General features: G+C 36.3%; 8 protein-coding genes and 1 long non-coding RNA gene across 16 annotated transcripts; 6 read left to right on the top strand and 3 right to left on the bottom strand.

Annotated features, from left to right (window-relative positions):
• The first annotated feature begins 5,192 nt into the window (after positions 1 to 5,192).
• On the top strand, positions 5,193 to 14,116 carry ccs (copper chaperone for superoxide dismutase). Its single transcript, XM_030162940.1, has 8 exons — positions 5,193 to 5,316; positions 5,544 to 5,616; positions 7,996 to 8,133; positions 8,977 to 9,151; positions 10,527 to 10,587; positions 10,908 to 10,985; positions 12,534 to 12,637; positions 13,818 to 14,116. The coding sequence occupies exons 1-8, from the start codon at positions 5,275 to 5,277 to the stop codon at positions 13,978 to 13,980; spliced, it is 834 nt and encodes a 277-aa protein (XP_030018800.1). The 5' UTR covers positions 5,193 to 5,274; the 3' UTR covers positions 13,981 to 14,116.
• Positions 14,117 to 18,713: 4,597 nt separating this feature from the next.
• Positions 18,714 to 35,187, top strand: rbm14b (RNA binding motif protein 14b). 8 transcript variants are annotated; one of them, XM_030161828.1, is made up of 7 exons: positions 18,714 to 18,787; positions 23,460 to 23,812; positions 24,308 to 25,376; positions 26,439 to 26,572; positions 30,517 to 30,564; positions 31,001 to 31,120; positions 34,193 to 35,187. In XM_030161828.1, exons 2-6 carry the CDS (start codon positions 23,464 to 23,466, stop codon positions 31,045 to 31,047), a joined length of 1,647 nt encoding a protein of 548 aa, XP_030017688.1. In that variant the 5' UTR covers positions 18,714 to 18,787; positions 23,460 to 23,463; the 3' UTR covers positions 31,048 to 31,120; positions 34,193 to 35,187. The 8 variants fall into 8 exon arrangements, with proteins under 8 accessions (XP_030017688.1, XP_030017682.1, XP_030017687.1 ...); XM_030161822.1 differs by having other exon boundaries at positions 30,517 to 31,120; XM_030161827.1 differs by having other exon boundaries at positions 31,001 to 35,187.
• A 4,877-nt stretch (positions 35,188 to 40,064) lies between these two features.
• actn3b (actinin alpha 3b) lies at positions 40,065 to 107,538 on the top strand. Its single transcript, XM_030161820.1, has 21 exons — positions 40,065 to 40,199; positions 73,810 to 73,924; positions 76,729 to 76,848; positions 80,354 to 80,440; positions 84,892 to 84,979; positions 85,261 to 85,339; positions 86,451 to 86,532; positions 90,181 to 90,266; positions 90,496 to 90,588; positions 91,589 to 91,819; positions 93,641 to 93,788; positions 95,312 to 95,462; positions 98,500 to 98,608; positions 98,698 to 98,838; positions 100,164 to 100,346; positions 101,657 to 101,791; positions 102,938 to 103,117; positions 103,221 to 103,367; positions 103,647 to 103,712; positions 104,015 to 104,173; positions 105,754 to 107,538. Exons 1-21 carry the CDS (start codon positions 40,065 to 40,067, stop codon positions 105,910 to 105,912), a joined length of 2,694 nt encoding a protein of 897 aa, XP_030017680.1. The 3' UTR covers positions 105,913 to 107,538.
• Positions 107,539 to 117,618: 10,080 nt separating this feature from the next.
• On the bottom strand, positions 117,619 to 126,350 carry LOC115438238 (uncharacterized). Its single transcript, XM_030161679.1, has 7 exons — positions 126,219 to 126,350; positions 125,892 to 126,012; positions 124,361 to 124,530; positions 124,053 to 124,228; positions 122,200 to 122,371; positions 119,398 to 119,522; positions 117,619 to 118,277 (listed from the first exon to the last, which is right to left on the bottom strand). Exons 1-7 carry the CDS (start codon positions 126,295 to 126,297, stop codon positions 117,981 to 117,983), a joined length of 1,140 nt encoding a protein of 379 aa, XP_030017539.1. The 5' UTR covers positions 126,298 to 126,350; the 3' UTR covers positions 117,619 to 117,980.
• A 1,774-nt stretch (positions 126,351 to 128,124) lies between these two features.
• Positions 128,125 to 184,504, bottom strand: tesk1b (testis associated actin remodelling kinase 1b). The gene is made up of 11 exons (XM_030162664.1): positions 184,231 to 184,504; positions 182,592 to 183,332; positions 154,874 to 154,995; positions 150,562 to 150,610; positions 148,446 to 148,592; positions 144,740 to 144,822; positions 138,484 to 138,574; positions 135,796 to 135,879; positions 130,772 to 130,858; positions 130,546 to 130,642; positions 128,125 to 129,978 (listed from the first exon to the last, which is right to left on the bottom strand). Exons 2-11 carry the CDS (start codon positions 182,802 to 182,804, stop codon positions 128,879 to 128,881), a joined length of 2,073 nt encoding a protein of 690 aa, XP_030018524.1. The 5' UTR covers positions 182,805 to 183,332; positions 184,231 to 184,504; the 3' UTR covers positions 128,125 to 128,878.
• Positions 184,505 to 204,611: 20,107 nt separating this feature from the next.
• On the top strand, positions 204,612 to 226,587 carry faah2b (fatty acid amide hydrolase 2b). The gene is made up of 11 exons (XM_030162803.1): positions 204,612 to 204,885; positions 208,400 to 208,482; positions 211,290 to 211,426; positions 214,216 to 214,425; positions 218,144 to 218,263; positions 218,346 to 218,481; positions 220,822 to 220,939; positions 222,010 to 222,129; positions 225,051 to 225,162; positions 225,258 to 225,446; positions 226,198 to 226,587. The coding sequence occupies exons 1-11, from the start codon at positions 204,700 to 204,702 to the stop codon at positions 226,371 to 226,373; spliced, it is 1,587 nt and encodes a 528-aa protein (XP_030018663.1). The 5' UTR covers positions 204,612 to 204,699; the 3' UTR covers positions 226,374 to 226,587.
• A 336-nt stretch (positions 226,588 to 226,923) lies between these two features.
• LOC115438788 (uncharacterized) lies at positions 226,924 to 240,336 on the top strand. The gene is made up of 3 exons (XR_003938159.1): positions 226,924 to 227,180; positions 231,056 to 231,057; positions 240,291 to 240,336. It is a non-coding gene; the product is annotated as an uncharacterized LOC115438788 (long non-coding RNA).
• On the bottom strand, positions 229,916 to 238,708 carry nelfa (negative elongation factor complex member A). Its single transcript, XM_030162625.1, has 11 exons — positions 238,332 to 238,708; positions 236,054 to 236,225; positions 234,880 to 235,041; positions 234,672 to 234,761; positions 234,390 to 234,517; positions 233,945 to 234,014; positions 233,743 to 233,831; positions 233,519 to 233,627; positions 232,149 to 232,471; positions 231,343 to 231,442; positions 229,916 to 230,539 (listed from the first exon to the last, which is right to left on the bottom strand). Exons 1-11 carry the CDS (start codon positions 238,539 to 238,541, stop codon positions 230,355 to 230,357), a joined length of 1,638 nt encoding a protein of 545 aa, XP_030018485.1. The 5' UTR covers positions 238,542 to 238,708; the 3' UTR covers positions 229,916 to 230,354.
• Positions 240,337 to 244,995: 4,659 nt separating the features above from the next.
• nicol1 (NELL2 interacting cell ontogeny regulator 1) lies at positions 244,996 to 250,877 on the top strand. The gene is made up of 4 exons (XM_030162720.1): positions 244,996 to 245,121; positions 245,346 to 245,479; positions 246,377 to 246,465; positions 249,789 to 250,877. Exons 2-4 carry the CDS (start codon positions 245,368 to 245,370, stop codon positions 249,858 to 249,860), a joined length of 273 nt encoding a protein of 90 aa, XP_030018580.1. The 5' UTR covers positions 244,996 to 245,121; positions 245,346 to 245,367; the 3' UTR covers positions 249,861 to 250,877.
• The last annotated feature ends 18,384 nt before the right edge of the window (positions 250,878 to 269,261 follow it).

Consider the following 269,261-nt stretch of genomic DNA (forward strand, 5'->3'; position numbering starts at 1 on the left):
CCCCCTCCTCTCCTCCCTCAGGCTCAGGTGTCAGCTCTGCTCTCTCCCTCCACTCGTCTGAACACAAAGCTCCGTGCTGAGGATCACCGTTGGGCCGTAGGTTTTCGACAGTTTCCTTTGCGCTGCATTAATTAGTCGTTCTCTCTGTGGGTGGTTCATGTGTGTGGAGGACTAAGAGGGTGAAGAAAGACGCTCTGCAAACACAGAAAAGCCGGCGCTCATGTGTTTTGAGCCTGGCGCACACTGGCTCAGCCCTCTCAAAGCCTGTGGTCATATTACTGAGCGGGGGGTCAGAGGTCAAAGCCAATGAGCCACTAAATACAGAAGGAGCTGTGTTGTAACTGAGCCACAATTGGGCTTTCATGTGTGTTAAACATCGGCCTCTTGGTGTTGTTATGACACTAGCACTGTTTCTGCTTTAACACACACTGAATGAACACACTTACACAGCGCTGAATGTGTCACTCATGGAGGCTTAAATTGGACGCTTTTGTAATTACCGCTTTTTTTAATTACACAGCGGACAACATTTTTTACGCCACATCACTATCGTCTATCTCCTGTCATTATTTCAAATGCTGTGGATGTTAAACACGATGTAATTAGCAGGTTTACAGACAGGACATATTTAATACTAAATGAGCTCTAATGCAGATGTTACATTTACAGATTTGGTGTCATACACTGTAAAAAAAATTGTTATTTAACAGAATTTTCGCTGTTTATTTTATAGATTTTTCCTGTATTTTTAAGATACAGGAAAATATCAATGAAATGACAAAAACAGACTGTGATTTTACATGTCAAATGTAAAATAACACAAAAAAAAACTGTGACTGTGAATAACCCAAAACTTTCAATTTTTTAAAAGAAATGTTTTCTTTTTTCACAGAAAAATACAGAAATGTATCATAATTTCACAAATATTTCTTTTCTATTTATGAGATTAAACTGTTAATTTAAAGTTTAATACTGTAAAAAAAAAAAAAAAAAAACGAGATAAAATTACTGACAATTAAGCATTAAAGAAGTATTTGTTCTGTAAGTTTGGAATGGAATGGAATGTACGCAGAGGACGGACAGAACACTCCATCTGTATCTTTTACGTTACTTGCAGTCAGTGTTGCTTTTGTCAGTGTCATTTATTTTGAAAAACCTCCACACTGCTGACATTACTCCTCCGCCGCGTAACTGCTGCATTTAACTGTGAAAGTCACGCTGCTGTAAGTGGTATCGGTGCAGTTGTACTGGAGTACTTTTACAGGTATGAGTACAAGTACACACGCTGAGCTGAGTATCGGAGCTGATACCTGATACTGTATTGGCATCGGTGCACCCCTGGTTCAAACCATCTGACAAGAAAACAAGAGTTCAATCAGTTTTCTTCTTTTTTTTCAGTGTAATTTCTACATTTCACACATTCATCCCATGGACCAGGTTAGACCCTTTGGTGGGCTGGTTTTGGTCCACGGGCCAAATGTTTGACACCTATGATCTACACCACCAGCACATCATCAATTCCATCAGTTCTCTCCTGGGACCAGATCCAGGTCCACCCATGTCAGAACCACCAGACCAGGTTACAGAATGACACCCCCCCACCACCACCACCACCTCCTCCATCACACACCTCAATCCACCACAGCAATAACTGTGAAATAACCTCTGGATGCTCTGACTCTCCTTTTTCTTTTTCTTTTTGCACACAGACAATGGGGCTTGAATATTGCACTGCTGCACTTTGTCTTTTTGTTTTATTTATTGACTGAGTGATGAATGAGAGCCCTATACCTGCTGACTGTTACTGCTCCGACATCTGCGCCTCTGAGGGCTATTGGGGTTTTTGGTGTTTTGTTCTGCTGTGATAAATACAAATAAAAACTCAGTACATATTTTTGATATTTAGGATTGTACTTTTGCACTTTTCATACTTTTTGCCATGTCATTTAATTTCTTCTATGATAGCTTGGTGTTATTCTTAACTGTGTTATGACTGTTGAATTGAATTGAATTGAACTGAACTGAATTGAATTGAATTGAATTGAATTGAATTGAATTGAATTGAACTGATTTGAACTGAATGGATTTGAACTGAATTGAATTGAACTGAACTGAACTGAATTTAATTTAATTGAACTGAACTGAATTGAAATGAACTAAACTGAATTGAATTGAACTGAATATAACTGATCTGAACTTAATTTAATTTAATTGAACTGAACTGAAGTGAATTGAACAAATCTGAAATGAAATTAATTGAACTAAATTGAATTGAACTGATCTGAAATGAACTGAACTGAACTGAACTGAATTGAACTGAATCAAACTGAACTGAATTGAACTGAACTAATCTGAACCGAACTGAATTGAATTGAAATAAACTGAATTGAACTGAATTGAATTGAATGGGAAGGTCATGGTGAGTGAAAGCCATCAAGCTAACACTACCGTTACTTTACTTCAAATCCAACTGCTCTGCACAGTTACACTGTTATTTAAACACCACCAGTCAAAATATTACATGTATTTACTGTCTGAGTTTCCACTGGGATCGTCTCGCTTTCAGATCCAGGTGGACATTTGAAGAACTGCAGGTTCTTCTCTTCACATTGACTTTATTTTTTAGTCCTAGAGGGTGTTTTATCTTGTCTCTGTGTCCAAGAATGATGGTGTGGATGTATATCTAACACATCCAAACACCAACACCCTGTGATCCCGTCAGCGGCAGTCATCAGCTTATCTGTCGTCTCTTCCATATTAAATGCAGAGCTTTAATCTGCAGATCAACCTTTTCCAATAATCTATACACATTATGAAATTGAACTGGTGGCCAGTACTTACTGCGATCATCATTACTGACTACAACCTTCATGGTGATTTAGTTTTTATCCATATGAAAAGATTTTCTGAGTGCTAGTCCCCCTCCTCCATGATGACCCTGATAAAACCTGTTGTCCCATTTATGTCCCTATGTATGTGGATGAAGTGTTGCATAGTGTTTCTGTGTGAGTTTGAGTTAGTCTGACCTTTTATTGTTATATTTGCACATTTTACCTTGTTAGTTGTGCATTTTGTATTCAGTTTATATATGTCCGTAAGAATTAGTGTAGTCAAAAATGATTGTTTTTCTGTCCACAACGTCTTAACTATCACTAATTTTAAAAAAAGTTGTGTCAAGTATTATAAAAGTTTGATGTGTGTGTGTGTGTGTGTGTGTGTGTGTGTGTGTGTGTGTGTGTGTGTGTGTGTGTGTGTGCATGCGTGCGTGTGTGCGTGTGTGTGATTTATCAGATAGATCTAAGCGCCTACTGGATCTCTACTGACCTGTCGATCTTTTCTAACACAGGCAGAAGGCCCAGCCATGAAGGAGGCACCACCCCCAGGTCACAATAGTTTTAGTCACTTTTTTTTTTTTTTTCATAAGTGATAGTTAACAAGACATTGTGGACAGAAAAAGAATAACAACAACACATAAACAAAGGGAAAATCAAATAAATAAACAAACAAACCAACCAACCAACAACAACAGAGTATTGACAAATAAGAACGACAACATCATATTACAATTAAAAAGATCACAATATACATAACAACTAAACAATATAGCTTGGTTGGGGGCGATAGGGAAAAGGGGAAGAGGGGGGTGTGAATGAAAGTGAGAGGGGGGGGGGGTGAGAGGGAAAATAATAATTGTTGTAATAATACAAAAATATATAATGATAATACCAGCAGCCTAATTTGCTAGTATTATAGTGGTGGTGGTAGAAGCGGAGGCAGTCACAATACAACAATGGGTGAAATAATTTAATATTTGTAATAATGTATTTGTATCAGTTACTATCTGTTTTAAATGTATATGAATCATTTTAAATTGATATGGCTATGAGTGGGGGGGGGGGGGGGGGGGTCAGCACACAGAGCCTGAGGAGGGGAGGACACCATCAACCCCCCATAGTTTTAGTCACTTGGTAAGTGTTAACACATATTTGATAACAGTTTATACTCAGTTAACCCTTTCATGCATGAATTATGAGAACCTTAGTCAATATTTTTTCTTGAGTGATTTTATTCCTCTTTAGGCATGAAAAAAACAATGCAAATTATTATTATTATTATTTTTTTATGAACGTTTTTTTCATGGAGTTACAAAAATGTACACTCAGCTGGACATCATATGTTTAACTTTTGAAGCAAAGGAACATGTATTTAAAACCCATCATCAGAAAGTAAGATAAGATTAGATAAGATAAGATAAGATAAGATATACTTTAATGATCCACCACGGGGGAAATTGAAGTGTGTACAGCAGTGCAAGACAGTATGCATCAATACAATAGAAAAATAAAGAGATAAAAATATAAACAATATGAACAAGTTTGTTAAAGTGGCTAAAATGACAAAAAAAGAGCAATAATAATAATCATAAAGTTATATACTGTGTGAAAACTATGATATAAAAAACATTTTTAATGCCGCTAATCTGATGTTTTCTCACATTTCAACATACTCTAGTACTAGTTCTTATTCACTTCATGGAGATAATATGCAAAAAAAAAAAAAAAAAGACTTTTAATTGATTTACACTCAAACCTGTTAGTGCAGATCAGGTTTATGAAGAACAGCAAAGTTACAGTAATGGTATGAATTACAGTGTTTGGGATGATGCATTAGATTCCACTGTGTTGGCTGATATGGAACTAAAACAACAAAACCCATGAATAAACAAGAGAACAGCTGGAGAACAGATGTCCACTGTAGTGACCAGTATGCATGAAAGGGTTAATGATAGATTTTATTGAAAAAGGCACTTTTTCTGCAGTTTTTTGTTTGTTGTTTGTTTTTGATAAAATGACCCACAACTTCACTCTGGTGCTTTAATGAATGAACATGATCAGTGAATTAAATACAGGAAAATATAGGATTTTCCCTGGAAAATAATAGAAAACACAGAAGATAATATTGTAATAAATGGTGATAAATCATTTAAGAAAGGTTAAATCTGAAGGAAAAAAAATCATTTGGGAACTGCCGTAAATTTCCCCCTGTGTGTTTGTGTTCATATGACTTAAATGACGCTCCTGTCTCCTTGGAGCGTCTCCCTCCGCGCGCATCCATTGCAGTGGCGGCTCGTGGACGGCGCGTGGCGGTAATGTGCCGGAAAGCCGCCGCGACCTCACAAACATGGCGGCGGCCGTTGGGACGTACAGTCGTTTCGCTTCCGCTTGTAGAAAAGTGGGAAGTTGCTTATTTAATTCACTTTTCGTCACGCAAGCGATGACGTCCCTACATGAAATGGACTCGCAAAGAGCTGCTAAGGTTTCACTTCTTTTTTTATCATATCCTAGAGTCAGTGTCATGACAGAATAGCATTATGAAGCTAACTTTGTAACATCACAGTATGCTAGTTACCTGACAGCCTTCTAGTGGTAGTGATAGATACTGAGGTGTTGTTGTTGTTGTTGTTATTGGTGTTACGTGTTGGACATAACGGTATTGTTCTCACTACTAGCTGCAGGTGTTTCATGTCTAGTTGTTCTTTCCAGCTGGAGTTTGCGGTGCAGATGACATGTGAAAGCTGTGCAGATAAAGTCAGAGCTGCCTTAGAGGGAAAACCAGGTAAGTCCAGTTCGAACACACACAGGGCTTCTGTCCTGTGATAACCCCATGTTTACGCAGAGATAACAATGGGCTGTTACTGACATGTGCATCTGCTCTAAAGTGGAGCACTTTATACAGGAAAAGAGCAGAGAATGGCAGTGTTTGGTGACTGGAATTCTTCACTCATCCCAGTTCAACGTTTAGTTTAATGTGCATTAATGGGTCAGTACCATTCTAATGTGCCTTTGGTGTCCCCTAGCACAATATAGATATAAATAATGAAATTCTGGTGTTTTATTATGAATGGGCAAACATTTATACATATATCAATACTATTTTAAACCGCTTGAAATGTGATTTTATTATTTTATATACTTCTCTTTGAGGTTCATGATTTGTGCATGTCCCTCACACTGCCCTTTGAACTTTAGTGAGTTAAATTGTTTGAATGAAAAAAGAAATTAAAACACTTTTTAGATGTCATCATACTCAATATGTTTTTCAATTGAACAAGTCATTTTGATCATTTATATTTTATTTTCATAATAGTAGTCATCAGTCTACACATGTCCTTGAAATTGCTGTCCACGCTGTCACTTAGGAGGAATTGCCCCGTTAATAATCTGGTTAAGGCAAAGCAAGTTTATTTGTATAGCACATTTCAGCTACAAGGCAATTCAAGGTGCTTCACACCGGACATTGAAATACAACGACAAGGGAAAAAGAAACACATTAAAACATTATAAAAGAAACATGGAAAAGGTGATTAAAAATAGCAAGTAAGAAAACAACTCATGAAACCTAAACATATAAAAACACTCACATATTAAAGTAAGAGTTGCAGTGCAGAGTTTCAAAGGAGAATATAAAATTTAAAAAGTAAAAAGCCTTTTAGTCAAAGGCAGCAGTGAACAGGTGAGTCTTTAACCTGGACTTAGAAGAACTCAGACTCTCAGCAGACCTGATATTTTCTGGTAGTTTGTTCCAGATATATGGAGCATAGAACCTGAACGCTGATTCTCCATGTTTAGTTAATGACATCACTGATTATTATATGACATTTATTCTGTCATTTGATTAATGTTAGCAGAACTAACTGGGTCTTTTTGCCTGCATTGGTATTCATTGTTTATTTATTGCTGATTATTTAATGTATCTATTTGTCATTGTCTTCCAGTGACCTATCTTGTATTTGTATACTAATTCATGTTTGACACATTGCACTTTGAATTTTGACTGATGTCTGTGGGAACTGGTGACTTGTCCTTCGCCTGTAAGTGGCTGGGATAGACTCCAGCGACCCCCACGACCCTAGTGAGGATAAAACGGGTTCAGATGATGAATGAATGAATGATGTCTGTGAAGACAGTGTTATGATCTGGGGTTGATCCAGTCAGTCAAGTCAGGGATCAGCAACACTATGTATCCAAAAGATGACACCAATGAATGTGTAAATAACTTGTTTCCAGCTGAATCATATTAATCACTGCAGTAATTATCAAGTAGAAGGATCTTACCTGCCTTACCTTAACAATTCTAAACATGACACCAGAATTTTTACTCCGCCCCCCCAAAGGGGAGGCAAGGGGTATTGTTTTTGGTTCGGTTTGTTTGTTTGTTTACTCTCTAGCAGCACAGCTATTGTTTGAATTCATACCAAATTGGGTTTATAGATTGCCAGTGACCCAAAATAGATTTGGTTATATTTTGGGAACAATAGGTCAAAGTTAAGATTTTTTTATGAATTTTTAAAATCATTATTCCCCATTTACTTATAATGGGTGAAATTTCAAATGTCTGTAGCAGCAAAACTATTGGCTGAATTCATACCAATTTGGTTTATAGAATGCCAGTGACCAAGAATAGATGTGATTACATTTTAGAAAAGTAGGTCAAAGTTAAATTTTTTAGTGAATTTTTTAAGTCTTCTTTTTCTCCCATTTACTTTTAATGGAAGAAATTTCACGTCTATAAAAACATAAATCTTGTTTCAATTTACTTCAAACTTGGCACATATACTGTATATAGAGGCAATTGATTTGCTGACATCAGCACACGTATAGACATGATGACATCAGCTGGATCGATGCCAAAATAAGCTACAATACATGCGAGGGGTGGGGTTTGTTGTGCCTGACACCACTTGTCCATTAAGTTTTAATGCAAGAAAATTTACAAATGACCCAAAGTGTTTAAAATACAGTCACTTTCAGTAGTTTAACAGAATATGTTACAAATAACATTGAAAGGCATGTATTCTAAACTGGAGTGAAATTCATGGTAAAAAAGAATCAGATCCAAACAAACCAATTAGAACCAAGTCACTCATTATAGTATTCTTTGAATGCTGTTGTATTGATGTGTGGATAATGTCTGTTGGTGTTCATGTGTTTTCAGGAGTGAAGTCCGTCAGTATCGATGTGAGTAAGGAGGAGGTTCTGGTGGAGTCTGCTCTGACCAGTGCAGAGGTCCAGGCACTAATAGAAAGTACCGGACGCAGAGCTGTGCTGAAGGGGATTGGAGGATCTGAACAAGGTCTAACACCTGCTGGAAAAGTATTAATGAGAATTTATGTATTGAAAACATACATATATTCGGTTATCAACACTATATCTGACAGCTTCTGCATGGACACAAGGAACTGTTGACTTTGCTCTAAATAGTGTAATAAGTGTCAGATCATTAAAACAGTTAGTATTTGATTTTGAGATGAAGATGAGGGACCATTCTAATCCTGCTCACACATATTCATAAAGGATGCCTTTGGTGAATCAACTACAAGTAGATGGTGGTAAATAGAACTGGTGTTTGAACATGTTTAGGCTGCATTGGATCCTTTCACTCAGGCTGCACTCTGAGGTGGTCAAGGACATACTCATAAAGTATGTGACATGATATCTGGAGCAGGTAAATTGCAGATAAATCCTTGACCACATTGCCCACCACATTAGCTATTCTCTCAGCACGTTTTTAAATTTTTCTTATTGAGCAAATGGATGAATTTTTATGAATCTTAAAAATAAATCATACATACAGAACCTGAGGCACAGATGCCTCAGGGGTTAAAGGGTTAATCTTGTTTTATTTGTGCAAACCACACTGTTTGTTATGTTTTGACAGGATTTAAGATTCATAGATTTCTCTGCTCAGCATATCTGAAAAGGATGTTCTATGTAATTATCTCTCTGGCTTTACAGCTTTTGTATTTTTCTGTTCAGCCTTCACTTTCCCACAGATTAAATTTTGTATGTGCAAGTAATCTTAAAGTGTCTTTGTTTCGCATTTTTTTGTCAATATGGCAAAAATAATCAGTCTGTGTCCAACCTCAGACCAGTTTGGACAGATGTAAGTGCTCATTGAAGTGTGTTTTCCTCACAGATCTGGGTGCAGCTGTGGCCATGCTGGCCGGTGTTGGGTCCATCCAGGGAGTGGTGCGATTCCTCCAGCTGTCTGAGGACCGCTGCTTGATTGACGGGACCATTGATGGGTTGGAGCCTGGACCCCATGGCCTCCATGTCCACACTCTGGGGGACCTGACGCTGGACTGTCTCAGGTAGGACCACCAGGAGGTCTGGCTGAACCTGATGAAATCATAGTTTAACACATAAAGACCCAAACATCCACCGTCAACCAAAACCATCTACTGATGTGCAGTCGTGGAAAAAATTATTAGACCACCCTTGTTTTCTTCAGTTTCATGTTCATTTTAATGCCTGGTACAACTAAAGGTACATTTGTTTGAATAAATATAATGATAACAACAAAAATACATATTATACATATTATATTATATACATAATAAAAATATGTGTAGTACATGTAAATAATTAATGTAAAATACAGTTTGTCATCTTTTCATGGTCATCAGGTATGACCCATTTGGATGTTCAGAGGCTCTGTAGTTACTGTGGAAACACTGTCATCTTCGACAACATTGTTTCACCAGTAAAACCCATGGAGTTGGATCAATGACAGTGGATGAAGATGCTTGTTTTTGCATTCAGTCATTGATATCTTTGCTGAAAAAGTCACTTTTTCTTCAGATTTCTCTTTGTAAAATAATGACCTTTGAATTTACTCTGGGTTTTAATTAATATCTACATGATCTGTGAGTTAAATATAGGGACAAATACATGATTTACAGTGAAAAATGCAAAATACAGACATTATTAATACATATTATTAAAGAAATGGTTGAGATTGAAAATTGAGAGAAAAATTCATTTGGGAGCTGCCACAAAAGTAGCACTGGGTCTTTATGGGATAACTTTAGATTACATTACACAACGTGCATGTATAGTTTAAAATGAAAAAAAAAAAAATCACACATTTTTTAAACCTCATGTTATGTTTTTTACTGTGAATGTACTTTTGTTGCACAAAAACTTTAAAACCTGATGCAATATTCTTTTGAACTTATTGTTGAGGATGTTTAACTTTTGAGATGAGCTTAATATGATCCTTGAAGAAAGTTAAGGAACTGAGTTTTATGACACTACTCTGTGTGTGTAAGAGAGTTTGAAAAACTTGTAAATAAATTAGTTTTCCTTCTCATCTTCCACAGATACAGATGATAACGTGAATATTTTATGGTTTTTTATCTCATTGTTAGCTTCATTTTTTACATGTGTCTCAATACCCGAACTATCAAAGTAAAGTATTTTAGATAACTGAACACACTGAGGGAATAAATAGTATATATTATTATTTACAGAAGTGAATACTTTTAACTAAAATGTAAATAACTTGCTGCATTACACAAATAATACATATGTTTTAATTAAGAGAGTTTATAGTATTGTGCAAAAAATACAATCCTGCCATTCTGCAACACAGTAGAAAGAGTTTAGCACTTTACCAGGAACAATATCTAACAATTTTATGTCTTTTTATTTAGAGTTTTTCATATTGTCTTTGTTTTTTAACAGTTGTGGAGAGCATTATAACCCTTTCAATAGACAACATGGTGGACCAGGGGACTCAGAACGGGTACAGTGCACTTTACTACCTCACCAAGTACTGCATATATGTTCAGTTTAACACATTTGAAGAGTCTGTGCTCTTTCTGTTGCTCACCAGTGCCAAAACAAAGTACATAATCAAGTCACATTAAAAATCTTCCTGAGATATGTTGTGATATCCCTCTCTAGTGCCAGTATTAGTCCTGATGGAGCACAATTAAATTAAACAGGTGTCACAGTTTCTGTCTGTCTCTGTGTTTTGTACATGTTAATTCTCACACTACTATGTCATTGTGTCAGTGTGTGTCATGTTGTGTTGTGGTAATTCTCCCATGCATTGTTGTACAGCATGTTGGTGATCTTGGAAATGTCCATGCCGGTCCAGATGGTAGAGCCTCATTTAGACTAGAGGACAATCAACTTAAGGTAAAACACACATAGTATATACATATACAGATGTTTGGTCACGGTTGTTACTTATGTATTCTCTGTATATTATGCTTAAAAGTACACTCGCAAATTCACACAGGTATTCTTCCTCAGGAATCGATATCCAGATGCGTTTGAAATATTGTAAAAATCGGCACCATTCTAGAGATGTTACTCTTTTGGCTCTGAGCTAACAGGTCAAGACAGTAGTGTAACAGCTTCTGTCTTGGGTGAGATAAAAGGACTGTTTTAGTCCAACGGCCTGAAGGGTCTGATGGATTATTAGTATCAGCTGGTGTCCGTCCATCGTCTGCCTTTAAAAAATTTTTCAAGAATCTTCTTCTCCTTAACTGTCAGTCAGAATGACTTGATATTTATTGTGGAACATCTTTGGGGTAGTGTCTACCAAACTTATTCAAAGAATTGAGAAATATTGGTTTTTGATTTTTTTATGAATTTTTTGAATTTTAAAAATTCCCATTGGTTTTTAATGGGACAAATTTCGAACTGCTATAACTTGAAAATAGGTGAAGATATTGATATAATTACTATTGGCAATAGATAGGAAGTCACATAGGGGCTTTTATTTGGTGCCATGACCTTTGACCTTGAATGACCTTGAAAGATCAAACAAATGCCAATTAATGTCTTAAATATGCTGTTGGACTACATGGTCCTATTTTTATTATTGTGAAGGTGCTGTGCCCAGTATTGTCTTCATTGTCGTCTTCATTAATAATTTCTTCAAACATCTTCACTGACAAAACTACTGGTCAGAATAATTTCAAATTTTATTTTATTTTATTTTATTTATTTATTTATTTTTCACATTTTAGACGTAGTTTCCTTGAGACAATGTCTGCAAAGTTTATTTACAGTTTTCAGATATTTACATTTTTTAAATTTTTGATGAATTTTTGGAGTGTTAAACATGTGCTTTTACTTATAATGGTCCATATTTTGATGGGTATTGCATGTAAATAATTACAAATATCAATATAGTTACTATTTATCACTGATAGAAGTCATATATGGACTTTCATTTAATTAGTTGAGTTCTCCTCCAGTGAAAGTACCACACACTTCTATTGGGAGATTGATCTCTTGCATCCAGACCACAGGACTCTAACATAGAACAGAACCTGACAACCTCACAAATTCAACTTGTTATTGATTCTTGATTGAACATGCTGGTGAGATACAAGGACATTGGCCTTATTTCTGTTGAAGGGGTCTGGTGGTTTTGAACAGTGCTCCAGGGCTTCAGTCCCTATCTGAAAGGTCTGTCTGACAGTAAGGCATGTAGTACATTTCAACTGATATTGAGTAGCCCTTGGAGTATTGTCAGGGTGACAGTGGATACCATCAACACAGCCTTCTGTTGAAATACTCTGCTTCTCTATCGATAGAGGGAGTTGACTTTTGAGTGTTCATCTTACAAATTGGACCTTTATCTAAGGCTCTGGATCCAAACATGTCATGCAAAAGTGTCTAAAGCTTAAAAGACAGCTCAAGAAAATGCCTGAAATGTGTCACTTGCTGCAGGTGTGGGATGTGATTGGCAGATCACTGGTAGTGGATGCAGGGGAGGACGATCTGGGTCGAAGCAGTCACCCTCTGTCCAAGCAGACTGGAAACTCTGGAGAAAGGTGGGTTAGCCGCAGTGTATGAAGTACAGGGACTAAACAGGACCCCAATACTGAAAAGGCCCTGGGAGCAAATCATTTAAGACTGGAAAATCGATAAGGTCTGATATTAATGCTTTTCATAACAGTACCAGTTCATAACAGAAAGAAAAATAGGTGTCCTGTGTATCACAGCAACATAAAAGTTATTTGGCACCTTTATCTCATAAACTCTGACTAAGATGTTTACCTGTAGTACATTTTTGTGATGTTCAGTCCACATGAGAGAGCTGGGTTCTGGACATCCTAAGCCCCTTTTCCACCAGATTCCAGGAACTTTTATAATGAGGAACTTGCATACCTGGGTAAAAGTGTTCCTGGTAATTTGCTTGCTTTGCATTTCCACCGTACCTCAAAGCTTCTGAAAATGTATTTAAACCATAAAGACCCAAACATCCAAAAGCATCGACTAATGTAAACTGTTTAATACCTGTTGATCCACTAATCCTATCAATACATGTAAATATTTGGTGTAAAATGCAGTTTGTCATCTTTTCATGGTCATCAGATATGACCCCTTTGGATGTTCAGAGGCTCCGTAGTTACCGTGGAAACACTGTTATCGTCTACAACATTGATTCACCAGTAAAACCCATGGAGTTGGATCAATGACAGTGAATGAACACACTGATAGTCACTTTTTCTTCAGTTTTCTCTGTTTCTAATATAAAAACCCTCAACTTTAATCTGAGCTTTTATAAATGTTCAGTAAATTAATTGTAGGAAAATAAATGATTTTCACTGAAAACACAAAATATAGAATGTAATATTACAATAAATGGTGATAAATCACTTAATAAAGGTTAAATACAGAGAAAAATTAATTTGGGAACAGCCACAAAAGTAGCACAGGGTCTTTATGGCGTATGGTGAACATGTAATTATGTTCCACCAATCAGCACACAGCCCCGCCCCCAAGAATTCTGCCGTCTGTTTGACTCCCTGCTGTAGACACATGGTAGGACATTATTTCCTTCTCCCTTTACAAATATAAACAATTCATTCTAAGATAATAAAAACATAATTCTTTTTGGTGGTTTATACACTAGTTTCCTTTCAAGTAGGCAACTGAAAAGGGATTTATGTCATTTTTACTACCTGTTCTATCCTTTTTTTTTTTTTTTTTTGCTTGTTTTCTTTTCAGACTGGCCTGTGGGATCATCGCTCGGTCAGCAGGTCTTTTCCAAAACCCCAAGCAGATCTGTGCCTGTGATGGGGTCACACTGTGGGAGGAGAGAGACAGGCCCATCGCCGGGAAAGGCCGAAGCAAAGCCAACGCTGACGGCACCCCGGCAGCACACCTCTGAACAGAACCACATCTGTGAGGGTCCCGCCAACGGACTGCACAGGATAAGAAAAGAAGAAGAGGATGTTTGTTGACCAAGGAACAGCGCTCAGATAGAGACATGGATGTGTTACCAGACAGCTGGACTAATGACCAAAGACAGCACTTCTGTGATTGTGTTGATTAATGAACCCTTTAACCCCTGACGTGTCTGTGGTGAACGTTCTGAATGTATGATTTATTTTGAATATTCATAAATATCAAACCTTTTGCTCAATAGGAAAGATTTCAAAACGTTCTGATAGAATAGACCAGGGGTGTCAAACTCATATTCGTTCAGGGGCCACATTCGTCCACTTTGATCTCAAGTGGGCCGGACCAGTAAAATAATAGCATAATAACCTATAAATAGTGACAACTCCAAACTTTTCTCTTTGTTTTAGTGCAGAAAAATAACAATAAATTATGAAAATATGTACTTTTACAAACTACCCAAACCAAAAAGACAAGAATAACCTGAAAAAACACTTTTTTTTTTTTTTTTTTTTTTTTAGAAAAATAAGTGCAATTTTAACAATGTTATGCCTCATTGTATCATTTATACATCTACAAAGGCACAAAACATTTAGTAAAAGGCAGAATATTGGCAAAATTGCACTTAATTTTCTTAAGAAATTTTAGTTTTTTCAGGTTATTCTCATCTTTTTTTGTTTGGGTAGTTTGTAAAAGTAAATATTTTCGTGATTTAATGTTTTCTTTTTTTTTTTTTCTCAATAAAACAAACAGAAATATTTGGCATAATATTTATAGGTATAATGTAATATTTTTGCTTTTCACATTAAACCAAGAAGGATATTTGGAGTCATAGGTTATGTTACTATTATTTTACTTGAGCTCACATTGGTCAGTATGTGGCCCCTGAACTACAAAGAGTTCAACATAATTGGTTGTTCATATCTTCAGTGAAATTTTTGCATTTTGCAAATTCATCCCTTTGGTGGGTTGATTTTGGCCCACGGGCCGCATGTTTGACACCCCTGGAATAGACCTTGTTCTTTCCATAGACATCTGAGCATGCTCCGTGCACCCCCTGCTGCCTGTGGAATGGGGGGTAAATTTCCACTGTAAAACTAGACAGTTGGGGCTTTTTTTTTTTTTTTAAACAGTGTTTTCATTGTGGTTTTTTGTTTTTACTATTTGCAGTGTTGTGGTGATTTCCCTTTATTTGATTTTTTTTTACTCTTTTTACTAGTTTTGACCATGTGACCACTTTTTGTAGTTCAACCAGGTGCCAAAAAGCGGCTTGACTGATTTAGAAAAAAAGCCCCAAAACAAAAACTACTGGACCACAATTCAAATCCTTGTTGTTCAGTGTGTTCCAGTTCACAGTTCATGTTCAACATCCTGAGTCTCTGACTGATATACATTCTGAGTGCCTTATGTAGTAAAAAAAAAAAAAAAAAAACTGTAAAACTTCAATTCCTCTTGCCCTGTTTTGACCCTAAAACACAGTAAAGCAAAACCACTGAAGAAAAGGAACACAAGCACATATTCACAGCAGAATGTTTACCTGGAATAACGTCTCAGGGGTTAAAGGGTTAACTGTAAAGCTTGGAGCTGCACTGAGTGTCCTTTTTGAGGACTTTTAAAAACACTGAAGCAGATTAAAATAGCCGACTACCTTATAAAGATTGCCTGTGATAATTTGGTCATTATTTTTATATTACTGTCTATTACCTATGATTACCACTGACTCTGTTAAATATTACTATAATCCGATGTCACTGACAAATATTTCATCACCATCAAAACTGAACTGAATTGAGCCAAGAACAATCCTTCCTTAAGTGTTTTAATCTGTGTCTTGGATAAATGCCCTTTTAGGTCTTGATTAAATGTCCAATTTATTATGCAAGCTACAAAAACATTAGTGGCTAAAAATACACCAGTAAAACCCTGATGTTGGGAAACACAGCGCATCCTTCTACTCTCAGATCAGCTCCTTTGACAAAACATGATTAAAGGGTCTGGAGCCAATTCCTGTCAAAAGCAATGTGATTCTCTGGCATAAAAAGAAAACAATATTAAGAAACTGCAAAGGGTTTGTTTCATTTAGCAGGACTAACCCTAACGCCAGTAGGATGAATTGGCAAAAATCCTCTTTTTTTTCTGCCTTTGGATGACATTTTTATACTTGTAAAAACATGATTCATGAATATACATACCGGTATATATCGTTGCTGTCAGGCGGAAACCTCTTATGTCCAAAACAGTTATTTTGCAGGAAACTGGAAAAAAATACAGTGCAGCAACAGCATTTGACATTTAAAAAAAATAGAATTCAAGAATAAAAAATATAACACAAGAGCAAACACACTATACATAATAAATTAGAAGTAAATGCAAACAGTACTGGATAAGAAATCTGGATTTTTTTGTTTAACTTTGTAGAACTTTTCAACATTTATAGAACTTTTCAATTAACAAATATAACATTTATAATTTTAAGTAATGCGTTCATAATACAGAGGTTGACACCAGACATAATAAACAAACAAAACCCATGGAGAAAAAAAAAAAAGGCAATACAAACAAAACACACGTAACATGACAGTGTATTCTGGTACGTTTAAGGAAAGAAGATAAATCAATAAAATGGTCAATAACAATATAAACAACTAAACTGTATTTACAGTTCCAGGCCAGGTAACATAGTCACGCAGTGTAAAAGAGACTCCCATATTTTGTTAAATCTGCTGACAGAGTTATTTAGGGTGCATCTAATTTTTCTAACTTCATGTTAAACATGAAAAATCTGGATAATTTAAACAGTAAGGTGCAATAATAAACTGTAATGTGCAAGTAAAATGTAACTTTCCAATAGGATGGAGGTGCATAAAGAACAGTACAGTGCATATAATGGAAATATGGTTTAAGACCGGGTTTAAACATCGATTGGTTTGCAGTGTTTTGCTCTTTTTTTGTGCAATTAAAAGTTTGATTAAAATATTAAACAAAAGTAAGAATATTTTTGTGACAGAACACACACACACACACAAAAAAAAAAAACAACCTTGAATTTCCTTAAGGATTCATAAAGTATCTATCTATCTATCTATCTATCTATCTATCTATCTATCTATCTATCTATCTGTCTGTCTGTCTGTCTGTCTGTCTGTCTGTCTATCTATGCACAAAATGAGGCAATTATGAGGCTTCTCTTTAAAACACTGAAGGCAAAAGGGTTTTTCAACACAAACTCTTCTTCAAATTTAAAGCTTCATAAAGTACGTACTAAGTTAAAAAGTTTCTGTATCACCATCTGTGGAGTAAAATTGTGGAACAAATTGTGTGTGGAGATAAAACAAATGTCAAACATAATTCAGATTAAAAAAAGATATACAAAAAATGATTCTTGAGAGGTACAGTATTTAATAATGACACTGAGGCCTGTTTGTTTATGGATGATGTTGCACTGATAAATTTGCTGTAATTACTGAAGAAAATGGTTAACTGTTGAGTCTGTTTGTATGACTACTGCCATGAACATATTGTTGTGTGTTATTCAGTCACTGCATTATGTATTTGTTGTGGTTCGATGCCAAAATTAAGAAAATACTATTGGTTGATTCCTGTATCAAGTTAGTGATAAAGGTGTAAAAGCAATGAGGGGTAGGATTAAACAAGTTTATACTACTTCCTACTTCCTACATAGTGGGGCTTTGACACATATGCACTGATAATATCTTGTTTAAATATGGATATATGAATATATGAATATATTATTACTATATGGGACAATATAGAATATTATATGCATTTATATTATGGATGTATATGTGTTTTTGTTTGGGGGGTTTTGTTTTGTTTTTGTTTTGTTTTTGTTCTTTTTAGTTTTTATTAATATCTGGTATTAATATCTGGTAGGAAAAGTTGTAAATGGGTATTATCATATTAGTGTACATAGGTAAAAGGATGTGTGATATTGTTATTACATTATTATTATTTTTTATATTATTATTATTATTCATTCAAAAATAGTAATTGCTATATAATGATCAGAAGGAATAGAAATTGGGGGTAGGAGTACATAAGTTTTTACTTCTTCCTACTCCTTTTCAAGCATGTATAATTTCATTTCATTTGTTTTATTATAATTATTATTATAATTATTATTATTATTATTATATTTTTTGTTTACTCTTATTAATTAATTAATTTATTTTGTTGTTTGTTTGCCTATCAATCATTTATGTACCAGTACTTATATTTTGTTTGTTGATTTTTGTTTTGATTTCACTGTCTACAAGTTCGAAATAATGATTTAATTCACTCATTCATTCATTCATACTCCTTTTCGACCATGCAAAATTCAGACTTGTATGTGCTTGAAGATAGATTCTATCCATTTAAATGTTTTATTTTATTTATTTTGTTTTATTTTGTTTCTTTGCATGTTCGAAATAAATGAATAAATCAAAAATCAAAATCAGTTCATATTTGCCACTTTAGGCAAAAATATGAGGCTGCAAATGATACTAAATTAGGAGCCATTTGGGAGTGGAACTTCCCATAGTTAGTGTTTTTGTGTGTTTTTGTGTGTTTTGTGTGTTTGTGTGTTTTTGTGTGTGTTTTTGTGTGTTTTGTGTGTTTTTGTGTGTTTTGTGTGTTTTTGTGTGGATTCAGCATCCTCCGTCCGCAGCAGCAGCAGCACCAGCAGCAGCAGCAGCAGCAGGCCCCTCCCCCTCCCTCTCCGCAGCCTCTCGCGCAGAATGCCCGACATTCAAACGGAAGCACGCGCTACCATTTTGAAAGCCAGCACCGCCTAGGTAAGATGGTAGATTCTCTTCATTTAACACTTTTTTTCTGATGGCTTAATCTCGTTTAATCTGCACGGGAGGGCTTTAATGCCAGTTTATCTCGTTAGTTAGACAGACGGTGTTTCGACGGGTACGTTTTAACCACAAAGAGAAGCCCGGCCCGCGTTGTGTCAAACGGTTTTCCGCTGGTTTCATTCCTCTGCGGGAAAATGGGATTGTTTGCTTTTTACACCGAATCCACAGCCGGTTCCACTGACACTGAAAAAGCACGTAGAGTCTTTACCACGGCTAACAAAGCTGTTCTAAGTGTGTGTTTAAATTCAGGCAGTTTTCGTCAGTTTTCGCCTCGGGGGTTTGTTTTGTTTTGGGGTGAAATGAACTAGCTTTCCGCCTCACCGTTCACATTTTTACAAGAAACGCGGACAAAGCGTTAGCTAACTCCGACATGTCCGGCTAAGTTAGCTTGTTTTTAACGGTGTTTTCCGCTTCAAATGGCTCGAGGAGAGAAAATGTGTTGACTCAGCTTCGTGCTGCGTCACCATAAAGCCTCTTTCCTGTGGTTATACCCCAGATGAACCCGGTGTTGTAAACCTCCGTACGGACCGACATGACTGTACATGCAGGACCAGTGGGACTGAGTGTGTGTGTGTGTGTGTGTGTGTGTGTGTGTGTGTGTGTGTGTGTGTGTATGTGTGGTGGAGGGGGGGGGGGGGTCACTTCTTAAGTCACTGGCAGCTGTCTGGAGCCCAAACCAAAAAATAGACGTGTCATTTTCTGGTGTCATGTTCGTCTTTGCCCTTTGATTCATAGCCAGCCATAAAGGTTGTTCAGGAGGAGACAAGGTGTTGGCCGACCTGCAGCACTTAGACACACACACACACACACACACAAGGAATGTTTGAAAGTTTAATTACAAGACCTTTCTTCTAAATTAATGCAGCTACTAAATTCAATACAAAACTTAACCCATAAAGATGCAGTGCTACTCATGCGTCAATTCCCAAATGAATTTTTCCCATATTTAACCTTACTTAGGCCTAAGTGATTTATAATCATGTATTATGGTATTATCCCTTTTATTTAGGGGGGGTGAAAATGTGGTATATTCCTATATATAATGTACTGGTCATGTAGATGTTCATAAAAGCTCAGATTAAAGTTGAGGGTTTATCAGAGACAGAGAAAACTGAAGAGAAAGTGACTTGGAACTCATTAATTGAACATAAACCCGGTGTGTCCATCCACTGTCATTGATCCAACTCCATGTGTTTTACTGGTGAATTAATGTTGTAGAAGATAAGTGTTTCCATGTTCACTACAGAGCCTCTGAATGTCCAAATGGGTCATATCTGATGACCATGAAAAGATGACAAACTGCATTTTACACCAATTATTTACATGTATTGGTAGGATTAGTGGATCACCAGGTATTAAACATTTACATCAGTAGATGGTTTTGGTCGCTGGTGGCTGTTTGGGTCTTTTATGGGTTACTTTCAAAAGATTTGAGTGATTAATAATGAAAACACACCCATGAAACTGCAGTCCATATTCGGAAGTTCGTAAAGTTGTAACTTTGAGTTCAGAAGAAGAAACTAGTAAGTCTTGGAAACTAATCTGCAGACATAACAAACACCAAGTGTTTCACTGATGCAGAAATAAATTGTTGAAATAATGATAATGTATATTATTTCTGTTAGTTTCACTCAATGTTATACAGGGCCCAATTGTCACAATTATTTCACATAATTGTGATCTAGCTATTATGTAAGTGCTGGGCAATCTTATGATTATATATTATGATTGATTAGTTTTTTATAGCGTCTCATTTTCCAACGGATTGTACCACTAAAAAGTGTTATTGCTTTACGTGTATTTTACAGAGGGTGATTCATTATCTTCAGGGTTTATAGCATTAATGTCACTATGACAATGAGTTTATTTCAGTCTGTTGTTTTGCTGCTGTTGAAATAATGACCTTAAGTCAAAGAGTTTTGGGGCCATCTTCTGAACTCTGACCTGCAGTAACTCTGAATTATACAGATGCTTGAGAGGCATCTTGGAGTGTAGAAATATTTTTGTCTCATAGAACTCCAGTGGGACAAATTACACTGCCACAGCCTGGTTAAATAATGGAAACACTGCACCTGTACAGGCAAATGTGGACTAGTGTGTGGTGGTTTTAAGCTAGATGCTGTAAATATTATGATAGTTTGTCCCAAATGAGGCAAAAATGCTGCGTTTGTAGTTAGGTATCAACAAAAATCAATCACACAGTACTTAAGCTTTTAAAAACTGCAGAAAAGGGAAAACCCACCTACGTTTTATAAGACTTGAGACCACTCTGATAGATCATGGGTCATAGTTTCACCTGAAAAGACTGTCCCATGATCTTTTGATTGCCAAGACTTCTGATCATGTAAGCCTCATGGATACTGTTGTTTAAAACAGTTTGGCAACTCATACTATTTTTTCTCTCTGTTACTTATTCTAGGCAGCAATAAAGCCAAAAATGATGTCATGATATAAATATACACTCCAATATGAATAGTTTTCACAATAAATATCAGATTTTTTTTTTATTAATGTAAAAGCAGATTTTTTGCTCCTGAGTGGAGATAAAAGAAAGAAAAAAAACCCCCCAGAAGGTTCTTAACTTTTCATCATTGTCAGAACACTTGTAGAATAAATTACAAATCTCTGAAACATTTGTGTTTGATTAGACAGCATATAAAAATAACTGAAATGTTTTGAAGTCTTTCAGACCACTTTGAATGATCAGTCTTACATATATATGAAACAGCCTTTAGGAGAACACAAAGACAAACACTGGCTGCTGCCGTCAGTGAAATAATATTGTATTTTGTAGTAGTTGTTTAAAAACTAGTCCAAAATACAATGTGGCTAACATTCTGTTACTGAGATTGGACAAGACTACATTTGAGAGCGAGTGCATAATATGCCATATATAATAGTATACTATATGTATGGCATTATATGGTAGAGCTGACTTTGACAGACTGCTTATAATGTCAGGTCATTTGTAACATTTGTAAATCATATTTTGTTGCCATTTTATGGTACTAATTTGCTGCTGAAACAGTCGGTACTCTTGTTTGATGGTCTCCCCAGGTTGTCTTTAGTCTACGACTATGTACTTGACAGCTGAATCTCATTCACAGCTTTTATGAGATCTCTGTCAAACTGGGGTTCCTGAGGGTTAAACAGTTCTTGGGTTTCTGTGGTTTCTGTCTTATCCATTTTATCTGAGATGGAGTGGTCATCTCAAAGGCAAATCTGTGGTCAGATTTGTGACATTTAAACGATCTGATCACGGCATTTATTCATACACATAGACCACGTTCATCACCCTTGTACTGTCTGTTTCACAGTGTAGAGCAGCTGTGTGTCAGTGCTGAAGAAAAGGGCAATTTGTTTTCATTTCATTTTCACTGAAAAAAATATAAAAATGAGGAATGACATGATTTTCTTTTTTTCTCCTGGTTTCTGTACCAAACAAGAATAGTCCCTTACATCTTTAAAATACAGTCTGTCCATGGTCAAGTCTCCATGTTTCCTACTGAATATCATTATGTACACTGTCGATTTTCTAATAATTGCATCAGCCGTCATCTAATGTGTCCTGACAGAATTTTGTAATGATTGAAAAAAGTTTTTAAGTTAATTTGAGTTGACTTGAACTAGTCAATCACAGATTTACATGTTTTACAAACTACAAAGTGAAATAAATAAAACTGAACAATTAAGTACATCACAGATGCTATAAAGACACTGAAATAAGGTCACTTGCGGAGTGACAGTAACGCTACACAGCTTGTTAGCTGAATATTAGATACATTTTTTTAAATACACAATCTGATCGTGAATGTTATTGCTTTACTAACAAGTTATTGTTAAATGTGTGTGTTTGTGTTTTAACAGTGTAACCTTGTAACAGTGTTTTGTGTTTGCTGTTGCCTATGTTGGCCAGGACTCCCTTATAAAAGAGGTTCTGAACCTCAATGGGATTTTTCTCCAGGTCTGTTAAAGGTTAATCATCATAATAATCTTTGAAAACTAGATTGCATGATAAACTAGAAAAGCACTCAGAGAGCGCAGACCTCTGCCAAGGCAGATCAGTGCCCCCCCCATCAACATTTCCTGAAATTTTCATCCAAATCTGTCCATAACTTTTTGAGTTATCTTGCACACGGACAGACAGACAGACAAACCAACGCCAGCAAAAACATAACCTCCTTGGCGGAGGTAATTAGGAACATATATCGTGGTTTTGCTCAGCCCTACTGTTTATACCACCTAAAAGAAACCCCAGTATTGTTGGTTTCAAGCCAGAGAAATGGTCGCACACAACTAGCTAATGTTGCAGAGTGACTTCATAAATGTAGAAAATACAACCGTCCTAGTTTAGACTCTGGTGCTTAATTACATTTGCTAATGTAGGACTGCACAGTGGGCTTCCTAGGGAGTCTTTAGTGGTCAGATGTTGAGCTGTACTTTGGTGTGCGGCCCATCTCTGTTTTCAGACAGTTGCACTGTCTTTCTCCCCTCCCCAGACTACCATAAAGTCAAAGGTGTGGTTTGCAGACATCACAGCTGTAGTAAATGACAGTTCATCCTCTGACTTATCTCTAACAGTCACCACTCTTCCGTTTTTCTACAGCGCCATGGACAAGAGCCACACAGTGAAGCTCTTTGTAGGTAATCTGGCGTTAGACACAAGCCAGGAGGAGCTGTCGGCCATCTTTGAACCCTATGGCCAGGTGGTGAGCTGCAGTGTGCTCCGACAGTTCGCCTTCGTTCATCTGCAGGGCGAGGGCGCTGCTGATCGCGCCATCCGGGAACTTAATGGACGAGAGTTTCGCGGACGGAATTTGGTGGTGGAGGAGTCAAGGGGCAGGCCACTGCACTCCACCAAGGTGTTTGTGGGTAATCTGAGTGGGATGTGCACAACTGAGGACCTCCAGCAGCTGTTCCAGACATTTGGGAAAGTTCTAGAGTGCGACAAAGTAAAAGGTGAGCAAAGGCTAATACTTAACATGTGCCCAAAAGTCCAGGTACTTAACTCGTCTGCCAATTGAAACGGACAAACTGCATGTTTGTAGAGTTTGGATTTGGGTTCGATTGTGTGAAAGTAGTGCAAGGGGAAAGAGTCAACCAAAATGTTTATTTATTTTTTATTTTTTTCCAGGGCCACATTTTGAAATATATACTAGATTAAAGAAAAATTCTATTAATAAGAATGCTTTGTATAGGATGTGATCCGTTGACTTCTAGTGCAGAGATCAACTTAATAAAAACTGATAAACCTCTATGTTCCAGTACCAAACCACACCAATTTATTCTGAGCTAGTAGATCTAAATGGATAATTAATTAATGAATTAATAATGTATTCACATTGTTTATGTTGAGTGAGACATTTCCACTGTGTGCTGATGAATGTTGTTGTGAAACATGTACTTCATGCCAGAGGTAAAAAGTAAGATGGTTGTCTCTGTGTTCAATGACAGTCAGGCATTCCTCCTCTGCAGGCTACGCCTTTGTGCACATGGAAAACAAGGAAGATGCACTCCAGGCCATCGAGGCTCTTCATGGCACATCTTTTAAGGGCCGCCCTCTGTCCGTAGAACTGTCAAAAGTTCAGCCCAGCAAGCAGGCTCCTACAGGAAAAATTCCATGTGTGAACTGTGGGAAGCAGGGACACTACGCTGGCGAATGTCCTGTAGGGAAACCTTCCCTGGAACAGTACCAGAGCCAGGCCGCGGTCCTGGCTGCCGCTGCCGCTGCAGCTGCTGGTCTGCCTCTGCAGGTCCAACAGAGTGTGCACAATTCAGTCTACAACACTTCCACATTTGATCCCACATATGCAGCTCTAACTGGCATCACCACAGGCACACGTACTGATGGAAACCCAGTGAATCCAGCTGTGTATGGTGCCCTGGCAAGCCAGGTCTATGGTGCCAATGTTGCTAGTCAGCTTTATGGAACTGTTGCCAACCAGGCAGCTCTGACATCAGGCGCCACACAAGTGTACAGCTCAATGACCCCTAACATCTATGGCCAGGTGGCTGCTACACCAGCAGCGGCAGCAGCTGCTGCTGCTGCTGCTGCAGCCTACACAACTCCAGTTTACACACCCAGTGTGGCCAACCCCCCTATGTACCTGGCTGCAGCTCCTGGAATAGAAATGCAGACTGCGGCAGCTGCAGTTAACCCAGCCTATACTGTAGCTCCAGCAATTTATGGAGCTGCCACACCAGCCTATGCTCACATCAGCGCCATGGGAGCAGCAGACCCGACCACAGCCATCTTTGAAGCAGCCAGGCAGGCTCATTACTTTGCCCAGGGTCAGCAGGTCGTGGCCGAGCAGCAGACAGTAGCCGCTGCCGCAGCAGCTGCAGCTGTGGTAAAATCTGAGAGAGACCGCAGTCCCTTACGGAGGACAGCGCCCCTGCTGCCAGACCCAGTGATGAAGCCGTTTATATATCAGAGAGCCAAGCCCCGCCGACCCCTTCTCCCCACACCTGCAGGCCGAGCTGCAGAAGAGGCAGTGGAGGCTGCAGAGGACCCCATGGCCAGGTACGTCAGCTCTGTAACATTCACATATTCAGAGTGTGTAAAATTTCCACCCCCTGTTATAGCACCTCTAGGCTTTTACTAATCTATTGTTTTCAACCTCGTAAAATGCTGTATCTGCCTAGAGTCAGCTATATAAGGTTTTGGCCATTGGTTACCCCACCCATCTGTGACAGTCAACCTCTTGCTTTTCATTCATGTGTCTGTGTTTTCATATGAGCTTAACGGTGAACATCATGATCTAGCGTTTGTGTTGTGAAGACTGTTTCACACTCAGCATGCGGTTTTACTCAAAGATGCATACAAAAAAGTTGTTTGATAGTCTTATTGATAAATGATGCACTAAACTGAATTGGAGTTTAACATTATCATAGTTTGTAACACAGGTTTTACATATAAATTCATATGCTGACAAGGGAATTTCCACAGTGAAACCGGAGCCTTTCTGTGTTGAGTTTACACTGTTCTCACTGTGCCATGTGGGGTTTCTCTGGGTTTTCTGGTTTACCCCACCATTAAAAACATATAGGTTAATTCTCCTGTCAGTGCCCCTCACCACAGTACTTATGGAAATCTGGAGTTGGTTCCTTACCACAGTCAATGGCAGTTCACTGCCCTAATGTTAATGCTGGTATATTTGGATGGGTAAAATACAGAGACCTAATTTCCTATGGGGATAAGCATGCAAGTTAACATTTAAACCTTTAAAATCCTGTTTTCCAATGTTCATCACACAGTACACAGTGTATTTTTGTACTTATGAAATTCATTCATTTTTGGGGTGAGGCACTAGCAGCTCCGTTGTACTGCAGGAATGCAGGCAGCGTGACAACACAACACGCACAGGTAATGTAAGCAGTGTGGCCCAGGTCTCTCAGATGATCCTTTTTCTTTGTGCTCATTCATCCTCAACCAGTCCTGAGCACACCTTTATGTTGGCTGAATAACTGTTACGTGCTTTTGTCGTTGTTTGTCTTTTCTATTTCACTCCTTCATCTCTCCCTCTGTAAATGCCCTGCTGTACATCTGTGTGTCTTAACTCCCCTCCGTCCTCCCTGTCCTCAGGTACTATGCTGAGTACTACCAGCAGCTGCAGCAGTACCCTCAGTTCCAGTATGCCTACCCACCTCCCAGCACAGTGACAGCCCTCCCTGGCATGCCGGGAGTCCAAGCTGTACCCACAGTCCCCACGATGCCAGGTCAGCCTGTGGCAACGCTGGACGCTCTCAGGCCAGTGGTCCCCACCGCTGCGGCAGTGGCAGCCGCCATGGCTGCACCCAGGGTGTATGAGCCGCCGTTGCCGCCGCCCACGCGCAAGGAGGCCATCCTCCGCCGCCCCGAACTCTCCCTTCACACGCCTGAGCCCCCTTTCCGATAGTCGCACACAAATCTCTGCCCCACCCCACCTCTCCTTCTTTCCCACAAACCCCCCCCATCCTGTCCTTGACCCATCTCCTCCTCCACCCAAACTTGACCACCTTACAGCAGCTGTATGTGTGTATATGAATGTGTGTAACTGTGGGGTGGGTTTCCCGGTTTAATAACCTGCTTTACGAGGGATGTGATCGACTCACTTCGGTTCTATTGGCATATGCTCAGTGCAACCATAGGAGGAGGGCTCTTATCTGTTTTATGGGCATTCTTTGTGCTTCTCAGTTTTTCTTTAATTGTGCCAGTCTCACACTTGTGCCAGTATTGGACTGACCTGCTCAGTCGTTTCACATGCCTTTATTTCTGCAATCCAGTTATGATTTTCTATGGCCAAATGTATGAGAAACCAGTTCAGGCATCCACCTTTAGGCCTAGAGGATCAGTTAGGGCAGCTAATTTGAAACCTTTTTTTGCCTTATGTGATGGTTAGATTTTTTAGATTTTTCTAATGTTTTCAGATGGGAGTCATTTTAATACATATTGTGGACTGGTTGCATTGTGTGGCGTCCAACAGAACCGAAGTGTCTGGGGAGGTTCTCTGTAATGAATGTTAATATGAATGTGTGAATGAGTGAAAGAGTATTGGATGTGCGAGCTCCTGACCTTGCAGTGCACAAATGCAGCAGCTAAGTCTGCGCCTTGCTGAAAAAACCATAAAGCACACGTTAAACGTACTGTAATGTATGTTTGGATTGCTCCTTCACCCTTTTTCCAAACCCCCCCCCCACCTGTAGTGTTTATTACAATGCTGAAAGACACTGCTTCACCTCTCATTCTCTTTTTACTACAGCTGCCTACCTCTGACAGTAGATTCTATTCTATTCTGCACTTTGACCCAGACAGCAATGCCACTACCTGATCTGTAAATTTTAAAAAGTATCAATGTAGGAATGTTACCTTTGGTTTCAGTAGTTATGAAATGTAAAATAGTCTTTTTTGTTTATCAAATACATATATTAAATCAGCTAATAACTAAAATCAGCTAACAATAGCTAGCAAGCAGCAGCCAAATAGAAGTACATTTTATCAAGGTACTCACAGCTTGACTGTTCAATGTGAATAAAAAGTACAAGGAAATTTAAGTTTTTTGAAATCAAAGAAGACTTAGGCCTTTGAGTAAACATTTACATTTGAAGCCTGAGTTCTTCTAATTAATAAATACTATTTAGCTATTTTTTTTATTTCAGTTGCAAAACCCATTAGACAATCTTAAAAAATTAAAACCTGTATTTATTTAATAAAAATGACCTTGATTCTTCTATTTCATCACTAGAAATAACAAAGATAACATTAATTAAATGCATTTTGTTTCAACACACCAGGGACAGGAAGTATTATTTTTACATAAATGTTGAACAAAAATAGGGTGTCTCATAGAGATCAGGTAGTGACATCAGTTTGTTTCCTGCTCCTCATTAAGTTAGAGTAAGGAGGAATGGGACTGACTTGTAGATATTCTGTGTTGAGTCCTCCTACATTTCCAGAGGCCTTTTTTTCCCCACACTGTACATGTTTTGTTTGTTTTAGAGTAGTTTCCAAGTCAACTTGGGGTGTAATGACTTAATATGGTTTGAAAAAAAAAAAAAAACCCATGTGTGACTACTGTTTGAGCTGTTTACAAAGGATCTTGACACTGCGTCCTATTTAGAGTTATAAATATGTGTGATAAGTTCAACTATGTGCCTATAAGCTTTGAGTGAAGTGCATTAAGCGGAGGGTTTCTCCCATTTTAAGTGCTTTTTACTTTTTAATCTTGTCAAGGGGTGGGGTTAACATGGCTTAGCTTTCTCATAGAGTTGCTCTCAGATTTATTTCAACTAAAAGAGGTTTTAAAAAGCCACAAACTGAGCCTCAGTGGTTCAGAATTAGCTTCTGGTGAAGCAGGAACAACAGTGATAGCACCAATGAGGTGAGAGATGGCAGTGTCTTTTAGTTGCCCCAACTATCCTCCTTTACCAGACCTGCTTTCAATTGTACTTGCAAAAAAACTGATAGGTGGGTTTTACTGTATTGAAACAAGATTTTTTTGCCCTCTATGGGGCCTATTTCCTGACAGAACTCTATGAAAATGAGACAAAAATGTGTTCTTGTACATTCCATTTCTTTTGTGTTGATGATTTTCTCACAGATGTCCTTAGTAGTTTGCCCTCCACAACAGCAGGTGGTGCTGTGGGTCAATTTAAAAGCACTGGTGTTTCGCTAACTTCTGCCCAAAGGCTGAGTAGAGGTGTGGACAAGCCAGTGTGACTTATATTTCTGATTTGTTATCAAATTACTGTTTGGCTCAAGCCTCGAGTTTTCATTTTGGTTGATGCTATCGTAGGCTTTTGGAGAAATTACTGATTTAGGTCGAAGGGATGAGCCGGGGAAGCAGGAGTGGTGACAAGTGAACTGATTAGAGCACTAGCCTGTTGATGCAGTAGCTAGTAGACCATCTGAAAGACTTTTAGCAGAACCAATTGACCCTGCTTGCTGAAAAACAAAAATACCCTGAACAATTCACCTCCACAACAGAATGTGGCAGTAAATGTATTATTTGTTTATTAGTAAATTTAAAAGCATTATGTTTTAAAAATCAGATGACGACCACTCACATTACGCTTTAGACAGTTACTATAGACTTGAATACAATCGTCGCTAGATTGTGTTTCAGCTTTTTCGACTGGAGTATAAACACACAGAAATCTATATTTGGGAATGTGGCTTTTCTGTATAAAAAGCACTGTAATGTTTCCCAGTGAGCCATTGTGTGTCTCCAATAAATGGTTTTCTTTTTACCCCAGATGATAAACTTTATACATTTGTGTATATTTACAGGCTGATGTAAACCAGTGTAAAGAGGCAGACACATCAAATATCACAGCTTTGTGCTATGTATGTGTCATTTAATGTTGTTTTCTCAAGACAAACAGCCTGAGTAATTCATCTGTCATAACTGCAGATGGTGCTTTGACTCAAAACACCAAATGATGTAATTTTATGCTGTTTTAGGTAAATTCATATATCCAACTCATCTTAAATAAATAATATTAACACAGATGTAAAACTCAGCAGCTGCATAATCAACTGCCGAACGATGCATCCTAAATCAAATGTAGTAAGAGGCGATAATAACAGTCTGAGCAGGAAATTAGCTCCATAGTCTTCCAAATACAGGTACTTCTGATCTCATTCTTGTTGGTAAACCTCACCCATCTTTTTCCCTGGACTTGCATTTTTGCAAACATGATTTGACAGCGGTCTGCTGCACACACAGCCATCCCCTCTGAAATCACCTTTACTGCCTCGCTGTCCCCCCTCTCCCCTCTCCCCCCTCCTTCCCCTCTCCCCCTGTGGTTTTTAGTGGTTAAGTGACTTTTTGCATCTCACAGTGTAATCTTTGTGTGTCGTATATACAAACACATGCATCCTTTGTAGAAATATGTGGTTTGCGAAATATCTTGTTTGCCATGTTTAAGACCGTATTTTTTAGAGAACTTTAATTTTGCCTTCTTTTTTAGGAAAAGACAAAAGAAGCGTAACAATCGGCATGCTTTTTACTGAGAATATGTATACTATAAACCTTATTATAATAAAGAATGTTGGGCTGACTAAAATGGTAAAAGAAAGCAAAGGGTTTGGACATTTCCCCTTCTTTTGTTTATGTTCTTCTCCACTATCTGTTTTTTTTTTCTTGTGTAAAATGACCACCACACCCATTTGGGGGATCCAGGGGGAGACAGGTGTAGATGCTGCCTCAGCTTTGCTCTCTGTGGTCAGGGTAAGTGTGGGTTGGTGCTCCTTTCTCTCTCCAGTCTCTTAAATTGTGCAGACCTCAACCCAACGGGAAAGATACAAGTGGCACTTGCACATGTTTTTCATTATTTAATTGTGGGATTGGTGTGGTCCTTTTTTTTCTTTAAAGTACATTTAGTGCACAAAGGACACACTGAAACGAGAGCTGGGGAGAGGCACACAGATAGAATGGCCTGTGAGCATTTTGATCTGTGGAGCAGTCTTGTTCCTGGGGCTTATGGGTGTGCGTCTGGTCTGGTTTCTCCCTGCTGCACCAAAATTCTCCCCCCTTCGTGTGTCTCTGTGTCCACTCTAAGACATGCATGTGTGATAATCTGTAACTCTGCCGCAAAAACAAACAAAAGCACAAAAAAAAAGCGCACACCAGTCCAAGATCTGACTAACTATCTCAACTGAATTAGGTGACCATGCCGCCTGGATCGGCCACCACGCAAGTGTGGCAGCGTGAGCCATGGGGATGACGACTTTTAGCGTGACGCCACCACCACAGTGGGAGCTTGTTCTCTCTCCTCACCACCAAGGTAAATCAAAAAATCAAGCAAAACAAACAAAAGCACTGACCTCACCTCTCCCCTCCTGCCGCCCCTCCTTTGACTGCCTTGACCAAACACCCCCTAACACTATCTGATCTGCACCAGAAACTCCATTTGGATTTGTTCTACGCATTTACCAAAATACTACTTCCTGTCATTACTATTTCAAAATGAAGTGTGTTGTAGCTTTAAATGAATTAAATTTAGATTTATAAGTGATGAAACACAATATTCAAATTGTTTAACTGTCAAACATCTCGTAAGACTTGCCCATGTAGTATTTGGTTTTAGTAGTTCTGAAATATATGATTAAATTTTTATCAATTTGTATGTTGAAATCAGCTGACATTAGCTAACAAGCTTGTTTTGTCTGACCTTAGCTAGTGAGCTAAATGCGGCTTGCCCCTTCAGATTGACTGGAGATTTTTTAAAAAAAATAATTATGACTTGCATTTTTTAAATTTTCTCTTTCCAAACATATTACATCATCACACAATCTAACATTAAAATTAGAACACTGGTGGACTTGGGAATTTTTAAAAAATCGATTCAGGTTTTGCTAAGCTAGCAAAAATGTCAGTGCATCAGGCACTTAAAATATATATATATTTTTTTTTTTCTAAAGGGTGTTGAAACAAAATATTGTATTTTCTTGAAAAGCATGCAGTTACACACTACATAGTTCTAATTCTATAATCATCACTGTTGACCCTCCTTCTGTGTGTGATGGTATATTTACCTGCAGAAGCCTCTGCCTGTTTATTCTATTTAGCTCCTAATCTTCTATGTTTGGATCATTTCTGGTCAAGAACATCACATAGTGTGCTTGGATGGAACACTGTAAAACCTGTCCATTCCAGTTGGACAGTTAAACCCACACAGAGGAAATCAACAAGCTTGTGCCTTGGCTGTACTGTATATTGACTTAAGAATATTACTGTAGCATTGACTACTCACCATCTTCCCATGTATTGTATTGCTCACCCAACCACTTCTCTCTCTCTCCCTTGTTTTCTAAGTGAAGAGGAGGAATATGAACACTCCGATTACAAACACATGCAAGAAATGTCACATCCTTTACCCTTAACAAATTACTAATGAAATGGAAGATTAGGTGTTTTCTGTGGAGCGGCTGTTATGAATATTCAAAACCCCAGAAACTTACGTTTGTAAAGTAATTTCAACTTTTAACTTATAATTTTCCTTAGACAAAACTGTGAGGTTAGCTTGCTTGCTAATGTTAGCTTAACAGCTGTTAGCATAGAAGTTAATGTTATAATCTTTTATTTCATCACCACTAAAACCAAAGGCTGAAACCTTAAAGTCCCAGGGACTGCGGTAAAATATTTAGAAATACTGGTGACAGGAAGTCGCATTTTTGCACATGCTTGGAACAAGGGGGCTTCAGGTGCAGATCCGTAGTAAAGACACCCTCCCCCACTTTTCCTCCACCATCAGCACCTCCCCTCCTCCTCCAGCTCTGTAACTCCTCCTCTGCTGCTATGGCAGTGCCACAGCCTTGGGCTTCTCCTGGTGGCGGGTGGGGTGAGGCAGGGACTAAGACCCACCCCCCTCACAAGACCAAGTCCTGTCTCGCATCCAAATACAAGACATCTGACTGTGACCCTCTGTGTCCCGCCGGTGTCTGAGCGCAGTCTGGTGAGCTGAATAAAGGGGGGTGTATGTGTGAGAGAGAGATTCACAAAGAGAGCATGTATGGAGCTAATTTTCTACCAAAACAACAAACAAAACACATTTTAAATGCATCCAGCTGTTCACTAACAAACTGTTTAGTTTGCAAATGCAAAAGGTACCAGTCAAAGAAATATGCTTAGTTCTTTACATCATGCCTCTGAAATAACTGCAGCACAAAAGCACAAACCACACATTTCCATTATACACACCTTAATTCGGTTTAGAAGCCATAACTACATTATTAGAGGTATGGAATGTTTGTTGTCAGGGTCATAATGGAACCTTTGTATTGAGGTACAAATATCATAAATTGTACATAACACCTGATTTAACTACACACATCTAAGTCCTCCTAGTCTCGGTGTAGTTTTTTGTGTACTTGTAAGATGTGCTGAAGTTGTTTCTGAAGTATGACTTTGGGAATATTTAAAAGGTGAATTTTTGTATTTGCAAAATAAATTGCGTCAGTTGGTTTAATGTGTTTTTGTATTTGCAAGTGTTTCTTAGTGAATCACAGGACATTGGAAAGCATTTTGTTTGTTTAGTTTCGGTAGGAAATTGGCTCCATAGCTTTGGTGGTGTTATTTTTTTGGTTGGTTGGTGTTTGAGGCTTGGCACATGCGGACAAAACCCCCCCACCCTCTCCCTGCCCGCTGGTCAACTCCTCGCCACCGCCGTATTCGCCGCCCTTACCACTTCCCTCCTCTTCCTCCTTCTTCTCCTCCTCTTCCTCCTCACCCCGCCCTACTGTCCCCCTGCGCCTCTCCTCTCCGCCGTTTACATACAGCGCTTTTTTTTTTTTCGCCGCAATCGCCGTTGCCACCTTGGATCTGGGTTCGTGGCTCTGGCTCGGACTCGACTTTCCCAGAACCATCCAACCTGACCCAAAATCCCCCACCTTCCTTTATTACCATAGAGGCCTTGGCGTGCCCATGGACAGTGTTTGTGTGGTGTCCTCCCGCCGGACTCAGTAACATGACACAGAGACTTCAGTGTTGGACACATTGCTTTGCTAAAACTGTTGGGTTTGCTGCGTTTGGCTGTGAAAGGGATCCTTAAAAAAATCTAGCTCTTCTGCATCTAAAATGAAAAGTCAGCCTTTTAATGTAACGTAGAGCTCTGGGTGTGCCAGTCAGAAACCTCCTATAAGATGGGCCTGTGTATGAGGCCAGTCTAACCTGTAGACTCATCAGTCTCAGGGTTCCTATAGGACTTTTCTGTTCGGGCGGCTCCATTTCTCTAATCCTGGGATCAGCTGCACTGGCTCTATATATGTGCTCTAAATGTCTGTCATTATCTGTTAAGGTTGTTATCATTGTGCACAGATAGAGAGCTTAACTCTCACACATGATTTAACACTAACAGGCATCAAGTGCTCAGAGTCGAGTTGTCCGCCGTTTGCTCCAAACAGCAACGAGATGGAGTTGAAACAAACAAAGGCTGATCTTTGCCTTTTGTCTGCCTAACAAACTAAGGAAACGCAAGAGGAAGAAAAAAGGAGAGGAAGGAATAGATGAATTGATATTAAGGTGAGTTAAAAGACCCAGTATTCTGTCCTAAACTGCTCCATAACTTAACCTTTTTGATCTCAAAGGACCATAATGGTAACAGAGTCCTAATTTAAAGGTACATTATGTAACACTGTTTTACATATGAACTTCACAGTCTGTATTCTGTCATTAGGCATCCCTTAATCCAAAGAATAATATGACAGAAATTGTTGTTCACACATATTTCACGACAAGGTATCTCAATAAAATAGCTTAATTTCATCAATGTGTATTGACATGGTCATTAGCTGAAAATTATTAAATGTTTGTAACTCAATATATACAATGCAGGCCTAGTTGATGCTAATTATAATTTTATGCTATTGTGTCTTTAATCCCCTTTTATCTCATATGTTCAAATAAAAATTAAAATCCATGAACCCCATCTACACTAATTTCTAGAATGAACATAACGGAGTGCATTAATGGGCCACATTCTGCCACTGCACAGCTCCAGCAGTGTGCCAAATTACCTATCATCAACAAACAACTCCAACACAGACTTTACATTAGCACATTACCACACCTGAACATGACATATTGTACCTTTAAAAATGATCTGCTGACGTCATCTAACCTTTATAGTAAAAACCTATGATGCATCAGATTGTAGCTTCTTAGTAAAACCAATGCAACAACAAAACAAACTTCTTACTTGGTGTCATTTAAAGATACAGTATGCATATGCCAATACATTTCCATGCATTGATCACATTTACAATGTGTGAGTTGATCATAAAATATTATTTTCCCCACGTGCCTTGGTTGCCTTTAGTACGATGGCATATTAGGGCCACATAAAATAAAAACGCTTGTCACTATGAGAATAAAGTCGTAGTATTTCGAGAATAAAGTCATAGTTTAAGAAATAACTCATTTAATGAAAATAAAGACATACTTTTATGAGATTAAGTTGTAATATTTTGAAAATTCGACAGTTTCCGGTTTTACAGCAAACACAACAAGCGAAGCAGCAACTTTCACTTCTGTTGGACTCCAAAACTCTGAGTAGAATCCTCACAGTTTCTTGAGAAACAACAAACCCTACAGCTCTGGTGTAACCACAGATAGCCCTGCAGCTGACCATTGTCAGTTTCTCCTCCACAAAAGAGGCAATTTGCTCCAAATCAGTTTGGTTTTTACGATGAAACAAACCCAAATATGTGCAAACTCACTTCAGAGTCCTTAGACTAATGATAATGTGTTGATGGGGTGGGGGGGTGGGGGGTGGGCTCAGTATTTGGCTGTGCGTAAACCCCAAATGAAAGTAGAACTTCACAAAATATTCCAAGTTCAATATTCGATGAGTGGGTACAATTTTTTTCTCATTATATTATGGATTTATTCTTGAAATATTACGACTTTATTCATGTTAAATAATAATTTTTAAAAAAACTACGACTTTATTCTTGAAATATTACGACTTATTCTCGTAGTGACAAGTGTTTTTATTTTTTTCTTACATGGCCCTAATGCGCCGTCATACTTTAGACTTATTTTTATGCAGATGACTTATTTGTGCGAGTCTTTATCCTGACAGTTTGCGTTGAAAACACCAACAAAATGGTCTCCTTTTTCTACTTTATTACCATGTGGAATGTGGCCTGCAGCACCACCTTCTGAGGACAAAATTAGCTTTAAATTGACTTGACAGTTCTAGATCCACGGTGGATCTCTTTCATCTGACACTAGCTGTTGCCAGTTCGAACTGGAGGTATCTGTAGTCGACATGTAACCCCCGTCAGCACAAAACAGGTCAAAGCACTTCAAATTCACATGAGCACACCTACAAATTGTACCTTTACTTGCACTTACAAATATGTAGATTCAGGACTGGGGTCTACCTGGGCCTCTGTGATGAGGGTCTGCAGGGCTCAGATTTGTCATTAAAGGGTTGCAGGTGCTTGTAAGTCTTGTGCTTGGGTGAATGCAGCCACACATCTCTAAACCTCCACCCCTTCTGCTCTGATTTTATAAATGCACATCCTACTGAAAGGCACAGCTCAGTGCACCCCCCACCCCCACTCCTCACTCACAATCCCCCCCCCCCCCCCCCCCCCCCCCCCCCCCCCCCCCCCCCCCCCACCCGTTACCTTTTGCGGCTCGGAGCTGCAGTTCAGGTTCATCCTTAAGTGTTTGTGATCTGTATTTACACAGCAGGTACCGTGTCTTCTGGAGAGCAATGAGTTCAACCCATAATCACATGACTTTGAGTTTAATGTGTAAGTTTTCTAGCACATGAATATTCTACGCTCTTCTACTCCAAATATTAAAAAAAAACAAACAGTGGAGCTTTAGCATATTTACCATGTTCAGATTACAATGCATTTCACTTCATTACTCTTGTACTGGTTCGACAAAGGCTAGAGTTGGAGTTTTGTTTGAGATTTGAAATTGTAGATGCTGCGGTATGTGTGTGTGTGTTTTAAAAGGATTAAGTTTGTTTTTATGCCTGAATTTTTTTTTTTTTTTAAAGCTCAGTGAGAAGCAGAGTCAGCTCATTCAATCCCCTCTGAACAACTTCCACACAGCAAGTAGGTTAATGGACCAAGCAGACTGTAGTTACATTAAAGGCCTGTTTTAATTACGATACGCATTATTCTAGTTTCCAAAGACACACCAGGAGTATCTGTTCTGTCGAATTCTGTGAGAATCTGATCATTTCAAGGGAGTTTGTGCCACCACAAAGTGAAACTAGTTAATGAATGTAAGATGAAATGTTTAGCCCCCTTTTCCACTGCTTGAACTTTTCCAGGAACTTTTACTTTACCAGGAACTTTGCAAAACCTGGTCATGCTTCCACCAAAATTGTGCTGAAGAACTGATCGGCGGAACACACTTGCAGCGTTCTGCACTTTCGTTAATTTCTTGTTTCCGTTTCTTCAAGCTTCACTTTGTTGTGATCGTTTAGAAAATGGAGCAAAAGAAGAGAAGTGGACGGACGCCAAGGTCCATTTGCCAAATACGTTTTTCAGCTCAAGCTGGGCGTCTTCAGCGCCTACCAGTGCATAGCAATAATGTGTCTGTCCACCTGAATACACTCTGGATAATAAACCTGGTTCTCATTAAATGAATTTGCTGAATACACTGTTTTTTTAGCTCCATTTTCTGGAGTCGAGCCTAACCTAGCGTATTCGTCTGACTGATTCGTCTGACTACAAGTGCATTGCGATAATCGTCTGTCCACGCGAATACGTTAGAGCATATTCAGCAAAAATGCTCAAAACAAACCAAAGAAGTTCCTGGTAATAATAGTTCCTGGGAATCTGGTGGAAAAGGGGCTTTTGTGTCAACATATTTACTGTGAATGATCGATCTGATACAAATGGTATTGTAGTACTGCGTATGCATATACATACATATACATGACTTCTAACATTTATCTCAAAATATTCTGAGATATCTAGAGTCTGCATGCGAATCTTGAAATAAATAAATACATTTTTTTTGTCATATAAAAGTGCCTGAATTTGTCTTTTTTCCTACTGGATGTGTTGTATTGGCCTGTGCGGTGTTATTTACTGCTAAAACCCATTTAAAAAAAAGAAAGAAAAGAAAAAAAGGTTTTGGTAGAAGTTAATTATTTTAATATATATGTAACTATTTAGACAGAAAAGAGATTTAAGAAGCATATATTTAGTCATGAATTGAAAAAAACAAGTAACTGGAGATGATTTACTTCCAAAACTTAAGTGATTTACAATAAATGTGGTGATTCACTGAAAATACAGTGTAATATGTAAGAATTTAATGCATTTTTTTTTCTATGATCAAAAGAATTTATTCTAGTATGAGACTGATGTACCAAATATGAATCCTAAACTTGACAGAAAAATGGAATGTAATCCTTTTTAGAAGATTTTTGGATTCTTTTGTAATGAATACAAATAAGAGACTCCATGTAGCTGAACTGTTACAGAAGAGGACTAGGGCCATTGGGAAAAAAAAACCCCAAAAAACTCCAATATATGCATATTTTTATTATTCTGAGAAAAAAAGTCATGAAATTAAAATCAATTCTGAGAGTAACGTCAGAATTCTACCTTTTTTTTTTTTTTTTTTCAGAATAATAAAATATATATATATATATTGGACCTTAATTCCGTGGAAGTAGAGTACTAATACTCTCTTCTAAATCTAAAACTGATAAAAATCCCTATTTTTACACAAAAGTCATCACTTTTTTTTTTTTTTTTCCCAAAAGATCCAACGTGACAGTGAGTAGTAATTAGGCTGGCAGCTACCTTTTCTCAGATTTTTATGTAAGTGAAAACACAATCCTGTCATTTTTCTTTAAATTACACGGTGTGCTTCATAGTGAACCATATTTTGTGTTTGTAAATTACAGTATTTAATGAATTTTATGGTATACATAAAACATGTTTTGTTTATTGGATTTTGTTGCAAATTAGTTCCATAGATTCATGATCGGTAGTTGGTGGGTTCAACTGTATTTATTCTCAGCAGCTGAATGAGAATATGACTAGAATTAGAGCTGAAACAATTAATCGACTTGAAACAACTCAAACAAATATTAGATGACAAGTTTCCTAAATCGAAGCTTCTGTTCCTTAATTTTTTTTTTTTTGGCACTAAACATTGGTTCCATGGTTGTGTTTCACACGGACGCTTATTGTGATGCACATGACTTCAGGATCAACCGTTGTATAGTTCCATGTTCAGTTAAAGTTGGATACAAATGTGTTGAAGACTGAAGTGCACATATTGTTTGTAAATGTCCATAGACTTATATTGTTGATTATATCTATACTTTTTAAAAATATACTTTAATATTTTTGTTGTTATTTGTATATATACAAATTTTTATTTATACTTGTGTGTCATTGTTATTTCTATATAGATTATTATTATTTCTTTTTTTTTTACTTTTTGTGTTTTTTTTTTCAACTGGTTCTGGAATGAAGGACAAGTTGACATTTTCAGACTTCTTTTTCACTTTTTTTTTTTGCGTATTCAAATAATCGTTTGATCGACTTGACCCGAAGAACATAATTAGTCGATTGCAAAAATAATACATAGCTGTAGCTCTCATTAGGATAAAGATCTGACCCCACTACCAGCACAAGTGTTAGATAATCCAATCACATGGAACCACATACCAAAGGTTACTGGTTTTGGAAAATAAATAAATGTCTAAATGGGAGTTTGAGTTGGGTTCTGGTGGTGTGGACCTCCTGAGGCCTGGCTTTGCCATTGCGGGTCACTAACAGCAACAGGTGCATGGATGGCACAGTCCATAAAAACCACTGCGGGGCTAGGGGGCGTAATGGACGTGTGTTTACGCCACTCACAGGCCCGTTAACCCTGGCCCCCGGAACAGTAGCCCGCCTTTTCCACCTTTTTAGGGTCAGAACCTGATACCCAAGCTGTCGGTTCCCATACTTATTGGGGTGCGGTCACGTGTTCCACTTTTGACCAGGAAAGGAGCACCGGCCAGCAGGGTCTTCTGCTAGTGGGAGCACACCACCTCCGCACAGGCACCTCGCACCAGTGGAGTCTGGCTCTCTGTAGCCCCTAACTGTCTCTCCCCCTCCCCGAAAGCGAGACTCCCTCGTCTCTTAGGAGGTTCCTGCCCCCACGGCGCTTCCCGTCGTTTCCACCGCTGATTTAACTTTTCTGAACTAGAAGCTGAGGGGGACGCGAGCGGTCCTGACAGAGGCGGCACGATGACAGCTGTCGAAACCCAAATGGCATACAGCAACTCCTACACGATCCACCATGAAGAGACGTACATGACCCAGGAGGAGGACTGGGACAGGGACCTGCTGCTGGACCCAGCCTGGGAGAAGCAGCAGAGGAAGGTAGGTCTGGAGCGGAAGGCTCTGGAGCTGCGGCGCGACCTGCGTGCCATGTGCCGCCGTGCGTAATTACGCACGCACTAATCCGTGCCTTTACTGAGCAGTTACTCAGTTTTGGTGCATTTCAACATATTCAGATGACATGTGTGACGGGTTGTGGGTTCGGTAGGCTCATCCTGAACTGACTGAGTCTAAAACAGTCACCTATGAAAGCAGGGCCCATGCCTTTAGCTGTCCGCGCACCTGGCACTTCAGTCCTGCTGGAAGCTGTGTGGGCAGATATTTTAGGCCGTGGAACTTTCTCAGTGTTGTCTTTCAGTTACCCCCGATTGCCTTGCGAAGACTGTCTAAATATAAAACCCACCCTGCTCAGTCTTCAGTCTACACTTAAATCACAACGGATAAAGTGCCGCAGTTGATTCTGGTGACAACTTTAAGCAAAGCTGTTGGGACAACATTGTTTTTAATTTGGTTTTACTCTTATAAAGATAAAATAAATAGATTAAAATACAATTACTTTTCGTTGGAAATAATATTTCGAAAATAATTGGATAACTCATAATATTAAAGAAAAAAATCAGAACTGTGAGGGAAAAAGTCAGTTGGGATGGGACTGACTGTTATCAACCATTGATTTGTGGAGTTACATAATATATCTAGAAAAAGTCAAGTTAATTCATTTATAGTTAAAAATTCAAACTGATAAGATATATTTTTGTAATATTATGACTTTTAAATCAAATATACAATTTTCCCTAAAAACTACATTGGATCTGATTTTATCCTCTAAACATAACGAATTGATCTTATTTTATTCTTGAAATTAAAAAAAAAAAAAAAAAAAAAATGGAATTAAAACCGTGTAAGCTAGTGTAACGTAGGCTAGTCTTTAGCGTGGTATTATCAGCGCCTCTAAAATACCCGGATGGACAGGTCGGCCGTTGCCTAGGTAACCGCCAGGTGCGTTTAATGAGCTGCAAAACAAAGACAAAACCTGTAAAACTTTGACAAAACACCGGAATTATTTATCTGTGGAAATGTTAACGTCTGTTCGGCAAAAAACAACTGGAAAGCTGCCCTGGTCTGTCAGGTAAATGGAACTGGTTCTACTGGTGATGGTTTTAGAAGGAAAGACCACAGTAAATATGTGTTACTGAGCAGCTAGCTGGTTGAAACACAAGTAGTGTTAGCAGTACAGTTGGTAGTTAGTAGTACTTATTAACAGTAACTGTGTAAAATACTGTTTGAAGTAAATCCCCACAGAATTAATTATGTAAAGTACAAATGTATTCACAGTAGGCTACCAAAAGTAAAAGTAGTGTTGAATGACTAGCTAACTCCAGAAAAATATCTGTATTATAATTATTGATAGAAGAATGTGTTAATTAAATGAAATGAATGTAGGATAGGTAAAAGTATGATAAAGTAAGCTTCTAAAGTAGCTGAAAATGAAACAGTACTTGAGTAAATGTTAAAACGTCAGAATATAGCTATATTGACAACTAGCTAGCATTCAGGTCACAGACCAGGCTAACGAAGCTAACATTAGCATCCTACAGTGCTAAAGGAACAATATATACTTATTTATTTATTATAATATGAGAAGATTGATGAAAATATGACCCCATTAGAGCAAAAGTCTGATGAAATGAGGATCATACTAGGCTGTGTCATAAATAACACCAGCATACTTTTCTACTGTACAGACATTCACCTCACTTTGTCTGTTCGTGTACAGTTTTTCAGTGTTTTTGTTGTTTTTGAACATTTTATGTAGTTTATTCTTTGCTGTAGTGTTTATAGGTGCTGCAACATAGTCTAGCTAAAAAAGAAAAAAAGAAAAACATGGAACACTGTTTTAAGAAAACATTATTTGACACTAGCTGCAATGAATCTGCAGAAGTCTGTTCTTGCAAAATGTCCCCCTCCTATAGAGTCAGAGCCCTCCTTCTGAATGTGACAGGCTGAGAGAACTCAACAGATGGTAACGCATACAGAGAGAGAGCGCAGGACTGGTAGATATACACCCCGGGTTGGTTTCACAGACCTACAAATAAACATCTTCCTAAAAATACTTTTGCTCTGCTGGAACTTTTCTCTGTCTCTGCGTTCTTTTCTCTCTTTCTGAGACCCTGTATTTCCTCTTGCTCTCCGTTTTTAAATTACCTTCATGTCCTTTCTTTTTGTTATAATACTCCTACCCTGTCGCTGCATTTCTGTGACTTTTAGGTTTTTTTCTGTTTAACATGATATAACAGGGCTTGGTTATGTAGCCGAACCAGTCCTGCTCCTCAGTCTTCATCTCCTATCCTCTCAGGGGAGCAGGTCATCGTACTCCATTGCTCCTCTAGGCATGTCAAATCTAGCTTAAGGAGCTGATATCAGCCCATAAATATAGACAGAGCATCATTTTGCAGTGTAATGAATATGAAAGGAAATCTCCCCAACACCTGTTCTCCCCTCTGTCCTTGAAATTTCATTGGAAAAAGCTGCTCAACACTTGACACGACAGTAAAGTGTTTGTCAACACACCGTGATGCTGAATCTGATACCAGACATTAGGAATAGTGTTGTGTTTGTTGTGTCCTTGCATGTGTCTGAATGCTGCATCTTGACACTGGTTTATATTTATCGTGGAGCAGCTATTGCAGATTTCTGCTTAAATGATTCATGTCTTGTTTTGGAGAAGAAGTTTTATTTAATAGGAGCTGGCAACAGTCACTTTAGATACTGTATTTCATCTGGTGAGGATAGTCAGACAGAATGAGATATGACAGACCAGAGTTGTGGCTGCATCTTGGCAATGCTTTGATCACAAAGCAGCTGTACACTGGAAAAAATCTAAATCTTACCAAGTGTATTTTCCTCATTTCTAGTCAAAATAAGTCATTACACCTAAAATAAGACATAATCACCTAAAGAGTAACTTTTCAGTGAGATATAAGAACTTATTTTTAGACTATAGTAATCTTTCAAGAAATCTTTAATTTTCACTTGTTCCATTGGCAGATTTTTTTTGGCTAAATTCAAGCAAAAATATCTTCTATTAATTTTTTAAAAACTTGTTTTTAGAGGGGCATTTTTTCCAGTGTAATGCTAGAAATCAGAACTCCCTTATCAGTTGGTATTTTTTTCCGTGCTCTTGCTGTGGAAGATTTGAGTGAAGGAGGGTTAGGGTGAGTGGATGTTTCCACTTCATCTCAAAGCCTATTGATATCAGCTTCACCCAGATTCTGCACCGACAGCATAAAGGTCTTACTCCATGAACAAAAAGTAGTGAAGAGGACTGAAGAAGCAGGGTCGGTAGCTTGTAAAGATTAGCTCTCACTGCAGACAAGTGCATGACGTGGGACTATTAGAGCATGTAGAACAGGGTTTCTGTCAGCTGATGGTTTGTGTGGTGAATATTCAATAGGGCTTTATGAAAATATGAAAAAACATTCATTCATAATTCTGAACTGAGACCCGTTTGCATTTGTTCAAGGTGGCAGGGTTGTTCTATTTAACAAAAAGTAAAATACAAAGACTAAATCTACAAGTAGAAGAGGAAAAATACTACTGTTGATGGACCTAAAAATCCAAAGTGCTGATCATGTTTATAAATACAAAATAAACCTGATTTATAGGAGTAAAAATTAGACTCTAATTATGTCAGGTATACAACAACAGAACCTTGATTTCTGTATGAAGCCTGTAAAAGTAGTAGGTTCTGAATGTCACTGCAGTTCTGATGACCAAGCTGATAAACAATGACGATTCTTCAAAATAAAAATGAAAACTGTATATGCGTTCATAAAACTAAACTGAAAGGACGAATAAAAAACAAACTGAATGATCAAACAAAGACTAAAAAAACTAGCTGAAAAACAAAAAAAAAATGTAAAAGACAGACTCAAAAAACTAATTTAATGAAAAACAAATACAGTTTTCTGAACTATTCTAAAGTCTGCAAGGTACGAAAAGAAACAACAAAGTTGAGCGGTATGAGTAAAGTCATCTTGGATTTCACATAGTTTAAACGTGCAGCTGCTAAGTGACTCAGTGAGTGAGCGTCTGCTTAGGGCAGCTAATGCTAGCGATAACCTATAAATACCCATTACATAAGGTTATCAAAGTGTCATTAACCCTGTAAACCCTGTAAAGCCTGAACCATTAAATGATTGACAGAAAATTCCAGTTCTTTGAACCTGGAGCCTTTATTGGTCCTTCTGAACAACCCCAAGAATTATATCAGTTTCCAGGTATGAGTTTCAATTTTGTATCATATTTGATACATCAGGTCTCAATGCTCAAATATTATTTTTGAACAAACAAAACATAAAATAACCCAAACATGTCTAACTAATTGGTAATTTCTTTTCAAAATTGTCAAAGTTCTGCCTCCTTCCTCATTAATGACAGTCTTGTAGTGTCACTGGAAAGGCCTCTGGTGAATGAATTCCTCCCCCCTGGTGGATTATCTGTGTATTGCATGTACCTATTTGTATACATCAGGTTTTTTAAGACAAAAAATATCACATTGATCATGTAGAGGGCTTCAAAACTCATGTATCAAATATGATACGTTCAGCATTACGATACGATACATACATACATACGATAATTTCCAATATGTGTCACATTTATATGCATGTAGCATTTAAATTATGTATGCATCAATTTTTTAGAAAAAGTTGAAGGGTCTTTGTATAATTCTTTATTCTCAGTTAATAATAATAATAATAGTCCTCATGCTTTCTAATGCTGCACAAACTGTCGCTTTAAATGCTTTTCTAATGACAGGTAAAGAAATCTAAGACTTGAACTTGCCGAATGAACCTGTGGTCTCCTTTATACTTTTGGGTGTAAAATTAATGAAGCAGCCAAAGAGTGATGATCATCAGATTGAAATGTTATAAAGTCATACTCAGTAATGTAATATTTATCTACTCAGCCTAATGTAATGTCCCTGTGTGTGGGTGAGGAGAGATCTTTGGATGCTGCATAATCAAATCTATTCTTGTCTAATCTCATTTTGCACTTTAACAACTTCGTGTGGCAGCCAGATGGGTCATTGATCTCAGACTTAGTGCTACCCTCACTCTCAAGATATTTATTTTTTTCTGTTTTTTCAGTTTGATATATGTTGGTCAGGCATGTGTATATAGAAATTAAGTATAAAAGGACAGAAACAGGGACAGTTTAGCAGATAATTCAGATCAAAGTCCTATAAGTTCATGTTTTGCTCATGACCTTTACTGAGGTCAGTTCAACTGTTGGTGCCAGTTTTAGGGGTTGTAGACTGCACATAACAGGTGGATAATACCTCTGTGTCATCAACCACTGCAGATGGGCACTTTGACCATCACCTTGGTTGTTTTGGAACCAAGTGACCATATTTGGACATAAGGAAGAGCATGGGTTGAAAGTTTAAAAAGTAATAATAAACCACTGAAAAACTTAAGTTCAGCTACTTGATAATGTTGACCTGTTTGATGGCATCGAGGTCAACTTATAAAGTGAAAAGGGACTAATTAATATTAGGTGACCAGGTTCACTATATACTATAAGGCATGGATGGATGGATGGATGGATGGATGGATGGATGGATGGATGGATGGATGGATGGATGGAAGGGTGGGAAGATAGTTGGACGGACGGACGGATGGATGGATGGAATGATGGAAAGGTGGGCAGATGGATGGATGGAAGGGTGGGTGGGCGGGCGGGCAGATGGATGGATGGATGGATGAATGGACGGATGGATAGATTAGCTAATACAGTTGTTACGCTAACAGACTAAGTATTGTAGTAAAATACCAGTTGATGTTTTGACAGAATCCTCTGACCATCTTGTTAGTGTAACTTCTCACTTTTCAACCATGACTAAGGTGGAGCTGTTGATCAGTTAAAAATATGTACTTAATAAGTCCTGGAAACTCGGAGTGTTCTGCACATGTGCAATGATGCACACGAATCGTACTGAATCATTTTGGGTTTTTTTTATTTTATCTTCAGCTTTTTATCTAATTTGATCCCTGGCTGGACTAGAAAGCTACAGGTAGTTCTACAGCTAACATTATCTATGGTTACCTTGACTGTCTGATCTGTTAGAAAAATATTTGATTATTTATTTTTTTATTTAATTTAGCTGAATCCTTAAAACTGCTGTAAATTGCTGTTTCCGGTACAGGTCAGACAGTGACTCTATCCAGGGCACATTATCTAATCCCAAGATCCTGCTGGATACGATGCCCCTCACATCCCACCATTCTACGATTCACTCTGTCAGGATCATGTGATCTCTAAAACACGACTGCCAGTGCTCTTTATTGATTAATTATTTTAGTATTGCTTTATTTTGATTGTATTGTATTTGTTTACTTATTCTGTTTTAATTGTAATCTTGACATAAGAAAAAATTAGGTCATGCCCTCAACGTTCTCCAGTGTATAAAAAAAGGAAAGGAAGTTGGGGGAAAGGAAATGAAAATGATTCCGGTCACCTTTAATATTTAATATGCATAAAAAATAATCTAATCTAGCAGATGAACAAATGGAAGTTTTCAGTCATTAAAATACATTCTGTCATTTCTACCAGTGTAACATTAAGGAAATCAGGAAGACAGACCTGCCATGTCAGATTTTAAATGTTGACTTTGAGGAATTGCCTTAAAATACACAGATTGTTTAGTGCAAAGCAACTGTATTAGTGTTGTGTGATATGTGTTAAGAGTATGTGCATAAGGGTTAAATGTAAGGGGAGAGGAAAGAGAGCTTGCAGTCAGATCGAATAGCAGTTGCTATTCCAGAAGCTGTGTCCATATAGGGAGGCTTCTATAAACTGCTTTAGTGCAGCCACAGGAGCCCTGTGAGGCCATAAGACAGGCTCAGGAGTGTGTGTGTATGCTCGACTCATACAATGTGTTTTAGTGGAATAAAATGTGTTTGTGCTGATTTTCAGCTTTGTTGAGGTTTGGGACTCATTTTGCCGAAAGAGGAGCGCTTAATGATGAAACCAGAGCAGCTGCACTGTCGAAAAGTAGCAGGTGATTGATGGTATATGAGTGCAACCATCATGATCTGGTCACAGCTGGTCTGCAAATATAATTAAAGTTGGCTTTAGTGAGAGAAAATCACATTTTCGTCCATTCTTCTCTTACCTTATCACAGCCCCTTTGTTACAGTTTTGTTTTTTTGTGTGCAGAAATAGCGGTGTTACTCTTCACATCATGTTGAAAATGGAGATTTGTGTTCAGGAGGTGGCAGGACAGGACAGTAGGACATGGTGCCAATCTGGGACCTAAGTGACAAATCACACAAAATCTAAACCCAGGCAATGGAGTTAAACTCAAATGCTACAAAACACTGAAACTGTCTTTATAAGAAACCCATAAAGACGATAAGGTTGAGATTGGAACCTCGCTGCCGGCAGTAGATATTTATAGGCAGGTGGGAGCAGAAGTTACAGTCGTCAGTTCGTCAGTCTGCTGAGATGATGGGTCTCTTATAATAGGTCTGAGGTCATCAAGATATCATTATATCCTTTATAATGGCTTAAAAAGCTGCAGCCGCACAGCACTTTGACATGAACTAACCTGACTTTACTATTTGTAAGGAATATTTAAATAGCACTTTTCAGGCCTGTCAATGCTTGAAAGAATCCACTTGTAGTAGCATTAAAAATATGGATGTTTTAATAGTGTCCAGTAGTACGAGTGTCAAGAGTGACCAGCCCTTCTCAGTAAATGACTACAGTTGTGGAAAAAATTATTAAACCACCCCTTGTTTCCTTCAATTTTTTGTTCATTTTAATGCCTGGTCCAACTAAAGGTACATTTGTTTGGACAAATATAATGATAACAACAAAAATAGCTCATAGTAGTTTAATTTCAGAGCTGACATCTATCCATTTTCCATGGTTTTCTTGATAATAACCAAAATCACTTCAGTTCTTCCATCAATATCTATGGAACTGTACTGACAAAAACAGTGCTTTTAGGCATTCCATGTTTTCTTTTCTGTCTCTTTTGGTCACATGATACACATAGGAGTTAGTTCTTGATTGCATTTGTTTTTGATGACTTTTGATGGTCTAATAATTTTTTCCGCAGCTATATGTGGTTATAGCTTGGTTTGATGTGGTTTGATGTTAGACTATATCATTGAAGTGGTAGCAGTCACTTCTGTTGACTACCTTTTGATGTGTTGAGTTTGACAAATACACTGTTGACACCTGAGCTTAGAAGTGATTATATCAGGTTAAGGGAGAACTTGACAGAAAATTCAGACAACACATCAATGACTTGAGTAATTTAAGCTAAATGTTAACATACGCAGCTCTTTGCTTCCGCTAATTTCTGTCCATATTTGGACAAAAAGATCTGCGGGAAAGGGGTGAAACTCACAAAGATAACACTACTAACTGTGTTTAACACACCCAAGTCATTTCAGATGTGTAAATGTTAACTCACAGAGTTGTGTTTGGTAACAGTTATGTCATTTTCATACACGTATACACTTGTGACCACTAGCCGACAGACCACATGACCCTATACTGAACTAATGCTACAATTAACTCAATGTATGCTAATAGCTAATGTATGCTAACTGGCTCAGTATGTTATTGAACTTTGTGTAAACATTGTTGAACTGTTGACCATTTTCCATTTTTACCAGAGTCCAGTGTTGTTGGTGTAACTAACAGCAGTGATCTCCTAATTCAAGCCTTGATAAAATATAAAACTATGAGTTATGTAAAGGTTCATTGGCTGCACTGCGGGTTGGTTGTGTCTTGACTTTCCGGAGGTTGCTGCTTGGTCACTATAGATAGCCTTAAATTACCTTCTACATAGGATGTCGTGGTCAAGGTTCCTGTTTAGATAGAATTGGCCGGGACAATTTAGCTTCTTATTTCAGTAAAAGAACTTGTTCAGGTTAGACACAACCCACATCTCCTCGCTCTTTTCCTCAGTTATAATGTCATAAATCCTCCACAGACACTTACACCAGTGTATCTCTGTCACCGTAAGTCTCTGAATCTAAAGGTCATTAAATGAGAAAAGACTTAGTATGCTGCTGCCAGCAGTATGGGCCAATAAAATCACCTTTATTCTTGGCAGACATCACAGTCAATTTGTCTCTGAACTTTTATAAGAAGAACAAGGGGGGTGGGGGCGGGGGCGGGGGCGGGGGTTAGTATTAGAGTTACCACATAAAGACAAAAAATATGGAGTTTATTATAAAACCAGAGTATTTTATGCAGAGCTACTGACTCACCGTTAGTATATTATAAATGACTTTTTCTGCTTGTTGGCCAGTTTTTCATGACAAGCTTCCCTTTGATATAGTTATTGTGTGTTTTTATATCCTCTACGGAAGCTTATTGTTAAGATGGCATAGTTACTTTGCAGTTACCTTTGCATAAAAATGTGAACTGCCTTTTTACTTTGAAAATCCCAGTATGATGATGATCGTAATGGAGCCAATATTCTATTTTAACTTTAAATCGACAGTTTTTCTGCCATAGGGTAGCATCTACTCTATTAATCAAACACCTAATGGACAGAAAGAAATGAAAGTAGTGAATTTAGACACCTCCGTCACATAACAATCAGCAAACATCGTCTTTATGATGAAGTTATGTCAGGAACTTGATACATGTTCACACATACAGGTATGTTTGCTAACAACAATCTCAACTTCATGTAATATATAAAAGACTTTGTAGTAATAGTTAGCTTAATTATCAGGTTAGCTGAATGGGCGGAGATCAGCTAATGTAGTGAGTCATGCTAACAGGTTAGGTTCTTAAGTACCGTACAGTTGAACTGTCTGTTAAGAAAAATATGTTTTCATTCATTAATAGAAACTACCAGATCAGTTAAGTGGATTGTGTTTGTTCTTCAGACTGAAATAAAACAATAATAAAATAAAGTTAAGATAACGAGTGAGGACGGGTAAAGCTGATGTAACATTTATATAACAATCATTGTATGTCATGCCAGTTCTTATGGCATTTGGTGTGCTATATGTATGCATTTTCATCCTTTCGCGTGTTATTCAATGCCATTTGATCGCGTGCCAATTTTTGCCAAGATCTCCAGTTCACATAACTCTAACCCTCAGTGCGTGGTATTTGACGCGGTGTAAACATACATGCAGAAAGCTTATAATGCGTACGGATAACATGCCAATTAACGCCAGTTAAAAGTGGCGTGTATATTTACGCAAGTCATGATATCACGTTGAGTTTTTAATTTTTAAAATTTGTAGTGCTTGGCAGTTTTTTGGGGATTATGGAGCACAACTTTCATAATTACTTTACAGATCAGCTGAAGTGGTCAGATATCAAAAATTCTACCCACACTTTGGCTAATAATGGATGTTTTCAAACAGGTAGTAAGATAAGATAAAAGATGAGATGAGATAAGATAAGATAAGAAAAAATAAAAATAAAGATAAGACAAAATAAAGATAAGATAAGAACAAATAAGATGAGATAAGATAAGAAAAAAATAAAGATAACATAAGAAAAAAATAAAGATAAGATAAGAACAAATAAGATGAGATAAGACAAAATAAAGATAAGAACAAATAAGATCAGATAAGACCAAATAAAGATAAGATAAGAACAAATAAATGTAAGATAAGAACAAATAAAGGTAAGATAAGATGAGATGAGATAAGATAAAATAAAATAAAGATAACATAAGAACAAATAAAGATAAGGCACAAACAAATAATATAAGATAAGAAAAAAATAAAGAGAAGATTAAAAAATAAAAAATAAAGATAACATAAGAAACAATAAAGATAAGATAAGAAAAAATAAAGATAAGATAAAAAGTAAGGATAAGAATAACATAAGATAGTATGTTAAATTCGTGATTGACAGCTGTAATGACCAGTCACTGTTCAGATGTCCTGCCGCTCTATTCTGTGGTTCAATGCTGAAGCTTTGGAAAAGTGTCTTGTGTTTTGCTCAGAGGTACACCATCAGCTTCATACATGTAGTCTGTGGACATGAATGGAAGGATAACTGCACAAGGACAGTGTGTGTCTTCAAACTCTGGCCTTTTCCTCCTGGTTTTGGTTCCAGCAGTTTTTTTTAAATGAGCTGCAGAAGTCGGAGTTATGCAAGTTGTGTGTTAGTTTTTTAAACCCAGTGTTAAACAGGTTATAATTTCGTACAACTGGGTTTATTGAATTATTTGTATTATTATATTTTTTACCATCACTTACTTTCCTATTTTCCTGATTTTTATTTTTGATAGTGTGTACGATGCATCTGTGCCAGCTGGTGTTCTGGATAGCGTTTGCGGCCGGTATCATTATTCAGGCAGTACACCAACCTGGAACCGTGTGGCAGCGGAACTCAATATAAGGCAGTATGATTGAACAGAGGGGAACTCAGTGTTTCCCTGCACTCAGTCAAAGCAATTGCACAACAAGCGATGGTCGTGTCAGAACAGATGATTGACTGGAGTACGTTAGCCATCCATTTTCACTAACCCCGCCTGGACAGGAGATAAATGGAGTATCTTGGTAGCAGCATTGATGTAACATTTCTCACGTAATGTGGTGAACAAACTAGGGATAGACCGATATATTGATTTTTTTTTTTTTTTTTTGTAAATATCAGCCTTTTTTTCTTTCTTTTTTTTTTTTTTTGAAAGACAATATTTGATCCGTACTAAAAACGTTGTAAGATATTTGATCAGGCACCTGTGTAGGCAGCATTTGAAGTTCAATAAATGTTAAAGGAGTATTAATAATTTCATTTATATTGCTGCATAAAAATCTTAATTATCTGAAAAAAAAAAAAATCAACTTCAAAAATCGGCTGTAGATATCGGCCATCAGCTGACCAAATTTTGAAGCATCTGCATCTGCCTTAGAAAAAAACATATATCGGTCGACCTCTACTATAAATATTAATCAGGTTTTTTACCCTCAAAAGCTGTGTGTGAAATTATTTAACCCATGAAGACCCAAACTTCCACCGTTAACCAAAAGCATCTACTGATCTAAACTGTTTAATACCTGTTGATCCACTAATCCTGTCAATTCATGTAAATAATTAGTGTAAAATACAGTTTGTCGTCTTTTCGTGGTCATCAGATACGACACATTTGGATGTTCAGAGGCCTCGTAGTTGCTATGGAAACACCGTCATCTTGATTCACCAGTAAAACCCATGGAGTTTGACAGATGACAGTGGATGGAGACACATAGTTTATATTCAGTTTACTATGTCTTTGCTACAAAACTCACTTTTTGTTCAGTTTTTTCTGTTTTGATATAATAACTTTTGAATTAACTCTGAGTTTTATGACTATCTAAATCAACAATAGGAAATTAAATATAGGAAAATACATGATTTACAGTGAAAAATGCAAAATACAGAGAATAATATAGAAATGAATGGTGATAAATCACTCAAGAAAGGTTAAATAGAGGAAAATTCTTCTGGGAACTGCCACATAAGTAGTACTGGGTCTTTATGAGTTAAGCCAGTGGTTCTCAAATTTTTTAGTACCCCCAACTCTCGCGTCAGCATTTTTGATTGAAAAAATTTAGGTAAAATTTGTTCCTGTGCCAAAGGTGTCTATATTACACAAAGGTGTTTATATTTTCAAAACTTTAGAAACAAATAACATATATTTAACTGTCATATATATTAAAAAAAAGTAAAGTAAATTTTGTGGGCAAAATATAAACTGAAAAGTGCCGTCTTTAATTGATTAGAAAAAAAAATAAATTGGTCATTAATTAATAAACGAACTTTTCATCAACAAAAAATAATTACTTAGCTTCTCAAAAAAACTCATTTTCAATAATGTAAAATAGAAATGTCCTTAAAATGTTACCAAAGCTTAAACAAGATGATTGACAATAATTGTATTATGTGAATGTATTTATTGCGTTTTATATTTCAGCATTAATTCTCATTATTTATTTTGTATTCGGTACAGGATGACTTATTTAATGTATTTTCCCCAAAAATTTCAAGTACCCCCTGGGCTTCTTCCAAGTACCCCTGGGGGTACAGGTACCCCACTTTGGGAACCCTTAGGTTAAGCTAATATTGTGAGTATAGAACTCTAGACCGTTGAGTCTGTCATACTAGTGTTAGTGTGTTTGTGTGTAAGAATGTCAGCTTTAAGGACTTCATCCTCTGAATCGCCTCATTCCTTCTGTGTTTGTCTTATGTCCCACCAGCAACTGGCAGACGTTTGACTGACATACGTTTACATTTTGATCAGCAGAGGTGTCCCAGGTCTTTTATCGTCTAAACTCAGATATGAATCCATGGAAGCTTTGGCCTTTGTGACCCAGTTGTCAACAGGGTCTCTGGGGTATTGGCCTCATAATCCAAACCCAGAGCAGGTCCTGTATATAGAAGACAGTTCAATGTCAACGAGTGATTCACTTATAGATTTACTAAGGGTTTAGGTCATTTTTTCCCCTCATTAAATCACATTACAGCGTTTGTTGAATCAAAAACAGCTCAGAACCATTCACATGTAGCAGGAGATGTTTGGCAGTGTTCCTCTTTATTTGCACTTCCCACTTTTTTTTTTTTTTTTAATTTAATCTCAAGGTGACCAAAAATAGAAACACGTCTGTCATTTTGAATGGTTGGATTTATGTACGGTGGTTCAGTGTTGCATTTATGCTTGATTAAGTCCTGTGATTTTAAGATCCTGTGAATTTAAGTTTTGGTAAAATTTCCATTAATGGTATATGTGTAAATGTAATTAACATTAACTGTTTATTAGCCTTTTACTAATGATATATATGTTAAGCACAGTATTTATACAGTATTATTCATTAAGAAACAAGTAATGCACTAATAAACATTAAGTAACAATCAAGTTAATTTGTCTAAACTCTTAATTAATGCATTATTTAAAAGGTTTTATAAATGCTATGAATTTTATTTGGCATGTATAAATTAAAATGTTAATTAATGTGGAGACATTTTTACATGATTACTAGAAATAGTAGTTATTGATAGTTAATTATTCTTACATTAAATGATATTAACCATAAGCGAGGGCTTTTTTTTTTCAGTCAAAACATGCAATAAATGCAGAGGACAATACAAACAAATACTGATATATGATTGTTTTATGTTTGTATATTTATTTGTTGTATTGAAAAAAACTTGCACATAGACTGGAAGGGACATAGTTTTTCTTGCAGACATTACCTGTATGATTTTATAATATACTGACTAGAGGTAGGCTGATATATTGGGCCGATATATTGATTTTTTTTTTTTTTTTTTTTTTTTTTTTTTTAAATATCGTCTATCAGCCTTAATTTTTTTTTTTTTGAAAGCTGATATTTGATCAGTATTAAAAATATTATAAGACATTTGAACAGGCACCTGTATGGACAGCACTTGAAGTTCAATAAATGTTAAAAGAGTACTATGTGTACGTGTATTACTAATTTAAGTTTTAGCGTTGCATAAAAATTTTAATTATCTGAGTGTTTCAATTGTATTTTATGGTCAATGAGTTAAAAAAAAAATAAAAAATTGGCCTCAAGTATTGGCCTCAAAAATCGGCTGTAGATATTGGCCATTGGCTGACCAAATTTTTAAAAATCGGCATCGGCCTTAGAAAAACCCATATTGGTCGACCTCTAATACTGGCTTATTAAATTTCCTCAGATCGCAGTTTAAAAACAATACATTAGTACGATCACAGTAATCCACCTTATTAATAATATGTTTTGTTTTGCAGTATTGAATTATTTGTTGATTTACCATATGTAGTTTATGTGAACAGTGACTTGTATGCGGTGGTTTATGATTAATATATATGCAGAATTATATTGATTTTTTTGTTTAATATAAGTAAGACGTATCCATGTTAATATATGACAAGGAATTTTGCATGAAAACCTCCTTCACTTTCAGCACGTTTCCAAACTCTGTTATTGAGGACAATTTTTAAGCATTTTTTTTTTACTATGTATACTTGTATATAGTCGCAGAAAAAATTATTTGACCATCAAAAGTCATCAAAAACAATGGTTATGCAATCCTGTACTAACTCCTGTGTGTATCATGTGACTAAAACAGACAGAAAAGAAAACATGGAATGCCTAAAAGCACTGTTTTTGTCAGTACAATGCCATAGATATTGATGGAAGAACTGAAGTGATTTTGGTTATTATCAAGAAAAGCATGGAAAATGGATAGATATCAGCTCTGAAATTAAACTACTATGAGCTATTTTTGTTGTTATCATTATATTTGTCCAAACAAATGTACCTTTAGTTGTACCAGGCATTAAAATGACCAAGAAATTGAAGAAAACAAGGGTGGTCTAATAATTGTATGTATGTTTAATTTTGTTTTTTTTTTTTTTTTTTTTGCTTTATGACGTTACTCCTTACTGTACTTCTGCTGCTATTTTTTTTTATTATTTTTTTTTACTTGAGATCTATTTGTTTCTTCATCTGTCCTAAATAGAGGCGTCTCCAAACAGTTGACTGACTAGTGTGTGTATAGTAGATGTGTAGGTGTCATGGGGGCGTGAAGGTGATGTTTGTGAACAAGTAGAGGTCAGGTTGGTCTGGTGGATGTGTGTTTTTTGGGGGGGGGTGGGGTGGGGGGCTCCTATGTCCTATGTCATTGTGCCAAAGCGTCCCTGTGGCACCCAAGTTCAGGGCTTCAGGTCTCGGAGGGGGATATTTAAAGCCCACAAGTGGAGGAAAGGAAAGAGGAGTTGGGGGAGGGGGAGGGGGGGTGCTAGTAGTGCTGAGGGAGGGGGCGATGGCTGCACCTGTTGTGTGTTGTAACTCCTCTGCTCTCCCAACATCACGCTTGGCTCCTCATCAAATGTTGAAAGTGTAGAACAGGGGTGTCAAACTTACGGCCCGCGGGCCAAAAGCGGCCCGCCAAAGGGTCCGATCCGACCCGTGGGATGAATTTGTAAAATGCACAAATTCCACTGAAGATTTTAACGATCAGTGGCGTCAAAATGAGTTTAGTTCAGGTTCCACATACAGAAGAATATAATCTAAAATGAGTAAAAAAATAAAAAATAAAAAGCATAATAACCGATAATCCTGTCCACTTAATGTTACTAGTATTTAATTTTCTTTTTTTTTTCTTTTTACTTATTTTTTATTTAATTTCTTGGGTTGTATAAAAATGTTATATAATTGTGCTGGTTACCTTATTGCCCCCTGGAAACAAATAAAGTGAATTGAATTGAAACGAATAACGACTCCAACTCCAAATTCCGAACTCTAAAATTTTAATGACATGATGATTTTTACTAAATGTTTTATGTATTTGTAATGCACATATGTAGCTAAATAATAAGCTTAGGCATAATATTGTTAAAGTGCACTTTTTTTTTCTTTTTTTTTTTTTAATGTCAGGTTTTTGTGTTTTTTCATTGTTTGTGAGAGGATAGTTTGTAAATGTAAATATTTTCATAATTAAATGTGAACTTTTTTGCACTAAAACAAAGAGAATTTTTTGAAATATATATTTTACCATTATTTAGAGGCTGTTATGCTAATATTTTACTGGTCCGGCCCACTTCAGATCTAATTGGGCTAAATGTGGAACCTGAACTAAAATGAGTTTAACCCCCTTGGTGTCAAATATGGACACCTGACCAAAACATGTTAAATTTGAGGTTCTATTTCCACTTTGTTCCACTTTATGTGCCATTTCTGTGTTGATAGTGTGCTTGTTACTACATGGTTGTAACTAAATAATAATTTAACATTTGTAAAAATTATTTAGATGTTTGTAACATCCAAGTGCTGCATATTCAAACTAATAGTTTTATGTTTATAATAAAGCATCAATTGAAAGTTTTACATTAGTTTAACTTTTGTGAAGTGTGAACTGAACATTTTTAAAGCACTAGTTATTGTTTAGAAAGTGTGCAAAATTTGTGGACTACTCATTTCAATCAATCAGTAAATTTATTACGAAATTTTTACAAACAATTAAAATCGACAAGTCATTTACAGGATACATTTTGTAATAGGACACACCGGAAGCAGTCCTCAGCTTATAAACGGGGACCTTTAAACATGTGATAAGAGACGCAATTTACATTATAATCTTTAATAAATTCAGATGTTCAAACTACAGACAAATTTTAAAATATTTGCCTATTTATCTAACGATGATTCATTTCCTTTTCCTGAGTCCTATTGTCGTCGGCATATTCCAATATTCTCAGATAATTGAATTAACATTTTTTATTATTATTTATTTATTTATTTAACATTTATAAAGCTTTAGTTTCATGTTTATAAAGCATTTTGTTAAACTTTAGAAGGTGTTAGTGTAGTGTTTCTGAAGTTCGTGCAAGTTAAACACCATTTATTAACAGATGATTGATAACAATACTTATAAACTTGGTTCTAACTTTTTTAGTTAAAGAGAACCTATTATTTAGATGATGGAATATCCATATCCTATATGTCACCGTCCCAAAATCTGTGAATGTCTATTACTTTGAATGTGTCATAAATAGGAGGTTTAGGTCTGATGGGACACATTCTTGACTGTTTACACATGTCCATGTCAGCTTTTAGGTTGAGTTGAGTCTGGAATCATAAAAAAAGTCAGTTATGCAGCAAGACATCGTTTTGTTTTTTTTTACTACTGACACAAGCTTTAAGCATCAAGTGTTGATGGCTCTGCTGCTCATTTAGAATCACATGACTCCAGGGCAGCAGCTGGAATCTGTCAGAAGTGTTGTAGCTGAGGGTGTGTGTGTGTACGTCTCTTATGTAGAACACACTGTGTCTTCTTGTAGCTGAAATGATTGACATCTCCTTTTCACTGATGTTTCAGATGCCATTCATTCTAATATTTGACTTTTTAAATGTGAAACTCAAGAGCGGTGAAGGCGTTTTCTCCATGAGCCGAGGCAGATGAACTAATACTGTTATTTTTCTTCCTCCATCTGTTGACATACTCTACAAACTGAAGCAATAATTATTGTGTGGAAGCCACTGATTCTAACAATATTGAAAAAAAGGATTTCCAAACGTGCCTGGGCTGTGTAAATAGGGCTGTGTATTGACAAAAATGTTGCAATACATTTCTTGGACAGGACAATGATTCAGTATATTGCAGTAAAATAGATTTTTATTGTCACAGGAACAATAAAGATCAGTTTAGCAGCTCACTTCAATTTAGCAGCAAATGGGACTGTATAAGAAAAAATAAAAAAATATCACAGAGTATTAAGAGAAGTAGGCTTCAGAATAAAATATTAATACACATGCGCTACTAAAGTACTACTAGAACTTCTGAAATGAACAAAATATACAAAAAGAAATATACAAAAGCTAACGCTATTCTACAGATGAGAGGCATGTACAACAAATAGGATACATAAGGTAGTAGTAAGGTGCAATACTGTCAAATATTGTCCTCTACATTTTTTGTGACGTAAATAAAATCAGATTTAAAAAAAATAGAGCAGAATGCCTGGAAATTGATAAAGCAGTAAGTTTTTAAACACAGCTATGAAGTGTGCGATTGTAAACGACAGTATTTTTGAGAGTCCATACGGTATCAATACTGTATTGTTTTTGATAATCAATACTAGAGGTCAGCCAGTAGTGGGTTTTTAAAGGTCGTTGTGATGATTATGTCTGTCCCTCAACCCCTTTTGTTTGACTTTGAAATGACAGAACTAAACGTCTGTATAAAACTAATATGTGTCAAAGCAATTCACTATTTAATTAGCTTATTTGAATTATCCTAAGTTCACCACACAGAAACTAAAGGAGTTAGCATTTGCTTCGTTGATTGGCCGTAGATGTATCCTCCTTCTTTGGAAGTTGCCTGAACCTCCAGCAGAGCACACCTGAATAACAGACGTAATGTCTTTCTTGAAACTGGAAAAGATCCAGTTTTCTCTCAGAGGATCAACTGAGGAATTTTACATGACATGGAAGCCTTTCCTCTGTTACTTTGATAAAACATCTATAGAAAATATAACAGAATAGAATAACTGTAACACTCATAATTAAGGGAATGTGAACCAATGGGGGTGGGGGGTGGGGGGACTACTTTTCCCCCTTTTTTGTTTTTTTTTTAGTTTAAGTTTTTGTTTATTGTTAGTTTTTGGAAAACTGGACATGCTTATACCTGTGCTGCTGAGAGGATATATACTGAAAATGTGACCTAATAAAACATCAATTATTATTATTTTTTTAATAGTTTATCCAAATCTCATTTCTGTTCTATGTGTGATCTTTATTTTCTAAGCTACTATTTTCCCTCAAAGTCAGTTTTTCCACTGAAGGAGCTGGATTTACTAAAGCTAGAGTTCTGGATACTGGTCCAGCTGGTGCCGCTCATGAAAACAACCATGTTTAAGCTTTGTCAAACACACAAATTTCACTTTGCGTGTTGATTTTTGGAATGAATAATACAGAACTGCATTAAATCAAAAAGCTGAAAACTTAACAGACAACACTACTATCCTTTGACAAACCTGGTGGATTAAAGGAGTGATATTTTGCTTTTTTAAATAGACTCATGCATTTTCCAACATTTCCCTGTGGTCTACATAAACTGTAAATGTTCTGCTTGGGTCTGAATTCTTCATTAATTCAACTCCACAGGTCCATCTTCAACCCTATTTCTGAGTAATGACACCAGAAAGGTCGTTTTGAGCGCTGGCCCTTTAAATGCACATGAGCCACTTAACGCCCCACCCCCTCCAGGTTGTTGACCGTGCTTTCTGTCCCATTCAACCAACAACTGAACATTTTAGGTAATCGACTCGAAGTTTGGACATATTTTCAGTTTTTACTACAACTGCTGCTGCTGATAAACAATTACGTCGTTCTCGGAGAAATGTTCGTGTGAAATCGTGACCTTGTATGTGCAAATGTCGTGACGCAACTAGTTATAAAATGCAACAAATTAAGCAGGAATTAAAACAGGTTGTAGAAATCCACTCGATTTTTGTCAAAATGAATATAAAGATAGCTTTGCAGCACCTGGAGGGTTCAAATTCAAACTTTACGAACTATTAGGGTCCAAATACACAAATAAATGAACCAAAGACTAATAAAAAGTGGGTTTAGCAAAATATGACCCCCTTAAGGCAATAACAACCCATGATGTGTGTTTGCTCAAGGCTTTATATTTTAGGTCAGGATCAATACCAGTGTGTTTAGAAGTGTAATTGTACAGTAGTCATATTAAGCTTTTTTTTTTTTTTTTTTTTAATATAATAATAATGTTTTTATCAGGACACATTTATTAGGACACATTTTCAGTATATATATTCTCTCAGCACAGGTATAAGCATGTTCAGTTTTCCATTTTTCCAAAAATTGAGAAACAACAAACAAAAACTTAAACTAAAAAAAAAAAGAAAAAGAAAGGGAAAAAAAAGGGGAAAGTACCCCCCCACCCCACCCCACCCCCACACACACACACACACTGGCCCACATTCACTTAATTACGAGTGTTCCAGCTATTCTATTCTGTTCACATTGAGCTTTTAACGTGCCATACAAACATTGCAGAAATCCTTGAAATTCTCTTCTGTCATCTTATTTTACTAATGCATTCATGTCCGTACGCCTCAGCCGTGATCTTATAAACAACAGTATTTGAATGTGCTGCTGCTGCTATTATTATTATTATTATTGTGGCCACTGTGCGTGTGTAAATGTGAGTGGGCTGTGATTTGTTTTAGGTGGAATGTGTGAGTGGGCTGCAGACTGGAACATGATGTGACTGCGTAACAGATGTGTGTGACAAAGGTAGCTCAGATGGACAGGTGTGGACAGAATGAACCACGTCAACTATTTTTACACCCACAGCCAAACACAAATGACCCTGTTAAATGACGACAGAGCACATTTACATCTACGTATACGTTTATTTACAGCCTGCTTTTTTGCATTTAGGGATTCCAGGTCAAATAGATATGGAAGAGGATTAGGGCCACGGTGAAAAACAAATTAAGGTCCAATATATATTTTTTATTATTATTCTGAGAAAAAAAGTCAGAATTCAGACTTTAAATTCAGAAATCTCACTTTTTTTTCCTCAGCAATCTGACTTTAAACTCAGGAATCTGTCTTTAATCTCAGAATCCTGACTTTTTTTCTCATAATAATAATTTAAAAAATATATTGGGGACCTTAATTTTTTTTTCAAGTGGCCCTAATCCTCTTCCATAAATAGAAGATAACGGGGCTAAATAAATGTTTTGTTATCCACAATGGTGCACTACAGTAAAAAAAAAAAAATGAAGATCCAAAATATATATATTGTCATTATTATTCTGAGAAAAAAGTCAGAATTCTGACTTTTTTTTTCTCAGAATTCTGACTTTAAACTCAAAAATCTGACGAAACTTAGAATTCTAACTTTAAACTCAGAAATTTCCTTTTTTCTCAGAATTCTGACTTTAAACTCAGAAATCCTGCTTTAATCTCCGAATTCTGACTTTTTTCTCATAATAATAATAATTAAAAAAAATACACTGGACCTTAATTTTTGTAAAAAAAAAATTTTCCACTGGCCCTAATCCTCTTCCATAAATAGAAGATAACAAAGCAAAATAAATGTTATGTTATCCACAATTGTGCACTAGAATAAATATGAATGCATTTTGATTTTTAAATTGATTAGTTCCTCATAAACAAGCAGCTCCATATAACATATTAGACATTTTACATCCACAGGCTTCTTGTATGGACCTATGTACCTGTTTTTCATTCAGATGATTCTTTGAAGCTTCATTGTAGTATTACCATGTGCATTTTCAGTTCCTAGTTTTTCGTACCTTTTAGCAAAACAACTTTCAGTGTTCTTTAAGTAGATACATACATTACTTTTTAACCTTTATCAATGCAGTATAATACGAGGAGAGTAAAATGATCAAATCAGATACAAATAACACTTTGATTATCCTTAAAAAATTGAATGAATGAGGGCTTTAATACAAGTTCTCAACTGTAGAGAGCAAAATATTTTATCTTTCATTACATTTTTAGTCCTACATCGTGACTTTTATTAAACTAAATGCACTTGACAGAATGGGGTTATAGGTTTAGTATTCAAAGCTACAGTGAAATGTCCTTTCTTTGTAACAGTAAAAGAGTCTCTAAAATGAATTACAATAGATTTTTTTTCCAAGTGCATTTGTGCTTGCGAATACATCATTTTAAAAGCTCTTATTGTGTCTGTATTAGATGCTCGCTGTCACTACAGTAGCTTTTTTGCACTGAGTTTCTGTGTAGCTGTAATTTGATTAATGCAAATGAGTCACTTAAAGCTGCGTCAGTGTGGATAGATTTTGTCTAAAACTCAACACCAGCATATTGCACTGATTAGACAGGCGTCTGTGATAGAATAGAATAGAATAGAATAGAATAGAATAGAATAGAATAGAATAGAATAGAATAGAATAGAATAGAATAGAATAGAATAGCCTTTATCATTGTGTGTACAATGAAATTAGGAGTGCTACTTCAGTCAGTGCGACAATATTAATAAAACACCAGTATTTCAGAAAACAAGAATAGAGCGAAATTACAAAAACTAAAAATAAGATAAGAAAATAGAATATGAAATTTTACAAAAGTAAGAAAAGAACAGAGCTAAGTGGAATAAAAAAAGACATAAAATATGAATAGACATAATATGTACAATATTGATAGTATGTGACAGTATATATATATCTCTGAATATATTAACAGTATGTGTTACTTATGAAAACAGGATGTATATCTATGAACTCAAGTCTATATAAAAATAGTGCATTTATATTTTGATAATACTGAATAATTATTGGATTGTTATTGGAGAACAGAAGATTATTGTATGACTCATTGCACAAATATGATTGAAAGTGTCAATCAGTCAAATCAGCTGTTTGATCATCAGACCTGCTCACACTGGTCTGTATTCACAGATACCTGTGTAGGAAATGTTAAAGGTAGCAAACACTTTGACATAACTGTGCAGTTACCATTCATCAAATCCTTGTCATCATCGCTGAAGTGTGTGTTTACAACATGTGTGAGGCGTTTTCAGAAGAGGAAAGATGATGGATGTGGATTAAAAGCTTGACAGAGCTCACTCACACTTGAATCCAGTGAATTTACTTATTATAGAGACTTGGGGAGAATGTTTCAGATTCATTACTGACCCTCTTTAAACAAGGTAGTTGTGTGCACATCCCATAATATGACCACATGCTGCATACTGGTTACAACACTCCAGTTTCATTCCTGACCCTGGACACATATAAACAGACTAATGAATACAATGTCATGTTGGTTTTAATTCAAGGATATCTGAGAACTTATAATGGGAGGTTCCATCATCATATGACATTATAGTCACTGAATCATCCAACAGAAAAACATATTCTAAAGGGAACAGGAGCAAAGTCTGGTTTTATTAGCTGTGCAATGTGGACAAGGATTAAACAGAAAGGAGCACAGTATGTATGTTAGAGTTAATTCACAATGTCACTTCTGTTTGTTTATTATCACTCAACTCTGTACTGCAACTCTTTACTTTTCAAGAACATTATTAATATTATTGGTAATAATAATAAATAAGTATAAGTTAGTAATAACTTCAAGTACTGTAATTATTTGAACTTGATTGCTGACAAATTTTATTGATCACTCTGATACTGTATTGTGAATGTAGCTCTCACATGCATATCATAGTCCTTTTTGTCAACTTCTCCATGATATTTTAGAACTGTCATTATAAAAATATTTAAAAAATATATTTATTTATTTTTTCACCACCTCAGAGCCGGGTTGTGACAATATGTTTCACTGTTATCTTTGAAAACACTATAAAGCACTTTTGGACAGAGACATTCTAAGAACACGGTTCTAAGAACTGTCCACCTCGAATTTCCTTCTAGGAACTCCTCTCCCCTAGGGGAACTGTTTGGTTTTGCATCCACGCAGGCAGTAAAGGACCATGGTAGGGACCAGCGTGATGCAAACGTCTGCGACAGTGACAGGCCCCACCACCTGGCCCAGCTGAAACAATGAAATGTATTACAGTTTTGAAAGATATACAAAATGTAAAATGACATGTAAATACTAGTACAAGTATATTGAAATCAAATTGAGCGACATTGTGGTGATTTATGGAAAATAAGTAAGGAAGCAGACAGTGGAAATACACCAGAGACAGGGATGAATGTACAGCCGCCCTTAGGAAATAGACTGATATAGAATGAGCAAACGCTTGACAGTTGGACCAAAACCACATAGTTATGTCATTGGTAAATACAAGCCAGATTATGACAAATAGAAAAACAGCAACAGTTTTATAAAGTGCAGTTATTCAAATATACTGTATCATTTGTACAGTATAGTATATAAATCATGTAAGTACTGGTTTCATTCTAAACAGTCCAGTGCTGGAGTCTGGGTTGCTGATTTGGAGTAGGTTTGTCCAGCCCATTGCTTCCCCTCTGAGGCCATTAGTTGGAACTTCAGTCTCTGCTGCAGTTGCATCAGCTCTTCCACAAACACTCGAGCTGTCTGACAATATCGATGGCTCTGAGCCCGAGAGAACAGGGAGACTGATGAGTGGAACTGTGCCACAGTACGGTGTCTATATGAGCATCAACTGCACTGAGGGGTCCGCAGCCCTGGTTCCCCCCAGGGGCCGTAGTTATGGCAGGCATTCAGCTGGGCTACTGTGACCTCATTTTACAAGAAGGACCTGTTAAAAAGAAAAAAATATACCATACTGAAGCTAGGCCAGACCGACAGGTGCAGGAAAGAGGAGGGGGGTGGGGGTGGGGGTGACTTCATGGTACTAGACCACCACAGGCATTAACACAAACCCAAGGGATGAGATAATTGAGCATTACAACCACACAGGACCTGGGAGAACAGCTAAGTTATCACACGTGACAGTTCATGACTGTCCTGTTAACCATTTTAGATTAAATCATTGAATATACAATTATGTTAAACTAGCACAAACATATAAAAGTCATTAGTCTTATCTTATCTTTAGTTAAGGGTATATTAACCCTGTAAAGCCTGAACCATTAAATCATTGAGAGAAAATTCAATTTATTAAATTCTGAACAACCCAAAAATTTTTTTTAGAATATCAGTTTCCATGTATGAGTTTTAATTTTGTATCATATTTGATATATCAGGTCTCAATGCTCAAATATTATTATTTTTGAACAAACAAAATCATAATATAACACAAGCATGTCTAACAAATTGGTAATTCCTTTTCAAAATTGCCAAAGTTCTTCCTCCTTCCTCATTAATTGAATCTTGTAGTGTCACTGGAAAGGCCTCTGGTGAATGAATTCCTCCCCCTGGTGGATTATATGTGTATTGCATGTGTTTAATTGTATACATCAGGTTTTTCAAGACAAAAAATATCACACTGATCATGTAGAGGGCTTCAACACTCATATATCAAATATGATACGTTTGGTGTTATAGGGTTAAGTCTCGTCTGTGCATATGTGAAGTGATGGTGATGGTACCTTATTGCTGGAAAGGAGGTCCATCACTCTGCCACTAGATAAAAATAACTCATTCCAAGGTAAAGGAAACATAATAATATCCTCTGTATATTAATGAAAATCTAATTGTGACGTATTCACTCGTTCTAATTGGACCGTGCCCTCTGGACCTGTCTGCGGCTCCTTGCTGTCAGCTGTGCTTTTATGTTGTCACACCTCATGTCTCCCTCACTTTCTCTGGTTTATTATTTTCTGGTTTATTATTATCTGCTCATACTCTTCAATCCATTCCTTCCTCCTCCTCCTCTTCTCTCTCACCATCTTGGACTCTTACCGTTTACCTCAGGAATCCTGCCTTCTCAGCTGTCCGCCGGTGTCCCATAGCAACCCGATTTAGCCTCCGCCGCCGCCACCTCCTCTTCTTAACCTTCCCCTCATCTACCTAATTTAGACCCCTACCCCAACCCCACCCCCCACCGTCGCTCCTCCTCCCCCTTCCTCGCTAATCATTCCCCCTCCTCCACCTCCTCCTCCCCCTCCCTCCCCCTCTTCCTCCTCCTCCTCCCGTCCATGACATACACCTTCTCGTCTCTTGGCCCAGTGGCCCTGTGTGCTGGATTAGGAGCCTGTCTAAATTTGGTCATGCATGGCAGAGGAGACCAACACCTGCTGGGACCCCTGGCCTCTTCTCCTCTCCAGACCCTTACATCAAATTACACCGGGGCCTGAGCATTCCTGTCACTCCTCTCACTTCTCCACTTCTCCGAGCACAAGTCTAAAGGTCTTTGCACTTCACGGTCCGTAATGCACTTTGAACTGAAGAGTACTCGACACACTGTAGTTATGGAGCGGCACAAAATAGAACGTACAAGTGCCTCAGAACCGGACTGCTATATAGCACTTCATCATCCCTACCTATGATGTCCGTGCTGCAGCTCCTCTAATGAGCAGCAACAGTCTGATTACATAATCTGGAAGGCACCTGCAAGTCTGTGTGGGTCCTCACATCGGTAGCACATTACAGCCTTGGAATAGTTTACGGCTAAAATTTCCTTAGGGGGTCAAATGAGTGGCCATTTTTGTCAAAAAAAAAAGTTGTAAGAAATGCATAGAACTGTGTTGAAATAATGCTAATCCATTTGTGCACAGACTACTGATATTATTTGACAGTGGAAGCTCTATTTTCAGAAATATTGGATTTTGAATAGCACGTGTATGTGAAAACTTTTGCTGGTGGACGGACGTGACATTACCCATGATGATCTGGTCAGTACCAGTACTTTATTAGTGATAAACTTATAGTCTTACTATTACTAATTCTCCTCTTATTCATAAATGTTAGTATTGTGGATCTAAAACAATAACAGCTGACACAAAAACACAAAATGTGGCAGTGGACGGATGTGACATGGTTGTTGTGGATCCCATCATACTGATGCTCTGCAGCCATGTCACTGTTTACACTAATGATCCCTGTGCAAAAACTAGGATCAGAATTATTTATTGTATAGTTTATCATCATACTAAAGAGTAAATAACAATATAGAATTGTTATTTCTTTATAGAAATGCTTATTATTAGAAAACTGTTGATTTAAAAAGTGATGTGTGACATTCTTCATGTATGTATTGGCGTAACATAAGCAGGATGGATCAGCACCATACTCCATATTGAACCTGTAAAAATAAAACGTGATATGGAGTATATAATCTTGTAAGAAAAATTAGGGAATCTAAAAGAATAGAATATTTGTTTTTCAGGTAAATTCAGTTCAAATATAACTTGGCCATTTGTGACATGAAAATATAGCATTAATTGTGATGAAATTGGACATTTTTGAGCTGAAAACATAGTTCATATGACCATCAACATATTGCAACAGAAGTGAAATCCTGTAAATTTGCAGAACTTGCATTTACCAACACAAAGTTCCTTGATTTCTTATGCACAAAGACATAAATAAGACCTCTAAGCAAATTTTAGCCATTTATTACTTATTAATTAATCTTGGGTTCTGGCTTATTTTAACGTGGTCTTAACTAATTTATCATTTATTTATCTATTGTCCCTTGTAAGGATGCAACGATATGAAAATTTCATATGACATGGTTATCATTATTATCGTGGTATTGTTGAACTTGTGCTCAAAATGTTCAAAAAGTACTAATACACACTGAAATAATTTAACCAAGTTGTATTTTGAAAAAAAAAACAACAACAAAAAAACAAATAAAATAACTGGCACAATGCACTTTCTCTTGGCAGAAACATTCAAATATTAACCCTTAGTGGTCTGAGTCTATTTTGTCCGTTTTTCAGTACTTTTGATTTTGCCTTTATATACTATATACAGAAATGTTTACTATACCCATGTTTGGTATCTTTTTTTCAGCACAAATTCATTTATATCAACTGCCTATTATTTTTTTCACTTTAACCTACTATATCAACACAAAAGACCAGAAAAAACACACACACAAAAAAAAATCCGATTTGAAACATGTATATAATTTATTGCATAAATAACACACTGATGCTTAACGAACCTTTTCACAAACTTTAAAAGTGAATATATTGGTTCCAAATATTAGGTATATACAATTAAAATTGTAATAAATTAAAACTATACTCAAATATTTGACATAAAAGCAGATCCTTACATAGGCGTTTTCTCCGTAAAAGTGCGGTAATCAAACATGGTTTTCATGATAATTAGAATTTAAACGGTAATACTAACCATTGCCAATTTTACCACGCTTTATCGTTATACCGTTAATAGTTACATTGCTAGTCCATGGTATTATATTATATCATGATGTTTTTATCATGCTTTGTACAGGTTTTATATTGGCATTTTTACTGATATCTGATGACTTTTATTTATTTTAGTCTGTTTTTTTATCTATTTATTTCTCATCTGTTTTAACCATGATCAGCAGACTGCTAGGAGTACCTGTCCATGTCTTTTGTCTGTGCTGTTTTTAATCTGTCCGCTGTCTGTGTCCTGTGGTTTTAATGTTTTTAGTGTTTGAGATGCCCTCTCCAGACTACGGGTATTAATAAAATCTCCTTGAACCCTGAACTTTAATTATATAAACACTGAAGTTGGTGGTTTTACATTTTGCATCCATTATTTTTAGTTATTACACAGAAATTAGTGTAAGTAAATAAATTTCAAAGTAACAGTTCACAGCGTTTTACTATGTTTTGGTGTTACTCTTTTTTTTTCAGCATTCTTTTTATTGGAATCAAGGTTTTATTTTTTATTTAATTAACCTTTATTTACCCAGGCAAGCAATTAAGAACATATTCTTATTTACAAATGCAGCCTGATCAAGGTAAAAAAAAATATATATTTTTGGATTTTTCACATAACATATATACAATACCCACCCCATCCCTCCCTCCACCCTACAAAGTCCCATGTAGCACATCCCAATCTGAGATTAAATAAATAAAAGCAATAATATTAGTAGGTATGACACTGATCAAGCACAAATAATTAAACAAAAAGAAAACGAGAGTGGAGTTGGTCTACGAGCCAGATTAGAGAGCAAACGAGGTTGTGTTGGACACATGTCGTCCCTCATGATCCAGCGTAAAATTTATGAGTTTATCAGGGAGAGTTTTTAGGATGTTAATGAAGGACATTACTGGGTTCCAGGTGGACTAGAAGAGGTTTTTGGACCCCGAGCGTGTATTTAACCTTTTCAAGACTGTGTTACTCACTTTTAATGTATAACACTGGTCTACAAGGAAAATACTTCCAGAATAAAAGTAATGAAATTTTACCACATGAGAGTCACTGATAAAGAAAAATCCAGTCAAAAATGCTGGTTGGCTGAACTTTCCAAGATACAGCCTTGGGTCAAAATGTGAAACTCAAGAATTAACGAGAGAATGGGTTTGACTCAAAAGGAGTATTTGTCTCAGAGCTACAAGATCTACTTCAAAACACTGTCTGCACATTAGAATACATTCACTTTACAGGTTCTATTTAGTGGAAGATTTCTAAAACTATTATATAAATGTACATAAACCAATATATATGTGTAATAACACGTAATCATATACCCTGAAAACATCAGCAAACCGGCACTTTTGTCATTTATTTTCCAATTAATCTTATTGAAATACGTAACATTTACCACATTTAATGTCTGAAGCAAATCATTTGTAAAAAATTGTAGACCAGTGTAATTCATAGTTTGAGTTCTTGTTTGTTCAGTATTAATTGTCAGCTTTATAAATCCAAGCTGGACTGACTGTACATATCCTGACCAAGGAAAATCAAATTCTAACTTTGTGCAGTAATCTACACCTGGATTTGCTGCCTCCGTCCATAATAATATACATTATATAGACTAAATGTCCTCTAAAATTAACGTTTATTTGCAACATAGTATAGCAAACTATTACATGATTAAAAACAAAAAAAAAAAGTCTCAGTTTACACTTTACAGGTTCTATTTAGTGGAAGATTTCTAAAACTATTACATAAATGTACATAAACCAATATATATGTGTAATAACACTTAATCACATACCTTGAAAACATCAGCAAACCGGCACTTTTGTCATTTATTTTCCAATTAATCTTATTAAAATACGTAACATTTAGTACATTTAATGTCTGAAGCAAATCATATCTAAAAAATTGTAGACCAGTGTAATTAATGGGGTTAAAATCCCACTGATGCCACCATTTTATCATTTACAATCTAAATTTTTGGTCGCAAATTGCCAATGTGCTCAAAACTAATGGGTGAGTGGGCACGGAAGTGGCAAAAACAGCTCAGCACAGCTCAGCACCCCCTGTGAAATTTCAGAAATGGCTTGACGTGAGGTTGTTATTCAGCCCGGGCTATAATTTTATGCTCATTTTATTGTTGCCATTTCCCTTGTATTTGAGACTCACCCTGAGCAACCTTGGTGAGTGACATTTAAACACTGTGATGAAAATGTAAGAAAACAGTCATCTTTTCTGGTTGAGTGGTGTTACCATAGTGACAGTCCAGTGAAAAATACATCAGTAGACAGAGCTTCCTACAAAAGTTCTAAAATGAAACCCCTGATTTCACTGTCATGTAAACATACCAAATTGGGTACATGGAACACGTTAAAAAAAAAAAAAAAATGTCTGAAAGCTCTTGTTTTAATTTCTCCCAATATTAATGGGTCATGAGGAACAAAATGCACAATAATGACTAGTTTTCCAGTTTCTCTAAATCAAGGCTTTCTTTGTAATACCTAAAAAAAAAAAAAAAAAGCTCAAACTAATACTAAAACTAAATAAAAACCCACTTTCCAAACTCCCCTGTAAAACTAAATTCTGAGTCCTATTACTCTCTGTATATTATGTTTAATTTCAGCTTTTTCTACGTCTCTGTCCGCCTCCTTCACTAACTCTTGTAGTATCTTCCATCTTTCTGTCAAACGCATCATTTCCTTTCCCTTCCTTTCTCTGCCACCGCTCCGTCTGCCTCCAGTGCTTTGCTTCTCTGTCCATCCATGTAGATCCGCAGTCATCCTCTAGTGTATACGAGTCCGCAGACATAAATGCAAACACTCCCACGCACTCTTACCTGAGATCGACGTATATGTATATTTTAATTTCAGAGTTTGCTAATGCACTTTTCTGTAATGGAAAATATATGCTCTCACCTACTGAGCACAGCCCAGTGTCACTGCTAATTTTCACCTCTCTGTTCCTCTGTGTTTCTGCTCAGTCATTCTCTCTCCACTCCACCCACACTATCATCTGTAGTTAGTTATTCAGCTCATGTCCTTACTCTGCCTCGACACCCACACATCCTCCAAACCCAGCAAAAACTTTTGAATCTACAGTAACGAGCCCCAAACGCACGCGCACACACACACGCACCAACACAGTGTCGTTTTAACACATGTATGCCGTTTTCACATATGAGTCTAAATGCTAAAAATGCCTCTCAAAATACCGTTCATTGAGTTTATTGAATTGTCCCTGATGTGCAAAGCCGACACCATTAGGCAATTTTCCAGACGGAGTGAAAGCAAGCGCTCAGCACCTCAAAGCCATTTACATTACCGTCTGCATTGTGCCCATTATGCACATCGCCTTCACCTAATGAACAGTTTCAGTTTCTAAAATGAGATATTTGCCTATCGAAACACGTAGCCCACTAAACGAAATGTTCCGTACAGACAGCGTGAACACCTAATGTGGGGCCTTGAAGAGTTCTAAAGCTATCAGACTTGGGTTCTTAAATATTAGGCTATGTAGCACAGCACTCCAGACAACAAGTAATCCTTGTAACAATAAAGTTTTACTTTTAAGCCATGCATAAAAGTAAAGAAAAAAAATGATTTTGAGATATGGAAATATTTGTTCATTTTCCTGAAATTAAACTTTAAAAGTGGTGAAATAAGTGAAAGTAGTTTCTGTGATATTAATCTTGGTTTGTGGACTACAGTTTTGGCACTCGGCTACCTTCATTTCAGTAAATAAATTTAGTTTTATCTTCTGGTTGTATTTTTTTTGTATTACAGATACAGTTTATCCTATTATTGTGTATCTGTTTTATCTGTTTTCATATATCTTATCTTCTATATCTATATATTTTTATTAGTTTTATTATATTTGGAATTTGTACCTAAGATAAGATAAGATATTCCTTTATTGATCCCACAATGGGGAAATTCACAGTGTTATTAGCAGCAAACACATACGATACATACATGCATACACATACGCGTAAAACAGTCGGATAAATTTGAATTTAAAAAAAATTGTTTAAAAGGGGAGTGTAAATACGGTTTGATATGAGTGTAGTGCAAATGGTTGTAAATATAAAAAAATATATAAATACGGATTTGAATATATACAGATTTGGACAGGTGCGGTATCTATATCCTTTGTTACGACTGTGCAGGATTTTGGGCATTTTGTGTTGTTGTAAATGTGCCAGGCTATATAAATAACTTGACCTTGACCTTGACCTAGATAATGGGGGGGGGGGTAACTCCTGACCTACTGACAGCACTGACCAAAGCTGCAAACTAGCATGATTATGCTAAATGCTAATCAGCCCATAAATTAGCACTGACCGTCCTAATTAGCAGGATAGTTGACAGACCATAGATGCCAATCCTGAGCTGATGCATTAAAGACTAGTACAGATCAAATATGGACTAAAGGTCAAAAAGCACTAGAATTTGACCTAGTATGGCTGCTGTTGATTTTCTAATGTTGCAACAGAACAGACAAATACTTTTCATTTCTTGTATATCATCTCTGTTTAACATTAGTTATTGTTGCTAGGTAGTCTAATTAAACACCACTAAATGTCATAAATCATTTTAATCAACACAACTACATTAGAAGTGTCTTTTTTTTTGTATTATTCAGCGAACAGAAGCTCTAATATTAAGGTCTATACAGAGCCAGAGTCCTTCCCCTTACGGTTATGCCCCATGGGACTTAATTTTAGAAGAGGAAAAAAACTGTACTGCTGTAAATGGTGAGAGATAGTCAAGTCAATTTTTTGTAAATTTGTAAAAAGTAAAGTAAAAAGCATCAGACTGTGAAATTACAAAAATGATGACTACACATCTAAAAGTCTTCCTAACAGTCTGTCTGAATAACTGAAAATGACTCTGCAGCTTCCACAGGACCAGACTTGTAGTGATTTTCCTCTTGTTTTTTTAACACTTATTCCACCTCGCTCTCAAAGGAGGAGGTGAAATACGGCGAGGTAACAACCATTTTTGGCTTTGGCGACATGTAGCACTTGCCACCTGAATATGATCCGAACCAGCAGTTAGTTCGAAGCAGTTGCGAACATCTGAGTCAGCAGTGCCTCTTAGACTGACATAAGTGTTAGTGCAGGCTGTCAGGCATGGGCAGACACAGTCATAACAAGGTCACAGACCGAAATGAGCGGTACCGTCCAGGCCCCAGTCAGCTGATTGGACCTGCACTCACCAGGGGAACGTCACGATGTGTATATTTATGTGTTTGTTTGTCAGAGGGACAGGTTATGTGTGCAGCAGGTAAAGCTCTGACCTGTTAGAATAAGTGAATGCGTTGTGTCATTTGGATTCCTGACTTTGTAAACTTGTCTCTGTCTCCCTCAGACCTTCACAGCTTGGTGTAACTCCCACTTAAGGAAAGCCGGGACACAGATTGAGAACATTGAAGAGGATTTCAGAAATGGCCTCAAACTCATGCTGCTGCTGGAGGTCATATCAGGTGGATCACATCAATCAATCAATTAATCTGGATGGATGGATGGATGGATGGATAGAAAAACAAATATATACAATTGAGTTCTTTATCATTGTGATTGTATTTCAGGAATGTTTTTTTTTTTTTTATAAGGGTGACGAATGTTCTCCATAACAGTTTCTACTGTAATAGTCTGAACTTGGTGTTTAACTATTTTAATCTTCTGTACATTTAATATGGGTGCTTCTATGAAACTGGTCCTAAAAACAGGTCATGGGGGCTAAAAATTCAAAATTCAAACCAAATGTAGACTAATGTTATGAAGCAAGTTTGGAAGCCCTTTGGGTCTATTTTAAAAATGAATACTTACTGAGAATAAAAGAGAAACCATTTTTCAGATAAAACACCTTTTTATATTATTTTACATTATATTTAATACAGAAATCTGCATGTAACACGGTCAAAAGGACACGAAAATTATGCACTGTTTTTTTTTATATATCTTTATTTTCTCACAGGTACATTTTGGGCATTGAACTAATTATTCAAGGCAGAGTGTTTCACAAAAATGACCGCTTTTGCAAAATAATTCATGATTTCTTTGTGTTTAAATGGGCAGGTTCTGCATGTAACACACATGGACACAATGGGTTACATACAAAACCTGGAATGAGACTGAGATGAAAAATCCACATGTCTGGATTAGACAAACCACTAGGATTGTCAAATTTAACACAGTGTCTTTATTTATAGCAGTATATAAGACCATTTACAGCCATGTTTTCAGATCTAATGCACTGACACCTAGGTAGTTTTAACTGTCCCAATTTTGGTCCTATTTTTGGCCCCAGTATTTTATTAAAAAGTCATTAATTTTGGGATGGCTCAGAGCAAGGGTATAATTTTTTTTTTAAATTTATCTGAGGTCATCATTAGGTAAATTTACCTTTTATTATTGGGTGTAAAAAGCTGGCAAAGTTTTGGGTACCAAAGTGTACCCAGTTTCATAGAAGCATCCATAAAAGAAGACCAAAATGTTTTCCATTAATTCCTACCCCTTCATAATTTGATTCCAGTGCTTACATTACTTATTTTTAGTCTTCATGTCACTTTTTTTTTTTAAGTCAAAGACCATCTGTGTCTCCTCATTGTTGCTATTTTAAAAATATCTTTAATCACATGCCACATAATTATTTTATAATTGAGTTCTTTATCATTTTTGTTGTTGTTGCTGAGTTAAGTTTTATTTATCCATAGTGTCTAAGAATGCAAATAAAAATGTGGCCTGAGGATAGAGCCTGAGGAACACCACAAGGGAGAGGCACTAAGGAGGGTACATACTTAACAAAGCTGAGAGAAAAACATCAACCATATGAGTAAAATCTGAGCTAAATGACCAGTTTAACTTTAGTTTTCATCAGTTTTGGTGTCTGTTTTTCAGGTTTTATGAGGACAGTCTTAGTTTATAGAAGCTGAAAAAGGTGTGAAAGAATACATAATATCATAATTAGTTCAATGATTTACAAACCACTGTTTATTAAATGTCCCAAATTGTGCAAAGCCTTTTTATTCTTCTTCACCATAAAGCATTAGTGTTTGAAAAACCAAAACAGAGCTGCCTTAACCTAATATTCGATTTTGTTTGTACATTGCAACTATTATGTAATTTTTGTGGCATCACGACTAGTTTTAGTTTTAATCTTAGTGCTTGTTAGTTATTATAGATAGATAGATAGATAGATAGATAGATAGATAGATAGATAGATAGATAGATAGATAGATAGATAGATAGATAGATAGATAATTGGCAAAACGGAATAAAAATAAGGAAAAAACTTACAAAATGGAAAAAAACATCAGCATCAGAATGAGTAAAGACCAAATATAAGCAGCAGAATTAATGAAAAATTAGAGAAAATTGATAAAAACTGAACAAAATACACAAGAAAATGGACAAAAAAATAAGTAGCAAAATGGATAGAAAGAAAGAAAGAAAAAAAGAAAGAAAGAAAGAAAGAACATTAGCATCAAAATGAGTAAAGACCAAAAATAAGCAGCAAAATTTATAAAAAAAAGAGTGAAAATTATTCAAAATAGACAAGAAAATGGGCAAAATAAACATAAATAAGTAGCAAAAGGAACAGAAAGAAAGAAAAAAGAAAGAAAGAAAGATGGATCATTACCAAAATGGTATAAAAATGAGTCAAAAAATGTTCAAAACAAGAAAAAATGGATGAACATAAGCGTCAAAATAAGTAAAGACCAAAAATAACCAGCAAAATTGATGAAAAATTTGAGACAATAAAAAATTAACAAAACAGATAAGAAAATGGACCAAATAAACATAAATGAGTAGCAAAATGAAAAGAAAAAAAGAAAGAAAGATTGATAGATGGATAATAACCAAAACTGAATTTAAAAAATGAACAAAACAAAAGAAAAAATGGATGAACACAAGCATCAAAATGAGTAAAGACCAAAATAGGCATCAAAATTCATGAAAAATGAACAAAATAGGCAAGAAAATAGACAATAGAAAAGAAACAAGTAGCAGAATGAACAAAAAGAAAAGACTATAGATGGATGGATGGATGGATGGATGGATGGATAGACAGATAGATAGATAGATAGATAGATAGATAGATAGATAGATAGATAGATAGATAGATAGATAGATAGATAGATAGATAGATAGATAGATAAAAACTACTATATACAATTGAGTTCTTTATAAGTTTGTTGTATTGATGCTGAGTTAAGTTTTATTCAGCCACAGTGACAGACGTTCTACAATAGATGGATCATTTCAATTCTAACTCTTCGTGCAGGTGAGAGGCTGCCCAAACCCGACAAAGGCAAGATGCGTTTCCATAAGATCGCCAACGTGAACAAAGCCCTGGACTTCATCTGCAGCAAGGGAGTCAAGCTGGTGTCTATCGGTGCTGAGGGTAAGACTGACGTCTGAACTAACAGCCTCTCCTCACATTAATACACCAGGGGAAAGTAATATTAACTTTACTCCAGACTTTTATTGAGCACCAGATGGCCGCAACTCTCAACGCCAGTAGAATTCAGATGAGTCTGTAGTGACAAGAAATGCGTCATCCAAAAGAGAGAAAACCTGAGAAATGATCTGCAAATACCCAAGAGTTTGGTTTTGTTAAAACTATCCTGGCATTAATCAGAGCACTTTAACCCATAAAGACCCAGTGTGACTTTGGCGGCACTTCCACAATGAATTTTTCTCCCTGTTTAACCTTTCTTAAGTGATTTATAACCATTTATTATAATATTATCCTCTGTACTTTGCATTTGTACAATAAAAATCTGGTATTTTCCCATTTTTAATTTACTGGTCATGTCGATGTTCATAAAAGCTCATATTAAAGTTAATTGTCATAATATCAGAAACAGAGAAACATGAAGAAAATGTGACTTTTTCAACAAAATTTATCATTAACTGAACATAAACCTAGTGTCCATCCCTTTGAAAAAAAAGCTAACAGAGATGCTTTTTTGTTTAACCCATAAAGACCCAGTGCTACTTTTATGCCAGTTCCAAAGTCAAATTTTCTCTCTATTTAACCTTTCTGAAGTGATTTATCACCGTTTATTGTAATATTACCCTCTTTATGTTGCATTTTTTTCAGTGTAAATCAGGTATTTTCCTACACTTAATTCACTAATCATGTAGATGTTCACAAAAGCTCAGTTTAAAGTTGAGGGTTATTATATCAGAAACAGAGAAAACTGAAGAAAAAGTGACTTCTTAAGCAAAATATATCATTAGCTGAACATAAACCAAGTGCCTCCATGTGGTGTCATTTATCAAATCTCTGTACTTTGCTTTTGTACAATAAAAATCTGGTATTTTCCCGTTTTTAATTTACTGGTCATGTCAGTGTTCATAAAAGCTCATATTAAAGTTAATTGTCATAATATCAGAAACGGAGAAAAATGAAGAAAATGTGACTTTTTCAACAAAATTTATCATTAACTGAACATAAACCCAGTGTGTCCATCCACTGTCATTGATCCAACTCCATGGGTTTTACTGGTGAATCAATGTTGTAGAAGATGACAGGGTTTCCACGGTAACTACGGAGCCTCTGAACGTCTAAATGGTCATATCTGATGACCGTGAAAAGATGACAAACTGCATTTTAAACCAATTATTTACATGTATTGACAGGATTAGTGGATCAGAAGTTATTAAATCTTTTATATTGGTGGATGATTTTGGTTGCCAGTGGTTGTTTGGGTCTTTATGGGTTAATCTTTTGCCACCGAACTGACTGAATGGTGTCATATGTAAGATTATTATTATTATTATATAACTGTACTATAAACAGAGGGGGCAGCATTTCAACAGAAACCTGTCAAAGTCAGAGAAACTTTGACTGAATGGTTTATGTTCTACGTTGCTGATCTGAACCCTGGAGCTTTCATCAAAACCAGCCGACCTCCTGATAAAACAGGATTATCTCTCACTGAGTCTGTTTACATGACCATAGAAGTCAGATAACAGAGTTTTCAGATAATCGTAATAGTCAGATCAAACGCATTTACAGACAATGGCTGATCCAAGATGGCGCCGCCAGTTGCAGCAGCTCTCCTTTGGGATTTCCTTTCTTTTGTATTTTTTAGTGTTTATCTGTACTTTTCTAGTCCTATCTTCATTTTCACTAAATCCCCTAGGAGTTGCACACTTAGGGGTATATGTTTGGCAACTTTTGCACTACTTTTTCTTCAGTTTTGCTGCTGTTAACTATGAAACTTCCCCCAGTGGGATAAATAAAGTCTTCTCTTCTCTTCTTTTTTTCTCTCTTTTCTTTTCTTCTCCTCTTCTCTTCTCTTCTCTTTTCTTTTTTTCTCTCTTTTCTTTTCTTCTCCTCTTTTCTTTTCTTCTCTTCTCTTCTCTTTTCTTCTCTCTTATCTTTTCTTTTCTTCTCTTAAAGGCAAGAATAATTTAAAAAAAAAAAAAAAATCCTGCTTTAGATGCTTCAGTCCATTATCAGATTTCTTTTGGAGTACACATGTACATAGTGATGGTAGACTTAAACTTCCTGTGGTTTTCCACTTGTGTTTGACTACATAACATTCATTCTCTACCAGAGGTAGACTGATATATCGGCCGGCTGATATATTGGGCCGATATATTGATTATTAATTTTTTTAATTAATTCTTTCAATTTTTTTTCAGTCAGAACATACAGTAAATACAGTGGACCATATAAACAAATACTGATAAATGATTGCTTTATGTTTGTATTTTCTTTGTTGTATTGAAAAAAAACTTGTACATAGACTGGAAGGGACATAGTGTTTCTTGTAGACATTAGCTGTATCATTTTATAATATACTGACTAGAGATGAGCCGATATATTAGGCAGCGGAAATATTGGGCCAATATATTGATTTTTTTTTCAATATCAGCCATTGGCTTTGATTTTTTTTTAAAGCCGATATTTGATCAGTAGTAAAAGTGTTCTGAGATATTTGATCAGGCACCTGTGTGGGCAGCACTTGAAGTTCAATAAATGTTAAAACAGTACTATGTGTATGTGTATTAATATTTTTATTTATATTTTTGCATAAAAATCTTAATTGTCTGAGTGTTTCAATTGTATTTTACGGTCAATATGCTTAAAAAAAAAAAAAATCAGCCTTAAAAATCGGTTGTAGATATCGGCCATTGGTTGATCAAGTTTTTAAAAATCGGCATTGGCCTTAGAAAAACCTATATCAGTTGACCTCTATTCTCTAGAGTTCTAATTGTGTTTTCACATGCAGATGTAAAAGAACACAATAAGCTAGCTTATTAATAGCTTATAATAGCTTTTTCCATTCACAAATTCTTCACACTCTCTTGTGATGTTTTATCATAGCAATATTACAAATGATGGTTTTAAAAAGTACAGTCGAGTACAATAGATGGTCTAGTAATACTTTCTTAGTATAATTTTATTACTTTAAACATTTTATATTAATTAAGCATAAGAGAATAGGTTGGAGTTCATAAGAAGGATTACTATTTAAAAAAAAAAAAAAATATATATATATATATATATATATATGTGTGTGTATACTATTAAAAAAAAACAACAAACACAATCATGACCAATAGTTTGAACAGTGGAACATTTTCACATTGATATTTGAATTATATGTTGATGCAAAAACTGTTTATTAAACTTCTCAGTGAGTTTGTGTCATGCCCAGGAGGGTAAAACCTGAAACCTGAGCGGTCATGAAAGCATGTTGAACCACACTAGTGCGCCTTTTAAACCTTCACTCTGTGGGTAATTCAGCTGGTCTCCACAATAGTTTCAAACAGTTGAAAACCAAATTACTGAAACCTCAAGAGAGACCTTAGTGAAAGATGTTACTGTTTTGTAGGTGTATTTTTATTTCGGATTTCTAACACACCTTTGTATGTCTGTGACTTTGCAGAAATTGTTGACGGAAATGTGAAGATGACCCTTGGTATGATCTGGACCATCATCCTTCGCTTCGCCATCCAGGATATCTCTGTGGAAGGCGTGTGTCTGAGTGTCACATGTAACATTTTAGCCACAACACAGAAAAAGAATATGTTTAAATCATTCAAAACTATGTGTGTGTGATGAAATTAAGATGAATCATCAGTGTCCAAGCACTAACCAATGCAAAAGCCCTAAAGCATGGGTCAGTAAGCTTTTCTGTCTACACTGGAAAAAATCTAAATCTTACCGTGTGTATTTTTCTCATTTGTAGTCAAAATATCTCATCACACTTAAAATAAGATATAATCACCTAAAGAGTAACTTTTCAGTGAGATATAAGAACATATTTTTAGACAATAGATCTGGAAAATCTTATTTCAAGGAATCTTACCAAAATAATTTTCACCTTATCCATTGGCAGATTATTTTTTGCTTAATTCGTGCAAAAATATCTTGTGTTAATTTTTTTTAAACTTGTTTTTAGAGGGGCATTTTTTCCAGTGTAATGAGCCATTTTTGGGCAGAAATGTAAAAAACGAAATCTGTCTGGAGCCCAAAAAAAAAATCCCTTCATATGTTTTACGTCAAAGTGGTGACTCTGTGAGGAGCTGTCATTTGTTATTACTTTGTTGTGCAACAAAAATTGACAGGCAGTACACAGATGAATGCCCTCAGTGTCATAAATGAAAAATTAGTCAACTTCCAATCCTTTGGTCTGAGCCCTCAGGAAATTGAGTTGCCAACAGCAGCAGAACAACAAATATACACAAGAAATACCACCAGAAAATAGAAAAACAATAACTATTAAAAAAAAAAAAACAGTAGTGGAAGAGGTAAAAATGCACAATGGAAAGTACTAGTAGAAACAAGTAGCAAAGTGGCAATAATATAGTAGTAGTAATAATAATAAATAATCATAAATAGGTTATTATGTTATATTATTATAATATGGACAGTATAGTTTAATAATCACAGGATGAAAGTTTCAATAAAGCAATAACAGTAATAGTAATGATAACAATGATATATAAGTAATAATAATAATAATAATACTATCAATCAAAGTTTATTTATATAGCACTTTACAACAACATAAAGAAGACCAAAGTGCTTTACATCTTAAAGAATGATTAAATTATAAGATAGAAACAGTTTAGTCAAATACCATAAATATGCATAAAACAACAAGACACAACACACAGTGATACTAATAATAATAATAATAATAATAATAATAATAATAATGTACACAGAGGTGTGAAGCCTTAATCGTTGCTGCTTGGAGCTTTAATTATAATTCTTGTAAATAGCCGTTTCTGTAGCTGACAGACCCTGTAATCACAGTCTGTCATCAGATCTAATTTTGAATATGTCTGTGTTGTGTCAATCGCAGCTTTAAAGTAGAACAAAGTAACGCTTTGACTTGACATTTTTACTCTGAGTCACCGAATATGTGTTTCTTGAAGTGGTGTAAAAGTTGGACAATTCCACACTTTAGGGAACCAACAGCACCAGTTTTACAGATTACTGAGTCCACCAAAAATCTAGTAGTTTATCCTTTCGTTAATTACTTTAAACAACAAACAAAACCAACATATCCATTGTTCCATATTCAATGTGACCGAAAGGGTTTATGCTGAAGTACAGACTTATTTTGCCTAACCCTATTTACAATTAACACAATGTTTCCACAAGAAAACAAACAACGAATTTGTTTTTTTTTTTTTTTTTTCATTGTAATCATTGCTAAATATACAGCAGAAGAGAATACATATTTAATTTGAATTCAGGTAAATCATGTCCTTATCTCAACTACATATATTGATCCTAGTCTTAACTTATACTTGACCCACTTTTCTCCACACAGGCCTTCACATCCATCTGTCACTCATCAACTCTGTCTGGGGTCTTTGCATCCTCTCAGAGCTTTTTGGCGTAGTCGTCTAGACCAGTGTGATCTGTTGCATACTTCAGTGCAGTAGATCATACTGTAGATTTGATTCTATAGAACAGACCACCAGCCTCATGCTATTTTATTCCCCTGTCATGCTGACATGAAGGGTCACCAGGCAATAATTGTTGTTTGTACAGACTCAGACCCTGCTCCCCCTGCCCTTCAACCTTCCACCTCAGTCATCCTCTTACCTTTAATTTTCTCTAATATCTTATATCTTCTATCATAAGAAGCCCTTTGACAATGACCTCTCCATAACCTCATATATCTGTCTTACACAAGAGGAGAAAACGAAATCTTCAGATCCACAGCCGCACTAGTTTGACTCCTACTGTAATATTGAATGTAGACGTTTACTGTCAGCTGCTTGGTCCCTAAAAACAGGACATGAGGCTAAAAATTCAAACCAGATGTAGACTAAATGTTATGAAGCAAGTTTGGAAGCACTTTGGGTCTTATTTAAAAACAAATATTTACTGAGATAAAAGAGAAATTTTTATATTATTTTTATACAAAAGTCCGCATGTAACACAGTAAGAAGGACACGAAAATTACGCGCTACTATTTTTTTGAATATCTTTATTCTTTCACAGGTACATTTTGGGAATCGAACTAATTATACAAGGCAGAGTGTTTCACAAAAATTACTACTGGTGCAAAATCACTCGCCATTTATTTGTGTTTAACTGGGCAGGTTCCGTATGTAACACCAGTGGACATGATGGGTTACACACAAAACTTGGAATGAGGCTGAGATTCATGAAAAACCCACATGTCTGGATTAGAAAAACCACTAGGATTGACACATTTAACACAGTGTCTTTATTGATAGTCCATATAAGACCATTTACAGCCATGTTTTCCAGATAAAATGCACTGACACTTAGGTAGTTTTTCCTGTCCCAATTTGAGTCCTATTTTTGGCCCCAATATTTGATTAAAAATTCAATAATTTTGGGATGGCTCAGAGCAAGAGTATAATTTTTTTTGCATTTATCTGAAGTCATCATTCGTTACATCCTGGGGGGAAATATGTCTAAATTTACCTTTTATTATTGGGTCTAAAAAGCTGCCAAAGTACCAGGTACCAAAATGAACCCAGTTTCATGGAAGCATTCAGCTGTGAAACAACTCACAGGAGCTATTATTTAACAAAAATGAAGCCATAATAATCTAAAACTGAACCTTTTTTTTTTTTAATTAAAAAGCTAAAAATGTCACTAGTTCCACACAAGGGGTACAAAATTCTGGGAGCTGCCATTTAGCATGTCTACCACTGGAAAAAATGTAAATCTTACCAAGTGTATTTTTCTCATTTCTAGTCAGAATATCTCATTACACTTAAAATAAGACATAATCACCTAAAGAGTAACTTTTCAGTGAGATATAAGAACGTTTATATATAAGATTGTTTTTAGATCCGGAAACTCTTATTTCAAGAAATCTTACCAAGAATTAAACAAAAAAATCTTGAATTAAGCAAAAAAATCTGCCAATGGAATGAGTGAAAATTGTCGTTGTATGACTCCAAATCTAATTCTTGGTTCAATGTAAAAAATAAAAAAATAATAATAATAACAATAATAATTATTATTATTGTTATTATCAATTATGCCTATAAAGAAAGACAACTCAAAAATGTTCTTTGGTTTAGCGCAAAAAAACCCTATTAAATTATGAAAATATTTACATTAACAAATTAAAATGTGAATAACCTGAATAAATATGAACAAAATGAAGTGTTAAGAAAATTAAGTGCAATTTTAAGAATAGTCTGCCTGTTATTAAATGTTTTGTGCCTTTGTAAATCTGATCCATAATGCACATATATGAATGATAAGTTGACGTATAATATTGTTAAAACTGCACTTATTTATCTTGAAAAAAAATCATTTTTTTCCAGGTTATTCACATCTTTTTTGTTTGAATAGTTTGTAAATGTACATATTTTCATAATTGAATGTTTTTGGGGTTTTTTTTGCTCTGAAACAAAAAAAAAACATTTGAAGTTGTCATTATTTTTAGGTTATTGTGCTATTATTTTACTGGTCTGGTCCACTTGAAACCATCTTAGGCTGAATGTGGCCCCTGAACTATTTATTTAGTTAATTTTATTCATTTACTTGTTTTGTGCAGAAGAAAATGGCAGAGCAAATACATTAATAATAAACAAAGGTGATCAAGAAAAAAACTGCCATGTACACTAGCAATAACAAAATAAATTCAATATGTACTGCTAAAAGGAGTGGGAAGAAGAAAACTTATTAAATGCCACCCCCATCTCACATTTACACAACATAACACATTACTTTTGCTTCCTTAACGATATAATGACATCAGTTTAGAGTCCTAATAATGTAAATAACAGATAGAAAACAGATTAGACTAAAATGACCCTGATGTAAACCTTCATCACACATGTCACAGTCTTCTTTCTTCACCCCCGTCATCCTCCTTTTCCACCTGAACATTATTCTGATTGGATTCTTTCTCTTTTCTAACTCTTTTGGATCAGTGTATTGTTCTTATCCTCCTTCTCCTTTTCTCAACAGAGACATCTGCTAAGGAGGGTCTGCTGCTGTGGTGCCAGAGGAAGACTGCCCCCTACAGGAACGTCAATGTGCAGAACTTCCACATCAGGTGGGACTCCGATGCCGAACTGTGGAATTCACAGGGAACTGCAATCAGTCCTTTAGTCATGTTACATCGGTTCTATACCATACTCTCTTCGTAGCCTTTATCTTCATATTTAAAAACCTCCTCCCTTCTCCTCACCCTGTTTTTCATTTCTCTTTTCCTAAACTTCCTCTGCTGCTGTCCTGTCTTCTTCTGCTGTTGTCCTGTCTTCCTCCTCTGACTCCTGTGCTTTCTCGGCTCCTTCGCCTCCTCATCCTGGTCCTTGTCGTGGCTTCATGGCTCAGTTGGAAGGATGGCCTGGCTCTGTGTGCCCTCATCCACAGACACAGACCTGACCTCATTGACTACTCCAAACTGAGAAAGGTGCCCTGTCCTTCCTGTCTTCTTTCTGTCATTACTCTGCTGAGCTCTTTCATGTTCTATCTTATTATTTAGGCTTCTTATTGACATTGGTTTTCTTACACCCATTATAGAGTCATTATGGTTCAGTCATGTATGTAATATAGTTTAGTGTTTTTATTATCTATATCTGTATTAGTATAGCTACGTACCCATATCTATATATCTATGTCTATTTCTATATATCCATATCTATATATCTACATGTCTATATTTATGTCTATATCTATATATCCATATCTTTACATCTATATCCATGACTATATCTATATATATCTATGTCTATATTTTTTTATCAATATATCCATATCTACATCTGTATCTATATATCTCTATATTCATATCTTTATATCTATATATCTATGTCTGTATCTATATGTATATATCTTTGTCTAGATAGATATAAGATATAGAGATATAAGAACTTCTTTTTAGACAGTAGATCTTGAAAACCTTATTTGAAGAAATCTCACCAAGATCATTTTCACTTGTTCCATGGGCAGATTTTTTTTGCTTGAAATAAGCAAAAAAAATCTTGAATTAAGCAAAATAAAAATAAAAATCTGCCAATGGAACAAGTGAAAATTATCTTTGTGAGATTTCTTGAAATAAGATTTTCAAGATCCATTTTCCAAAAATAAGTTCTTATATCTCACTGAAAAGTTACTCTGTAGGTGATTATGTCTTACTCTTAGTGTGATGAGATATTTTGACTAGAAATGAGAAAAACACACTTGGTAAGATTTTGATTTTTTTCCAGTGTACATAAATAGACAGATTTTATTTTGAACATAAGTAGGCAAAAGAATCTTCAGATTCAAAAGGACACTCCAACATATGGAAACAAATGTGTAATGTGTTCAGAAAACACAAAAATAAATGTTGCAATAGTGCAAAAATGTATTAAATCATGTCCAAGTGAACGCTGCTATAATCAAAGCTAAAGGCTATACAAGGCTAATGCTAAATATTAGAGCATGGGACTCTTTTTTTTTTTTGGTCCACACAGTGTAGAAGTGTTTTCATAGCAGTTGTAGTGCAGTCATCAGTGTGCAGTGACTGTTTGTGCCCACAGGATGACCCTATTGGTAACCTGAACACTGCCTTCGATGTGGCTGAGAAGTTCCTGGACATCCCCAAGATGCTTGATGCCGAAGGTGAGACTGTGACATCTGTGTCCCCCGTTTCCTTATTTGTACTCACAAAACCCTGAGAAGTACCACCAGAGTGACAGTCTGCTGCAGGGACCAGGCTCCAAGGTGTTAGCGCTGACACTCTGACAACCTCCACTGCAGCACAATACACCGAGGCAGATGGTACGAGGAGGAGATCTGCTTATTACTCTGAATTCAACCATCTGTGGTACAAGTGGACGCATATTTAACTTAAAAGATGTCTATCATAAAAATATGCCTGTAAATGAAATTACAGGATTGATCGGTATATTTACTTTTTTCCGTCATAATTCTACACGAGTTAGTTTATTTTCTCATCTTATTATCTTTCTGAACATATTTTGAAGTGAGTAATATGAAGTGATATCTTTACCCTTTGAAAAAAAAGCTAACAGTGATGCTTTTAGGTTTAACCCATAAAGACCCAGTGCTACTTTTATGCCAGTTCCAAAATCAAATATTCTCTCTATTTAACCTTTCTGAAGTGATTTATCACCGTTTATTGTAATATTACCCTCTTTATGCTGCATTTTTTTCAGTGTAAATCAGGTATTTTCCTACACTTAATTCACTAATCATGTAGATGTTCACAAAAGCTCAGTTTAAAGTTGAGGGTTATTATATCAGAAACAGAGAAAACTGAAGAAAAAAATGACTTTTTAAGCAAAATATATCATTAACTGAACATAAACCAAGTGCCTCCATGTGGTGTCATTTATCAAATCTCTGTACTTTGCTTTTGTACAATAAAAATCTGGTATTTTCCCGTGTTTAATTTGCTGGTCATGTAGATGTTCATAAAAGCTCACATTAAAGTTAATTGTCATAATAGGAAAATGTGACTTTATCAACAAAATTTATCATTAACTGAACGTAAACCCAGTGTGTCCATCCACTGTCATTGATCCAACTCCATGGGTTTAACTGGTGAATCAATGTTGTAGAAGATGAAGGTGTTTCCATGGTAACTACAGAGCCTCTGAACGTCCAAATGGGTCATATCTGATGACCGTGAAAAGATGATAAACTGTATTTTACCTGAATTATTTCCAAGTATTGATATATTTAGTAGGTCAGAAGTTACTAAACATTTTAGATCAGTAGATGGTTTGGGTCTTTATGGGTTAATACACCCAGCTTTAAAATTAAAGTTTAATCTGTACTGGGATCCTCGGTTGACCAAACTAAAATTAATTCATGAATAAATAGACCTTGCCTCACTTTACTACTTTGCAAGATTTACTAGATCCTGACAAAAGCAATCCGTCCAGTTTCTCCTTTTAGGTTGGGTGGCCTGTAATGGCTCAAATGTGTTTTCCTTTGAGAAAACTTGTTGGCAAAATGACTGGATTCATTGTAGACACAAGATGTGTAATACATGCAGTGTATATGGTACTATGTTGTATTCATGGGCTATTTTATTCCTATTGTATTATCATGTTATGTTTTTCTTTATACATATATTTATTGTTTTCATTCATACAGAACTATCAAACACCGTGAACATCTTGAACATGGCAGAGAAGAAATAGATATAATAATAATATATGTAAAATAAAAAGGCTAAATAAATAAATACATAAAATGAAAACATAAAATAAACCTCAAAAAGATGTCACAGATATTGTGCTGAGAGTATCGAATAGAAACAACAAATTAAGTTACATAATAAATAAAAGTACTTTCATGTTTTGTTTTGGGGGGTTTTTAGTCAGGACAGAGAAGCCTTCAGATCCACTTTAGTAAAAGTGCAACTACAGCGACGTAAAAATGATATTAACCCTTTCATGCACAGTGGTCACTCCAGTGGACAGTTCTTCTCCAGCTGTTCTCTTGTTTATTCATGGGTTTAGTTGTTTTAGTTTCATATCAGCCAACACAGTGGACACTTATGCACCATCCCATAATACACTGACATTCATACCATTACTGTAACTTTGCTGTTTGTGATAAACCTGATCTGCAGTAACATGTTAAATCAATTGCTAATTGGTATTTGACTGTAATTAAGTTTTCTTAATCAAAAATGTTTTTTTTTGCATATTGTCTGCATGAAGTTACTAATAACTAGTATTAGAGTATGTTAAAATGTGAGAAAACATCAGATTATCTGCATGAAAAATGTTTTTATTTCATAGTTTTCACACAGTTCATCACTTTCTGATGATGGGTTTTAAATATATGTTTTGTTTTGTTTTTTAGCGTCAAAAATTAAACACATGGTGTCCAGCTGAGTGGACATTTTTGTAACTGCATGAAAAATAGGTTGATAAAAAACATTTCAATCGCCTTTTTTTAAATGCCTAAACAGGAATAAAAACACTCAGGAAAAAAAACTCAATTAAGGTTCTCATAATTCATACATGAAAGGGTTAAAGTAATGCTTGAAAAATCCTACTTCAAGAATTAAAAGCAGAATGTTGTTAAAATATTTTCAGTATTATTAGAAATATCTGTTTGGTCCAGGGCTCATCACATGAGTAAAAGGGGGAAAGAAGAAAAAACACAGTTCCAATGTGCATATTTGTGTTCATTTTCTCTCTAGTTGACAGATGTTTGATGCATATTTGGTGATTTGGATTCAATGACCCTTTAGACAAATAGACATATGAAATACGAGTTTACTACACACTGCTTTTTGTGCTTTTTGTAAGATGTCAGAGTACAGTCATGGAGGAAATTATTAGACCATCCAAAGTCATCAGAAACAGTGGTTATGCAATCAAATACTAACTCCTGTGTGTATCATGTGACTAAAACAGACAGAAAAGAAAACATGGAATGCCTAAAAGCACTGTTTTTGTCAGTACAATGCCATAGATACTGATGGAAGAACTGAAGGGATTTTGGTTATTATCAAGAAAACCATGGAAAATGGATAGATATCAGCTCTGAAATTAAACTACTATGAGCTATTTTTGTTGTTATCATTATATTCGTCCAAACAAATGTACCTTTAGTTGTACCAGGCATTAAAATGAACAAGAAACTGAAGAAAACAAGGGGTGGTCTAATAATTTTTTCTGCGACTGTATATGTAAGCAAAATGCATAACATAAACCCTGTAGGCCAGGGATGTCAAAGTCATTTAAGGTCAGGTTCCACATTCAGCCCAATATGATCCCAAGTGGGCCGAACCAGTAAAATAATAAGATAATAACCTGTAAATAATAACTAAAAATTTTTTGTTTTTGTCCAGAAAAGTGTAATTTTTCAATATTATGTCTCAGTTTATCATTTACACGTGTGCATTACAACTTACAGGCAGAATATTAGTAAAAATTACACCTATTTCTCTTGAAACTTCAGGTTGTTTAAGGTTTACTTAGATGATTCACACATTTTAATTTGGATAGTTTGTAGATGTAGACGGTTTCATTGTGTAATTTTACCATTTTCACACTAAAACAAAGCGAAGCATTTGTAGTTGTCATTATTTATAGGTTACTATGTTGTTATTATTATATTGACTGGATGCAATTAAGGGTGGTCTAATAATTTTTTCCACGACTATATGTGTTGGATTGTAAAAATAAATGTTGTCAAATCTGAAGGGAAGTATGCAGAAATGTAAATACAGTCCAACAGAATACTTTCATGTATCCCGCCATTGTTTTATTTAACCCACAGATATTGTGAACACACCTAAACCTGATGAGAAGGCCATCATGACCTACGTGTCCTGCTTCTACCATGCCTTTGCTGGCGCTGAACAGGTCAGATATTTGATATTTCTACTAAAATAAATGTGTTTTTCAAATATCTAACATGTCAGTGTCACTTCAAGCCCCTGAGACCAAGGTGCTTGTTTGTGTATTAAAGCAGGTGATATAAACACACCAACATGATACTGCCATCTTCATGAATTAATGTGAGATATGTATGAACTCTGCCTGTGTAGCGTACCGCCTTCAGAAATATATGATTGCTGTCACTTGTTCTCAGGCTGAGACTGCTGCCAACCGTATCTGCAAGGTGTTGGCCGTCAACCAAGAGAATGAGAAACTGATGGAGGAATACGAGAAGCTGGCCAGCGAGGTGTGAAACAACTCCCTCCCACTCTCAGTCCTACACATCCTCCACTGCTGACTTTCCATTATTTTTATTATATAATTTATTATACAATTATTAGACAGTTATATAAGGTGTATACACTCTTCAGCTGTTCTGTAACATTGCAGTGTTTTACAAGAAAGCACAGAGATCACTGCAGGAAGGATGTACAATGGGAAAAGGGAAACAGAAATTAAACTGGATATTCAGCTGAGAGGACAACCACACACACACACACACACACACACACACACACACACACACACACACACACGTACCTGTGTCTGTGTGGATAAAGATGAAAACTGTTTCTATATTATATGTTTCTATATGATGATTTAGATATTTATGTTAAGATAAGATGTGACTTTATTTATCCCACTGTGGGGAAATTTCACAGTTAACAGCAGCAACATACAACAAGCAAGTGCAGAGAAAAAGACAGGTAGAAAAAAAACTAATGAGTGGAAAAATGAAATATAAAGAGAAAAGTAAAAAAGATTTAGATAAATATTTATATAATAAAAAATATGAATTAAAAATGTATTTACATGCAGTCATGGAAGAAATTATTAGACCATCCAAAGTCATCAGAAACAGCAGTTATGCAATCCAGTGCCAACTCCTGTGTGTATCATGTGACTAAAACAGACAGAAAAGAAAACATGGAATGCCTAAGAGCACTGTTTTTGTCAGTACAATGTCATAGATACTGATGTAAGAACTGAAGGGATTTTGGTTATTATCAAGAAAACATGGAAAATGGATAGATATCAGCTCTGAAATTAAACTACTATGAGCTATTTTTGTTGTTATCATTATATTTGTCCAAACAAATGTACCTTTAGCTGTACCAGGCATTAAAATGAACAACAAACTGAAGAAAACAAGGGTGGTCTAATCATTTTTTCCGCGACCGTACCTCAGTGGTGCCCATGTGTTTTGTCCTGTCTTGTGTAATTCTTCTTTCCCTCTGGTTGTGTAGCTGTTGGAGTGGATCCGCCGCACCATTCCCTGGCTGGAGAATCGTGTGGCCGAGCAGACAATGCGCGCCATGCAGCAGAAACTGGAGGATTTCCGAGACTACCGCCGCATTCACAAGCCACCCCGCGTCCAGGAGAAATGCCAGCTGGAGATCAACTTCAATACCCTGCAGACTAAACTGAGGCTCAGCAACAGGCCTGCCTTCATGCCCTCCGAGGGCAAGATGGTGTCTGTGAGTACAGAGGGCTTCTGTCCTGGGTTACAGTGTCAGGGTGGATTTAGGAAGGATTACTGTTCCCCTGTGAAATGTATGAATGAAAATGTCAGTTCAGTTCAATACGTCATATTGTCATTGAATAAAAAAAACACAATGAGATAGAAGTTCAAGCATCTTTCAGGCGAACATAGCAAGACAAATACAAACTAATAAATTTATGTAAAAATGGAAATGTCCTGCCATAGAATTCATTTAAAATAAAGCTCTTAAAGCCTGTGAAATTTGGTGATTTGGGTCAAAATTCAAAGATAGATAGATAGATAGATAGATAGATAGATAGATAGATAGATAGATAGATAGATAGATAGATAGATAGATAGATAGATAGATAGATAGATAGATAGATAGATAGATAGATAGATAGATAGATAGATAGATAGATAGATAGATAGATAGATAGATAGATAGATAGATAGATAGATACTTTATTAATCCTGTGGTAAATTCAAGTATTCAGCAGCTCTGCATACAGCACAATAAGCCAAAAAAAAACAGGCAGAATAAAACAGGTGGGTTAGTAATCAGGTAGACATTAAGGTTAGTATATACTCTAAAAAAAAAAAAAAAAAAAAACTTGCTAAAGAACGAACTCTAAAAAACTTCCTGTACAATACTGTAAACAAAAGACTTCTAATTTAAAAAATCTGTAGAAAAACTACATGTATTGTCAGTGTACAGTATTTACACATCGACACATTTCAGGGTACGACTCAAAGTGAAACAGTGTGTTAAAGTGATTTGACAAGTATGATATCAAAGTATAAGAATATGTTCAGAACTCTTCCAAAAGTGAATGCAGAAAAAGTTGATCATGTAGATGGTTTTGATTGACACGTCATTAGTTTATAATGTTAGCTACACCACCACCAAGGCTAAACCTGTATATTCAGCAGGTAAAGCAAAACCAGAACACCATAAGTGCACATTAATACAACATAACTACAGCGAAATAATCTTCTGATTTTTCACATTTATGTTGTATAAAATGTGGATTTCCATCCAGGAAAATGTAGGACAGGGGTATTGAATAGATAGATACGAAGGGTTAGAGGTAGTGACTAGAACGTAAATTAGATTTGTATGACTCATGCAGCTCCTTCCTGTGAAGTTGTGAGCTCAGATGAATTCTTCTCAAATAAATACACATTTTCCCCAAGGTTAGCAAACTCAAATCTTTTAGTTTTTTAAATTAACTTAAACTTGGCATGATTTTGTCTCAGTTTCTGTGATTGGAATCACAAGCTGAAAGAACATTTCTGACAGACGTTTGCCCAGTGATGTCACAGGAGAAAAAAAAAAAACAAGCACTGTAAAATTAAAAAATTAAACCACACCCAATTTACTGCCAATATCAGAGAAAACTTAACTGAATTTATTTACTTATTTCTAACATATGTGGATAACAGCAAAGATTAAAAAAGACCCTAAACAATGCAATGGTATTGTGCATTTAGATCTCCAGAGTTTTGAATTCATTTAAGGATCATAAATGTACATAATCTTTACTCACAAAAGGTGTGAAATTATATAAAACATGAAAAAAGGGCAAAGCTAATGAGAAGAGAACAAACACAAGGATTGGAAAGTTCATTTTTTAGGACTTTTTTTGTTTTTTGATAAACATATGAAAATGTTATCTACGCTTGGACTTGAAAACCTAGTTCTTGACTTATTTTGCACCAAGAATGAATCAGTCACAAACGCACTCGATTCCCTCAAAAGTAAAAGGCAGACACTTCCACAGCAGAATCCTAATAAGAGCTATTCTTCCTGCAGGATATCGCCAACGCCTGGAAGGGTCTGGAGCAGGTGGAGAAGGGCTACGAGGAGTGGCTGCTGACCGAGATCCGCCGTCTGGAGAGACTCGACCACCTGGCGGAGAAGTTCAAGCAGAAGTGCGCCATGCACGAGTCCTGGACCGGAGGTAAAGGAGCAAACAGACACAGCACCATGAAGATGGTCTGAGGCGTCTGTGGAGCTGGTATGGAAACAGAGGGAGGAAACGGGAAGGACGAGAGGAATGACAGAAGCACAAACACTGATTATTATCATTTTATGTCTCAACCCGTCCGTCCGTCCACATAGAATTCCATCTGTCCGTCCAAGATTTGTGTCCATCCCATTTCTCTGACTCTATTCACTCCATTCTTTTCAAATTTCACACACATGTTCTTTACCACTAGGAGAGTTGGATGGCTGAATGAAATTTCATTATTTCATTCAACTTAAACAATTTGTCCAACCTATTTGTTGGACATTATTCAACCAGTTATTTTCACATTTCACACACATGTTCAAAAATGTATCCCTTTTTTTTTTTTAATTTTGTAAAAAACATTGAAAGTTAAAACTATATTAATCCCTGGGTCGTCAGTGAGCAGGAAGGGTAAAGTGTTTATTAGTAATTTCAATGATGTTTTCCTGTAGTCTCAAACATTGAAAGTTTACCATGTTTTAGGTAACATTGTTTAGATCAGCTGAAATTTAAAACAATTACAACCCAAACTTCTCTACATGCACCTATGAAAGAGAAGGACACAGGGTTCAGTACCTACATGAACTTGAACAAATGATCTTTTAGAAATATTCACTACTATCTTAAATGTCTAAATGTTGAAGTCAAACATCTCAGACTGACAGGAGAATCGTGTATGTTTAACCCTTTAACCCCTGAGACATTATTTCTGCTGTGAATTGTCGTCTGTGAGTATGTGCTTGTGTTCCTTTTCTTCAGTGGTTTTGTTTTACTGTGTGTTTTAAGGTCTAAACAGGTGGAATAACAGAAAAAGACAAAGAGAGGAATTGAAGTTTGACAGGTTTTTACTAAATAAGGCACTCAGAATGTACATCAGTAAGAGATTTAGGATGTTGAACATGAACTGAGAACTGGAACACACTGAACAACAACAAGGATTTGAGTTTTGACCCAGTAGCTTTTGTTTTGGGCTCTTTTTTTTAATAAATCAGTCCATTTGCTTTTTGACACCTGGCTGAACTCCAAAAAGCAGTTACACGGTGAAAACTCCATAAAAACACAGTCAGTAAAAAAAAAGGAAAATCACCACAACACTGTGAACAGAAAAACAAAAAACAAGGAAAAGTTTAAAAAAAACCAACAAAAAAACCCAAAGCATCTATTTTTATAGTGAGTCGGTGTCACTCACTGCTCTGTGTTTCACCCCCCATTTCACAGGTGGTGGTGGTGGGGGGGAGTGCACTGAGCATGCTCAGAAGTCTATGGAAAGAACAAGGTCTATTGTATGAGCACCTTTGGAAATTTTAACTATTGAGCAAATGGTTGGACTTTTATGAATATTTAAAATAAATCATAGATTCAGAACGCTCACCAGACATGTCAGGGGTTAAAGGGTTAAAAACTGGTGGTCTTGACTTTCCCTCGAAGATCAGCCAATTAGAAAGACCTCTAATCAAACCTGCGTCTTTCAGGTAAGGAGGACCTGCTTTCCCAGAAGGATTACGAATCAGCTTCTCTTATGGAGATCAGAGCTTTGATGAGAAAGCATGAGGCCTTTGAGAGCGACCTTGCTGCTCACCAGGACAGAGTGGAGCAGATTGCTGCTATTGCCCAAGAGCTCAAGTAAGTAACGGCTGGGATTTTTTTACTTTTTTTCTTTTTTTAATTTTCTATTTATTGAAAAAGGTGACAGAATATCTCCACCATTACCATTCATACCGATTTGATCTATTAGAGCCCTTTTCATATTTCTTATTTTATACATACAAAAGTGTAAAAACCAAACTAACATATGAACCGGGTGCTTAGTTTCAGTATTTCTCACTTAAAAACAATCATAGCATCACAATACCTCTGGGTTCTTTAAACATTACACACGTTTATGCAGAAAAACATAAAACGAAGAATAAATACAGGGAGAATATAAAAAGGAGGACATTTTTAGAGGAGTGATACAAATTCTGGGTGGATAGAGGATACTAACTTGATCCATTTGTCCCAAATATGATGAAATGTATAAAGATTTCTTTTTCTTTTTTTTTTTTTATTTATTGCCCTGGATTCTGATATAGCAAGTCAATTTTTTCATTTTGAATATTTACAGCTGGGAATTTCATAACGCCAAATGCTTCGGAACCTTCCAAATGGCTCATTTTTCTTTTTTTTTTTACTCTCCTCTTGGCCAGGGTTCCATATATGAACCCTGTAAGGCCTGAACCATTAAACCATTGCCAGAAAATTCCAGTTCTTTGAAACTGGAGCCTTTATTGGTCCGTCTGAACAATTCCAAATTTTTTTTTCAAATATCAATTTCCATGTATGAGTTTCAATTTTGTATCATATTTGCTACATCAGGTCTCAATGCTCAAATGTTATTTTTGAACAAACAAAAACATAATATAACAAACATGTTTAACAAATTGGTAATTCCTTTTCAAAATGGCCAAAGTTCTCCCTCCTTCCTCATTAATGACAGTCTTGTAGTGTCACTGGAAAGGCCTCTGATGAATGAATCCCTCCCCCCTAGTGGATTATTCATGTATTGCATGTATCTAATTATATACATCAGGATTTTCAAGAAAAAAAATCACATTGATCATGTAGAGGGCTTCAAAACTCATGTATCAAATATGATACGTTTGGCGCTGTAGGGTTAAAGGTGCTGTATTAGTCTTGTGGTGCCGTTACATCTATCGGGTTTGTTAGACTGAAGTCATGAAATGAATGAGGACGGAGAAAAAGTATCATAGACTTTTAATGGGAACCAGAAGAGTAGATAGGAATACAAAGAAGAACAGAAGACGCACCAGATGAGTTAAAAGCATATTAATGAGAATGTTCTGAGGATAAAAGGATGGTCCATGAAACAGCTGAATCCTCTGATCTCACCATTCTCCTACTGCTCACTAACCCTCTGGGCTGTTTTGATAGAAAGTTTGGAATTGATCTGTTATGTTATATCCAGTTATATGAACCATAATGCTGAATATGTATGTGTGCTGCCCATAATGTATCAGTCAGTACTTCAAAAGAGGACATTTTCTCTCATATGTAATTGGAAAATGTACAAGAAACCTGACATTTTGATCCTCAGCCCATATATTCTGAAGCATTAGACCTTTCCTTGATGCTGTTTTGGTACCGAATCAGATTTAAATGACACAATTCACAACATAGTTTGACGAGCAGGAATGAAGGTACAGTATTTTTCCATTCAAATGAATTTTTAAAATATTTTTGCCTATTAGGATTATTATAATTAACAAGCACTAAGATTTTTCAAACTAAAACTGGTCGTGACGTCAGGAAAATTATGTAACAGCTGTTAAGTACAAACAAAATAGAGTATTAGGTTAAGTCAGCGTGGCTTTGGTTTTTCAGATGCTAATGCTTTATGGTGAAGAATAAAAGGTCTTTGCACAAATTGGGACATTTAATAAACCGTGGTTTCTAAATCATTGATCAAATCATGATATTATACATTCTTTAACAACGCCTTTTTCAGCTTCAATAAATTAAGACTGTCCTTGTAACACCTGAAAAACAGACACTAAAACTAATGAAAAACTAAAGTAAAACTGGTCAGTTTTTTTGCTCTGTGGGCACATTCTTCTCATTTGTATTTATTTATTTATTTTTTGTCTTTTTGTTTTATTGCTATAGTTGTTATTCATAAAACTTAATAAAAATTTAAGTGACAAAAACACCTAGTCGTTTAGCTCAGATTTAACTCATATGGTTGATGTTTTTCCCTCGGTAACTATGTACACTTATTAGTGCTTCTCCTTTGTGGTGTTCCTCAGGGTTTATCCTCAGGCCACATAGTTTTATTTACATTCTTAGACACTATGGATGAATAAAACGTAACTCAGCAGCAATACAACCAAAATGATAAAGAAGTCAATTATAAAATAATTCTGTAGCATGTGATGAAAGATACTTTAAAAAGAGGATGAAAAATAGCAACACTAGTCACATTCCATTGGACATCTGCACAAAACTTCAACGATATTTACTAAATGTCGAAAAAACAGAAGTGCGTAATGTTGGTTTTTCCATTAAATCACAAATGCGATGATTTGTTTATTTATTATCGCAAGATGACACGAGCAGTCATTACATAAACATGGTGACGAACATAAACATCGTGTAGATTTACAGATATTTATTATTATTATTATTATATATTACCCCTCTATCCTGTACTAAATTCAAAAATGATTCCGTTTCCTGGTGTGTATGACAGTGCAGTGTGACAGAGAAGACTTCCATTCTTTCATTTTTTTCCTTCCCACAATCCCACCCAACCCAAAAAAAAGACAATTCTTGATGTAATTCCAATATTGACATGTGAACAGTACAACATACATACAACAAATACATCAATAAGAGAAAATATTGAAATTAAAAAAATTAAATAGAATTTAAAATTAAGAGAGAAGAAAAAGGGAGGGAAATCTAAGTTTTTCAAGTCTAAAGGACAGATACTCTAGTTTTATTGTATATGTGTCATGCTGCTGCTACACTGTAATTTCAGAGTTTGGGATAAATAAAGAATAAATATACACGGTGGTATAACGGTGTGATATACATGGTCATTTAGTTGTTTTGAGTGTAGTTTCGTGTTAGTGATTCCATGGTTGTGCATGTCTTCCTCCAGTGAGCTGGACTACCATGATGCTGCTACTGTGAACGCCCGCTGCCAGGGCATCTGCGACCAGTGGGATAACCTGGGCACCCTGACCCAGAAGAGGAGGGACTCACTGGAGGTACAGACGGACACACATACCACTATTAAAAAAAACACACACCTTCAGACACCTTCATTTTTGCTTCATAACTGTGTCTTGTCTCTTAGCGTGTGGAGAAGCTGTGGGAGACTATCGATCAGTTGTACCTAGAGTTCGCCAAGAGGGCAGCGCCGTTCAACAACTGGATGGATGGAGCCATGGAGGACCTGCAGGACATGTTCATTGTCCACAGCATCGAGGAGATTCAGGTGCATACCTTAACTTAAGTTCTTTTGATGATTGTCCAGTAAATTAGACTGAGACAAACTTTATCGATCCACAAGGGAAATTACTTGGACACAATACAGTCACGGAAAAAATTATTAGACCACCCTTGTTTTCTTCAGTTTCTTGTTCATTTTAATGCCTGGTTCAATTAACGGTACATTTGTTTGGACAAATATAATGATAAGAACAAAAATAGCTCATAGTAGTTTAATTTCAGAGCTGATATCTATCCATTTTCCATGTTTTCTTGATAATAACCAAAATCACTTCAGTTCTTCCATCAGGATCTATGGCATTGTACTGACAAAAACAGTGCTTTTAGGCATTCCATGTTTTCTTTTCTGTCTGTTTTAGTCACATGATACACACAGGAGTTAGTATTTGATTGCATAACCATTGTTTTTGATGATCTAATAATTTTTTCCATGTCAACTCTGATATCTTACAGAAAGCACAAATTTAAGATTTAAAATTTAATTTAAGAGCTGATATCTAGCCATTTTCCATGGTGGTCTATAGGGCTGTGTATTGGCAAGAATCTGGCGATACGATACAAATCACAATACTAGGATCACGATACGATATATCACGATATATCATGATACTGTTAAAAAGGCAATTTTTTGTTTGTTTCTTTTTTTAAATGATTATTTCCTGGAAGAATTGAATAACACCAGAAATCTGCACAAATACTAAACACATTTTTATTTGATCACAACAGGATCTAATGTTATATCACAAAATGTTCCTGTGTTCAAACTGAAATTCTGTTTTACAGACATTACAGTTTAAGATCCTGTTCAAATGTTCATATTCTATTAGTTCAGAACTAACATCAGAACAGTATTTTTTGTGCAATCCCAACAAAGGAACTAAAGTCTGCCTCTCAGACAGTAAAAAGTGCTTTTAGCATGCTTCAAATAACCATTATTTAATAAAAGTGTTAAATAATAATACGATATAAATACAGAAAACCAAAAAAAAACAAAAATGAACCTCCGCTATACCTGCATTTGAATAAATACCTAAAAATATCGATACAGTACTTTTTAATATCGATACAGTATTGTGAAATCAAATATCATGATATATTGCAGAACCGATATTTTCTAACACCCCTAGTTGTCTAATCATTTTTTCCGTGACTGTAGATGTCCAGTTTGTACCAAAGTAATGCACATGTATGTACTGTTTAGTTCACAATCGACTGATACGACTAAACTGAAACAGAAAAGTGTGAAACAGTGAAAAGTGCACGTCAGCGTTCGACATTTGCTAATGTTCTGCCGCTGTGTCTCGTGTGCAGAGCTTGATCACAGCTCATGACCAGTTCAAGGCCACTCTGCCCGAGGCCGACAAGGAGCGCATGGCCACTCTGGGAATCCATAATGAGATCCTGAAGATCGCCCAGACCTACGGCATCAAGCTGTCTGGAATCAACCCCTACACCAACCTCTCGCCCCAGGACATCAGCACTAAGTGGGACACTGTGAGTGCAGTCGAACACACAGCAGTCATCACGTGTGATTTAGAAGGAACACAAGTATTGAACAGAAGATTTAACAGTGAGAGGAACCACCTGTTGGATTCCCCTTTAATCCTGGTTTGAATAAACAGATGTTACGTAAACAGATAAATGTCAGCCTAAGTGAAACACTGCGCTGTATTTGGTCTAATAAGTACAGTGCATCCACAGTGACAGGGCAGAAATAGTACAGTACATCTGCGCTGACACTGGATCCTGCAGCCTGCAAACTCTCAGGGGAAATCAAAATAAATGCAGAAGACAGTCTGTCAATGCTGCATCAGTGTGACACACATCTGAGCACCGGGGTTAAAAATAGAACGGTTTCTGTGGGAATGGGTGAACAGCTAGTTAGTAAAACGCTGAACACACTGAAAACAGGAAAAATTCTTGGACTTTAACTTCCATTTCCAGAACTGTTTTCTCTTTTTATTCAAGCTAAATGACTGGAAAGTTTCTTTAACCCATAAAGACCCAAACATCCACCAGCGACCAAAACCACTTCTCTGAAAAACTGTTTACATCAGAACTCACTAGTAAAAAAGTTCACGTAAAACATTTTTTTTTGTGTGTGTTAAAATTCCGATGTTGCAAATGTTGGCCTTTCTATAAACGTTTTCTAATGTGATAGATCAAAGTGTGCATAATTCTACATAACATTAGAAAATACTGGAAATACAATTATTGAGGCAGTTGGGACCAAGTGAGAATCCTCTATACAGGAATCAGAGACATCAGGAAAGGTGCTTTTTGGAAAGTTGTTTTTTTTTTATTTATTTTATTTTTTTATTAGGTTTATTATGATCTGTTAATTGAAAATAATAAGGCAGTTATAATGTGGAGTTTTTCTCATATTCTCTATATTACAAACTTGAAGTTTTATAATTTAAGTTACAAATTATAGGTATATTCGCATTTGGCCCCAAAAACCTGCTCATTTTATCTTTAAGAAATGATACAGAACAGTAACACTAATTAATCTTTGTTCACAGATGTGTAAGAAATCTAATTCAATTTATCAAATCACAAAACAAGCAACGTTACTTCCAGTTATAGCATCACTTTTGGACTCTCTGAAGAGTCCAAAAGTGATGCTATAACTGTTGACTCTTTATTCAAATGACTGCAAATATTTATTTTTTTGCAGACTACAGAATCAGATCAGTGCAATAATAATAACTTTCATAGACATGCACACTTACATAGTGGTTGCTTGGATCAAATTAAGTCCCATTTCCAGTCTGCACTCTACAGTGAACTCATGTTGTTTGCAGGTGAAGCACCTTGTGCCCCTCAGAGACCAAATGCTCCAGGAGGAGGTGGCCAGACAGCAGGCCAACGAGAGGCTGAGGCGCCAGTTTGCTGCCCAGGCCAACATCATCGGACCCTGGATTCAAACTAAGATGGAGGTACAGTCCTACCAGAGCGGTGTTTTAGAAGAACCTCATTCAATTTGATTATTCAAAACATGACAATGCTGTAAGAATATGGTAGTTTTTTTTTAAATTTGTGGCCTTTTAATACAAACTCTCATGCTGGAGTTGAAAAGTCAAGTGGCTAAAGATAGACTCCAGCTGGGTTATCTAGGGATCAGGAGGTTCATTAGATTAATACTATTGTTTAAAATCAGGTATCGCAACACCAAAACTGTTTCTTTTTAATACTTAATTTTTCATAGATTTTACATTTTTTAACAGACAATAAAATGAAAATGCAAAGACATAAGAAGCAACAGACGTCAACAAGCACAGACAGGGCAGTACCAAAACTTAAAGTACAACGGTACAGACGTGGGTCAGTAACAGTAGTATCCCATCATAAGAGGGTTGAGTTAGCGTGGGTATTGTCCTGTTTCAGTCCATGTCAGATCATTCAGATATGTTCTCATGTTGCATCAGATCATGTCCAGGTGTGCAGAATGGTACATCTGCGACATCACTTTGTATTCATTAAGGAGTTTCATACAATTTGCGATTACATGTAATTGAGGACATACGTCCACCCACAAGAAGATGGTTAGAACAATTTAAACTGAAACGTTATTTTCCCTCAGCATCAATAATTCACAGTGTAGATGTAGATAGTTAACCTACAGTCGCCAAAAAAATTATTAGACCACTGTTGTTTTTTTTTAATTTCTTGTTCATTTTAATGCCTGGTACAACTAAAGGTGCATTAGTTTGGACAAATATAATGATAACAATAAAAATAGTTCATAGTAGTTTAATTTCAGAGCTGATATCTATCCATTTTCCATGTTTTCTTGATAATAACCAAAATCACTTCAGTTCTTCCATCAATATCTATGGCATTGTACTGACAAAAACAGTGCTTTTACACATTCCATGTTTTCTTTTCTGTCTGTTTTAGTCACATGATACACACAGGAGTTAGTACTGGATTACATAACCATTGTTTCTGATGACTTTTGATGGTCTAGTCATTTTTTCCGCGGCTGTAGAGCGCTCCCATAATCAGATTGTGCTGAATATTGAATTGGCAGTGATGAATCTGTCTTTGATGGAACTTCTGTTTGTCTGTGTTCACACCTCCAGGAGATTAGCCATGTGTCCGTGGACATCGCCGGATCCCTGGAGGAACAGATGAACAGCCTAAAGCAATATGAACAGAACATCATTAACTACAAATCCAACATTGACAAGCTGGAGGGAGACCACCAGCTCAGCCAGGAGTCCCTCATCTTTGACAATAAGCACACCAACTACACCATGGAGGTGCAGAGCAGAGGACCGTCACATCTGTCTGGAGTTCCCTTTAACATGTTCAGTAGTGATTATGTTTTTCTTACTTCTGACTTGTCGTTTCTTTTCCTCCCAGCACATCCGTGTGGGCTGGGAGCAGTTGCTCACCACCATTGCCAGAACCATCAACGAGGTTGAGAACCAGATCCTGACCCGCGACGCCAAGGGCATCAGCCAGGAACAGCTCAATGAGTTCAGAGCTTCCTTCAACCACTTCGACAGGGTGAGGCGTTCACCAAACAAAAAACATTTTACAGATATTCTGTGACCCAATACTTAGTGCATTCAAGGACAAAAACATCCATCCTACATGACAGAAGTTAGACTTTTCTCCACAACAGCAGGTGGTGCTAGGGGTCATGCTGAGGTCTCCCATTCACAATCTGAAATGTTTAACAGTTTACTGACATGTCTTTTTAGATTACACTAAGTTATAATATTGAAAACAGTCTGTTGGATATTATCTAATTCTACTCTAAATCTGATCTGTTTTCCTTTGCAGAAGAGAAACGGCATGATGGACCCAGACGACTTCCGTGCCTGCCTTATCTCCATGGGTTACGATCTGGTCAGTGCAAAGAAGCTTTTTATCTGCATGAGCAAAAAGAAATTGTTTTAGCTTTAAATAGTCAGTATTTATAAATGGTACAAGAAGCATTAAGTAGCATTTTCCTGTGTCTAGTAATTATTTACTAATAGTTTTCATGATAATTAAGATAGAATTATTTATCTTAAATTAGCATCAGCTAATGCACTAACCAATGTTAACTAACAGTAACCTGAAATATCTGTACATTAATGTTTATTAATCAATGTTAATCCCTCTTTTGTGATGATTTTATAATGATGCCCTCGTTTCCTGTGGGGCAGGGTGAGGTGGAGTTTGCACGCATCATGACTCTGGTGGACCCCAACAATACAGGAGTTGTGACCTTCCAGGCCTTCATTGACTTCATGACCCGTGAGACCGCTGAGACTGACACCGCAGAACAGGTCATGGCATCCTTCAAGATTCTGGCTTCAGACAAGGTCAGTTCACATGACAGCTGATACATTATGGCCCCATTCACCCATAACACATGTTCCATATATGTTCAAATATCTGCTGCTGTTTCCATCCAGTATTCACCTCATAACTGTTACTGTATTACACCACCACTGTAAATACATTTTATATTCTATCGTAGTTTATTCTTTATTCCTCTTATTTATTATTCTTGTTCTATTTTATTTTTTCTACCTCTTTTTAATTACAAGGTGAGAGAAACAGCATCTCAAATCGCTGTATGTCCTGTGCATCTAGTGAATTGACAACAAAAAATCTTTGAATCTCTGAATTGAATCAATTGTCCATTGATGTTTGGTTTATTACAGAAACTAACCTCTGACAAACAAAAGTTTATACTTTTTTATAAATGTATAAATTTTTAAGTGTAATTGCCATCGCCAAAATGAAAACCATAATGCTAAAGACAACCTTACCACCACTAAGCTGAAGCGGAAACTTGTTTTTTCAGTTCCTTTTACAAAAAAAATCATCTCACCATGATTTGATCCTAGAACAGAATGTGAGTTAGTCACACAACTTATTTTACCAAAAACCTAGTCCTAAAATTCTGAGCCAATGCTTATACAATGCAATAAAGATAACAACTTGACCAATGAATGATGCAGATACTGATCATTTTTATTTGTTTACCTTTTTTTTTGTCCCAAACTCCTAACATGCTAACTGTTAGCAGGCTTCACTCACAGTTTACATCCATGAACCTGAACTGTTTAGTGTCCGTACTTAATTAACACAGAGACCAGTTAAGAGTCAGATAAGACATAAGTTACTTAGTATAGTCTAGTTCATGGGTGTCAGACTAATTTACATTCAGGTTCCACATTCAGCCCAATTTGATCTCATGTAGGCGGGACAAATAAAATAGTAGCCTGGTAACTTATAAATAATGACTACATTTTTTTCCTTTTTGTTTTAGTGGGAAAAAAAATGAAAATTACATTGTGAATAGCATGAACATCCATGAACAACCTGAAATTTCCTAAAAAAGATATGCAAGTTTTTAACAATATTATGCATTTGCTTATAATATACACAGATCACAGTGGATCTACAAAGACACAAAACATTTCTAAACTGTTGCATTGTGTGGTTTCCAATCACGACAATTATTTAATGTAAAAATGCCAAAATTTTTACTTTCCTGAATCTCAGGAGGATTTAGCGTTTAACTTTATGGTCGACATAACTTATAAAGACTCGGTGACTCTCGACTGTCAAAGTGTTCTGTGTAACTTCTGTACTTTGCAAATGTATCTGGGCCAGATTGAACCCTTTGGAGGGCCGGTTTTGACACCCCTGGTCTTGCTGCTCTCAGATTCCTGTTATCACTCATGAAACCATGTCATTAGAGACGGAACATTTTGTACGACAACAGGTAAACATCAGCCGCTGCCACTAGCAAATGTCATTTTAATTACAGACAAGAGGACGGCAACCCAAAAGGCCACCAGATTAGAGTGTTCCTACGCAGTTCAGACTCTGCAGACACCTCCTGCCTTTCTACTGTAAACCCCATGTTACCTCCTCCTGTTTTCTGCAGAGTTATATCACAGTGGAGGAGCTGCGCAGGGAGCTGCCGCCAGAACAGGCCGAATACTGCATCAGCCGCATGACCAGGTACATCGGACCCGAGAGCCCCCCCGGCGCCCTGGACTACATCTCCTTCTCCAGCGCCCTCTATGGAGAGAGCGACTTATAAGCCCAGCCGCTTCTGATCTCCACCTCTCGTCCCTTCCTCCCAGCTTCCCCCCCTATTTCTCCTGTGTGGAGAGATCCATTTAAACCCTTCCACTGTCCTTCTACATGCTTTGTTCTTATCATTTTTTCCTCTTTCAAATCTTATCTTTCTTTCCCATCTCCCTTCTCTTCCTATCCCTACTTAAGCCCACAAACACTGCCTGAGAGGGGAGAGTAGAAGGCTTTGCTCAAATCTTAGAGGTTTAGTTTGGACTGGACAGCTCTCTCTTGTTCCTGTTAACGCCTTAAAACCAAGAAGATACCAGGTATTGCCTTGAACTTATGTAAGTAACGTACATATGCCTGCCTAAGGGGTGATCAGACGAAAGGAGGTCACGAAGGAAAACAAAGGAGCTCTTACTAGAAGTTCTTTTGAGCAAAGCCTCCTGCTCTCCAATCCTCTATCGGATAACATACTTTTTGTAGAAGGGTAATTAAAGAAGAAAACGTGATAAAAAAAGCTGGTTGGTCAGTTGGCTTGGTTGTGTATTTGTGTAGATGCATGCAGTATTGAAGTTTAGGAATGCTGTCTTTGTGAGTCTTACGTGACTCTTCCTTAAAAATACAAAAACCCATCCAAACCGTGCAGTAAGCAGAGTCAGGTGCTATAATGTTATAAAGACAGACTACCAGAAAATTCAAGTGTACGAAAGGAGGAACGTCAGCGCACTGTAAACACTTAAGTTCAGCACTATGCAGATTTAAACCTGGAGATCTTAAAGCCTTCTGAAGCTCAGGTTCAAATGGAGGATGAATGAGAGAGCGCTGAATATTAACACAAACAGAGAGAGCAGTACAGAGCAAAGGATTCTGGGTAAATGAAGAAAACAAGAGGGCCATGGCTGTTGGAGTTGATGCTAGAATGGGTCGCCCACGGGGGGATCCAGACGCTCAAATATGAGCATTGAAGGCAAACTCTGATTAGCGTCTCTGTTTAACACTAGTATATGTTTATAAAGCAGCACAACACACATTATAGTGAAGAATTTACTCTGTACTGTCTTAGTATTTAGTCAAATACAGCCACAGAGCTAACCCAATTAGCCGTAGTAGTAGCTGTTTGTCTTAGCTTTAGCCGTAGCAGCTAACAGAACAGTGTAAGTCTGCTCCTGTGGTCGACCCATTCTAGCATCGACCAGCAGGTTCGGGACTCAGGAAGGAAGACAGAAAGACGAACTGTTAAGGCCAGACAGAACGATCCCACACACTTCTCTCCTCACTCTCCAAACACTTTTTTTTTTGATTTTAAAACAAAAACAAAAAACAAAAACTCAAATGTTTCGGGACATGAACAGAGAGAGGTGTTGAGCAGTGAGAAACCACAGGGCATCAGGAAAGTTATGACGATAAGAATTGAAAACTGTACGTGGGACCATAGCAGGCCTATGTCAGGTAAAGAAGGAAATAGGGTTCTGGTCCCATTTATTAAAAAAAAAAAAAAAGAAAAAAAGAAAAGGAAACTAAGTCCCCATTCTCCTCCTCCCCTCATCTTCAACTCACTCTGCCCATCATCACCCATGCCAACTCTCTTTCACAACAAAATTTTACAAACCACAACTTGGAATAAAAAAGGGAAATTATATTACTATACAGCAGTTGTTTGTGTTGTTTTTTTATTTCTGTAAGTGCTATACAAACAGGTGGTAAGTCAAAGGAAAAGGATAAAGCTTCAGTGTCTACTGCCGTGTTTCCACTACATGGTACTGGCTCAACTCGACTCGGCCTTTTTGCGTTTCCATTACGTAAAAGAACCTGGATTCTGGTACCCGGTACTAGTTTTTTAGTAATTGCTTTGCTGAGGTTGAAGAGATACTAAAATGTGACCTGCAAACACTGCAGACCACTGATTGGTCAGAGTTGTCTCTGTCATCAATGCATGACACGCCTTTTTTTTTTTATACTTTATTTTTGACAGATTTTACATTTTTTAACAAAAAACAAAACAAAAATGCAAAGCCTGAAGAAGCAACAAATGTCAACAAGTACAGACAGGGCAGTATCAAAGTACAACAGTAACGAAGTGGGTCAGTGAGTCACAATATTATCCCATCATGATAAAAGGGATGCGATAGCTTGAGTTTCAACACGACATTTAAAAAAAAAAACAGGTTTGGAAGTTAACAGTAAATATACCGGTAGATTAATCCATGGTAACGGCCCGCAAAATGACAATGTAGTCGGTCGAGGAGGTTCAAACACTTCTGTCCTTGGCTAATGAAAAGATTCAGTGTGAGCTTGACGGGACAACACGCAACGAGCGAGTTTATCAGCAACTCTGAGTAGATGTCAAGAAGAAGTTACGCTATGACGTCCAGGTACTCTAAAGCGGGTAGTATCCTGTAATGGAAACGGTCTCCAGGAATAGTACCTGGTACCTGAGTCGAGTCGAGTCGGTACCACGTAGTAAAAACGTGGCATAAGTACGGTACTGGTTGACCACATGGTTCCAGATCTAATTCAGTGTTCTATGATATTAATTGTAAAAGTCTATGCTGTTCCCCACCTTTAGAGCAGACAAACAGTTTACACTTTTGTACAGATGAAGTTTAGTGCTATGGTCACACTAATAAAGATATTTTTCTAAATGGGTATTCTCCACACTCAGAAAAACTTTAAACTGTAGACACCACTGACCTCAGACAATGAAACTGGATGTAGTGGACACACACCTGGACTGTGGGAGGTCACATGTCAGGGTCCACGCAAATCCAGCGCTCCTCGTCTCCTCAGTGGGTCCGACACCGACAGCCCATCCTCAGGTTGAGGTCAGGTCACAGTGGGAGGTCCTGCACAAGGAAGGCATGGGATTGTGGGTAAATGAAGATCAGAAGGTGCTCAGGAAATAAAAGGAGCATCACAGAAAATCTGGAGCAACTGTCTAAGTCACAGGTGTCAAACATACAAAACCGGCCCACCAAAGGGTCCGGTCCGGTCTGTGGGATGAATCTGAAATGCAAAAATTACACTGAAGATATTAATCAGTGGTGTCAAAATCATTTTAGTTCAGGTTCCACATCCAGACCAATTCAATCTGAAATGGGTCAAACTTGTAAAATACTATCATAATAACCTATAAATAATGACGACTCCAAATGTTTCTCTTTAGTGTAAAAAAAATTACATGAAATTGTTTACATTTACAAACTATTCTTTCAAAAAAAAAAAAGTGAATAACTTGAACAAATATGAACCTGAAATATCTACAGAGAAGTCAGTGTAATTTGACCAATATTCTGTCTGCTCTTAAATGTTTTGTGTCATTGTAGATCCTCTGTGATCTGTAAGTTCTGATGCACATTTGGGAACGATAAACTGACATAACATTGTTAAAATTGCACTTATTTTTCTTAAGACATTTAAAGTTGTTTATGTTAATCAGATGTTTAAAGAAACTTTGTAGATGTAAACATTTTCATGATGTAATTATACTTTTTTTACTGTTATTATTTTACCAGTCTGACCCACATGAGATCAAATTGGGCTGAATGTAGAACCTGAACTATGAGTTTGACAGCCCAGCCCTTTGTGTTTCTCTGCTTTCATTTGTCTTTTAACATCTTTATGTAAAGTTTTTGTTATCTGGTTTTAATTCATTCATTCATTCATTCACATACTGAACCTCTCAGTCCTGTAGGGGTTCGCATCTGCCTCATTTTGAGCCAGAAAAAAAAAAAAAATCTGTTGACAGATATGTAATGCATCCATATGACCAACAGGGTGCATCATTTCCCCTTTCAGAAATTAAACTTCTCAATGCTACCAATCTATTATTTTTATTATTATTTTTAACTCTACCAAAATTACTCTTTTAGGAATAAAAGAGAACATCATTGATATTTTCAGTTCTCTGTGCCAAAAAAAATGTCTTATTTACAATCAGCTTGGACCACATTTCCATATGAGGAAAATAAATGTTGTCCATCTTCACTCATTTTCAGAATCTCTTAACTCCTGAAAGCGTCACAGGGTGCTGTTGTCTATGCTGGCCACCTATGGGTGGAAGCTGGGTATATCCTGGACGTGTAGTTCATTTCAGAGCTGACACATATGGATGAACACCCATTAACTGTCATGTTCACACCTGTGGGTGATTTCGTTTGACCTATAAACCTGGACTGAACCCACGCAGACACAGGGAGAACATACAAACTCCACAAAGAACACTCTTGTACCGCTTTAACTGCACATTTTCATTTATAAACCGGATTCAAAAGCAGGGAAAGTCATCATCCCTCACCCTGTCAGGACTGCAGGTAAGTCAGTTACAACATCTTTGGCATGACCTCTGTTTTTTTTTAAACCCATAAAGACCCAAACAGCCACTGGTGACGGACCCCCCCCCCCCCCCGTATTAACAATGATGCAGTCCAGGATATCATCAGTACCAGTTGTAATCTATTACATCAATTATCATATGTAAAATAATAAATGCCATGATTTACCAAGTAATTTTTATGTCAGTAACAAACAAACTCCAGCATCATAAAACTTCTTAAGAAAAATAAGTGCAATTTTCACAACATTATTTCTCAGTTTATCATTTACACATGCACATTAAAACTTCCAGATCACAGTGGATCTACAAATACACAAACATTTAAAGGTGCAGGAGACTTTTGTCACCAATTTTTCATCAGATCTGTAAAATCTCAGTCATATCCTCAGTATCATGAATCTGTAAGTCTTTCTGTGATTACTCACCTGAATCTCTTTCAACACGGTGAACAATTTCGAAGTGTACTCCACCATAAACAAGCCACGTGTTTACAATCAGAGCCAGTAGGTAACTCAGGCATCTTTGGAATTTTGTCACGACATGCACTGTGGGAAGCAGAGGTTCGCGCAGCCGCCTGGCAGCGGTAGCGGCAACAAACACAACACGGAAACGGCTGGAGCTCAGCTTCCCTTCAGCCGTTTCCGCGTTTCAGCCGTTTCCACGTCATGTTTGTTGCATCATATGAAATCATATGGTTGTACTGCCTCTACCACTGCCAGGAGGCTGCGCGAACCTCCGCTTCCCACAATGCACGTCACGGCAAAATTCCGAAGATGCCCGAGTTACCTCCCGGCCCTGATTGTAAACACATGGTTTGTTTATGGTGGATGGCACTTCAAAATTGTTCACCATGATGCAAGAGATTCAGGTGAGTAATCACAGAAAGACTTAAGGATTCGTGATACTGAGGATATGACTGAGGTTTTACAGATCTGATGAAAAATTTGTGACGAAAGTCTCCCGCAGCTTTAATAACAGGCAGATTATTAGTATTTAAATCTCCTCCTTTATCCTTAAAGTTAAAGCTGCTTTATTCTTGGTTTAAAGGGGTCACATGGTTAAAATTCCAGTTTGGTACCTTATAGCAATGTGGAGATGTGAACAAGTGATTTAAAGAAATGTAAAGCCCCTCCCATCCACTCCAGCTTGAAACTGTTTAAATTGTATGATTAAACCGGGTAATAGGGTTAAAATTCCAGCCTTTGTAGCTGAAGAATTGTAGCTGAAACGGCCTTAAAACCACAGACTAAAGTATGTGTTAGTATGCAAGTCTGCTGAATGTTTGTAGTACAACGGGATGAAGTAGAATGTGAGGAGTTGTCCTTGTTAAAGATTTTCTAAAACACTAAATAATAACTTTCATGGTTGTTGGGCTCAGGTGCCGCTCTGTGTTCCAGCATTTTCCTTACATTAAGCTGAGGCACACAAGTGAGGCAAAAACAGCTTTTTTAATAAAAATTTCATCTAAACTTGGAAAATTATTACTATTATTGTCATATTAAATCCAACTGTAGTTTGAAAAAATTTTAAAATGTCATAGGCAAAAGTCATTTAAGATACCAAACTACAACCCTTAGAAACAGAAAAGACATTGTCACTTTTAATACATTCTTTTCAATTAATATGGCTAATTTTGACATCCCCAAAATGGTTCAGATGTTGTAATCTATACCTTAGAAGAAAAACCCTGAAGTCACTTCATGTATTATGAATAACTATAAATGAAAAAAAAAACAAAAACAGAACGAAATTAAATAATTAGAAGCTGTTTTATAAAATAGGAAACTTTTTTCTGCATTAGTCAGCTAAATAGATCTAAGATAGGCCTGTATTGGCTGTCATCTAAATAGTCTAATCACTAAAGTATTGATGAGAAACAGGAAAAAAAACCCTGATCTGCCTCCATGAGAGAGGACTATGAATATACTGAACACATGCCTGTTTTCCTCAACATATCTACTTCATAAAGGTGCTCCAGATTTTGCTTTTTGCATTAGCTTTTGTGCTTTGTAATTCAAGTGTTTGAAGGAACCAGTACTGGTGAATGAAAGGATGCAGTTAACAGTACTTCATTTCCTATTTGGTTCAAAACTGATAGTAAATGAGTCATAAATAAAACGTCTGTCATATTTTTGCTTAGAGAACTGAAAATGTGAAGGATGTACATGTTCTATGAATCACACTCAGACTGTTTTTGTCTGGAAGTGTTATTTTGGTGACGTTAGAAAGTAGAGTAATGGCACTGAGGAGTTTAATGTTTGAGAAGGAAAATGCTGCACCCTACTGGGCATATGGGTACACTGCACATCTATCAACAAGTGACTGGGTTTTTCCTGGTTCAAAATGATGCAGATGTGTTACCATCCAGACCTTGACCTGGTTTGAAGGTAACATTTATACAAGCAATCTACTTTATTATCATTATTCATTATTATTCTATTTATTGGTAAAGTTTATACTGATCAGCTCTAATAATGACACAATTGAATAAAATAACTATTATACAAATTTTAAATTTTTTACTATTAACTACTTATACATTATTTTATTTATTATTTTTAAATCAGTATTGTAAATCATCTGTTTAACTCTTTAAGTGCCAGACAGTTAAGGGGCTAATAAGCCTTAAAAGTGCCACAGAATTTGGCCATTTTTCAGTATTTCGCGTCGTTTTTATATTTGAAGAATCCTGCAGTAAACCGCTCGGTAACATCCGACCGATTGCTAATTAGATTCAAAATGCACCGGACGCAGCCGATTCATTATTGATCGTAATTTGCATAATTCATAATAATAATAATAATAATAATCTTTATTTATATAGCACTTTTCATACATTAAAAACTGTAGCACAAAGTGCTTTACATATCAGTTTAAAAATCAGTACCGCCCCCCACCCACACCCACCCACTCACCCGCGCACACACACACACACACACACACACACACACACACACACACACACATATACATGCAAACCCACAAGCTCACACATACTTAAGAAGACTGACTGAGCACGGGTAGACCAGAACAAAAATGTACAAGTAAAAGTAAAAGATCAATTTAGGAGGCGCTGTCTCAGGGAGCCATCCGCACCAGGAGGCAGCCGCCGACCCCGGCGACCAGGCACCAGCAACACAGCCCCGCATCCCAACTAGTGGGAGAGGGCCAACTGGGACCCCCACCCACCGGAAAGGAGCGGACCCCAGTGAGAGAAGGCGCCACAGCCCCCGGAGTCCACAGCCGCCCCCCGGCATGGAGGGCTCCCTCTGATGAAACACCGGAGAATAAGAAACATTAAAAAGATATAAAAATATTATTCGGTCACGTGACCTCAAATTCCCATCTGCTTGGTCTCAAAAGGGGGACGCAGAAAGAACGTCATCGAAATGTGAGAAAGAAATGGGGGTGGATGGTTTGTTTGTACACAAATATGGCGTGTTCTCCAAAGCCGATCTGATCGGCCCGTGGCACTTTACAGGTTGTTTTCGTAAAGCCGATTTAATCGGCCCATGGCACTGAAAGTGTTAATAACCTACAAGCATATGCAAAACTGCTTTTTATCTAGACAAAATCCACATGTAGAGAATAGTAAATAAACACTAGAATGTGGTCTTCACACTGGAATCAGAATTAAAAGATAAACCTTTTTTTGGGGGGGGGGGGGTGAAGCAAAAATTGTTTAGTTTCCCTCAAATGTATTTCCTTATCTCCACTTTATTTTTAAATCTTTTTTTTTTTATTTTGCATATGACTTACTGACAGCACAGAATTCAGAGTTAACAGCTTTTTTTTCTTTCCTTGCTTTTTTTCATTGAATTCTCACAAGTCCTGAACACTGATTCCAACACAGGTGTCAAACATGCGGCCCGGCGGCCAAATCTGGCCCGCCAAAGGTTCCATTCCAGCCCACAGGATGAAAGTGCAAAAATTAACCTGAATAGTCCAGGTTGTCAAAATCATTTTGGTTCAGGTTCCACATACAGACCAATGTGATCTCACGTGAAAATAACACCACAATAACCCATAAATAATGACAGCTACAAATTTTCTTTGTGAAAAATTATGTGGAAAAAATTTAAGTGAAAAAAATAACATTACACTGTGAAAATATTTATATTTACAAAACTATTCTTTCACAATAAATACATAAATAAAAACAACCCGAAATGGGCAATTTTATTTAACAATATTCTGCCTGTTACTAAATCTTTTGTGCATTTATGGATCCACTGTGATCTGGAGTTGTGTTAATCCTTAATAGGTAACCATGGTGCCCCCCACAGCTACAGGTAACCTGGGGTCCAGCTAGACCCCAGGTTACCTACGGTGATAAAAACATCTAAAAATGTTATTTTTTAGTCAGTTACAATATTTTATTGCTTATAGTATGAAAGGATAGCAATGAAACAAAAAAAATAACAAAATTGTGCTTTATTTTCCAAATAAATTCTCCTTTACTGCGTGAAGTATTTCCTTCACTAAAGTTAACAGAAATTTTCAAAAAAGTTTTACATGTTACAAATAAACACACTACATTGCTAAAACACATTTGCAATACAGTTTCAATAAAGTTTCTCTAAAAACTAAACTATAACTAAAAACTAAACTAACTACACAATTGGGTAGTATGAATAGGTGCTCACAAACAGTCTTCACAGAAGGAAAACTGACGTCATAAACACTATCAATCGATAAATGGTCATCATCTGATTCAGATTCTACTTCTAAATCTGCAAGCTCTATCCTAATATCTTCATCACTTAGAGTTTTCCTCTTAGCCATGGCCTCACACGATGTTAAAATTACTCAAAAAAGATTAAAGCACTGAAGGTTAGCGTTATTAGAAATTTATAATATCAATTATTGATCATATTCTGAAATACCTGGAATGGAAAAACAATAAATCAATATACGTTAAAGGTAACCTGGGGTCACGGGCGACCCCAAAATGTCTGTATTGCCTATATTATTCTACGAGTTAATTTTTTGGTTCCATTTTACTTTTCAGATCCCTATACTAGGACAGTAAATGAAGTAACACGCACGAGCTTCAAATAAAAACATAGAAAACATAAAAAATTAAAAACGTGGGGTCTGCTGGGACCCCTGGTTACCTATTAAGGGTTAATAATAAGAGATGTAATATTGTAGAAATTGTTAAAATTTTAGCTCCAAACTCCAAAATTTTAACAATATTCTGCCTGTTACCAAATGTTTATGTAACATTGTGAGTAAATGTACATGTATAAATAATAAGTCAAGGTATAACATTGTTCAAATTGCACTAATTTTTCAAAAGAAATTTCTGTTTTTTCAGGTTGTTTACATCTTTTTTGTAAAATGTAAATATTTTCATAATTTAATTGGGTTTTTTGTACTAAAACAAAAGGGAAAAACTTGGATTAGTCATTATTTTACTGGTCTGGCCTGCTTGAGATCAAATTGGGCTAAATATGGCCCCTGAACCAAAATGAGTTTGACACCCCTGCTGTATTATCTACATACATTCCTTCCACCATAAGCTGGTCTTTAAACAGAAACTACTTACATTTACATGTGAAGTCTCCACATCCCACTGAAACCACTACAACAGCAGACACCGGCCTGTTTTTAAGCATTTACCTGTAAATGGACCAACATTTAAGATTTTGATTAAATTATAGACACTAAATTAAAGAAATTTTAAGAGACCACAATGAATGTTTTTAACTGTGCTTTTATTTGATCAGTGATCCAAACTAAAACATTACTCACAGCTCAGTGGCTCCAGGTGTTGGTGTTAGCTTTAGCCTCTTTAGCTTCCGGACCCGCGGTGTGCTGCTCCTGAACACACACGGACACTGTTCGGACTAAACTGGACTAACTGTAGCTCTTCTGTTTTAACTCTCATTATTTACATGAAAACTACCCGTATCTTCAGGTTCAAACATGGACTAATTCCGTTTTGGAAATGTTCTTTCAAACTTTTCGCGGTTCGCTTGTAGCTTCTGCCCAGTTACCTAATGCTGTCCTTGGCGAGTCACTGCGCCTGCGCATTAGTGAAGTCTTCCTCTTGCATTAGCTGGACGAGACGTTACGTGGCGCATGGCTGCCATCTACTGGTTACTATTGGTAACGTCAAATATGAGACCGTTTGTCTTTATCATATTAAATAATTATTTAGAGAGAATAGATGGATGATAAAACTACAGTCACAGCTTTATTTTCTACCAGAAAATAATTAAGTTCATCCGTTTATCTTCAAATCTTTTCTTCCACATAAAACTTGAAGAAAAGCTTTAATCCATGAATAGTGTAGTTTGTTAGGTTGTCCACCAGAGGACAAACTTCTCAATTTGTGCAGTAAAAGCAGACAACTTGACTGACATTTTCGGTTATTCCTACAAAATAAGACAATAATGTAATAATAATAATAATAATAATAATAATAATAATAATAATAATAATAATAATAATAATTAATCACTATTATTATTACTATTATTATACAGAATATGTGTTGACTTCTGTTTGTCTTGCAACCACAAAACAAGCAGGCCCATTCACGTTTTCTCTCACCAATCACATCTTTTTTATATATGTAAAAAACAAGTGGTGTCAGGCACAACAAACCCCACCCCTCACATATATTGTATCTTATTTTGGCATTGATCCAGCTGATGTCATCATGTCTATGTGTGTGCTGATGTCAGCATATCAATTGTGTGTATATATGTGAGAAGTTTGAAGGAAATTTAAACTAAAATGTATGTTTTTATTGACATTTGAAATCTCACCCATTATAAGTAAATAGGGGAAAAAAAGATGTAAAAAATTTGTACAAAATTTTAACATTGACCTACTGTTGCCAAAATGTAATGACATATATTCTGGGTCACTGGCAATCTACAAACTAAATTTGGTATGAATTCAACCAATAGTTTTGTTGCTACACACATTTGAAATTTTGGCCATTATAAGTAAATGGGCAAAAAAAAAAAAAAGATTTTAAAAATTCATAAAAAATTTGAACTTTCACCTATTGTTCCTAAAATATAACCACATCTATTCTGGGTCACTGACAATCTATAAACCCAATTTAGTATGAATTCAACCAACAGTTGTGCTGCTAGAGTGTTAACAACCAAATAAACAAACCGAACCAAAAACAACACCCCTTAGCTCCCCTTTGGGGGGTGTGGGGTAAAAGTAAAAAAGAACGGTATAAATCTAATTTCCAACTGTTAACTGTTAACTAATAGATAACTCTGTGGTCTAAACCTGGTATAGAACTCGCTCCATACCCAGAGATTATAGGTTCAAACCTGTATTGTAGACTGTAGTACCTCTGTCTGAGATTATATTTGGAATGTCTGAATACTCAGGGGAAAAAAGATCCCATCATAACTGAAATCACACACGTTCTTTTATTTATTAGTTTGTTTCTAGGATGCGCGTCCACAGCCGGTAAGGTTACACATACACCAACAGTCCTGCTGTGAAAATACCAGACTGTGCCAAATCCAGACTTAAGATAAATACTCTGTTGACTTGTACAGCTTTTCCTTTTAACACCAGCTGACACAAAACCTCATTTTCTGGAATATGACACTAGATATGTCATTTCTCATATAATTTATAAAACAAATCAAGTACCAAATGGAGTTGTTTACAGAATCCATTTGCTTCTCAGACAGGTGTCAGGGTCATTTTCATGTCAACACAGGGCAGACCCCCACCCAAACCCACCATTCCACCCACGAGTCTTTTCTTCAGTCTCCATTAGTCCTACATGTGTCCTCAGAGGAGTGGGACGCAGTGATGATGCTGATTCCAGAGTCCACACACTGCCCCAGCTCCGCCCCTCCACTGTCCCAGCATGCTTCACCTGGACGGGGGTCCTGGTCACATGGGTACACGGTTCCAAAGGCTGAGCTCTGGTCCACAGTGGAAGAGGCACTGGAGGAGGACTGGACGGAGACGTGGTCCGAGAGTTCAAGGTGGATGTCACAGAGGTCGACAGGAACCAGAGCCAGAGGAACCAGAGAAACTGGGTCATGAACTGATGGCTTTAGAAAAGAAACAGAGGACAGACTTAAGTTTACAACATCTGGACTTTGTGTGGTTAAAGTACAGAATGTGGACAAAAGTATGTGGACATGTTGGATTCAGGTGTTTCTTTTCTAACAGGGGTCTGGGATACAAAACAATAATGATTAATGTTATAATATAGTTTTATATCAGGATAAATATCATTGCATTGGTTAGTTTTGGTTAAATTGTTCAAAAATGTCTCAGAAATGGATTTTACTTAATTTCTCTCAACATTTTTTTTTTTATCCATGACTATGATTTTACATGTTCCAAAATATTTTTCCTGCTCTGACTGTAAATAATCATTTTCTAGCACAACTAACCATCTACTTTCTACACATCTCACTGAGAAAGAAAAATCTCCCATTAAACTTTAAGGAAATATTGATGTTTATAAACTATATGGACAAAAATATTGGGACACATCATGTCTACAGCTGTAAGATGACCTGTTCATGCTGATTTGAGATGAAAACATCAATATTTCCTTAAAGTTTAATGGGAGATTTTTCTTCCTCAGTGAGATGTGAAGAAAGTAGACGGTTAATTGTACCAGAAAATTATTATTTACAGTCAGAGCAGGAAAAATATTTTAGAATTTTAGAGGTGGAACATTTAAAAATCAGTCATGAATTAAAAACAGAAAAAAAGAAAAAAAGAAAAAAAAGAAAAAAAGAAAAACTAACCAAACTAACCAATGCAATGATATTCATCACAATATAAAACTATATTATAACATTTGTCATTATTGTTTTGTATCCCAGACCCCTGTTAGAAAGGAAACACCTGAGTTCATCATGTCCACATACTTTTGTCTATATCTTCCGGAGACCCAGAAAAGTGAAAGTTTTGCCTTTTTTACATTAAACAGTTGTCTTGATTGGACACTGCATAATGCAACAGTTTTTTCAGATACATTTTTAAAAATTATTTTTATTGATTTTATTAATTTTTTAATGGATTGTCCTTTACAATGGACAACATTTTTTTGAAGTAAAACTGTGAAACTTTTGTCCCCTACAGAGGACAAAATGCATTGCTGGGTCTCAGGAGGATATAGTGTCCATCTTCAGCAGAAGATCATATGAACTGTACCAGACTCTTGGGTTGATTTTCACTGACTGGTCTCACTGGTCTTGGTTGGTACAGGAACACTAAAACGAATAGTACAAACAGCAGCGTGCTCAGGCCGATCACCAAACACAACACCGGCAGCAGGTCTGTGGACAAAAACACAACCCAGGTCAGACCAAACACCAGCGGGGGTGGGGGTGGGGGGGGGAATCACAGGGACAGAGACCAACAGGAAGTAAGTGAAACAGCAGAATGAGCTGAGTCACAGCACCAGCAGGTCAAACAGCAGGACATTCACTGGACCTTTGGACACGGAGTCAGTCCTGGAAGTCACACTTTAAACTCCACTGAGTCTTTTAAAAAGCAACTGAAGACCTTTTATTTTAGACAGGCTTTTATTTTGGGGGTGGGTTTTATGACCATTTGGCTTTATATTTTTATGTCTGTGTATGTGTACAGTATGTAACTTCGTTTTGGTTTTTTTTGCCTATGTATTTTAGTTCTGATGTTATTGTAAAGTACTTTGTGAAATGTTTCTGCAAAAAGCGCTGTATAAATAAACTTTTTATTATTATAATTATTATAACTTTTTTTTTTTTTTTTTTTTTTTTTTATTATTCATCTGTTACTGTCAAACCTGGCAGTGGATGGGGCATCAAGTCAAGTCATATGTCAAGATCCATTTATTAAAACAATTTCAAATAGGTTTTCATTAATTGTAATGTTTTGTTTTTTTGTTTTTTTTTTATAGCATTTTGTTTTTTCATCATTACAAACTTTACCTAAAGGGGGAGAAACAAACATTAAGAACCACAGCTCCAGAGTGAGTATCTGAGGTGTCATTTTCCTCTCAGTTGCTTTATTTGGACCCTCTAAGAAGAATTTTGGTGAATCCATAGACCACAGGTGTCAAAACTGGGCCACCAGAGGGTCCAATGTGGCGCCTGGGATGAATTTGTGAAATGTAAAAAAAGTACACTGAAGAGATTAATGATTAACCAATAAAGACCCACTGCTACTTTTGTGTCAGTTCCCAAATGAATTTTTCTCTCTATTTAACCTTTTTTAAGTGATTTATCACAATTAATTGTCATTTGTATTTTGTGGTGGGGTTTTTTTTTTCAATGAAAATCAGGTCTTTTCTCATATTTAATTCACTGATCATGTAGATTTTCATACAAGATCAGATTAAAGCTGATTGTCATAATATCTGAAAGAGAGAAAGACATGACTTTCTCAGTCAAATCTATCATGAACTGAACATAAACCCAGTGTGTCCATCCACTGTCATTGATCCAACTCCATGGGTTTTACTGGTGAATCAATGTTGTAGAAGATGACGGTGTTTCCACGGTAACTACAGAGCCTCTGAACGTCTAAATGGGTCATATCTGATGACCATGAAAAGATGACAAACTATTTTACACCAATTATTTACATGGATTGATAGAATTAAAGGATCACCATGTATTTACCAGTTTAGATCAGTAGATTGTACTGGTCACTGGTGGCTGTTTGGGTCTTTATGGGTTAATGATGTCAAAATCATATTAGTTCAGGTTTAACATACAGAACAATGGGATCTCAAGTGGGTCAGACCAGTTCAATACTATCATAATAGTCTATACAGGGTGGGGAAACAAAATTTACAAAGAACATTTAGTTGTTTTTTCTCAGCAGGCACTACGTCAGTTGTTTTGAAACCAAACATATATTGATGTCATAATCATACCTAACACTATTATCCATACCTTTTCAGAAACTTTTGCCCATATGAGTAATCAGGAAAGCAAACGTCAAAGAGTGTGTGATTTGCTGAATGCACTCGTCACACCAAAGGAGATTTCAAAAATAGTTGGAGTGTCCATAAAGACTGTTTAGAATGGAAAGAAGAGAATGACTATGAGCAAAACTATTACGAGAAAGTCTGGAAGATACTATTAAAGAAGAATGGGAGAAGTTGTCACCCCAATATTTGAGGAACACTTGCGTAAGTTTCAGGAAGTGTGTGAAGGCAGTTATTGAGAAAGAAGGAGGACACATAGAATAAAAACATTTTCTATTATGTCAGTTTTCTTGTGGCAAATAAATTCTCATGACTTTCAATAAACTAATTGGTCATACACTGCCTTTCAATCCCTGCCTCAAAATATTGTAAATTTTGCTTCCCCACCCTGTATATCTCTTTGTTTTAGTGTAAAAACTAAAATTACATGACAATTTTTACATTTACAAACTATCCTAGGGGCGGCTGTGGCTCAGTTGGTTGAGCAGGTTGTCCAGTGACCAAAGGGTTGGCGGTTCAAATCCTGGCTCCGACTGTCCACGTGTCGAAGTGTCCTTGGGCAAGACACTGAACCCTAAATTGCTCCCAGTAGGACCAGGCAGCAGTCGCCCGCTGGTGTATGAGTGTGTGTGTGAATGTGAGGAATTGTAAAGCACTTTAGGCACCATGAAAGTGTAGAAAATGCGCTATATAAGTTCAGTCCGTTTACCATATCCTTCACAAAAAATGTGAATAACCTGAACAAATATGAACAACCTGAAATATCTTAATAGAAGTGCATTTGACCAATATCCTGCCTCTTATTAAATGTATTAGTAGATTCACTGTGATCTGTAACTTGTAATAAACATGTGTAAATGATAAACTGAGCCATAATATTTTAAATATTTGTAATAAATATTGCTCTATTGTTATTTATTTGGTCATTTATCACTTAATTTGCTGTAATTTTCATTATTTTATTATGTAACATTTATTGTCCGTTTGTTTGAACAGTGTTTTTTTTTTTTTTAAATCATTAAAAACATTTCCCTGACCTCTTTCATCAGACAGAGACACAGTCTGGACACACTGAGGGCTGGACTTTGGCGAAGCGGCCATGGCGAAGGTTGGGAATGAGAAGTTGGCCACAGCACAGTAGTTCTGACCTGGAACCAGACCAGAAAACTCTACATAACACATGGCCTCCTGGGTCCAGATGGTACGACTCTGTACAACAAACAACAAACACACAAAACCTGGAATGAGCTGTTTGTTTTCTGTTCAACTATTCAACTTTTCTAATTGAGAATCTGTTGTTATTTTGAGGGAAACTATCATTTTAGTTTTTTCTAGATGTGTTCAGATCTGTTTTGTAATTGATAGACATTTGAGTTATTTTTGTGATGACATAATAGAGTGTACTGTGGTGGGTTTATTAGACCCATCCACAGGGGGTTTCACAGCCTTGGGTCATAGTTCTGAGCACTGCTAAACATAATTATTATTTTTTATTTCATTTATTTATTTTTCATTTCAAATATTAAAAAAAACAGCAAAATAGTGAGAAAAAAAAAAAACATTCAAAAAGGAGCAGGATGAGGTACAACTTATATACCCCCCACACAACCACCCTACCTTTTTCTACTGATCACAAATTCCCATATCAGTTCCTCAAAGTACCTTAACAAATCGTACACATGTCAAAATAAATTCTAAACAATCCTACACAAAACGCAAAAAATATTATACATATAAAAAATAAACTATGTACCTGTTATTATTCTTATTCTTATTTATTATTTGTAGTAGTATCTTCTGAAATCATTTTTGTATCCAACATTTGTAAAAATCCAAAGAGATGAATATTTTCCACAAACAGCAAATTTCACTCTGAAAAACACACAAAGCTATTTTTTGTTGTAAATTAAAGAATATTTATAAAACACTAATATAAAACATTAATGCAACATTGATATTGCATTAATGTGTGAGATACCTACAGGGCAGCCGTAGCCTGATGGAAGACTGGAGTCTGCTTGTGATCTAAGGGTCGTCGGTTCAATTCCCCGGACTGGCAAAGACTTGTTGGCTGATGTGCCCCTGAGCAAGGCACTCAACTGCCCATTTGCTCCCCAGGCACCTCATATAGTGAGCCCTCTGCTGCTAGTCTACAGCATGTGGTGTGTTTCTGCATGTTCTAGTGATGGGTTACATTCAGTTTCAGTGTGTGGGGCATGTGTGAACTAAACACTGACAAAATTAAAATTCTTTTTCATTTATTGTTATCGTGTGAACAACCATTTGGATTCAGTCGTAGTTAATCTGGATCTTTCACCTCTAATAACGGTTATAGGGGGTCTTAAACTATTGTGTATGCTAATGGTGCCGTCACATGCTATCGGGAAGATGATCCTTTCCACTTGTAAAATTCAAAATGACGAGTGCGTTGTATTCAAGTGCTTTGGTTGTTGTAGTGACATGAAAAATGACTGACACACAGTTTATCCTAACCTGCTATTTGGGTAAAAGAGTTTTGGATGTGCTAATTCATCCACTACAGCATTTTTTTTCGCACACTGTGCATGCTGTAAATGTGTAAAATCATCCACTAACAGCAGCAGAACGTTAATTAAAGCAGTGTTTATCATTTGCGATTAATCCGTTGTTGCTCTCCACCATGTTGAAAAGGTCAGAGGTTATTCATCTCTGCAGCTCGTGTATTAAAATCACGGAAAGTATGACTTGAGGAGGTGTTTATGTGTAATTTTTGAGTTCATAGCTAGTATTTACCATAATTCCCATAGCATGTGAAGGCAGCATTAATGCCTGATGAGGAGCCAGTTTGTTCATACTTTCTTTGATTTCTGCTGTTTTCCTGTAACAGGAACATAAAGATAAAACATTCAACCTGGTGTTCAGAGTTGAGGGTGTTGTACAGGGTCACGGTGGTCCAGGGGTCAATGAGTTCAGTGATGGGACAGCAGCGCTCCATAGAGCACCTCCTGTTGGCAGCACAGGGGAACTGCACCTTCACCACCAGCTGCTGCCCTTGGACCGAGACGGACACAGACGGAGGACTGAAGGCTGGATGGACATGAGGGGGAGGAGACGGTCAGTGAAGTACACACCGGTCAGTGAAGTAGACACCAGTCAGTGAAGTACACACTGGTCAGTGAAGTAGACAGCAGCGTTAACAGCAGCAGAGGGGACACTTACTGAAGTCAGTGTAGTCAAACTTGTGTGGTTTGATCCACACGGTGGAGCTGGTGCTGAGGTGGACGCCCAAGCGGATCATGTTGTAAAGTTCAAAATTTGAGAAGGCCGGAGAGACATCACAGCTATGGGAGGACACCCAAACGCACCACGAGACATCCTGCCATGGGTCCCTGAAGTACACACATCCACAATACAAGACAACATACTGGGTACAGGTCAAAAACAGACAGAATTAAAGTTATTTTTTACATTTTGGCTCTCGGTGACAGTTTTCTTCTTGGGTTCAAACTCCAAGCCTTAACAGTTGTTTACTTCTTAATGGTTTGTGTCGAAATTGGCACTGAGTAAGAACCTAAGGATCATTTTCAACATGGCAGAAGTCAACGATTTAGTTTTCTTTTTTACCAGACAGATAAAAAAAAGGTAATTTTTTTTACCTTCACATGTTTCAGCTACACCTGTAGCCTTCCTCAGGTGTGGGATCAGGTGTCAGATTCTTCATCCCAGGATCTTAAACCTTGATGAACAGGGATGAGGAATCTGACACCTGATCCCACACCTGGGACGCTGTCCTCCATAGGATCCCAGACAACAGGGACATAGTCGTCCCTGTTGTCTGGCATTCCTGAATAAAACAGCTGACGAGTCAGTAAATCATGTGACCCTTCTGAGGAAGACTACAGGTGTAGCCCAAACATGGAAAGGTAAAAATGTACTTTTTTTTTCCTACTTGTCATGTCTGTCACATGTTTACCTTATGTTTTTGCCAGGGTTTGTTTGTTTGTGTGTTGGTTAGTTAGCTACATAACTGAAAAAGTTATGGACAGATTTTGATGAAATTTTCAGGAAATGTTGATATTGGCACAAGGAACAAATGACTAAATTTTGGTGGTGACTGGGGGGGGGGGGGGGGGGGGGGGGCAGTTATGTTTTCAACAACAACCCCTTAGCTGGCTTGTCCCACTGTCTTGTCTCGTCCTGTCCCTGTACACTGTCGTCTATATGAGTCCTCCCTCCATGCGTATGTTTATATAAAATGTGAATATAAAGTTTCAGATTGTTGCTTAAACACAAGCTGTAATTAAAAATAAAGTTGTCCTCCAAAGGGGGGGTGGGGTGGGGTGGCAGGTTAAAAACATACATTCCTTTTTTTTATATGACAAAAAGAAAAGGAAATCTATATTTTCAGTAGACAGTATGAACCCAATCGCTGCTGAAATCAGTACATATGAAATTAATATTAACATAAACTATATTTTTAACTACACAAATATATTTAGTTTTGTAATTATTATATAATTCTCTTTTCTTTATGAAACTGTATCTCCCTGCATATTATTGTTGCATTTTATTTTATTTGTGTACACCCCCTTTAAGTATTCTTATCTTTTCTGTGCAAAATCTTCTTGAAAAATTAAATAATATTAAAAAACACACCTCTTTTATCTACTACTTCTATTAATCATATTTTGCTCTTAAAGGGACTAAATACCACAAAGCTCCTTGTCCAGCCGTTGTGTGCAGGACTTACCCGTGTGTCTTTGTCTGTACGGTGTAGGTGGTATTAGGGCTGGCGTGGGGACAATCCCACCGCAGGAGGCAGCCTAAGTCCAGCGATTCCACGGCCGTGTAGCAGACTAACCCAGTCGACCCTGAAGGTTCACACGAAACGAGTACACCGAAATAGCACAGTCACACAGATGCCCATTGATCTTTTAAGTCTGACTGTCACAACTTTGTTAACACTATGAACTGATAACGACTTCCTGTAGCGACGAGAAGAGAATAAACAGGTAGAGGAAGAAAAAAAAGAAACAGTTAGTGGAGAAATCAGTCTTAAAATTAAGTCTGTACTCACCAGTAATGAGCAGGATGGCTGTGACACACGACCCCCGCAGGGCTCTTAACCAGGATGTGCATAGACCTGGTGTTACCATGGCAACCTTCTGACCTCAGGATCAACAGAGCAGCACTTTTATGGCCTTTTTCCTCTCTTATTAAACAAAGTAAAATAAATAAACCCACAAAACCTGATTTTAAACCCCACAGAGAGCAGCACCTGTGTGGATCCACTGAGGACGTGGACTAAAGTGGAGGCCAGAGGGGTAGAGCGGAGCCAGCAGGAGGGTGGAAGGGGTGGAGAGATAAGGATTTAATTGAAGGGCAGAGATTTTGTAAGAGAGAGGAAACACTGTAATCTACTTGGGAGACTAAGAGAGTTACAGACACATGATATATTAGTTGCTGGGTTGAAAAGAACTAAAAAGGTGATCTATAACTGCTCCAGTTCTTGGAAAATTTCACCGTTTTGTTCAGATTCTTACCAGTGGATAATCTAAAATGTATTAAGCTGTGGGATCAAAGGAAAAGGAGGAGCGGCCATTTATTATGTTCATGTTATTATTCTACGTTCAACATACTGGATACAGATCAAAAACAGACAGATTCATACTAACCCTCTACTCTAAATTATTATTATTTTTTACATTTTTGGTTTTCACTTTACTTCTTAATAGTTGAGTTGAAATTTGCACTGAATAAGAACCTGAGGATCATTTTCAACACTGACTCATGGAATAACTTGCTGAAGAAATCAATTAATATTAATATGTTAAAAAATATTTAGCTTCGAAATACTAATATCTAACTTTCGCCGTGTTGCAGCCAAAAGTCGACTGTATAGTTTTAATGAATTTTTACCAGATCAACCAGTTTAAATTTCTGAGTGATGGCACAGTTGTATGAATAAAAGCATAAAAATACATTAAAAAAACATTATCGTTACATTTTCGAGTGATTATGTGAAAATAGAAACGACTAGACTTATAGTTATAACTAGGGGTGTGTATTGGCAAAAATCTGGCGATACAAATCAAAACACTAAGATCACAATACGATATATCATAAAACTATTAAAAAAGCAATTGTTTCTTTTTTTTTAAGATTATTTCCTGGAAGAATTGAATTACACCAGAAATATGTACAAACACTAAACACATTTTTATTTGATCAGAACAGGATCTAATGCTATATCACAGAATTTTTCTAATTCTCCTAGTTTCCAAAGGAACTTACATCAGCCTCTCCGACAGTAAAAAGTGATTTTAGGATGTTTCAAATTACCATTATTTAATAAAACGGTGTTAAATAAGAAATAGATTATAAACAAAAAAGAAAAAACAAAAATGAACCTCTGCCATATCTGCATTTGAATAAATACCTAAAAATATCAGTGCAGTACTTTTGAATATCAATGCAGTATTGTGAAATGAAATATCGCGATATATTGCAGAACCAATATTTTCCTCCACCCCTAGTTAGAACTATGTTTATATTTAAGTTTATGTCTATTTTTAAGTCATGTATGTGACATATGGTTCATCAGTTATTCAATAAAACATACAGATTTACTCTCCTGCCTCATCTGCTGGTTCCAAACACTCTTTTCATTGATCAAAATATTTGAGCTCCTTTAACTTTTGTTTGTCTCTGTTTAGCCCCCACAACCACTTGACAGTTGGAATAATTATACATTAGAATAAAAGCAAAGACAAACGGGAATAAAAGGAACCGTAGCTGATCCAAAACTGACATGCTTCCAAAATAAAGCGCATCATATAAAAATACTCTTTTTACCCCACATTTATCAGTGACCAGCCAGACATGTGCCAACACACACTGTTTTTTTTTTTGTATATTCTCCAGTTTAAAGCTGTGAACTGATGTGTTAAATAAACATAAAAACTATAACTGACAAAACTTCATCACTGCATTCTATCTTTTTATTCAATACCATCTTTAAATAATAAGAATCTGTACATCTCATAAGCAGGTCTTTGACCATTCATTCCCGAAAATATTGATATCAATAGTTTCCTTTTTAACAACAGTAATACATTTTGAAGTGCTTAACCAGGCAACTAGGAGGGCTGAGAAGGATCATACAGCAACACAAATGGTCATAAAAACGGTGTACACACACACACACACACTTTTCTACACTCCCTCTCTCATATACATACCCTTATGCAGCCTCTCACACCGACACACACACACACACACACACACACACACTACACCTTATGATAATTAAAGACATTAAAGCAAACCTGCCGTTCAGTCAAACAGCACCAAACATCAAAAATCATTGCAACAGTAATACTAATCTGAACATTCCTCATTTCAGCATCATCATCATCATCATCATCAGTCAAAAGAATCTTTACATCTGCAAATATACAGGATTGAACCGACTGGGCCCCAAACCAGAGTGTGTACATGCCAAACAGATACAGTCACAGCAAGCAGGCACAGCTGACATCTGATGTAGTGACGCCCTCAGCCCAGCAGAGGGCGCCACACAACAAGTCTCCAGCAAAAATGACAGCTCTGAACACAAGAAGAGCAGGTTTGGAAACTAAGTAGGGTATTGCTGCAATAAAATCTGTGCAAATTTTAAAGAGACCCACTTAATTTCCAGGGAAGAACTTTGGTGCGAGTGTGCACAAAAGGCAGAGTTTATGTCTGCACCCCCGGCAAGGCCAGTCCAGGCTCCAGGCTGCTGGTGGTGGTGGGGGTGGGAGTGGGCGAGGACTGCAGGCCTTTGGGTCCGGGACAAAGCAGTCCGTGTGAGGCTGCGTGGTCCACGTTCAGGTTTTTGTAGGGGTTTCTGCGTGGCGGCGCTCGCAGACACACCGAGGGGAAGCGAAGGCCGGCCAGGCAACACCCGGGACAGGAGATGACCTCCTCCTGGTCCAGGGAGTGACCGCTGCCGGAGCCGAACGGGGAGGAGTCGGCGGGGTCGCTGGGAGGGGAGTGGTACCCGTTGTTGTTGGTAGGCGGGGTGGCGTCCGTGGAGGCGGAGCCCCAGCCGAGGGGTCTGCTCATGATCACATTGTTTTTGTCCAAGTTGGAGAGGGGGGGCAGGCAGGGAGGCCCGTTGGAGATGGCGGACCCCCACCCATTGGACAGAGGGGGGGTGCTGGGCTGGAGTGGCGTCGAGAACTGGGACGGAGGAGGGGACAGTTTGGAGCAAGGAGAGGAGGTGCTGTCCTGTGTGTCTGGGGAGCTGGTGCAGTCCATAGGCTCCTCCCCCTCCTCCTCCTCCTCCTGCTCCTCCTCCTTCTCCGTGTCCATCAGGTCCAGTGACAGCGGGACGCCAGAGTCTCCTCCGAGGGACGTCCCCGTCGTCTCTGCCGTGTCCTTTTCCTGTCCTAACAGTCTGTCCTCCTCATTGGCGTCCCCCTCCTCTTCGGTCAGAGCCGTGTTGGGTGCAGAGGTCAGATGTGGGGGGGGCGTGCAGGGCAGTGAGTGGCAGCGGCGGTGCCTCCTGGGCATTTCGCCGCCGCCCTCAGCCTCGCCGTCGCAGGAGTCTGGGGGCGGAGGCAGTGTGAAGGTCAGGGAGATGACTGATTTGCTGGGGGTGTCGAACAGCTTGATCTTGCCGCCCTTCAGGTCCTCTCTCTGGGAGAACGGGTTCACGCGAGTGGAAGGGGTCAGAGACACGCAGGGGGGCGTGTCCGGTGGGTGGAGCATGTCGGATTTGCTGCGGGAGAGGCGGGGATCTGACGGGAGGCAGAGGGAGCGCCGCCGCACAGAGCCGGATGTTGGTGAAACAGCTGAAAAACACAAATATAAACAGTCAGTGTTTAAGGGAGAAACTAAAGTCATGAGTCGATACTTTTACACAAATATTCCTTTTATAAATTAAGCTTTTAACTTTTATGTAAAAGAAGCAGAAAAGGGGCGGGAACTTTGAATGGAAGATGGGCCAAATGGACCACATTAAAGGAGACCACTACTTGTTGGAAAAGCAGATGAGTGCAGATGGAACAGCATCCCCTCTTGTTTTGTGCTCTGGTAATGTTGTCACTATGTAACGGTTTTAAAAATGTTAAAAGAAAAAGTAAAAAAAAATTAAAAAGAAGCAGAAAAGTGCATTAACACTAGGAAAAGTCATTAAAATTCTAGATTCATGATGGACTTATGTAAGTCTGGGTTTTGGAAAAATATCAACTTTTGAATCTCAAACTGAAACACTTTGTGCATCTTTGGCATACGCTGGAGGTCGACCAGTGATCCCAGATGTCCCAGATGCTCCCTGATTGGCTTCCATCAGTCCCAGCGTCTCCATGTGTTGCCTTCAGATGTCGACCTCCTCTACTACGCAGCGTTTGAGGACTCACCTTTAAGCGTCGGCTCCTCCTTCTGTTTCCTCTCAGCCTGACTCCTCTCTAGTTCTGCAACAATCAGGGAAAAGGAAGGACGGATCTTTGGATTCATCTGTTAGGAGACAGAGAAGATAGAGACAAGGGGTTAATAATAATATTTAAACAGATACAAGAGGTGAATGAAGTATGTGACAGTGCAGCAGACTGATAAATAAAAAGTCATGAATTCAGTGTGTCTTACATTGCAGCAGGAAAATGCCAGTTCCAGGAAGTCACGAGGACAATCACCAACCATGTGCTGAAAGGTCTCGACATCCAGACCAAAATCCTGCACAATCAGAACAATACTTTATTTATCCCATGAGGAAATTACTGGGTGTTACAGTCACTCCATTCAAGTACAAGAAAAACTAGGAAAGAACAACAAAAAAAATAAAAATAAAAAAAATCGGTCCATGGGATGAATTTGTGAAATGCAAAGAAACTAACAATCATTTTAATTCAGGATCCACATTCACAACAATATGATCAGTAAAATACTATCATAATAACCTATAAATAATAACAACTACAAATGTTTCTCTTTGTTTTCATGCAAAAAATTTACATATCCATCAAAATGCTTACATTTACAAACTATCCTTTCACAAAAAATTTGAACAACATGAACTAAATATGAACAACCTGAACTGTCGTAAGAGCAGTAAGTGTAACTTTTATTTTATTTTTCACTTAAGTTTTTTTTAATTTTATTTTATAAAACACATAGTCACCAAAAACAAAAAAGCAAATAAAAAAACCTTGCTTGGGTAAACTACATTCATATTATTCAGTCCGTCCACCATTCTGGGTTCTGTAATCAGTCCATTTATTCCATTTTTTGTCCATTTGTGCTTCTTGTAGTCACAGTTTGTGAGTTATTTTTTCCATTGTATATCTTCCTTCAGTAATATTAAGTGGTTCTGTCCTTCCCCAGTTCCTTGTAATACCTTTTTTGCAGGCCAAGTAAGTGTAATTTTAACAATTTTCTGCCCGTTACTAAATGTTTTGTGTATTTTTAAATCCACTGTGATCTGTAAGCTGTAATGCACATGTGTAAATAATAAACATATGAAAATTGCAGTTATTTTTCTTAAGACATTTCACGTTGTTCACATTTTTATTCACATTTTTAAGGAAACTTTGCAGATGTAAACATTTTCATAATGTAATTTGACTTCTTTCACTGTTATTATTTAACTGGTCTAGCCAACTGAGTGAGGCCCCTGAACTAAACCCCTGATCTATTCAGTTCAGTTCAGTTTATTCTGAATATGCAACAAAACAAAGAAAATAATCCCACTTTAGTTCCAAGAAATAAAACGGATCGTAAGAAAACTTATACATGAAAACAAAATAAATATGACATCATTTGCATATTTGAAAGGAGGTGGGAGAAAGTACAATATAGTAGATAATATATTATCAATATGATAATTAAAGAAATACATATAATTAAGTGCAAAAATACAAAAATTGAGGAGTTTTCACAGATGAATAATGTTTTCCCCTTTAGTGCAACAGAAATGTAAACTTCTACATTGTGGTTCTGACAGATTTATAAACCAATGCTTTCAGATTAGGTTATATTTAATTGTATAGAAAAGGGAGGGGATCATTTTTTTTTGCCGTTTTCACAAATAACCACAAGGGGGAGTAATGCTCTTTAGCTTCAAAGGGCATCAGTGAGGCCTTTGAAGATGCTGTGTCCTAAATCCATAATTCACCTGTGTGTCGTTTGTTCCAGTTAGTAATGAAGGGCTCCAGTTTCTGCTTTTAGTATGACAGTAAATATACACCTCTGCAGTACCACTTATAAATAATCTAAATCTTGTCTCATGTCCACAGTAAATAATGCAGTCTTGTACTTGTGCCACCATCTAGAACTGATTTAGTCGTTTCCATATATGTGTTTTTTTTCCACCGACTCTGCGCATTATGTTAAATGCAATCCTGTTCATTTAAAGCATTTCCCTGCGGTGGCCCGGAGGTGCAACAGACCAAAAAATTATCCACTATAAGAAAAAAAAAAAGAACAGCTCAGGAAATTAGCCACTATAAGAAAAAAAAAGAACAGCTCAGGAAATTAGCCACTATAAGAAAAAAAAAAGAACAGCCCAAAAAATTATCCACTGTAACAAAAAAAAGAGAACAGCCCAAGAAATTATCCACTGTAAGAAAAAAAAAGAGAACAGCCCAAGAAATTATCCACTATAAGAAAAAAAAAAAGAACAGTCCAAAAAAATTATCCACTATAAAAAAAAAGAGAACAGCCCAAAAAATTATCCACTATAAGAAAAAAAAAAAAAAAAAAAAATCATCCACCTTTTCAGTTAGGGGGGCACTGTTTACCTGAAAGGTCTCTTGCTTTAAAATCAAGGCCACCAGAAAAAATAAAAGCATAGGTTGAAAATTTTTAAGGCCTTCAGCTAATGTGGCTAATGCTAATGAAGTAACCCACCGGAAGTGGGTGCACTAAAAATAAAGTTATTCTAAAAATATATAATGGATAATTTTTGGGGCCGTTGTCTTTTTTTTTTTTCTTATAGTGGATAATTTTCAGGCTTTTCTTTTTTTTTCTTATAGTGGATAACTTTTTGGGCTGTTGCACCTCTGGGCCACCGTAATTTCCACTGTATAAACCAAACTATAACTATCCAGAATGACTAGATCAGCTATTCCCCATTTGTCCATTAAAAACCTCTGACATGTTAAGTCTTACAGTGAGTCTACTCTAGAGGAACAGTTCGTACTCTGATACGCTTGTTGTTGATATTTTGAGAACTTGAGTAATTTGCATTTTGAGACACGTATGTTACTGTTGTGGTAAGAAACTCAGCTTCCTGTTTGTCCACAGTCATTACAAGGCGTTAGACTCTGAAGTCCCATATTCACTGTGTGTTGTTAGTGATGGTCTCCAAAATGAACATTTACTGTAGAATGGTCAGCGTTTTGAAGGTATTAAGTCATGTAGTGACAATAGTCAAACACCTCCTGATAATGCTTAGGAAGTATACAAATCTTCAAGAATTAAACATAAACACAATTGTGTCCCCAAACACAAACCCTTTGTTTTTTTATTTTATTCTTGTCATCTTTGTTGGTTTGAAATATGATGAAAAAAATAAAACATGGGCATGCATACATGCATACATACAAAAATAAATAAATTTTAAAAAACTGTATAACGTTATGACATTCTGTGCTAGGAAAAATATTCAGCAGTGTTGGATTTTGGATAAATCTCCTTCAGTTGCAGGATGGCATATGATATTAATAGAATATAAACCTCTGGACCTTCTGACCTGCCTCATGCACTATAAAACCAATGCCTTCGAAAGAACATGGAAACCATTCCCTGACTACATTAATGTGAACATATAATGAAAAGAACATTTGTAGAAAAATGGTCCTTTTCTTATTTTTACTGAGCTCCCATTGTATTATATTGTACAAGACATAATGCATATTATATACATGTCATATGTAGAACTGACCCCTCAAGCTTGTTTTTGTTCTATTCTGTTTTATGTCAATCAAACAAATTTTATTTATATAGAGTCACATCACAAAACTGATCTCATGACACTTTACAATTAGAGCTGGTCTAAACCGGACCCTAAAAAAAATAAAATAAAAAATGACACTCACATTTCTTTCTTTTTTTTGTATTGTACTTCTGGAGATGTAAATGAAAATAAATAAAAATTGATCAGAAAAAAAACAAACAAACTAGGAAAGCACTCATAGAGCCCCAACCTCTGCCAAGGCAGCTCAGTCTCCCATGCTGTGATCTACTAAAAATAATACCTGGACTTTGGACTTAGACCCTTAGCATTGATATTATCGTCTTTTTGCTATATTTGGGTGTTTGTTGCATGTCAATACCATAATTTGTTCCCTTGCTGGGATGAAAATTCCAAAACTTCACTATTTTTTCCTGTTCTGGATCATGGTATCCAGAATTTTGTGAGGATCCAGATCAATCTTCAATATCTTGTAGAACCTGTTGGGAACTTTTTTTTTTTTTTTTTTTTTTTTTTTTAAACAAGCACTCTGACCGTTCATTGTGGAGTTACACATGCATGTTGGAAATATCCCTATCTCCCAATGATAAAGAATCCTTTTAACCCTTTCATGCATAGTGGTCACTCCAGTGGGCAGTTATTCTCCAGCTGTTTTCTTGTATATTCATTGGTTTAGTTCCATATCAGCCACAGTGGACGCTCATGCACCATCCCATACACTGACATTCAGACCATTACTGTAACTTTCCTGTTCTTAATAAAACTGATCTGCACTAACATGTTTGAGTGTAAACTACTTGTTTTTTGTTAGACACAAAGGTTTTTTTTTTTGCATGTTATCTCCATGAAATGAGTAATAACTAGCATTAGAATATGTTAAAATGTGAGAAAACATCAGATTAGCAGCATTAAAAATGTTTTTATTTCATTGTTTTCATATCACTTTCTTACGGAAGAGGGTTAGGGCCACTGGAAAATAAAAAAAGGTGTAATATATATATATATATATATTTTAAATTATTATTCTGAGAAAAGTCAGAATTCTGACTTTAATTTCAGAATTCTGACTTTTTTTCCGAAGAAGAAGAAGAAGAAATAATACATACTGGACCTCAGTTTATTGTATTTTTTTCCAGTAGCCCTAATTCTCTTCTGTACTTTCTAATATTGGGTTTTAAACACACATTTCTTTACTTCAAAAATTAAATGCATGGACATTTTTGTATCTCCATGAAAAAAAAAAAAAATGGGGGAAAAAAACACTCAAGAAAAAAATCTTGCCTGAGGTTCTCATAAGTCATGCATGAAAGGGTTAAAAATCCCTGGATCCAGACAGTGATCCGGATCATTCCCAAAATCTAATCATTTGTTACTCATCCCATTTCAGACATTTCCTGAAAATTTCATCAAAATCCATCCATAACTTTTTCAGTTATGTTGCTAAATAACCAACAAACAAACAAACAAAAACAAACCCTGGCAAAAACATGACCTCCTTGGCTATGCACACTTCAGTGAGTTGAACTGGGTTACAATGCTCTTTCATAATGATACATCTTGTTCATATGACCTCCCTTTGTACACACGTCATGGAACTATATATATAATAAAGCCTCCGTGTAATGAGACATGCTTGACATGAGGATGTGATGATAAGGGAGAACAAATTGACAAGTGATGAAACCGTTGTCAACAGTACCTCAGTGCGTGGCAGGATGTCGGGGTCGGCCTGGATCCTCGCGATGATCTCACAAAGGATGATTCCATACGCAAACACGTCCACCTGCAGACAGGAAGGCGGAGAACGTCCACGCATGCAGAGTTTAGATCAATGTCCGATAAGGTGGTTAGGTGATTAACTGGATGTTTGTCGGCAAGATTATGCAAAAATCAAACTGGTTTTCATGAAAATTGAAAAAGTGGGATTAGAGCCAAGGATGAACCAGGACAGTTTGGAGCAGATCCAGAAAAGGGGCACTTCCTTTTAGAGCTCAGACTGTAATTCAATTATCTGATGTCATAATGTTGGAGGAGGCACGGCCTTTTCTGTATCTGGAAAACCAGTGCAGTGAGTCCTTACATAATCCTGCAGACAGACAAACCTACAAAAACACTGGAGGCTTGTGGGATTTTGGCAGCGGTAGACACTGTGCCATCTAGGGAATAATATATGCACTATAGAACTGTCTGGAATAACTCATTATATAAACCATGAGACTTTAAATGATACTAATGAAAGTTAAAAGAAAAAAAGAAAATGACTAAGTGCTGGATCTGGTGTATGTTCAATTGCAGTTTTTATGACCATATATAGACCACCTTAACCCATAAGGACCCAGTGTGAGTTTTGTGGCAGTTTCCGAATGAATTTTTCTCTCTATATTTAACCTTTCCTAAGTGATTTATCACCATTTGTTATAATATAATCCTCTGAATTTTGCAGTCTTTCCAGTGGATATTGTGTATTTTCCTATGTTTAACTGACAGATCATGTAAATGTTCATCAAAGCTCACAGTGAAGTCAAAGGTTATGATATCAATATAGAAAAAAACTGAAGAAATAGTGACTTTTTCGGTAAAATCAATCATTAACTGAACATAAACCCAGTGTCTCCATCCACTGTCATTGATCCAACTCCATGGGTTTTACTGGTGAATCAATGTTGTCAAAGATGACAGTGTTTCCACGGTAACTACGGAGATAGTATATAATATTATAATAAATGGCGATAAATCACTTGAGAAAGGTAAAAAAAAAAAAAAAAAGACAAAAATTCATTTGGGAGCCGTTACAAAAAATGAAAACATCTACTGATCTAAACTGTTTAATACCTGTTGATCCATTAATCTTATCAATACATGTCAATAATTGGTGTAAAATGCAGTTTCTTGTCTTTTCGTGGTCATCAGATATGACCCATTTGGACGTTCAGAGGCACCGTAGTTACCATGGAAACACCGTCATCTTCTACAACATTGATTCACCCGTAAAACCCATGGAGTTAGATCAATATTTTTTATGAAAAAGTCTTTTTCTTCAGTTTTCTGTTTCTCATAGAATAACTCAACTTTAATGTGAGCTTTTATGAACATCTATGTAATCAGTGAATTAAATATAGAAAAATCCATGATTTTCACTTAAAAATGCAAAATACAGAGGATAATATTTTAATAAATGGTGATAAATCATTTGAGAACGGTTGAAAAAAAAAAAGAAAAAGCAAAATTCATGTGGGAGCCACTACCAAAAAATGATACTGGTCTTAATGGTTTAAAACAGGGGTGTCAAACTCATTTTAGTTCAGGGGCCATTTTCAGCCCAATATGATCTCAAGTGGGCCAGACCAGTAAAATAACAGCAGTGAGAAAAGTAAAATTACATAATGATAATGTTTACATCTACAACATTTCCTTAAAAATCTGAATAACATGAACAACTTTAAATGTCTTAAGTGCAATTTTAACAATAATCTGCCTCAGTTTGCATTATAATTACAAATATACAAAACATTTAATAACAGGCAGAATATTAGTAAAACTGCATTTACTTCTCTTAAGGCATTTCGGGTTGTTCATATTTGTTCAGGTTATTCACATTTTTTGTAAGAGGATAGTTTGTTGATACGAACATTGTCATGTAATTGTACTTTTTTTTTTACACTAAAACAAAGATAAAAATCTGCAATTTTCATTATTTATAGGTTATTATGATAATATTTTACTGGTCTGACCCAACTGAGATGTAATTATTCTGTGTGTGGAACCTGAATTAAATGATTTTTACACTATTGCTCGTTAATATCTTCAGTGTAATTTTTGCATTTCACAAATTCATCCTACGGGCCGGACTGGACCCTTTGGCTGGCCGGATTTGGCCCCCGGGCCACATGTTTGACACCTGTGGTTTAAAACATATTTTAACTGCATGCACAGAGCACTTTTATATATTTGCAATTTGATATTTATTATATTGTGTTTTTGAGAATCAGTGCAACAAAATTTCATCCTAATACACAGTTTCTTTAACATCCATCTATAACACTCCACCAGTTGGAGAGCCCTGGTGTAGAATAAACTAAGACTTAAAAAGGTCATTCAATCTGGTATAAAGTGAATTCCAGTTGGTGCAACAGCCTTAACAGGGTGTCTGCATTTCCACCGAGCTGCACAGAAAACACTCCAAACCCAGAAAGAACACCATTACATAACTACATTCCTCTGCTGTGTTTGTCATGGACATTGTAACTCATGTATCAGATATTTATTGCTGTATTTCAGGGCCTCATTCCTTGGCTTATTTGAGCGTCTTATATCACACCCACTGTGGATCTTGAACTCTCCCAGTAATCTGCAGTCAGAGCTGATGAAGAAAGCTATCTGTCAGTACCTTCTCATTATAGACCTCCCCTCTGAGCACTTCTGGAGCCATCCAGTAGGGGGAGCCCACCACGGCCAGGGGCTCCTGGTCTTCATCTTCACTAAAGGGAGAAAGAGGGAAAGGAACAAAAATAAAACAAAAAGAGGAAGGGAATTAAACCTCACATAGATTTAACGGTTTATTGGAGTGTTTTTATTTGGTGAAATGCTGCTTCAGTTACAGAAAGGAGCATGAAATTATGAGAATTATAAGTAAATGGAGGTGAATGAAAACATTTTATTATTAAGCATTCCAGTGTTTTAACCCAGAAAAATAAAGATGTGCCATTTCTGGTTCTTAAATGTTGTGACAGTGTATGGAAAGTTGAAGATGAGGTTTTATATATATATATATATATATATATATATATATATATATATTTTATTTATTTATTTATTTTATTTTATTTTAATTTAATTTATTTATTTATTTTTAAAGAACAAAGAAAAAAATCAGAGGATAAAAACGGAATTTTGAATGTGACGGACATTTTGACTATTTAGAGCAGGGGGATCTAAGGCTACGTTCAGACTAAAGGGGTAAATGTGGCCCAAATCTGATTTTTCGGCCCATATGTGACCTGTATCCGATCTGTTAAAGACAGTTTGAACAGCACAAATCTGATATTTTTCAAATCCAATCAAAGCCACTTTCATATCCTCCTGAAACCCAAGGAAGTGAAAGTTTTAGCTTTTTTTTTTTTTTTACATTAAACAATTGTCTTGATTGGAAACTGCATAATGCAACCGTTTTTTCGACACACATTTTTTTCAATTATTTATTTATTTATTTTTCACAATATTTTTATTAATTTTTTAACAGCATAAAATCAGGCATTTACAATCAATATATGCTGTCAGTTTGCTTCATTAAACTCAAAAACAACAAATACAAAAATAAATAAATAAGACGGCTGCAGTCTAAGTCCAAATATTGTCCAATAATCCTGCTGATTATCTTCTTAATCCCCAATCAGGTGAACCGTCCATTAGATGTCAGAAAACACTGAAAAGTTTTCAGTGTATACCAAGGTCCAAGATGGTGCCCTCAGTTGTCTCCCCCTGTTCACAACCAAGATCCAGCACTGATCTTTTGAAGGATAGTATTCAAACTGATCAATTGATCACACAAAAAAAAAACCCAGTAACTATCAATTCGACAGTTAACAGCCTATCCAGAAAACTGTTTTAGCTCTAAAAGCAACAAAAACAAACAAAAAACCGACAAATGAACACAGATTCAACAATAATTTGCTTCTCTTATATTAATGAATGGTAATCTATACTAAGTGGATTTTAAATTGTAGTAAATACAAAATGTAGTGCATACTTCAGAAAAAAGTAAAACTTGTAAAAATGTAGGAACTGTACTGCCTACAGCAATCAGTCAACTTGAACATCTGTTAAATCAAGATTCTTGGCATAATTAATAAAAGGTCTCCATATATTCTCAAATCTGTGCTGTTTAGCCTTCAATATGTAGGTGATCCTTTCTAATGGAAGGTCTGATAGCATTTGTCTCATCCAGTGAGCTGTATTTGGTCTGTGAACACTTTTCCATAACTGTGCAATACATTTTTTGGCATACAGTAAGCTGAGGTCTATAAAGGTTCGTTCATTTTTACTATAATTCTGTGTCTCTGAATATAAGCCCAGCAGAAAAAGCTTAGGGTCCAGCGAAATCTGTTTTGAAATTATCTTCTCAATTATAGCTCTTACCTCTTCCCAAAACTTTTGAATCTTTGTACATTGCCAAATACAGTGAAACAATGTCCCTCTATGCTCCAAACATTTTGTGCATGTGTCTAGTATATTTTCTCTGTATCGATTTAGTTCCACCGGTGTCACATATGTATGCATTAACCATTTATATTGTATTAGTTTTACGCGTGTATTAATACTTTTGGATTGGGCATCAGCACACGCTTTTTTCCAGTCTTCATCTGAAATTTCACTTTGCAAGTCAATTATTTATTTTTAATGGAATGTCCTTTGCAATGGACAGCATTTTTTGGAGTAAAACTGTAGTCCCCTATAGAGGACTAAAATGCATTGCTGGGTCTCAGGAGGATATGTGTTCCTAAATCCGATACAAATCTAATATTTTGCAATGCCACTTCAGGCTGAACGGCTAGGTCGCATTTATCTGAACTTTACGTCATTGAAATGCGACAAACGTCACAATTCTGCGTCCCTCCATATTTACTGTAAAAACAGTGCGTGCCTTCGTGGTCATGTATTACATCAGGACCTCTTTTGTGCATGTGGGTCACTTCAGGGTCGCATTCAGTTCATACTCAAAACTGACAGAAGTCACATTTAATGTGCAATATGAACAAGCACACACACACACACACAAAAATCGGATTTCACCAAAAAAATCCGAATTGTGCATTAAGACCTGCTGTCTGAACGAGTCCAACTCATTTTCTTAACAGGGCCACTTTCAGTCCAATCTGATCTGAAGTGGCTCATACCAGTAAAACTAGAACATATAAATAATGACAACTCCAAATGTTTCTGCTTTACTGCAAAAATATTAAATATGAAAAGACAGTATTTATATCCACAAACTATCCTTTCAAAAAAAGATGCAAATAACCTGGAAAAAAAAAAAGAAATTTATGAAGAAATACAAGTGCAATTTTAGCTTATTTATACATGTGCGTTACAGATCTACAAAGGCACAAAACATTTAGTAACAGGCAGAATATTGCTAAAATTGCACTTAATTTTGTTTAGACATTCCAGTTTGTTCATATTTGTTCAAGTTATTCACATTTTATTGTTCAAGGATAGTTTGTCAAAGTAAATAATTTCATGACAATATTTTTTTTACATTAAACCAAGAAGAAAATTTAGAGTTGCCATTATTTATAGGTTATTTTGCTGAACTAAACAGAGTTCAACCCCCTTGACTGTTAATATCTTCAGTGTAATTTTTGCACTTTGACGCCCCTGATTTAGAGTCACTATTGTTGTATTTATTTTAAGTGGTTTATTGATTTAAAATGGTGTATCTGGGCAGAATGTCAGAACATTTGGAAGGAAAAAGTTCCTTGGATGCAAGGACGAAATCCAAGACTTTGAAGGTCAAAAGATCAAAGTCCCTGCGATTTCATCCATCCATCCATCCTACTATTTCCCCCAAAATCTCACACAATGAACTTTTAAAAGTCAATTTTATGTGCAATTCATCCACATTAAGGTTCAGTGGACAGTACAAATACACCTTGGAGGGTTTTCTTTAAAATAATAGTGTGTTAAATGGTTTAGGTCACACCAGCGGCAACAGATATAAGGTGCATGCCTTAAAATAAAAACACACTGATGTTTATAGATACAGTGGTGCAAACATTGCACTAACTTGCATGATAAATTATGAACCAATTCAGGAAAACCACAATTTGAGCGATGCAAAGTACGATGACAGATAACAAACAGACAGACGAGTCAAGCAAGCAGGCATCACGCTCCATTTCATTAACACAGAACCTAATCTTAGAGGGTTATATGGGGTGAAATCAGACCCATTGCAAGTATGACGGTGTGTGTGTGTGTGTGTGTGTGTGTGTGTGTGTACTTCCTCTGTATCTAAGAAACCACCATGTTTTCAGTTAAATGTTGATATCGTTGCACAATTTCTAACTGAATTAAAAGGAAGGACGATGGATTTGCACACATGCCTGCCTTTGCACACGTGTACACACACACACACGTACACACACGTACACCCTGCTGGCAGATACTTCCTCTGTGCTATTTTCATCTGCTACTGTGGGCTATGATATTGCAGAGAATACAAGGAGGGAAGCGATGGAAGAGGGAGAAATGAAGAGCTCAGACAGAGAAGGACTGGAATAGTTTGACCTTATTTGGAGTGCTTTCCCTAAACCACCCCCCACCCCACCCCACCCCCAGACACACCACCCCCACCCCCACCCCCTTTCCTCCCTCCCTTCTTCCATGCCACAAGCACACAGTGGTAGCACTCCAACACAAACACACACTGGAGAAGGGTTGTCATCATCGGCCATTCTGTTAGCGCTCTGCGACAGGATACGATGGTGTTTGACAGAAAGAAAAAGCAAACACGGCCTTGAATTTGACCAAAACTACAACACAGCCACTGCAACAAGACACTTACATTTAATATTTTAAGCCTTTTGCAGCATCATTTTTGAACATAATTATTTTTCTTACATTACAGTCGTATATATATGTGGTCAATATTCACTGGTCCTATGCAAATGCTGGTTAGTTACTCGGTTACTTAGTTACTTGTAAGATCTCCAACATCAGAAATGTTGACAAATGTGGACCTTGACACAGAAGAGCCTGACTCTAGCAAAAAGAAATTAAAAGATGGATAAATTAAATGAAAGGTCAAATATTTGCAGAAAATAAGACCTCATAAATTCAAAACCCCTTATTTCTATTTAACTCTTTAATAACTGCAATCTCTCCAGTGCTGCAGTTTGCACTTTACAACATTCAAATTACTGTAACTACTGAACTGTTTGTGCAATCCACAAAATTCAAATGGCATCAGATAGCTGAGATCCTGAGCTTTTCAACATTATGTAACACTTTATGGCAGCAATGTGGGACTTCATTACAAGTAGAAAAGAATACTTCCACACAGGCTGAAAAACACCTGGAAATAAAAAATATGAAGCCATAATATAAACACACAATGTTCGAGACCAAAAAGCATGTTTGCAGAAAAACTTTAAGTAAATAAGTAAAGTAAATTTTATTTATAGAGCACTTTTCACAGACAGAGTCACAAAGTGCTTTATCAATCACTTTATCACTTTCAACTATTATCTCAAAAAAGTTTCATTACGGACATTTACCGTTTTTTTTTTTTTTCTTTTCTACTAAAACACAGTGTTTTTAGCATTCATTATTTAGAATAATGATAATTAATGGCCAGATATTATAAGTTAAGTTCTTCTTGAAAACAAAGATGCAAAACCACTGGCAAAAAAAAAGACATTTTGTGACACTTTTATTGCAAAGAAAACATGGCCTGTTATAATGGCAGTCTTAAAAGGGTTAATGGGGAAAAAATGGAAAGCCGTCAAATTTATCACCCAGTTTTCATCATTAAAAATATAAATATTACATTGTAGTCCTGCAGTAAGTACTCCACTACAAGTAAAAGTCCAGCATACCCAATTTTAATAGTTCCATTGGCAGATTTTTTGGCTTGAATTTAGCAAAAAAATCAAGCAAAAAAAAAATCTGCCAATGGAACAAGTGAAATTGATCTTGGTAAAATTTCTTCAAATAAGATTTTCCAGATCTACTCTCTAAAAATAAGTTCTTATATCTCACTGAAAAATTACTCTTTAGGTGATTATGTTTTATTTTAAGTGTGATGAGATATTTTGACTAGAAATGACAAAAATACACTTGGTAAGATTTAGATTTTTGCAGTGGTTCCATGCTTTACTAAGACTTCCACACAAAATTCCAGACTTTTCAAGGTCTGGAAAAGAGCGGTTCAGACTTTTTAAAAGACTTTCAAGACCTGCACAGGCACCCTGGGCAGCACCGTACAAATATATATGTTTTTGGACTCAGATGACATAACTGCAATCCAAAACCAGTTCATCATAACCAAAGATACGTGGGATTAAACATCAAAGAGTCCAATGTGTCAGTTCAACTGTTGGTGAAAACATAATAACTAACCTGAGGCTAATTAGCTGAAGGTCACATGTACAACCGTTATCAGGTCCAATTCATTTACAGTACGCAATGAACTGATGGCAGCCAATGACAACTCAGTTAAAATGTCAGCTAGAACAGAAAACATGGGACTCAAAACTATGAGGAACAGGTCAGTTTAAATATTGACACTGTCTTTGTGAGTCAAGCTGCTGTGTTCTCATCTCCCCCTTTACTGAAATGAGGCTTCATATTAATAATAGTTCCACAGAAAGAGAGGGAGGGGGTGAGGGGCTGAGGAGGGGGTCAAACCACAACATTTAAAGCATGTGTCTGCATACTTTGGAAAAAAAAACCACTGTGGTGTGATTGTGTCTCATTTAAGTGTCTCCAAGAATAAAACTGCAGGAGACATTAGCACATACAGATATGGCAGCGGAGATAAATATGAGGAAGTGAAGCTCAGGAATGTCATTTATGGAGCATGACTTATCTAATCAGAGTGTGTTGATAGAAGGTTTGATGAATGGACTATTATATAGACTGACCTGTAATCTGGGATTTTCTCTGCTAGACCAAAGTCTCCCACGATGGCCGAGCACACGTTGCCCTCCCAGCGAACCAAGCAGTTCTGCACACAGTAACACACACACACACACACACACACACACACACACACACACACACACATATAAACACATGGAGCAGTTATAGGGTCTACTTCCACTTCTATGGACTACGGATGTAACAATATGAAAATTTCATATCACATGGTTATTGTGACCAAAATTATCACGGTTATCATTATTATCGCGGTATTGTTGAAATTGTGCTCAAAATGTTCAAAAAGTACTAATACACACACTGAAATAATTTAACCAAGTTGTATTTAAAAAATAAAAAAACAAATAAAATAATAGGCACAATGTACCTTCTGTTGGCAAAAACATTCAAATATTAACCCTTAGTGGTCTGAGCCTATTTTGTCTGTTTTTCAGTACTTTTGATTTTGCCTTTATATACTATTAGGGATGTAACGATATGAAAATTTCATATCACATGGTTATTGTGACCAAAATTATCATGGTTATCATTATGATCGCGGTATTGTTGAAATTATGCTCAAAATGTTCAAAAAGTATTAATATACACACTGAAATAATTTAACCAAGTGTTATTTTGGGAAAAAAAAACAAACAACAAGTAAAATAATTGGCACAATGTACCTTCTGTTGGAGAAACATTCAAATATTAACCCTTAGTGGTCTGAGCCTATTTTGTCCATTTTTCAGTACTTTTGATTTTGCCTTTATATACACTATATAAACAAATGTTTACTATACCCATGTTTGGTATCTTTTTTTCTATATCATCTGCCTATTACTTTTTTCACTTTAACCTACTATATCAGCACAAAAGGACAAAAAAAAACAAAACAAAAACCACAAAATATATAAAATCCAATTTGAAAAATGTATATAATTTATCGCATAAATAACACACAGATGCTTAACGAACCTTTTCAAAGACTATAAAAGTGAATATTGGTTCTAAATATTAGGTATAGAAAAATAAAATTGTAATAAATTAAAACTAGGCTCAAATATTTGACATAAAAGCAGATCTTTACATAAGCATTTTCTCCAGAAAATTGCGGTAATCAAACATGGTTATCATGATAATTAGAATTTAAACGGTAATACTAACCGTCTGCAATTTTACCGCGGTTTATCATTATACCGGTAATCGTTACATCTCTATATACTATATAAACAAATGTTTACTACACCCATGTTTGATATCTTTTTTTTTTCAGCACAACTTCATCTATATCATCTGCCTATTATTTTTTCCACTTTATCCTACTATAAAAACATTAAAGGACAGAAATCACAAAAAGAATATAAAATGCGATTTGAAAAATTTATGTAATTCATTGCATAAATAACACAAAGATGCTTAACGAACCTTTTCAAAGACTTTAAAAGTGAATATTGGTTCCAAATATTAGGTATAGAAAATCAAAAAGGTAATAAATTAAAACTATACTCAAATATTTGACATAAAAGCAGATCTTCACATAGGCGGTTTTTCCCCTAAAAGTGCGGTAATCAAACACGGTTATCATGATAATTAGAATTTAAACAGTAATACTAACCGTCGGCAATTTTACCGCGGTTTATCGTTATACCAGTAATAGTTACATCCCTAATATGGACATTTAAAGTTCCAAAACAAAAAACAGCCTGGTACTGTTAAAAAAACCCAGATACATGTATGTAATTCTGTGTGGATGTAGGGAGGGCATTAAAAGAACATCTGTTACTTCATGTTGTCACACTAAATATATTAGAGAACATCTGGATTGTTTAATCTGTAGAGCCAGATGACCCATAATAGGCTGAAATCCTGTGCAGTTACTGTATTTATCTGCTATTCATATACTGTACGGTATATGGGTGCTTCTATGAAACTGGGTTTATTTTGGTACCTGGCACTTTTCCAGCTTTTTAGACCCAATAATAAAAGACAAATGTAGATGCATTTCCCCCCCAGCATGTACCTAATGATGACCTCAGATAAATGCAGAAAAAATGATACTCTTGCTCTGAGCCATCCCAAAATTAATGAGTTTTTAATAAAATATTGGAGCCAAAAATAGGACCAAAATTAAGACAGTAAAAACTACCTAGGTGTCAGTGCATTAGATCTGAAAACATGTCTGTAAATGGTCTTATATACCACTATAAATAAAGGCACTGTGTTAAATTTGATGATCCTAGTGTTTTTTCTAATCTAGACATGCAGGTTTTTCATGAATCTCAATCTCATTCCAGGTTTTGTTTGTAACCCATTGTGTCCACTGGCGTTACACGTGGAACCTGCCCATTTAAACACATATAAATCGCAAATGATATTACAAAAGCGGTCATTTTTGTGACACATTCTCCCTTGCATAATTAGTTTAATTCCCAAAATGTACATCTCAGAGAATAAAAAGATATTTAAAAAAATTGTCACACGTAATTTTTGTGTCCTTTTTACGTGTTACATACAGATTTTTGTATTAAATATAATGTAAAATAATAGAAAAATTTGTTTTATCTGAAAAGTAGTTTCTCTTTTATCTCAGTAAGTGTTTATTTTTAAAATAGACCCAAAATGCTTCAAAATTTGCTTCATAACATTGGTCTACATCTGGTTTGAATTTTTAGCCCCATGTCCTGTTTTTAGGGACCAGTTTCAAGCACCCACATATCGTTTTACTTTTCTTTTAATACATATTCTTGTAGTGTGTTTTATATTTATATATAATTTGAGTATTTAAATTGTGACACTCCACAGTCCAGATGTTTTCTAATATATTTAAACTGCAGAGCCATCCCAAACGTTCCTATTTCAGTAATATTCACTTATAATAAGATGAATTCTTGTGCAGTTACTGTATTTATCTGCAATTCATATACTGTTTTTACAACTGTACATACTCTTATAGTGTTTTATATTTATACACAGTATAATCTGAGTATTTAAATTGTGACACCCCATAATCCAGATGTTTTCTAATACATTTAAACTGCAGAACCATCCCAAACATTTCTATTTCAGTAATAGTAATAACATTTCAGTAATTCTGCTAGTCATATACTGTACACACCGTTTTTACAACTGTACATACTCTTATAGTGTGTTTTATATTTATTTACAGTATAATCTGAGTATTTAAATTGTGACACACCAAAATCCAGATGTTTTCGAATATATTTAAACTGCGGAGCCATCCAAAATTTTCCTATTTCAGTAATATTCACTCATAATAGGCTGAATTCCTGCACAGTTACTGTATTCATATACTATACATACTGTTTTATATGTCCTTTTGTATACGTGTACATATTCTTATAGCATGTTATCTGCGTATTTAAGTTTGCACCTTCTTGGCTGAGAACTTCCTGCCTAAATGTCATTATGCGTACATGTAATGACAGTAAACACTCTTGATTTTCAATGTTGGGAGAAACAAACTACATGTAACAGACTTCCATGTATATAAATTATAAAACTATATGGTCAGTCGAAGCCCGTTGTCCATTCTACTTCCATTCCTCTTCTACCATCAAACCCTTTGGCCCTACCCCCGTCTGTTTTCCCTCCTCGTCCTGTTATTGTGGAACATGCTGTGACTGTTTTTCAGTCGTGCGTGTGCCCTTAACGTGGGCGAACGTATGCACATGGGCTCCTGTGTGTTGTCACCTTGGAGGTGAGGTCCCTGTGGAAGATGCCCTTGCTGTGCAGGTACTGCAGTCCCCGGGCGATATCCAGAGCCAGCCTGAGCCGCACGCTCCACGACAGGTACACGTCACTGCCCAGCAGCTGCTCCAGGTTACCGCCGTTTATGTACTGGACAAGATTCAGCGTTAGTCAGTCTCATGCAAATCCGCAGTTATGAACCAAAACATGTTGCAATGAAAAAAGTCGACTTATCAAGAAAATAAATACATGCTCATCATGTTTCCTAGTTTATACATATTGAATACAATGGCCACGAAGCAACAATTCATGAAAGGAAGAAATATTGCAATAAAATATTACAATGGTGAACATACGTCTTATATTTGCTTAGTATCTACAGGGTTCCTACAGGTTTCTACAAGTTAAATTTAAGACTTTTTAAGACTACTTGGAACAGAATTTTTTTTTTTCTCTCTTGTTTCTTTGTTGTTTGTTTTTTGTCAGTTTGTTTGGTTTTGTTTTAGCTACTTTTTTGTTAATTAGACAATTGTTGTATCCATTCTGTACTGACTGCTTGTCAATATTGGATTTACATTAAAGACTGTCTTCTTTTGGGTAGGGTGGGATTGTGGGAGGGACAAAAAGAAAAATGAAAGAATGAGAGTCTTTTTTGTCACATTGCACTGTCATACTTGTGAAATTACTTCCAATAAAAAAAGTTAATAAAAAAAAAAAAAAAAAAAAAGAACATGACTTAATGTCCATTTCACAGCTGTTCCCTTCTACTCATGTCAACCAGGTCAAGAATGATCTTCATAATCAGGCATTATTAAATTTCCACCTCCTCATACCCATATTTTTGCTTGTGACCTGTCCCTTAAAGTTCCTTAAGTCAGCTTTCTTGGGCGACGTGCGCGACTAATGGCTACACGTGTGTTGGGCTGAATGTTCTGTGATCATTTCCCACCAGGGGCTGCAAAGTTAGTGATCACTGGTTCCTAATTTCAATATAAATTGTCGGGCTGGAACGGGTTGAACTGAGTCGACTAACATTCCTTTCTTTGCCATTTGGACATTTCCCAGACGCATTTAAACACAATAGAGCCAATATAACTTAAGACCCACTATAAGACCTTTTTTTTTTAAACCTCCTAAGACCCAGCTATGGGTTTTCTGTCCACATTTGTGGACAAGAGTTTCACAACTTTATACAAAAAAAAAAAAAAAAGAAAAGAAAACTGTCCACCACAAAGGACATTCCATAAAAATTTTAAAAACTGCATCTGAGAAAACTGTTGCATCATGATGTTTCCAATACAGGCACTTATTTAATAAAAACAAAACAAGCTTGTACTTTGCTGACATTTCCTGGGTCTCAGGAGGTTGAAGTATTAAAGGCAAATTTGTAAATTCAAGACTCTTAAAGGAGTGATATTTGGCTTGGTTTTAAATGGAATTATGCATTTTCAAACATGTCCCTGTGGTCTACATGAACTGTAAATGCTCTGCTTGGGTCTGAATTCTTCATTAATTCAACTCCACAGGTTCATCTTCAACCCTATTTCTGAGTAATGACACCAGAAAGGTCGTTTTGAGCGCTGGCCCTTTAAATGCAAATGAGCCACTTCACACTCCGCCCCCTTCAGGTTGTTGGCTGTGCTACTCTGTCCCATTCAACCAACAACTGAACATTTTAGGTAATCGGCTCGAAGTTTGGACATATTTTCAGTTTTTACTACAGCTGCTGCTGCTGACAAACAATGTCGTACTCTGAGAAGTGTTCGTCAGAAGTCTTGACCTTATATGTGCAAATGTCGTGATGTAACTAGTTATAAAACGTAACAAATTAAGAAGGAATTAAAACAGGTTGTAAAAATCCACTCGATTTTTGCCAAAATGAATATAAAGATAGTTTTGCAGCAGCTGGAGGGTTCAAATTCAAACTTTATGAACTATTCAGGTCCAAATACACAAAGAAATGAACCAAAGACTAACAAAAGTGGGTTTAGACAAATATGACCCCTTTAGGGCTTTTTAAGACCCTGCTGGACCCTGTATCTAGTGGGTAAAAGGCTCCATCTGGTACAAGTTGGATTGCTTTTTCCAAGTCATTTACTGACATTAATGAGTATCTTACCTCTGTGAGCGCATGGAGCTGCCCCTCATGGACACACACTCCGATAAACCTGAAGAAAGAACAGAAGAACAGCATTTAAACCCCCAAACTAATGTTTAAGGTGGAATCTACTCATACACTAGACATTTAAGGGAAAACTTTTGGAATTAAAGAAACCAGAGCAAAGAAAAGAAAACCCTTTCATACCAGTGCCCCTTAAAATGTTAAACAACAAAAACCTCTGAGCTGTAAAAACACACTGAAAATGACAAGTTTGGCCAATATGTGCTGTATGTGTTGTTGGCCAAATGGACCGACTGTATGTGAGTAGGGATGTAACGATTACCGGTATGATGATTAACCGCAGTAAAATACCCAACAGTTAGTATTACCGTTTAAATTCTAATTATCATGATAACCGTGTTTGATTACCGCACTTTGAAAACTAATGGTACTGCACATTTCCTGGAGAAGCAGCAGCACTCCAGGTGCTATTCATCCATCTATCCATCTATCTCTGAAAAAGAAACTCAAACAACTCAAACTTGATATGGAAAATGGTCAAACAGTGTCCATAAGGTGACGTCTTTAATGCACATTTGTATATTTGATTGTTAACATGTTAATATTGTAACGTTTCTGCCAACAGAAAGTACATTGTGACTATTATTTAATTTTCTTTCTTTCGTTATTTTTCAAAATACAACTTGGTTAAATTATTTCAGTGTGTGTATAAGTACTTTTTGAACATTTTGAGCACAATTTCAACAATCTCGCGATAATAATAATAACCGTGATAATTTTGGTCACAATAACCGTGATATGAAATTTTCAAATCGTTACATCCCTATATGTGAGGTTTTCTTTTGTTCCGTGGCACCATTCCTCATGCACACATTTGACCAAAACAGCTTTTCTCCTGACATGATTTTGCAAAGGCTCTATTGCTGTGTCCTGCACTCAGTTATTTCAGAACGACAGTGGATGGTGTAAGGAATGGAGTAGGTCTGTTTAGGACTTGATGGTAAACACACTGATGTAGGACTGAAGATAAGAACTATTAACATTTGAAACTAAGGATTTCATTGGTCAAACATATTTTTGCAGAAATCCACTGAACTAGACGTTCATCTAAATATTTTTTTCACTTGCACAACTTAGTATGTCATACAGTTGAAAAGAAGTTACTAAAGTAGTTACTCTGTGGATAACAAGTTAGTTAAGTACCCAGTTTGTTGTTGTTGTTTTTTTTTTAATTATTTTTTTTCCAACCTTTATTTAACCAGGGGGAAAAAAATCCCATTGAGATTAAGAACCTCTTTTGCAAAGAAATCCTGGCCAAGATGGGCAGCAGCAAATACAACATAAATTTCTTTCTTTCCTCTTTATACATTTTCATTTTTCACTCGTTTGTTTTTTTCTACCTGTCTTTTTTTCTGCACTTTAGGGATGTAACGATTACCGGTATAACGATAAACCGCGATAAAATTCCTGACGGTTAGTTTTACCATTTAAATTCTAATTATCATGATAACCTTGTTTGATTACAGCACTTTCAACACAAACTTGATATGGAAAATGGTCAAACAATGGCTATAAGGTGCCATCTTTAATGCACATTTGTATGTTTGATGTTTACATGTTAATATTTGAATGTTTCTGCCAACAGAAAGTACATTGTGTCCATTATTTTATTTGTTTTTTTGTTGTTGTTTTTCAAAATAGACCTTGGTTATAGTATTTCAGGTTGCGTATATGTACTTTTTGAACATTTTGAGCACATTTCAACAATACCGTGATAATAATGATAACCGTGATATGAAATTTTCATATCATTGCATCCCTACTGCACTTACTTGGCGTATGTTAGAATTGAATACAATGTCTTTATTGTCATTGCACAAGTAGAACGAAATTGAAAAGTGCAATCATCCTAGGTGCCATAAAAAGTATAATTAATGAATATAAGAGAGTATAAAAACTGAAATATAAAAGAAAACCCTGACGGCATAAATATCTAAAAAAAAAAAAAAAAAAACAGCAATGTTGTTGCTGTTAACTGAAATTCCCCCACACTGGGATCGATAAAGTCATATCTTATCTTATTTACAAGCAGATTAAAAAAAAACAAATGCAAATTATGGAGTCAGCCTCAAGAACTCTCAGATTAGATTTAAAAACGCTCAAAGAAATTAACTGTTTCCAGTCATTGCACTTTATGCATGGGATCAGCTGCACAGAGTAAACAAAAGCAGTAAATATGACAAACCCAGTTCTGTACGGGCGTATGGGACAGAACGCAACACATGATCATTTATAAAGAGAGAATAAATATCAGAATTCCTCTTCACATTTACTGTACAAATGTCGAAGGCAGGAGGCCAAGTATGGTCATATATAAAAACATGTACAGATGGCTGATCCTTCTGGTGGACAGAAGGATGGATAAAACCTTCCATAGCCCCAAAGGTCAATCTTATGCAGACAGTTCCTCTACTTTAACGGAGACACTGGAATTAACCCTTTAACGGGCAAGTGACTATTTTTGGTCATTTCCGCAGGCATTAAAAGACAGTGACAGCAACAGTTCCAGTGTCAGGTCCAATGTGGTCTACAGGGTCTGTAAGGTCCACCTCTGCATGAACAGTGAGTGGACCTGCTTTGTTTGGTACCATGAAGTAATGGTACTAATGTAAGGAATGATGTTCAAAGGGACAATGTGGATGTGGACAGGGGTCTGGACCAACACTTATGGTGGTCTAATGTTCTAAAATACATGTTCCTTTCATTTTATATGTGTTTTTCTTGTATTTTTTACTTCTTGGATTTTTTTTTTTTTTTTTACCACTTATGGGTAGGGGTGTAAGAAAATATCGGTTCTGCAATATATCGCGATATTTCATTTCACAATACTGTATCGATATTAAAAAGTACTGCATCGATATTTTAAGATATTTATTTAAATTCAGATATTATGAAGGTTCATTTTAGTTTTTTTGTTTTTCTTTGTTTACATTTTATTTACTATTATTTAACACTCTTTTATTAAATAACACTGGTCAACAACAAATTTATTGTTTCAGTTTTTTGAGCTGATTTAGGATAATTTTGGTGTGCTGAATCCAAAAATCACATTAATTTTGCAGGTCAACTTTCTGAACTGTGCTACATATTGGCTTTTTAACATTTTTGCTTACATTTATGGGCATTTTCACATCATATGATACAAAATTCTTTCATATTTCTTGCAGTAAACGAGTTCTGAAGATTTTACTTTTGCCAATTTATGATTAAAGTTTTTTTTAATATTACAGGAAAATGAAATGGCTTCGACTAGAAGATCTTGCAAAAATAAGCCTGACGTATTCTGCTACATCTGCGGTGAATACACCATTGTACCTAACAGGAACCAAGTCACAAGTTTCATAAAGTTTCATAAACCTATTTTGGGTGAGAACTATATAAAAAAAATCAACTGATAAAGTCACAAAAATGTAATCAATTTTGTGAGAAGATCAAATTTTTCAAAATCAAATTAGCAAAAAAAACCTGACCTGATTGAGAAAAACAGATGTCATTTTTGGATTTAGCGGTGCAAAATGCTCCTAATTCAGTTGAAAAAACCTAGACAACTTGCAAAAAAATTTTTTTGTAGCCCAGTGTAATGTTAGTTCATTTGTTGGGACTGCACAAAAATAATGGTATGATGTTAGTTCTGAACTAATAGAATAAGAACATTTGAACAGGATCTTAAACTGTAATGTCTGTAAAACATAATTTAAGTTTTAACGCAGGAAAATGTTGTGATGTAGCATTAGATCCTGTTCTGATCAAATAAAAATATGTTTAGTATTTGTGCATATTTCTAGCGCAATTCAATTCTTCAAGGAAATAATCATTAAAAAAAAAGAAACAAAAAATTGCCTTTTTAACAGTATGATGATATATTGTATCATGATCCTAGTATTGTGATCTCTATCGTATCACCAGATTCTTACCACTACACACCCCTACTTATAGGTAAGGAACCAAATATGGTGATTTCATTAACCTTGATTTTCTACATAATAAAAAATGTGGAAAAATTTTGCAGAAGTAAAAAAAGGCTCGTTATGTCCTCTAATAACACACTAAGGTTGAAATGTTGAATTTAAGAGTATTTCTATGACTGTCCTGTAAAGGGTTAAGTGGTGTTTAATCTTTGCTGTGAATTTCCGTAGCATGTCATCTGATGCTTTTTTCATGTAAAATCTCAGTTTCAGACATGTTCTTACAGGAAGTATCTGTGGCATAGCAAATGTTTGAGCTGTAAAGGGGTGAAGGTGTGTGTTACCTGAGTATGTTAGGGTGTGAGAGTCGGTTCATGAGCTGGACCTCCCTGAGCATGTTGGCTCTGTTACTGGGCAGGATGTTCATCTTCAAAGCCATCACCTGACCCGATACACGATGCTGCACCTGGATATTAAAAAAAAACAAAAAAAAAAAAAACACAACATTTATACACATACATACACTGTATATTTACACAAAGCACATCACACTATTTTCTCTAGTCATGAGTAACTTTATTTTAAAAAGGGAGGTTAATTCAAGATTCAAAGGTTTTATTATCATGTGTGCAACAAAGAATCAGATTTCCCTGTACAATGAAAATCTGTACTTTGCCGTCTACACTGAATGCCAAGAAAATTTAAGATGTATAAAAATAAAAACAGAAAAATTTAACTAGGAAATTAAAACAAAACAAATGGTGTCAGGCACAACAAACCCCGCCCCTCGCACATATGGTATCTTATTTTGGCATCCATCCAGCTGATGTCATCACGTTTATGCGTGTGCTGATGTCAGCATATCAATTGTCTCTACACATGTGCCAAGTTTGAAGTAAATTGAAACAGAATTGATGTTTTTATAGACAATTGAAATTCCGCCCATTATAAGTAAATAGGAGAAGAAAAAGGATTTTAAAATTTAAAACTTTGACCTACTTTCCCACAAATTTAATGACATCTATTCTGAGTCACTGGCAATCTATAAACTCAAGTTAGTATGAATTCAACCAATAGTTTTGCTGCTACAGACATTTGAAATTTCCCCCATTATAAGTAAATGGGGGAAAAAAAAGATTTTAAAATTCATTTTTTAAAAAAAAATGTGAACTTTGACCCATTGTTCCTAAAATGTAATCACATCTATTCTGGGTCACTGGCAGTCTATAAATCAAATTGGGCCTGAATTCAATGAATAGTTTTGCGGCTAGGGTGTTAACAAACAAACAGAATCCAAAACAACAGCCAAAGTGGTATTTAAGAATGGCATGCAAAAGAGAATGAGCATAAAAATATAAACTACTATTACCAAGCGAAAATATGTTTACATGAATCTGCAATGTATGGGTAATTGTGCAAACCATCAGAAATGCTCAAATATGGATGACCAGAAATTATGCAATATAGGACATGACTAGATGTTTTTTGTCACTGGAGAAATCACCAAATGTTCCATTATTCAGAAAAACAATTACTGAAACTCACAACAGTTGTTCTGGATTCCCTCCTAATTTGACTGGGTCCATTATCAGCTCAAGACCAGCCTTTGCACCAAGCTGCATGAAATCACTGTAATAGTTTTTGCACAATCCTACTAAACAGATACCAGACAATTATGTTCCCTCAATAAAAATATTATGCACTCACAGTATTGCATCAGTATAAATTGCTCATAGTCATTCAAACAAAGTTGCGACATAGTGCAGAGTTCCATTATCACTGGTGTGGATGTGGAAACATTAGCAGGTCGGTTAAGTTTCTTCATTTGTTTTGGCTGCTTCTCTGCCCAAACCTGCTGCTATGGCAATGACTCCCGTCCGGTATGGTAACCATGGAGACGTGACATGCTTCCCCTCTGGCTAAATGTTGGTGTGCATTTGTCCGAGAAGCACTTTGACTTCCATGGAAATGCATAAACAGGGCAGATGAACAGATAATACTGCAAACCGCAGCACTATGCACAAGACATGTGAGCAGGTGATTCTGTGTGTGTGAAGGCAACAATGTTGGAGTTATATTTATGAATTTGTTTTTTTATACACATAGAGGGTACGATTCCCATATTTAGGCTTATTTAAACATATCTTGGGTGAAGTGAAGGAGAATTCTTGATCGCACTTTCTTTGAGAATTCTTTTTTGAGTTTTGAAGGGTTTGATAGAAATAATATATATATATATATAGGAAATTTAGTATTATTGAAAAAAACAATAACAGAAGATAACTGATACTGTGTGTGTGAAGCATGAGTATTATCTTTTGGATAAAACAAACAAACAAACAAACAAAAACACCCATATACTAAACCTGCAGTTCCATTAAAGTACAGTTGAGGTTAGATCCAAACGTTAAACAGCCTCCCCATAAATCCCAAAACAATCACGTTTACAGCCTAGTACAAACAAAGGTTTTGGTCTCTAGCCAGTTTTCTTGTGTTAAAAAGGTATGTATAAAGGTGTGGCTGCTATGAGTGACAGATGGGCGGGTTCCATTTATGTCTTTTGTTAAAGCTTTGTCAGTTAGCCTAGGTAGTTGAAAGCTCCAGACTTGTGTTTAATGTTTTTTTTTCCCCAAATGTTTATTATTATTTTGAGTCCTTCTGTAATTGTAGTTCAGTTACAGTCACAAAACTTTATTTCAAGTTTACTGAGGCTAACTTTATTTATACAGCACATTTAAAACAATGCAAAGTGCCCAAAGTGCTGTACAAATCTGCAGATTCAAATGAAAGATACATTAAAAACTAGTAAAATGAGAATAAATACAAGATATACTAAACTAGGCCTAGTTATATTGTGTTTATGTATAGTATTACCCATCTGTTTAGGACCGCTTTCTCTTTGTGACCACAATTGCATTGTCCAATTTTTAACCTGCCTTTTATTATTTACTCTGTTTTATTGCATGTTTTATATTCTCCTGTTTACTGTACGGTGTCCTTGAGTGCCAAGAAAGGCACCTATATATAAAATAAAATATAATATATAATAAAATGTATTATTATTATTATTAGTGGTATTAATGGCATAATATTGATATTAAAAGGTGGATTAAATTATGTAAAACAGCACTGAAGAAGGTCTAGGTGTGAACTACACGACCCACCACTGTTGTAACCATCACAGTAAAATACAAATGACTTGGTGGTATTTAATAGTGTTAATAGCAGCTAGTACAAGTTTACCAAAAAGTTAAAGACAGTATCCATCTTGTGAGTAAAACTTCTTTAGCTACTGTGGTCATCAGTTCATTTAGTCGGTCAGCTGTCAGTTTAGGTGAACTTGTGCTTCTATTCATCTATTTACTTTTTTGTTTTTAAAAAAGGTACATGGTACAAGGTGTATGTAATATACAGCAGTTTAAATCCAAATTTAAGGAAAAAGTCTAAAAACAACGTAGAGATGAAGGGCTTTGAAGGTCATTTAGTGTTTTCTTAATCATCTTCTTCATCTTACGTGTGCGTGTTTACAACTAATTTCTCTGATATAACTGCAACCATACAATGTAAACATGAAACTGGGGATGGGAGTACATAAGTTTTACTTCTCACTCCCTTTCAGAATACTAGGGTTGTATATTAATTGTGAATTATTGTATATATTCATGTATATTGTGCACTTATAATGATGTATATATACAGGGTTATTCAAAAAGAACTAACAGATTTCGTGACGCATTGCTTCAGTTCTCAACCATCGTCATGGAATGAGTCGGCGACCATTTGAAAGAGGAGTTTTCTAAGTTCTGAATGGCTACCTTGACTTTAAACACTGAATAGCAACAGCGATCAACTCAGTGGATCGTGATATGCTGATATGCATGTGTGAGAAATTCTTTTATCGCACTGATGTTGCCCGTGCTGCAGGCGGTGGACACACTGAACACTTGTAAGACAGGAAATAAAAGTTGATTGTGAGTAGAATAAATACTTGTGACTTGGCTGGAGTTTTCTATTGCTTTTCCTCATCAAATTATTGTGCAATGAAATCGGTTAATTCTTTTTGAATAACCCTGTAATATGTGGATGTATATTATTTCTGTCTTATTGTGAAATTGAAACAAGACTGTATATAGAGTGCACAAGCTGAAAATAAACCAAACAACTACAGCCAAACTAATGTGAATAAAGAAAGAATATTTAAGTTGACTTTAGTGCCACGGAACACAACTGAATGCATTATGTTTATCAAGTATTAAAATTACCCATTTGAAACCATTGTGATATGTAACAGTATGGTCAGTGCAGTGTTTAACTGGTGCATTTGTCCCTTAGCAGTGCTGTCCTGGAGGCGTCGTCCACTTTCTATCATAAATATGTGCATTTTATAGGAGGCGTAAAAATGTCAAAGCAAATAGCACTCCAGCAGCTATTTCACAGGGACTTTAATCCAATATTCAGCTCTGAGCATAACTGAATTACATCAGATAAACAGTATTTCAATAGTGCATTATGTGGTCTGTCAGCTACTTTTACTGACTCATGTGTTATCATTTATAAAGTAGATGGAATTGCTTTGTTAATATAATGGGGTTGTTTAGGAGTGTCGTTAGTAGGGATGCGTTCATACCTCGGTTTTTGGGGCCATGGCTTTGGTATGTGTTTTGTGCGTAAAGAGAACTTTTTTTTTCTCCCAAAATTATGTATTTTATTATGCTTGTCAACAAAAACGGAATTTTACAGTAGGAACAAATTATATCTGTGCTGAACAAAATAACACTTTCTGTATTGAGTAAAACCCTTTCTTATTCCTTGACTACTTGTATACAGTCGTATAAAACAGACACATACACACAAAAGTCCCAAAGGGTTTTTTTTTTTTTTTTTTTTAAATAAACAAGTTCCTGTTCTGCATAGGGATGTAAAAGAAAACCACGGAATGAAAACGCCACGGTTATCTACTGTATGCATTTTCTTATATTTTTTTTAGCAAATCAGTGGTAGCATTAGCTTGGTGAGGGTCTCTTCTTCTTTGTTTATGGATAATGTTGTATTGATAAATATGCTGTAGTTCTTGAAGAAAACTGTTGAATTGTTGAGTCTGTTTGTACGACTGCACTGCAATGAACATTTTGTCGTGTATAATTCAATTACTGCATTATGCATTTGTTGTGGTTTGATGCCAAAATGAGGAAAATTGTATTGTTTGATTCTTGTATTAAGTTAGTGATAAAGGTGTAAAAGCAGTGAGGGGTAGGATTTAATAAGTTGATACTTCTTCCTACTCCTTTTCGACCATGCAAAATTCAGACTTGCATGTGCTTGAAGAAAGGTTCTGCTCATTTAAATGTCATTTTGTTTTTGTCTTGATTTGCTTCATTTTGTTTTATTTTGTTTATTTGCACGTTCGAAATAAATAAATAAAAATAAATAAAAATAAATAAAAAAAATCTTCTCCCTCCACCCTCTTATCCAAATATGGTCACTTCTGGCTCTGCAGAAATGATGACGTGACAAATATTCAACTCAAGGCTTCGAAATGCCAGTCGAAATGTTACGTCCACTTCTTTTATACATGGCCCCGAGGCAAATTTGTGATTTATGTGTTTGCGCTGTATAAATAAATAGGCTTGACTTGACTGGCTGCGAACCAAAATTTCCTCACACTAATATTAGCAGGTGAAATGGCACGGGAGGGTTTCGGGTTTTGTCTTCATCAGTGACAGGGGCGTGCAAGTAATGACAACAAGGGAGAGAGAGAGAGTGGGTATTTAGAAGGACAAGAGTCACAGGAGCTAAAGTCAGAGCGCCACTGACCTGGATCAGGATAGGGAAAACCACAAAGCCTATTAGAGCCCAGACTAGAGTGTAGTGAGTAAGACTATTAACACACACACACACACACACACACACACACACACACACACACACACATACACTCTCTTCATCGTTACAACCAGTCAATGAGACAATCTCCGCTGAGCCACTTGAGAACTGCTGCCTGTGGCAAAATGCTGCACATATGCATGAATGCACGCATGTTAAATCCACCTATAATGCTGCACAGTAGTCTGGTCCTCCTGCAGCGACATGTTGAAGCAGATATTTAAACACAGAGGAGGAGCGTAGAGGGAGTGCAGCGCTAATCTGTGCTCCTCGTCATATTTACAGCATTTAGAGGATGAGGCAGACGGTGTAGGCTACCAGAGCAAATTAAGAGGTTTGTTTTCTCCAGTGTCAGACGGCCCCTCCTGCTTCCATTACACTGGAAAAAATCTAAATCTTACCAAGTGTATTTTTCTGTCTCTTTTTTTTTTTGCTTAAATTAAACAAAAAAAATGTTGAATTAAGCCAAAAAAATCTGCCAATGGAAAAAAGTGAAAATGATCTTGGTAAGATTTCTTGAAATAAGATTTTCAAGATCTATTGTCTAAAAATAAGTTCTTATCAAGGTAATTATCATTAAGGAAAACTAACGAAATGACGAAAACTAGAATTGAAAAAACATTTTAGTTAACTGAAATAAATAAAAACTATAATTAAAAGAAAAAAACGATAACTAACTGAAACTGTATTGTGTGCTTACAAAACTAAAACGTATAAAAATTACGGATGAAATTCCCTTCGTTTTCGTCTTTGTCAATGTCTGATTGATACGAAATTGATTTCTTTTGCTCTAGCAATTTTAGCTAGCGGCATCATACGGCACTTGTCGTTTAAAGTCATCTTCTGGTCCCCACTACCTGGAAACATGTAGACTAAAGTTGGGAGAAAGCAGCAGAGTCCTGTATAAGATTCATGTGAATATGACGGAGAAGAAGATAAAAGATATAAAAAAACCTAAAACTAAACTAAAACTAAGCATTTAGAAGAAAATGAAAACCAATAACAAACTAGGAAACCTGCTCAAAAAACAAATTAAAACTAACTGAATTAGAGAAAAAAAAAGGGCAAAACTAAATAAAACTAAACTATAACGAAAAATCCAAAACTATTATAACCTTGGTTCTTATATCTCACTGAAAAGTTTCTCTTTAGTCAGACTGATCTCATGAAATCGCGTTGTGACGCAAGTTTATTGGATTTGGCGTGCTATATGTACATATTTTCATCCTCTTGCATGTTATTTAATGTCATTTGATGGTGTGTCAATGTGCCAGCTGCTAATTGCTAACCCTAACAGCTAATAGCATGCTATTTTACGCGTTGTAAATATACAAGGTGAAAGCCACTTTTAATTGGCATGTTCTCTGTATGCAATTCATGAGATCACATAGCTTTAATAGGGGTGTGTATTGTCAAGAATCTGGCAATATGATACAAATCACAACACTAGGATCATGATACGATATATCATGATACTGTTAAAAAAGCAATTTTTTGTTTGTTTCTTTTGTTTTTTTAAGATCATTTCCTGGAAGAATTGAATTACACCAGGAACATGTACAAGTACTAAAGACATTTTTATTTGATCAGAACAGGATCTAATGCTATAATCACAAAATTTTTTCTAATTCTCCTAGTTTCCAAAAGAACTACAATCTGCCACTCAGACAGCAAAAAGTGCTTTTAGGATCCTTCAAATAACCATTTTTTAATAAAACAGTGTTAAATAATAAACAAAACACAAACAAAAAAGAAAAACAAAAAAAAAATGAACCTCTGCTTTATATGCATTTGAATAAATACCTAAAAATGTCGATACAGTACTTTTTAATATCGATACAGTATTGTGAAATGAAATATCATGATATATTGCAGAACTAATATTTTCTTACACCCCTGCTCTTTAGGTGATCGTCTTATTTTAAGTTGGATGAGATACTTTGACTGGAAATGAGAAAAATACACTTTGTAAGATTTTTATTTTTTCCAGTGTAGTACATATTTACCAAGAGGCTGTGGGTTCAGACCACATTTGCCAGCCTTATCCTGCACATATTTGCATTTGTGCTTATTTGAGAAAATTCTTCCATGTTTTTGTTGCCGCTGTGTGACTTCAGCCCTCCAGCCACACATGCAGACAAACACACTGACTCAGAGGCAGGATACAATGCAAATGTGAGCCAAGTGCTGATGCAGCCGCTCCCAGGGCTCATAATTGCAACACTGCTTGTCCTTAATGTTTGTCTTGACAGTTTTTAGCCTCCAAACAACCGTGTACTTATCATTAAAGAGTCTGTGCGAGTCACGATGGGGCTCGAGTGGGCAACATTTTCAGGTGTGTGTTTTGGGTTTTCCTTTGCATCCACAAACCACACACTGTGTTTTTCCCCTCACATGCTTTTTGCCTACCACTTAAATGGCCACTATATCACAAGCGTCACACTAGAATGCCAATGGCCACACCTATATAAAGATTACCCTGCGATACGGAGCCATCGCACACCCACGGCTAAAGCTCAGACGTGCACGCCGAGACACACCCGAAAGCTCTGCTTCGAACACACTCTGTCTTGTGTAAAATGCTGCTCTCAGCAGAGGAAAGGTCACAGGCATCTCTGGCTCCGTCTGTGCAGCCAACATGTGCAGCGATGTCTGTCATTAGCCGGCAGCCCAATGAGGCGGACAGATGGGAGGAGGACGAGGCAGAGTGGAGAGGACGCACAGAAGGAGTGGAGAGGACGCACATGAGGGCAGGAGATGTGATGGAGTAACTAAAGAATATTCATTTAATGTGTAAATGAATCATGGATGTGGGTTCAGTAGGAATGCCAATGCTTTGTTGGTTGTTTTTTACATTTGTATATCAGTGGATAGGGCTGTGTATTGGCAAGAATCTGGCGATACAATACAAATCACAATACTAGGACCACAATACGATATATCACGATACTGTTAAAAAGGCTATTTTTTATTGGCTTTGTTTCTTTTTTAAAAGATTATTTCCTGGAAGAATTGAATTACACCAGAAATATGCACAAATACTAAACACATTTACATTTGATCACAACAGGATCTAATGCTATATCACAAAATGTTCCTGTGTTCAAATTATGTTTCACAGACATTACAGTTTAAGACTCTGCTCAAATGTTCAGGAACTAACATTTAATAAAAGAGTGCTAAATAATAACAAATAAAATATAAACAAAAAAGAAAAACAGAAAAACCTAAAATGAATCTCCACAATATCTGCATTTGAATAAATACCTAAAAATATCAATACAGTACTTTTTAATATCAATACAGTATTGTGAAATGAAATATCGCGATATATTGCAGAACCGATATTTTCTTACAGCCCTGTCAGCGAAGGTACTAAATTAATCCTTCAGTGTCCACACTCAGTCATAAATGCCAGTTCAGCAAAGTACCAGGCAAATAAGAGATTTTAAACTTGTCAGCATATACACTAATGAAACACAAGTGAATGAAGAGCAGCTGCACTCTGATATTGTGAGTGAGCAATCGTCAGTGTTGGGAGTAACATGTTAAAAAAGTAATGGATTACTTTTTGCTGTAACGCAGTAGTGTAAGGGATTACTAATCCATTTTCAGCAATATTTTACTCAGTACATGTTCAATAGTGCTTGCGTTCAAATTAAAACTTTATGAACTATTAGGGGTCAAATACACAAATAAACGTACAAAAGACTAATAAAAGTGAGTTTAACAAAATATGACCCCTTTCAATCTTGATTTTCACGTTAAAATACAAAATACAGATGATAAAATTATAATAAATGAATTTCTTAATAAAAGGTTAAACGGAGAAAAATTCTTTTGGAAACTGCCTCAATAGTACAGCTGGGTCTTTAAGGGTTAATGGCTTTAATGGTATGATGTGGCACAGTGGTGCAGCGGTCCTGAGTCCAAGCCCAGTCCCTTCACAGGTTAATTGGCCTAAACGCTGTTAGACATAAAACCCCTGAAGCCTCATGGCTGGTCTGAATGCCTCAGGCCAAGTTTCAACACTTTCTGCCTTTGAATTCTACATGTGATATTCCACACACATGCGTATTTACACACAGATATGAGCACACACAGGGAGCTGCACAACACCTTTATCACTGCAGTGGTGGAATGTGGGTCAGTGTGACCACAGGGTCAGACACACAGAGCTGGAGGCTGGCACTGAACTCAGAATGATGGCTAAAGGGTCTCCTCTCCGTTCATGTCATGTTACTTCACAGCTGAGGCCAGTGTTATCATTTCACCAGCTGACTGCACAATTCCATGAGTCTAAATCAACTTTAAATAAACCACACTGGGATCTGCAAATAAATGGTGGATTTGTGGGAATATAAACCCACTAAATTGAATCCATTAGAGCTGAAAAGGTCAGAAGTATTTAATATCTGCATTTTTAGGGGCCGGCCTTGTTATATAGTGGGCGTTTTATTCTAACCTGTGTATAAATAGTGTTTTACTGAACTGTAATATTTTTAATATGCAGGTTTCATCTGAAATGCTTCAAAGACTCTTTATTGTCAATTCACTAGATGCAGAACACACAGAGGATTGTGATACTGTTTCGCTCACCTTGTTCAATGTCATGTATTAAAAAAAAAAAAAGAAGAGGTAAAAATAGAATAGGAATAAATAAGGCATAGAAAGAACAAACTACAGCAGAATAAAAAGTGTACAAGAATGTCACATTAGGATATGTGAGCTTTACTCTGAAATGTGAAAAGACTGTGTCCCTGACAGAGAGAGTGTGTGTGTGTGTGTGTGTGTGTGTGTGTGTGTGTGTGTGTGTGTGTGTGTGTGTGTGTGTGCGTGTTTTTCCACTTCTGCAAAAATCAGAAGAATTAGCTTCTCCAGCAATCTGTAAGCCTCCCCTCAGGCGATGCTCCTACAGCACAAAGAGGCCCAAAGTGTTCGAGAATCTAAGAGTGTGTGTGTGTGTGTGTGTGTGTGTGTGTGTGTGTAGGCAGATGAAACCAGGCTTCCATTCAACGTCCCCTCTGTGAGCTCCATCCTCCACACATCGTCCAGGTAACTGACAAGCTGACATGACCACTCACTTGGTCTGCTGCACCGCAGACGCTGGCCCCGCCCCCCTCCCCTCCTCCATACACACAGGTCTACACAGGTTACATCTAGCCTTCTGCTTTACAGTTAGAACCTTAGTTTTTGGTGCAATAGTATTGACTGTTCAATTTAAAGGTTCGCGTTTGGGCTGCACAGTTTATAGTTTCTGTATCACCATGTTGTGCACATATGTAATCGCCACATCGCACATTAAAGGATTTTTGTTTGTAAGTAATTGGTCTTTTAATTCCCCTTTAAGGATTCAACTATTTGTACTGACTTTTAATACAAGTGTGTGATTTTTATTTGTTTTATCTTCTGATTGTGTTTTAAATGCTATTTATCCTATTATTGTGTATCTGTTTTTAATCAGTTTTAGTAGGCTATTTCTTCTATTTCTTCTTATTTTTACTACTTTTAACATATCTTGTGCTTTGTCCAGCACTGTGCATTGTTTTAATTGTGCTATATAAATATAAATAAACTTGACCTTGGTACACAGACTCTGCAAAGCATTGTTCAGAATGATTCCTGATGAGTTTATGATGCAGCCAAAGTAGAACCAGTGTCTACTAGTCACAACCTGACAATGAGTGAATACAGATTAATAATATTATCAATATCAGTTACAGTATGACATTGACCAACAAGAAGCACCAGATCATTTAAATGTGTGAAAGGGTCAGGGTTCAGCTTGACCTAATGCCAACCCTTCTGTCCAACGTCAACCACTGAAACTGGCATTTTTCCCCCTCAGTCTGAACAATTCTTTATATTCTCTTGTTTTACTGTACGGTGTCCTTGAGTGCCAAGAAAGGCGCCTATAAATAAAATGTATTATTATTATTATTATTATTATTATTATTATTATTATTATTATTATTATTATTATTATTATTATCTCATATTTGTGGGGGGGGTTAACTGTGGGTTTGAAAACACAAGCCATCTGCAGATTTTCATGTATTCAGATATTTACGCTAAACACAATAATAACTGCCAGATTCATGGGGATATAGAAGCTGTTGCAAACCAATATTCTAGTATTCAGAGTAAAGGAGTTACACCATTTTAGACGTCAGTTTGTTAGTTCCTAACCTTTTGCTGGTGAACAGAAAAGCTCAAATACCCCTTTTACTGACTTGCTGAATAGTGCAAATGAGTTATTTAGAACTAAATTCTCAACACCAACTGTAAAAACACAAATATTTACCATACGAATTAGATTATCAGCAGCTACATTTAATAACAGTTTAATTTTTTTTACATCAGCTTACGACATGATCAACCAGTTAGTTTAACCTTTATTGCTCTTCTTTGTTAATTTTAGATCATCATGTGCAACAGATTCTATTTTAATATCATCTAATACTTTTATCTTGTTCTGTCAATTAAACATAACAAAAGTGTATTTTATTTTGACATTCACTTGAACAATCTTTTTAACACAAACATTTGGTACTTGCTATGTGAAACAAAATATATTTACCTAACTTAAGTATTTATCTTGGCTTACTATTTTAAACTCAGTTTTACTTTCTTGTTTTAAACTGCTACTTCTAGCTTGCAGTGAGAAACATCGTATATGTAGTAAACTTTTTTTTAGTATACATATGAAGTTTTTCCAATTTTTTTATTCATCTTACTTTTACTTAAAAGGGACCTTATTTTGCTAAACCAACTTTTATTAGTCATTGGTTCATTTATTTGTGCATTTGGACGCTAATAGTTCATAAAGTTTAAATTTGAACCCTCCAGGTGCTGCAAAGCTATCTTTATATTAATTCCGGCAAAAATTGAGTGGATTTCTACAACCTGTTTTAATTCCAGCTTAATTTGTTATGTTTACATCTAGTTACATCATGACATTTGCACATATAAGGTCCAGACTTCCAACGAACATTTCTCAGAGTATGACATAATTGTTTGTCAGCAGCAGTGGTTGTAGTAAAAACTGAAAATTTGTCCAAACTGGGAGCCGATTACCTAAAATGATAAGTTGTTGGTTGCATTAATGAACTCAAGAGGTTGAATGGAACAGAGCGCACAGTCAACAACCCAAAAGGGGGTGGGGTCATGTGCATTTAAAAGGCCAGAGCTCAAAACCACCTTTCTCATGTCATTACTCAGAAATGGGGTTGAAGGTGGACCTGTGGAGTTGAATTAATGAAGAATTCAGACCCAAGCATAGCATTTAAAGTTTATGTAGACCACAGGGAAATTTTTGAAAATGGATAATTCCATTTAAAAATGCAAAATATCACTCCTTTAATATGTGAAACATAATTATGTTTTGCAAATTCTAATAGGTTTTTCAAGGTGTCACACTTATCAGTCAACTGAGTGATATCGCTGGTCAGGTTGATAATTATTGACTAAAGGTCACATGATATCATTTTATAGTCGTTTATTTAATACATAAATATCTAAGACAGCTATATGTACACGTAGCCACTGCTTTGGAACCATTTCTGCAGTGATTCATGCAAGTGCTGCATATTAATCACACTGACCTCAAATATTATTAAGACAAGGAGGAACCCTTGAGACTGAGGTGTCAAGACTGCGAAATTAAAAAGGCCTTTTACAGATCAAAGTGATTTTAAAAGGTCTGACGCATAAGCAGACACAAAAACAACAGGTATGCTCCAAGACAAAAACACTTCACAGTTGTGCGATATTGTGTAGACACACACATGCAAACACTGGTCCATTTGTTTACCTTCTTGTAAGGGAGCGGCCTTTCTTGAGGTTGGGTTTAGGGTTAGAATATTGCTCTGCCAACATGTGGCCACAGGAAACCCACAATGAACATCCATGTAAACACGCAATCACTGCCCCTTGAGATAAATTTATGAAAACACTGGCGACCACAGAAAAACAAGAGGGGACGGGTGTCGTAAGGGATCTGAAAACAGATAATTGTGCAACTCTTTCCCAACACTTCTCTATTTTAATCTCAGGTTTGGTTGAAATATTTTAAGCAATAAACAAAGCAGTTCAAGTGAAGACAGGCATGTGACGGCCTCAGCGCTTTTCTTCTACGTGCAGAACAAACAAAAGTACCTGAGCTGAGAGTGGCATCGAAAGCAGGTCCTGACTGGAGCGAGGGAGGAGAGGAATAATAAGGGGAAAAAGTGCTAAAGTAAGCTCTGATGTTCAAGTCTGCACTGGTTCTACCATACCTGGAACACCCAAAACCAACATGGACACACACAGGCACACAGCGTCTTAATCCCAAACAATGAAACCGATCATAAGCACACCGGCGACAGCTGATGATGGATTGTGGTTCATCCGTCTATTCAACACCAAAGAATCTTTTTTCCCTCCTTTGTTGTCGTATCATGTTATCGGGTCTGAAATGAGTCCAACAGAATTTACCAAAAGCCAGGTCACATCTCAACATGTCCAAATGAGATTCCTGGTCTTCAGGAATTAACCAATCAGCATCTTTGTATCTTACAAAGAGTTTAAGAAGAATCACGGCTGAACGCCACACAAAACAGATCAGATTTGCTCAGAAAAAGCAAAACTGTTTCATCAAGAAGACAAAGTTTCTGTGTATAAATGTTAAAGATAATCGATTATTTGCGCACATAAAAAGGCTGTTTAGTTGACAGTAATCTAAATGTCAGTCTTTACAGTTAGAGGTTGGCTACAGCCTATTTATATTAATGCTAATTTAAGTTTGTGCCTTGAAAGTTGACTCAAATCACAATCATTATCCACAATAATATGCAATATGACTTTATGAAATCATGCAGCTCTTAAAAAAAAAAAAAAAAAAAAAAAAAAAACATAAGTGGTGTTTAATCTTTGCTGTGAATTTCCATAGTATGTCATCTGATGCTTTTTTCATGTAAAATCTCAGTTTAAGGCGTGTTCTTACAGGTAGGTTTTGCGGCACAGCAAATATTTGAGCTCAGTGGAATCTAGTATGCAACCTTTAGAAGTGCATGATGGAAACCTGGGGCCATGGCTGCTCAGACACTGAATATGGAGGGACGGGCTGAGCAGGAAATACCTTTGACAGTGAAACATGTTCACAGATGAACCCAAAGATGAGGTGGTTGAACCTGGCTGGTCAAGGTCAAGGTCATTTATGTAGCACATTTTGTGAAAAAAAAAAAAAAAAAAACAGCCCAAAGTGTTGCATAAAGTCATAGATAAAATAAAAGATATGAAGAAAAAAAAAAAAAACTAGTAAAAATAATATACACTAAAACAAAACCACCATGTGCAAAACCATCTCAGAATCAACTTACTGTATCAAATGATCAAATAAATAACCAAATTATCAATAAAGAGTGCCCCAAAAGACAGATGTGTATTTAAAATATAAATTCATGCTTAAAAACTATGATACACTAACCTAAGACCAACATAATATCAAGGAACAACAACACGCTGAATATACAAGTACAAAGAAAAATCATTATAACCGATTAGTTTGAATAATTGTGACAAATAAAACAGAACTTTAAAACTTCAGGACTTCCACTTCAGTCCGACGACTTCTATAAAATCTTATTTTGTCTAAAGTGTTGATGAAAACCTAAAAATGTTCACTTATTCATCGCTCAGTGTTTGTCCAAATAAACACACCAATCAATAGTCAATAGCCTAACAGTTTCAATAGTGAAAAAGGACCACTGCTGATAGATAAGGCAACATAAGAAAAGCATTAAAAACAAGTGGTGTCAGGCACAACAAACCCGGCCCCTCGCACGTATTGTAGCTTATTTTGGTATCGATCCAGCTCATGTCATCATGTCTATGTGTGTGCTGATGTCAGCATATAAACTGCCTCTATATGTGCCAAGTTTGAAGTAAATTGAAACAAAATTGATGTTTTTATAGACATTTGAAATTTCGTCCATTGTAAGTAAATGGGAGAAGAAAAAACATTTTAAAAATTCATAAAAAATTTTAACTTTGACCTACTTTTCCCAAAAATATAATCACATTTATTCCAGGTCACTGGCAATCTATAAACTCAATTTAGTATGAATTCAACTAATACTTTTGCTGCAACCGACATTTGAAATTTTGCCCATTATAAGTAAATGGGGACAAAAAAAAAAATTAAAAATTCATAAAAAAATTTTATTTTGATCTACTATTCCCAAAATGTAATGAGATCTATTCTGGGTCACTGGCAAGCTATAAACCAAATTCGGTATGAATTCAACAAATAGTTTTGCTGCTACAGTGTTAACAAACAAACCAACAAACTGAACCCAAAACAATACCCCTTGCCTCCCCTTTGGTGGGTGGGGTAATAAATAAAGAAAAAATGTGAATAAGTGATGTTAAAATCCACTGACCTGGCTTTTACTGCTCTCGTCACACTTCAGTGATTATTTTGTGAATTATTGCACTTTGAAACCGGACACTCAATAACGTGTGTACCTCAGCCAAGGCCCCTCATTTCTTCAAAACTCCAGTAAATCATAGTTCTCTTTCGCTCACACCTTATTTTATTTTACCACAAACTTTCATGAGAATCAGTGCAATAGTTTTACATCAATTCCTGTGATATTACATTACCTTGATTATCATTTTAAAATAAAAAGCATATGATTTTTCTAACTATGGGATATCGTGATATAGAAAACTAATTACCCAGTGCTGGTTTATTTCAGAACTGTAGGCGTACCGTATTCAAAACACATTAAACACTTTCAGACACATAAGTAGTGGCACTACAGCAGCATTTGGCAACTCATTTCCTTCACATTCACACTGTCACAGGCAGCTGACACACACAGACACACACACGACTCATTTTGAAGACACTCAAAATAATACTATACATTCCCTAAGCACAGAGCTCCCCAAGCAACACCTTCAAACCAAATCTTACTTTCAAAGAGTAATTTCACGGTATTCTACACATGAATAAATAGAACGATAGATGTAGAATGAAAATAACATAATCCACCCAACTCTATAAAGAAATACGCACACATAAAACACACAGATCTCCATCACACTGATAGGATCTGTCCTTCGCTGAGCCCGTTTACATGACCATAAAAGTCTGATACCTGGGAATATTCAGATAATTGTAATAATCAGATATGACGCGTTGAAGAAATGCGAAAACCCTGGTTTAGACGTTCCAGTCCATTATCGTATTTCTTCTCAAACTTCCTGTTTTCTTCTACTCATGCTCGACTGTGTATCTTCCATTTTCTATGATTTTAATTGTTTTCACACAAGCGCAGATGCAAAAGAACTAAATAAATTAGATTAACCTGTATACAAGCAGGAAGACATCAGAGTATTAAGGAGAAATCCAGGTGTGTTAATCTGATTTTTCATAATCATATTACTGCAGTTATCTGATTAAACATATCAGATTATGCCATTAACATGATTCCTTGAATAATCCGATAACTCCAGAAATTGGATAATAATCTGAGTATTAGTGGAAACATAAAAGGGCTCAGTGACACCTCTGTCTCTTTATCCAATTACTCTCCTTCAGTTTATTATAATATATACTGCAAAAGTGAACACACACAGTTATTAGACTAATGGGTCATGGCGAAATCCTCGCTCTGAGACTACATTTTACCTCTCGCTTTTTTCCCCCCCAACTGTACCAAGTTGTATTTATGTTGAGCACAAGCGAATGTTAAAACCGACAGACTTTCAGTAGCGGTCTGCTTATATTTATATTTATACTTATCTGGATTCATACATTCTATTCATGTGGCATCATGTGAAGTTTGTGTTGGTGTCTGTGCTCGGAACTGGTCAATTGTTGAATTTTTGGCCAATAGTGACTAATGTTCAAAAGGCTATTACGATCCAAAACAAAACCCATGCAAATAGAACACAAAATTAACGTAAATGTAATAAGTTACAGCTACAGAAAAAGTATGGAGAGCAAAATTTAAGAGCAGTTAATCGTTTTTTTGGTTTTTTTTTTAATAATAGCCAACTCTATTTTTAAGTTACTGGCAGTTTTGTGTTCAGTGCCAGGATTAACTACTGTAGTTACAATTAAAGTTATTAAATCAAATTATTAATTTAACAGTTATAAGATACAGAGAAAAAAAAATATGTAATGAAAGTATAGTTAATCATTTGTTGATTTTCCTCTAATTTCAATATAGAACATTCACATCAGATGTTTGTGTTGAAATCTGGGTTGAACTGGAAGAACATTTGCTGTGTTTTTTTAGTAAAATCCATCCTAAGTTAAGGGCAGCAGGTAAATTAACTCCCTAATTTACAGAGAAAAAAAAAGTTAATGCAGGTTATGCATACAATTAATAACTTATTGATATTATCTGTTTCTAAGCTATTGTAACAAGCGTTGCACTGTTGTTGACGCTGCAGACAGGAGCAAGTGCAAGGATTTCCACAGAAAAAAAAAACAGATTTATTTCTCTACATAAAAATTAGTGCACATGCCGTTAAATTAAGGGAAGCAACTATAAATGTTGGTTTAGAAATGAAGTGAGCCAATGTTAGCAAAAGACCGCCTCCCAACACGAACACACAAAGCATGTAAATATCTTCAATACTGAGCTTTTAAATTGGTAATACAAGAAAACTGTTAAAATATTAGCAAAGAAAAGGTCATTTCAGTGTTACCCATTCTAATACACCTAGCATTAGTCATTAGCATTAGCACGTAGCACATGTAGCGAGTGGGTAAACGCAATACAGATGAGGCTCCAGTCTGACAGAACCATTACACCACTACACCGCCCATAAGCAAGATGTGTAAATAAATAAATAAATAAATAAATAAATAAGGATTTTTTTTTTTTTAATCTCACCGAAAAAAAAAGAAAAAACAAGTTTTAGTTACTTTCAACAAAGCCTGACACTGAAAACAATGTCAAACATCCATATCTCATGTAAATTAGCGAAACAAATCCAAACCAAATCTGATAAACCTGGTCATCCTGCATTTCCCTGTTCTTTGACACCTGCCGTCATCTGTTTCTGCAAATATATCATCTATTGTTTAGGTTAAAACAGATGGAATATGTTGCAGAGGGCAGCAATATACAAAGATATAAAATATAAATTAGATATTTGTTAAAGTCATTTCAATAAATTAAAAAAACAGAAAAATAATCATTTGCTGTTGTTAACTGAGCTGTTGAGTGATGGTGTAATTTATTTATGGTTGAGCAGTTTTATAGGGTTTAAGCCTCTGGGTTCTTAGGTCCTGAGGCTGATGGGAAAACAACAAGAGTCTTGCACAAGTCCAAAGCAGTACAACTACACACAAGTACACACAGAGGGAACTTTGCTTTGAAGCGCATTAAAGGAAAACGAAAAACAGCACCTGAAGGATTTGTCTTGACATGGCTGCTCCCTTCCTTTCTCCCTCCCCCCCCACCTTTACTTTTTTTTTTTTTTTCCCCAGATTGCACAATTGCACACCGGAGAGGTGAATGGCTGCCTCTCTGCTGGCACCGAGGCTCCATTGATCTGCACCGAGGCCCGGAGCTCCACAGCAGCACAAACACATGGCAGGAGGCCAAAGCACTGCTAACAGGACTTCCATTTCAAAGCCTCGGCGCTGCATGTGCACTATAGACATGTTAGCGGCTGCTAAATTTAAGAAACAAAAACATCCCAACTGGTTTTCAGAAGAACAGTTAGGACTCCCCCCGCCTCTAAACACAACCCGGACACAGGAACAATCATTCACTCTGCAAACTTTAATGTGACTGATAGCTGCGGCAACAATTTTGCATTTATACGACGTTATAAAAGGGCAACTCGACTCATGTATAAGTGGCAACTTGACAGGCCGGCAGTAAACACAGTGACATTTGCATGCTCACCAAAGCATTCAAAGGGCAAAACTGAAGGAGTGGCCTCCAGAGTCTTCCAAGACAGGAAACGGCACAAACCTCAGTGTGGAGGGTCACTCAGATCTGAGCTTTTCCAGCAGCATTTACCACTGAACAAACTCCTACTGACATTCTAACCTCTGATACTGCATGAACTAACACAAGCCCGTATACTTTTGTGAAAAACAGACAAAATCAGAAATCTTTAGCTGTATTAGTCACTGATAACTGTTGAACTGAACAACTAAAACAGTACCTGAAACAAACAAAATATTCAAGAAATCTGAATCAGCGAACATTTAAGATCATCAATAATTGAACAGAAGCATCAAAATAACCTTAAAAATAAAGACTGGAGTCATTTTTAATATTACAAATTGTCATTTTCCCTCAAAGTCAGCAATTCCAAAAAGAATATTAGCTATAGGCTGCTATCAGAGCCAAGTTCTGCTGATATTATTTTCTTGCCACTCCTTTTCGGGCATGTAAATGGAACTATTGTGCTGCTCTTGTGTCCAAGCTTGTTATGATTGTTGACGTTTGTATAATTATTCACAAACCAAACCATTAGAAACATATGTCTCTGAATGAAGAAATTCTTGTCAAATCTAAGCTGGTATTTTCACCTGACATTTGGTCAATGCAGAAGACTGAAGTCAAACTCAGATCTACAGTCCAACTTCAGCTTCATTTGAAGATGACAGTGGTGCTAGTTGTAATATCTGTAAAAGGATCATTTTGAGGAAGTGCAGAAACATCAGCATCATGTTGAAATATCTTCCTGTTTATCATGAGCTTCCACTCCAAGAATGACCTGACATTAAGTAAAATTAATTAAATTTCAGTCCAAGTCTAAGTTCAGTGATAGAGCAGTGAAAACCTCCCTCATCCTATGTACAGAGGACACAAGAAATAAATAAAGACTCTTATACACTAGTGAAAACACAAATATGATCAGTATATCTGCAATTACATCCTCCCAAATTCCTACATTTATATATACACATCCTTTAAATTGGTTAAACTCGCTGTACCTCACACTTGTTTCTTAGATTTAACTGATTTCATTTACTGCCTGTTTTTGCATTCTCCGTTAAACCAGAATACAACAACAACGATTATCTACACTGTATCTACTATATGGACAAAAGTATTGGGACATTCAGGTGTTTCTTTTCTAACAGGGGTCTGGGATACAAAACAACAACAAAGGCCAAAATATAGTTTAATATTAGGATAAATATCATTGCATTGGTTGGTATTGTTTAAATTGTTAAATGTCTCACATGGTTTTTACTTAATTTCTCTCACATCAATTGTTTTTTTTAATCCGTGTTTGATTTTAAATGTTCGACCTGTAAATTTCTAATATATTTTTCATGCTCTGATTGTAAATAATAATTTTCTACCACAACTAACCATCTACTTTTTTCACATCTCACTTAAAGGGGTCATATTTTACCATTTTGCATATTTTGAACCCTCCAGGTGCAGCAAAACTATCTTTATATTCATTCCGGCAAAAAATTGAGTGGATTTCTACAACCCATTTTAATTCCTGCTTAATTTGTTGTATCTATAACTAGTTATGTCATTACATTTGCACATATAAGGTCAAGACTTCCGACGAACACTTCTCCGAGTACGCCATAACTGTTTATCAGCAGCAGCGGTTGTAGTAAAAACTGAAAATATGTCCAAACTTCGAACCAGTTACCTAAAATGTTCAGTTGTTGGTTGAACAGGACAAAGCAGCACAGTCAACATCCTGGAGGGGGCGGGGCTTGAAGTGGCTCAATTGCATTTAAAGGACCAGTGCTCAAAATGACCTTTCTGGTGTCATTACTCAGAAATAGGGTTGAAGATGGACCTGTTGAGTTGAATTAATGAAGAATTCAGACCCAAGCAGAGCATTTACAGTTTATGGGAAATGTTTGAAAATGCATAACTCCATTTAAAAAAGCAAAATATCACTCATTTAAGCGATTTTGTTTATTATCAAGCAAACAATAGAAAATGGATAGATATCAGTTCCTAAATTAAACTCTTATGAGCTATTTTTGTTGTTATCATTATATTTGTCCAAACAAATGTACCTTTAGTTATACCAGGCATTAAAATGAACAAGAAATTGAAGAAAACAAGGGTGGTCTAATATTTTTTTCCGCGACTGTATGATATGATTTTAAATGTTCTACCTCTAAATTTCTAACATAGTTTTTACGCTCTGATTGTAAATAATAATTTCTACCAAAACTAACCATCTGCTTTCTTCACATCTCCCATTAAACTTTAAGGAAATATTCATGTTTTTATCTCCAATCAGCATGAACAGGACATCTTAGAGCTGTAGCCATGATGTGTCCCAATACTTTTGTCTATATAGTTTATAAACATCCAGGCCCACTATAACATCTCAGCACATACAAACTGATTTCATTTCCATTAAATACCATCCGTGTGAGCATATGAAATAAAAGGTCAGGCCGTTTGCTTCAGTCTTTGCTCTGTTAGACTATCTTTCACACCATCAGTCCGGGCAGTGGAAGGTCTTCTCACAGTCTCTCTAATGAGGCGTTCACTGGAATTAGCCTGTGTGCATGTGAACAGAGCGTGACAAAGGGATGAGGTCTACTGGTCCACGCAGAATGAGGGGAGAAGGGGGAGTAGAGTTACCTCCATGTGTGCCAGATCTACCTGTCCAGGTGGATCCACTCACAACCAAAACACTGTGTCCACCTTCTACAGCATGTGGGTCAGTGCAAACACGTGTGGGGAGCTGGAGGGATTAGATGGCCAGAGAGGTGTACATTTCCACAATGACGCTATCCTCCAAACTTCTCATGCAATTATTCAACATCATGCATCTTAACCCATAAAGACACACAGCTACTTTGGTGGCAGTTCCCACATTTTTCATTTTATTTTACTTTGATTAAGTGATTTATCACCGTTTATTACAGTGGTTTCCAACCTTTTTTGGCTCGTGACCCCATTTTAACCTCACAAATTTCTGGTAACCCCAGACATTCAAAATGGAGACATTAAAATTAATTTGTTTTTGATCATGTAATAGTTTGCTATACTATGTTGCAAATAAAAGTTAATTTTAGACGACATTTAGTCTATATAATGTATATTATTGTGGACGGAGGCAGTAAAGCCAGGTGTAGATTACTGCACAAAGTGAGAATTTGATTTTCCTTGGTCAGGATATGTACAGTCAGTCCAGCTTGGATTTACAAGGCTGACAATTAATACTGAACAAACAAGAACTCAAACTATGAATTATGAAAGAGCTGCAGCATCTGAAACTGACCACAATGAACATTTGACAGATAAACAGAACCACAGTGCTTCAGTTTCAGCTTCAGTGTTTGTCATGTCTGTTATGGATTATGATTGTCTCTCTCAACTCACCATATATTTTTTATTACTAAGTTTTTATTTTGATCAATTACTAGAAATTTCAGGTGACCCCACGGTTGAAAAACACTAATTTATTATAAAATTATCCTCTGTATTTTGCTTTTTTAATGAAAAATCAGGTACTTTCCAATATGTAATTGACTGATCGTGTAGATTAGCAGTGCATCAATATATCGTTTGGCATCGCCATCACCATGTATGTGTGCGCAGTAGTCACATTGCAGGTCCTGCGATGTAGGAGCCAAACGAACTCAACGTGTTCTCATCTAACACACACTGTGCACAGCGATCCACCAATCACAATCGTTCTTAGTCAGTTTGCCGAAGCAGACCACACCCCTGTACATGGAGTGAGTTGCTGGTAACAACATTGAAAAAAAGGCAACGAACAAGAGAAAATCACCGAAAACAAAGACTTGGTGCCAAAAAGAAAAGCAACATCAGTTAACCGGAGTTATTTTGGAAGGATGATATTAAAAGAAGTGTTCTGTGGCGACAGTGCCTGTTGCCACGAGAGGTAACGCAACTAATTTGTTGGACCATTTACATGGACGCCACACAGCTATTATATCATGCTGAGTATTTTTTCATATTGCAATATATATCGCAGGTTTCAAAAAAAGTCACGATGTCAGTTTTTTCCAATATCGTGCAGCCTTGATATAGATGTTCATTAAAGATCAGTAAATTCAAACACTATATCAAAAACAGAAAACTGAAGAAAAAGTGACTTTTTCAGTCAACTCTATCATTAAATGAACATAAACCCAGTGTGTCCATCCACTGTCATTGATCCAACTCCATTGGTTTTACTGGTGAATCAATGTTGTAGAAGATGACTGTGTTTCCACGGTAACTACAGAGCATCTGAACATCCAAATGGGTCATATCTGATGACCATGAAAAGATGAATAACTGTATTTTACACCAATTATTTACATGTATTGATAGGATTAGTAGATCAGTAGTTTAATAGTTTAATCAACAGTTTATAGCAGTAGATTTTTTTGGTTGCCAGTGGATGTTTGGGTTTTTATGGGTTAAAGTGAATTCATTCAGGTCTAATACAGACTAACCCTGGATTTTTTGTTATAATAGAGACTTTTACAGAAAAAATATATATCATTAACTGGATATTTACAGGTTAAATTCAAAGATTGGTAGGAAGCACAGAAAAATGTAATATTGACAGACCTCACCTCCCATATTAAATAAATTAATAAATAAGGGTGATCCATTTGCAGGAATGTCTTGGAATGTGTGAGAAAAACGAAAGAATGTGTGCTGTGCAGGTCACCAAGGTTACGTCTCCTTTATGACAAACATTTAGATATATTTGAGGTGGAGTTGCACCAACAAGGGTTAATTTTTGAACCCATTAAATCATAGTTTAACTTTAAACGATGTTGTGAACTTTAAAAGTGGCATAAAAACCAAGAAAGCTTACTATTAAACGTAGTTTTGAGTTTAATTTTTAGTCCAGTCCTCAATAAATTTGAATTCTGTTGAAGTGAAACATTGAACTCTTGCAGGAAAAAGTTTAATTTAAACAGGTAGACTGGTCCAACTGTCAGCCAGTCCGTTTCATATAAATACTGTCATTTTGAATGGACTTCATTGCTCTGTTAATTCATGCATTTTTTTCACCTGAGAGGAGAGAGAGAGAGAGAGAGAGAGAGAGAGAGAGAGAGAGAGAGAGAGAGAGAGATGTCCATCATACAATGTACTATCTCATACTGTATTTTAATACAACATAATAGCTACTAATAATCATAATTACCTGATGAAAATACTTTCTAATAATTATGTTAATTGCAGATCCCAACACTGTAATTTCCCAGTTTGGGAAAAATAAAGCACATCCATCGATCTATTGATTAACTAATTACAGTTTACACCAATAAACTTTACTAAGCTGAGATGGTTTTAACTGGGAAAATTAGATGTTTAGTTTTAAATCTGCATTCAGTTGAAACCCAGATTTGTTAAACTCAGATTATTGGGTGTATAATCATAGATGGTCAAACCCAGCCTTAGAATATTAAACCTAACATACTGTCGACCGATACTCTGTGGTGAAAACACGCTTTTACTCCTACAGTAGAAACGATGTGAACAGTTTCATGACAGACTAGTAAAAATGAGGTACTTACTGAGTTATGGATAATTGAGACAGCTTTTGTGGGTATATGTGTGAGTATATGAAGGACAAACGTGACAACATTTCTCCAAAACGAATGGGTTTGGTACAGTTTAACCGCAGGTAGTGACATGTACTGATGCCCATGACGTTATTAACCCATAAAGACCCAAACATCCACCAGTGACCAAAACCATCTACTGATCTACACTTAATTGGTGTAAAATACAGTTTGTCGTCTTTTCATGGTCATTAGATATAACCCATTTGGACGTTCAGAGGCTCTGTAGTGAACGTGGAAACACAGTCATCATCAGTAAAACCCATGGAGTTTGATAAATGGCAATGAACAGAGACACTCATTTTATGTTCAATTAAATTATTATATTTTGATAAAAATGTCAGTTTTCTTCAGTTTTCTTTCTTTTGATATAATAACCACCAACTTTAATCTGAGCTTTTATAAACATCTACATGATCAGTACATTAAATATTGGAAAATACCAGATTTTTACTGGAAAAATGCAAAATACAGAGGATTATTTCATAAAAATGGTGACAAATCACAAATCATTTTGGAATGACCACAAATGTTGCACTGGATCTTTATGGGTTGAGGCCAAATAACTGTCTCTTATGCAACATCAGTGTCAAATTTTCTTGTTTAAATTTTCAAATTTATGAGCTAGTATATTTTATTGTTTTTAGATAAAGATGGAGTTTGCTGGTGTGTGGCCTATACCCTATCAGGGCTGAAAGGCAGTGAAGATGAAGATTATGATGACAGCTTGTTGTGTTGTTTTAGTCTTTTGTTTATTTCAGTGTATTCATATTTCTAATACCAAAAAAACAACAACACTTAAATCTTCCTGGATCTTGGTTGTGGGTGCTCCGATTGCCATGGTTACCATTTGTTTTTAGTTGGTGTGAGATCAGCAGGGATGACCAATGAGTCATAACAATTCAGCTCTGTCAACAAGTGGATTTTGATTGTCTTAAATAGTCAAACAAACACATAACATACAGACTTTAACCTTTTTTACTTTTATGGCAGTTCCCAAATGAATTTTTCCTCTATTTCTACCTTTCTTAACTGATTCCTCACCAATTTTTTCCTGCCTATTTTGCATTTTTTGGTGTAAATCATCTATTTTCCTATATTTAATTCACAGATCATGTAGATCAGGGGTCTCAAACATGTGGCCCGTGGACCAAATGCGGCCCGCCAGAGGTTCCAATGTGGCCCCTGGGATGAATTTGTAAAGTGTAAAAATTCTACAGTCAAGGCTGTGGAACTCACTTTAGTTCAGGTTCCACATGCAGACCAATAATAGCATAATAATTTACAAAAAATTATGACTCCATATTTTCTTTTCAGTTTGATGTGAAAAAAAAAAAAGTTACTTAATATTATTATGCCTATGAACAATGAAGACTTCAAAGTTTTGATTTTGTTTTAGTCTAAAAAATAACATTAAATTATGAAAATATTTACATTTCCAAACTATCCTGTAATAATAAATGTGAATAACCTGAACAAATATGAACAACCTAAATGTCTAAAGAAAATTAAGCACAATTTTAACAGTTTTCGGCCTGTTACTAAGTGTTTAGTGTCTTTGTAGATCCGATCCATAATGCACATGTATAAATGATAAATTGAGGCAGAATATTGTTACAATTGCACTTATTTTTCTTAAGAAATTTCAGTTTTTTCAGGTTATTTACATCTTTTTTGTTTGGATAGTTTATAAAAGTGAGTATTTCCATAATTCAGTTGACTTTTTTTGCACTAAAACAAAGACAAAAACTTGGAGTTGTCAATATTTATAGGTTATTACATTATTATTTTACCGGTCCAGCCCACTGGAGATCAAATCGGGCTGAATGTGGCCCCTGAAAGAAAATGAGTTTGAGACCCCTGATGTAGATATTCATGAAAACTCAGAGTAAATTCAAAGTTAATTATATCAAAACAGAGAAAAGTTACTTTTTCAGCAAAGATATTGATAAACCAAGCGTCCATCCACTGTCAATTATCAAACTATGAGTTTTACTGGTGAATCAATTTTGTAGAAGATGATGGAGCCTCTGAACGTCCAAATGGTGACCATGAAAAGATGACAAACTGCATTTTACACCAATTATTTGCATGCATTGATAGGATTAGTGGATCAACAGGTATTAAACAGCTGATATGATGGTTTGTGTCACCGGTGGCTGTTTGGGTCTTTAGGGGTTAAGGCCTTTAAGGTGCATCCTCATTGAATTAATAATAGAAATTGAATAGAATTGAATAATAGGAAATGTTTTCAAAAGGAATTAAAACTTTTTTTGTTTACACAGCAGGTATGAAATGGAATGAGTATTGCTAATATTGAAAGATTTCTTATGATTTGTATCAGACAGCTATTGGTTGGTGAAAGAGTACAAATGTATAGTATTTATTTTGTTTGTTTATTTTATTTTAATTGCATTGGGCTGTTGTATATGTCCTGTTTGTGTGTGTGTGTGTGTGGGGGGGGGGGGTGAATGGTGTATGATTAATGTAAAATAATTAAAATTGTAATGTAATGTAGAGGAGACCCCAGGAAGAATAGCAATTGATGATTCAGTTGCTAATGGGGTCTTAATAAATGAAATGAAAATTCCAGTCTAATACAGATGTGAAACATGTTCTCTTACCTTAAACACCTCAGAGAAGAAGCCGGCGCCTATCTTCTGACAGCTGAAGTCATCTAGACGGGCCAGGCTGGACACGGCGCTGCGCAGGGCCCGGTAGGAGGACGGCCTGATCCGGTTGGGTCCGTGGACACTATGCATGATTGGCTCTGCGGAGGATACATCTCCCCCCTCTTGCTCCTCTTGCTCCGGCTCGACCCTCTCTCCCGTCTCCATCTCGGACGGCCCGGGTGGAGGAGGAGGCGGGAGGAGGACGCGGTGGGACTTGTGCGTAGTTTACAATCCAGCCCGACGTCTGTTTACATCTCCCATGTCCCGCCTCAAGGCCACGACGCGCGGGGCTCTCCGGAGGAATTAAGAGGAAAAAAAAAACACAAATGTCGCAGCTGCTGTGGTCTTCTACCGGTTATAGGCCTAATTCCTCAGTCAGATTCCTGCACGGGTCCGGAACAGGCTCGTGTCTTTTAGCGAACTACGCAGCTGCGGAGGCGCATCCTGCAGTCAGCCAGTGCGCAGTTCAGGTGAAGTCCCTCATGCCTCAGCGGCAGAGGACGCCTTTCGAATGTGCGCACACTGGCTCTGTTTGTGTTTGTGCTGCTGCTGTCTGGGCAGCGGCGTGCCTTTGGCTTTTCCTCCAACTCCACTGCTCCTCCTGCAGTGGAAAAGGCCGGGTGCTCCCCTATCGGTTCCACCAATTGAATTCCGGGTTTCCAGTGCGCACGGAGCCACCGCAGCCTATTACAACTGGGGAGGGAGAGCAGAGGAGGGGGGGCGGAAACAGGCTGTTAGTTCACCAAAATCGTGGAGTGGCTGCATGTCATGACTGATGCACCACTACAAAAAAAAAATAAATAAAAAATAAAAAATAAATAAAAAAAAAACTTCCCTCCCATCTCAAGCAATATCAAATTATTATCATTATTATTATTATAATAACAGATCTTAAAATTATGACGCACCAGCCTCTATTCAATCAGCTGGGGACTCCGGGAGCGCGTGCATGACATGAAATACTGTCATTAATTGGAACAACACATGCATGAGAGGTGCTCTTAAACGGAGCTGTTTGTCTTATCTGCTGTCCGCTGATAACAGCTTTGGATGACAGGAGATATCAGCGCGCATTGTTAAAGCCCGCACTTTGCACACGCACATACACACACACGGGCACGCGCGGGCCGGTTCTGCCACAGCTGATCCAATCATCAGGACTCAGTATTTACTGGGGGGGGTTGTGCGCATGCAGCCTCCTGATGCTCTGCAGGATCTCAACACACAACCTGTCTGCAGCGGATATAAATTATAGATGCCGAAGTGAGCCGAGTTTGTTAGCCCGACTGTCTGTGTGTATGTGTATATATATGTGTGTGTTTATGTGTGTGTATATATATATATGTGTGTGTGTGTGTGTGTGTGTGTATGTGTCATGGACTACCCCCCCTCCTCCCTTCCTTTCAGATATACAGAAATGCACATACACACATCAGCCTCATGATTCAGTGTGAAAATGCTGACGCACAGCTGCGGAGAGAGAGAGAGAGAGAGAGAGAGAGAGAGAGAGAGAGAGAGAGAGAGAGAGAGAGAGAAAGAGAGAGAGGAGGGGGGGGGGGGGACCGGGGCGCTTGTGTGCTCGTGGGCTTACCTGGTGCCGGCCTGGTCCAAAAAGGCAAAAACACAAAACCACCACACGCCAAGTCGATGTCCTTTGCCAAAGCCCAGGGCGCGCGGCCAAAGGTGTCCGCTTTCTTTCGGCTTATTTGACTAATTAATCATCCTCGTGCGCCTCCTTCTCTCTCACACACACACACACACACGCAGGCGTCACAGGTTTCGTTTTACGTCCGCGCGGCTCCTCTGCTCTGCTCTGCACGCGCCAGCCCCGCTCTACTGATCTAGGTTCGGTTGCATTGAAGGGAAGGAGGCGCGCGGTGACTTTTGCTGTGCTTTATAGGAAGCGGCGAGGCGGGGCGTGTCCGCACGTGATCCCTGCAAAATGCACCTGTGGGGGCGCACGAGCTTGACCCAGTTCTCACCCCGCACCGGTGTCTTCCTGGTGTTCCAACAGCCAACCTGTCCTCAGCACAGAGGATGGACGGGCATTCGACGTCAGAATGGTACATTTATTTACGAGTGGAGGCTGGATAGAACATTCCTGAATTTACTTTAACCCTTTCATGCACAGTGGTCACTACAGTGGACACCTGTTCTCCAGCTGTTCTCTTGTATGTTCATGGGTTCAGTTGTTTTAGTTCCATGTCCTCCTGTGATCCAGCAATGCATTTTTGTCCTCTGTAGGGGACAAAAGTTTGACAGTTTCACTAAAAAAAATGCTGTTCATTGGGAGGGACATTCCATTAAAAAATAAATAAATGAAAATAATTTTAAAAAGGTATCTGAAAAAACTGTTGCATTATGGAATTCCCAATCAAGATAACTGTTTAATGAAAAAAAAAAAAAAAAGATAAAGATGTTCACTTTCCTGGGTCTCAGGAGGATATCAACCAACACAGTGGACGCTCATGCATCATCTACACTGACATTCAGACCATTAATGTAACTGTATTTATTTTTTATGTTGTGTTTTTTAGAGTCAGTGTAACAAAATTTCATCTATCTATCTATCTATCTATCTATCTATCTATGGTAGAAATTACAGCTATACATCTACGCTAAAAACATACATAAATCACAAAACTAACAAAATACATATAAAACACCATCAATGAATCAAAAAGGTACTAAAAGTATAACAAGAATGTTGCTTAAAAGCATCTCTATAGAACAGAATAGAATAGAATAGAATAGAATAGAATAGAATATATTTTTATTGTCACTGTTACAGGAAAAATGAACATGTGTTTAGCAGCAAAAACAACTAGTTCAAAAAGGACCGTGTAAAAAAATCTCACACAAAGAAGTGAAAAATGTAAACAATGCCCAATAGCTACAACATAAAAATTAAATATACATATACTACTAAAGTACTATAAAACTACTGGTATGTACAAAAAGCTAACTCCATACTACAGATGAGAAATATGTACAATTTATTCAATTATATGTCCTTTTCCCATTGATTTAAAATGACTTTGAATGTATTTAAAGGGACCAGTTCCTTCAGTTTTGTCTCCTGTTGTAGGTTATTCCAGGAGAAGAACATCAAAAAACTTTCTTTCTCAGTTCTGTTCAGTTCTGTTCTGACTTTTCGAACACATAGATTTAACAAATGAAAATGAATGATGTACTAAAAATGCACTTTAGTTTCAGGTACTCCAGGTTGTCCATTAAGTACATATTTCAGTATCTGTGTGCAGTTATGGAGCTGCAGACGTGGATATTTATGCTCTTCACGGCTGCTTGTGAAAATTGTTTGGGGCGCCCAAAGGTGCTGGATACCAGAGGGAGAGCCATAAAAGAGTGTGTCACACAGCGTGGACCATCTCACACCTCACAGCTACATACTGGGACTGATGACACACCGTTAACACATTCAGCCGGAGGCGGTGGGGGGGGGGGGGGGGGCACTCAGGATGAGGTTCAAGTCTGCCTGCCGAACAGATCTGTAGTCTGTCACTGCATTATTTATCAATCAGTTTATAGGCCACAAGGAAAACACTAAAGTGACACTATTGTCCCAGATAATAATATGTGTACTATGTATTATTTAGCGCTGCTGATCACTTATTCATTAAACTGAATTTTATATTTGTTTTGACTCCAGGTTGGGCTTCAGTGAACATGTGTGTGAGGATTGTATGCAAGTATTCATGTGTGTGTGTGTGTGTGTGTGTGTGTGTGTGTGTGTGTGTGTGTGTGTGTGTGTGTGTGTGTGTGTGTGTGTGTGTAGGTGTGTGACAGAGGATTATGTTGACCATTGTGACCTTTTTCAGTTGTTTACTTCATCACTGAGCAGAACCCTCCAGGGCTGAAGAGGAAAGGAAACGTCCAAACCCACAGATATTCAAATGACCATCTCAGGCTGGATCCAAAAATGAGCTAATCCCCCTGGACCTCCATGTTCAAATGTCCAATTTTATTTTTAGTAGTAGTAGTAGTAGTACACTGTAAAAAAACAACAACAACAGTAAAAAAACGGTAATATTCTGGCAGCAGGGGTGCCGAAAAAATACTGTAAAATAATGGAAAATAACATCTCATAAAAATATGTCAGTTTTCCATAATTAAAATATAGTTTTTTGCCCTAACTTTACATGAGATTTTGCTCCTTTTTTTTTGACTTTTTAATGTTTAATAAAGAATATTTACATGTATTAAAATAATCAAGTTACCTATAAATATATATATAAATAATTTTCAATGAGACTAAGTTGTACGATCCACTGATAAAAGCTGTATTTTTACAGTTTATCAGTGCTTATACATGTTATACATTCACAAAAACACATTTATTCAACATTTTTGTTGTGAAACCTCCCATAAGTACACAAGATATTTGTTAATTACACAAGTCTTGTTAAACTTACAGAACAAATACTTCTTTTACGGTTGATTGTCAGTAATTTTATCTTGTTTTTTTTTTTTTTTTTTACAGTATTGAACTTTAAATTAACAGTTTAATCTCATAAATAGAAAAGAAATATTTGTGAAATTATGATACATTCGCAAATGTATTTTAACTGTATTTTTCTCTGAAAAAAGAAAACATTTCTTTTAAAAAATTTAGTTTTTTTGGTTATTCACAGTTACAGGTTTTTTTATGTTATTTTACATTTGGCATGTAAAATCACAGTCTATTTTTGTAATTTCATTGGAATTTTTCTGTATCTTAAAAGTACAGGAAAAATCTGTAAAATAAACTGTAAAAATTCTGTTAAATGACAGGTTTTTTACAGTGTCATAGTAGTAGTAGTAGTGGTAGTAGTGGTAGTAGTAGTAGTAGTAGTAGTAGTAGTAGTAGTAGTAGTAGTAGTAGTGGTAGTAGTAGTAGTAGTTTATTCGGTCGTTAATTACTTTAAACAACAAACAAAACAACATATCTATTGTTCCATATACAATGTGACCGAAACAGTTTAGGCTGAAGTAAAGACTTATTTTGCCGAACCCTATTTACAATTAACATTATGTTTCCACGTGAAAACAAGCAAACAAACAAAAATTCAATGTAATCATTGCTAAATATACAACAAAAGAGAATACATATTAACTAACTATTAACTAATACCGTGCTCTTAACTGATTGTGCAATAACCTGCTCGACCTCCCAGTACTTTTCGTTCAAATATGCAATAACTTGTTTTTTACCTTCCAGCACTCTTATTATTAATATTATTACTTTTTTCTGGTCAGTACTCTATTTTACAAATGTGCATTTGTGTTTGTCCGTGCAATAACTGTTTTTATATCTTTTAGCTGTATTTATGTTTTAGCTGTGTTTATGTTTTAGCTGTGTTTATGTTTTGTTTCTGTTTTTATTCATGTCTTTTTCTAACTCTGTGACTCAGGGAAACACACAAGAATTCCAGTGTACCTATACTGTGCTGTATCTGTGCAAATGGCAAATAAAGTCTATTCTATATTAAATTTTCATTCAGGTAAATCATGTCCTTATCTCAACTACCAATGTTGATCCTAGTCTTTTCAACAAGTATTTTCTTTGGCCAATCCTGAGCTCTATATTTTTGAATAATAGTTCATTTGTACATCTTTTTTAAAAATTTAATTGTCTCAGACTGCTTGAATCAATCTTCCAGGCCATTCAAAGAGTAACCCCTCTAACAGAAATACATCTACTTTTTTTTATTCGTTCTTGCCTTAGCTTTTTTTAAAAATGCCGGTTCCTCTGAGGCTGTACTGACTTCTCCTACATTCAAACATCTCCTCCCATAAAGACCCAGTGCTACTTTTGTATCAGTTCCCAAACAAATTTTCTTTTTATTTAACCTTTCTTAAGTGATTTATCACCATTTATTACAATATTATCCTCTGTATTTTGCAGTTTTTAAGTGTAAATCATGCATTTTCCCGTATTTAATTTGCTGATCATGTGGTTGTACATTAAAGCTCAGATTAAAGTTGAGGGTTGTTATATCAGAAACTGAGGAAACTAAAGAAAAAGTGACTTTTTAAACAAAATATATCCTTAACTGGATATAAACCAAGTCATTGATCCAACTCCATGGGTTTTTACTGGTCAGTCAATGTTGTAGAACATGATGGTGTTTCCATGGTAACTACGGAGCCTCTGAACGTCCAAATGGGTCATATCTGATGACCATGAAAAGATGACTAACTGAATTTACACCAGTTATTTACAAGTATTGATAAGATTAGTGGATCAATAGGTATTAAACAGTTACTTCAGTGGGTGCTTATTGTCACCAGTGGCTGTTTGGGTCTTTATGGGTTAAAAAAAAAAATGGCGAGGTGGGGGCAGCGACAATTGCATTAACATTGATGACATGATATTTAGACAAATTCTACTTTTCATTTCATTTGGTTATTGTCATTTATTTATTTATTTATTTATTTTTATTACCCCCATTTTCCTCCTCTTCTCTCTCTCTTTTTCCATTCTCTTCTCACCTATTTTAGTTAATTAATAATTATCTTTTGTTATACCCCTGACTGTCACATCGCAACATTCACATCACATACACTTCACCACACACAAAACATTTACACAAACTAAGACAAAACATTGATCTGTACTACCTGGTCAGTCGTACATTTTGTTTCTTTTGTGCAGTACGTACTATAGCCTATATCAGAATCAGCTTTATTGGCCAAGTATGTGAACACATACAAGGAATTTGGCTTCGGTTTTTCTTTGCTCACGCACTGCATTTATTTATTTATTTATTTTGGTGCAGTTTGTGTTTTCATGTAATGGTACTTTCTACTGAACACTCAAATATCTGCACTAAACAAAAAAGCTAAATATTTGACAGAAAAAGCAATTCCACTACCACATCAATAGGATTCCATCAGGCCTGTATTTTTTTCTTCCAAACAGAAGAATAGTTCCAGGGCTTATTGAAACAACAGTAGATCTACACTGACAGAAGTTGATTATCCTGCGTTCACGCTCTCATTTCAAGAGTGAAAAATTAGGGTCAAAAATCAATATGAATCAATGTTTCTTTGAGTCCAAAAATGTATTTTCATTAGGTGAGCTCATGTGGTTCTCGTTCAGAGTCCCTGTTGGAAAGTATGAACAGCCAACCTAAGGAAGGGAATCAATATTACGTATATCATCCACACATTTTCTTCCCATTTTCTTCATTTTCTTTGATCTACACATCCTGACTTTGATGCCATATGAATAAAATGAAACTTAAAGCTCAAAGAATTGATTTCTCTTGCCGGTTTCTTTTGTGTTCCTTTTAATTACCTCACTGCAATTGCTTGTATTTCTGTATTTCTAGTATTTTCTGCATCTATGGAGCTCTGGTCAGGGCTTCTGTTCACCAAAGTGTAAATAAAACATCAAACACATTCATCTCTTGTATCTGAAACTATCATTTTCACCCTATAGATTCAGGTCTGGGCCGTGCAGATCTATATCCTGGTCCTGCTGTGTCCCATCTGACTGTGGCGGTGGTGGCGGTGGACCCTCATTAGAGCTCATCTGTGGGTGCTGGCCATCACACCCTCCCTGTTCTGGCTATACAAGGCAGCCAGGCGGGGGGCCGGGGGTCTTTAATTGGTTTCTGGAGCAGAGCAGCTGTTTCAGGGGCTCACACGGCGATCCCCGAAGGAGTGTATACAGGGGGGTTGGGGTATACATACAGCCTTTACCCTCTTCAAACCACCCCCAATGGTGGATATAAGACTGCAGCCAACGAGGCTACAGGAGACGCTACTGCTGCTGCAAACAGACAAAGCATGTCAACTTATAGGAAACGCACATAAACATTATTACTTTTCATGTTGAAGTAAAGTCAGAATATTATTCATTCATTCATTCATTCATTCATTCATTCATAACCTTTACTTAAACTTGAACATATTTTGAGGACACAACCTCATTTATAATATAGTGGTCATTAGGGATGGGAATTGAGAACTTGTTCTTTTTGAGAACCGGATCCCAGTAGCTCGATTCCTTGGAATCGTTTGCCTGCCTGCTTAAAGATTCCGCTTATCGATTCCGCCTTCGATGCGCATGTGTGATGACGTCACGCATACGCCGCATTGTTTTGGTCCGAACGTAGTAAACATGGCATTGAGGCAGAACCGCTCCAAAAAAAAAGCTTCCATTTCTTCAAAAGGGTGGAACCCTCCAATCTGCTCAAACATTTGTCCACAGCATGTGATTCATTTGATTCACTACTTAGCGGCGCTTGTGAATCTAGCAGCAGAGTGAACACCAGGCCATCATCCAGGCCCAGTTCTGGTGCGGGCAACAAATGTTGTACCCCCTAAAATACAAGTTTCCGAAGGTAGGGGAAAGGAAATGAGGTGCACAACAACGGGAGACCCCCCCCCCAAACCGAGCCCGGCGTCATCTGTTATTATTATTTGTATATATTGTATAAGTTATATTTTCTGTACAGAGATGGAAATATAAAAGACAGTTAATGCAAACACACCTGTTTGTACTCTTTTATTCCCTCACCCAATGAGAATCGATAAGAGAATCGATAAGGAATCGGATCGATAAGCAAAATCGATAATTGAATCGGAATTGTTAAATTCTCATCGATTCCCATCCCTAATGGTTATATATAATATAGTACAACATGTGGTTACATTTTGGGGAAAGTAGATCAAAGTTACAATTTTTAAGGAATTTTTACATAATTTTTTTTTTCTCCCATTTACTTATAACAGACGATATTTCACATGTCTATAAAAACATCACTTTTGTTTCAATTTACTTCAAACATGGCACATATATGGAGGCAATTGATATGCTGACATCAGCACATATATAGACATGATGACATCAGCTGGATCGATGCCAAAATAAGCTACAATACGTGCGAGGGGCGGGGTTTGTTGTACCTGCACCACTTGTTTTAGCTGGTTTTATTTGTGTGTTTATAATAGATTTTTATATGACGTGCAGATTGGATGGCACTTTTAAGTCTCATTGTACTTGTTACAATGACAATAAAGATATTCTATTCTAGTCTATTCTATTCTATTCTAAATGCTTGGATTCAGTTGGAAAAAATGTGATTACTATCACATTTTACAGGTTTTCAATAACATCCACGTCTGGAAATGTAAAAAAAATTCTGTATTTTGTCTTTTTTTTTCTCCAGAGCTGTGGGGAACATAGCCTCCTCCCTTTGCAAATGCAGTAAAATATGATATTTAATGACAGCAATTTAAACCCCAGGCCTCAAAGTTGAGAAATTACGCAAAAGGTGCTTTAATTTTTATTATAAATGCAGAAAACATCATATTAGGGCTATGCTGTGCAGAGGAAAAAAATCAATAGGATTCCCCCAAATGGAAGCAACATGGAATGGGGTCCATATTGATTCTGTTTTTGCAGAACGGGCCTCATTCATGGCAGTTCTGAAAATAAGAGCTGAAGGAAAACAGGATAAGAGGAAGGAGGAAGTGCATGTTTTGAGCTGTTCAAATGCTTCAACATAAAACGCATTGACCTCCGACCTCTGAGCCCATTAACACAAAGCAGACAGTCAGTTTTTATTTGTGCGGAAAGAAGACATATAAAGTCACTGAATAAATGGCCCTGAAGGATGCAGAACGTGTGAAAGACAACACAAACACATCCTGATCTGACCGAACAGAGAAAAACAGATCATTCCTTACCTGTAAGGCGAAACCCAGGTACACGCACGGAGGATCTGAAAACCACCAGACGTGTAGAGACAAGAGGGAAAAGCAGAGAAAGCAGACAACTGACAGTGTTTGGACAACTGGATCAGGCTCCTGCTGCAGTTGAAAAGTGCAAATGCCAAATGAAACTGCAGTTTACCTTCCCTTTCTTTGAAGATGCTGTCTTTGCATTGTATATAGCATGTGCTCTGTCATGTTTTACAGCTGCCTTAAAACCTTTGTGAACTCAGGCCTGCAGGGGAAAATGATATGGGGGTCAGTAACACACACACAGTGAACAACAGAGCACGGCTTTGGGCGCTTTTGTATTGATTTCCATCTCCTTTCCTGTGTCTGTTGTCATGGGACTGAAGCCATATGTCATCTACCTATAGCTCATTACTGACACTGTGACATTTTGCATGCACAGGGGAAAAAAAGCTAAAAAATTCTGCAGAAAGGTTGAACATTCTTCCTTATATCATAACAGGATTATTATAGCTAAAGAGAGATGATTAGTTCAGCAGCTGGAGTCGACTGTAGCATGTTCCCCAACTGGACCAGAACCCTGATTTGTTCTGTGCATGTGTGAAAATGCTACATCATGTCACCACTTTTTTTTTTTTTTCAGTAATTCACATCAGCTTTTTTGGATTTATACAGAAGTGGTTGATGGTACAGGCAGGGTGAAGTACAGAATCCACATTAATATGACTCTTTCATGCAAAACACAGTAGGTGCAATGCATTCAGTGCATTCTTAGATACATTTTACTGCACAGCTCTGGAAAAAAAGAGACTAGTTTTACAATTATTTATTATTCTGCCCCTGAAAGGCAGGTAAGGGGTATTGTTTTTGGTTCCATTTGTGTCTTTGTTTGTTTGTTAACACTCTAGCAGCAAAATTACTGGTTGAATTCAAACCAAATTGGGTTAATAGACTGCCAGTGACCCAGAATAGAACTGATTACATTTTGGGAACAGTAGGTCAAAGTTCAAATTTTTTATGAATTTTTCAAACCTTTTTTCTTCTTCCATGTACTTACAATGGGTGAAATTTCACATTGTCTATAAAACATTAATTTTGTTTCAATTTATTTCAAACTTGCCACATATATAGACACAATAAATATGCCGACATCAGCACATGCATAGACATGATGACATCAGCTGGATCGATACCAAAATAAGCTACGATACGTACGAGGGGCAGGGTTTGTTGTCCCTGGTACCACTTGTTTAGTAATGAAATTAACCCAAATAAATCCAAAAAGCCACTGGTGTCCAAAGTCACCTACCAATCTAAAATGTTTAATAACTTCTGATCCATTAATCCATGTAAATAATTGGTGTAAAATGCAATTTGTCGTCTTTTCATGGTCATCAGATATGACCCATTTGGACGTTCAGAGTACAGCAGTTACCATGGAAACACCGTTGTCTTCTACAACATTGATTCACCAGTAAAACCCTTTGAGTTGGGTCAATGACAGTGGATGGAGACACTTGGTTTATGTTCAGTTAATGATAGATTTGACTGAAAAAAAGTCATTTTCTTTTCAGTTTTCATTGTTTTGATATAATAAGCATTGAATTTACTCTGAGCTTTTATGAAAATCTACATGATCAGTGAATTAAATATAGGAAAATGCATAATTTTAACTAAAAAAAAGCATAAAATACAGAGGATAATATCATAATAAATGGTGATAAATCACTTAAGAATGGTTAAAATAGAGAAAAAAATAACAATTTGGGAATATTTATGGGTTATGAGGAATACAAAGGCTTAACAAGAAAGTATATGTAACTGGGTCATTTTAATTTACAACACTGAATGATAATATTCAATGTAGGATATTGAAAAAAGTATGAAAATGAGCAACAAAATTAACAAAACTGAATGAAATAAGAAAACAAATCACCAAAAGTTAGCAGTATAGCATTGTTCTGATGTGTGGGACCAAGTGGGAACAAGGGATCAAATAATAATAATAATAATAATAATAATAATAATAATAATAATAATAATAATAATAATAATAATAATAATAATAATAATAATAAACTGTATTTATAGACGCTTTTCAGGACACTCAAAGTCACCGTACAGAGTTGTGTAGAAAAACATATAGGACATCACATCATATTAAACTGTATTACACTATATTCTCACTGTTGCAAAATGACACTCTTTACCGCAACGCTTTTTTTTTTTATCATTTTGATGACCCTTTGAGATACAGAAAGAAAACTGGCATAAAGGCAACACAAAAAATACCACAGAGCTGAGTCAGCGGCATTGAATGGAGTAAATCTGAGCAAGATTTATTGTTCTGCGAGGGGACAATGTCTATCAATATCCATCACTCAGCTCGTCTTCAGCCCCAAAGTGAATAGGTGAAAAGGGTGAATGTGACACACCCAGGCTGAAACGCTGCCGTGTGGCCCCAGGGGACACATGTGACCTGCACCGCTCTCCTGGGGCCAAGGGAAGGTGCAGCACAAGTGGATAAGACTGAAGTGTGTCTTTGTCCACAGGGAGCAGTTAAGTAAATTAGTGTCGGCTCACAGAAGAGTGCAGACGGGGGTGGGGGGGGATTCTATGCAGAGCTCATTAACAAAATGAAATATCTGGATGAAGTACTGAATCCATTTGGGTGGAAGTGTGTTTACTGGAAGAGGAAGAGGAGAAGGTACATTTGGCTGCTCTGGAACATCTCAGACTTTATTATTATACTGCATTTAACCCTTTCATGCACAGCAGTTCACTACAGTGGACAGTTATTCTGCAGATGTTCTCTTCTATATTCATGGGTTTGGTTGTTTTAGTTCCATATCGGACAACACAGTGGACGCTTGAGCATCATAACTTACAAGAGATCCAAGGGAATTGATTTTTCATTTATTCGGCTGATAGGAAGCTAAAGGATAGACTGTTGTGTGGAGAAGGGGTGGGATTAAATAAATGATACTTCCTCCCACGCCTTTTGCAAATGAAGTCATACTTTGCTTCATGTATATGTATAAGTTTTGTTTTTGTTTCTTTTTTTTCCATGATTTCTTACTGTTTATTTCTAAGGTAGTTTTCTAAGTAAGATTACTTTTTGTTGCATATTTGAAATAAGATGAACAAAATAAAAAAAATTTAAAATCATCTCATACACTGCAATTCCTACCATTACTGTAACTTTGCTGTTTTAGATGAACCTGATCTGCAGTAATATGTTTGAGAGTAAATCATTTTCTATATGTTATTAGACTGTGATTAACAATTTTCTTAAACAAAAAGTTTTTTTTTTAATATCTCTATGAAGTGAGTAATAACTACTATTAGAGTATGCTAAAATGTGAGAAAACGTCAGATTAGCCGCATTTAAAAAATTGTTTCTTAGTTTTCACATAGTAGATTACGGAAGAGATTAGGGCAACTGGAAAAAAAAAAAAAAGTCCAATTTTTCTTTTTTTAAATTATTCTTATTCTGAGAAAAAGGTCAGAATTCAGAGTTTTTTTTCCTCAGAATTCTTACTTTAATCTCAGAATAATGATAATAAAAAATATTGCACCTTAGTTTTTTTTCCCCAGTGGCCCTAATCCTCTTCCGTAATAGATCACTGTCTGATATTGCATTTTAAATACATGTCTCTTTTCTTCAAAAATCAAACACATGGTGTCCAGCTGAGTGAACATTTTTTATAGCTCCATAAAAAAAACAGGTTGAAAAAAGATTTCAATCACATTGTTTTTTTCATGTCTAAAGAGGAATAGGAACTCAGGAAAAAAAATGTTGACCAAGGATTTCATAATTCATGCATCAAAGGGTTAAAACATTTATTTTTCTTCTTTGTCCTACAATGTTGAGCAACACATTCACATGATACATCAAAATGTGCCAAATATCAAGAATGGGGAAATAGAGTTTTTTTTTTTTTTTTTTTAACATTTATTTCCTCTGTAGGAGACAAAGGTTTCATAGTTTTACTTCCAAAAAAAAAAAAAAAAAGAAAAGTCAGTCAGCTGCCATGGACATTCCATAAAAATGAATAAATGTATCTGAAAGAACTCTTGCATAATGCAAATCAAGCCAATTATTTCATGTAAAAAAAAGCCCAAACTTTTCCCTACTGGGTCTCAGGAGGATAGTTCATTGTCATGCTTCATGTAATTATGTATTTTATTCTGATTTTACCTGATTTGTTGCATATTATAATAAATGAGTTGTGCATTTACGTTAATCTATTGTTATATCTTCTGAATTACTACATTTCACCAAAGGGATGGATAAAATAAAAATAAAGGCTTACAGATGATGTCCATAATGTTTTACAAACAATTAAAAAAAATTCCATATGATCAGGACATGTTTACAGTTTCCTGCAACTGCAACAGTGTCCAACACTAATTTAATTACCTTAGAAGAAGAATTAGTAAACGTAAATATACAACCAACCCCCAGTACAACAGACTGCAACGTAATGTTTAAACTCTTTAACGTGCAGATATTTAAGATCTTTGAGGGGTTTTATTTACCAGGACTTGAACAGGAGCATAATAATGCATAATGAAATAAATATAAGGATTAAAAGTAATTAATTAACTAATGGGATTTATTCATGATATGTACAGGAGTGTGCAGTTCAAAGTGAAATATTTTATATTGATTTGCTGTGTATCACAATCACTTTATACAAGATAATCTTTATTGCCTGTCTTTAATTGTGTTGAGCAACTGGATCTTTAAATATCTACCCCAGAATGGATAAATACAGGCAATTTATACAACTGCTAGTGTGTAACCTCATTTTCTTTCTCCTGATGGTGCATGAAGCACAAACACACTGACAGTGGATCCTCCTCCAACCCACTGACCTGCAATGCAGGGGTGGTCTATGGAGGATTTATGGAAGAGTTCAACCATGCTGCCCTCTACTGTTAAACACCATGTACTGTTAAAAACATACCGTAAAACTTTAGATTAGGTAGGTAGGTAGGTAGGTAGGTAGGTAGGTAGGTAGGTAGGTAGGTAGGTAGGTAGGTAGATAGATAGATAGATAGATAGATAGATAGATAGATAGATAGATAGATAGATAGATAGATAGATAGATAGATAGATAGATAGATAGATAGATAGATAGATAGATAGATAGATAGATAGATAGATAGATAGATAGATCAGAGCATGTAGAACAGTATTAAACACGTAAATTTGAGGAAAAAAACTGAAGTATCCCGTATTTCTGAACCTTCCTTTGTACTTTGTACTTTACTGAACTCTGCTGCACAGACATTATAACATTACTGAACTAATCTTCTAATGTTTCAAACCAGATTTAATTCCACACACGTCCAACGTTTCTCATTGTTTGGGTTCCTTTTTGTCATGAGAACAGAGATAACACTAAATACTGTTAAAGTTTATATTTTTTGTGACCTTTTTTTTTTTTAATGCTGTCTATTTTTTGTGTATTTTAATAAAGAGTCTGAGAAATAGATATTATGGTCATTACCACTGTGTAAAAACAAGCCTAAGGTTTCTGCACAATTCTACAGAAGCCGAGAACGGCCATGGCTTAACACATCATTTTATTATCATTGTCTCGTGATAACAACTTAATTAATTCGTTATCACGAGATAACAAAGTTCGTTACCTTGTGACAACGAATTAATTTATTTTGTTATTTCATAGTACAAGATGCTAACAGGCCCCACTTCCTCCTCATCTGTGCCTTCAACAGCTGTTGCTGACATGTGCTGTACAGAGCAGAACACACATTCAACAAGTTACCAGGAAGTTACAGTAAATACAAGTTCTGTTAGTGTGTTAGCTGTGTGTTTAAGGTTCAAGGGGTAATATGTGAGTCTGAACAGAGGAGAGTTTAACCAAGTTACCAACTAACATCTATCTGGTTGCTTCAGCTGACATAGTGTTAGCTACTTGCTCTTGCTCCAGTAATGCTCATGGACACTTTACTGTCAGAATGACAACCTAACTTCATGTTAATGTTATCGAGCCGACAGACACCAGTCAGGCTTTTCTACACTGGCTTATGCAGGCTAACGTTAATTTAGCAGGATGTGTTGAGTAACATTTAATCAAATGTTTATTTATTCCCCTAACGGTGCTTTGTGTCCTGTGTGTCATATGTACGTTATGCTTAGTGGTGCAGTACAGTGCGTTACAATCATCAACTCAAAAGCCAATGTGGCTATTAAAAACACTGGAACTATGACAACCCTTTTGTATTTACTGCTAATGAAGAGCCAGCAGTCAAAAGGTGAACAACTTTTTTGCAGCTGCTAACAAGTATGAAAACATTAACTTTTTTTTTTTTGCAGATCACCATGGACCAGTTTCTGTCAGGCTTGAGGGAAAGGGGCGTCCTGAGAACCTAACACAAATGACATACACATGTATGTGTGTATGTATGTACACTACGTATATATATGTATACATGTGTATGTATGTATGTGTGTACATATGCATGTATGTTGTATGGTTTTTGACTTCACAGACTATTCAAATAAATTATATCTTGTTTGATGAATAACTCGTGTGCCCCTCTCAATCAATGCATTGTAACCTACACAACATGCTTAATGAAAGCACCCACAGCAATCACTCAACATGCAAGTTTTCATCAACACCACTGGTAATTTTTTTTGTATTATTATTATTATTATTATTGCAAAAATACAATTTCTCATAGAGACAGCAGGACATGGCAAGGTACTACATACATCAGTATTTACAAAAAACTCAAGGCATTAAAATAATAAATACATTTCAGAGTGCAATTGACAATTATACACAAGGGGAACACCACATACCTCTCTGTCAAGTCTGCCAAATGTCTGTACAGGTGGGATGTCTGTGGAACACACTTAGGAGTAGCCTAAGACTTCATGGATTAAGACTCTTTACTCACAAGCTGCCAATCATAAAATGTTAGTGGCCAGCAGCCTGGTGAGCACAGCAAGCCATCTAATCTGTGAAATAATCTAGAGGTCAGAATGAAGCAACTACTGTAACTGAATATTGGAATAAGGTAAATATGACAAGGTACACATGCCTAAAATAAGGCAGCTACACACCACATTGCAGTATTTGTTGAACTTTATCCAGATACAGTGTACTATGGCAGAGCAATGTATAAGAACAATATTCGACAAATTGTCTTAAAAGACATCTGCACCATAAGAATGTAAATCTTTTTTGTGTTATTAAACATTAAGGAGCTAATCTGCATCTCAACAAAAACACGGTGTTTGAGCTTCCTCAAAGTTATCTTTAATGCAGACATTCCTCCGCTGTACCTCATACCTGTATTACTATTACATTATGTAGGGGATGACCAACTGACACTTGAGTCCCATTCACCGTCCATCACTGATAGTGCCTGAAAGTTTAGGATTCTGCGCTCAGCCTTGGAAGGTTCCTGTCTGCTGAGGATTGTGTCACATCTACTCCAAGTTGGCTGCATAATATGTGAGAAGAATAAATATGTTACTGGCATTAACAGAAAAAGAAGAGAAAATTTTTCAAAATGTGAAACACTAGCTGCAGGTAACCTGCTTAAAGTGGCAGAGGGCCGTAAAGATGAAAGGCTTCTCATTCATTTATGTGGGAGATCTTGTAGCTTCAGAGGCCATGTATCATCAGATCATCAAGCCTGACAGAAACTGGTCCGTGGTGATCTGTAAAATTAAAAAAAAAAAAAAAAAAAAAAAAAAAAAAGACTAGTTAATGTAGTCATACTTGTGACCAGCTGCAAAAAGTTGTTCACCTTTTGACTGCTGGCCCTTCATTAGCAGTAAATACAAAAGGCTTGTCATAGTTCCAGTGTTTTTAATAGCCACATTGGCTTTTGAGTTGATGATTGTAACGCACTGTACTGCACCACTAAGCATAACGTACATATGACACATAGGACACAAAGCACTATTAGGGGAATAAATAAACATTTGATTAAACATTACACAGCACATCCTGCTAAATTTAAGCTAGCCTACATAAGCCAGTGTGTCAATGCCCTGAGACAGAGGAATAATAATGAATAGATGCAAGGACACGTCTTTCTTCTTCCCACGTTTCTTTATGACTGAAATTATGTCACAGTTACATTGTACAACATGGACATGAATATATGTTTAACAAATAAATGACCATGCATGACACGGCAAAATCAGGTCCAACACATACGACGATACAACTCCTATTTAACACATAAGCACTAGGATGCTAACTTTGCTAGCGAAGCTAATTCAGTTTAATAAACATAGCGATAGGATGCTAACTAGCTAACAAGCTGTTTCTGTAATAAACTGTATAGACCAAACAACACTTTACAATTCGTAAGAATTAGTTTGCAATTGCTTAAACTTCTATATGTATTACTTGAGGTTGTTGTCTATCATTTTTTTAATGTTATCATACCTGAAACAGGAGAATAATAATGAATAGATAAAAGGACTCGTCTTTCTTCTTCCCACATTTCTTTATGACTGAGAAGAGACCTGACTCTTGGCCTGAACATTAGCATAGAGCTCTGCCTACTGGTCTCGTCTTGTAACTACAACACATTAACACATCGATAACATTAACATGAAGTTTGCGATTCTGACAGTAAAGTGTCCATGAGCATTACTGGAGCAAGAGCAAGTAGCTAACACTACGTTAGCTGAAGCAACCAGATAGATGTTAGCTGGTAACTTGGTCAAACTCTCATCTGTTCAGACTCACATATTACCCCTTGAACCTTAAACATGCAGTAAACAAACTAACGGAACTTGTATTTACTGTAACTTCCAATAAATTGTTGAATGTGTGTTCTGCTCTGTACAGCACATGTCAGCAACAGCTGTTGAAGGCACAGATGAGGAGGAAGTGGGGCCTGTTAGCATCTTGTACTATGAAATAACAAAATAAATTAATTCGTTATCACGAGATGACGAACTTTGTTATCTCGTGATAACGAATTAATTAAGTTGTTATCACGAGATAATGATAATAAAATGATGTGTTAAGCCATGGCCGTTCTCGGCTTCCGTACAATTCTGTAACACAACTCTGTACATATTTGTGCATGTATGTGAGACAAAATTGGAGATTTTAATAATAAACACTACCTGAAAAAGATTAAAAACAAAAGTTTATACATATATATATATATATATATATATATATATATATATATATATATATATATATATATATATATATACGAGGGCCGTTCAGTAAGTTCATGGCCTCACCCAGAACAGAACAACACAGACTGATCATTTATATTTTATTTTTCAACATAATCTCCATTTAAAGCAATGCACTTGGTCCATCGATGTTCAAGCATCACTATCCCATCATGAAAGAATGTAACATCCTGTATTATAACAACCAGTATTTCTGGGTGAGGCCATGAACTTATTGAACAGCCCTCGTATAAATATACATATATAGGTGTATATATATATATATATATATATATATATATATATATATATATATATATATATATATATATATGTGTGTGTGTGTGTGTGTGTGTGTGTGTGTATATATATATATATATATATATATATATATATATATATATATATATATATATATATATATATATATATACACTCACACACACACACACACACACACATATATAAAAACAGCTAATTTTAAAATTCAAATCATCAGAGTATCTTTAACAATCATAAATTAAATACTGAAATTTCAGGTGGAATTATTTGTGTTTTGTCATTAGCTTTGGTCTGTGGCCTTAAAAAATGCCTTGGGACAATTGTGAGTTACTTAAAAATAATATATCTCTTAACATGCTCAATATTAATGTAGTAATATGAAGAAATACAGAACTATGTTGACAGATGTGACTTTCAAACAGCTCTGCTGGTCTATAAGTCTGTCCATGGTCTAGCACCAAAGTACATCTGGGACATGTTGGTCCCATATGAACCACCTCAGACCCTGAGAACCTCAGGGGCTGGTCTTTTGCTGGTACTCAGAGTCAGGACTAAACAGGGTGAAGCTGCGTTTCAGTTCTAATGGCTAACCTCTGGAGCAGTGAGACAGGCCTCTACTGTGACAATGGAAAGGGTTCTGTTCACCTGTGCATAGAACAACTGAAAGGGTTCTGTCCGACCTCTTCTCTTTTACTTTATTTTAATTATTATCTATGTTTTATTGATTATGTTTTAAGTGTAATTGTGTGTTTCTAACCTCTTTTCCATTTTTGTAAAGCACTGTGAATTGCCCTGTGTATGAATTGTACTATACAAATACATTTGCCTTGCCTAAAGTAACATTAAAAATGTTACTTGAATTAAACTACAGTATGTGAGTATTAATAGTAAAATGTCTAAATCTGTACCTTTAATCTTATGTTAATCCCATAAAAAGCCTGTAGGTCTTTAAATGAATGAAGAGTCTGTAGTACGTGGAGTTACATTTTTCTTAACCAGTTGTTGCAAAATCAGTGTTATCTCTAATCTCCCTGTCAAATACTTCTCACCCAGTAACAGAACAACAGCTTTATTTATGTAACCACTCATATGTTAAACCTATAGGCTGAACTTCACCTTGGATCACCCAGGAAGCATAAGGCGGTCACTGTCAGGCACACAACACTTGTATAGGATGTACTAGTCATGACTTTCAAACTAAAAGTTGGATATTTGAACACTGAATTATTTCAAATGGAAATACATTGTTGCAAATAAAGTTGGAATAAAACACAGTCGCGGAAAAAAGTCATTAGACCAGCCTTATTTTCTTCAGTTTCTTGTTTATTTTAATGCCTGGTACAACTAAAAGTACATTTGTTTGGACAAATATAATAACAACAAAAATAGCTCATACTAGTTTAATTTCAGAGCTGATATCTATCCATTTTCCATGGTTTTCTTGATAATAATCAAAATCACTTCAGTTCTTCCATCAGTATCTATGGCATTGTACTGACAAAAACAGTGCTTATAGGCATTCCATGTTTTCAGAGTATTTCTACAAGTGCCCTGTAAATGGTTAAGTGAGACACCGCTGTAGGACAGTCATTTATGTATGTATGTATGTATTTATTTAAATAATTAAAAAATAATTAAATACTACTACTACTACTACTACTACTACTACTACTAAATAAATAAATAAAAAGAGTGCCCTGTAAATGGTTAAATAAGACACCGCTGTAGGACAGTCATTTATTTATTTATTTAATAAAATAATAACAACAAAAAAATTAACTACTACTACTACTAAATAAATAAATAAATACATAAATAAATAAATAAATAGAAAGAGTGCCCTGTAAAGGACTGGATAGGACATCGCTGTAGGAAAGTCATCTATCTATCTATCTATCTATCTATCTATCTATCTATCTATCTATCTATCTATCTATCTATCTATTTATCTATCTATCTATCTATCTATCTATCTATCTATCTATCTATCTATCTATCTATCTATCTATCTATCTATCTATCTATCATTAAATAAACAAATAATATTAAATTTTATATAAATAAATAAATAACATCAGTGTAAAGGGTTAAATAAGACAGCGCTGTAGGACAGTCATTTATTTATTTATTTAATAAAATAATAATAATAAAAAATGAATAAATACTACTACTACTACTAATACTACTACTAACTAACTAACTAAATAAATAAAATCAGTGTAAAGGGTTAAATAAGACTGCGCTGTAGGACAGTCATTTATTCATTTATTTAATATAATAATAATAATAATAATAATAATAATAATAATAATAAATAAATAAATAAATAAATAAATAAATAAATAAATAAAAAGAGTGCCCTGTAAAAGGTTGAATAGGACACCGCTGTAGGACAGTCATCTATCTATCTATCTATCTATCTATCTATCTATCTATCTATCTATCTATCTATCTATCTATTAATAAATAATATACAATTTTAGATAAATAAATAAATAAATAAATAAATAAATAAATAAAATCAGTGTAAAGGGTTAAATAAGGCAACGCTGTAGGACAGTCATTTATTTAATTATTAAAATATACTACTACTACTACTACTACTAATAATAATAATAATAATAATAATAATAATAATAATAATAATAATAATTTTAAATAAATAAATAATATGCTTGTTCTGTAAAGTGTTAACAAGGCCACAGCTGTAGGACAGTCATGCTTTTATTTTGGGAATAAAACAGTCCATATCCGGTCTTGTTCCCGGTTACCGTTGCCACTTGACGCGGTGCCTGGTGTATATGTGTCCGCCGCTGCATGCTGGGATATTCCCGGTGAACCCGGAGCGGAGGCTGCCCTTCCTTGCTGCTCGGCCGTCGGTGCACCATGGCTCTGGGCTGCCTGCAGCGGCTGCAGGTCTGGCTCTTTAAGGCGTTGGTCGGACTCCTGTTCGCCGTCTTCCGTCTGCTGTCACCGAGCAGCGGCGTGTCCGGGAGGAAGCTGCCGCCCATCACCGACCCTCTGCTGGCCCTGTCCGCCACGCAGCTGGCCAAGAAGATCCGGAGGAGAGAGGTGTGTGTCGGCCACAGCAGCTGCGGAGCCCCGCTGCACAGAGCACCGACAACTTTACAACTGACCCCAGCAGGAAAATACACTGAAGTAACAGTAGAAGACGCACTTTTAATGACGGAAACCCACCGAACAGAGTTTAGTTTGATCAATTATCATTTATTTAGTTTTTAGAGCCACGTGCAGATGTGCTCCAATAATCTGGGATTAAATAACAGTTTTATTTACCTCATGAGAATAATGTAGTTTATTACATTTGATTACTTTTTCAATAATAATAATAATAATAATAATAATAATACTATGTCAAATCCTGAATTCAACACTCAACACTATGTAGTTCTTAAGTCTAACATGTATTATTTAGAGTTTTTACATTTAAAGAACAAAATAAACCATAATATAATAATTTAATAAATAGCATTTGTTGCTCACAAACAAAATTTGACTGCAGCAAAAACAAAAAACATATCCTATTTATATTTAAATCCATACCAGTAACAGGACTGTGTATTGCCAAGAATCTGGCGATACGATACAAATGACAATACTAGGACCACGATACGATCTATCATGATCTATCACGATACTGTTGAAAGGCAATTTTTTAAATTGGTTTTATTTATTTTTTAAAAGATTATTTCCTGGAAGAACTGAATTACACCAGAAATATGCACAAATACTAAACACATTTTTATATATATGTTATATCATAAAATGTTCCTGTGTTAAAACTTAAATTCTGTTTTACAGACATTACAGTTTCAGATCCTGTTCAAATGTTCATATTCTATTAGTTCAGCACTGACATCAGAACATTATTTTTTGTGCAATCCCAACAAAGGAACTAACATTATTTAATAAAAGAGTGTTAAATAATAATAAATAAAATACAAACACAAAAGAAAAACTGAAAAGACCTCCACAATATCTGCATTTGAATAAATACCTAAAAACATAGATACAGTACTTTTTAATATTGATACAGTGTTGTGAAATGAAATATCATGATATATTGCAGAAGCAATATTTTCTTACAGCCCTAACCAGTAACGTTTTTATTTTCTAAAACTGTTGAGGTTTCTGAAACGTAATAGACATCCTCATACAAAACAATACATTCATTTTTTGATTCACACATTTTCAGGAGTTGGCAATGTAGCAGTAATTAAAATGTAATTCCTTTGTAATGAATTTGTCATTTGTGAATATTTATTCCCCAACAGTGCTTGTAATGTATCTTAGCTTTTGCATGTTTTGCTACATCATACATCTATAGGCCTGTTATGACAGTCCTTACATAACCACTTTTCTTGCAGTTTTTGCAGCTTCCTTCATTTTGGATAACAGTGATAACATCAAACTGAATTTAAGTTTCAAAACAGTTTATCTAATGTCCACTCGAGTCAGTTCTCATTGTGGCCCATGTGAAAATATACCATAGCTAATATCCCTTTGAATGAGAACAGTATGGCAGTGAATATTTTACATGAGTCACTGGTTTAAATGACATAAAAGGAGGGATATTTTCCTTTTTTTAATGGAATTATGCATTTTCAAACATTACCCTGTGGTCTCCATAAACTGTAAATGCTCTGCTTGGGTCTGAATTCTTCATTCATTCAACTCCACAGGTCCACCTTCAACCCTATTTCTGAGTAATGACACCAGAAAGGTCATTTTGAGCACTGGCCCTTTAAATGCAAATGATCCCGCCCCCTCCAGGTTGTTGGCTGTGCTGCTCTGTCCCATTCAACCAATAACTGAACATTTTAGGTAATAGACTCAAAGTTTGGACATATTTTCAGTTTTTACAACCTCTGCTGCTGATAAACTATTATGTCGTACATAGAGGTCAAGGTAAACTTTATTATCCCTGAGGGGCAATTTGTTCTGCAGCCAGCAGTATCACACGGACAAGAGAAATGTTCGTCAGAAGTCTTGACCGTATATGTGCAAATGTCGTGACATAACTAGTTATAAAACGTAACAAATTAAGAAGGAATTAAAACAGGTTGTAGAAGTCCACTCAGTCTTTGCCAGAATGAATATAAAGATAGCTTTGCAACACCTGGAGGGTTCAAATTCAAACTTTATGAACTATTAGGGTCCAAATACACAAATAAATGAACCAAAGACTAATAAAAAGTGGGTTTAGAGAAATATGAGCCCTTTAGGACTCAACATTCTTGCACAACTAAGGGTGTGGCTGCTTTGAGGAACAGGTGAATGTTCTTTGTGTGGATTTTGTTTGACAGATAGTTCTGCTGAAATTAGCCCCCTTTCCACCAACATTAACAGGAACTTTTATTTCTAGGAATTTATTTACCTGGGTAAAATTCCTGGTAATCTGTGTGGTTTGCATTTCCGCCTCAAATGTCTGGAAAATGTGTTAAAATCAGGCTGATGACATAAGAAGGGATGGTAAAAAAAAAAAAAACAAAAAAACTGCAGTTCACCTCCAGTCCAGTAGGAGGAGTGGAGGACACGCAAGTTGTTCTGTTGTTTCTAGGGATGTCCCGATCTAATTTACAGATCGGCATTGGCTGCTGATCTGGCCTTTTTTAGAAGGTCATTATGGGGTCCGGTTGTGATTAGGGGTGTAAGAAAATATCGTTTCTCCAATATATCACGATTTTTCATTTCACAATACTTTATCGATATTAAAAAGTACTGTATCAATATTTTTAGGTATTTATTCAAATGCAGATGTTGTGGAGGTTCATTTTTGTTAGTTCCTTTGTTGAGATTGCACAAAAATAATGTTCTGATATTAGTGCTGAACTAATAGAATATGACCATTTGAGCAGGATCTTAAACTGTAATGTCTGTGAAATATGATTTCAGTTTGAACACAGGAACATTTTGTGATATAGCATTAGATCCTGTTGTGATCAAATAAAAATGTGTTTAGTATTTGTGCAGATTTCTGGTGTTATTCAATTCTTCCAGGAAATAATCTTAAAAAAAAAAACAGTGGAGTTTGCATGTTCTCCCCGTGTCTGCGTGGGTTCTCTCCGGGTACTCCGGCTTCCTCCCTCCATCCACAGACATGCACTGATAGGTTAATTGGTTAATCTAATTTGACCATAGGTGTGAATGTGAGAGTGATTGTTTGTCTCTATATGTCAGAGTGTAATTTTTGTTTGCAAACCCTAACAGCAGAGAAGACATATATGTGTCTCAGTGTTTAATACCAATAAATGACTCTTCTTCTTCTTCTTCACTAGATCTACTGTACATGTATTAATGAAGTGTAGAAGCATAAAATGAACAGAAGACAGTTAAATCATTACAATTAGTGTCATTTCATTGTAAGAATTCTAAGACTTTCATCAATATTAAAGGTGACTTATACGGTGGTGAAAGATGCATGTGTGGGAAAACCTGTCCTCCTCCTCCTCCTCCTCTTTGTAGGACAATGCTTCTGTGTAGTGTCACCTGCAGGAATGCATTGTGTTAATTCCAAACTGCAGGGTTCGGTTACATGTTATTCTGTGTGTCTGTGTTTGTTCAGGTGTCAAGTGTAGAGGTGGTGCAGGCTTACATCGACAGGATCCAAGAGGTCAACCCTCTGCTGAACGCTGTGATAAAAGACAGGCAAGAGACGTTCCTCTTTGTTTAGTACTTCTCTTTGTGTTTCTGTTGGCGACAAGTTCCTCCAGTGACGGAAGTATTGGTGTGTATATATTGTTTTTTTTGTTGTTTTTTTTACAAATTTCACATAGAGAGACAACAGTTTGAACTTGCCTATGACTGGCCTTAAAGACCCTCTCTTTCATGCAATAGTACATAATATTTATTTATTTATTTATTTATTTACCTAAAAATACCGTGAATGAATTTGTTTTAAAAAATGTTAAATTGAAATGTTCTTCTAAAAGAATAATGATGTTTAACAAATGCAAGTATTATTCATTTCTAAAGTGAATCTATTGTCTTCTTAAAAGGATGCTTTCAATCTCTGATAGGTTGGAGTTTAAAGATGCAGCAATCATGAATTTCTGAGCAGATACAAATGGTTAAAATAAGTATCACTTATATCAGGAGTTCCCAAAGTGGGGTACGTGTACCCTCAGGGGTCCTTGGAAAATACATTAAATAAGTCATAATGTACTGAATACAAAATAAATAATGAGAATTAATGCTGAAATATAGAACACAATAAATACATTCATATAATAGTTTTATTGTTTAAGCTTTGGTAACATTTTTAGAACATTTCTATTCTATATTTTTCAAGATGAGTTTATTTGAGAGCTAAATAATATTTTTTTTGTTGATGAAAGGTTAATTTATTAATTAATGACCAATTTATTTTTCTTATTAATGAAAGATGGCACTTTTCAGTTTTTATTTTGCACAAAATTTACTTTTAAAAATGTGTTATTTTGTACATTTTACAGTTAAATATATGTTGTTTGTTGACAAAGTTTTGAAAATATAAACAGACACCTTTGGCACAGGAACAAATTTTGTCAATTTTTTTTCAATCAAAAATGCTGAGTTGGGGTTAAAAAAGTATATTTCAGGGGATACTCCACTGTAAAAAGTTTGAGAACCACTGACTTATATATGTGACTGACAGATGATTCTGATCTTTTCATGCTTGTTTACTTTGTTTCCATGTTGTTTTGTTACTAATTACATTATGTTAATGACTAGTGTACAAACTGCTAGAAAGGGAAACTCCCAGTTTATGTTAATGAAGGCGACTTAAATGAACTATCTTTAATGTCTGTAGTTACTTATTAGTCAGTGATGCACACAGTTCAGTTCTCAGAAGGAAGCGCTGCAGAATCAGACACTTGAACCACTACTTCAGAACATGTTGAACTGGTCTGCATCTGCGCTCAGATTTCATGGCTGAGCTGTAATCAAAAGAGGAACTCGTACAACAGACAGGCATGGACCACTGCCATCAGCCAACGCTGTCCTGTTTGCTGATTGGCCAGTGGCAGAAAACGGTGAATATGAGGTGATAGTAACGTTTGACTGTCACAGTGAACCACATTCAGATTTTCATATCACACTTGTAAACAGTGTATACTTGATAATAGATCTGCACCATTTTGGCCAAAATAAAATCCCAATTTTTTCCTCTATAAACTCAATTTTCAATTTTGATTTTTGGGTAAAAGTACAAAAGACAACAGAAGTCGGCAGGTCGTTTTCATGTGCAGCCCACAATGCAACACACTGCTGTCTACCTCAAATCTGTGATGGTATCATGGAACTGCTGAAAATTCCGTGCTGGGCTCACAGAAGTTCTACTAATGTAAGTCAGTGAAGGGCATCAGTCGTGTGTGTGTGGACAAGATAAGATGAGTGATCCACATGTGGTTATATCTGAACTAGGGGATCTGTGCGTGGTTATATTAGTATCACTTCTGTGGCCCATCACGGAATTTTCAGCGATTCCACGATGCCATCACAGATTTAAGGTCCGTGGTCATTACATGAAATTCTGTGAAAGATCGCTCTCACAGTTCAGAGGAGGAGCCTACGGTAGCACAGAGGCACAACAGAGATGAAATCCATTTGATGAATACCCTTTTTTAAAATTGTCCTAATTAAAAAATTCGATTTCAATTTAAAATTGAATAATCGCGCAGCCCTACTAGATAATGGAGCTGCAACTATCGATTACTTTTGTAATTGATTAATCTATCAGTTATTTTCTTTGCTTAGATTAAACGATTTTGTGAATAGGCAAAAAAAATTGTTGTCCTTTATTCCAGAATCAGCTCAAATAACAACCACAAAAAGTATCAAAGAAAAAAAAAAAACATATAAAAAAATCTAAAATATACAAAAATGTACAATGTGTGTGTGTGTGTTTATGTGTGTGTGTGCATCTTTTGAGTGTTTGTGAATGACGAGCAGTGTATGTTCCATCAGTTCCTCTAACAACTACAGCAAAACATGAATTAAACTAATGCAGCAACATTTAGTTTTTTTGACTGTACTATGTTATTAAATTTTTTTTTTAATTTTTAAGTGCTTTTATGCTTTAGACATTTTCTGCCTGGCGTCATGTGTGTCATAATAAGCGTCTGTGTGAAACATAACAGCAGAAAAAGTATTTAGCAGCTTTGAAATTAAGGAAATGATGCTTTGATTGAGGAAAACTATTTTGAATAATTTTTTAAATTGATTCGAGTCAATTGATCGATTAATCTTTTCAGTTCTAATCTATAGCAACAGGCTGAAATAAGTTCATCCTTTAAATGCAGATTCCTGGTGGGTGAATAGAACCACTGTCCCCTCAGAACGTTGAAAACCCTCTGTGTCGGTGGACAGACATGAGCTTCCAGTGTGAAAGTCACAGGTTACAGACTGGGAACACTGGGACACACTTACTAAAGGTAACTGGACCCAGTTTAACAGTGTGTGTTCCTGTCCAGGTTTTCCGCTGCCCTCCAGGAGGCGGCTCAGGTGGATAAGCTGATTGAGGAGGAAACTGGAGGAGAGGAGGTTCTGGAGGACCGGCTACCTTTACTGGGAGTCCCACTGTCTGTCAAAGAGTCCTTCTCCCTGCAGGGTAACCAGACACTAATGACACAAGGAGGGAAAAGGGAAGACAAGGATCATGTAAAGTATAATCAGCTGCACCTAAACCTGCATATTTTTGCCTTAGATTAATCTGAAATCTGAGCAAAATTTAGAAAAGACAAGGAAATGAGCAATGAAAATGAGCAGGAGCCAGATGGACTGTCCTAGATGTCCTACTGGGGTGGGTTCCGTTTTGTTTGTTAACTCACCAGTAAATACATGAGACAGATCCATCTTTGTCTTTGGCATCGTCATCGTTAGCAATTTCTTCAAACACATTCTTAGATGAAACTACTGGTTAGATTCATTTAAAATTTTATATGTAGGGTCCTTGGGACAATGTCTATAACATTTGTTGTTTTGAGAAATTTGGGATTTTTAACGGGGTTTTTTTTACGCGTATTTGACATATTATAAATGTGCCTTAACTTATAATGGTTCATATTTTATTTATTTATCTATTTTACCTTTATTTAACCAGGAAGTCCCATTGAGATTAGGAATTTCTTTTGCAAGGGAGATTTTAATGGTTTATATTATGTAAATGGTTACAGATATTAATGTCGTTACTATTACGCACTGATAGGAAGTCATATTTGGACTTTCATTTGGGTCCATGACCTTTGACCTTCAGTGACCTTGAAGGGTCAAACTCAAGGTCACCAATGTTTAGATTTCAACAACCTTCTCCAAAACTACTGGTCGGATTCATGTCAAATCTTGTATGTAACTTCTTTGGGACAATGTCTACAAAGTTTGTTCAAAGTTTTCAGAAATGTTGGATTTGTGACAAATGTTTGAAATATTAAAAATGTGCATATTTGAATGGCCTATAACATGGAAATGGTTACAGATATCAGTATAGTTCCTATTGATCACTGAAAGAAGTCATATATGGACTTTCATTGAATTAGTTGAGTTCTCCTCCAGTCAAAGTACCACCCACTTGTATTGGAAGATTGATCTCCTGCATCAAAACCACAGGACTCTAACATAAAACAGAACCTGACAACCTCACACATTCAACTTGTTATTGATTCTTGACTGAACATGCTGGTGAGATACAGTCACATTGGTCCTATAGATATATATAAATATTTTTTTTTTGGGATATTCCTGTGAGCTGCATTTCCCTGTAGACTACCAGAGGAGGTTTTTCAGGTTTTTCCATGTCCTAAGTTCCACTCAGACACGTTAGACCACAGGCTGTCTAATGATGACACACATGGAATCAGCAGCGTACAAGTTAAAACCTTTTAACATCCAGCAGGTCGTCACCGACCCATTTAAGGATTATGGGTAGGCTTATATGTGAGGCATTTTTAGCTGTTTTTGAGGATGCATTTGTTTTAGCCATACAGAAAACAGAGGATGTTCCTTAAATATTACTCATACACTTCTGTTACAGCCCTATCCTACCCTATAGGTGACAGTTCCAATAACGTTTGCTCAGGGTTAGTGTTCTTTGGAAAGTCTAGATGTCAAATCCTGATAACATGCCTCTACCCACACCCACTCACAATGTGCACACAGCTCAGTCATGCAGTAAACCACTATTGTAACTGACACACCTGCAGTAATCTAGTATTTAACTACATACACAGTACTGTGCAAAAGTCCTAGGCCAGCAGTGGGTTTGTTGGTTTAGTAAAGCTTTAATGAGCACACATATGCATTTCTCAGTCTCTGTATTAAGATAAAATCTGGATATATGTGAAGTCTGGGAAAAACAACAATGTAAAGGAGTGATATTTTGCTTTTTTTAAATGGAATTATCCATTTTAAAACATTTCCCTGTGGTCTACATAAACTGTAAATGCAATACTTGGGTCTGAACTCCACAGGTTGATCTCCAACCCTATTTCTGAGTAATGACACCAGAAAGGTCATTTTGAGCACTGGCCCTTTAAATGTAAATGAGCCACTGAAGATTTTAGGTAATTGACTTGAAGTTTGAACATATTTTCAGTTTTTACTACAACCGCTGGTGCTGACAAAAAAATTATGTCGTACTTGGAGAAATGTTCATCGGAAGTCTTGACCTTATATGTGCAAAAGTTGCGACGTAACTAGTTATAAAACGTAACAAATTAAGATGGAATTAAAACAGGTTGTAGAAATTCACTTGGTTTTTGCCAAACTGAATATAAAGATAGCTTTGCAGCACCTGGAGGGTTCAAATTCAAACTTTATGAACTATTCGGGTCCAAATACACAAATAAATGAACCAAAGACTAATAAAAAGTGGGTTTAGTTAAATATGACCCCTTTAAATAAACCAAAGTGGTCGTATTTAGTGTGACCTCCTTTTACACCTAACATGTTCAAACAACATGAGATTTACTTGGTTGATTTTCTGATGTTTTACACCAGGTTTCGTTCCACACATCAGATATTTCTGTTTGTGCTTCCTCTTGTCTTGGGGTCAAAGGTCACTCTAAATAGTACTTTAACCTTTATAACCTGTTTACTTCAGCTTTTTGTGTCTTTTAAGGGTGTGCACACATTTCCTGTATTTTGTGGTTGTATCTGAAGAAAAGAGAATGAGAAATAAATGTGTGTTCATTTCAACCCTGCAAACACAGTAAAACTAAAGGTGACCTCTGACCTCTGTACTGGACTGTATATGACTGTACCTGTGTCTGCCACTGAGTTATTGTCTGTTACTGATTGATGGAGTTAACCATTGTTGTATTTGTCCTGATGCTCCCTATGAAAAACAGTAAATCAGTAATGTCATGTGACCTCACCTCATGTGAACTCTTCTGTGTGTTTCAGGGATGCCAAACGCCACAGGTCTGATCTCTAGGAGAGGATTTGTTTCCACTGTGGACGCTCCACCAGTGGCACTGCTGAAGAGAGCGGGGGCCATCCCACTGGGCGTCACCAACACCAGTGAACTATGTATGTGGTGTGAGTCCAACAACCACCTCCACGGCATCACCAGAAACCCATACGACCTGGACAGGATACCAGGAGGAAGCTCAGGTCAGCACGCACTGGTTAAACTGGGGTTAAAGAAAAGGTAATACTGGACTGCCTCCACTGTTTTGGGTCAATCTTTGGTCGTCCAGTAGGATCTAACTGTCACCACGAACACATCACAAAATAATGAAATTCCCAGGTTTTATTAGGAATGGGCGAACACTTACACATGTGGGTGCTTCTATGAAACTGGTCCGAAAAACAGGACATGGGGCTGAATATTCAAACCACATGTAGATTAATGTTATGAAGCAAGTTTGGAAGCACTTTGGGTTTACGGAGATAAAAGAAATTATTTTTCAGATAAAACACATTTTTATATATTTTTTATATTATTTTTGAATGAATGAATGACATCTTTATTTCGAACATGTAGACAGTGAAATAAAAAAAAAAAATCAACCAACAAAATATAAATACTGGAACATAAATGATTGATAAGCAAACAAACCACAGAAATAAATAAATAAATAAATAAATAATAATAGTAATAAATAATAATAATAATAATAATAATAATAGTAATAAAACAAACTGAAATGAAATTATACATCCTCGAAAAGGAGTAGGAAGAAGTAAAAACTTATGTACTCCTACCCCCATGGCAAAAAGGACACAAAAATTACGTGCTACAATTTTTTTGAATGTCTTTTTATTCCCTCACAGGTACATTTTGGGAATCGAACTAATTATGCAAGGCAGAGTGTTTCACAAAAATGACCGTTGTTGCAAAATCATTCACAATTTATTTGTGTTTAAATGTAAAGGTTCTGCGTGTAACACAAGTAGACACGATGGGTTACACACAAAACCTGGAATGAGACTGAGATTCATGAAAAACCCACATGTCTGGATTAGAAAAAACATTAGGATCATCAAATTTAACACAGTGTCTTTATTTATTTTTGGCCCCAATATTTGATTAAAAATTCATTAATTTTGGGATGGCTCAGAGCAAGACTATCATTTTTTTTGCATTTATCTGAGGTCATTATTAGGTCCATCCTGAGGGGAAATATGTCTAAATGTACCTTTTATTATTAAGTCTAAAAAGCTGACAAAACATTTAGTGAGTTTAAATGTTTACATGAAAAAAATAAAATACTTTTTAGATGTTGTCATTATACTCAACAAGCTTTTCAATAAAACAAGTCATTTTGATAATTTGTTTTATTTTCATAATATTTAACATTCTGTCCTTGAAATTGCTGTCCACCCTGTCACCCCTTTAAGAATCTGGTTGATGACATCATCATCATTTTGAGTGTCTTCATTGGAGGTGGAAACATAGTCTATGAGAACATTTTGTATTTACATTTATATTTTCATCATTTTGTGTTTGTACTTAGATGTGGTCAGGCTCAGCATGTCCACACTGTTACCACTAAATATCATTTAATATAAAACTTTTCAGAAATGTAAAATATATTAGTTGAACATGACACAGTCCTCTTCAAAGATGACCTACTTTGACAACTTAAGGTCCAACATGTGGTCATTAATGCTAACTTTAGCCAAAATTGTCCACCCTGTCACTTACTTTTACATGTATTCATCAGTGACAGGGTGGACATGTTTGTTTTATATTTTGTGGTCTGCTTGTACTTTATCTCTGAGTTTGACTAACATGCATTTCTAACAGCCTACAGTCGACTTAACACATTGAACTTAAAGTTAAGTGGAAAATCATATGTTTTTTTGGACAGTTTGAAGTCTGAAATGCACTGTTTAGTGATGTTGACCCAAATATTCTGACGGCTCCAAAAAAGCCTCTATGGGGACGGACCAGTCACTGCTGGGTGCGGGTGGAGACCTCGTTTTTGATGTGCTTCGAAGCAATTAATGTCCAGACAGAATCCTTCAGTGAGCTTCCCACTTTTATTAAACATTCTTAGATGGTCACGCCAATGTCTCATGAAGATTACACGACAACATGACCACTGAATGATGCTGACTTCTAACTGATAGCGGAAAAAACCCTACGATCTCCCTGTCCCTTCCCTGTGACCTAGTTACCGGCCCCCTAAATAGATTTCCGTTCACCCTCCCCTAACTCAAACCGGAAATCCACAGTTAACTAGACACAAAACAAACAGACATAAAGAATGGCTCCTACAGTCTCTATGGCAGGGGTCTCAAACATGCGACCCACCAAAAGGTTCCAATACGGCCCGTGGGATGCAAAAATTCCACAGTCAAGGCTGTCAAATTCATTTTAGTTCAGGTTCCACAATATGATCTACAGTAAAATAATAGCATAAAAACCTACAAAAAATAATGACTCCAGATTTCTTCTCGGTTTGATGTGAAAAAAATATTACACTATGCCTATAAATGATAACAACTTCCAATTTTTGTCTTTGTTTTAGAGCAAAAAATAACATTAAATTATGAAAATACATTTACAAACTATCCTGAAACAATAAAATGTGAATAATCTGAAGAAATGTGAATAACCTGAAATGTCTAAAGAAAATTAAGCACAATTTTAACAATTTTCTGCCTGTTACTCAGTGTTTAGTGTCTTTGTGGCAGATGCTTCAGGGCAAATATAGGGACAACAAACCACTCCAGGACCCACAACAACTGAAGTCAAGGTCGTCATCGAGACTGATGGACGAACAACAGTGTCTTTGTAGATCCGATCCATAATGCACATGTAGAAATGATAAGTTGAGGCATAATATTGTTAAAATTAGACTTATTTTTCTTCAGAAATTTCAGTTTTTTCAGGTTATCCATAGGGGTGTTAGAAAATATCGGTTCTGGAATATATTGCGATATTTCATTTCACAATACTGTATCGATATTTAAAAGTACTGTATTGATATTTTTAGGTATTTATTCCAATGCAGATATGGCGGAGGTTCATTTTTGTTTTTCTTTTTTGTTTATATTTTATTTATTATTATTTAACACTTTTATTAAATAATGTTAGTTCCTTTGTTAGGATTGAACTAAAATAATGTTCTGGTGTTAGTTCTGAAGTAATAGAATATGAACATTTGAACAGGATCGTAAACTGTAATGTCTGTAAAACATCATTTAAGTTTTAATTCAGGAACATCTTATGATATGACATTAGATCCTGTTGGGATCAAATAAAAATGTGTTTAGTATTTGTGCAGATTTCTGCTGTAATTCAGTTCTTCAAGGATTTATTCATTCATTACCTGAACCCATTTTATCCTCACTAGGGTCACGGGGGTCGCTTAGAGCCTATCCCAGCTACATAGGGGCGAAGGCGGGGTACACCCTGGACAAGTCGCCAGTTCATCGCAGGGCTGACAAGGAAATAATCATTTTAAAAAAAGAAACAAACAAAAAATTGCCTTTTTAACAGTATCATGATATATTGTGACATATCGTATCGTAATCCTAGTATTGTGATTTGTATCGAATCACCAGATTCTTGCCGATACACAGCCCTAGTTATTCACATCTTTTTTGTTTTGATAATTTATAAAAATAAGTATTTTCATAATTTAATGGGGTTTTTTGTACTAAAAGAAGGACAAAAAAATTGGAGTTGTCGTTATTTATAGGTTATTATGCAAATATTTTATTGGTCTGGCCCACTTGAAATTAAATCGGGCTGAATGTGGCCCCTGAAAGAAAATGAGTTTGAGACCCCTGCTCTATGGTGACAGTTGAGGATCATGTGCTCAGACATAGGACAGGATGCTGAGCTGTTTGTCCTCTATGTCCTGTCCTGTCTCAGGAGGAGAGGGCAGTATTCTGGGAGGAGCGGGGGCAGTGATCGGCATCGGCGCAGACATCGGTGGCAGTATCCGCATGCCCTGTTTCTTCTGCGGTGTCTTTGGTCATAAAACCACTCCAGGTAGGACCGGTTCAGTGTCGCAGCTCCATTCTGTTCACACACAGCAGTGTAAAGTCAGTGTGTGTGTGATGTGCTTCTGCAGGTATCGTGTCTAATGAAAACCAGTACCCTCCTTACTCTGGCCGACAGGAGGAGTACGTCAGCACTGGACCCATGTGCCGTTACGCTGAGGACCTTCTGCCCATGCTCAAGATCATGGCAGGACCCAAAGTTAACATGTAAGAGCTCTGCTAGTGCTGTCCAGATCTGTTTCCAACACCACGTTAGTTTAACCCATAAAGACCCAAACGTCCACCGTCGACCAAAAGCATCGACTGATCGAAACTGTTCATCCACTAATCCTATCAATACATGTAAATAACTGGTGTAAAATACAGTTTGTCGTCTTTTCATGGTCATCAGATATGACCCATTTGGACGTTCAGAGGCTCCGTAGTTACCATGGAAACACCATCATCTTCAACAACGTTGATTCACCAGTAAAACCCATGGAGTTGGATCAATGACAGTGGATGGACAGACTTTTTTTTATATTCATTTAGCAATATCTTTGCTGAAAAAGTAACTTTTTCTTAATTTTTCTCTGTTTTGATACATTTAACTGAATTTACTCTGAGTTTTCATGGACATCTACGTGATCTGTGAATTAAATATAGGAAAATACATGATTTACACCAAAAAAATGCAAAATAGGATGGGAAAAATAGGTGATAAATCAGTTAAAAAAGGTACAACAGAGAAAAATTCCTTTGGGAACCGCCACAACAGTGAAAAGGGTTAAAGTTTCTATGTTATGTGTTTATTTGATTATTTAAGATAATCAAAATCCACTTGTTGACAGAACTGGATTGTTATGAGTCATTGGTCATCCCTGATCCATAGTTACCATGGAAACACCGTCATCTTCTATAACATTGATTCACCAGTAAAACCCATGGAGTTGGATCAGTGACAGTGGATGGAAACACTGGGTTTATGTTCAGTTAATGATAGATTTTCAGTTTTTTCTGTTTTGATACAATAACTGTTGACTTTACTCTGAGTTTTTATGAACATCTTCATGATCAGTCAATTAAACATCGGAAAATAGATGATTTACACTAAAAAATGCTAAATTTAGAGGATAATATTATAATAAATGGTGATAAATCACTTATTAAAGGTTAAATAGAGAGAAAAATTCATTTTGGAACTGACACAAAAGTCTCACTGGGTTCTTATGGGTTAAATAACTTCCTGTCATAGTGGAGGCAGTATGGACCATAGGTTACTTGGGAGAATCTCTTTGCATGTAGATATGAGCAGGCAGCAAAATATGTCCTAAAACATATGTCATAGCATTTGGGTAGGTGGTGTACTTCCAGTGTTTATGCAAATATGACAATTATCAGGTGGAAATGGCCTTGGCTTCAGCGAATGGTCTTCGAAAGGGAAATGTGAGGCTGTCATGGAACTAAATGCAAATCTTTCATTTCGAAATGTAAATAACATGCTTTTTTTTGGATAATGAATGAGGAAAACCATGGTGAATAAATTCAAAGCATTTTAACCACTATCCAGAGACCAAAAGTCAGGCCAAGGGTGTTCGCACTGTTCTTGCACAAGTTTACGTCAGTGGATAGGGTTGAGAAAGGTCCTTAGAAACAACCCAACACACAAGAGAAACAGGTGACCTAGAGCAAAACCACCCAAAACAGTAATGCACAGTAGACAGATTAGATAAAACTACTTAGAAAGACTGGCTCAGACTCTAGAAAACAGACATTCAAAAGGACATGTGATATAACATAATGAAATACAAAATATTCACATTTGAATACTTTTACAGTCTCCTCTGTTCAGAGACCACTCAACCAATAGATTAATTAATCAATCTAATGATAGAACTTCTACAGTCTGGCACTTTTTTCTTTCTTTTTTACTAAATTTACATTTACATACAGAGAAAAACAATTAGCTGATGGACTCTTGTAGCCATTACATTTGAGTAATATCAAATGAACATATTGGAGATGAATTCATACAAAAGAAAGATTAAAAAATAGAACAAAACTTGTGTTTGTGTAAGAGTCGCATTAAGTTTTACCTGTTACATTACACAAAGGATTGAAAAACAACACAATAATGAAGACTAAAAAGGACTTCCCAGATTGCACAATAAAATGAATACATGTCAGGATTTCTCATTTTTGTCTTTTATTTGGATTTATGTTTACTTATATTTTTCTAATATGCTGTACTTGCACATACATTATGTGTATTTTGTTTACTGATGCACCATATGATATACATTTAAGTGTATATAATGAATTCTAATAGCTAAAAGAATAACTTAATTGCTACGTAAACGATGCTGATGAAAACAACGGAGAGGGTAAATGCAATAAAACAATAATTCCAACTGATATAAAACAGTTGTTAAATTTGGTGAAATGCAGTATGACGTTGCATGTTCCTGTTCATATTAAACTACTTGAAGGACTGTGGATGTGTTGAACTTCCAGTCTTTTTACATGACTCTGATTTAACGCTGCCTTTGTCCACTTTGCTGTTCTCAGGCTGTCCTTAAACACAAAGGTCGACCTCAAAAAGCTGCGGTTCTTCACCATCCCTCATGACGGAGGGTCTATGATGACATACCCGGTCAACAAAGACCTGATGCAGATCCAGAAGCAGGTCTGTGGAATCCTTCTGAGACACTGTACTTTGCTTTTTTCACATTGGACTAACACATGGATTACCTACTGCGCATGCGCCATTTATGACGAGAGTCTGTAAGGAACTCAAAAGTAATACAGGGGTCATGTAAAGCATTACAATTCTGATACAGTAATATTATAAGGTAAGGAATTACTTTTAAATAACAGTAACAAGTAATCTGTAATCCAGTGGTTCTCAACCTTTTTGGCTCATGACCCTATTTTAACATCACAAATTACTGGCGACCCCAGTCATTCAAACCGGAGACTTTTTTTTTTTTGGCTAAAATTAATTTGTTTTGATCATGTAATAGTTTGCTATACTATGTTGCAAATAAATGTTAATTTTAGATGACATTTAGTCTATATAATATATATTATTATGGATGGAGGCAGAAAATCCAGGTGTAGATTACTGCACAAAGTGAGAATTTGATTTTCCTTGGTCAGGATATGTACAGTCAGTCCAGCTTGGATTTACAAGGCTGACAATTAATACTGAACAAACAAGAACTCAAACTATGAATTATGAAAGAGCTGCAGCATCTGAAACCGACCACAATGAACATTTGACAGATAAACAGAACCACAGCGCTTCAGTTTCAGCTTCACAGTTTGTCATGTCTGTTATAGATTGGGATTATCTCGGTCAACTCACCATATATTTTTTATTTGTAAGTGTTTTTTTTTTTTTTAATTATCAATTATTAGGAATTTCAGGCGACCCTATTTGAATTCCAGGCGACCCCATGTGATGAAAAACACTGGTGTAATGGATTACAGTTTGGAAGTAACTTACACAACACTAAAGGATTCTAGAACAGGACACTAGAAGATTCTGTTGGGTTTCTGTAAATTGGCTTAGAGTCTGGTTTTGACCAACTCTATATATAAAGTGTCATGAGATAAGTTTTTTGTGATCTGGCGCTATATAAATAAATCTGATTGTTTGAGTGATTTAATTGGTTTTCCCCTGTAAGTCGCTTTGGAAAAAAGCGTCGGCCAAATGCATAAACATAAACATAAAGGGCTGGTGTTGTGTTCCAGGTGGTGCAGCGTCTGGAGGCAGACCTCGGGGTGAAGGTCCAAGAAGTGCATTTTCCTGAGCTCAAATACGGCTTCCAGATCTGGACCACCTACATGGGCCTTCCAGACGACAAGGGGAAGGTAAGTCCACCGAGCGACCTGAAAAAGACTAAATGTTCTCCTGCAGGTCCTGACAAAACAGACTGTGGATGTTTTGATAAGGTCTTGGCGGCAGAAGAACACAAAGGATTGAATAACATGTCAGTTAGTCTGTGCCAACACTTTCTATCTTGTAAAATGTTTTTTGTCCCCAGTAGAACAGAGCAGCCTGAGTACAGTCTGAGTCACAGAACCTATTGTTGTCGGCTTCTAAGAAATGGTTCACTAATCCCTTTAGCTACCAGGGCAGTGTTTCACAAACACACACTGAAAGGTCCCTCACAGTCTGGTAAGCCAGTATTAAAGCCAGGCTTTGTGCATAGTTTCCGATTCAATATTTTCTACAAGCTGAATTTAAGTTAATATATCAGACATATTCAAACCATGATTCCAGCCCAGTTTTCAAAGCTATTGGTACAAATACTGTGTTTGTGTGTGAGACATTTACCCCTGGTCAATGCCTTACAGGAGACAGCAGTCAGTATGGTGGTGTTAGGTATTTTAAAGGATCATTAGCTGTGTTGCCATCACTGTATTATATGTTTTTTTATGTTTATGCATTTGGCAGACACTTTTTTCCAAAGTGATTTACAGGGGAAAACCAATCAAATCACTCAATCAAATTTTATTTCTATAGCACCAGATCACAACAAAAAAGTTATCTTATGACACTTTATATATAGAGTTGGTCAAAAACAGACTCTAAGCCAATTTACAGAAACCCAACAGGAAAAAAAATCTATAATATTTTACACCAGTTTGAGGTTTTGCCCTATTCATAAATCAATGATTGTGCTCAGTGGGAGATGGAAACACCTTTTTCAACTAGACTGTGAGATTCTAAACCAGGGGTCGGCAAGCTTTACAATCTAAAGAGCCATTTTGGACTCGAAAAAGAAGAAAGAAATCTGTCTGGAGCCATGAAAATAAATATCTGAATCCATTTTACCATGAGGAGGCTGTTCTGCAGTAGCCTATTTGTGATTAGTTTGTTATTAAACTTCACATTTCCATTACAGTAATAGAAAGTTTGGTGCATTTGTGAGATGATTCAACTATAATAAAGAAAATATTCAAGATTTTTACTCTTTTTAATGTAACATTGTGTAATGTATGTTAATAGGCTTTGAAACAAACTACAAATAAATGAAAAACAAGTAGGCCTATGTCGTGTTGAATTTGGCAAAAGAAAAAAGAAAGAAAGAAAGAAAGAAAGAAAGAAAGAAAGCACTGACATACACCTTGGTTGATATAACAAACCATGATTTTGTCATTATATTAACCAAAGTGTATGCACATTTTTGCAGATGGACGATGTTAGAATAGATTTAGGGCTATTTTGGGAATGCCCAAAAATTAACCGTTATTGGAAAGAAATACATAAAGCCATAGAAATCATTCTTAATACCTATTTACCCTTTGATTTCAAAAGCATGTATTTGGGATACATTTCTCCAGAGGTCAAAAATATAAATACTTAATAAGCATATTACTAGCTGCAGGAAAAAAAGCAATAACTAACTGATGGATGACACAAGAAGAACCGGCAATAAATAATAGGACAGACATAACCATGGGAATTTATAGGATGGAAAGAATAACCTTCACTGTAAATTTGAAGATAGATTTTTTGTGCAACTCTGGGAGGGATGGGTGAGATACATGAAGCCTTTGAGATCTGATTTTACTGAGATGACTGCATGAATATGAACCCAAAATCTTCTGAAGGAAATATGTTTTTGTGTGTTATTTATCTTTATTTATGCATTGATTCTTTACTTTGAGATCGTGTATGCCAAGACAATGATGAGCTGCTGTAAATGTTTTTTTGGTTTTTTTTTACACTCATTCTCTGGATGTGTAGAGTTTGTGTATTAGTCTGATTTTTCAATGTTTGAAAAAATGTAAAGTCTTTCAATAAAAAGAGAATTTTAAAAAAAGAATAGATTTAGGGCTACAACAATGCTAAAAAATATCGATTCATTCATTTAATTTCAACATGTTCATTATGTTTTTTGACAAACCCATAGGGAGCTCGGCTCAGCTCGGCTCGACTCGGGTACCAGGTCCTATTTCTGGAGACCGTTTCCATTACAGGATACGACCGACTTTACAGTGCCTGGACGTCATAGTGATGCGGCACGTTACTTCTGTGTCGTCTGCTCAGAGAGTTACTGATAAACTCACTCATTACATGTTGTCTCATCAAGCTCATGCTGAATTTTTATGTCTGAACTTCCTCGACAAACCATGGTGTAGTTTTACAGGCTGTCATCATGTGGATTAACCTACCGCTATATTTACGGTAAATTTCCACATCTGTTTTTGGTGGGTCACAGAGACGACTGTCTGACCAATCAGTGCTCTGCAGTGTTTACACGTCATGTTTTAGTATCTGGTCCCCAGTCCTGGAACCGCGGCGGAGGTGATACCAAAAAACTAGTACCGGGTACCAGATTCCAGGTCCTTTCTCGTAATGGAAACGCAAAAAAGCCGAGTCGAGCCAGTACCATGTAGTGGAAATGCGGCATTAGAGAGAGGCTGAAGGGCCACATTTGGCCCAGGAGCCGTGGTTTGCAGACCCCTGTTCTAACCCTTAAACTCAACATAACCCAGTAGAGCAGGGGTGCCCAACCCTGGTCCTCGAGGGCTACTATCCTGCATGTTTTAGATGTATCCCTCTTCCAACCCACCTGATTCAAATGATAGGCCTATCATCAGGCTCTGCAGAAGCTTGATAATGACCGTCAGGTGTGCTGGGAGAGGGATACATCTAAAACATGCAGGATAGTAGCCCTCGAGGACCAGGGTTGGGCACCCCTGCAGTAGAGTATAGGAGCTGTGTTGTGTAGTTTCTATGTCAGATCTGTTAAACTTGACCCAGTTACTTTTTTTTGGCTCAGCCTCCTCAGCCGTTCGCTGAGCTGATGGGGGAACCAGGGCGGCCGGTGTGGCCTCTGTGGGAGCTGCTGAAAAGGTTTTTGGGAAAGTCGGAGCATACGGCAGCTGCTATTGGTAAGAACCAGGAAGACTTTGTTTTAGCGAACAGCATCTACGTCAGCCGTTAGCTCAGATGGTTAATATCGTCCTGTGTTCCTGTGTGTGTGCAGGTCTGGGCCTGTTGGAGATGAGCCCCTTGTCGAAACCATCAGCCTCTGTCATCCAGCTGAAGGAGAAGCTGCAGAAGGAGATGGAGGAGCTGCTGGGCACTGATGGGGTCTTACTGTACCCCTCCCACCCCAGAGTGGCACCTAAACACCACCACCCACTCTTCAGACCCTTTGACTTTGCCTACACTGGTCAGTGACCCTTTAATGTCCTGCTTTTTAAATAGTTTTCCAAACAGATCTGCGACAAACAGGAGCTGAAGCCCATCACAGACTTGTCCAGTCTTACTTTGGGGTCAGGGGTCTTTAGTTATTTCCAGGGGCTTGTTCCATGACATTTTGCAGCAGCAGCAGCAGCAGCAGCAGTCCACCACTGCAGGATTAGGGCTGCTTCAGAATTATATGAAATGTCATCAAGTCATAATGAGATCAGTGAATGTGTAGAATGGAAACAGGAAGTGGACGTGTCGCAACATTCAACTGAGACGACAGAGAAAGAACAGTCACTATAAGATGCCTTTCAGACTTCAAACTGTTAAAAACAACTTCAGATTTTCCACTTATCTTTATGTTCAATGTGTTAAGTCGACTGTAGGCTGTTAGAAACGCATGTTAGTCAAACTCAGACTAAGTACAAGCAGACCGCAAAATATGAAACAAACATGTCCACCCTGTTACTGACAAATATATGTAAAAATAAGTGACAGGGCGAACAGAACTCAGACCCAAGCAGAGCATTTAGTTTATGTAGACCACAGGGAAATGTTTGAAAATGCATAATTCCATTTTGAAAAGCAACATATCACTCCGTTAATGTTAATGTTCAGTTCTTTTCTTGTTTCAGTCAGTTTTCAATAACCTCAATTTAGCAAGTATTCCATTCCAAAGACAACATGTTAATTACCTGTGTATTAAATCCTTCCTGGGTTTCCTCGTTCTCCAGGTGTGATCAACATCCTGGGTCTGCCGGTGACCCAGTGCCCTCTGGGTCTGAACGACGAGGGTCTGCCCCTGGGTGTGCAGGTGGTGGCTGGGAAGCTGCAGGACCACCTGACCCTGGCTATGGCTCTGTACTTGGAGAAGACGTTTGGAGGCTGGAGGGACCCTGGAGCCAACTAGACCTTCACGCTATTATCAACGGCTATTATCAACTCAGACTGAGGAATGTGTGTCTGCATCGCTGCTTACTGTAACATACCAGAATGTTTTAGTGGAAAAGACTGATTCTTTTTTTTTTTTTTAACCCGTAAAGACCCAAATATACACCAGTGACCAAAAGCATCTCCTGATCTAAAATGTTTAATACCTGCTGATCCACTAATTCTATCAATACATGTAAATAATTACTGTAAAATACAGTTTGTCATGTTTTCATGGTCATCAGATATGACCCATTTGGATGTTCCGAGGCTCCGTAGTTACCATGGAAACACTGTCATCTTCTATAACATTGATTCGCCAGTAAAACCCACAGAGTTGGATCAATGACAGTGGATGGAAACACTTGGATTATGTTCAGTTATTGATATATTTTACAGAAAAAGTCACTTTTTGTCAAGTTTTTGTATGTTTTTGGTATAAAGACCCTCAAATGTAATCTTAGCATAATGATTAAAATACATGATCAGTAAAATAAATATTGGAAAATACCACATTTTGCTGAAAAAAATTCAAAATAGACAGGATAATATTATGATGATAAATGGTGATAAATCACTTAAAAGGTTAAATAGGGAGAAAAATGAATTTGGGGACTGCCATAAAAGTAGCACTGGGTCTTTATGGGTTAATGAGTCAGTGTCAGTCAGCTGTTATTTTGTCTTTTACCTGGTGTTCGCAGAAGTGGTTCAACCTTTTCTTTAATATTTGCATAATCACACAAAATGTAGCATTTTTTGTTTGGTTGGTGTTTGGTTGTGGAATTACGTAAGAGGATTAGGGCAACCAGAAATCATTTTATCATTATTCTGAGAAATAAAGTCAGAATTCTGACTTTAATTTATGAATTTTGGCTTTTTTCTCAGAATTCTGACTGTTTTAAATGTATTTTTTTTTTTATTATTGTTCAGAGATTACAGTCAGAATTCTGACTTTTTTTCTCAGAATTCTGACTTCTTTTCCTCACAGTTCTGACTTATCTCAGAATTCTGACCTTTTTCCTCAGAATTCTGATTTTATGTCCTCAGAATTCTTTTTCCTCAGAATTCTGACTTTGTCCTCAGAATTCTGACTTTTTTTCCTCAAAATTCTGACCTTTTTCCTTAGAATTCTGACTTAATGTCCTCAGAATTCTGACTTGGTCTTCAGAATTCTTTTTCCTCAGAATTCTGACTTGTTTTCCTCAGAATTCTGACTTTTTTTCCTCAGAAGTCTGACTTTTTTCTCAAAATTCTGACTTCTTTCCTCACAATTCTAACTTTAATCTCAGAATAATAATGAAAAAAAATATATTGGACCTTAATTTTTTTTCCAGTGGCTCTATCCGTCTTCCGTAGTGGAATGGAACGTGGATTTGTCCTATTTGGTGTAGGACAAATATGATAAATACTGCCTGGACCCGTGTGGCCCACAGGACCAGGGTCTCCACACAGAAGAAGACACTTCTTTTATACAGTGTGTGTACAAAGTATGTTCGTGGGTGGGGAAGTATGTGCACGTTCTGTTTTGCACGTAACACAAAACCGATATCAAGATGGTGGCACCCTCAGGCATTTCTCCACATTCATCTGCAATGGGAGAACGTTCTAGAAAATGTGGAACCCACTACAAGTCTGTCCATGTTGAGAGGTACAGCTCTGCACAATCAGTGGAGGGGGGGTGGGGGATGGGTCGTCTTTCTAATATAGTCTCCGTTCTATGCTTTAATTTATACCGCTGATTTCTTTTAAATGGAAAAAAAAAAAAAAATCATGCGTAATAGCACAACTCAAACGGGGTCCAGAGAATCTCACACTTGATTATCATATATATATTTTTCTGGGGGGCTCTCGGTGGTCTGCTGGAAGGGGTTTACATGGAACAGGAATGCCTCTAGCTGTTTTAGGTGCTTCTCTTGTGCTGATTAAAGATAGAACTTTAAAGATTCAATAACATCACACATAAAAGCCTTATGTGATGATGCGACTGTTGTGTACCATCAGTTTATTGACTTTGTGCCCATTTTATGCTGCAACTGCTCGATGTCAGTCAATAAAAAAACTGTTGACTTCACTCATTTCCACAACTTCACCTCCTCTCGAGCAAATTTTCTTGGTCTCTCTGTCAGTGTTTAGTGTGTGATGCTTCGTGACATCTAGTGTTGAAGTTATAGACTGTCAGCTTAACCCATAAAGACTCAGTGCTACTTTTGTAACACAAATATTATTTTATCTATTTAACCTTCCAGTGTTTTACCACCATTTACAATATTATCATCCGCATTTGGTCTTTTTCACTGTAAATCATGCACCTCCCTATACTTAATTTAGATGTTCACAAAAACTCAGTAAATTTAATGCTTGTTGTATCAAGTCAGAAAAACTAAGGGAAAAAAATGACCTTTTCAGCACAATATATCATAAACTGAACATAAAAAGTGTATATATTTAATTTACTGATCATGTCTATGTTCATAAAAAGTCAGATTAGAGTTAAAGGCCATATCAGAAACAGAGAAAACTAAAGAAAAAAGTTACTTTTTCAGTCAAAGCTCTCATTAACTGAAGATAATCTAAATGTCCACCCACTACTGGTGAATCAATGTTGTAGAAGATGACGGTGTTTCCATGGTAACTACGGAGTGCTGCTTTTGTGGCAGCTCCCAAATGAATTTTTCTCCATTTTCAACCTTTTTTTTTTTTTAGTGATTTATCATCATTCAAATATTATGCTCTGTATTTTGCATTTTAAGTGAAAATCAGGTATTTTCTTGTATTTAATTCACTGATTATGAAGATGTTCATTAAAGCTCAGATTAAAGTTGAGGGTTTTTATATCAGAAACAGAGAAAACTGAAGAAAAAGATTATTTTTTCTGCACTAGGAACTGATGTGAAACCATGTAAATCACAGACCTTTTGATCCCCAAATGTGTCTTCATTAAAAGGCATGTGATCATTTATCGCAACACAAACAAAAAAAAATCATTTCAGTAGAAACACTACACGTTCTGTCTGGCACCAAATCAACCCCGTGTTCCGACGTAGAACTGCACATTCCTGAATGTAACGCCTGAAACCCAAGAGTCATGCTGATGAGTTCATACTGTTTACATTTCGTTGCTGTGACGACCGGCCTCCCCTCGTTTCATTACATTTCAGTGTTTCCTATATTCCATAAGTATCTTTTTTATGTAAAAATCAGCGTTTTTTCAAAAGCTTCCATGTGACAATGACTGTAATGCGATCTTTTTCTCTGAATACAACACAAGAAGTCTAAATGCTTTTTCAGTGAACGAAATGCACTTCTGCACTACACTACAACAGCTTTGAATACGTCAGTAGGAATCCAACACCTTCAACAGGAAAGCCCTTGGAAAAAAGCTGAGGAAATGAAAAAAAAACCCTTTGTGGAGTCTGTCACTTTATTTTCTTCCCTTCTTTTGAAAAATTATTAAACATCTACTAGAAGGCTCCAAACAGACCTTGACAGGACGGAGAATCCTGCAGTGCTCCACTCTTTCCATTGCCTCTTTGATGACTTGTCGGTTTCATTTGTTTCTTTTTTCTTTTTTTAATCTTGTTTTGCCCGTCTGCGATTCTATTGTCGAAGAATAAACTGTGAACGTCACATTTAGACAGATACAAATGTTTTGTTGACAACAGTCTCTCTGCTCTCAGAACTCTCTCCTGACCACAGAGTCATTCAGGAATAGGAGGTGACTTAAAAACAAAAACAATAAAAAGGTAAAGAAAAACGAACCCAAAAAAAAAAAAAAAAAGAAAAAAAAAAAGAAAAAAAACTCCTGCATTTTGGCTGTGCAGGAAAAGGGAGGACCTTTCTCTCCTTGACAGTGCTTCACCCAGTGCTTGATTTGGCCCAATGTGTCTGCAAATACTTGTGTAAACGTGTGTTCTGAGTGGGTACATGTCTTGGATGAGTGGGTGTGTTTGGAGGGGGGGGTTCAAGAGGTGTTGGTGATGGGTTTGTATTTCTTGAGGCGGGTCCACTGCCCTGTGGAGTAGTTCATTTCAAACACAGTGTCCACCAGCATGGTGGTGCTACCGGTGCCGTCAGCTTTGGGCAGGACCTCTGTGTGTTCGCTCAGCTTGATCTGGATGATGTCCCCCTGCTCCGGGCACGGGTTCTCTGCACAGCACACAGCAAGAGGAAGAGGAAGGAAAAACCTCCTTATTCAGTTCATTTAGAATACAAAACCAACCAGCAGAAACCCCCTTTTCTCCCAACATCTATAGCACTATTAAATAAGAAGCCTGCCACAATTACTGGGCCCTGAACCCTCTTCTATTTGATGTAGTTCATCCTCACCTACAGACTGGTTTTAAACTGCCCACATTCTTAATATTAATGTTCTGATTCTTGATTTTATTTGTATTCCTATTCAGGGTGTTTGCTCTTTATCCATATAAAAGTTCCAGACTTTTTCCAAACTGCTGTATTTTTTCCCCAGACCTTGACTTTATGTACTTTTATACTTGTGTGTCTACTTTTTTGATTGAGATTGCATGTTATGAGCAGTAGAAAAGTTCATCTTAATAAATGTATGAATGAATAATTCACAGTAAATTATGTTTTACTGAGAGAGCCGTTTTAAAAACATATGAAAATCACAAAAGTGCATGGATCATCACTAGAATCATTTAGTGGTGATTAGTGGTTAGTTTGCTGCCGTCATCTGTGTGGGATCAATAGTCTTAAATTATCTTAGATGCTGCTTCCTCCAACAAAACCTAAACATGTGACATGTCTGAGCAGGTCAAGTTCAGATAATTTAAGGGGACCAGGTGATGTTACATTACATCCTGTTATTAGACTGTTTGAGTGCAGTTCAAATAAAGCAGCCTGTGATAGAGCTCTGAAGTATCATTCCGTAGGACAACGGCATATGAATAAAAACATGAGACTGAAGTGTTTGGATGAGGCTGCAGTACCTCTGGATCCAGCCATGAAGCCCAGGATGAGAGCCTTCTCTGGTCTGGTAACCTTGTTGGCCGTCTTGAACATCTCCTGGGCGGCGTACATCTGGTCTCTCTGACATCACACAATGCACAAACAGCTTCAGTACATAAGTTATCTTTACAAACACCGAAAGATTCTGCATATGGAACAGGGTTCGTACACATTTTTAAGGTCAAATTCAAGCATTTTCCAGCACTTTTAAGAGTCATTTTCAAAATTTTCCAGCACAGCACCATATCTCTAGGGTCAAATACATATCTACAGGAATATATATACTCATGATTTTTTTTTTTTTTAATTTTTTATCACAGTGATGTACATTGTATTATGCTATAAACATCTAAAATTATGTTTCATAATAGCAAAAAGTTTAGAAATTACAGGAGAACACAAAGTTTGATCCAAAAAAGAAGGGAAGACACATGGCGTTCTTCAGACACACTCGCACCGAGACAAAGATTAAAATAAAAATGTACCTGGAATCGACCTGAGAACACCCGCAATTTGTCTTTTCTGACATAAAAGTGTTTCAAAATGTATCACCTCTCTGTAAGTAGCTTGGGCTTGAGTTGATATTAAAAATAAATAAATAAATCACATCACAGAGTTATAATTGCAAGCACTTTCACGCACTTAAACTAAAATTCAAACACTTTTCAGACCTTGAAAACACAACATTGAAATTCAAGCATTTTCAAGGATTTCAAACACCCGTGTGAACCCTAAAATAAAGCCGACATAAGCTGAGGGGACAGAGTCTGAGTGCACAGGTTCTCACCGTGAGTGACAGATTCTTTTTGGGTTGAGGCTGTGGTGGTGCAGGGGTCGGGGTGGGGGTCTGAGGTGTGCTGGGAGGCTGGGTGGGGGTCTCTGGCTGGCTTGCGGTCGCAGCTGCTGGGGGTCCGTTGCTGGCGGGTGTGGAGGTTAGCGTGCTGGGGGATGTGGGGGTGGCGGGGTTGGCCGTGGTGCTTGCGTTGTACATGGGCGTCCTCTGTTTGTACTGGCTCGGTAAAGTGGCAGCGGCGCCAGCGCCTGCCGTCGCCGACTCCTCCGGCTGACGAGCCGACTGCAGCGTATCCCGTCCTGAACCACCAGCATTGGCTGCAGAGGACAGAGTGGGAAGAACACTGAAATGACACGTGCTCTGGAACACCCTGAACATGTCAACACTCAAATAGAAAACAAAGCAGCATATTAAGGCCAACGATGACAAACAAAAACAAAGGCAGAGTTTGAGAAAAAAAAAAACACACACATTACATTTTAAAAAGTACTAACTTACATATTCACTCACGTTAAACTTATAAATTTTCACAAAGAAAAATTATGTGAGATTTAACTACATTCACAAAAAAAAAACCCAATACCTTATACACAAAAAAATCATAAATTCCCTAAAATTAGATAGAAATTTGTGAGAAAACAACAATGTTGAGCTTAATGTGGGAATTTCCCTAGAAAAAAAATCCCAATTTTGTACAAAAAGACTCAAAATTCTGAAATTAAAAGGGTGAATTTACTTTCTAATTTATACACGGAAAAGCTGACATACTGAGATTACTTTAGGAGAAAACCCTACACATTCTACATTCTGGGACAAAATGTTAATTAGAGCGTGGTGGATGAATGGCACCCATAGCTCTGGGGTTTACGAGGGCTGTTCAATAAGTTCATGGCCTCACCCAGAAATACTGGTTGTTATAATACAGGATGTTACATTCTTTCGTGATGGGATAGTGATGCTTGAACATTGATGGACCAAGTGCATTGCTGTAAATGGAGATTATGTTGAAAAATAAAATATAAATTATAAGTCTGTGTTGTTCTGTTCTGGGTGAGGCCATGAACTTATTGAACGGCCCTCGTACATCCCCGAGGGAGACAATTTCTTCCAGTTTTCATTTGCAGTTTGACTGGGATCAGGCACCAATACTAGTTTGCAAAAGTCATTTTGAAATATGTTGACATCAGGTCAGTTTAGCTAGTCAAAATAATGATGTCGGTACCTTCTTAAGTTTATCAAAATCCCTCCCCACTCCCTTGTCTCCACTTTTTTCTTTTTTTTTTTTTTTAAACATATGCCAGCCCTATCCGACCTCCGTAGAAGCATCATGCAGGAGGTTGTTTTGCTCAGCGGTCTGGTCTAACCTGGTTGTGCCTCAGAGCTGGGAATGTAGGAGGAGGAGGGCACCATGCTGGGTGTGGCTGGTAGGTAGCTGGTCGAAGGCAGAGGATTCTCGTTCAAAGCCCCCAGTTTCTGAAACAAAAACCAACTCTAAATATCTCCAAAACAGACCAACACGTCATATGACATCACAGAGGACTGCAGTGATGAAGCAGGAGAACGTCATGGCTGCTTGTGGAGGTGATACCTGTGCAGAGACGAGGCCTGCGGCGTAGTCTGGGGTGGTGTTCTCCACCACCGCTTCTTCTTTGGCTGGTTTCTCTCCGGTTTCTGTTTCTATAGCACGACAACAACAAAACCCATGAGTCAATAGAACCTTTTATTACCAACACTTTCAAGCCCTAAACATTTGTTATTGGGTAACTGGTAGAGCTGACAAATTAAATTACCCAGTGTCTTTCTTCTCCTCTTGGCCTCTCGTCCAGCTCCAACCATGTCCAACTCTGAAATATCTAACAGCTAAACAAAAACAGAAAAGACTGTGAGGAACAGGGATCAGTATCTGTTTATTTTCCCTAATGATGTTTTTGTAGAGTCTTTATTTTTTATCCTATCTATTTAACCTTTATTTAAGCAGACAAGACAGATTAAGAAAAACATTCTTATTTATGACTGTGGTCTGGCAACGGGCCTTTTGTGGGAGAGGGAAAAGAGAACTAAAAAAACAAGGTTACCATTAAACAAACAGGGCAATCAAAACACTAGAGTAAGTTAATATGTTAATTAATATTTACAAAGACAGTTAAAATTAATAAAACAGCAGGAGAAAAAACAAGAATAACAGGACAGGCTAGTGGCAGCATTGTCCTTTAAAATGATGCGTGGCTACTGTACCTTCACGCCCCTCTCTTTGCGTAGGGGTGTTCGTGCAGGGGGAATAGGTGTGCGGTTACTGGGGGGGCTGAACATACTGGGGGCAGTGGGACTGCGGAAGGGGGCCTTAGGAATCCCCTTGAGAGGTGCTGAAAGCCAACACACACACACAAGTCACAATGAGCAACAATGAGATACAAGGACACATGGAGAACTTGTTAGCAAAAACAATAAGGTTTAAAATATTTTACACTAAAGAACACACATTTGTGTGTAAGTGTGTGTTGTTGATCTTCAACTCACTCGTATTGTCAATCTTTTTGACCAGTCCTCTCCCTTTGGCATGAAAAGGCACTCCGGCGGTCTTTTTCAGCTGCTGGGCCGTCTCTGTGGCTACGAGACAAAAGAAAAGAATTGAAAGTTTATAACGCTAGTAGATGAAAACCCTTGGGCACAAATGAAATATCTCCAGCATCTGAAAATCTAAACTAGAAGCAAAAAGATGACTCACATTTCTGCAGCAGCTCTGCTCTCAACGTTGCGCTCTTGGGTTTTCTTTTCAGTTGGAAGTGTTTGACAGGGGGAGTCAGAGGTCCCACCAGAGTGGTCAACGCACTCTTATTCAGGTACTGGCACTCCAGAGGAAGCATGGCTGATGCCTCACACTCACCCACTGTGGACAGTACGACCAGGGTAAGTCTTACAGTTCACCAATGTCAGACCCCGAGTATTGTACTGACAAAACAACTGACTTTCAAGCCTTCTCTCCACTCAAAATATTTCTGTATACAAATTAACATACATTTATCTAAGCATATTTATGTATATGAATGTATAATTTTTCAATATTCAGTCCTGTTTGACTTTCACTGTGCTCACCGAGCGCAGTGATAATGTTTTCTGCGGAGTAAATCACTTCATACTCCCCATGTGCAGTTCACACCACAGCAACAAAGTCACATGACATCATATGCAAAGAACCCATTCTAACCTAGTATGCAGTTTTTACAGGTGTGAAACCATCAGTGCACAGATAAACTTTAGAAATTAACAATATTTGTAGTAATTGGAAGTCCTTGAACTGCTTTGTGGAAAAAAAAAAAAAATCACGGTACACTCACACTATTATTCAATGTGGAGTACGTTAACCATGACTTTAAAGAAATATTAAAATTGAATGCCAAATATTGAATCCAAACTCAACAGCCACACCTTTTTGCTTGCTTGAATTGGACTTCCCATTTACTGTTTTATTCAGTAAAAACACTGGTAATTATTAAGAAAGAAATTTCCCAGTCATCGGTGATACAGTGACATGATATGTTTGAATAATCCTGGTGGTTTACCAACTACCACTTCGTCAAACTGACAAGAAAACACTGACTGATATGCAGTTTATATTTCACTACATGCAAATGCATGTCCCAACCAGATACGCAAATTCTGTGGAAACACAAATTCAGTTCCAAATCAACTGCAGCACATTTTACACATCTATTTATGAGCCTTAAAATCTAACACTTAGGTCTAGTTTAAATGCACCACGTTCTGTTTTAGGTGATTATATGCTGTTGTTTAATTTCACTAAAAGCTCATCATTATTATTATTATATGAATGTTTATATGGTTGAATCTAAGAGTAAAAGATGATTACAGAGACACCGCCATAGCCACCAATTCCTCACCTTTCTCCCTGAGCTCTCCAAGAATATCCTGAACATTTGGGTTCTGCTCCTCCAGGTCCAAATTTAGAGAGCCTGTCTCTGGGAAGGACTTAAGGATGTCTGCAACCATCAGCACCCAGGGCTCTGAATCCACTGTCGCCAACTGGATTATCTCGGACAGGGCCTCCTTCATCTGGAAACACAGGAAGTTAAAAATGCTAAAAAAAATTGCTAGTTAAAAATCACAGTGTTTTCCCATTGTATTCCTGAGCCATCAGTTTAATGTTTAAAATAACAAGCTTTGAAAATAACCTTTGTATATGTGGTATTTTTATAACAGAGCAGTATATACATCTTATTTAGGCAGATGCAGAAAAGCAATTCAGCTTGTTAATACATGACACAGACCATTTTACTTTTGGGTTTTACACATATATGCGAAATTAAAATGAAAGTAGCCCAAGGAGACATTTATAAATAAATGACAATCAGTGCAGACATGGAGAGAAGGATGTTTAGCCAAAGCAGACAGAGTACAGTGGTAAACATGATTCCTAAAGCCAGTAATAAAATGGAAAACACAGTGCTAATGCGTAGCCAACTTTTTTTTTTTTGTCCTCTTCAGGTGCATTCATAATGAGCCAATCCTCGTAACCCAAGAAAGGCAAAAGTTAAGAGGTTTTCTTGTCAGGAAAGATAAACAGGATTTGTTTGTGAAGAGAAAAACCCACTTTAAGTTTCAGTGTTTTAACTAAGTTACAATCCCAACATCTTTTTACCTACATATAATTACTACTTGAAAAGCACCTCAACTACACTTCCTTAAAGGGAGCATATTTTGCTAAACCCACTTTTATTAGTCTTTGGTTCATTTATTTGTGTATTTGGACCCTAATAGTTCATAAAGTTTGAATTTGAACCCTCCAGGTGCTGTAAAGCTATCTTTATATTCATTTTGGCAAGAATTGAGTGGATTTCTACAACCTGTTTTAATTCCTACTTAATTTGTTACGTCTATAACTAGTTATGTCACCACATTTGCATATGTAAGGTCAAGACTTCCAACGAACATTTCTCCGAATTCGACATAATTGTTTATAAGCAGCAGCAGTTGTAGTCCATACTAAAAATATGTCCAAACTTCGAGTTGATTATCCAAAATCTACAGTTGTTGGTCGTATTAATGAACACAAGTGGCTGAACAGGACCAGGCAGTACAGCCAACAACCTGGAGGGGGCGGGGCCTGAAGTGGCTCATTTGCATTTAAAGGGCCAGCATTTAAAACCACCTTTCTGGTGTCATTACTCAGGAATAGGGTTGACGATGGGCCTGTGGAGTTGAATTAATGAAGAATTCAGACCCAAGTATAACATTTACAGTTTATGTAGACCACAGGGAAATGTTTTAAAATGCATAATTCCATTTTAAAAAAGCACAATATCACTCTTTTAATTAGAGATAACATTAAAGCAATAAAATTAAATTACAATGTTTATACATCTCAGTAGTGATGGGCATCTCCTTGATAAATTCAGCAGGTACACTCCATCTGACTAAAGTGCATAGAGGTGAGATCTATCACCTTTTAAGTTACATTTCATTTGATTCTACTTTATTTTGGTTAGGGTTAGTCTGCCTAACCATGCAGATAGTCCACTATGCCTTTTCCATATAAACATGTGTGGTGTATACAGTAATATATTAAGTGATCAAAGTTAGAAGAGACTTGCCCAGCTGCTCCAAGGCTGTCTGAATATGTAACTCAAAGTGATGACGGCTGCTTAACGATAGAGGCTCTAAACGAGTGATATGTCGGACTGAGATTAGCACCGCCCTCCGGCTCACTGAGCTAACGTCGCGCTGCCCATCCCACCATAATGTCTGTAGGAGAACCGCTAGGCTAATGCAACCCGCTGCAACTGGCAAACCACTGCGAACTAACAACTAATTACACGCTAAAGACGAGTTAGAAGTAACCACTAAATGTTATCGTAAATAAGTTTACTCCTCTTGCTCTCTAACCCGCGACGGAAACTTAGCTTTAGCCGCTAAAACATCCGCGTTCAACGTCTTCCGCTGGGTAACAATATTATCCATCACCGAAATAGTTAGCACACCTAGCTAACACTGACTAGCTAAACGATGCTAACGAATGCGGCAAGCCACCTGTTAGTGCAAGTCAGGTTTAAAAAAAAAAAAAAAAAAAAAAAGAAAAGAACTTGAAGAAGAGTTTTCCATGAGTCAACTATTTCACTGTTCACGTAAAGGCTCGGGGCTAGCTAACACAGGGAAACGCACCTCGTCAACGGTCCGCCGGGGGAGATGCAGCATCCCGAGCAGGAGTTTCAGCTTCACCGGCGGCGACAAACTCGAAAAGCACAGCCGTATGTTGTCGATTACTGAAACGGTAAGGAGAGAAGCGATACTCGGAGGCGTCCAGAGCTCGTCTGTAGATCCTAGTTTGTTGTGAAGCCACAGGCCGGTGTCGCTGTCCTTCATCGACGCCATCTTGGAAAAAGAAGTGTTTTGAGTTCGGGCATTTTAACGGGCTACCTAAGAAAACAGCAGCAAGGACCCCGCCCACACTGTGGAGAGCAACACGAGCACAGTGGAGCACTTGAACGCACCTTTACACACGTACTACTGACATTTTCTAGGGTTTATACATTCAGTTCGTAGTGTTTTTGTAATCACAGTTTTTTTTATACGCCCTTGTCACATAACGGATAGAAGTAATGTTGTATTTAACCCTTTCATGCATGAATTATGAGAATCTTGGTCAATATTTGTTTTTTGAGTGATTTTATTCCTTTTTAAGCATGAAAAAAACAAAACAATGCAATTGTTTTTATTAACCTATTTTTCATGGAGTTACAAAAATGTCCACTCAGCTGAACACCATGCGCTTAATTTTTGAAGCAAAGAAAATGTACTTAAACTCATCACCAGAAAGTGATATGCTGAGTGAAAACTATGAAATAAAACATTTTTAATACCGCTAATCTGATGTTTTCTCACATTTTGACGTACTATAATAGTAGTTATTTCATTTCATTTGTTTATTTCAAGCATTCTCTATCAGTCCTGCTCCCAGTAGATCACCACATATGTGGTGTAATAACAACCCTCCCTCCATTCCATCTATGGTGTATATATTCAAATCCATATTTATATATATATTTTTTTCTATATTTATAACCATTGCACTACATATCAAACCATATTTGCACTCTCCTTTTTAAACACTTTTTTATTCAAATTTATATGACTGTTTGTTTTACGTGTATGTTCATGTGTATGTTTTATGCTGCTGTTAACACTGTGAATTTCCCCATTGTGGGATCAATAAAGGAATATCTTATCTTCATGGAATACATGCAAATTCAAAATTCCAAAAGAAATAAATAAATCATTTATACTCGAAAAGGAGTGGGAAGAAGAAAAACTTATTTAATCCCACCCCCATTCTCATCTTCAAATAACTTAACATAATAACTTTTAAATACACACTCCTGTCCTTTTACTTCGAGCCAGAACAATGAACAAAATAGAACAAAACAGGCCTATACAAATTAGAATAAACTCATCTGACAGTATTTACATTGCATAACCAAAATGTGTGTAAAAAATAGAAACAAAGTACATTCCTGGTGGTGTTACCACAGGTAACAGTTAACTGTCTACTTACATGATAATAATTACATACCAACAATGGTAAAAACAAAAAACTGCAATACCACAAGTGGTAAAGAATAGCAATAATTACATACCAACAATGGTAAGAAAACCCCCCCTCCCCAAAACACTACAATAGCACTAATGGTAAAGGGCAGCACATACCAGCGATGGTATTACTATTACTAATTTCATGGAGATAATATGTAATATCTAATTTCATGGAGATAATATGTAAAAAATACAACTTTTTGTTTAAGAAAAGTGTTAATTACAGTCTGATAACAACTAGTAATTCATTTACACTCAAACATGTTGCTGCAGATCAGGTTTATCAAGAAAAGCAAAGTTACAGTAGTGATATGAAGTGCAGTCTTTGGGATGATGCATAAGTGTCCTCTGTGTTGGTTGATATGGAACTAAAACAACCAAACCCATGAATATACAAGAGAACAGCTGGAGAATAACTGTAGTGACCACTATGCATGAAAGGGTTAATTTAATATTTTTTTAGTGAAAGGTTTTTAATAAGAAATTACTAAAGTCACTACTAATTTGAGCTCCAAAACCACAAATATACAGAAGAGGATTAGGGCCACTGAAAAAAAGGTCCAATATATATATTTTTTTAATTATTATCATTATTCCAAGAAAAAAGTCAGATTAAAGTCAGACTTTTGAGAAAAAAGTCAGAGGACTTTTTTCTCAGAAGTCTGACTTTAATCTCCGAATTCTGACTTTTTTTCTCAGAAGAATAACACATATTTTTGTATTATTACAGTATAGTATTGGACCTTTTTTTCAGTGGCCCTAATCCTCTTCCGTACAGATACATGAATTTCCAGTCAATAATATTCAGTTTGAAGCAACATTGAAAACCAGGTGATAGATAATATGACTGCGACTAAACTCCTTTGCGGAATGCAATAAAAGTTATATTTCTCGTGTTTGAATGTTATGTATACAAGCCTTTTCCATTTTTTCTAATGAACCAACTTTTTTTATTTGTGTGTGTGTTATTTATTTATCTACTGTCCCTTGTATTATATCATTATATCATGATGTTTTTACCATGCTTTTTACAGGTTTTATATTGGCATTTGTAATAATATCTGATGACTTTTATTTATTTTAGACTTTTTTAAAAATCTGTTTATTTCTAATCTGTTTTAACCATGATCAGCGGGCTGCTGGGAGTACCTGTCCATGTTTTTTGTCTGTGCTTTTTTTAACCTGTCCCCTGTATGTGTCCTGTGGTTTTAATGTTTTTTGTGTTTGAGATGCCCTCTCCAGACTGTAGAACAAATCTACCTACAGGTATTAATACAGTCACTTTGAACCTTGAACCTTGTGCATTTTCATTTGGCTATTTCATATTTTTACTCCTATTTTGCTAGTCTAAATGAATAAATTAAAAAAAAAAAAATCTATTCTGAGGTGTGATATTGTTTACACCAGTAACTCTACTTATTCATATATGTTATAAATTAAAAAATAGATTTGAATGTGTAAATAAAAAAATAATTAGCTCTTATATTTAGTTTTATTTGTAAGCATACTACAGGTTTCTTAGACTTGAAAATTAAGTCTCAAATGAGATTATGAAAGTAAACTGATGAAAATATATAGTAATGTTATGAAAGATGTGTAATTACAAAGGGCTGGTGTCTGTCAGAGTATTTCTTACAATGCAAACATATGCATATATTGGTATTCTATCTATTATAGTACCAGTAAATGCATGTACAGTGCATCAAGTGTAGACTTTGAATAGATTATGCACAAAGTCAAGGTCTACTCTATCTGCATGTAAGAAAGACCAAAGAAATAATGTGTTAAGATCAACTTCAGCTCTAAAGCAAGCTGGTTTGAGCTGGTTTTCTGAGGAGTAAAAAAAAAATTGCACAGTCTGAGACAATACACAGTTCTTTCATGGTTTATCACTCGCACAGTCTTGTATAGGGAGGAACATTCTCCTTACAGATAAGTCCCCTGTCCTCAATTTTCAATAGGGATTTTGCTGTGAAATGACGTGCAATGACAACAATTCCCATTTGTAAAAAGAAGTCACACGTACCTCTTCACTGCACATAATTTCTGTACAAGATACCATCATAACAATGTAGACTGACAGCAGGTGAAAGAAAATAAATGGATTACAAATCAGCTGATGCTATGACAGAAGGACACAGGAACCCTTTATCCAGAGCCACTGGAACATAACACAGCTTAACAAAACTATCCCAATGCTGGGTCAGAAGAACAAACAGTTACATGAAAGGACAAAGAGAGGAGAATGGAAATTGAAATCTACATTTGAACTGGGGAAACGGAGTATAAAAACAAAGTGTTTATTTTTTTCTGATTCTGTAGAGTTGTAATCATTTATTATAGTAACTGTTTTGAACTCTCTTGGCCATCTCCAAACATTTTGGCCTTAATGCATATGTTGGTATTGTAATATATGCATAAGTCTTAAACTGTACTAATAACACAGAAAGACTAACAGAATATAAAATACCACATTAACCCATAAAGACCCAAACAGCCACCGGTAACCAAAACCATCTACTGATTTAAAATGTTTAATAACTTTTGATCCATTAATCTTATCAATACATGTAAATAATTGGTGTAAAATACAGTTTGTCATCTTTTCATGATCATCAGATATAACCCATTTGGACGTTCAGAGGCTCTGTAGTTACCATGGAAACACTATCATCTTCTACAATATTCATTCATCAGTAAAACCCATGGAGTTTGATCAGTGACAGTGGATGGAGATCCTTGGTTTATACTTAGTTATTGATATATTTGCTGAAAAAAATCCACTTTTTCTTCAGTTTTCTCTGTTTCTGATATAATATCCCTCAACTTTACTCTGAGCTTTTATGAACATCTACATGATCAGTCAATTAAATATAGCAAAATACATGATTTATAATGAAAAAACTCAAAATAAATAAGGTAATGTTAGAATAAATGGTTAAAAATCACTTTAAGGTTTAAAATAGAGAAAAAATTATTTGGGAACCTCCGCAAAAGGACCACTGGGTCTTTATGGGTTACGCTGCAACCAGTGGGTTATAGAGTGTGTCTGCTCCCATATGTTCAGTCAAACACACATACCCAGCCATAGGTCGTCATAAATCTATATGTTGTGTAATTAACTACCCCTTTTTAGATTAGAGGGGAATTTTAAATATTTGGTTTGTTTTACATGTATACTTTTTCTGGAGTAGAATTGTAAAAATCTACTTCTACTGTGTGACAGGGCTGAGAGGTGTAATCCAGACTTTTCAGGATTATGTTATTTGGAATTTTGAGTTTAACCCTCCGGTATCCCGTCCAGCAAGGCCCTCACTAAGCATCAAGTGTGCCTTTTTGGCACACTTGTGGAATAATGTTAAAAAAAATTTCATACAGTTTGTTTTTAATTCTTTTACACTTTTTTTTTCTATTTCATCAATTTGAGCCGTAAATAAAAATACCAAATACTCAATAATTCTCACATTTTTTAACCCTTTAAATGCCGTGTTTGTATTGTAAACAAACCGTGTTTTTTTTGGATGCAAAAAAAAAATAATAATAATGATTTTTTTCAATATACTACATAAAAAGTGGATCACATATTATTTGATTTTTTCATCCTGGCATATGTCAGTGATTAACTCCAACATTGGTTAATTTGCATTATTACTTTTGGCGCTAGGTCAAATGTTCAAAAATACTAGCATCTGTCACCAAGTGTGCGTAAAATGCACACCTATAAATCAAACTATTAAATATTATATATTGATTTATTTTTCTGCTCAAATTTGATTTTATTTTTGTAAATCAAGGTCAGCCCTAATCATACAGATCAAATGGAAGAAATAGTGTGTTTTAGGCGCACTTGAGAGACGGATGCTAGTCTTGTAATTTTCTTTTGTTTATAATGTGCACATTTTAGTTGGTGGCCAGAATTTTAAAGATCATGCAAAAATGAACAACTTTTGAATTCTAACCTTATTTAAATTGTGAAAAATAAAATGAAGTTTTTTAAAACGAAGTGCAATGTGTGCCTAAAAGGCGCACCCGGTTACCGGGGGGTTAATAAAGACACAAAACAAAGGGTGAGTAGAATCAGCCAAAAGTCCATTGATTAAGTATAGAATTTATAGCACCAGGAAAAGGTTTAGTTTCAGATTTAATTAACATTTCAAGTTCATGTTGGAATAAAAATGGTGAGTTGCAAAGGATGATGATCCTCGATTTCAGGTTGCACCTTTCAACCACATGCAAATTTAGTTTTTAAGTTTTGTTGTCAGGGGGAGTCCTTAGTCAAAGTTCATCCTCAATTGAGCTGACATTTTTTTTATTCTCATCTTGTTCTGTCCAGGTGAAACTGACTCTGTTTAGAGCGCACTGCACCCCTCTGTACATAGCCCATCTGTGGGTGAACTACAAAAAGGCATGCTTCCATAGACTGACAGTGGCATACAATGATGCTCTAAGACTCTTATTAACCCTTTCATGCAATAATTTTGTGAACCTTAGTCAAGATTTTTTTCCTGAGTGTTTTAATCCCTCTTTAGGCATGAAAAAAAAAACGTGATGGAAAAATTTTTAATGAACCTGTTTTTCACGGAGTTACAAAAATGTCCACTCAGCTGGACACCATGAGTGACCACTATGCATGAAAGGGTTAAAAAAGCCCAGATGGACCAGTGCCAGTGAACTGTTTATGTCTTATCATGTAAATTCATTGTGTGCGGTGTTGAGAAATCTGATGTTTAAATTTATATGTCACCTGAATTTCTCAGAAAATACTGTAATTTTATTGCTGACAAATCTTGCATATAGTGCTGTACGTGGAAACATTGGTATGACTGCCTCTTGAAAGTATAGAGGTTTTTTTTTATTTTTTTTATTGTGTTTGTATTTATTTGTTTACTTTTTAATGTGGACCATGAGTCTGTAATAAAGCCTATCTATCTATCTATCTATCTATCTATCTATCTATCTATCTATCTATCTATCTATCTATCTATCTATCTATCTATCTATCTATCTATCTATCTATCGTGTTTATTACACTGCAGAAGTGAATATGATAGAAAGAGGCATTTGTTTCAAAGGATCGTCTGACAAATTATTTCCTTCACGTTTCAACATATATTTTTTGCACTTAATTTTTTCACAATAAAATATATGTACAGGGTAAGAATAAGATTTTAAAAAAAATAAATAAAAATTTAAATTTATATTTGATCCGGCTTTTATTTTCAGTTTTATAACCGGAAGTCTTTCGTGTGGTCCCTCAAGCGAAGGATGAGGCACACGCATGCGCACTCAGTAGATCCATAAACAATCCTAGGTGGGCATCTTGCGCTGATCTGGTTCTGCAAAACACATCGGCCGATTGTAGGTAGGTGAACCTGAGCTTTTGTCAATAAACAGTGATTTTCTCATAAATTACATATATGTTTTTTTTTATTAAATACATAGAAATAAAACCTGCGGGTGTAAAGGGGGGCTGTGCTAAACAAAGCCTGTCAGGGTCTGTGCTTTCATTGACTGTCGGTCGTGTAGGACGTGATATTTCCTTGTGGGATTTAAATACACGTGCTAATTTTAGTCTCCATCTCAAAGGCAGCTAATTGATCGCGTCGCCATGGCATCCAGTGGATTTGTGCAGGCTGCGGTGCTGCTGCTGGCCCTCCAGCTCCTGTGTCTGGGTGCAGCTGATGCGGATCAGGAGACCGGGACTGTGATCCCCGCAGAGAGTGAGTGCATCACAGGCTGAGAGGGGGATTTCATCAGGCGGTTCTGTTCCATGTGTGTTTGGTCTGTGTCTGCAGAGCTCACACAGTCCAGTGAGAGCAGGTCCCACCAGGGGGGTCTGAGTGGAAATAGTAGGTCATCCTCAGTGTGGAACACATGAGCACAGCAGGCCTGCACTGAAGGATGAGCTGCTGCAGTCACATCACATACCCAGACAGCAAAATTATTACGGCTTAAATCTGGACCAAAACTGGCATGCCATTTTGGCAAAGTTCTGGGCGGATATATGGGCCCTAAATGACCCAAAATAGGCAAGCCAAAATCAAACCAGAAGGAAGCCCAGATTCACCCAAAACTAACTGCGGACTTCCAAAATATAGCCATAATTGTCCCAGAAAAGCCCCAAATCCCCATAATCCAGCCAAAAAGTAGCCAAAACTGACCCAAAGAGAGGCCAAAAGGAAGCCAAAATTCACCCAAACTTTGTGTTGAGCATGCTTTTAAAATGAAGTGGGGTTTTCTTCTGGGTAGAAATTCCCACTCTTTGCACAGTGTTTTGGCTTTACAGAAATATGCCAAAACACATTCATATATGGAATAAGATGCTGCCACTCTTTAGTCAGTCTTCTGCCATACCATCCCTATACTTGATCCCGCTCTTTGCCCAGTCTTTTGGTTAACCACACATATGCCATAACTCAGCCGTATATTGCTGATGCCTCCATATCTATTACGGATAACCTTAATCATACCACAGTTAAGCCTAAAGGTTTTCATAATGCCAAAAGAAAGTCAAAAATGCCAAATGTATGCCATAATACTGCCAAAATATTTACTATCTGGGTATCAGCTTCTGAGGGATGGATAAGGATTTTCTTAATTGACATATTCTTTCCCAGGTCGCCCATGTGTGGACTGTCATGCATTTGAGTTTATGCAGAGAGCACTGCAAGACTTAAAGAAGACCGCTTTTAACCTGGATGCCAGGGTAAGTCGTGTTCTTTTCTGTTCAGTCACTGAGGGTCATCACGCTTAAACATTGTGTGTTCTTCTGCACTTCAGCAGCATTGTACTCAGAGCTGTTGTTTTACATTGTTGGGCCCTCGGCAAGAAGGGATCATTAGGACCCTATGGGGGACTAGATTCTCTGGGAATCCCACCCTGAACCCCAGACAAATAGGCATGTACCGTAATGATTTTATAAGCAACTGCTTTATTCATTTAAGTAAATAATGTGCAAATAAAGACTGACTTTTGTTGTCATTCCAGATTTTACATCAAAAATGAAATTTCAATGTCATTGGCTCAGCAGGCAGCAGGAATAAATACAAACAGGCACTATCTATGTATCCATCTATCTATCTATCTATCTATCTATCTATCTATCTATCTATCTATCTATCTATCTATCTATCTATCTATCTATCTATCTATCTATCTATCTATCTATCTATCATATAGAAGATAGTATATGCAAGAGAGAATAAGTATGCATATAAAAGTATAGATAGAATAAATGTGCACATGACAATATGTAACAAAATATTATCTAGGAAATATAAAAACTTGACAATAAAAAATATATTAAAGACTTTTATGTGAACCCTCTACACAATTCAAGCATTGCTTTGGCTCTGAGTTAGCTTTAGTGTATTCATGTTCTTTAAGATGTTGGGGGTGTGTACATGTCAGTCACTGACTGTCTGATTTCATTCAAATGGAATTTCTGTTTTCTTCTTTATTATATAATCTATTGAGGTTTCTGCCCCTTATTAGCATTTATTCACTGTGATTCACTGATAAATTCATATTTAACAAATGAAGCGTCTTTTGCGGTTTGTCATCCTACAAACCACAACGTAAACTCAGGCTTTCACCTTTCAATCATAAGTTGGTGTTACCATAGTAACAGCCAGCCAACTGCACATATTTTACCCGCATCTGTCAAAATCCAAGTCTGACATCAGTCTTAGCTAAGTATTTAAAAGAGAATTTTATCACACAGTTTTGGGTCACCACCCACCTGTTCAGAAAGGTACTAATAACTGAATGTTCACTAAGCCCCTCTCCAACCAGCAGACACAGGAGGAGGCCTGTGAAACTCTAGTTTAAAAGCTGAAGCTAGAATAGAGTAGAATAGAATAGAATAGAATAGAATAGAATAGAATAGAATAGAATAGAATAGAATAGAATAGAATAGGCTTTATTGTCAATACACAAGTTGTGCAACAGAATTTCAGGTGGTCTTTACCAGCAACAGGGCACTTACATCTAAATAACACAATAAGATACAGACATGTATTAAAAATATATATAAAATAGTGTCCAATTGAAATATGTGCAAATAAGAGATATACTGTAAGAAAGAGTACAATTGTAAAAATATAAAAGTAGTATAAAAATGTATACAAGTAGTTGTATAAAAAGCTGTATTCGTATGGAACCTGCAACTCAGACACATGGTTTCAGTGTAAATGAGGTGTTGTACTTTTCAGTTTTTTAAAGCCAAAAACTTTGCAAAATCAGACTTTATATTAAACAGAGTGGAAAAGCTCTCACAGCTGAATCCATTGTTGTTGTTTTTTATGTTGTGACTGAATTTTTGAGTTTCCCTACAGACTATCAACACACCAATAGACTAAAAAACTATATTTGAGACTATTTTATGACGTTTTTCATTGTTTTATAACATTATAGTGACTAAATGATTATCACCTATAGCCCAGGAAAGGAAACAAAAAGGAAATAATACATTTCTGGAATAATATTTCTGAAATATGAAGTAGAAGTACACAGAACAGATTACAATATGTGTGTAAGAACTAATATACTGTTGTATTGATCAATAAAAATCTGTTTTTACTTCATGTAAGATGCTATGATCTAATGTTAGCTGGATAGGTTATGTTTTCAGCTAGCAAACATTGGTTAGCATCTTAGCTAAATGAACAAATGAACACAATATTGTGAATGTAGCTCTCCAGTTTACTTCTGTCTGCTGCTGAAGGACTATTATGGGCTGTTATTGATTTTGGAATATCTGACAGACTAGTTGTGAACACTTGACGTGAGTTTCCACAGTACGCAAAGGAATCTAGAAGTAAAAGTTTGTTTTCAGAAACTGAAATGTGTGAATTTAATGAGGTTTTTAGTGATAATAAACTGAACATCTGTGTTTTACATATACATATGGACATGTGCAATTAAGCCTTAATTTAATCAATAAAGGATATTAACTTAGCTTTGTACATTTGATAAAGTCCTCTTCTCTCTGATATTTCCCAACTAATAGTAAAGAAATTCACAATTTCCTTTGGAGTAATCTCTCATTGGTACAGTTGGAAACTCCAGTGAAATGTCAAATGTTAAATAAAGCTTGTTATTTTCTCCTTTTTCACTGCATGGTCATTTTAAGTAGGTGTGTGAACTATAAGCCTAGCAAACATTTTTTTAAAAAAGCCTATGGTTTAATGAGTGTTACTGGTGTTTCCTTATTTATACCCACCTATTCTACTTTCTTTTTAATCTAACTTAGTCTTAGCTACTCATACTCTGCATTTATTTATTTATTGTTGATGTGGTATGACTGTTTCTGTGGAGCGGTGACTGTATTTTGAGTTTCCCCTTGGGGATTAATAAAGTAAATCTATCTATCTATCTATCTATCTATCTATCTATCTATCTATCTATCTATCTATCTATCTATCTATCTATCTATCTATCTATCTATCTATCTATCTATCTATCTATCTATCTATCTATCTATCTATCTATCTATCTATCTATCTATCTATCTATCTATCATTTGTTCAGACTTAAACGATAAACTATTTTAGAATTGAAACATAACTAATTATTAACATGCCGCTGTTTTTTTTTTTTTTTTCTGACTGCACTGATCTAGCTAACATGTGTAAGTGTCTTAGTTTGGTGCAAACATATGGCTGTCAAAAGGATCTTATAGTCCTGTCTATTTACTTCTGTCTGATATTTCAGAATTTTCATTTCAGCAACAGTAACAAGAGTCAGTTTGTGGTTTAGGATAAGATACGAAATTTCACAGTTAACAGCAGCAACATACAACAAGCAAGTGAAGAGAAAAAGACAGAAAAACCACAAACGAGAGAAAAATAACAAATTTGGTATATAAGTATTATCTATAAATATAGAATTAGAATTCCAGTGAAGTTGATTTGGTTGTAATTGCTGCTGGGTTTGGTAGACTGATACCTGTTTGGTATCTGTGTAAACATCATGAGCGTTTCTTAACCTGTTGCCTTGCGTGTGTTTTGTTTTGTTTTTTTTTTTCAGACGGAGACGTTGGTGCTTCGGGCAGAGAGGAGAGCTCTGTGTGACTGTATGCCCACCAGCTCACTGGGCTGAACTCTGCTCTGTACAGCCTCTGTTTTCACCTGAGGACACGCCCACCTGCCATCCCACCCCCACAACACACAAAACAACCCTCCTCCAAAACCTGGACTCACATACAGAGATCTCCATCTTAACTTATTCACACAATAGGCACTTTATTTTCTCGTCTTTAACGTCACGGTCGGGTGAAGCTTATGATTTGATATCATGCGTCACAATTCATGTTTTATTTTGCCTTATTTGTCTTTTATACCAGTAATGTTTTAGATCGTGAAACATGACTGTACAATTAGTTTAATGATTTTTATCACTGCAAGATCTGGGTCATCTGTCTCCTATGAAACTATTTTTTGTACTCTGTAGTATTTGACTGATAATGTAGATACAGTAGAATACATCGGTACATTTACTTGTTGAATGTGTTATAAGAGATTAATGTTTACGATGATTATACACTTCAAACTGTAGCATCTCATGTTAAATTTACTGCTCAGAATATTAAGATTTTGATGAGTTACATTTTAGGAATTAGCAAAAATTTCTCTAATTTCAGTTTGTAAAAGCATCATAAATGGATTCATTTTGGTCTGGTTTTGTTTGGAGAAAGGGTTAGTAAAGGTTATTATACTGAATATGGAATAACTGAAGAATTTTGTAAAGAAATGTGAACTTTTTGGGCAGAAAAATTGTACTTGTATGTCTTGATTTAGCACAGCACTGTAGCATGAATTTACAGCACTTTCTGTTTACCTACTGTTAATATAGAATGTATGTATACATGGGGTATATGTACATGGGTACATGTAATAGAGGTGTTTAAAGACTATGTCCTTTTAGTGGATGCAAGAACAGTGATGACTTACACAGTATCAGATGAACTGCAATATGAGAAGGTGAAGTACGGACACATTGGCTGCAGTGGGGGCATAGACATAGAAAAACTCACTGTCTTGTTAACATTTTGTCACAAGAATCCCCATTTATTGTCTTACTGTTGTACCTATTAATAAAAATTACGAATGATCTTCATTTGTTTGATTTATTTCTCGGTTTAGTTTATGATAATGTAGCGATGCAATCAATGCACACGGCACTGCCTGTATTATCAGGTTTTATTTAAATCAAGAACATAATCTATAAAATGCATTTGTATGGTGGCAACTTTGAAAAGAATGTCCTATAATTTGTTAATTTGCTAAATCAAAGATATTTTTTACTATTTGCACAGAAGACTTAACCCATAAAGACCCAAACATCCACTGGTGAAAATGTTTAATACCTGTTGATCCACTAATTCTATCAATACATGTAAATAATTGGTGTAAAATGCAGTTTGTCATCGTTTCACTGTCATCAGATATGACGCATTTGGACATTCAGAGGCTCCGTAGTTACCGTGGAAACACTGTCATCTTCTACAACATTAATTCACCAGTAAAACTCATGGAGTTGGATCAATGACAGTGGATGGACAGACTGGATTTACGTTCAGTTAATGAGAGATTTTACTGAAAAAGTCACTTTTTTTTTTTCCCGTTTTCACCGTTTTTGATATAATAACCTTTGAATTTACTGAGTTTTCATGAACATCTAAATTAAATATTAGAAAATTCATGATTTACATTAAAAAAAACCTCAAACTAAAGAAGATAATATTATAATAAATGGTGATAAATCATTTAAGAAAAGTTAAATATAGAGAAAAATTCATTTGGAAACAGCCACAAAAGTAGCTCTGGGTCTTAATGGTTTAACCCAAATCTAACCCTAAACTGGATTTCCACTAACTTGGTGGATGCATTTACTTCCTTTCTTTAACCCATAATGACCCAAATAGCCACCGACTAAAACCATCTACTGATCTAAACTGTTTAATACCTGCTGATCCACTAATTCTATCAATACATGTAAATAGTTGGCGTAAAATGCAGTGTGTCATCTTTTCATGGTCATCAGATGTGACCCATTTGGACGTTCAGAGGCTCCGTAGTTACCGTGGAAACACCGTCATCTTCAACATTGATTCACCAGTAAAACCCATGGAGTTGGGTCAATGACAGTGGATGGACACACTGGGTTTATGGTCAGTTATTGATAGATTTTACAGAAAATGTCACTTTTAGGTGACATGCACCTGATAAGACATTTAACTTTATGAAAGAGGTCCTAAATGTGGAGAAAAAAATGTATATTTATGCTTTTACTGGGTTCTATCAGCTTTAAACTAGTTTCCTTTCGTTTCATAGCATTACCGATAACAGAGATCTGCTTTAAAAACACACACACACACACACACAACACAGTCTACACAAGATTATCAGTTTTATGTTTCAGTGTTTTGGTATTTTATACACCCAAAACACAACAAAATATGCAACTATGTTGGTGTGTCACATCTGAAGTGGAACTCCAAATAAAACAAAACCAAGAGAAAAAGAAAAAAAGAATAGGGTTCAGTCCTGGACATATACAGTGGTCATTTTTACAACTTGAGAATAACTAGGATCAACATTGTTGCCACTGAAATGTGCTCAAAATAATAAACAAAATGAACGAAAAATGTACAAAACAATGAATGAAAAATGTACAAAATAATGAATTAAAAATGTACAAAATAATGAAAAAAAAATTAATAAAACATTTACAAAATAATGAATAAAATTAATAAAAAATGTACAAAATAATGAATAAAGTAACAAAATAATGAACAAAGTGAATTAAAAAAGCAACTAAATGAGCAAAATGAAATAAAAAATAACTAAATAATGAACTAAATGAATTAAAAATAACTAATGAACAAAATTAATAAAAAACTAACTAAATAATGAACAAAATGAATTAAAAATTAACTAAATAATGAACAAAATGATGAAAGATTCACAAAATAATCCAAAACTGAACCAAAATGAACAGAAACGGAACAAAACTCGTTTTGATTCATTGTAATTATTTAAGGATATATAACAGTCGTTGCATTTACTGTCATTAGGTACCTCTCATTCCAAACTTCCACTTACTGTCTCATTTCTATTGTTACCTTTCAAAATAAGAGCCTTAAATACACACAGTGTAACTGGACTTAATCACTCACAGCATTTCACTAAGAAGTAACTTTAAATAGATTATAATCACAAACCATGCACCTTGGTTTTATTATTTACCTGTAAATATCCTATACTACCTGTTTATATTTTTGTATGTTGTATATGTTTCTCTTATCTGTAGCAGAGTTGACTTTTGTTTATTTTAGTATTTTTTGTAGTTTTCTTTTTTGTATAGTCAATACTTTGATTTTGTGATATTTTTATAGTCTCTTTGCACTTTAAGTGTTTCTGCTGCTGAAGAAACAAAACTAATGACAATAAACATCTATTCTATTCTATTCTATTCTATTCTAGTGTACTCTATTCTAGTGTACTCTGTTCTGTTCTATTTTATTCTTTTTTATTCTATTCTAACGTGAATTCATATTATGTTTCCTGAGTCATGTCACTTTATTCTTGTGAAACAGATTCTCATTTAACATTAATGTGACTTCAGTAAATGGGTTCCGTTGAGTTTTGGATCAGAACCCAGTGTTTCTGTGTTTTATTTTCTGGTTGTGATTGAATCGAAGGCTCCATTTAACCTTTATTTGACCTTAATCAGCATCAGGAAACGCTCACTTACGGTTCCAGTCATTGCTTAGTATTAGTCCCTGTATGAAAATAGAGTTGTTGTTTTTTTTTTTTAAAGTAATAGCAGCTTATGTTCTGGTAGTAGAGCTCTTGTGTCGCTAACACTTGTCTGAGTATTAAACGTTTCCATTTGAACAAGTGCTGATTATCAAAGGGCGGCACTTGGACTTATCACAGCTCTTCCCCTCAGTGGATCTGGTCTGCGGACCTCTCCAGTGTCATGCGTGGGCTCTAGTCACCAAAGTGATGTTCGAGGGTCTTGCTGATTTCGCTGATCTCATCCCTTCCCACACACTTTACTCTTTATTTATTTACAAGAGGGACTACAGCATAAAAAATAAAAAACCCAAAGCATCAGCCTTATCTGCACCAGCAGGAGGAGCCCCGAGTAAAGGCAGGCAGCCAGCTGTGTCGCAGCAATGCAGCACTCTGAGCTCTGTTCCCCTGCATACTCTCACTGTCCTCATGGCTGGAAATGCAGATAGGGCGCAATACTGGAAATAGATCCTAAAAGAGTGGAGTGAGGAGCTCCATTTGGCCGCCGCCGTGCCTGCAGTGACCTGGCAGGAGTCTCCACTGCGACCCACCACCACTGCTTGGCCACAGATCCTCATACTGCAGCAAAACGTACACAGGCCACCTCAGATGTGCAGCCAGGAAACTCCAACCAGGGTGTTTTCAGGAAGGTTTAACTATTAGAACAGTGTTTTTCAACCTAGGGGTCGGGACCATACATGAGGTCACCTGGAATTCAGAGGGGGTCGCCTGAAATTTCTAATAATTGATAAAAATTTGAAAAAAACTTACTAATAAAAAATATATGGTGAGTTGAAAGGGACAATCCCAATACATAAAAGACAAACTGTGAACTCAAACTATGAATTATGAAAGAGCTGCAGCATCTGAAACCGACCACAATGAACATTTGACAGATAAACCCCAGACATTCAAAACAGAGACTTTTTTTTTTGCTAAAATTAATTTGTTTTTGATCATGTAATAGTTTGCTATACTATGTTGCAAATAAACGTTAATTTTAGATGACATTTAGTCTATATAATGTATATTATTATGGACGGAGGCAGAAAATCCAGGTGTAGATTACTGCACAAAGAGAGAATTTGATTTTCCTTGGTCAGGATATGTACAGTCAGTCCAGCTTGGATTTACAAGACTGACAATTAATACTGAACAAACAAGAACTCAAACTATGAATTATGAAAGAGCTGCAGCATCTGAAACTGACCACAATGAACATCTGACAGATAAACAGAACCACAGTGCTGCAGTTTCAGCTTCACAGTTTGTCATGTCATTTATGGATTGGCATTGTCTCTGTCAACTCAACATATATTTGTTATTAGTAATTTTTTTTTTTGTTGCTAGTTTCAGTTTTTGTTTTTTAAATTTTTATCAATTACTAGAAATTTCAGGTGACCCCATTTGAATTCCAGGTGACCCAATGTGGGGTCCCAACCCCAAGGTTGAAAAACACTGGTATAAGGTATAAAAATACAGAATAAACATCGATTGTCACATCTGAATGTCAGCTCCCTTCACACCCACCACTAGGCACTCAAAACCCAAATAAGAAATAAATAAATAAATAAAAAGAACAATTCAACTGGAAAAAAGTAAATAAATAAGACAAATTAATTAAATAAATAAATATAAAATAAATAATATTAAATAAAATGACAAAAAGTAAATGAAAAATTACACATATCAATCCTCCAACTCAGAGGAAAAATCTACTATTATGAAATTATTTAACAAGATTAACATGATGAACGATGTAAAATTTGTAACAAGAATAAAACAGGACCAATGGCCCTGTAGCTTACCGGCCAAATTAAAAGCTTTGGGAAATGTATCCAGATGCCATTTATTATCACCCAGTTCTGTGTATTTATTATATTACAGAAATAGTCCATGTTTTGGTCATATTCCAATCAGATCTGCAAAAAATTCACATTCCAACTTGATATCATTGATACTGATTTATTGGATCAATCCACTTCCTATCTGTTATAATGGGAAAATTTGTCAAAGTTGCACCAAATCCAGAATCAGATCCAGATCCAAATAATTTTACTAACTTTTGTTGTCATCATCATAAAGAAGCTGTATAGCAAGTTCGAAGTCAATCGGAATTGTAGTTTGGGAGAAGAAGACGATTGAAATTTTTGTAATGGACAACAGACAGATGCTGCTGCTGCATGACGACAACAGCTTATGGCCTGTCGGCAGTAAGCTAATAAACTAAAAACACAGATGCAACAAAACAAAAAAAATAAAATGAAAAGATATGAGACAAAAAAGAACTTTATAGATGTAACAAAATAAAAACAAGATAAATATATATATATATGTAACGCAGAATGAGACCTAATAAAGACATTTTATTCTTTTGTCCACTTTAGATTACATCAGAATAAAATGAGTTCAGTCTGACTTTCTTTTTCATGCGTTTCAGTATTTTTCCTCTTTTACTGCAGTACAGAAGTTGACTCAATGCTTTTATCACAGCTTTTTTTAGTCATGTATCTGATTTTTCTGGTGGAATAAAGGCAGCGTGGACTCCTGCCTCCTCTGTTCGGCTGTTTCTGTTCCATCTAAAGAGGCCTTTTAACTTCTCTCTCATGTGTTTCCAAGAAATCCTCTCAAATCATTAATGGCCGTTTGAAATTCTCTAGCAGGGACCAAACAAGAGAAGTCTTCGATATTTTTCTTCTCTACTTGATCTGCGTGTCGGACTTTGGCATTGATTGGCCCTGGCTGCTGAAGTTTGCTGACCTCAGGGTTATTCAGCGTCTCACAGATCAGCCTTGAGCTTCGACTGGGAACGCAGCGTCTGCCCAGAGGTCACGGAAATGTTGAATCCAGCACAAAGGTTCAGGATCAAAGTGAAAAGTGACTTTTCCTGATCACTGACAGACACTGACTGAAGACCGAGAGTTACTTTTGTGGCAGTTCCCAAATTAATGTGCCTCTATATTTAATCTATCATAAGTGATTTATCAACATTTTCTGAGATTTAATTCACTGGTCATGTAGATTTTCATAAAAGCTCAGAGTAAATTCAAAGATAGAGAAAACTGAAGAAATAGATTTTTACTGAAAAAGTCACTATCATTAACTGAACACAAACCCAGTGTGTTCATCCACTGTCAATGATCCAACTTCCAAAGGAAATGCAAAAAATCCAAAAGAAAGAGGAAAAAAAAGGAGAAAGAAAAGAAAGGGGAAAAAAAGACCCAGTGCTACTTTTATGACAGCTCCCACATTAATTTTTCTCTATATTTAACTTTTCATGATTTATCACCGTTTATTATACTATTATCCTGAGTATTTGCATTTTTCACTGTAAATCATGTATGTTCCTATGTTTGATTTAGATTCTCATAAAAGCTCAGAGTAAATTCAAAGGTTATTATTATATCAAAAACAGAGAAAAATGAAGAAAGATTGACTTTTTCAGTAAAATCTATCATTAACTGATCATAAACCCAGTGTGTCCATCCACTGTCATTGATCCAACTCCAAAAGAAAATGCAAAAAATCCAAAAGAAAGAGGAAAAAAAAAAAAAAAAAAAAAAAAAAAGACCCAGTACTACTTTTGTGGCTGTTCCCAAAGGAATATTTCCCTATATTTAACTTTTCTTAAGTAATTTATCACCATTTATTATCATACTATCCTCTGTATTTTACTTTTTATTTTTTTTTATTTTTTTTACTGTAAATAATGTATTTTTCTATATTTAATTTAGATCAGGGGTCTCAAACATGCAGGCCCGGGGGCCAAATGCGGCCCGCCAAAGGTTCCAATCCGGCCCTGGGATGAATCTGCAAAGTGCAAAAATTCCACAGTCAAGGCTGTGGAACTCATTTTAGTTCAGGTTCCACATGCAGACCAATATGATCTACAGTCAAATAACAGCAGAATAACCTACAAAAAATAATGACTCCAGATTTTCTTCTCAGTTTGATGTGAAAAAAATATTACATTATGTCTATAAATAATGACAACTTCAAATTTTTGTCTTTGTTTTAGTGCAAAAAAATAAGATCAAATTATGAAAATATTTACATTTACAAACTATCCTGTAACAATAAAATGTGAATAACCTGAACAAATAGGAACAACCTGAAATGTCTAAAGAAAAGTTCTGTCTTTGTAGATTCGATCCGTAATGCACATGTATAAATGATAAATTGAGGCAAAATATTTTTAAAATTACACTTATTTTTCTTAATAAATTTCAGTTTTTTCAGGTTATTCACATCTTTTTTGTTTGGATAGTTTATAAAAGTATTTTTATAATTTAATTGGGTTTTTTGCACTAAAACAAAGACAAAAATTTGGAGTTGTGATTATTTATAGGTTATTATGCTATTATTTTACTGGTCTGGCCCACTGGAGACCAAATCAGGCTGAATGTGGCCCCTGAAAGAAAATGAGTTTGAGAGCCCTGATTTAGATGTTCATGAAAACTCGGTAAATTCAAAGTTTATTTGATCAAAAACAGGGAAAACTGAAGAAAAGTGACTTTTTCAGTAAAATCTTTCATTAACTGAACATAAACCCAGTGTTTCCATCCACTGTCATTGATCCAACTCCATGGGTTTTACTGGTGAATCAATGTTGTAGAAGATGACGGTGTTTCCACGGTAACTACAGAGCCTCTGAACGTTCATATGGGTCATATCTGATGACCATGAAAAAATGACAAACGGTATTTTACACCAATTATTTCCATGTATTGATAGAATTAGTGGATCAGCAGCCATATTTTATATCAGTAGACAGTGGATGTTTGGGTTTTTACAGGTTAAATGTTAGATGTTTCCATTCTAGTGAAGTCCAACACATATGCCTTTATCATGAAGCTGAAACGAAACTGATGCATGTTTCAAAGGCAGATGACACTTAGTGCCCTTGTGTTTCTTTCAGTCCATTAATCTCACAAATACATGTGGCCACTTGATGGCTCCACTGCCATTGGTGTTTTCACCACACATTCATTTTGGTTGATGTCAAACACACATTTATCCATGTTAGCGCACTAGTTTAATGTGATAGTTTTGTTTTTAGAAAAATTGACATTTGATTTGAGATGATTTGACATTTTAGATAAGACACAAGATAAGAAATGACATATAACTAGAGAACTAGTGAGATTTAAATGGGCAAATATTCAAACCTAGTCATATTTTCTGTCTTTTTTAAATTTTATTTTACTTTAGGTCTGTTCTTATTTTATTTTTTGTAAAATTGTTTATTCCATTTTCTTATTTTACTTTTAGTTTTTGTAATTTTATATTTGCTCTATTCTTATTTTATGAAGTATTGGTATTTTATTCATGTTGTTTGTCCGACTGGAGTAGCACTAAACACAACATGACAATAAAGGCTATTCTATTCTATTCTGTTACTTTTATTCACCTATTCCATACTGGATGTTACATATAGTTTACAGTGTTATTCTAAACTTGTCAACATGACATATTTCAGCTAAAACCCACATATGGAATGAGATATATCTTGTTAACTAGTGATAAATAAAAGCTCAAAAAGGTGTACTGTTAACCTTTGATGACTTTTTATTTAGACATGTCTGTATTCTCATGGCTGTGTAGTGTGTTGTCTCTCTTAGTGAAGTGTTTTATACTGGAATAACTAAAACCTTGAAGTGCTTTTACATCTACCTGACTACATCTCACAGATGAATACTGTACTTGTTTCTCTCCTCTACTTGTCCGGCAGTTTCAGTTGCTTTTACAATGTTTCATCTCCTTCCTGTTTTAATTATAATTGTGTTTTTAATCTGTCTCTTTTCCATTTTTGTAAAGCACTGTGAATTGCCCTGTGTATGAATTGTGCGATACAAATAAATCTGCCTTGCCTTCCTGTTCTGTCAAAAATAAGACAAACTGATAGATGAAGTGGTCCTTCATGGATTCACTTGAAATTCTCCCTTTTCTTAAACTAAGGGACCATGTTTCTGCTCAGTGACCACTTTGATAGGTCTTTACTATTCTACATCATACTTTTAGGGTGTGAACGCACTACTTGTACTTTCAGTGTGATATTAGTACTTCTACTGAAATAAAGGATCTTCTACTAATGAGTCATCTGGGTATGATTTTGTATGAATCAAAGTGTAAAGCAACAAGTTACAGCTGGTGAAAACTGAAACTGTGGAAGAAAAAACAGCTGGTGTCCGTCTTCTCCCGATAAGAATGATGACGACAAAAGCTTCGTTGTGTTTTGTTCCACCGTCGTATAAAACAAACAAGTCTGGGGTCACATTAAATATGTTTTCTGTTCCTCTGCAGCACCATATTTTATTGAGAACATATTGTAAATTATACTCACATGGAAAAGGCTTCCTCTGCAGCTCCAGTGTTCTTTACTCTTTCTATTTTCCACTTTCTCACAGTCTTTATGATCTCAGACCTGAGGTTTATGGTCCCATTAGACCACAGGTGTCAAACATATGACCCGTGGGTCAAAACTGGACCATCAAAGGGTCTGATCTGACCCATGGGATGAATGTGTGAAATGCAAAAATTACACTGAAGATATTAACTATAGGTTTGTCTCTATACGTCGCCCCTGTGACGAACTGGCGACTCATCCAGGGTGAACCCCACCTTCACCCATATGTGGCTGGGATGGACTCCAACACCCCCAGCGACCCTAGTGAGGATAGAAGGGGTTCAGAGGATGAACAAATGAATGAATATTAACAGTTAAAGATGTCAAAATCCTTTTAGTTCAGGTTCCACATACAGACCAGTTTGATCTAAACTGGATCAGACCAGTAAAATACTATCATAATAACCTAGAAATGACAATTCCAAATTTCCTCTTTGTTTTAGTATAAAAAAAATTACATGAAAATGTTTACATTTACAAACTATCCTTTCCCAAAAATGTTAATAATCTGAGCAAATATGAACAACTACAAATGTCTTAATAGAAGTCAGTGTAATTGTACCAATATTCTGTTAAATATTTTGTGTATTTGTAGACCCACTGTGATCTGTAAGTTGTAATACACACGTGTAAAAATAAAGAGGCATTATTGTTGTTAAAGTTGCACTTATTTTTCTTAAGACATTTCAGGTTGTTCATTTTATTCATATTTTTAATGAAACTTTGTAGACATAAACATTATTTTAATGTAATTGTACTTTTTTCCACTGTTATTCTTTTTCTGGTCCGCCCCACTTCACATCATATTGGGCTGAATGTGGCCCCTGAACTAAAATGAGTTTGACACCCTGCATTAGACGCTCATTATCTCCATGTGTGAAGTGTGCTCATCTAACAGTGGTGGGTTTGGGGAGCGTTCACACTGCAGCTCCACGCTGGTGCCCTGGTTTGCGAGAGGCCACAAGACGCAGCAGGAGCCTTGACAATTTGCCAACGTGAGCAGGACAGCATGAATAAGTCATGAACATGATAATGCATTAAATATACATATGTATATTTTCACACAGCCTCCATAAATTACTCATTTCATGACAGCTTTTGCTGACCAGCACCACAGAAGAATGTACCAAACACACAGGTCCAGTAAAATACAAGGACATCTGAAGAAAAACCATGTGTTTCATGTCTTTGAAACAAGGTTATTATCGTTAACAAAAACTAACGAAATGACGAAAACTAGAATTGAAAAAACATTTTCATTAACTGAAATCAATAAAAACTATAATTAAAAGAAAAAAATGATAACTAACTGAAACTGTATTGTGTGCTTACAAAACTAAAACATATAAAAATTATGGATAAAATTCCCTTTGTTTTCATCTTTGTCAATGTCGGATTGATACGAAAGCGATTTATTTTGCTCTAGCAATTTTAGCTAGCGGCACCCTGCGACACTTCATGGTCCGTCACTTCTCGTTTAGAGTTGTCTTCTCATCCGAACTCTACCTGGAAACACCGAGACTAAAGTTGGGAGAAAGCAGCAGAGTCCTGTCTGGGATTTATTTGAACACGACCGCGAAGAAGATAAAAGATATAAAAACACTAAAACTAAACTAAAACTAAGCATATAGAAAAAAATTAAAACTTATAAAAACTAGTAAACCTGCTCTAAAAACAAATTAAAACTAATTGAATTAGAGAAAAAAAAGTCAGAACTAGATAAAACTAAACTATACTGAAAAATCCAAAACAATTATAACCTTGCTTTGAAATGAGGTAAAGCGGGCAGGTACAGGTGGAAGACAGTACAGATGTGCATCAGCTGGTTTATAAGAGACCTTCAGGGGTTCATTCTTTCATTTTTATTACTAGTGGCATTGTACCCCTGGTGCCATCGCATGATGGTGCCCTCCCATGGTGCAACAGTGGCATTGTACCCGTACACCCTCCTGTGCTGCAACATCGATCACACAATGATCACACATCGATGGGACATGGGGCAGGGCCAAAACGTGCATTATATAGTAGGATACAGTCGTGAAAAAAAATTATTAGACCATCAAAAGTCATCAAAAACAATGGTTATGCAATCAAGTACTAACTCCTGTGTGTATTATGTGACTAAAACAGACAGAAAAGAAAACATGGAATGTCTAAAAGCACTGTTTTTGTCAGTACAATGCCACAGATATTGATGTAAGAACTGAGGTGATTTTGGTTATTATCAAAAAAAAACATGGAAAATGGATAGATATCAGCTCTGAAATTAAACTACTATGAGTTATTTTTGTTGTTTTCATTATATTTGTCCAAACAAATGTACTTTTAGTTGTACCAGGCATTAAAATGAACAAGAAACTGAAGAAAATAAGGGGTGGTCTAATTGTTTTTTTTCTGCAACTGTATGTTTTCATACTCAGCTTGGCCGACTAAACGTCCCATACTGTAATATTTTGTTCAGCTGCTTTGAGCTTTGATTGCAGCATACATTCACCATAGAATCATCGAGCTTATGCAGATGATATCTAATAGTACAACACTGATTTCCATTGCTTTATGACAATAAATAATGACAATGGCTAATCTGAAGTCTTTACAGTCAATGTGTGGAACCTTCCAGGATGTTTATGGCCAGGGTGAACCCAGTGTCTGTGGACACCTAAAGCCCCTTTTCCACTGCAGGAACTTTAACATCCAATCCAATCCAACTTTATTTGTAAAGCACTTTAAAACAACTACAGTGGACCAAAATGCTGTACAGAAGAATAATTAAAACCAAAATAGAAGAATAAAATACAGAAAAGATTTAAAGACATAGAAACTGTACAAAAAAGAAAAAAGTGCTATACAGAAGAATAAATAAAACCCAAATAAAAGAATAAAATACAAGAATAGACTAAAGAGCCACACAATTAAAAACAACAAAATAAATAAATAAATAAATAAAATAGATAAATAAGAACAATAAACCACTACCAAATAAAAACAATAACTTTACGCGGCATTTTGAAAAACCTTAAAGCGTTTCCCCCAGAGGCCCTTAGGGTATAAGACTTTCCCTGAAAAAATAAACCCCTCATTATTTCCCAAGAATAACAAGTTCTTTGTACTCATCTAGTGAACTTATAGTATTCAGAAAGGTTATGATTGAGTCTGATGGGGCAGAGGGAGGTCTACAGATGGGACCTATTAGTAATGATTTGTTGGTATGAAAAGTTATTTCTAAGATGGTTATTATCTAGAAAACCATGGAAAATGGATAGATATCTGCCCTGAAATTAAACTACTATGAGCAACTTTTGTTGTTATCATTATATTTGTCCAAACAAATGTACCTTTAGTTGTACCAGGCATTAAAATGAACAAAAGACTGAAGAAAACAAGGGTGGTCTAATCATTTTTCTGTGACTGTAAACTTGGTCAGATGAATACCAACCCTCACCTCATACTCATCCTCTCCTTCATCCCTCCCTTGAGCAAAACCATGGAGTTGGTTGATTTTAGGAGCTGTAGTAAAGATCAGTGGGAGAGAACAGGAGACAGTCAGCCTCGTCCATAGGTACACTACCAGTCAAAAGTTTGGACTCACCTTCTCATTTAAATGGCATGAGATGGACGGCAGATGCCCAACAAGTGCTCAGCATCACTGGGAACTCCTTTAAGACTGTTGGAAAACATTTCAGGTGACTACCTCATGAAGCTCATTGAAAGAATGCCAAGAATGTGCAAAGCAGTAATAAAAGCAAAATGTGGCTATTTTGAAGAATCTAAAATATAAAACATGCTTTGAGTTCTATCACATTTTTTAAACTACATAATTCCATATGTGTTCATTCATACTTTTGAGGCCTTCAGTGAGAGTCTACAATGGAAATAGTCATGAAAATAAATAAAAATAGGACCAATGGCCCTGTAGCTTACTGGCCAAATTAAAAGCTTTGGGAAATGTAACCAGATGCCATTTATTATCACCCAGTTCTGTGTATTTATTATATAACAGAAATAGCCCATGTTTTGGTCATATTTCAATCAGATCTGTAAAAAAATTCAAATTCCAACTTGATATCATTGATACTGATTTATTGGATCAACCCACTTCCTATCTCTTATAATGGGAAAATTTTTCAAAGTCGCACCAAATCCAGAATTAGATCCAGATCCAAATAATTTCAATACCTTGTGTTGACATCATCATACAGAAGCTGTATACCAAGTCTGAAGTCAATCAGAACTGGAGTTTCGGAGAAGAAGAGGATTGAAATTTTTTCCCCATAAGAGCCCATGTGAAATTTATCCGTAAGTTCCCAGATCCAGAAGAAGATCCTGATCAGCATGTGGACATTATGTTTTGGTCATCTCCCCATCAGGGCTGGACAATTTACACTGGATATCATTTATATTTACTGAGTTATTGCACTGATCCACTTCCTATCTCTTATAATGGGGACATTTTTCAAAGTGGCACCAAATCCAGAATCAGAGCCAGATCCAAATAATTTCACTAACTTCTGTTGACATTATCATAAAGAAGATGTGTACCAAGTTTGAAGTCAATCGGAATTGTAGTTTCGGAGAAGAAGACAATTGAAATTTTTTAAATGGACGACAGATGACGCCAAAGGACGCCGCATGACGACAACCGCTTACAGCCTGTTGCCCGGTAAGACAAAAACCAGGTGAATCCACACTTTTGACTAGTAGTGTAAGGGACGGTGAAGAAGTCCTCACTACACACACCACTACTGGGTCTGTCCCAGCGTCAGTCAGTCCATCTGAAACCACAGCCATCAGTCACAGATGTAGCACTAGAGCGCTGCATGGACCTGGGCTAGTACACCTGCATTTATTTATTTATTTGTTTGTTTATTATTCAAGTCTTCTATCCTTGGTAGCATTTATTTGCTGTTCAGTGCTTGTCATGACCCCTCCCTTCTGGTCATGTGGGCTGCTTGTGGGTCCCTAACGTTTGTGTGCAGTTGTGGAGTTGGGGGCGGACCAGCGTACATGAGTCTGGGCCCGACGCGCCACGCCTATTTATACCGCTAACAAAGTGCCGGACTCTCTCTCTCTCCTTCGCTGCTCAGACCGACACCAGCGCCAGACCACCCGTATCTTTTCATTAAAATTTGTCTTTTGTTTTACACCATACAACACCCACACTCATCACATTCACTCACCCCATTACTGATGACCAGATGACACATCCAATACTGGTAATACTGTTTTGTACATTTCTTTTTATTTTATTGTAAATTAAATCACCTTATTCTTTGATGCATACGTTGTTGTCGGCATCCTTTTGTCATGCCCAGAGCTGGGTCACGACAAATTGGGGACTCATCCGGGATTTGAACCCAGGACCTCTTGCACCTCTTGCTTGTCATGCCTAGAGCCGGGTCATGACATGCTAAAATAATCTGTGACTTAGACCTATTTACAGCACTGTAGATAGTTCTGACAGTGTCCTGATGGGACAAAGGGTCAGTTATCTGGGGTTCTGGCTATGTTTTGGTGACACTGAGTGCACAGTGCACATCGACCGATGGGATCCACTACGGTGGCCGACAAGGGCCAAACCCACTGCAACAGCCCAATGAGGCCCAAAAGAAAAGAATAGAACAGAATAGAATAGAATAGAACAGAACAGACTAGAATAGTACAGAATAGAATAGAATAGAATAGAACAGAATAGACTAGAATAGAACAGAATAGAATAGAACAGAAAAGAATAGAATAAAATAGAACAGAATAGAAGAGTATAGAAAAGAATAGAATAGTATAGAACAGAATAGAACGGAGTAGAATAGACTAGAACGGAATAGAATAGTATAGTATAGAATAGAACAGAATAGCGGAGTATAGTATAAAATAGCATAGAATAGAAGGGAATACAATAGAGGAGTATAGTATAGAATAAAATAAAATAGAATAGAATAGAACAGAAAAGAAAAGAATAGAATAGTATAGAATAGTAAAGTATAGAACAGACTAGACTAGACTAGACCAGACTAGAATAGAATAGAATAGAATAGAATAGTATACTACAGTGTCCAACAAGGGCCAAACACACTGCAACAGCCCAATGAGGCCCAAAAGAATAGAACAGAACAAAACAGAACAGAATAGAATAGAATAGAACAGAATAGAATAAAATAGAACAGAATAGAAGAGTATAGAAAAGAATAGAATAGTATAGAACAGAATAGAACGGAGTAGAATAGACTAGAACAGAATAGAATAGTATAGTATAGAATAGAACAGAATAGAAGAGTATAGTATAAAATAGAACAGAATAGCGGCGTATAGTATAAAATAGTATAGAATAGAAGGGAATACAATATAGGAGTATAGTATAGAATAAAATAAAATACAATAGAACAGAAAAGAAAAGAATAGAATAGTATAGAATAGTAAAGTATAGAACAGAATAGACTAGACTAGACTAGAATAGAATAGAATAGAATAGACTAGACTAGAATAGAACAAAACAGATTAGTATAGAATAGTATACTACAGTGGCCAGCAAGGGTCAAACACATTACAATGGCCCAATGCGTCTCAGTTAGAGAGAACTGCTGCAAGTACAGAAACGATGTAAATTCACAAACTCAAACATAAGTCTAAAGGAGGTACAAAAAAGAGGAACGTGGTACAAATGAAAAAGTACGCTGCAAGAAACAAAAACACATGTATGATCATCAAATGCTCTGCAAATAAAGAAACAATGCAAACCAAGAAAACATCTGCAAATGAAAAACGCTGCATATCCACTTACTACAACAGAAGTGCTCCAAACCTGTAGGGGGCGCTGTCAGCAGAACAGCTCAATGCACAGACAGAGGATGGAGAGAGAGACGGAGAACAGCTGAGTGACAGGGTTTCAAACTACAGTGGGAACAAATTGAAGTTATGGTGTAGCGCGGTCATGTGACTTTTACGCGATTCTATTTGACTCTAGTCTGTAGTCTATAAACACTGCCCCCTACAGGTTTGGAGCACTAACTGGTTCTGCAGCGTTTTTCATTTGCAGATGTTTTCTTGATTTGCATCATTTCGTTATTTGCAGAGCATTTGATGATTATGCAAGTGTTTTTGGTTCTTGCAGCGCATTTTTTAATTTACACTGTGTTCCTCTTTTTGTACCTCCTTTAGACTTGTGTTTGAGTTTGTGAATTGACATCGTTTCTGTACTTGCAGCTGTTCTCTCTAACTGAGACGCATTGGGCTGTTGTAATGTGTTTGGCCCTTGTTGGCCACGGCAATCCATGGGTTCTAGATGTCGTTTTTATGTTGTTGTGTATTTGTGCATGCTGTACCGCATTTGTCCAGCAGTCACCGCCAAAGTGTTCTCGGTATAGCAACGTCCATGTAAGGCTGTTGTATTCCAAAAGTACTAATATCTCCCAAAATATTGGTCCTATCAACTTGCCATTGTCGCTGGTCTGTTCTATGACCAAAAATACATAAGTACGACAAACTGCAGCAGTCAGCTCTGTATGGATTTTGTGTGAATCCTCAGACACACACACACAGAGGCCACTTTGCTTTTATAATATAGATAAGTCCAAAAACCATAGTTAGATATCCATGTCAGCTGTTGTCACAAATATTAGTGTCAGTTTCAATACAAAAGCAACTTGGTTAGGGTTAGGAAATGCTAACAGTAGGTGCTAAAATACTAAAATGAAATGACACTGAAAGGAAAAAAAAAAATAGATAAAAAAATCTTACATCGCATGATTATATCCTCTAAGACTTTTAAAAAAAGTATCTTGTACTGACATACAATGAAAAAGCCTATGTATCATTGTCACATAATGTGAAATCTCAAGGAAAAAAAAAATTTACACAAAAATACTAATATAAAATCAAAGACGCAATAAAATTCAATAAAAACAGCTGTCTTTTTTTTGCAGTGTACTACAGCAGTTTGATATAGAATTGGAGTCAATGGGTTAAATTACATTGATACTATCGAACAAAAATACATTTTTTTTTCAATGAAATACTGATAAAAATTAGAAGTAGTGCTGGATAACAAAAAAGGTTCTGCCTTATACGTCTAATATCTATATATAGCCGAATCTAGGAACTGAGTCAAATGGTCTTTTTCAGTCTTTAGTGAATACAGTAGATGTGATTTAGTGAATACAGTAGATGTGATTATTACAGATGTAGGAATAACAAAACCACATCTCTCTCTTACACACACACACACACACCAAAGCTGATGAGGATCCTGTGGACTCTCCTCTTCTCTCAGGGTAGGGGGAGGGGATTACCTTGAGGAGAAGGAGGAGGAGGAGGAGGAGGAGGAGGTGGCAGTGGGGGTGGATGCAGCCTTATCAATAGCAGTTTGCCTCTGATGATCCAGTTCAAACTAGTTCTGCTTTACATATAAGACTGAGGCTCAGAGAGACTGAACACTTTGACAAAGAGGAATGGAACAGTCAAACACACATTATTATTATTATTATTATTATTATTATTATTATTATTATTATCTACATCAGGTCAACCATATCTATCTATCTATCTATCTATCTATCTATCTATCTATCTATCTATCTATCTATCTATCTATCTATCTATCTATCTATCTATCTATCTATCTATCTATCTATCTATCTAACTACCTACACACACGCGCCTGCGCACACGCGCACCAGTCTCCACCAGGACTATTCCTTTGGGGATGGTGTGTGTCCGTGATGCTGTGCAGATCGTCATTGGCTCATGTGGAAGACCAGGCGCTGTGGTGCTTTAACTGTGTGTCACTGTTTCACTCTTTTATCATGAGTCTCTTTTTGTTCATCTGATGATGAGCCTGACTGCGCAGACTCACTGAGCCCTGCTTTATCTTATTGAATATGTGTCCAAATAAAAGTGATGTCTGTAAAAGACTGAGTCCATGTGAGTCCGATAAGCTTAAGGTTCAGGGAGTGTCGAGGGACAACAAAGAACCGGAGTGTGCATCATCATCATCCTCATCATCATCATCATCCTCACCGCCGCCGCCGCCGTGCGTAAAGCAGTCAGTCGGGACGTAGGCGCAAACCGATAAACCAAAACGGGGCTGATAAGCGGTTTCAAATGCGCAGTAAAGCTATATATAATGTCCATGTTGGCGCTGGTGTGTGACAGGAGCAGGGTGACAAAGCGGAGGGAAGCCGTGGAATAATCACTGCACTGCAGCAAAGCTGTCAGTCACAGGCAGAGGCGGCTGCACAGCCCACTGTGGAGCTGCCACTGCGCACACGGACACGACCATTGCCACGCTTTAAAGTGTCCTTT

Source organism: Sphaeramia orbicularis, chromosome 18 (genome assembly GCF_902148855.1).
Source record: "Sphaeramia orbicularis chromosome 18, fSphaOr1.1, whole genome shotgun sequence".
NCBI lineage: Eukaryota > Metazoa > Chordata > Actinopteri > Kurtiformes > Apogonidae > Sphaeramia > Sphaeramia orbicularis.

Bases quoted from the DNA above. Each gene is read 5' to 3' on its own strand.
- faah2b (XM_030162803.1), top strand. From the start codon at position 204,700: ATGGCTCTGGGCTGCCTGCAGCGGCTGCAGGTCTGGCTCTTTAAGGCG. The intron at 211,427-214,215 runs GTAACCAGACAC...TGTGTGTTTCAG, and splicing joins AGAGTCCTTCTCCCTGCAGG to GGATGCCAAACGCCACAGGT. The intron at 225,447-226,197 runs GTCAGTGACCCT...CTCGTTCTCCAG, and splicing joins CTTTGACTTTGCCTACACTG to GTGTGATCAACATCCTGGGT.
- nelfa (XM_030162625.1), bottom strand. From the start codon at position 238,541: ATGGCGTCGATGAAGGACAGCGACACCGGCCTGTGGCTTCACAACAAA. The intron at 234,762-234,879 runs GTGAGTCATCTT...TTTGTCTCGTAG, and splicing joins AGCAGAGCTGCTGCAGAAAT to CCACAGAGACGGCCCAGCAG. The intron at 232,472-233,518 runs GTTAGACCAGAC...TGTCCTCTGCAG, and splicing joins CAGCTCTGAGGCACAACCAG to CCAATGCTGGTGGTTCAGGA.
- actn3b (XM_030161820.1), top strand. From the start codon at position 40,065: ATGACAGCTGTCGAAACCCAAATGGCATACAGCAACTCCTACACGATC. The intron at 95,463-98,499 runs GTAAGTAACGGC...GTCTTCCTCCAG, and splicing joins GCTATTGCCCAAGAGCTCAA to TGAGCTGGACTACCATGATG. The intron at 103,368-103,646 runs GTGAGGCGTTCA...TTTCCTTTGCAG, and splicing joins CCTTCAACCACTTCGACAGG to AAGAGAAACGGCATGATGGA.
- nicol1 (XM_030162720.1), top strand. From the start codon at position 245,368: ATGGCATCCAGTGGATTTGTGCAGGCTGCGGTGCTGCTGCTGGCCCTC. The intron at 245,480-246,376 runs GTGAGTGCATCA...ATTCTTTCCCAG, and splicing joins GACTGTGATCCCCGCAGAGA to GTCGCCCATGTGTGGACTGT. The intron at 246,466-249,788 runs GTAAGTCGTGTT...TTTTTTTTTCAG, and splicing joins CTTTTAACCTGGATGCCAGG to ACGGAGACGTTGGTGCTTCG.
- rbm14b (XM_030161821.1), top strand. From the start codon at position 23,464: ATGGACAAGAGCCACACAGTGAAGCTCTTTGTAGGTAATCTGGCGTTA. The intron at 25,377-26,438 runs GTACGTCAGCTC...CCCTGTCCTCAG, and splicing joins GCAGAGGACCCCATGGCCAG to GTACTATGCTGAGTACTACC. The intron at 26,573-30,516 runs GTCAGCCTGTGG...TGGGGGATCCAG, and splicing joins CACAGTCCCCACGATGCCAG to GGGGAGACAGGTGTAGATGC.
- tesk1b (XM_030162664.1), bottom strand. From the start codon at position 182,804: ATGGAGACGGGAGAGAGGGTCGAGCCGGAGCAAGAGGAGCAAGAGGGG. The intron at 148,593-150,561 runs GTAAGATACTCA...AATCTTGTCCAG, and splicing joins AGCTCCATGCGCTCACAGAG to TACATAAACGGCGGTAACCT. The intron at 144,823-148,445 runs GTGACAACACAC...TACTGTGTGCAG, and splicing joins ACAGGGACCTCACCTCCAAG to AACTGCTTGGTTCGCTGGGA.
- ccs (XM_030162940.1), top strand. From the start codon at position 5,275: ATGACGTCCCTACATGAAATGGACTCGCAAAGAGCTGCTAAG. The intron at 8,134-8,976 runs GTCTAACACCTG...TTTTCCTCACAG, and splicing joins GATTGGAGGATCTGAACAAG to ATCTGGGTGCAGCTGTGGCC. The intron at 9,152-10,526 runs GTAGGACCACCA...GTTTTTTAACAG, and splicing joins CTGACGCTGGACTGTCTCAG to TTGTGGAGAGCATTATAACC.
- LOC115438238 (XM_030161679.1), bottom strand. From the start codon at position 126,297: ATGGTAACACCAGGTCTATGCACATCCTGGTTAAGAGCCCTGCGGGGG. The intron at 124,229-124,360 runs GTAAGTGTCCCC...ATGTCCATCCAG, and splicing joins GTTTGACTACACTGACTTCA to CCTTCAGTCCTCCGTCTGTG. The intron at 122,372-124,052 runs GTTGAATGTTTT...TTTGTTGTACAG, and splicing joins CCCTCAACTCTGAACACCAG to AGTCGTACCATCTGGACCCA.